The sequence below is a fragment of the Podarcis liolepis genome (genome assembly GCF_965112155.1).
Source record: "Podarcis liolepis genome assembly, chromosome: 12".
Classification (NCBI taxonomy): Eukaryota; Metazoa; Chordata; class Lepidosauria; order Squamata; family Lacertidae; genus Podarcis; species Podarcis liolepis.
In genome coordinates this window covers 21,103,892-21,342,845 of record NC_139563.1, presented here as the reverse complement: position 1 = coordinate 21,342,845, position 238,954 = coordinate 21,103,892, and the positions used below count along the sequence as shown (strand labels likewise).

The 238,954-nt window shown below is 44.0% G+C and overlaps 10 protein-coding genes, 7 long non-coding RNA genes and 1 pseudogene across 28 annotated transcripts; 8 read left to right on the top strand and 10 right to left on the bottom strand.

Annotated features, from left to right (window-relative positions):
* Positions 1 to 5,042: 5,042 nt before the first annotated feature.
* Positions 5,043 to 26,745, top strand: YME1L1 (YME1 like 1 ATPase). Of its 7 annotated transcripts, none has more exons than XM_083467449.1 (21): positions 5,043 to 5,280; positions 7,588 to 7,719; positions 8,814 to 8,976; positions 9,926 to 10,024; positions 11,094 to 11,203; positions 12,390 to 12,531; positions 12,801 to 12,884; positions 13,730 to 13,812; positions 15,057 to 15,147; positions 16,104 to 16,256; positions 17,124 to 17,256; positions 18,242 to 18,304; positions 18,776 to 18,888; positions 20,147 to 20,302; positions 20,912 to 21,063; positions 21,965 to 22,091; positions 23,260 to 23,333; positions 24,453 to 24,539; positions 24,997 to 25,131; positions 25,309 to 25,409; positions 26,462 to 26,745. In XM_083467449.1, exons 1-21 carry the CDS (start codon positions 5,248 to 5,250, stop codon positions 26,463 to 26,465), a joined length of 2,235 nt encoding a protein of 744 aa, XP_083323575.1. In that variant the 5' UTR covers positions 5,043 to 5,247; the 3' UTR covers positions 26,466 to 26,745. The 7 variants fall into 7 exon arrangements, 6 of the variants coding, with proteins under 6 accessions (XP_083323575.1, XP_083323574.1, XP_083323577.1 ...); XM_083467448.1 differs by having other exon boundaries at positions 5,044 to 5,280; positions 12,390 to 12,537; XM_083467447.1 differs by having other exon boundaries at positions 5,049 to 5,717.
* A 3,449-nt stretch (positions 26,746 to 30,194) lies between these two features.
* On the bottom strand, positions 30,195 to 44,822 carry LOC310689643 (patched domain-containing protein 3-like; the record flags this gene model as incomplete). The annotated part of the gene is made up of 4 exons (XM_083467427.1): positions 30,195 to 32,088; positions 32,313 to 32,458; positions 33,684 to 33,805; positions 44,040 to 44,822. 4 exons carry the CDS (start codon positions 44,820 to 44,822, stop codon positions 30,503 to 30,505), a joined length of 2,637 nt encoding a protein of 878 aa, XP_083323553.1. The 3' UTR covers positions 30,195 to 30,502.
* On the top strand, positions 44,817 to 71,112 carry LOC310689622 (phenolphthiocerol synthesis polyketide synthase type I Pks15/1-like). 2 transcript variants are annotated; one of them, XM_083467348.1, is made up of 7 exons: positions 44,817 to 44,895; positions 56,896 to 56,969; positions 57,637 to 57,790; positions 60,982 to 61,142; positions 62,601 to 62,804; positions 63,840 to 64,021; positions 64,268 to 71,112. In XM_083467348.1, exons 2-7 carry the CDS (start codon positions 56,915 to 56,917, stop codon positions 69,800 to 69,802), a joined length of 6,291 nt encoding a protein of 2,096 aa, XP_083323474.1. In that variant the 5' UTR covers positions 44,817 to 44,895; positions 56,896 to 56,914; the 3' UTR covers positions 69,803 to 71,112. The 2 variants fall into 2 exon arrangements, with proteins under 2 accessions (XP_083323474.1, XP_083323473.1); XM_083467347.1 differs by lacking the exon at positions 44,817 to 44,895 and adding an exon at positions 54,538 to 54,599.
* Positions 61,743 to 86,367, bottom strand: LOC310689717. Of its 2 annotated transcripts, XR_014517615.1 has the most exons (4): positions 86,294 to 86,367; positions 64,244 to 64,466; positions 62,418 to 62,508; positions 61,743 to 61,799 (listed from the first exon to the last, which is right to left on the bottom strand). It is a non-coding gene; the product is annotated as an uncharacterized lncRNA (long non-coding RNA). The 2 variants fall into 2 exon arrangements; XR_014517616.1 differs by lacking the exon at positions 61,743 to 61,799 and having other exon boundaries at positions 62,312 to 62,508.
* On the bottom strand, positions 62,600 to 63,726 carry LOC310689727. Its single transcript, XR_014517626.1, has 2 exons — positions 63,330 to 63,726; positions 62,600 to 62,859 (listed from the first exon to the last, which is right to left on the bottom strand). It is a non-coding gene; the product is annotated as an uncharacterized lncRNA (long non-coding RNA).
* On the top strand, positions 86,320 to 106,478 carry LOC310689698 (mycocerosic acid synthase-like polyketide synthase). Its single transcript, XM_083467604.1, has 7 exons — positions 86,320 to 86,419; positions 87,562 to 87,715; positions 92,706 to 92,866; positions 93,697 to 93,900; positions 94,499 to 94,680; positions 95,734 to 97,308; positions 101,577 to 106,478. The coding sequence occupies exons 1-7, from the start codon at positions 86,365 to 86,367 to the stop codon at positions 105,543 to 105,545; spliced, it is 6,300 nt and encodes a 2,099-aa protein (XP_083323730.1). The 5' UTR covers positions 86,320 to 86,364; the 3' UTR covers positions 105,546 to 106,478.
* LOC310689715 lies at positions 93,794 to 177,483 on the bottom strand. The gene is made up of 2 exons (XR_014517613.1): positions 177,262 to 177,483; positions 93,794 to 93,913 (listed from the first exon to the last, which is right to left on the bottom strand). It is a non-coding gene; the product is annotated as an uncharacterized lncRNA (long non-coding RNA).
* On the bottom strand, positions 107,463 to 116,364 carry LOC310689645 (patched domain-containing protein 3-like; annotated as a pseudogene). The gene is made up of 4 exons (XR_014530117.1): positions 114,043 to 116,364; positions 110,794 to 110,915; positions 109,541 to 109,686; positions 107,463 to 109,314 (listed from the first exon to the last, which is right to left on the bottom strand). The product of XR_014530117.1 is annotated as a patched domain-containing protein 3-like (transcript).
* Positions 114,251 to 169,080, top strand: LOC310689620 (phthioceranic/hydroxyphthioceranic acid synthase-like). Of its 3 annotated transcripts, none has more exons than XM_083467343.1 (9): positions 114,289 to 114,802; positions 148,722 to 148,831; positions 152,707 to 153,032; positions 154,377 to 154,449; positions 155,123 to 155,276; positions 158,473 to 158,633; positions 160,156 to 160,359; positions 161,377 to 161,558; positions 161,805 to 169,080. In XM_083467343.1, exons 4-9 carry the CDS (start codon positions 154,392 to 154,394, stop codon positions 167,346 to 167,348), a joined length of 6,303 nt encoding a protein of 2,100 aa, XP_083323469.1. In that variant the 5' UTR covers positions 114,289 to 114,802; positions 148,722 to 148,831; positions 152,707 to 153,032; positions 154,377 to 154,391; the 3' UTR covers positions 167,349 to 169,080. The 3 variants fall into 3 exon arrangements, with proteins under 3 accessions (XP_083323471.1, XP_083323469.1, XP_083323470.1); XM_083467344.1 differs by having other exon boundaries at positions 114,324 to 114,802; positions 152,740 to 153,032; XM_083467345.1 differs by lacking the exon at positions 152,707 to 153,032 and having other exon boundaries at positions 114,251 to 114,802.
* Positions 124,142 to 148,747, bottom strand: LOC310689642 (patched domain-containing protein 3-like; the record flags this gene model as incomplete). Its single annotated transcript, XM_083467426.1, has 4 exons — positions 124,142 to 126,032; positions 126,257 to 126,402; positions 127,642 to 127,763; positions 147,965 to 148,747. The coding sequence occupies 4 exons, from the start codon at positions 148,745 to 148,747 to the stop codon at positions 124,447 to 124,449; spliced, it is 2,637 nt and encodes an 878-aa protein (XP_083323552.1). The 3' UTR covers positions 124,142 to 124,446.
* LOC310689710 lies at positions 159,690 to 161,869 on the bottom strand. The gene is made up of 2 exons (XR_014517608.1): positions 161,781 to 161,869; positions 159,690 to 160,063 (listed from the first exon to the last, which is right to left on the bottom strand). It is a non-coding gene; the product is annotated as an uncharacterized lncRNA (long non-coding RNA).
* LOC310689621 (mycocerosic acid synthase-like polyketide synthase) lies at positions 172,484 to 198,983 on the top strand. The gene is made up of 8 exons (XM_083467346.1): positions 172,484 to 173,738; positions 178,604 to 178,707; positions 179,664 to 179,817; positions 181,272 to 181,432; positions 185,883 to 186,086; positions 186,689 to 186,870; positions 187,935 to 189,511; positions 193,780 to 198,983. Exons 2-8 carry the CDS (start codon positions 178,653 to 178,655, stop codon positions 197,744 to 197,746), a joined length of 6,300 nt encoding a protein of 2,099 aa, XP_083323472.1. The 5' UTR covers positions 172,484 to 173,738; positions 178,604 to 178,652; the 3' UTR covers positions 197,747 to 198,983.
* LOC310689707 lies at positions 190,849 to 193,297 on the top strand. The gene is made up of 2 exons (XR_014517605.1): positions 190,849 to 192,574; positions 192,864 to 193,297. It is a non-coding gene; the product is annotated as an uncharacterized lncRNA (long non-coding RNA).
* Positions 198,984 to 199,134: 151 nt separating the features above from the next.
* Positions 199,135 to 207,359, bottom strand: LOC310689644 (patched domain-containing protein 3-like). The gene is made up of 4 exons (XM_083467428.1): positions 205,918 to 207,359; positions 202,994 to 203,115; positions 201,741 to 201,886; positions 199,135 to 201,514 (listed from the first exon to the last, which is right to left on the bottom strand). The coding sequence occupies exons 1-4, from the start codon at positions 206,698 to 206,700 to the stop codon at positions 199,929 to 199,931; spliced, it is 2,637 nt and encodes an 878-aa protein (XP_083323554.1). The 5' UTR covers positions 206,701 to 207,359; the 3' UTR covers positions 199,135 to 199,928.
* Positions 207,352 to 210,639, top strand: LOC310689706. Its single transcript, XR_014517604.1, has 3 exons — positions 207,352 to 207,423; positions 208,220 to 208,385; positions 210,225 to 210,639. It is a non-coding gene; the product is annotated as an uncharacterized lncRNA (long non-coding RNA).
* Positions 210,640 to 213,312: 2,673 nt separating this feature from the next.
* LOC310689648 (patched domain-containing protein 3-like) lies at positions 213,313 to 222,119 on the bottom strand. The gene is made up of 4 exons (XM_083467445.1): positions 218,618 to 222,119; positions 218,160 to 218,281; positions 217,385 to 217,530; positions 213,313 to 215,487 (listed from the first exon to the last, which is right to left on the bottom strand). Exons 1-4 carry the CDS (start codon positions 219,377 to 219,379, stop codon positions 213,959 to 213,961), a joined length of 2,559 nt encoding a protein of 852 aa, XP_083323571.1. The 5' UTR covers positions 219,380 to 222,119; the 3' UTR covers positions 213,313 to 213,958.
* LOC310689726 lies at positions 220,847 to 225,474 on the top strand. Its single transcript, XR_014517625.1, has 2 exons — positions 220,847 to 220,946; positions 225,331 to 225,474. It is a non-coding gene; the product is annotated as an uncharacterized lncRNA (long non-coding RNA).
* On the bottom strand, positions 225,384 to 234,659 carry LOC310689646 (patched domain-containing protein 3-like). The gene is made up of 4 exons (XM_083467429.1): positions 233,796 to 234,659; positions 229,380 to 229,501; positions 228,176 to 228,321; positions 225,384 to 227,343 (listed from the first exon to the last, which is right to left on the bottom strand). Exons 1-4 carry the CDS (start codon positions 234,555 to 234,557, stop codon positions 225,761 to 225,763), a joined length of 2,613 nt encoding a protein of 870 aa, XP_083323555.1. The 5' UTR covers positions 234,558 to 234,659; the 3' UTR covers positions 225,384 to 225,760.
* Positions 234,660 to 238,954: the final 4,295 nt, after the last annotated feature.

The following is a 238,954-nucleotide window of genomic DNA, read 5'->3' as shown; positions in this document are numbered from 1 at the left end:
ACACTTGTATAGGACATTTCACAGACACCCTGATGTCCTTAAACAGTTGCATCAACCATTCACAATCCATGAGTGAAAATGACAGAGCATTGAGTTCTGCTTCACAGGAACTTAGGCTCACTGTTGTTTGCTTTTTGCACAACCAGTCAAACAGGCAGTGGTTGTACATGTAGCATACTCCAGAAGTGCTTGTACCATCCGTGGTGTCACTTCCAAAACTTGCATCTGCAAAGATTTCAAGACCTCCAGTCTTCTGACTGGTGAACCTCAGCCTGTAGTGCATAGTCCCTTTCAAATAGCGGGCTATGCGCTTCAGAGCTTTCCAATCCTGAACCGTAGGATTGTTGGCATGTCTGCTAAGCAGATTACAGCTTACAGCTATGTCAGGTCTTGAACATCTGGCAATGAAATTCAGCTTGCCTAGAATGCATCTGTATAGCGTTGTGTCAGAAAACGCTTCAGCAGTACTGTCTACCTGGTAACCTGTCACCATCGGTGTGTCTGCTGGGTTTGCATCAACCAAATTCAACCTGGTTAATACATCAGCAATTTTCTGTGTTTGGTGTACCAGAAAATTACCTGCTTGGTCCTTCTCCACCTGCAGAGAAAGATAGTTGGATACCTCACCAAGATCCTTCATGTCAAAGTGCTCCTTCAGTTGAGCTAGGGTGCTTTGGTAAAAAGCCTGATTCTTCCAAAACATCAGAAGATCATCAACAAAACATAAACAATACAGTTTGTTTTGCCCCTCCTCCTTGACAAACACACATGGATCAGCTTTGCCCTGGTGAAAACCTAGAGAAAGCAATGTCTCAGTGAGTTTTGTGTTCCAACACCTGGCACTCTGCTTGAGACCATATAAGGATTTCCGCAGTTTACAGACCATACCCTTCTGTATCTCCATCCCATCAGGTGGAAGCATGAACAGCTGTTCATTCAAAATCCCGTACAAAAAAGCTGTATTAATGTCGTGGTGGGAAACATGCAGTTTCTCCTCCGCAGCGACCTTGAGCATCAGCCGAATGCTCTCATATTTGACTGTGGGCGAGTAGGTCTCGTGGTAATCCTGTCCTGGTACCTGTGAAAAACCTCTGGCAACCAATCTGGCTTTGTGTCTGACTACCTTGCCATTCTGGTCTGTCTTGGCCTTGAAGACCCATTTGCTGCCAACCAGTCTCATTCCTGGGACTACCGGTACCAATTCCCAAGTTTGGTTCCTGTTCAAGGAATCAACTTCAGCCTTCATGGCATTAAGCCAAGGCTCAGCATCTTTAGAGGTTAACTCCTGAACCTCTTTGAAGCTTGAAGGTTCCCGCACCTTCTCTGAGCTACTAAGAACAGCAGTTGCTGTCTTAGCAAACTCATCAGCATACCTCTTTGGAGGTCTGCCCTTGGTCGCCCTTTCAGATCTGCGTACTAGACGCAAGTCTTCTGGACTCATCTCCTCTTTCTTAGGAGAAAAATGACCAATGGTGAACAGTGGTTCTTCCAGTTCATTGTCAGACGCATCAGATGGTCTGACTGAGGCCTTTGCGCTCTGGTAGTCTGCTGTGTCATCACTGTCACTGACATCAGCAGCAGCAGCAGCGCCGCCCACTGAACTGGAATCCGAACTCTGATCATCATCATCATCATCCTCATCCTCATCCTCATCAGCAGCAGCTTTCTCATCTTTAGCTGCTTGCTTGACATCACCTTCATCCTCCTCTGGGTAACTCTGGAAAATTCCCACATTTTCCCCCCACTTAGGATTGTACTCAACACTCCTTGTGAACTTTATGGACTTAGAGCCAGTCATCCACACCCTGTATGCACCTTTTTCGTACCCCATGAACAAACCATGTGCCCCACGCTTCCCAAGCTTGTTGGTTTGTTGTGTGCGTACCCACATGTCCGAACCAAAAATCCTCATGTGTTTGGTGTTGGGTTTCTTACCAAACATCTTCTCATAGGGGGTACAACCAATGGGTGATGACAATCTGCGATTAACGGTATAAACCAAATTCCCCAGAGCTTCCCCCCAAAACTTATCAGGGAGATTGGCATCATGCAACAAGGTTTTGATTCCTTGCAGCAATGTTTGATTTGCTCTCTCCGCAAGCCCATTCATCCATGGCGATCTGGGCGTTGACATGTCATGCTGGATTCCCTTCTCAGTCAGGAAAGCTTCAAACTGCTGAGAAGTAAACTCCCCGCCCCGATCAGTAAACAAACAAGAAATACGTTTACTGTGCACATTTTCCAACCAAGCACAGAATGCCTTAAACTTTGGAAACGCTTGCGATTTCTGTTCGAGCAAATACACATGAATGTACCTGGAAAAAGAATCAATCAGAATCATGAAGTACCTTGCTCCTCCTATAGAGGGCGCTAGTGGACCAACCAGGTCCGCATGCACTAGCTGGTAGGGTTTGGAAGCCTGCCTGCTAGACTCCTTGCCTTTTGGAGCAACCTTCACCTTGTTCTCTGCACAAGATACACATTTCATGTGAAATTTACAGGGTTTGATGTTCAAACCTTCAACCACCTCCGGCATCTTGGCCAGTGCCTTCCAAGAGAGGTGACAAAATCTTCGATGTGCATCATGAATGCAACCTGCATGAAGAACTTTGTTAGTTTGTGCAACACAACAAGAATCAGCATTAGACACAACAGCAGTGTCATCATAAGTTATATGGAACAAACCATCCATAAACTTTGCATGCAAATAGTCCTCTTTGCCTTTACTGATGACACAGACGCTCCTCTTGAAGGAAATCTGAAAACCACGTCCAGTAAGCTGTGGGACGCTCAACAAGTTGCTCGCAGCTCCTGGAACATACAGTACACCGCTGATGGTTGTGTGCAAACTTGCAAGTCTCACAGTCCCTTCTCCAGCAATTTGCAACGTCCTTCCATCAGCCAGGTGGATCTCACCTTCCTGAGGCTTGAAGGAGATAAAGAGATGCCGATCCTTTGAGATGTGGCGCGTGCAGCCTGAATCCACAACAAAGTCGCCTTTGGCTGTTGGAGCAGTCTTTACAGCAAGCAAACCCTTGTTTTGCACTGGTGTGGGCTTTTGCAGCTTGCCCCCCTGCTGCTCCTGGCCAGCAGACGTGCCTTTAGCCTTTGGTGAAGCTGTGCCAGCAAGCAAAACCTTGCTTTCCACTGACGTGGGCTTTTGCAGCTCGCCCCCCTGCTTCTGGCCATCTGCAGACGTGCCTTTAGCCTTTGGTGAAGCTGTGCCAGTAAACAACGCTTTGTTTTTCCCTTGCGCGGGCTCTTCACCCTCCCTCTGCTCCTGGCCATCTGCAGGTGTCTGCCTGTGGCTCTGTTTACCTTTGCCTTTCCGGCCTCTGCAAAGGCGATGGCCTTGGTTCCCATGAGAACCAGAGCTCTCAGCTGCCGACTCCTTGGCTCCCCCTGGAGGCTGGAATGCTGCCTGGGACGACGTGACGGTCAGCTCCCCCTGCAGCTTGCAACCGGTGCCCTCAGCATCCCTGCACTCAAACGCATTCTGGGAAACAGCTAGGACCTCCGATGCAGTCAAACTCTGGGCTGGGATTTTTGCTTTGTGAGCTTCTTTTAAAGCAGACCACATTGCACGTGCAGTGGTGTTGCCAGCCAGCGTCTTAATTTCCTCAAGAGATACGGATAGGACTATTATGTCAATCGCTTTCGAATTCTGGCCTTTCCATCTCTCTGTCAGAGGAACTGGGGGGGCTTCAAAAACGACATGCCACACCCCAAACTGACGCAGTAAACTCTCACACCATTTTGCCCAGGGTTCATAATTCTGCCCATGCAACTTAAGGGACTGGGCATCTCCATCAGCTTGAAAAAGCTCCATTCCAGCTTTTACTTTAGCCGCGAGTCTATTTTAAGTTGAAAGACTCCTTATCTTGGCAGCCATTAATCACGAAGCCTTTCTGGCTCGGCTCCCAGGCCAATTAATCTGCCTTGCCGGAGATCAAAGAAAAGCGTCCCTTCTTTCTTTCGCTTTTCCCACAACATACCTCAAACGCAGTCTGTTGCAGCTTTACTCTCCTGTAGGTGCCGTGAATCTGGGCCCGAAACCTTGTTGTTGGGAAACTGCCAGGGAGATAGTGTCCATCATGAGCCCCCAAGCCGGAGTTCTGGACGATCCATCGGCCTCCCGTAGACAGGCAGATCCAGCAGTTAGCGACACGAAGCCTCTGGAAATTCCTAGCCACATTCCAGGGCTGGGTGTACACTGTTTATCAGCAGAAACACAGCCAAAAGCTTGCACCGCAGAAGAGCATAATTTACAGACTTTATTAGCGTTTAACAGAACAAAAGAAAACGTGACCGTTCTGTGTCAGCATCTTCGGCCAACTGAGAAAACGAAAGGAAAAAACAGCAAGCATAAACATCCTGTGAATAGGACATGCGCAGACTCTGTTGCTTACAAAAGCCTGCTCCCTTTTAAGGTGGAACGGAAATATCCTAACAAAGATCTTGTATATAGCTTGTATACACCTTGCATATACCTTGTATACAGGCCCCAGGTTCAGTCCCCAGCCTCCACATGGGGCTGGGCCACGGTGAGAACAGGGTGCTGGACCTGGACTAGATGGGCCTCTGGCCTGATCCGGCAGGCTCTTTATTTATTTATTCATTCGTTTATAACCCACCGTGCCTCCCCATTTTATCCTCACAACAACCCTGTGAGGTAGGTTAGGCTGAGGGTAAGTGACCCATGGGTTTTGAACCTTGGACTCCCAGGTCCTAATCGGACACCCTAATCACTACACTGCCCTCTTATGTTCCTGCTATGCTCTTTAACGATTATAATAATGCAGGCCGTGCAGCTGGGTTGCCTGAGTGAGGTTTCTCGGTAGGAAAAGCATTAGCAAGCAACACGAATGCAATACGAGCTGCCCCTCTGCACCCCAAAGCATCTAGCTCTAGGAACCCCAACGGCGCATCCATCCCGCCCTCAAAACTCCCCGCTGAGTCTTAAGCGCCGCTCCACGTTGGCTAAGAAAAGGGGAGAGACCTGGCGGGTGACCCGGAAGCACTTCTTCCTGGGCCGCCCACATCCGGGCTAGCGGACGAGCGTTCGCGTCGGGTTCGTCGCGGGCTGTGCCGGCGGCAGGAGGCGGCCATTTTCCATGAGAGCGGAGTAGCCTCCGAGTTCCCCTTTTCCCCCTGCCCAGGAAGAGCCCGGAAGGGCCGAGAAGCGAGGCCCCGGCCTGAGGCTGCGGAGAGCGGGCCGGTCCGTCTGCGGGGCCGGAAGTGGCGACGATGTTTTCCTTCTCCACCACGGTGCAGCCTCAGGTAAAGGCCTCGCGGGGGGAGGGCGGGGAGTCTCTCTCCGGGAGGAGCAGCTATTGTTCTGCGTAGCTACTCGGGCTGCTGGGAGAGCCGGGCCCAAGATGTCGCCGCCGTCAGCGGCCGCGGCTGGAAAGAGATCTGGGGCGGAAGGAGAAGTGGCCGCCGGCTGCCCGGCCACTTAGAGAGAGGCGGGTTTCGCGCCGGCTTTTCTCGGGAGCGAGTCGAGGTTTCGCGACCCTACAAGAAGAGCCCAGCTGGATCCTGTTTCCGAACAGACAGCTTCCTCTCACGAAGCCCGCAAACAGCCTCCGGAGGACAGTGGATTGGCCTAGTATCGAATATCCAGGGCTCTGCTGCTGCTGAATATGGAGATTCTGCTTAGCCACCCGTGTTTAAAATCTCCGTGGTTCTCAATGTTATCACTTTCCCCTTTAAAAAAAGTAATCGGCGCAGAATGTCTTTGGAAATTAAACCCTGACGTATTATTTCCATTTGCCAGTTCGGACGCTGGTGCTTGTGAATTTCATTAGAAAAGGGGCAGATTACTGTATTTTCCCGTGTATAAGACTATATTTCCTCCCAAACTTTTTAAGTTTAAAATTAGGGGTCGTCTTATACACAGAATGCTTAAAATACTTATTTCTTAATTTGGGGCTCAAAAAATTGGGGTCTTATACATGGGAGCGTCTTACAGATGGAAAAATATGGTATCCATGCACCTTACTGAGTGACATTCAATGTCATGCAAATAGACTTCTCTCAACCCCTTTCCCTACACAACCCTCCACATCCACAGTGGAGGCCCCCCTCAAAATAATAAAACCTCTGAAACAGGTTTGGGGGGAATAGCGGGGCTCAATTCTTCCAGTCTGTTTACTCCTAGAAAAACACTATTGAACTTTATCAAATGCTAATAAAATTATGAATCTTCGTTTTAGCCTACCTGCTTAATTGTCTTTTTTCTGAACTAAAAAAGCCCAAGCACTTCAACTTTTCCTTAATAGCATTGTTAGACACACAAGTTCTAGGTAGGCAGGTCTTGGGTTTAAAGGTCAGTTGGGTTGGTGTATAGTAGAGAATAAAGAATTTTATTATCCGTTTAACAAAATTTAGAAGATTTTGTTTAGTTGTCATGACTAGGAACTGTTGGTTAGGCTAATCGTCCGTGAATGCTTTATATGGTTTAAATTGATGTTACGTTGTCATGTTTAATGTCCTAACATCTCAGAAAAGCATCTGCACCCTTCCTATCTAATGCTGTACAGTGGACGCTCGGGTTTCGAACGTGATCCGTGTGGGAAGCACGTTCGCAACCCGCAGCCCCGCATTTGCGCACGCGCGGATCGCAATTTGGTGCTTCTGCGCAAGCGCCAAAACCCAGATGTAACCCATTCTGGTACTTCCGGGTTCGGCACAGTGCACAACCTGAAGCGTCTGTAACCCAAGGTATGACTGTAGTTGCCTTTTTGAAGAATTTTGTATGACGTAACATTGTCCATGGATGACATTTATTGCATTCCTTTGTAGAATGCTTGGGGGGGGGGCACTAAATCATGCACTTGAGTTGGGGGAATGTTGAAAGCAAGATGGGACACCAAACAGGTATGTCAAGTTTCCAGTTAGAGTAGTATGTAAAGAAATGTGTTGTTGTTTTCAAAGTCCAGTCGTAACTCTTGTTACGTCAGTCTCCGGTTGCGTGTTTTCAGGATACGAACACGGCAACCCTGGGAGTGTATATTTCCAGGTTTTACCATGCGCGCATGCGCAGAAGCACTCTGAACTTCGCGTGCGCAGAAGCAGCTCTCTAGTTGCAGACTTTTCGGGGTGCGAACGGCACCCTGCAACAGATTGAGTCCGTAACTAGAGGTACCACTGTATGTTCTGTTTTGTTGAAGCTTATGCACTTAAGCAATTTCTTGTGATCAGAAGAAAAGCCAATGAGAGATGAGCCCTGAAGCAAAAACAGTAGAAATTGATTCTTCTTTGAGAACTGCTGAATGCACAGCTAGACAGAAAGAATACTAAATTACATTGAACCCTGCCTTTTTGTAAATATCAGGAAATTTGCGAGAGGCTGTTTCTCCTAATAAGCAGGGCATGGTTTCTTGGTACTGAAGGAAATTAACTATTTCCTTGCAATAATACGTTTATTCTTTTAAAAAAGTTGTTGCTTTGTATTATAGAAAACATGCCCAAAGCATTGTTGTTTTTTTAAAAAAATAGGAAAAAATATTTGTTGTAAAAATTCAGATTAGATTAACGTAGTCATTTTAAAGATAGTGCTTTCACATAAACTTTCTTTTATACTAGGTCACAGTTCCATTGAGTCACCTCATCAATGCCTTCCATTCACCCATAACTCCAGCTCCATCATTTGCTACACCATCTACCCAGTGTGTACAAAAGGAAGCAGCACCCGAACATGAGGTACAGAATAGTGAGGTAAGAATCTTCTGATAGGAGTGATAGGTTTATTTGTGTTCGTGTATCATTTAGCATGATTTAAATTTGCTTGGTGCCTTACATGTGGCATAAAAAGGAATCTTATAAAGTGAATTTTGATACTCCTTTTTGTATTCTATACTGTGCTGTAACAATCCAGATGGAATAGTATTATTATATACAAAGCTCTCCACTTAGTTTTGAAAAGATAGAATTTTCTGATATGCAAGTATTCATTTGTGCACAGCTGGTTAAATATTTTTTGTGCACTGCAGTTACAAATATAATGACAATTGTTATTAAATTTATTACCCTGTTCTGCTGATTTGCCTTTTTGAGGAATAAGACAACTTACTTGGTCTCTAAGGTGCTACTGGACATTTTAAAAAAAAATTTGGAAGGATTCTTTTAAAGACTTTTTTAGAACAAAAACTTTTTTTAAGGACTTGATTCTTTTAAAGGATTTTTTTCTGGGAAGAGCTTTTTTAATAATCTTTTTCAAGATTTTATTTATTTCGACTACGGCAGACCAACACGGCTACCTACCTGAATCTAGAGATTTGGGGTTGGGTTGCAGTCCTGCATGCATTTACCTGAGAATAAAGTTCAGAGTTAACATGCATAGGATTGTATTGCCAGTTACAGCAGAAATTATAACTCTTTGAAACTGTTAGTTTACGAGGATAACTGATGTAGAGCTACAGCCCTTCAGTTTGAATTAGCGATGTATATTTTGCAATAAGGTCAATGATAATTTCTTGATGTTTGAAACTGCACCAAATAAAAGCTTTTATTGTACATAGATACTACTTTCATTTGCTTTGAGTAAAGAGCAGTGACTTCAACTTAGAAATTGTATTTTGGAAATTAGTGACTGCACAGTTTAAACAATTGATGGAAATAAGTTGATATTTTGAATAGCCTCAATGATTGGGGCTTGCGGGAATGAAATGGGAAAAGAGTGTGTGTTCCAATCTGCTTCTACTTTGGGGACCCTTTTTAGAATCATAATAGTTGGACATTTCTTCTCTTTTTCTTGTTTGAGTAATCTGATGATCTTAAACATTTCTATTCTTCATCTGTTCTTTTTACAGCCAGTACTTAATATACGAGACCTAGGACTTTCTGACTTGAAAGCTAGCCAGTTTGATGAACTAGTGGACAGGCTACTACCTGGCTATCGTGTAGAAAACAAAATCTCTTCACACTGGCAAACATCGTATATATCTGCACAGTCCTTCTTTGAAAATAAGTATGGTATGTCTTAGGATATTATGGCAGTGAAAAGTTGAATCACTTACTGAATTGAAGCCAAGGCAGCATCACATCCCACCTCTTAATATATGGTTCCAGTGCTTTCTGCTTCATTTCCATGTTTATTTCTTCTATAAGGCCTCTGTAATGCAGGGATGGCAAAGACATTTCAGCATGAATCCTCTTTCCCTTCTGGGCGTCCTTCAGGTGGATATAGGAGTGTGTGTGTCATGCCTCTGCTGAGCAAGACCAGAGGCAAAAGTGGGCAGAGCAACAAACATGAGTTTGTGCACTACAAAGTAGTTGCACAATTGCATTATTAGAGACATAAAACACATATTGCTCACATCAGTGGCCCTAGTTAAGAGCAATAAGAAACATGCAAAGAATGTGTGCACACCCATTTAAATTCTAAATGGGACTGTACCTGAACTTGGACATGTAAATAACCACTTCCCTGATTTCATATGGTGAGTAAGAACTTTCTTAAGGCAACTGAGTACTGGAGCTTTTATATACTTAAATAAGTGATTCTTTTACAGGCTGTTGACATACTATTAAGTACCAATGTAGTTCAGTGTGGGCTAGTAAACATTTTTGTGGACCTTTTTTCAGGGCTGCTTTTCATAATACAGCGACTGAATAAAATATTATTTGCAGCCTAAGAATACAGAAAGCAATCTTGTTCCCAAGAGGAAGCTGTGTTAAGCACAGCAGGACTCACAGATAAATGTGGATAGGATCAGCATGTTCATTTGAGAGTGAATCAGACTGATTAACTCTCAAATGAAATTAAAAATGTGAAGTTTATTTAAGTTATATATGTTTTGAAATAGATTTTGGAGACTCATTTTATCCTGTAAAATATTTTAAACCTATAAAGATTTTCTAAAGCCATTGTTTAGCTTAGTGATTGCAAAATAATAATAATGTTTTTATGGTAACTTCCTAGGTTTCGCAGATGTCTTTAGTGTCTTGCGCTCATCTTACCTGTACAGACAGCATCCTAGCCCCCTCCAGAGTGTATGTTCAGATCTTCAGCGTTGGCCAGGTATGAAGTAAGAATATTCTTCTTGATTAAATTGATTTATCTGGCTGAAGAACGTAGTATATACTACAAGATGAATCCTGAGTTCCCATCAGTGGAACTCTGCTCATGTGATGCTTATTAGAGGAAGGAGGTTTTTCTCCCTGGCTAATTCCTGTGCCTCTGAAAAGCTGTTCCAGAGGGTTGGAACTTATCCCTGCTTCACAGGAGGTGGACCTGGACGCTGGGAATGGGACAACTCTGGATCCAACTCTCTAAAATTACCTATAATTTGTATGATATAGATGAAAGTATTTTGCATTTGAACATATTTAGAGTATATTATTATCTTTACTCAGTAGTCATAATAATTAGTTGTAGTTTTGAAATTTTACTTTCATTGGCAGTGGTTAATGTAACACTTGTAGTGACAGTCAAGCCTTCTCAGATTTCTGTTTCTCACAAGTTTAGAATTCTTGACTGAACTTCATTGAAGGGAAGGGAGTTAGTATATTACCTAACTAGCAATTGCCTAACTTGCAACTGATGCAGGTACTCTTATTTGTCTGTTATTTACGGTTTCTATGAAGTTTGGAGACTCCACAGGAGCTTTTGTACATATGAATGTTCTGTATTTAGCAAGATCTTAGAACGTATACATTTCCAAAATGTCCTTAAAAATTGCTTGCTGGAATAGAGTGAATTGTTGTTGCTATAGGATGGCAAGTGTTGCTATTCTTTTAAATAACATAACTGGGATCCAAAGAGCAGCCTGAAGGGTGCTTAATGGGGGGCTGAATTTTCAGATTTGAACAGCAGCCCCTTCCCTCCTTTTCCCATGCTGTATTAAGCTGCTTTGAAACTCCAGATATTTTTGTATGTGATTGCTGTACAGCATGGAGGAGTACTGTTTTGGTGGAACTACTCAAAACACAGACACACCCACCCACACCCACCCAAAAGCACAGAACCTGGTGTTTGGCTCTTTGCATAGGCTGTGTTTCAGGACTTACACTAAAAAATTAAGTAAGGAAAGAATTTGCATAAGAACTTCTGTTACGTTATCTTGAAACAATGTGTTATGTGTTTTAAGTTTTTATTCAGACACGAGGTTTTAAGACACTGAAATCAAGAGCAAGACGGCTGCAGTCTTCATCAGAACGATTAACAGAAACAGAAAATGTAGCGCCCTCATTTGTAAAGGCAAGTCTAAAGATTTGTGTGTTCCGATCATAAGCTCTTCTGATGCCTGTTTTATACAGTGTCTTAAAAAATACCTGACCCATTAAAAAATTGGAAGCCAGGTCCCTCTTCTCAGGAGTTGTAGACTGTGAAGTAATTGAGGACAGGTAAAAGGGGATTGAAAGGGAGGGATCAGGAAGAGATAAGGGATTTATGAATCATGATGGTAGTTGTTAGAAAGCTGATGTAGGAAAAGATGGGTAAAAGGGATAATTGCTGATAGGAGGTATACAAGCAGAATCCTTCTGAAATACGTAGATGACTATATACCTTTTCACATCTAGAATGTTAACAATTTCAGCTGAATGGTACTGTAATCCAAGCACTGTAAAATCCAACAGACAAGAATGTCCTGGAGACTGATGGATAGTGAGATTTCACTGTAATTACCGTATTTTTTGCTCTATAAGACTCACTTTTTCCCTCCTAAAAAGTAAGGGGAACTGTGTGTGCGTCTTATGTAGCGAATGCAGGCTGCGCAGCTATCACAGAAGCCAGAACAGCAAGAGGGATTGCTGCTTTCACTGTGCAGCGATCCCTCTTGCTGTTCTAGCTTCTGAGATTCAGAATATATTTTTCTTGTTTTCCTCCTCCAAAAACTAGGTGCGTCTTGTGGTCTGGTGCGTTTTATAGAGCAAAAAATACGGTATTTGAATTGCTGCACAGAATTCTAGGTTGCTGTCCAGTTACAGTAATCTGCTTGTACAACAGACTTTCGCTCACACCAACTTTCCATTCCTCCCCACTCTGGCCTCCTGCTCTGGAGGGTTCCCCCGCCCCGAGCAGGAGGGGGTGCTTCAAGGTGAAGGACAGAAAAGGGAAGTCTCGTCACATCCACTGCCACAAGGTTGGCTCTCACCCCGCATGATGCACTTGCGAGCCTTTCCCTTGCAAGTGGTAGCATTACTACTCTAATTATCCATTCATATAAAATGGAAAAGGTCAATGCATGCTGAACCTTAAGAGAGAGGAGAGTGCTCTTCTGCTCATGTTCTGTCCCTGTTTCCCACATGCATCTGGCTGGCCACTGTGAGAACAGGATGTGGGGCTAGGTGGCCTGATCCAGCAGGCTATTCTTACTATGTGCCCAAAAATCTGTCCCCTGGTTTAAAAACTAATGCAAGTGTTTTCTCCATCAACTCCTTAGGGTCTCCTACTGAGAGATAGAGGACCTGATGTTGAAAGTGTAGATAAACTAATGAAAACAAAAAAGATACCTGAAGCTCAACAAGATGCCTTTAAAACTGGATTTGCAGAGGGCTTTTTGAAAGCACAGTCACTCAATCAACGTAATGGTTTGTTTGTCTTATTCAAAGTGTTCTGTTTTGTATATGCGGTGTTAGAATGGTGTTACAGGTCACATTTAAAATACACGGTAAATGAACCCCCTTTGTGCCGTATCCATATATGGTAGAAAAATAAGAATTAGGCAGCAGGTTCTTCATTGTCATTGTCCCACAATTTCATCCCCTTATCAGTTAGTCTAGCTGATTATCAGTTTCCTTGGATTTTATACCGTACAAAAATTGCTTGCCTAATATATATTTTTCTTCTTCAGATTCCATAAGACGAAATCGTTTCTTTGTCCTTGTTCTGATCCTGCTTGGCCTTTATGGTTTGTCAAAAACTCCTTTTTTATCTGGTAAATGCCCCTTTATGGATACTGGTTTGTTAACTTTTCATTCTTCTTTAATCTTTCATTTCCTGTTTTGCTTTGTAAGGCCAGTCTGTTATTTTAAGTCTAGATTAAAATCACAAGTTGAATGAACTCACAAAGTGGTTTACACTACTCCAGGTGAAAACATCTAGTGTTCTTTTCTCTGAAATGAGTAATAGTTGGGACAGTATATCTTAGTAAAATTTGGACAAGAACATTTCACAGGCCTCACTTTTCTTAGGACAGTTGACTAGTTAGTTTTAGCAGCCTAAGTAGTTTTGTCTCCTACTGCTTTTCAATACAGTCGTACCTTGGTTCTCGAATGGAATCATTTAGTTTCTCAGATCAGACCATTATTTTTAAAGACAGAGTTGTATAGATCTAGTGTGTCATAGAATTACATCTATGGATATTTCTTCAACATTCTTCCAACCCAAGTAAGTTCTTGCATTTCTTCCAGAAGCTTTGGCAGTGAGTTCAGTAATGGATCATTGAGAGTTCCTCATTGTAGAGATTTGGTGTGCAGGTGATATGATTCAGATGGGCATGGGGGTACATTGCACAAGTCTTTATAGGTATAAATATCATTTTAGCTGGGACTCAGTGAACGGCCTGATAGTATTTGATGCTGAATCATTACTGCAGCTAAACAGATGTGGGCATAGTCAGTTCTGAGAGCCACACGTAAGAGTACGATACACGTGAACTAAAGAATTTATTTTTTAAAGAAATGCTTAGTTGAACATTGGTAGGCGCAAAAATTGCTATGACAAATGATACTGACAAAATGACTTGTCAGTACATTAATCTGTTTTAACCTTTGCTTTTAGTGCGTTTTCGAACAACTTCTGGGCTTGATGCAGCTGTGGACCCTATTCAGATGAAAAATGTTACCTTTGAACATGTCAAAGGGGTAAGTTCAAATGCTTGATGCCCACCAACTATTGAATTGAAATTCATTTATGTAATATATTGATATACCACACAATACTTAAAACAGTTTCTAAGCAATTTACAAAAAAACAGCAAACAGTGACACACGGAAGCCACAGTGTAATGCAATGCAAAATTTGAAGAAAACTGCAACAGATCACTATAAAACATAAATCCAAAAACAAGCACAGCAGCACATGTTGAAACATGTTTAGGGTACAGGATCCTTCTTCAGCCTTCCTCCTGCTTGTGACTGACAAATATAGAAACCACTGCCTGTGAATACACTCTGACCTCACACACATCCACAGACTTGCTTTTCCATGTGTATGGATCATGCAATAAACCCAAGATGAATATTGGAGTGGGTCTACCAATATAGTTGGATGGTAGCCTCTCACACTAGCTTTTCTTTCTATAATACTTGCCAATATATGATGTGCCTCTTGTTGCTCAGCTTCTGGCAGCTTATCTTTGCTGTGTCAGGAACTATTCCATGATGATGCAGTGTAGCGTTGCCAGCGTAGGCGGCTACATTCTCCATTTGCCTCCTGTAATGACTAAATTCCCCTCTGTTGATTTTCACAAAATAATTACCCATGGAAAACAAATTCTACAGATGGATCCCTGTTACTTTTTTTATAAATCAAACGAAACAAATTACTGCTTCCTTACATGCACCTCTGAGTATTGTGTTTTCTCTTAAATTGTTCCATCATGATCTTACACGTGATCTCAATTGAGGTTTAATTGCTCCCCCCCCCAGCACTGTACTCTTGATAAATTATGTAGGAATTAGTTCTTTTTCCCCTTTTACAGTTCTAGAGGCTTTACCTAGTATATTTTATTAACTGTATGCCTTGGTTTTTCAGTAAATGTTTTATGTTAAATAAACACAGGCCAGAGATCAGTGTAGTTCTGTGTCTGTTGTCCAGTGGGACTTCGGACTTTACTTTCTTAAAATAGCAGCCTTCCTCTTGCCACAGGGCAAACTGCTTTGGGAAGCATGGGAGTTTCCAGGCCAGCTGACTATACAGCAGGGGGCCTTGTATTTTAAAAGAAAAAAAGTTATACTGGGGGTGCACATGAGCATTTGGCTGTGCTTAAAAATAGCTCAGGATTGTGACCACAAGTCTACCTAAAGCTAATTTGGCCAAATTATAAAACAGGTCTTTTAAAAATGTTGGCATAATATATTTATTTTTAAATTTTAATTGAATGAAGGTTGAAGAAGCAAAGCAAGAGTTGCAAGAGGTGGTAGAATTCTTGAAAAATCCTCAGAAATTTACTGTACTGGGAGGTAAACTTCCTAAAGGTAACTATGAGCTTTTGATTATTGACAGGTGCTTTCATGGGGGTGTTCATACCACTTGTTACATTGCAGTCCTATTTGATTTATGTGAGGCAGGTAATAATGTGTTGTCCCTGAGAGGGATATGTAACCTCATGTGCCTCTTTCATGAACATCATTAAAATCCTACAGCAGGTATTCCTCCACCGTCAGAGGCATTCCACAGGATCCCCTCACTCCCCCAACACACCCCTGCATTGTGGGATAAATTATACCAGTCCTGACATACTGGGAAGGAAACTAAAAAAAGAAAACTGCAAAGGGAAAGGAAGAATATATCCAAAGCAGGCATAAAAAAGGCAGTTTGTCCACCTTTGCTACTCCTCTTTTTGGATTGCTCTGCTCTTAGTGTCTTTTAAATTTGTGTTTAGTTCACCCTCCCCTTTTGTAACTCTTGTGAAGTAACCTTTTTCACTCAGGGGAGGGTGTTTGTTGTCCAGATTTTCTTTATGTATACTCTTTGTATTGGTTTGGGCCTAATTAAGCTTTGCCATTTGGCCCAACAGCCTAATGACCTGACATCATGTATGATATCAGAACCGGTGTGGGCTGGTAAAAAGGTAGCTGGGCTCTTCCAAAAAGGACTTCTGAAGTTTACAAAGAGCAGCACAGGGTTCTTTGCAAGCCCTGGGTGATGCTTTGAAATCCTGACAGTCAGCTGATTGTTGGAAGCACCCGTGTCACCTGACATTGTGATGTTAGGTGATAGACAGATGGGTGCTCCTGCCCTTATATTAAATACCTGCCAGATCCACATCCAGAGCCACATCCCTAGCCTGCATCGTTGTCCTCCTTCTAGCTGGGCTGAAATCTGCAGTGACTAGAATCACTTGTTGAGAAATTATAAAAATTGGGGTAAACATGGGTGATAATCAGTTCTCCGTATGCTTTGTCATAATTTTATTTCATTCTTTCCCCAGGTATTCTGTTGGTCGGACCACCTGGAACTGGCAAAACTCTTCTTGCTAGAGCTGTGGCAGGAGAAGCTGATGTTCCATTCTATTATGCCTCTGGATCGGAATTTGACGAGATGTTTGTTGGCGTTGGAGCCAGTCGCATCAGAAACTTGTTTAGTGAGTACAACTTAGTTTTCCCTTGAACATTTGCTATTTTCATGAACGCATGTATACCTGAAGGAGCATCTCCACCCCCATCATTCAGCCCAGACACTGAGGTCCAGCTCCGAGGGCCTTCTGCCGGTTCCCTCATTGCAAGAAGTGAGGTTACAGGGAACAAGGCAGAGGGCCTTCTTGGTAGTGGCACCTGCCCCGTGGAACGCCTTCCCATCAGATGTCAAGGAAATAAACTATCTGACTTTTAGAAGACATCTGAAGGCACCCCTGTTTGGGGAAGTTTTTAATGTCTGATATTTTAATGTATTTTTAACCTGTTGGCAGCCGCTCAGAGTGGCGGGGGAAACCCAGCCAGATTGGGGGGGGGGGTATAAATAAACTATTTTTTATTACTGTTATTATAATTATTATTATTAACTTATTTCAGGAGTGTGGATGAACACACTTTGAAATCTAGCAGTTTCTTATTGAATAAATGCTCTTAGGTCTAAGCTCTCTATTAAAATAAAGAAGGCTCTAGCAGGCATCAGGAAAATTCAAAAACATTCTCTTATTATTATCATTTTATCAAAAGTCTGAATTCTGTCTGAACAGTTGTAACCCAATATACATATGTATATATTCATTCCAGTCTGGACCTTTATCATGGGCCCATTGTTTTATCCCTAATTCAGAGAACAGTTGTTTTCCTTTTGACTGTTTTCTAGCTAAAATAGCAGTATAGACACCGAAAAGCTATTTTTATGGAAAAGTGCAATTCATGAGGGTAGCCAGAATAAACTTGTGAATCTCATATTAGAAATGTGTGAATAATACAAAATGGTGTTTGTAGTATGAAGAAATAAATTTGACATGTTGCATTCTTAGGGGAAGCCAAAGCGAATGCACCATGTGTTATATTCATTGATGAGCTGGATTCTGTTGGTGGCAAAAGGATAGAGTCTCCAATGCATCCCTACTCAAGACAGACTATAAATCAGCTCCTTGCTGAAATGGATGGGTAAATACTAACTTTCTTTCTGAGCCAAGGGATTATCTGTTATATAGGAACATCAAAATAAGGAGAATGAGCGTGGGGTTCATATGGAGAGGTGTGTGGCCCCCCCAAGCAGTAAAATAATTTGAAATCTGATATGTTACTTGGAAAGAATATCATAGCCATTTAAAGCATGTTCAAATGCCTGGTATCCCCCTATATAGCAGGGTAGCCAAGCCCTGGGAAACCCCAGATTACTATACTTTATACAGTTTATACTGATGCTGCTATTCTAACTAGTTGGTAAGCCTGCAGCACCCTCTTCTTTCTTTGACCAGGGCACAAAGTGGTTGGTATGCAGGCAAGGATTGTCTAGGTGCACAGCACAGCATAGTTTAGTTAGTAGGGATGATGCCTTGGTGGTTACACTAGAGTAGCAGGTCTACTGATCATGCTTTGGGCTGGTGTCACTAATTACAGCCTACCTACAAGCCTGTTTCATTGAGTCATTTGCCTTGATCACTGCTAATCCAGATTTAGGACATGTCACTCACAACTAAGCTTTCAAATTTGCAGCCATAAGATGGCCATGAAAAGAGGATAGATTCTGAGTTCTCTGAATACCAATTGCTGAGGGGCAAAAAATGGGAGGGCATGCCCTACCGCGAGGCTTCCTCGCAGCATCCAGCTAGCTGTTGTTGGAAATGGGATTTTGATTCCCTGGACCTTTGGTCTGGTCTAGCAGGTCTGCTCTTACGTTCTTACTAGTATTCTTCTGGCATGCCTGCAGATTTCCAAACAAATGGATGAGCCCCACTCTGGAGCCTTAGATTGCTTTGAGTCATGCCCAATAAAGGGCTTGCAGTGTGCGTTAAGCCCTCACTGGACTGCATGGACATTGCTGTACTCATTGTAAGAACAGAGAAACTCTTCACACCGAAGTATATTAACAAAAGCTCTCTTCTCTCTCTCTCTCTCTCTCTCTCTCTCTCTCTCTCTCTCTCTTAAGCTTTAAACCCAACGAAGGCGTCATTATCATTGGTGCAACAAACTTCCCTGAAGCCTTAGATAAGTATGTGTGTGTGCGTATATATGCATAAAACGTAACTTTGCATGGTTTGATTTTGTGCATATATGACTTTGAAAGCGTAGGTCAGTAATAGCTATTAAAATTTACAACGTACTATTCTTGCATCATGTCTATATTTTTATCTTTGAAGGCAGCACTCAGAAGGACTAGCCCCTTCTAGCTATCATTATCAGGAACAGCAAAAATGAGAGCAATGGCAGCCGGAATGTATCTATGAAGTGTTGGTTCATAAAGTACCTTTTGCCTTGGGGGTTCCTGTAATCCAAGGAGGGTTGTGAGGAGGCCATTTGCTTGTGTGAAACCATCTTTAGTAGGTCAGAAATATATTAGCTGCTCACTTTACCCCATCATGTTCTTAACTCTTAAAAAAATAAAAATCTTTTAAGTCATCTGGTTAGCAAGGATCTTAAATATATTGAATCATTCACAGAATTGTTTTTCCTCCCCAATTAGTGCTTTGATACGTCCTGGCCGCTTTGACATGCAAGTTACAGTCCCCAGGCCAGATGTCAGGGGCCGAACAGAGATTCTGAAATGGTACCTGAATAAAATAAAGTATGATGAATGTAAGTATAAATACGCAACTGTTATCTTGGGGGCAGGCAATACAGAAAGTTGTAGAGTGGCTGTAAATTTTAATCTGTTTCTAAGTCGCTCTGTGACCTCTCTAATTTAGATCTGTGTTTTGAGTTCTGAATCGCCTTGAATAAAACAAATCTCTCTATTCCCCTTTCACTATACTGAGGAATCTGAAATGGCTATAGCTTTCCCCCCCTTTTGGCCAAAGTGGATGAAATTTAGGGCACATGAGCTATTCCAGTGGATTAGGTAAAGGTAAAGGGACCCCTGACCATTAAGTCCAGTCGTGGCCGACTCTGGGGCTGCGGCGCTCATCTCGCTTTATTGGCCGAGGGAGCCGGCGTACAACTTCCGGGTCATGTGGCCAGCATGACTAAGCCGCTTCTGGCAAACCAGAGCAGCGCACAGAAACACCATTTACCTTCCCACCGGAGCAGTACCTATTTCTCGACTTGCATTTGACGTGCTTTCAAACTGCTAGGTTGGCAGGAGCAGGGACCGAGCAATGGGAGCTCACTCCGTTGCAGGAATTCGAACCGCCAACCTTCTGATCAGCAAGTCCTAGGCTCTGTGGTTTAACCCACAGTGCCACCCGCGTCCCTTTCCAGTGAATTAAAGCATGCTAAATTGCAAGCAAATAGGTCCAGGGGCTTTTTGAGAGGTGGGGGGAGTAAAACAGATTTATTCTGCCCCCCCCCCCATAATCTAATTGGGTGGTGGTGGATAGGGAATAACGTCTTAATAAAGAAAGCATAACTGTTGATGTGCTTTAGCGAAGACCATTCCAAGCTCTTCAGTACTCCACAGGCAACCTTTTGGACAGCCTCACTATTTTCAATGTCCACAAACATATAGGAAAATATGGAGCTATAAGGTAAAAAAAAGTGTAGAAACACAGCAACACAAGACTTTGTAGAGGACCTGATCTGTCGGTTTATTGACATTGTACTTTGATGTGGGGACGGGAGGAAAAACCCCAATTCACTCCAGTTTTTGGCCCACACACAAAACCCCTAGTTATTATATGCTTGTGATTGAAATTCAGAATCTTGTCACCAGTGGGAGCCAGAGTCTTTGATTCTGCTTACAGTATTGCTTGAACAAATCAGTGCTCTGTTCTTGATCCATATTGTGATTATAGTGGCAATAAAATTAAAGTTCGCTTTAATGTGAAAAGCAGATTTAAAGAATATTAATTTCTCAGATTAGGTTGATATAGGACTTTGTGTGTGTGTCTTACTGCAGCTATTGATGCAGAAATCATTGCAAGAGGAACGGTAGGATTTTCTGGAGCTGAGTTAGAAAACCTAGTGAACCAAGCTGCATTGAAAGCTGCGGTTGATGGGAAGGATATGGTTACTATGAAGGAGCTGGAATTCTCAAAGGACAAAATTCTTATGGGTAGGCTATTTCTGAATTTGAATTTCTGAATTCAGCGAGGTAAGTATTTTGACCTTGGGCACTTCGTTGGAGTTAAGTTACAACTCCACTTACATGCTACACTGATGGTTTTTGGGTTTGCAGAAATACAAAAAAGTGAAGACAGAACATGCTCATTAGCCATGGAGCTCTGATTGGTGGTTGACTATTGAGAATAAACAATAACAAACTGTGGGGCGGGGTGAATGGAATGGAGTATTCTGGAATGGAGTATCCTGGCTGGCACCTTGAGAAGAGCATTCCCCAGTGCAGTGTTTTGCTTGTTCTCCTTGGATATACTAATAGCAAAATTTAGTGCTGAGTTATGGCTGTGGAGCCCAGGTGGGACTTCTGAGCATGCGCAGGGGAATCTCAAGGCTTGAAGAAGTAGAAAAAATATTTAGGGAGGAAACAAATAAAGGGACAAAAACCCCTTCAGAACAGTTCAGTGAGGACTGAGCCTACTAAGTCTGCATGGTGGTGAGAAAAGAAACAGGGTTGTGGGTGTGAGTGTGCATTATGAGTAGAATGGAGCATCTGCGTGCATTTGGTCACTTTTCAGCTTCTGTTATTTCCTTTCTTTGATTTCAGGCCCTGAGCGTAGAAGTGTAGAAATTGATGATAAGAATAAAACAATTACAGCCTATCATGAATCTGGGCATGCCATTATTGCATACTATACTAAAGATGCGATGCCAATCAACAAAGCAACCATTATGCCACGAGGGCCAACACTCGGACATGTGAGGATTTTGATTTTGTAGAGAATACCCACTTTTGACTAGACTTTGACCGCTTTACTGCTTTACTTTTTCAACAGAGCTGGTATCAAACACCTGGCAATATATTTCCATAGTATAATGCAATTGAAATGAGAACCTGGTTGGTTGCCGTGGCATTCGTAACGGAGGTTCACCTTCGTTACATAGGCACCAGGCGAAAATGTTTCTCTATAACCAAGCCTTTGGCTGATTAACATCCTGCGGCCTTTTAAATGTGTTTGAGGGAAGGATTTACTGGTTTGTTTTTGTTTTGCTATGTATTACATGTTTTCATTTTGTATCTTTATGATCTGAAGCACCCTGTGATCTTCAGTTGAAGGGTGGTATACAAATTTAATTAATAATAATAATAATTGCCATTTTAGAAATGTATTATTTACACCCTGCAGTGCTGTCAGTTCAAAAAAGACATCCACATTGTGGATGAAAACATTCATTCATCTGGCTCTGCTGCATTTTGAACTTTGGGGCTGTATTGCCCAAATACATGCACAAAATGGTTTCATAGCAGAGTTGGAGGTTCCCTACTCCTGCTGCAGGGGCTGTGTGCAGAAGGGCTCTTACCTTTAGTGTACCGCAAGCCAAGACTGGCCATCAGCAAAAAGTTGCTGTTGATTTGTTTCTCGCGAAGATACTGCATGACCATGACTGGTTCGGACAGAGCCTGCAAGACTGCAGGTGTCTACTCTTTGGGAAGCAGGTTTTAGTTTGGGGTAGAGAAACCAACAAATGTCTCAGAAGAGTATCACGGCAGTTAGTATCCTCTAACTCGCCTTTGTTTCAATATTGTCAAAGCGACTACAAAGTGTAATTTACTGTTTCCATGAACTTTAATCTCTGCTCACACAATTTTGTATTAAAGGTGTCTTTGCTGCCAGAAAATGACAGGTGGAGTGAAACTAGGTCCCAGCTGCTTGCCCAGATGGATGTTAGCATGGGAGGAAGAGTTGCAGAAGAACTTATATTTGGGGGTGATTACATCACAACAGGTCAGGAAAACCCCGAAAGAAACAAGATTAGTATTCAAAATGTTTCACTTCAAAATCTGAATTACTTTTGTATACAGTGGTACCCCGCAAGACGAACGCCTCGCAAGACGGAAAACCCGCTAGACGAAAGGGTTTTCCGTTTTGGAGGCGCTTCGCAAAACGAATTTCCCTATGGGCTTGCTTCGTAAGACGAAAGCCCATAGGGAAATCTCCGGGGACCTCTTTTAAATGCTAGCGGTGGGGAGCAAAGCCTTCCCCCCCCCCCTCCGGCCTTCAGAAGAGGTCCAGGAAGGCTGGCGGGGGCCGAAAGGCTTTGCTCCCCAGCGCCAGCATTTTAAAAGCAGTCCAGGATAGCAGGGAAGCGCTTCCCGCTATCCCGGACGGCTTTTGAAGGCAGGAGAGGCATGCCGGCAAGTCTCCGCCAGCAGCGGCAGTGCTGCCGCTGCTGGCGGAGCGCTCCGCGAAGCCTGGGCGCGCTAATGTCAGCGCGCGCAGGCTTCGGCATGCGGGCAAGTCTCCGCCAGCAGCGGCAGAGCTGCCGCTGCTGGCGGAGCGCTCCGCGAAGCCTGGGCGCGCTAATGTCAGCGCGCGCAGGCTTCGGCCTGCGGGCAAGTCTCCGCCAGCAGCGGCAGCGCTGCCGCTGCTGGCGGAGCGCTCCGCGAAGCCTGGGCGCGCTGATGTCAGCGCGCGCAGGCTTCGGCATGCCGGCAGAGGTCCGCGAAGCCTTGGCCGGACAGCTTTTGAAGGCAGGCGGGGGGAGCAAAGACTTTCGCCCCCGCCAGCCTTCAGAAGAGGTCCAGGACCTCTTCTGAAGGCTGGCGGGGGGCAAAAGTCTTTGTCCCCCCTGCCTGCCTTCCCAGGGGCTTTTAAATCGCCCCGGACAGCGGAGAAGCCCTCCGCTGTCCCGGGGTTTTTTAAAATGCTGGGGGTGGGAAGAAAAGCCCTTGTCCCCCCCCCCCCAGCCTTCAGAAGAGGTCGGGGGACAGACTGTCCCCGGACCTGGTCTGAAGTCGGTTTCCCTAGGAACGCATTAATTGATTTTCAATGCATTCCTATGGGAAACCGTGCATCGCAAGACGAAAAACTCGCAAGAAGAAGAAACTTGCGGAACGAATTAATTTCGTCTTGCGAGGCACCACTGTAATTTCTTTTGTTGTTGTTCATTTAGGGGCTTCTAGTGATTTTGACAACGCTACTAAAATAGCAAGGCTCATGGTGACTAAGTTTGGAATGAGTGAGAAGGTAAGATCTAAATATCTCCTGTTTGAGTTTTGGATGCTGTCCTCTTTTCTCTCCGCATTGATTAGGAGTCCTTCAGGACGTGGTATCAGATCCTTGTATTAAATTGCTGTTATCCCTCTCTGGATCTTTAGATGGTAGTGCATTATAAAGCGAAATGTACATTATAAAGTGAGAATGTGTATGTGACCAACTCAGCCTTACGGATTATCAAAGATATGAACAGCGTGGGTGAATAAGAAACACGTTTTGTCATTTTCCCTTGGAGATTATACAAAGCAATTTACAGTATGGACTTGACAAAATAGTAGTGATAAATGAGACACTGCTGCTCTCTTGGCCTCCCAATGCAGGGTCACTGGCACTTAGCAAGAGGGGTGGGGTGAAGCATGGGAGTATTAGATGGGTGCAGAACAATGGAGCCAATCTTCCCAAGCTTCACCCCACCTCTTTCCCTCTGTGTTGGAAGTCAGGAAAGCAGCTGTGCCCCACCCACAGCACCTCACCAGCCACTACTGTATATGTTACGCTGCCATGTTCACTTCACAGCACATTTTTTTTGGGGGGGGGGGTTGCTCTATACCATAGGGAGAGCTCAATCAAGCACCAGAAAGCATTTGCTCCTTCTGCCTGTATTTGCTTATATGTTTTGTTTCCTCCTGGTCTGCCCCTTCCTTTCCGTCATCACGGATAGTGAGATTTCTCTTAGATGCATGTTCTTTGTAATTTTTAAAAAAGCAACAAGTTAAGACGACGATTCAAAATTAATCAAGTGTGAATAATTTAATAGGATTATCCCCCAAAATGTGTGATCGGTGACAAAGGCTGAGGTCGTATACACTTACAGGGAGTAAGTCCAGTTGTGAACAGTGGGACTAACTTTTGAGTAGACATGATTAGATTTATGCTGACCAACTCCCTCCCATCCAGATTTAACAAGAAAGCTGTGGTATGGTGGTGGGATACTTCTGTGTACAGCTACAGCTGCTTAAATATTGGACACCTTGGGGGCCTGTTGCATCACAGAAGATATTATTTGCAGGATGCTGGGATCTTAAATAGCACCACAATTGCAATGTAAAATGTCTCTTTCTCTTGTCTCTTTCTTTTGCTTTCTATAAGCTTGGTGTCATGACCTACACAGATACAGGGAAACTCAGTCCCGAAACTCAGTCCGCAATTGAACAAGAAATAAGAATGCTTTTAAAGGTAAGAAAAAGTTTGATGGACTAACTGGAATAAATATTGGATGAATAAAGTTTTCCTTCCCTTGGGTTTCATGTATATATCTAGTAAACCATAAAAATGGCCTAACTTCTAATTCAGTTCATGGCCCTGTTAAAAATTCAGGAACTTCCTTTACCACTTATTAGCAGTAGAACATTTTTCTAGCTCCTTGTTGCTAATAGATTTCTTTTTCATATTCAGTTATTTATCTACCTTATTTTTCCCTTGTGTTTCTTACTTGTTTTAAACTAAAAGATTTTATGGTGTCTGGTTTCTGCAATGAGTATACAAGAATAAAATTGAAACGTGAATATTTGTGGCTTTATTGAAAATATTAGTTCAGGGGTCAATCTTAAAAGTTTTTAGAATACATGTCTTCGATTTCCAGTTTCATTGCAAATGATCCTTAATGTGTGTGGGTTTTTTTATTCTGTGATAGGAATCATACGAACGAGCGAAGAATATATTGAAGAACCGCACAAAAGAGCACAAGAATTTAGCGGAAGCATTGCTGACCTATGAGACTTTGGATGCCAAAGAAATTCAGATTGTTTTAGAGGGGAAAAAACTAGAAGTGAGATGATAACTTCCTTGTTAAGCGTTCTAATGGATTACTTGCAAGAATGCAGTAGTCTACTTATGCAGTGTAGCCCCCCCCATGTGTGTGTGGTAATAATCACATTTCTTAAAGATAAGCAATTTGTCTTGTGTGCTTTTGTTACATTTTACCTAACTTTTTGTATTTCCTTAGAAAGAGATGCCAGGAGCAAAAGAAGTTCCCACAAGTATAGATAATACGATCTCAGGGTTGAATCCCGCTTCTTTGGAAACCTCAAATACTGACGCTGAATAGTATGTTCTTAACATATCTTCCCTAGCTAATTGCTCCATGTGGACTTGGACGTGTTCAATCTTGCGGCTTGAGGTCCCTTGAAATGCTGCAGGATTTACAGGTTGCAGAGAGGATGACATCTCCATTTAGTCTTAATTCCATGGGCAGTTTATAAAACCATCACTCATCAGTTAGAAAAAAACCCCACAGATTTTATTTAGCAGGTCACATAAGACTAGAGGAAGCTGGGAACTGGCATTGCTGTAACAGAGCTGCTCCCTGCCCCTCATTGGTCTTCTTATAAATGCCAGGGTGTTGGAATCCTGGAGCACAATAAATGGTCAAAGAAATAATAGGGTTTTCTGTTTGGATGCCTTTAGATCACATGACGGGGGGGCGGAGTGGAATTGTAACAGCTATGAAGAATTGCACTGCCTCTTTGGAGTCAGTTGGGAGTACATTTCCAGTTTAGTTTAAGTGGTATGGGGGTGTAACTGCATTGCTCTGAAAGGTGCTGTCCTGTTGGATTTTTAAAAATGAGATCGTGTACAGCTGTTTTGAGAGCTCCATCAATTTTCTTAGATGCCCGTATTGAATCAGTCAGAGAGTAGTTTAGATTCCTCTTTTTGTTCCTTTTAAATCAGTCCATTTCCCCCAATAAAAATACAATTTTTTTATTTGAAATCTTGAAGTCCTTCAACCCAGGTTATGAGCACATAGTACCCAAACAGTAAAATGTGTTCAGTTATCTTCTGAAATGTTAGGAGTTGGGCTAGGGTGGAATGAGAAACAATTGCTAGTAATACTAGTGTTTTCTGGGAGGATGGGCAATGGGTGGGTTATTCTCACTAACCCCTACATTCAAAACAGGCATTTAAAACAGAAAAGGTTTTGTGTCAGTCAGTGGGGGGAATGGAAGAAAGTTGGCAGTGAACTTTCAAACTAGTGCTAACATGACGTTGCTGTGAATACAACTTGACAGTGTACTTACTTTTGAATTGGTTTAAGAATTCTTTCTTTCAGCAAATCCAGTACTTCAGTGCAACTTTCTTTTTTTGCTTTTCCCATTCAGCTAATCTAGTAACACATGGAGGGACCTCAAGACCCTGTCTTAAAGCAGAATACCAAGCTGCTATGCTGACACATTACAAATATACTCTTTGCAGTGACTTACAGTGAAAGATGTGCAAATAAGGCATGCATGACACCTTTTTTAAAGACAATAAAGGTTTGTTTTAATTATGCAGAAAGCTTTTCCTCATTGTAAATTGCTTTATCTCTGGTTTCCCTCTTATGTAAATTGAGGTGTACAAAACATATCTTAAACCTGTAAATAAATTTGAGAGTTAACCGAAATGTGGAATTTTTTTAGTGAATTGGATTTCCAAAGAATCTTTCGTTCGTTTCCTTCCTTCCTTCAAAATTGATTTGTTTGCTGTTACTTCAGCACGTTAGAGAAAAATAATGCAAGTGGGGAGACAGGAGAGGAAAACATCCCAACATTCCCTGGCTTCCCATCAGCTGGAAAATGTACCCATGGAAAGTTCCCTATTACCCAACAGATTCTGCTCCATCTCAGCAAATTAATATCATATGCCTTTCATGCTATAAATTTGAACTGCATCTGCACACCTAGCTACCATATATGCTAATAATATAAAATTTTAATTAGCAATAGTTCCTACTGATTATCCAGATTTAATACTATTCCTCACAAAAACTGGGATTCTGAAGTGAGATATCCACACAACAGAAGTTGCCTTGAGTTCCAGTCACAACAGAGAGACAGCTTAAGGTCCAAAGAGTTTGACTGCTGCAGAAGATCAGGCTTCAGTAATACAGTTCGGGACTTGATACATTCATACACTTTGTAGGCTTTGCAGATAAAGATATGTACAAGTAGAAAGTATTTCTGTTGCTCCAGCAATTCAAGACGTAACACAGTTTCCGACAGCACTCACTGACTGACTCTCAGGACAAGACACCGGACAGCTGAGCAGAGATGCCTCCATCACCTATATCAGGCATCCCCAAACTCGGCCCTTCAGATGGTTTGGGGCTACAACTCCCATCACCCCTAGGTAACAGGACCAGTTGTCAGGGATGATGGGAACTGTAGTCCCAAAACATCTGGAGGGCCGAGTTTGGGGATGCCTGACCTATACAGGTGGCACTGGACTGTTGCCATAGCAACTGGCTTGGCTGACTCTGACCCTATTGCCTTATCCTCATACATGGGATGATTTGAGCTCATCAAGGAAATTATCCCTTTCCTCCTCGTCTGATTCCTCCAAAAACAAATTCCACAATACTTCAAACTTATAAGATGTGGAACCGTAGGTAGACAAATGCATACTACTACAACATCCCACGAACCCCCTAGACGTAATAATTTTAAAAAAACAATGAGAGGACGACATAGGCTATGAGATTAACCCCACTCAGTGGACCAGAATGTGGTCTAAACCCCTCTTTAAATCCATATCAACGAAAAGGAAAGAACTCACTCTGAAACTCACCTACAGGTGGTACCTAACACCAAGGAAATTAGCGCTAATATGCCCAGGAACCTCACCAAAATGCTGGAGAGGGTCACCTCCACAGGCACATACCTCCACATGCGGTGGGAATGCCCCCAAATCCAACTATTCTGGACAACAGCCATACGAGAAATATGTAAAATAATTAAGAATTAGAAATCACCCCAGAACTGGCCCTACTAAACATCTTCCAAGACAATTATGCCCACTCACATCACAAAGAACTCATAACCCACCTACTCTCAGCAGCCAGGAACATAACCAGACACTGGAGAGGCCTGTCAGGAGTAAGCATGGACCAATGGTACCAAATAGTATGGAAAACAGCCTTACTAGAAAAATTAACCAATAAACTGAAACTGACATAGAAGCATGATCAATAGAATATGGCTATCCTGATTCAAAAAACACCCACCCAACTCACACATGAAAACAAGGTTCACCACAGCCAATCACAAACAAGCAACCACACCCCAACTTCTCTCACCACCAAAGGAACACAAGCGAATAGCAAAGAGAACCTGCACAAACGACGCTGACACAAAACCCTACACATACATTAAGTAAAAAAGAAACCTCCCCACCCCACCCACCATGGCCCCTCCACCTTTTCTTCCTAATGTAACACTAATGTCTCAACAAATGAAACTGACCTGTAGAAAAGGTAAATTGAAAAAGAGACATTGCACATACTTTTATAAACCAAGAAATCTTGAAAAAAACATTTAAAAAAATTTAAAAAAAGAAAATATGACACAAGCGAAACTTGCTATATTGTATATTTTGGGTGCTAATATCACAGCATCTTTGGTTTAACAGAGAACATAAGATATACTACCTTAGGCCAGTGTTTCCCAAACTTTTTTGGGCAACGGCACACCTGTTTACTGAAAAAAATCTCGCGGCACACCACCATTAAAGCCCCGCCCCGTGACGTCAGCGCGCAGCGTCACGCCGGGAGGGACGCACGAAAGTGAAAGTTTTTTCCCTCCCCCTTGCCGGGGAACCTCCAAGCTTTGGGGGTGGGAGGAGGCAGCAGAGCGAGGGACTGAGGGACGGCGGCAACTGAGGCGGCGGCGGCTGTTGTGGTGGTGGCGGCGATAGCGGGCGGAGGAGGGGGCGGCGGTGGGGCTTGAGGAGCCGTCGCCGGGAGTTGCTGCTGCTGTTGTTGCTGCTGCTGCCCGGACATGCCGGCCTCCTCCTCCTCCGCTGTCTCGCGCTCCTCCCTTTTGCACGCGCTGCCCCGCCGCTCGGCACCACCACCGCGGAGCCGCCCCCGGCTCGACGCGGATCCTCGCCGCCGCCGCCTCTCACCGCCCGACTCGCCCGCCTCCCTCCCACGGCACACCAGCCAATGTCTCATGGCACAGTAGTGTGCCGCGGAACACCGGTTGGGAAACACTGCCTTAGGCCCCTACAGATCTGGGATAAGGAGCGGTTCCCACTTCAATGGGTGGTATTTCCAAGCAGGTTTGAACTTTGGCACCAAATTTCTTTTTAAAAAGGCACTGATTATGTATTCCTTTCTCTAAAGCAACCTCCCCCAACCTGGTATCCTCCAGTTTTGCACTACAATTCCCATCAGCCTCTGCTGGCACTGTCAATGGTCTGGGATGGTGGGAGTTGTAGACCAACAACATCTGAAGGACACTAGGTTAGTTAAAAGCTCTAAAGGCACCTTGGGTGACAAAGATGTACCGGTAACAGCACAGGTTGAAAATTCTCAACATTTCTTCCAGTACATCACCAGTCTCTAACCCAACCCAAATGGAGGCCCATAGTTTACAGCAGGTGTGGAGAACTTCTGGTCCGTAAGCATAATTAGCAGGGGTGCATTTTTGTAAACCACTTTGAGGTGGTTTTTTTGTTTGTTTTTTACATTCAATCAGTATAGAATTTTAATGAAATAAATAATAAGGTCTGTGAGGCCTCATTTGGCCCACAAGACTATTTCAGCCAAGCCATGTCTGCCCGCCCTACATCAAGTGTTGACCAGGTAAAAACATGGCTCAACTGAAAGGGGTTTTGAGGCACTGTCAATCAGTGGAATGGTGGTGCCTGAAATATCCTAAGCAAACAGCAGTGTTTGCTTTGCAAAACCTGACAATCAGCTAATCATTGGGTCTTACGAAGCCCTATGAAAAGTGCTCTGCAAGACCCATGTGGGCAAAAGGGCCACCTGATGTAATCGTGATGTCAGTGGTCCTGCTCACTTTCCAAAGTTGGCCCGCAAGTGGTGGGAGAGAGAACACTGAGGAACAATAATAATAATAATAATAAATTTTATTTATTATCTGAGGCAAAACTGGGCTCATAGAGGCTAACATCAAATATATGACATATTACCATAAAATCAAGCAATCAATTAAAATACATCCTACCTCCTAAAATCAAGTCAGAATCAAAGTAAAACCCAATCAGATGGCAGCCTGCAAGGTAGGGATGGGGACCTTAAATGCTCACCAGGAAGAGTCCACTCCTGTCCGCTAGGTAATTAGTTCCATTATGGAACTGCTCTCATTGTAATATTGTCATGTTTACATTAGGCGGTTTCATAATACAGTATTTGTATCTTAGAGAGGAACTCCTCCAGCACTGGAGCTCTGGGCACTGACTGGAAGCTGTCTATTTGGCATTTTACTACAAAAGCCGAAGAAAGTTAAGAACACAGGAATAAAAATGAGTCCGTGAACAGCCCCAAACAAGATCACCAGAAACATTATCTTAAAAAAGGTTCTGAAGATGTAAGAGGATGCCATGGAGAGGACAATAACTCCCAAGATAGTGGAAATAGCTCCCTGCGTAACAGGGTAGCCAAGGATGTACAAAGCATCCACAGCCTTGTCATTCACTTTGTGTTTCTCACTGGCAACAAAATTATAAGAAATATGGGCTGAGAAGTCTACTGAAAACCCTATGCAAATTACAAGGTTGATCATGGATATGGAATCAAGATTCACACTCCAGAAGGACATGAAACCAGCTACACCGACAATAACAGAGGCAATAGCAAAGGTTACCCACAAAGAACAAAGAGGATTGGGAATGAGTAGTAAGGAAATGAGTAGCATGGCTCCAGCAGCAATCACAATAGCTTGAACCGTGTCCTGAGCGATCACAAGATATTGATCAAAGTATATAAAAGCTGGATGATAAACCATTAACGGTACCTTGCAGTCCTTAGCAAGACCTCTCAGCTCATTTAAAAGACTACTCTCATCCACTGCAGTAGTAACATTGACTGTCTGTATGAAAAAACGTGATGCTATTATTTCTGTAGCAATAACATAAACATCCCACTTGAAGTCTGGATTAATCCCAAAAAGGGTGGCTAAATTGTCAATGAAAAGCCTATGGTCATCTATATTGAAAGACATACGTTTAGCGACATCTTGGTAAGTTCTCAACCAGGACACTGATAAATTCTTGTTGACGTAGGATGAGCTTTCTAGTGCGTTCATACAGTTTTCAACATCTGCACGGACAGATGAATCCCAATAAGCTTTGCTTTCAGTAACAACCACCATAACCCTTGGGCCGTATTCTGAAAAATATTCCTTTTCCCATTCATAATACTGGATGACATAAGAATTGTCACTAGCTAGATTTCGAAGATCTATACCTTCTTGGACTTGAGTGCAGCCAAAAATACTAATACCCAAGTAGATGAGATAAAGGACTACCACAAGCACCTTGGTCCAGCTGTGCATAAGGAAGGGACCGTAATACTTTCTAAAGAATCCATTCATGGGGTGTTCAGTCTCTGCTCCAGTGGACTCATCAAAAGACCCTCCTACACAGCACATGTTATATGTGCAGCCCTGAGAATCCTGAGGCTCATTGTTCACTTTCATGAATGTGAGCCAGTGTCTGTTGCTTTCTTCTCGTCTCCCATTTAAAGCAAGAACTGCCCCCAAGAATGTCAGGTTGTATAAGTAGCAGAACACAAAGGCTGTTCCTGTATAGATGCAAAATGCCTGAACGGACTGGAATGGAGTTGCAATTCCAATGTAAAAGGCTAACACGTCTGTGAGGGTTGTGATGGTAATGGATACAGCTGCTTTTCCATAGGTGTCAGCCATTCGCTCTCTGACACTGTCCTTCACTTTAGTCTGCTGCCAGCAAGACACCAGGATGAACATGTCATCAACACCAACCCCTGAAGAATGGCAAATATATAACATATTAGTTCCTATATGTCATGCGAGAAGAGAAATACAGTGGTACCTTGATACTTGAATGGCTTGGCTCCCCCCAAAAAGGCTCCTTAACGCCGCAAACCCGTAGATATGTAAGAGAATTTTCACCCATCATGATTCTTAAATATATTAATGAAAAGCCCAATGGAGAAGTCAGGAGGAATGTGTACATTTGCTCACTTACCAAGGATAAGAAATGGCGAATTTGCAACTGTGACAACAAACGGCACCCCACAAAAGAGCAGCAATCCAAAGCTGCTGACGACAGATAAGCCTGCTGACAGCACCCCAAAAGCTGCAACCCACACTTTTGTCCGTACACAGTCCAGCCTGGAAAACAGATTAAGAAGATTCTAATTCGATTCAGAGTATCACGGTAAACGTGCTAATCCCCCCTCCCACTGAACCAAGCTAAACCCGTTAGCACCACATGGATCGGCTATGCATGCACTGAAGCTGCGTGAAGCTTTGTTTTGAAGCCCTAGTTGCACAAAATATCTCAAAAAAGGATGCAAGCTTCCAAGCTCCCCAGAATGCTTCATCAGCTAGACAGTAAACAAACTAAGGAGGGGGGAGAACAAAGTTGGCTGTTGGTAAGGCCATTGAGTCTGCATTCTTCGATGGAATGTGGGAAAGATGGCAGACATTCAGATGAAGCTTGGTAGATCTACTACCTCCTCCTAATACATAATAATAATAATAATAATAATAATAATAATAATAATAATAATAATAATAATAATTTATTATTTCTACCCCGCCCATCTGGCTGGGTTTCCCCAGCCACTCTGGGCGGCTTCCAACAGGTGGTTAAACATACATTAAAACATCAATCATTAAAAACTTCCCTAAACAGGGCTGATTTCAGATGGCTTCTAAATGTCATATAGTTGTTTATTTCTTTGACATCTGATGGGAGGGCGTTCCACAGGGTGGGTGCTACTACCGAGAAGGCCCTCTGCCTGGTTCCCTGTAACTTCGCTTCTCACAGTGAGGATACCGCCAGAAGGCCCTCAGCGCTGGATCTCAGTGTCTGGACAGAGCAATGGGGGTGGAGACGCTCCTTCAGGTATCCAGGACCAAGGCTGTTTAGGGCTTTAAAGATCAGCACCAACACTTTGAATTGTGCTCAGAAATGTACTGGGGGCCAATGTAGGTCTTTCAAGACCAGTGTTATGTGGTGGCCACTCCCAGTCACTGGTCTAGCTGCCACATTCTGGATTAGTTGGGAGTTTCTGGGTCACCTTCAAAGGTAGCCCCACACAGAACGCGTTGCAGTAGTCCAAGCGGGAGATAACTAGAGCATGCACCACTTTGGCGAGATAGTCTGCGGGCAGGTAGGGTCTCAGCCTGTGTACCAGATGGAGCTGGTAGACAGCTGTCCTGGACTCAGAATTGACCTGCACCTCCATGCACAGCTGTGAGTCCAAAATGACTCCCAGGATGTGCACCTGCTCCTTCAGGGGCACAGTTGCCCCATTCAGAACCAGGGAGTCCCCCATACACTCTCACAAAATGAAAAGATAAAAATTACTTCCCTTTTCTCAGCAATTACCTTGAGCATGAGATAATAGAGAAGGTTATTGTTAAGGTATACGTGATGGAAAACAAAGGGACCACTTCCTTAGTATTTTTTTCAAACTCTTCTTGTCTGGACAATGAAGTAAAATAAGCCACCTGCCATAGGGAGCGGGGGGGGGGGGGAGAGAAGGTCACATGTTAAATATTTTCTCTCTCTTAATATATAAATCTATTTTTTTTTAATAATATTTATTATTTTTCCAAAAACACTGGAAAAAAAGAAAAAAAGAAAAAGAAAAACAATACAACACATCAAATTAACAAAACAAGACAAAGACAATAAAATAAATCAAACAATTTCATTATCCCATCTTTCATTCACTTATTTCCACGACCTCCTCACACCTCCCTTTTTGTATTCCACTTCTGTTAATTATTTCAGCAATTCCTTTCCATCTTCCTCTGTTTTCTATCCTATAATTATCTTAACTCATTCTAACCTTATTTTTTCCTTTAATACTCTATTAACCTATCTGTACTTAATTCCTTATAATATTTCTACTAAAGCCATATAACTTCATTTCAACATTTTTCTAACATTCATTAATTTCACAATATTTCTGTAGATAGTCTTTAAACTTTTTCCAATCTTCTTCCACCAACTCCTCTCCCTGGTCTCGGATTCTGCCAGTCATTTCCGCCAATTCCATGTAGTCCATCAACTTCATCTGCCATTCTTCCTGGGTGGGCAAATCTTGTGTCTTCCAATACTTCGCGATGAGTATTCTTGCTGCTGTTGTTGCATACATAAAAAAAGTTCTATCCTTCTTTGGCACCAATTGGCCGACCATGCCCAGGAGAAAGGCCTCTGGTTTCTTCAAGAAGGTATATTTAAATACCTTTTTCATTTCATTATAAATCATCTCCCAGAACGTCTTAATCCTTGGGCACGTCCACCAAAGGTGAAAGAATGTGCCTTCAGTCTCATTACATTTCCAACATTTATTTTCAGGCAAATGGTAAATTTTTGCAAGCTTGATTGGTGTCATGTACCACCTATAAATCATTTTCATTAAGTTTTCTCTTAGGGCATTACATGCCGTAAATTTCATACCTGTGGTCCATAACTGTTCCCAGTCAGCCATCATTATATTATGTCCAACATCTTGTGCCCATTTAATCATAGCTGATTTCACCATTTTATCCTGAGTGTTCCATTTCAACAGCAAGTTATACATTCTTGACAAATTCTTAATTTTAGAATCTAGCAATTCTGTTTCCAATTTTGATTTTTCCACCTGGAAACCAACTTTTTTGTCCAAATTATATGCCTCCATTATTTGATAATAATGGAGCCAATCTCGCACTTTATTTTTCAATTTTTCAAAGCTCTGCAATTTTAGTCTGTCTCCCTCTTGTTCCAGAATTTCCCAATATTTCGGCCATTTGGCCTCCATATTGAGTTTTTTCTGTGCCTTCGCTTCCATTGTTGACAACCATCTTGGGGTTTTCTTTTCTAACAAATCTTTATATCTTATCCATACATTAAACAATGCTTTTCTGACAATATGATTTTTAAACGCTTTATGTGCTTTTACCTTATCGTACCACAAATATGCATGCCAACCAAATACATTATTAAAACCTTCTAGGTCCAACACATCAGTGTTTTCAAGAAGCAGCCAACAAAAAGCAGCTGATTCATAGTAGAGTTTTAAGTCTGGCAGGGCAAATCCACCTCTTTCTTTAGCATCAGTTAATATCTTAAATTTTATTCGGGACTTCTTGCCCTGCCAAACAAATCTGGAAATATCTTTCTGCCACTTCTTGAAACAATCCATCTTGTCCAAAATTTGTAATGTTTGAAACAAGAACAACATCCTTGGCAGCACATTCATTTTTATCACAGCAATTCGGCCTAACAATGATAACTTCAAGTTTGACCATATTCTTAGTCCTTTTTCACTTCAATCCAACTTTTTTCATAATTATCCTTAAATAGATTTACATTTTAGCAGTTGTGGGAATGAAAAATCACAGGAGACGAGAGAGGCAGGTGTAACATGAGGCGTCTGTCTGGGCGGACCTTGAGAGCCTCTTTTATTGAATATTACAAGCATTGCCACAGGTGGGCCTGTGGCTGATTGGTTGATACATACACAAAGAAACTTGTGATTGGTTAACATAACTACTAAGGCGGGAATTACATGTGATAGGTGGGGATTACATGTGATCATTTATCATTGATGGAGTAAAGGCTGGGAATTGGAGCTAGAACTAGACAGACATGAAGCCTCCTAATTGAATTGTAACTAGAGATTAATATGGCACAAACAATATAACAATCAAGTTCTATAGATGTGGTCAGCTAGGCATGGAGAGCAGGTACAGTTTGTTTTCCATGAGCTTGGGATGTCTGTTACTAATGATTGATCATAGCATGAGACAATGTAACAATCAAGTTCTGTGGATGTGGTCAGCTAGGCGTGAAGAGCAGGTTCGTACAGTGTGTGCAAAAGCAGGGAAAAACCTACGAGCAAGACTTCTCAGAAAGCAAGAGAAAAGAGGAGCAAGGCTTCCCCAAAATGGAGCAGTTTTGTGCAGAAAGAGACTAACAGTTATGTGCAGAAAGAAGACTTCCCTTTAAGCAGTCATATTAACCCCTAAATATTTCACTTTCTTAACCAATGTTAGTCCTGTCTCTTCCTGAAATTTCTCTCTCTCATTTACAGTTAAATTTTTCTCTAAAACCTGAGTTTTCATCTTATTCAGCTTAAAACCTGCTACTTGCCCAAATTCTTGAATCAATTCCAATACCCTTTTTGTACTAGATTCTGGTTCCTGTAGGGTCAATACTAAATCATCAGCAAATGCTTTCAGTTTATACTGTTTAACTCCAACTTGTATACCTTTGACCTCTTGGTCCTTTCTTATCATGTTTAACAAAACCTCAAGGACCGATATAAAAAGCAGTGGAGAAATTGGGCAACCTTGTCGTGTCCCTTTCTCAATCTTAAACTCTTCTGTCACTACATTATTCACAATTAATTTTGCCTTTTGTTCTGAATAAATTGCACCTATACCATTTTCAAAACCTTGGCCTACCCCCATCCCCTGTAGATTCTTCTTCATAAAACTCCAAGAAATGTTGTCAAAGGATTTCTCCGCGTCCACAAATATGAAGACAGCCTTAGTATTTTCTAAAATATTAATTATATTCCTCATATTGTCAGACAAATGTCTGCCCGCTTGATCTTTATGAATTTCTTCTACTAACACCTTTTTTAATCTTTTGGCCAAAATGTCTGCAAAAATTTTATAATCCACATTTAGCAACGATATGGGGCGGTAGTTTTTGAGCTGTGTCTTTTCAGTCTGTTTTCGGTATAAGTGTAATGTAAGCTTCCTTCCACGACTCTGGTGCCTTTCTTCCTTCCAATATTTCATTACAGACTTCCTTCAATGGTTGTATTAACCAATCTTTCAAAGATCTGTAATATCTTGAAGTCAAACCATCTGGTCCTGGAGATTTACCTAATTGCATGTTCTGAATAGCCCCTTCCACCTCCTGGTCCGTTATTTTGTAGTTCAACATTAGTTGTTTTTCCTGTGAGATTTTGTGTAGTCCATTTATTTTCAAGAATCGATCAATGTCCATTTCTTTCTGCTTCTCCTGTGTATAAAGTTGTTTGAAATACCTCTGGAAACACTTCCTAATCTCCACTGGGTTCTGTATATTTTTTCTTTCCACTTCCAAATTCGTGATAGTATTGAGTTTTTGTCTTTTTTTCATTTGCCAGGCCAATTTCCCACATTTATTTACCAATTCAAATGTCTTTTGCCTCATCTGTTTAATCTTCCATTCTATTTCCTGATTCATCAGCTTCGCATATTGTACCTGGTATAACTTTATCTCTTTCAGAATCTCCTGTGACTTTGGTTTTGCTCTCAGTTTCTTCTCTCCTTCCCCTATCTTTCCCAGGATTTTATCCTTTTTTCCATTCTGAGTTCTCTTCTTAATTGCATTCTGTTGTATTAGGAATCCTCTCATAACCGCTTTGCTTGCATCCCAAATTACTCTTTTTTCCACTGTAGTGTTCATGTTTATCTCAAAATAATCTCTTAGAGTTTTTTGGGCCTTCTCGGTCACCTCTTCATTCCTAAACAAGGTGTCATTCATCCTCCATCTGAAGGAGCCGCTTGGCGTTAATTTCATTTCCATCTTCACCGCATTATGGTCCGAACAAGTTTTGGGGCAGATCTCCACTTTGCTAGTCTTCGGAGCCAGTCCCCTGGTTACCCAGATTTGGTCAATTCTTCTCCACATCATTTTAGCCTCAGAGAAGAAAGTTCCCTCTCTTCCCAGAGGGTTCTTCATTCTCCAAATATCAACTAAATCCATATTTTCAGTCATGTCAAAAAGGGGTTTTGGTAGTCTACCATCTTTGGTGACTACCTGTCTCTGTGCCTTATCCATATTTGTAGACACCACTCCATTCATATCTCCCATCAAAATCATATTATAATCCATATAATCCATCAGGGTCTCATGTAACTTCTTAAAGAATTCCGATTTTCCTTCATTTGGTGCATATATACCTAGAATCAAAAATTTCTCTCCTTGTGATTGAATTTCAATTGCTACAAATCTTCCTTGGTCGTCTTTAAATAAGAATTTCGGTGATAGGCTCTCCTTTGCATAGAGGACCACTCCTCTTTTTTTAACTTTGTCTGATGAAATGAATTCTTGGCCCAATCTTTTATTACTCATTATTTTCCTGTGTAGCCTTATCACATGTGTTTCTTGTAAACAAATTAAGTCCAAATGTTCTTTTTTCAATAAATGAAAGACTTTCCGCCTCTTTTCAGGGGAATTTAGTCCATTCACATTCCAGCTCAAAACCTGCAACGCCATCATGTAATTACGCTAATGTTCCTCCAACTGCACCCAATGCTTGCTCTTCTTCTGTTGGTAGTAATGGTAGCACGTTCACTGGGGAGTCCAGTCCAAAAGACAATGTTGATATGTCCAATGTTCCCCTGTTTGGTGATCTTCTGTCCGATGCTCTCTGCTCTGGTGCTCTATCTGGTGATCTTCTGTCCGATGCTCTTGGCTCTTTTCCAAGTCCCTTCTGCAAATCTTCCTCGTACTTGTACAAAAACTTCACTTTATCCTCTACTGATCTATCTTATTTTTATTTTCCTACCTTTGAAACTGAAAGATAGGCCTTGGGGAAACTCCCACCTAAAGATAATTTTATTCTTTCTCAGCAGGGCAACAATATCTCCGTAGTCAGGCCTAAGATCCAAAAGATATTTCAGGACGTCTTTAAAAATTACCACTCTTGACTGTTGTACTTCTAGGTTCTTCTGGTAGTGCCAACCCAAGATTCTATCTCTCTCTTCTTTAGATCGAAGAGTAATCAAGCAGTCTCTTATTATATTCTTCTCTTTTCCCCCTCCTCTTCCAAGTCTGAAGGCCCTCACTATTCTAAACTCTTCTTGTCCCAAGTCCAGGTCCCAAAAATCAGCAAATTCCTGTGTAAGAAAGTCTATCAAACTTTCCTTCTCAAATTCAGGTAGGCCTCTGATCCTCAAATTTGTCTGTTTTTCTTTAAGTTCAATCATAGCAAGCGTCAGCTTATGTTCATCAAGTTGCCTCTGTAGGGCTGGGACTCTCTCTTTCACCAATTGTGTTACTTTACATTCAGCAGCTGCAGCCTTTTCCCTAGCTTCCTCCGCAGTCTGCTGTATCAGAGTGGAGTCCTGTATCAATTTCTGAATCGTTTCTGTATTGGTATTCACCTTTAGTCCCAAATTGTTTATGCTTTCCGTATTTAAATCAATTTTATTAGTTGCAGCGTCCACTTTCTTATCAAGCTGTTCCAATGAGTCATTTATCTTACTTAACGCAACCGCTAGTACCTCTTCTGATAGCATTCCTTTTGATTTTGGTTGTGCTGATATAGACACAGCAGCAGCCGGAGGGAGGGGATCTGGTATTGAACTTCTCCTAGGTTGCTGCCTAATCTTCCCAGACCTTAATGTTTTTTCAGCAGTTGGCAAATCTATTTTTTCCTTTCCATTTGCCATAACACTTAAACGATTCAAGGTCAGTCCCAGAGTCTCACAGTTTCTTATCTTACAGCTGGAAATTCCCCTAGCTCCACACTTGTAGAACTCTTGTAAAACAACCAGTTTCAAAAACTTCCACTAGGGGGAAACAGTTTCAATTTATGTTACTTGTATTGATCAATAATGTCCTCTTTTAAACACAGTTCAAACATCCAAAGTTAGTTTCCATTTTCTGTTACTATTTATTCCTTTTTAGAAACAACCAGAGACTGTAGAAACAATGTAGAAACAATGTATTTGTCTTACTTAGCTAGCTGTCAGTGAACGTTCTATACGCTGTCAATGGACATTCCAAAAGACGTCAATCCAGCTAGCAGCCCGTTTCCAGGGTCAGAGCGGCAGTATTCTGACTCTCTTCACTCTCTCCTGCAGGTCTACTCAGTCCACAACTTCCCCCCTCTTCTCCTGCCCCCGAGGGGGGATTAAATGTTCTTTACCGTTGAAATTTTAGTCTTTTGCAAAGGGCTTTCCAAGGCTTCAGCTTACAGCCTTTTTGCTTCAGTCTATTTACAAAAAGGGGAGGCGGACTTCCTGTATTGAACCTCCCCGCTTCGATACCAAATTATACGTTTAAAAATCTAATTCTCCCATTCCAGCTCTACTCACGGGTAATTGCTTTAGATTCAAATTGTCCACAGGAAAAAGTCAGCGCTCTCCGGCAACAGCTATGCGGCTTCGCTCCACGGAAGAAGCAGACGACTCGAAGCACCGCACCACTCACCGCACGTCGCTCCGGAACCCCGAAATCGGGTTTCCCCGCGAGTAGGGGAGGCGCAAAAGGTGCCCGCCGAATCCCACGTTCACAGGTTTCTCCTGCCTGTGATTTTTTGCGGGTCTCTGCCTTTGCCGTAGCGGCCAGACCCAATTTTCCACGGGGCAAATTCCTCCCGGTCAGAGGAATTCAGCCATTGACGATGGCGCCAACCCGGAAGTCCTTGATATATAAATCTAAATGCTCACAAGAGTATAAAGACAGGGTGCAATTAGCAGAATATAAGTGGGACCTGAAATACATTTTGCAGCATGGAGTGTTCCTGTACAGGGGCCCAGGATAGCAAACAATAAAAACATCCTTAAAACAATTCCAATACTGATGTAGACTGGGAAAGATCTCTACTTGCTAAGAGCAAGGTTCTTCAGGAGGCACTTAAAAGACAGCCGATACAGCGTCTGTGTAATATTCAAGCAGTGGGGAGTAATTCCAAAGGACAGGTGTCACAGCACTAAAGGCCCAAGTCCTACATTGTGCGGAACAGACCTCCTGATCAGGTGGTATCTGCTGGAGGCCCTCAGTGACTTGATTTGCCATATAAGGGGTGAGGTGGTCTTTCAGATAGCCCGTCCTAAACAGTGCAGGACTTCATACACCAAGGCTTCAAGTTAGGCAGCCCTGCCCTCTTTGAGAATAATTCATTTCACTCCGCATCCCATTGGACACTCAACATTCTGAGGCCGCCCAGCAATTCTCAGTCTTCATTAAGCTGCTTGGTTGGGTTGGCTGAACAAAGTCTCTAATGCCTCAAGTCACCAATGTGTGCACAGCCTATGACTGGCAGAGGCCGCAGGTTAGCACCACTGTCTGGCTTCCAACTTCTAGAGACAGCCACGAGTTTACATAACTTTTAAAATGGGATTAGACAAATCCACGGAGGATAATAATACCGATGGCAACCAGCCATGATGCTATTCCATGTCTCCAGCTTCAGAAGCAGCATGCCTCTAAGTAATGTAAAGGGACTGCTGACCATTAGGTCCAGTCGTGGATGACTCTGGGGTTGTGGCACTCATCTTGCTTTACTGGCTCAGGGATGTGGCGTACGGCCAGCATGACTAAGCCGCTTCTGGTGAACCAGAGTAGCGCACGGAAACGCCGTTTACCTTTCCGCCGGAGTGGTACCTATTTATCTACTTGCACTCTGACGTGCTTTCGAACTGCTAGGTGGGCAGGAGCAGGGACCAAACGACGGGAGCTCACCCTGTCGCGGGGATTCAAACTGCTCAGAAAGCCCTAGGCTCTGTGGTTTAGACCACAATGCCACCCATGTCCCTTATGCCTCTAAGTACCAGAGTGAGTTCTGTTTAATAGGGTGAGAGGGGAAATACATGCTAATGAATGAAAAGCTGCAACAGACTAACCCAAATGGAATAAAACTTACTGTCTGGAGCAGTTCCTATACTTTTCTTCTGGATGCAAAGAGGCATATTAATAGCCTTACACTGAACAGTGTTACTGGCTCCAGTACTCAAACCACATAGTGGTGGGGGGAGGGGGGAGGGAGAGAGAGAGAGAGAAAGGGTGGAACTATTCAGGCCTGGGTAGCACAGATAAGCAGAACTAGTTGCACTAATAACCACCCTAGCTGAGAAAACAGATACAGTACAAATTTTGCTTGGGCTTGTTAGCCAACCCTCATTTTTAGCAGCCAGTGAGGTTCTGCTTTCTGTTCTACAAATGCTAAGGGAGCAGGTCCTTTTTTGTTTTCATTTTCACAAAGAAGGGGGAGGGGTTCCTATGGGTGAGGAGCTGTGGGTCGAATGATATGCATTTCGAACAAATCAGCCCATCACACTGACATAATCTGGCGGAGGTGTTGCTAAAGGTTAATTCAGGGCACCAAGCTTTTTGCAGTTGGGCCCAAATCTCAATCCCCTTGCTCCCCCTATTTAAAAATATTTTGAAAACTTTATTTATAGTGCAGTTGGAAGTCCTGCAAAGAATATTACTGTATTCTCCAAATCCCAGTCAACCACCATATTAATTTTCTAGAGGCATCTATAGTGGTGCCCTGCAAGACGAATGCCTCGCAAGACGAAAAACTCGCTAGACGAAAGAGTTTTCCGTTTTTTTAGTCGTTCCGCAAGACGAATTTCCCTATGGGCTTGCTTCGCAAGATGAAACGTCTTGTGAGTTCTTGCGAGTTTGTTTCCTTTTTCTTAAAGCCGCTAAGCCGTTAATAGCCGATAAGCTGCTAATAGCTGTGCTTCGCAAGACGAAAAAACCGCAAGACGAAGAGACTCGCGGAACAGATTAATTTCGTCTTGCGAGGCACCACTGTATGCACATCAATTACATATGCAAATTATATGAAAAATTATGTGCTGGGCCTAGGCTCTGGATCATTTAAGTATTCATTTATTTATCTACATAATTTATTAATCATTTTATATCAAAGGTGGGGAACCTTTTTGACCATATCTCTCCCCATCCTACGGTCCAACTTTGACATGTGCGTAGAGGCAATTGACAGATAAGGTGGTCCTGTCAAAGTTGGCCCACGGGAACGGGGGAAGATGGTGCCCAAGCAGAACTGAAGTCCCAATGCATCAGCTGATGGGTGGTCCCTTCTGCTAGGATTGGTTGTATGTGCAGCTGATCTAGCCCTATCTCTGCCTGCCCTATGCCTGACATCACATGTGACATCAGATGTAGGGCAGGTGGGTATGGTTTGGGCAAAATGGCCTTATGGGCCAAATGGTGAAGCATGGCAGGCCAAATTTGGCCCATGGGCTCAAGGTTTTCTGCCCCTGATCAGGGACGCGGACTTATAAAAAATATTGGGGGCGGGGGCGGGAAAGCTCATGAATAATAAATAAGCTCATGAATATGCAAATAAAGTGGCACCGCCTCCTCGTGAGCGAATAGGGGAGAGCGTGCGGCGCCTATTAATCCGCTCCGAAGGAAATTGGGTGGAGCTTTTGCTTGGGAGGGAGGGCAGAAGGCATGCAGCACGACCCTGTGCATTTTGGGCTGGGGGAGGGGCGGCGATGGCGCTCTGCTGGAGGGGCGCCGGAGATTATTGGGGGGGCGGAGCCCCCCAAACGAATTTTTGAGGGGGCTCGGGCCCCCTCAAGCCCCATGGAGTCGGCGCCTATGCCCCTGATTTACATCCAAGCATGTCCAAGCTGTGCAAAAGAAGTAATTCAGGAAACAGCATAAAAGCATAAAATGCATTTTTTAAACCTAGAGATTGACACAAGGCATAGTTATAATGTGCATTATTTTGAAAGAGGCACTCCTTGGCATTCTTGCGTTGCCAGAGATGCTGCAATAGCTTGTTTTCTAATTACTTACTAAAATTAAATGTTTGGCCGCCACTGAATGCCTCCACTTGCTGATGCAGGTGCGTTAGGCATGGGGAACCTCTGACCCTAGTGGTTTGACTTCAGATCCTGTTCGCTCCAGTAAGCATGGCAGCATGCATCAGGCAGACACAGAGAGTCATATCGCGGCTCCATCGTGCCAGGAGACGCTTACCTGGATGGTTGCGAGGTTCAAGGATTTCAGCACGCCCGGGATGCGCTCCAGAAACGTCCGGAGCCAGAGCGCGCTGTCGTTTCTGCGAGAAGCCTCATCCTCCTGCAAGTAGTAGAAGAGGCGCAGCGCTTTGGCTGCCCGGACGGGGCGCGCCGGCCCATCCCCGGGGCCCAAGTCGAGGCCTCCCAGAAAGGGGGGCAGGTAAAGGGGGTTGGCAATGAGCGGAGGGAAGTAGAGCGGGAAGGTGAGGTCGGGCAGCAGCGCCTGTATCCCGGCCGGGTCGCCTTGCACTAAGCTGAGCAGCGGGTTGGTGCTGCTGCAGTTGTGGCCGGGGCTGCTCCGCGCGCAGAGCTGGGCGAAGGGGAGCGCGGCGCCGTCGGGGCTGCGGAGCCCCCGCACCGCCTCGTCCAGCGCCAGCAGCTCGGCGAAGGCCTCCCGGGTGAGGAGCGAGCCTCCGCCGCGGGCCACGGCCAGGAGGGAGGCGAAGGAGCCCTCGGTGCTCAGCCTCTCGGCCGAGAAGCGCCGCGCGTCGTCGGTGGGGAAGTGCGCCTGCACGAAGCGCCGCTCGCCCTTGGCGGGGCCCCCGAGCGGCGTGAACTGGCCCTCGATGTCGTTGTCTTCCAGGCTGCTCAGGAACGCGAAGCCGGCGCCCAAAGCGGCCGAGAGCGCCATGGGCACGAGCAGGAAGGGCCACGGGTGCGCGCCCACTTGGGCGCCCAGGGCCCGCAGCGCACGCGACAGGGGCCTCTCCACACAGTCCGTGTGGCAGTTGAGGGGCGCCATCGCCTTTTCTCTTTCTCCTCCTACCAGCGGCGGAGAGAGCCGGACTCAGGACGGAATTAAGACCGTTATCCGCGTAAGTCAGGCGTAGGGCAGCCCGGCCCCACTTAGCACGAGTGTGCTGGGAAGTTTCTAAAACATCTCGAAAAGGGGGAATTGAGCGGGGAAAGATGGTAAAAATGGCCGCTGGGCGAGGTTCCCCGGAAACGCCCACCCGTTAACCGCCTCCGAAGTCGGTTGGGGGGGATTCTGAGGGAAACCCCGTTCAGCGAAGGCATCAGTTTCTGGGCTGCAATCTGGCTGCTACGTCTGAGGGAAACTCCGGAGAAAATCCAGAACGAGAGGGCGCAGTGCCTTTTTAAGCCAAGATGCAATGAAAGTGATCTTTTAACCAGTAGCCCGTTTAACTGGGAATTTCCTTCTAGTCGACAGTCCTTTTTCCGCAAGGGTGGGCGACCTGCGGCTCTCCAGATCTGCTTGATGACTGGCCGTTCTGGAGAGGGAGTCCTAACATCTGGAGGGCCACTGGTTCCCCACAGTTAATCTAGGTTGTGTTTAGAAAAACAGATGCATATATACCATATTTTTTGCCCCATAGGATGCACTTTCCCCCCTCCAAATTTGAAGGGGAAATGTGTGTGCGTCCTATGGGGCGAATGCAAGCTTTCACTGAAGCCTGGAGAGCGAGAGGGGTTGGTGCGCACCGACCCCTCTCACTCTCCAGGCTTCGCGCACCGGGCTCCCGCAGCTTGCGGAGAAGTTGCCTGCATGCTGAAGCCTGGGCGCGCTGAGCCCAGACTTCGCGCAGCACTCCGCAAGGCGCGGGAGCCCAGCGCTGGCCTCCCGCAGCTTGCGGAGAGTTGCCTGCATGCCAAAGGCTGGGCGCGCTGAGCTCAGCGCGCCCAGGCTTTGCACAGGTCTCCGCAAGGCGCGGGAGCCCGGCGCCGGGCTCCCACGGCTTGCGGAGAGTTGCCTGTTCTGGGGTCGGGGGAAGCTCGGGCTTCCCCCACGCCTGGGGGGGAAATAAAATTGTTTTCCTTTATTTCCCCCCCCCCAAAAAAAAACTAGGTGCGCCTTATGGGATGGTGCGTCCTATAGGGCGAAAAATACGGTACTATATTGTTACAGACCGGAACCATTTGTTATCCTCAGCAAACTTAGCCGCTTCCCTGTTCACCCCCAACTCCAGATCAGTGTGAACTGGTTAATTTATTTTTCCTCACTTCACATAAGCTTTCCTGCTTACAAGGAGGAGCAAGTACTTATTCAGGACATTGAAATTCTGCTACCTATACACACCCTTCGGAGTCCTGTGGCATTAGAGGCATCACCAGAGATCATCCACACATTTTCAAGCCTGCCTTTGCAACCCTAACAACTGGAACATTTCCAGGGAAAAAAGAAGCTGAAAATATAAAGGCGCCAAGTAATGCATTTACATTTTTTGTGTTTGCACGGCACAATCGCAGTACTAGCCAGATTCCCTTGATTTGCTAGCTCATCATCATTTGGATGAGGTCCAGCCTAATGAAATGCTGGATCAGGGAGAAAGTTGTGTTATTCTTTCAGTCCTTCCAAGAATTTTACTATGCAAGCTGGTGTATCTTTCAAAGACTGTGTTCACACTTCTGTTTACTGTACACTCACCGCATTTCCAGTGCAGAGTTTTTAATTCATGTTCCCATGACATGTTATGTATTTTGTACTCCATTATAAAATACTGCTGACTGGAGTCCTTAAGCCACTCCTAATTTGTCTCTCTCCTGCCATCAGCACCTCAAAGAGAAACAAATCTGACAGTAATGAAGCTGTCCTGATGAGAACAGCCGAAGGCAGAAAGAGGCATGAAACACACTGGCGGGGGGACGACGACAACAACAACTTAAAAGCGCTCTGAGGCAGGAATGTGAACACACCCCAAGTATAAAAAAATTGTATTTTACTTTCAGTTTTACTTCTTATGCACATGACCTGATTGTTGAAGGAACTTGCTTGCTGCTGCATCTGCTGTTTTGATAGTATTTAGCTCCTTCTGATAAAAAAATTAATGATGAGTGTGCCACGTATAAATATATATATATTTTAAAAGCTTGCTGAAGACCAGTTAGGATCCAGAAGAGGAAAAAAGTACAGTTCTTTAAAGCTAGCACTAAGAAGATTTCACAGAGGTTGAATGAAGCAGTTTCGGAATAAACTGTGGTGAGAAACTGCAGAGTCACAAGAGTTCATGAATCTAGAAATGATTATAATTATGTGATTGCCAAGCAAGTTCTGTTCAATGCCACAGTGAAGGGTTTATGGGTGAAACGTAATTTGGGACACAAGTAAGGCTTATATGAGGGGCTTCGGGATACAACAAATAAATGGCATGGAAAAATAAAAGAAAGGAAAATAATATTCAAGAAATAATAAGACAGATAAGAGACAAAATGAATTGATCAAAAAACCAAAAAATGAAAAAGTAAGCCAAAAATAAAGGTCTTACAATCACATATTTCCAACTTATTAAAATAAGGAAGTAGAAAGTAAAATAGAATGCATGAGACAAAAGATATTTTGAATTGGCCAATAAAGCCAGCAGGATGCTGGCTTGGTTAATAAAAGAAAAACAGATAGAATCATAAACAAAATAATAGATCAAGGAGAAGAAACTACTGACCCGGGAAAAATTAAACAAAGTTTTATAAATTACTACAAAAAGCTGTATAAAACAGAGTTTAAAGATTAAAACAAAATAAAAAGAGTATTTGTTACAGAATAATTTACTGTCAATATTAGAAGAAGAATATAAATATTTAAATGCCGACATAGAAATAGAAGAAACGGCCCAAGTGATTAAAAAGATGACAAACGGGAAATCACCAGGTTCTGGCGAAATTTCAATGAGAATCATGTATGTATAGAAATAACGTATGGATCACACAATTTTACATGTACCACCTGCTTCCCCTAAAATATTGCAAAGAATCATGGCAACAGCAGAATGATGAACAAATGTGAGTGATCGAGGAGACCACCCAGAAACTTATTAAGAGGTGCATAAATCACCTAAGTAAATACATAAATCTATATTTTAACTGGGGCTGCATTATCTTTCTCTCATGTGCTAAAGAAAGCAAGTAAGGACACAGAGGAGAGCAAAATTTCCAAACATTCCTTGGCTTCCCATCAGCTGGAAAATGTAGCCACGGAAATTTCCTTATTATGCAACAGACTGCCCCAGCTCGACATACTAAAATCATATGCCTTTCATGCTATAAATATAAATGAACCACATCTGCGCACCTAGTTACCATATACGCTAACAATCAATATAAAATGTTGATTAGCAATAGCTCTTACTGATTCTCCAGATTTAATTCTATTTAATTCTTGTCACCTAGGCAGTCCTGGGCCCCTATGCACACTGCCCAGGCATTCGCCCTGGGGAGATCACTAGGAGGTGGTGTGACTTCAGACCCAGAGGTGCACTTGATAGTCTCTGGAGACATAGATGCCAACAACAGTTCCTCCAACAATAAATTCCACAATGCTTTGAAGTTGTAAAAGATATGGAACAGTAGGTAGAGAAATAAATGTCAAGTGATAATAATCAGTCCCATATTTCTGCTGTAGTTGGTTAAGATAATTAAATAGTGACTATAATTCTCTGTGTGCTTGTTTTTTAAAATAAAAAACATGTTTAGGACTCTCTAAGATGATGTACTTTCAACACATATGGAAAAATCTGCAGGCCTCACTAAAGCTGAAAAGGGGGAAAAAAGGGTTTTGTTTTTTGCCAAAATCCAGAGGAAGAAAAATAAAAGCCAAAGCCTTAAAACGGTTCAGAAAAATAAATCTTCCTGAAATCTTTAGTCTCAAAGTCTCTGACAATCTTTAAATGAAGCGAGGTACCAGACCTTGTACGATGAAAGACAAGCTGTGAAGTTTTGTGTATTCAGCAAATATGATGTCCAACACTGAACAGTGATTCTGGATATTGACTACTGTTTCGTAGAATTCTTTGTCAGCATGGTTAGTAGCACGTTGTTAGTAGCAGTGACTACATTATTACATGTACGACTCCCATAAGCCCCACTGCCTCGTGTGTCATAACCATGCTGGATGGGGCTGATAGGAGGCTGGTCTAAAGTGCTGTTTCATTTCCTAATTAGGTAAACTTACTTCATAGGGGCATAGAAAAGTGAATATGTCACATGCAAAATCATCCAAGCTTTTGTAATATGCCACATCTTATTTTGTTTCGTTTCCTAAGAAAAGATGCTTGTGGTTCGAGGACCCGAACCCCGCGCAGTGGAATGAAACACAAGGACACGTGATATAAGGTTAATGGGCAAGAAAAGGCCACAACTTTATTGATTACAGCAAGTGAAAAGGTATTGGCTTAGGCATTGGATTATGTCAGCTGACTCCACCCACTCGGAGAGGGGTGAGTCTAAAAAACAAACAAACAAACAAAGGGGGTTTATTCACCAGTAGGTGGAGCCTGTTGATGCTAATCCAACTATAGGCTCACCCCTGATGTCACCGAGGGTCGTGCCATGGCCTCCCGCCAAGCAGGCATCGGACAGAATACACGACCGCCGGATTCCTTTAACGGAATACCCAAAAATTGAAGGCGCAGGCGATGGCCACACCTAGCCCTTCGACACCACAACACATTATTCCAATGCCTAACCTACCCACCAATACCACGAAAGTTGTGACGATTGCTACGAGGTAGGCGAAAAAACCAAAAAGCCTAATGCCAAATGGACAAATTCCTACCAGGCCCCCCGGACAACCAGGGCGACCAACCTAAGGTCCATAGCAAGGCCAAAGGAAAACTGGAAACCCTGCTCTAAGGGAGTGGAGGGTGGGTGACTCACGACGGGACGACAAAAGTGAGGGCTGGAAGCTGCCGCCGCCGCAATTCAGGCTGCTGTACACGCCCCCTTGAAGGCACCTGGTTGGGTGCCTGACCGAGGGCGTGGGCGCCAGCCAGGTGAGTGGGAGGCAGGGGGCAAACGCCCCCTGCTTGAGGCGGAGTCCGGCTCCCGGCCACAACCACTCCCCTCTTTTGCAGGGAGGAGAGTCTTTCCTTGTTTCATTAATATAGCAGCAGTGTGGGATTTTATCAGTTCCTATGTATTATATTTTTATCCTCCATTTTAAACATTTGTTGCAAAATAATAAAATGCCCCTTTTGATTTGGTTATTAGCAACCTTCTTCACAAAATGAAGGTTCCTCATCTTGTGTCTTTGAGGTGCAACACCAACCAATGCATGTTAGCATGTTATTATTTAACAAAGATCAGTAATGATTTCATGAGAATTTAGTTTTATGAACCATTTTGCTGTTTCAAAGCGAGCCACAGAGGAGGGAAGGAAGGGGAACCATGGATCCTCTGCTCACCATGGATCCTCTGCTCACGACTGCAGCAGATCCCCCCCGCCACCCATAGGCATTCCCTCCATAACACGCACAGACATCTCCCCTTACTTTCTAGGAGGAAAAAAGTGAGTGTTATGGTGCAAAAAATATGGTAATAGCACTCTCAGGCAGGAATGTGAACACACCCCAAGTATTTAAAAAATTGTATTTTACTTTCAGTTTTACTTCTTATGCACATGACCTGATTGTTTAAGGAACTTGCTTGCTGCTGCATCTGCTGTTTTGATAGTATTTAGTATTTTTTTTATTCTGATAAAAAAAATTAATGATGGGTGTCCCACGTATAAATATATATATATGTTTTAAAAGCTTGCTGAAGACCAGCTAGGATCCAGAAGAGCAAAAAGGCACAGTTCTTTAAAGCTAGCACTAAGAAGATTTCACAGAGGTTGAATGAAGCAGTTTCGGAATAAACTGTGGTGAGAAACTGCAGAGTCACAAGAGCTCATGAATCTAGAAATGATTATAATTATGCGATTGCCAAGCAAGTTCTGTTCAATGCCACAGTGAAGGGTTTATGGGTGAAACGTAATTTGGGACACAAGTAAGGCTTATATGAGGGGCTTCGGGATACAACAAATAAATAGCATGGAAAAATAAAGGAAAATAATATTCAAGAAATAATAAGACAGATAAGAGACAAAATGAATTGATCAAAAAACCAAAAAATGAAAAAGTAAGCCAAAAATAAAGATCTTACAATCACATATTTCCAACTTATTAAAATAAGGAAGTAGAAAGTAAAATAAAATGCATGAGACAAAAGATATTTTGAATTGGCCAATAAAGCCAGCAGGATGCTGGCTTGGTTAATAAAAGAAAAACAGATAGAATCATAAACAAAATAATAGATCAAGGAGAAGAAACTACTGACCCAGAAAAAATTAAACAAAGTTTTATAAATTACTACAAAAAGCTGTATAAAACAGAGTTTAAAGATTAAAACAAAATAAAAAGAGTATTTGTTACAGAATAATTTACTGTCAATATTAGAAGAAGAATATAAATATTTAAATGCCAACATAGAAATAGAAGAAACGGCCCAAGTGATTAAAAAGATGACAAACGGGAAATCACCAGGTTCTGGCGAAATTTCAATGAGAATCATGTATGTATAGAAATAACGTATGGATCACACAATTTTACATGTACCACCTGCTTCCCCTAAAATATTGCAAAGAATCATGGCAACAGCAGAATGATGAACAAATGTGAGTGATCGAGGAGACCACCCAGAAACTTATTAAGAGGTGCATAAATCACCTAAGTAAATACATAAATCTATATTTTAACTGGGGCTGCATTATCTTTCTCTCATGTGCTAAAGAAAGCAAGTAAGGACACAGAGGAGAGCAAAATTTCCAAACATTCCTTGGCTTCCCATCAGCTGGAAAATGTAGCCACGGAAATTTCCTTATTATGCAACAGACTGCCCCAGCTCGACATACTAAAATCATATGCCTTTCATGCTATAAATATAAATGAACCACATCTGCGCACCTAGTTCCCATACACGCTAACAATCAATATTCTACTAAATCCCTATAAACTGGCCAGTCATTCCTCATGTGTTTTACATGTTATAATGTAGTCACTGCTACTAACAATATTTTTTGAACAACATATAAAGTCAACTACAGGTGGTACATGAGCACTGTTCCACAGCATTTGATATATTCATTTGCATACATTCATTCTAAATATGGTGGGGTATGTACTCTTTTTCATTACTGTTTGTATTATAATTTATAATTTTTGTAAAGTGATATGTGCATGCAGGTCATCGTCTGTAAAATTTTATTTTCAGTTTATGAATCTATTCTATATCCTCCCCCCACGCTGACGAAGAATTCTATGAAACAGTAGTCAATCTCCGGAACAGCGGCGTAGTGTGGGTTGTCAGCACCTGGGGCAAGGCAAGTAATTTGCGCCCCCTAACCCGGGGCAAGGCAAGTAATTTGCGCCCCCTAACCCCTAACCTGCCGCCGCTGCCAGCTTCTTCTTGCTGCTGCCTGGTCTGGTCTGGTGTGGTTCTCTCCCGCGCTCAGCGCTGCGCTGGGCGGCCGCTGCACTGTCCCTCCCCCAGATAGTCCCTCACTCTCTCTCCGCACCGCACGCCTGGCACCCACCCCCTCCACAGTGGGCGGCGACCCAGCAGCTCGGATCGGATTCGCACAGCCAACACTGCAGTGAGAGAGAGTGAGTGAGCCAGGTAGGGACAGAGAGCTGCGAGTGCGAGCACGCCCCCCCAGATGTTGCACCCGGCCCCCTCTGCACCCCCACGCTACGCCACTGCTCCGGAATCACTGTTAAGTTTTCGACATCATATTTGCTGAATACACAAAGCTTCACAGCTTGTCTTACATCGTACAAAGTCTGGTACCTTGCTTCATTTAAAGATTGTCAGAGACTTGAGACTAAAGATTTCATTTAGTACTTGTTATGGTTTGAAGGAATCCTATAAAGATTGTTTATTGCGTATGTACATGGTCATCGTGTTGCCTAGACATTGCTGACATACTCTTTGCAACACAGGGGTTTGTTTGGTTACTTCCAGGTTTTTCGGGCTACATCTCCCATCAGCCCCAGCTAACATGGCAGTGGGGGTTATGCGAGTTGTAGCCCAAAACATCTTAAGAGCATCAGGTTGGGAAAGATGGCTTTAAACAACAACATTTTATCATACTAGAACGGATTTAGAACAGGGAGCAGGAGACTATCTCACTTGACTAGTCCAAGCCTTCTCCCTCACCACAAGGCAGGCCCACTTAGCCACCAAATACCCCAACCAACTCTTACCAGAAAGACCACAGCCTGCCACAAGGAGAAAATAGTTGCACTGCATGCAGAAAGCTGCTTATAAGGCAAATACCCCAAGGTGAAATCTTCCAAATGTGAGTGATCAAGAAGCTGTGTAGGAAACCTGCTTGGATATGTTCCACCTATTATCCATCTGCTATTTCCGTGCCCTTGATTGTTAATATATGTAGGCAATCCATTTTTTTATTTTAAAAATGTTATTACAGTCTCATATATTGATAAGAGTGTTGTGAGTGCCAGAACCAAAATGACATTTAGGCAGCCACAAAACAGTTGTTGGCACTCCATAATGTTGAGTACTGCCACAAGAACCCTATATGCAGAACAAACCAGGAGAGCAGTAATAAGTCAGATTAGTGAGCAGAAGAGCAAGATTCACATTAATATAATAGAAGCTCTGTTAACTACATATATTGTCCAAACATACTCCCAAACAGCTGAATATTTTGTCCTAGGACAAACACTTAGTATTATATGGGTGTAAGGCTTACTGGATTTTCACTTTAAACTCTGTAAATCCTAATGGACACAATGATTTAGCCTCATACTTGTAACATCTTTTTGCAGTTAATCACATGAGAAGGTATTATCATAGCAATTATAAACTATGACTCCCAGAAGCTGAGTTTATTCTGTTTTTCCCTATGTATTATTTGAGTGAAATACTTCATCTTATAAGGGACACGGGTGGTGCTGTGGGTTAAACCACAGAGCCCAGGACTTGCCGATCAGAAGATCGGCGGTTCGAATCCCCGCAACGGGGTCAGCTCCCGTTCAGTCCCAGCTCCTGCCAACCTAGCAGTTCGAAAGAACGTCATAGTGCAAGTAGATAAATAGGTAAACGGGAAGGTAAACGGCATTTCCGTGTGCTGCTCTGGTTCGCCAGAAGTGGCTTAGTCATGCTGGCCACATGACCCAGAAGCTGTATGCCAGCTCCCTCGGCCAGTAAAGCGAGGTGAGTGCGCAACCCCAGAGTCGGCCACGACTGGACCTAATGGTCAGGGGTCCCTTTCCCTTTATTTACTTCATCTTTGGTAAGTGCTCTAATTGTGTTTGTGTAGATCTGTGTGATATCTGAATGTATGGCGAGAGAGAGAAAGATAGTATGTATTATTATGCTGTATGTACATAGCACATTGGACTTACAGCTAAGAATTCATCAATGCAAAAATGCTACGTGGTAAAAAGAATTTGTTTTGGTCAGATGACAAAGCATAATTTTTTTTGGAGAAGCAGAAGTCTGTATTCAATTGGAAAGCAAAATCTGAAAGTTGCACTCCGTGGGAACTTCCCAAGCATGATGTAATGGAAAGGTGACCATGAAAAAATGATGAGCTAGCCAACTCGAAACCTTTATAAATGAAAGATGCAAGGAAGTCTCAGCAGTTCTAGCACTTGTAGAACCTTAGTATATGAGGACTTGCCCCCACTACGGTTATAGCTTCTTAGCGAACTTCAATGTATACACAGCACAGAAGATTTCACCAGCAAACTTCAAAAAGCTGTGTGCATTAAAACAACTGGAGGTGAGTCTGAATAGCCTACTCTTGTATGTATTGATGACTTTGATTGTTGTGCATGTTTACTTTACATAAGAATATTGTCTGTTCCTTCATTTTTTTGCATTTTTATTTTAATGTTTGCAGTTTACAAGTATCTGGGACCCAAATAGTTTATTTGCTGTGGGCATGCTGAGTAGAATTTTGAAATCCTTTGCATTCTAATAGCAGCACAGCTTCCTCTATTCTGTCCTTTCCATACCTCATACCTTGCAGAAGGCCTGGTTGTGCTCGATGTGGCATGCAATTTGCACCAAATGTTGTTTGAGTTCTTTTTTTACAAAATGTGGCCATAGAGGTTGCAATAGAAGAGGCTATCTGCTGTTTTGCTGCTACAAAACAGTAATAATTCCACTTAGCCTTATATACACACATGGCTAAAATTGTGGAAACCTTTTTTAAAAGTGTATTTCTGAGGTTTGATGGCTCATAATGTAATGAATGATATGGTTTGAATGGACCGAAAATGGTTGAAGACCACCACCACAAAATAGATGCTGTTGATGAACTAATAATGAACTAAAAAAATTCCTTCCAGTAGCACCTTAAAGACCAACTAAGTTAAACTAAGTTAACTAAGTTGGTCTTTAAGGTGCTACTGGAAGGAATTTTTTTATTTTGACTATGGCAGACCAACACGGCTACCTATCTGTAACTGTAATAATGAACTGTGTTGATCAAAAAGCTAATGGTATGTGCATGTTCTGGCCAAGTGAACGGTACACACAAAGAAGCGTAAAGACTGGCTGTACTACACTAGTTACAAACAATGAGTGTTGTAACATGCCAAAGAAAGGGAGAAATGCCAAGATTCAGATGAACAACAAGAAGACTATATAAGATGAGACTTTTCAGATTGGTCTGTGTGTCAGACGCAGACAGGATTCCCACTAGCTTTTACTGAACCTAATCAATTCAGTGAAGAGCCGGTGAGTATGGATGTGTGAATGAGTGCATATTCCCTGTCTTGTTATATGCTATGTTAACCAATAAAGCAGTATTATATAGAAATTCCAATATATATTGGTTGTCTGAGGTTACTTGCACTTTCCTAGGGTACACTGGGTCTCATCTATGTTAAACACCTAAACAGATAAAAGAATTTGTACCAGACTCCCTGCAAGGTGGGCAGGATTCCAATGCCTAAGCCACTACCGCTCACATTCTGCAACCAATAAAGTTGTGGCCTAAATTTTGCCCATTAACATTAACCTAAAATTCTGTGTCCTTGTGTCTTTATTCTCATGGGGGTGGCTTGGGGCTTTGACACACAATCTATTTGGTCATAATGATAACAACACTTTGTTTTGGAGTAATACCATAAAATTATATATCAATGGAAAGATAATTTAATGAAGAATGCAATGCAACAAAGTTTATTCAACTATTTGTATTCTATCAAAAGTTATAGCCAAATAACCAGAAAAAGGAAGCACAACTTGCTTAGGTTGATATGCAGTAGCTTTCCTTCATTTGAATGTAGCCAATGAGCATGAGTGTCTAGAGAGCCAATCAGGTGTCATCTTGTTTTGGTATTGCTGGGGGGGGGGGGAGAGCGGTGTTATGAGCTATCAAACCTTGGAAATACACTTTTCCCAAAAAATTTCCACAATTTTGGCCACTAGTGTAGATGCCTTAATATTTTACATTAGGAAGACGGGAAAGCATCTGACAGGTCAGACTGTCTGTACATCTGGCCCAGTATTTTTTAACTAGCTGGCAGCAGGCAGCTGGCACTCCGCAGTCTTTCCCATCACCCTCTGTTGGTTTTGGCCTGAGATGCTGATGCTTGAACCAGGGACTTTTTGCATGGAAGGCATATGTGCTATTACCACTCAGTTATAGCTTCTCCCTTGTGCTCTCTTACGGGGGGGGGGGGGAATGCACTAGGAAATAATTAAGGAGCCCCTACTCCCAGCTGTTATTTAAAAAGGGGGGATGGGACAGATGAAGATGTATTTAACATCATGTCTACTTTGGCCCCCAGTGGTAACTAGAATATATTGGCTCCATCTAAATGTCCACTTTCTGGCTGGTGCTTGCCATTAATTAAGCCAATAATGATTGGTCATTGACATTATGTTCCCTAAGGATTATCCCCAAATGACCACACAGAAATCATAGAATCGTATCATTGTAGAGTTGGAAGGCATCCCAAGGGTCATCTAGTCCAACCCCCTGCAATGCAGCGCTCACCCTGTTGGGGAAACATATTTTAATTTTAGATGTGGATTCATTGAACTAATTATTTTATACTTTTCAGAATAAAAGTAAAAAAACTGATGGACACTGAGGATGAAATTGCCATTGTGGGGATCGGATGCAATTTTCCTGGAGGTGAGCACTGCTCCTTTAAATCACATATTAAGTCAGTGTGTAGTGAGTGCTACCAGAGATCTTTATATTAGAACTAACAGGGAATATGATTATACTTCTAGTGCAATGATACAGCAGCATTCATATAGCAGCTTTTTAATGATCATAATCAGTATCGGCTCATGCGGTAAGGCTGAATCATGGATGCACACTTCTGATATACAGTTCTATGATAAAATAATATAGAATCAAAATATCATAGAACTGGAAGGGGCCAAGAGGGTCATCTAGTTTAACCCCCTGCAACGCAGGAATCATTTTGCCAAACACGGGGCTCAAAGCCATGACCCTAAGATTAAGAGTCTCATGCTCTACTGGCTGAGCTATCATGTTGAGTTATTTACTCAGAATTTTTTAATTGTCTTATACAATGGAACTTCGGTTTTTGAGCATCTCGGAAGCCAAACGATTTGGAAGCCGAATGCCAAAAACTGGGAAGAGAATGCTTCCGTTTTCGAATGCGCCTCAGAAGTCGAACGGCTCTTCCAGAACGGATTACGTTTGACAACCGGGGTTCCATTGTAGTTTCTGTCAAACGAATCACACCAAAATAATTTAAGTTTCTATTTTAATAAATAAACTATTGGGAAGTAAGTTCCAGCTATCTAAAATAATATATTTTCAACAGGTGAAGGAATTGATAATTTCTGGCGAGTTCTAGTAGAAGGCAGAAACTGTGTTGTAGAAATACCTCCGGAAAGATTTGAAACCAAAAGCTGGTATGATCCAGACAGTCACAAACCAGGAAAGACGAGTACAAGACATGCCGCGTTTACCGAAGAGTAAGTGTTAATGCTTAATCACACGATGGTGGAAAATAAACTGAATCAGCTCCAAGGAAGCAGAACACTAAACTGTTTTTAATATTTTTTATTGTAAAGTAATTTGCCTAAACGTACACATTTGGTGTATGTTAAGGAAAATAGACATTTCAAAGACACTTCTACGCGTGATGCCAGTCATTTTTTCATAGTAAGCAAAAATGGTTTTGGAGCTACAGGCTTGAAGCAGTTTTGTTTTAGCTTAATATGATTCTCCCATGGACGGTACAATTCCAGATGAGTTCAATGGGCTTTGCTCCCAGGTTAACTGGGTATAGGATTGCAGCCTGAACTACGTAACTATTTAAGTCAGTTTATTTGGAAATAGAATTTACTGCAAATTGTTTCTTAATCTTAATTACACAGTGTGTGAATTATTTTCAGAATCTGTGGCTACAGCATGTGGGTGCGTGAGATGGTGGACACTGGCTTAAAAGTAGCTTTGAAAAAGAATTGGATCATAGAAATTTGTCCATCAATGACTATTACTCAGGATAACTAAATGGAACAGCTATGAGTTTTTTGTTTTGTTTTTAATCCACAAATTTAAACTGTTTCAGTTTGTATTTTAATAGATGTGCAGTTGTTTCTTGAATATCTTAACCAGAATATTTTTTATATAACCTGTTTACTCATGGAGGTTTTTATTGTATTTCCCTTAACCATATGACAAATCCCATTTTATCTCTTTTTTTTGGCAATTAAAGTGTCTATTTGAACTGGGCTATCAACTTGTTTTGCTGCATCTACTTGTTTTATATATAAAACAATGAATGAATGAATGAACTTTATTACGGTCTCAGACCAGAATTAAAAAAGCATATAGATAAAATAGCAGTTAGGATTTTTTAACCGATAATTGTTAGAGCAAATGAGGACAAGGAAACAGGCATAGGATAAAACATTTGGATTAAACACGACCTAAAAGCAGCATTTGATACAGTCTCCAGAACCAACACACAAACACAGCTTTTAGAGTCAGGTGCAGCCGCCTAGGGCATCTAACGGACCCTATTAATACCTTCAAAGTGTAGCCTTATGAGGCTTTGCCCTTGGGTGGGAAAAATATTGCGCCTGGGAAAGGGAAGTGGGAGTCAACAGACACTCAAGGAATAGTTTCGGAGAAAAGGCTTTTATTTCTACCATCCATGAACTGGTAGAAGGAGCAAGTGTGATAAGTCACAAAAAGCATGCACGAGTTCACAATCATGTGCACAAGCATATATAGCCCTTTCCAGTCCCCCCCCCTTTCTCCTCCCTCAGGAGTTCCTCTGAGCATGAACAGAAAGCTGTTTTGGGACTATTGTGGACTCTTGGCACCCTTCCCAGGAAAGGGGGGGGGGGTGAGAAGCCAAGGGGTTTTCAGCATGTTCAGATATGTTTCAATCTCTTGTTCTGGCATGGTTCCCGGACAGAAAGTAAGTTGCAATGTGGTTCTTTAGCAAGGCCAGAAGACATGAGAAAGGCCTGAGAAACAATGGACTGTTCTCTACCTTTGTTACAGCAGAGCGGAATGTTTCTGATGCTTAGCTGCTGAGAAAATGATTTTGAAAAGTTTTGAGAAGCTTTGAGCCTGCTTTGGTGGGGGGTGACTTCGGGCCTAGGTGAGGTCACCTGTCCTCACTTTCCTTCAAAAGGAGTCAGGCAAGGGTGCCTATTGGCCCCTCTACTATTTAATTTCTATCTAAATAACTTAGTATCTGCACTCAATGACTCAGAACTCCACCCGCCGAAGATTGCAAATCGGCATATTTCGGTCCTCCTATATGCCGATGATGCGGTAATTCTATCTAGAACCTCCATTGGACTCAAAAGAGCACTAAGAAAGCTCGCAACATACTGTGAAACTGAATGTCTCAAAATCAACTATCAAAAGACCAAGATACTCGCTTTTGGGGAAAAACCAAAGCTTAGAAGCTGGGAACTCCAAGGCCATAAACTAGAACAAGCCACAAACTACAAGTATCTAGGAATGGTGGTACAGGCCTCAGGAACCAACAAACTACACATAAACTCCATTGGGAGTTCAGCGGAAAAAACCGCAAATTGTATCCTTAAATTCTTCAGAGCACAAGGGGGCTTCTTCGTCCCCACAGATCTAAAATTATACAAGGCCAAAACTTTGGCACAACTCCTCTATGGTTCCTTTTGGGGCCTGCCTTCCTCTGCTTTCTCCCCACTTGAGAGAGTTCAATTTATAAAACAATGTCCATAAGTTATCATCCAATTTTGAAAATAACTGCACATAAGCAGTGAACACCTGAATACCACTTGTGAGGTAGCAGAAGAGGACTTTTGCCTTCCTACCCTGCTCAAAAGCTTTTCAGAAACATGTGTCTGCCCAATATTGCAAATAGGATGCTGGACTAGATAGGCCTTGATCCTAATGGCTGCTTAACCAGTCACAGGGTGGGCGGCTTGGAAGCCAGCCACAGCAAGGTCCTATCCCTGGGGAGCAACGCCTGAGCAAGGTGGTCGGCCATTGGGGAATTCCCAGGCCGGCTGCCAGGGATATGTGGGCTTTCCTGCCATCTGTTTATTTGAATTTCATTTTATTCAGTGTTTTGATAACAGCTGAAACTAGTGTGGAATCTGAAATATTCAGGCACGTGCAACGTTATGACTAGGATCCAAAATCTAGAAGAAAGCCTCTTCCTTTTGTGGAAGGCCTGTTTCTGATTCAACAAAAGAGAGTAGTTCTAACTCTAAATAAGTCCTTTCATTTGCAAGAACTCTTGCACAAGACTTTGCACTAGCGCTTTTCAAAACCTTTGAGTGCCCCTCTGTATTCTAAAGCTTATATCTTTATTTACCATGTGTTTAATATAGCCTTTTGCTAGTATAAAGGTTCAGAACAGCACCCCTACATTTTCTCCCTCTACTCATGGTACTTTGGATCCAATTCTACAAATATTTATGTCCACTATCCTAAGCCACTATTAAGTAGTGGCTCTAAATATTCTTCTATTTTCATTCTACCTTCCCCAAGAACAAATGACCAAATTATTAAAGCCTTTTATCTTAAAATGATTAATGGAAATAATTTTCTAAAAGTCAAAATATTTGATTGTCTTATTAATGAATGTGCCATGAGTTGGTTGCATATTATTTTCTCCTACTTACAATGTTATTATCTGACTTCTGTTTTGTAGGTTTAATGCATTTGACAACAGACTTTTTGGAATTAATGATGTGGAAGCTGAGCGTATGGATCCCCAGCAGAAATTACTCCTGGAATGCACGTATAGAGCACTGGAAGATGCAGGAGTCCCTAGAGAAAACATAAGTGGTTCAAAAACAGGGGTTTTTGTTGGTGAGATGATAATTTGAAGCTTAAAACAGTTGCACTAATTTAGGAGCATAGACTGGAACATATAGGGCTGGTCTACATAATTCTCTTAGGTTGCAATCCTATACACACTTAAAAAGGTAAAGGTAAATGACCCATGACAGTTAAGTCCAGTCGCGAACGACTCTGGGGGTGCAGCGCTCATGTCTGCAGACAGTTTTTCTGGGTCAGGTGGCTAGCATGACTAAGCCGCTTCTGGCGAAACCAGAGCAGTGCACGGAAATGCCGTTTACCTTCCCGTTTACCTATTTATCTACTTGCACTTTGACGTGCTTTCAAACTGCTAGGTTGGCAGGAGCAGGGACTGAGCAATGGGAGCTCACCCCGTCACGGGGATTCGAACCCCCAACCCTAGGCTCAGTGGTTTAGACCACAGCACCACCCACATCCATGTACTTACTTGGGAGTAAATCCCATTACCTTAGATCCTACTCAGTTATGAATAGAATTTTCCTATTGTGGTGGTGTGTTAATGAAGTCTTATGAACACTTAAGGTTCATTTGCAGCTCCCAAATATACATCAGAACATTTGAAAAATGGGTTCAACATACCTATATTTATTGAACAAATGAACTTTAATTGATGTCAACAGGTAACACATGCTAATGTAATTCAGCCCACTGTTAAAGACAATTGAGAGTATCTATTGCTGACTACACAATATTTTTGAAGAAAATGTGAAGTTGTCTAGACAGTAAATATAACCGTGCTTAAGAGCATTACAAGCTAAAGAAAGTTTAAACTGATATAACTCAAGAAACAAACATGTAACTATTGGTTACATGAACAGCACTGTTGATGGTGATTAATCAGTTACATGATTTGCAGTTTTAAAAAATAAAGTCTAGGATATTAAGAGAGCTGTTGGACTTTATGATCATTAAAAGAACTTCTGTGACTATCAGCTGCTTTGAATAGAACATGTAAATATGGATTTTATAGTAAATAAAACACATAAATAATACTATGCTATAAAGCAACATTTATGCAGTATTTCCAATATTCAGTTCAAATTTGAGGAATAATACGGTTTTCATATTATTAGTGATGTATGTAAAACATGATCATTTGTACAGCAACACTGTTAGGTAGGTGAACTGCATTCAGATTTTATATACTGGAGACCTGCGGAGAGATTAGCAGAGAGCTAGGAAATGCAATTTATGGTGGATTTGTTTTTTTTAACCCTAGTCTCACAACTCAAAGTCTATCCACTTAGCTGATCAGTACTCACAAACCTGAATAGCTGCATAGCATTCCCTTACGAAGATGACTCAATGAAAAGCCTAATCTTGTTGTGTAGATTGAAGCATGTTGTGTGTGGCAGATCTAGAGCAATAAATGCAATCAAGTTGTTCAGAATGAATACTGTACTCTCAATGTACTATGCTGGTAACACAGTACATCTTTGGTATTCACAGGTATGATGAATCAAGACTACAGGCTAATGAGTGGCAGAACCCCCACTGAAGCAAGCCACTACGATGGCACCGGGACAGCAATGAGCATAGCTGCTAACCGGATTTCATATACATTTAATCTGACTGGGCCATCGGTTGCCATCGACACGGCTTGCTCCTCATTTTCTTATGCTTTGCACTTTGCTTTGCATGCAATTAAACAAGGTAATGAGATCTAATAGTTTTCCACTCGTTCATATTCTTCCTTTCCTCTAAGGACCTCAAAGTGGCAAACAAGTCTCCACTGCACGCGATATTGCCTCTTATATTGCCTCTTATTCCCTATTTAGCAGCATCAGTTGCAAGGCACAGTAAAATATTGGAATATGTTTCTGGAAAGGTCTGAAGTTTGTATGTTGTGAAAGCCTCCCCCCCCAAAAAAAAACCCCCAGCCTTCTGAAGGCCACAGGCACTCACAAATAAGACTGACATATTTCAAAGTATAATTCTGGGATTTATCTTGGTCTTCCTTATACTATGCTCATTGCGGACCAGTTATATTATGTCATGTCACACAGGGTGCATTTTGTAATTTAGGTATGTTGCCTCACAGACCATAAACTCCAGTAGGCAAGCACTGAATGGAAGTGAGAGAGAAAAGAGCTTATAGGAATGATGTAGCTAACCGTAAGTTAGGAAAATAATTTTATATTAATTTAGTGACAAGATGTAGACATTTGCTTTACTCACACTAGAACATTTTAAAGAGAACAACAGATTTCCCCTCACAAACAATGAGAGACTTACTGTTGCGTGTTGAGACCCCGAAACCACCCCTTCATTGATGAATAAGACACAAGGGCACAGGTATTAGGTTAAATGTTATTGGGCAAATTTAGGCCACAGCTTTATTGGTTACAGAATGTGAGCTTTATTGGCTTAGGCATTGGATTGACCCGACTACATCTGACTCCTGCTCATCACACAGGGAGTCTGGTAAGGGTCATCCACGGATAGGGGGAACCCCGTCCATGCAAACCAACTTGAGCTAACCCAGGGTTCCTGATGGGGTCGTGGCATGGCCCTAGCCCTGCCCCAGGCTTCAGACAAGATTCACACCCCTGGATTCCTTTAATGGAATGCCCTTAAGCTTGGAGGGGCAGGTAAATGTATATGTTTGTATACCGATGTAATCTTTTCAGAAGACTAAATACTGAGCCTTATGCTGAACAGAAATGCATTCATTATTTTACACTACAGGAGACTGCGAAGCTGCTCTTTGTGGAGGAGTGAACTGCATAATGGAACCACAGGTCTTCGTCGCTCTTAGTAAAGCAAAGATGCTATCCCCTGAAGGAGTCAGCAAACCATTTTCTATAAAGGCCGATGGCTATGGAAGGGGAGAAGGTTGTGGAGTTATTTTGCTGAAATCGTTAAAGAAGGTATGAGTATAGACACGGGATTCACAAACTCCTGACTCTTAATTCATTAAACCTAGGAATTATGCCTAATTCTATTTATAAAATAGTCATAGCTGGTAGAATGTTCACCATGTCTCATAATCTTTGTTATAAGAGAGAGAGCATATCATAAAATGTTAACTGAGTTATATTGCACAGGCTGTGTTTGCCATCCCTATGTTTCACAACTTTAAGAAGCTTTACCTCTTTTCATCTTCTTTAAAATAGGCGCAGGAAGACTTCAGCAAAATATGGGGTGTCATCAACGTGAGTGCAGTCAACCAGAATGGAAGATCCGTCACACCAATCACCAGACCATCTCAAGAGGAACAGGAGAAGTTGCTGCTCAGCATCTACCCAAAGCGTGTTGATCCATCGGTTGTGCAATATATTGAAGCACATGGCACAGGGACACCTGCAGGAGATCCTGTTGAGGCAGAGAGCTTAGGCAATGTCATTGGCAGAAAAAGGCCTCCCGATTTGCCCCCTCTCAAGATTGGCTCCGTTAAAGGGAACATTGGGCACACAGAGTCGGCTGCTGGGGCAGCAGGCTTAATCAAAGTTCTTCTCATGATGCACCATGGGAAGATAGTCCCATCCTTGCACTTCTCAGAGAGCACCAGCAGCATAAATACAGGGAAACTGAATCTCTCCATCCCAACAACAGTGGAGAAGTGGGAGGAGCCTGGTGAATATGGCAGAGTTGCTGGGATCAACTGTTTTGGATTTGGGGGCACCAATGCCCATGTGGTTGTCAGACAGTTTAAACAAACCCAGGTTATTTCTCCAGTCCGAAGGCCTGTCGAACTATTTGTCATTTCGGCAGCTTCAGGAAATTCTCTCAAACGGGCGATAGAAGACACGGCTAGGTACCTTAATACAAGTGACTCAGCGACACTCCCAAATCTGGCCTACACATCTGCTTGTAGAAGAAGCCATATAAACTACAAGTACAGAAAAGCATTTGTGGCATCTTCACTACAGAAACTAGAGCAACAGCTTTCCCCTGCAGTTGAATTGGAAACAGCTCCGCTGAAGAAACCACCACAATTAATTTTTGTCTTCTCTGGTAATGGTCTGGATCTGAAAGGGATACCTGAGATATTGCTAAGGACTGAGCCAGTGTTTAGAGACAAATGCAAAGAAATAGAAAGGCTGTTTCTAGAATACCTTCCCACAGGAATCCTAAAATCAAAAGAAAATGAATACAAAGATTTGCCCAGGCCTGAAGTTGCCCAGCCCTTACTCTTTACTCTGCAGGTGGCCTTGGTTACACTCCTGCAACACTGGGGCATTAAGCCAATTGCTGCTGTTGGCCATTCAGTTGGCGAAGTAGCCGCTGCCCATTGTGCTGGCTTGATTTCCCTGGAAGATGCTGTCAAAGTCATCTACCACAGAAGCAGGCTACAGGCTAAAGTCACTGGAGGCAGAATGCTGGTGGTTGGCAACATTCCCGTTGCAGAAGTGTCAGCAGCCCTTGGAGCATATTCAGGGAAAGTCTGTGTTGCAGCATTTAACAGTCCTTTGTCTTGCACCTTATCAGGAGATGAAGCATCTATCCATGCCATTCAGAAAGATCTGGCTGAGCACTTCAGTAAAAGAAACATATTTCTTCATGTTTTAAATGTGCCAGCTGCATATCACAGCCAAATGATGGATCCAGTACTAACTGAGATAGCAGACAATCTATCAGAATTAAAGAAAGGGAAGCCAGAGATTGACCTAATTTCGACAGCAACAGGGAAGGCCTTTTCAGATGGTGATTTTGTTACAGGCACCTACTGGGCCAGACAGGTTCGGGATCCTGTTTTTTTTGCAGAGGCTATAACAACTGCAGCAAAAAGCAGAGATGATCCTGTATTTGTGGAAATTGGTCCCCAGCGTGCACTGAAAAGATATATAATTGAAGCATTAGGGACACAAGCTAAAGTTTTTCCTTCCTTGCACCTTGACAAAGAATATATGACACTTCTCACACTTGTTAAAGGCCTTTTTGAATTGGGAGTCAATCCAGATTGGGAGCACATCTATGCAGGATATCAGGGTGTACCAGCAGCCTACCCCAGGTATCAATTTGATCATAAGACGCTCATGTCATTTTTAAACAGGCTCCAGCAGCCAACTCAAACCAAGCTGAACGCAAACCACCTGTCAATTCATAATGTCAGCAACGGCAGTTCAGAATTCAAGTATTCCATATCTCAGACAGTGACTCCCTATTTGTACGAGCACAAGCTCAATGGTGTTGCTCTGGTTCCTGGTGCCTTTTTTGTTGAACTTGCTTTGTCAGCTGTGATGGCTAGCTCAGGAAGAAAGGAGCCCTTAAGTTTGTGTCAGATGAGCATGAAGTTTGAATCACCTTGTGTTTTAAGTGAAAATTCTCATGATTTGAAGCTAACAGTAGTATCACAAAAGGAAAAAAAATATTTCAAAATACTGTCCTCATCTGGTGCGGTATATGTATCTGGACAGATCACATGGAACCAAGAAACCTTTCTTGAAGAAAATAACATTTCATATAGACATGTTTTTCAGCGTTGTAAATCAATTGTCAGAAAGGATGAAATATACGAAGCATTATCTCATTTTGGATTTCAGTATGATTCAGTATTCAAGCAGCTAAGTGATGTGTTTTATTGTGAAGAACTGAAGGAAGCCATAACCATCCTTAAGGTGAACAAGCAAACCAGGGAAGAACTGCACAAGCATTTTATTCATCCAGTGATATTAGACTGCTTTCTGCAAATGACTGGTGTGATGACCACAAAAACCAGGAACAACTGTACAGGGTTTCCTTCCAACATAGGCAGCCTTGTAATTGTCCGACCTTTGGAAGAGGAAATGATGATATATCTGAAAACAAGTAAGTCTACTGAGAACTATTTAGAATTTTGTGGATGCTTCACAGATAAACAAGGCTCTGTTTTGGTTGAGATTAAACGTGTTGGGATCACTCTTCTGAAGAGAATGTCCAATAGTCATGATGCTTTCCTTTTTGAAAATCAGTGGAAAGAGGTAACCCCTTCCCGGATTATCCAAACCTCAGGAGATGCACCCAGAGCTGCAGTGTTTGCTGACAAAATTGGAGTTTCTCAACAGCTCAAAAAATATTTACATAAAGATTCTAGGTTTTTGATGTATGAAGACTGGGAGCAATTACTGGTGTCAGGAAGTGCAAATTCAGCTGCTCAGGACAAAATTAGGCTAGAGGTACATGACTACAGTGATGTTTTGTTTATGTGGGGAATTCAAAGATCAAATGGAGAAAATCCTGAGAGTGTTGTTGCAAGCTTATCCAAATGTTGTGAAGCTTTCCGGCAACTTGTCGTTGCATTGAGAGAGAAGAACAGTCATGGTTCCATCAAGATAATTACATATAGAGTAACAGGCAGGACTGTAGACCACATTAACCCTGGCTTGGCCTTGTATGGGATGGTAAGATCCTGCATTCTTGAAGTTACTGAAATCACATTTCAGATTATTGATATCGGTTCAACAAGTACAATGGACATAGCAGTTTTAGCAGATGTTTTAGTAGAATATGAAGCAGATAAATATGCTGAAGTCTGGATTAATCAGGGGAGAATTTACACTTCTGAAATTAGATGTACACAGGTTAATGACAGGTCCTATAATGATCCTCCTCAGTCTCTTCAAGAATCTGAGCTGTCAACTTTTTACACTTCTGATCCTCATGAAGTAAGAAATCTATTTGCTGAGCCAGCTGACCACATTGAGATTTCTCTTGATAATCACAATGTTGAAGTGCAAGTTGAGAAAATAAGTATCCATTCTGAAGACTATTATCCTGTTAGTGTTTCCAGCTGTAACTTTGGAAACACATTATACTGGAATTCACAGACCATTGATAAATACAGGTTCTTAGCTCTGGACTACAGTGGGACGGTGGTTGCAACAGGCAGTGATGTAAAAAAGATCAAAGTGGGAGATCATATTGTTTCATGCTACCCAGTGGCTGCATCTTCAAGAATCAGGATTCCAGAAGCAGTGTGTTTCAAAACCCATAAATTTCCATGTTTTCAAACTGTACCCTGTGTCTCCTTCTTCAGGATAGGATGGGAAATTTTGCACCAGATGTTACCAAAGATGAAACGGAATAGATTTTTAGGCATTATTTCTGATGAACCACAGTCAGTTTTGTGTAAAGTGCTTGCTTTGTCAGCTCAGGAACAGGGCTGGAACACCTTATGTACAGCACTTGACAGCAGCCTGGAAAAAAGAGTAGCTCAATGCAACGCCCTTGTCTTTCTGCCCTTCCTAGAAAGATTACCCAAAGACGTCTTAGCCCGTCTTTCACATCTTCAGGATGTTGTGGTAATCGATGGCAACCACCATTCTGAACACTTGCGATCTCTAATTGGAAGCGGTCATGAAAACTTTCAAATTCATATTCTCAGTCTTGCAACCATTTTTCAGAAATCATCGCTGAAACATTCCCACAAGCCTTTCAGTGACTGGTTGAAATCAATGCAACGCAGGCAATTCAAGGACTTGCCTTGTTCCGTTTTTCAGCAGACAGAAAACAGTGAGAGCATAGACACAATAACATCCTACTTTACCTGTAAGGCTGTCTCATTTGCTGTGCTGAAAAGCAATGGGCAGAACAGATGTATTTCTGACATACCAGTGCGTGAAGCAAAGCGGAAGATGTTTAAGCAGAATGCTGTTTACATAGTCACAGGAGGACTCACTGGGCTTGGCTATGAAACTGTTAGATTTATTGCTCAAAATGGAGGAGGATGCATTGTGATCCTTTCAAGGAGAAAGCCCAGCATTGAAAAGCAGAAGGAAATAAGTGATTTGCAGATTCAGAACAAGTGGTGCAATATCATCAGTCTGCAGTGCAATGTGACTTTTTGGCCTGAGGTTGAGAAAACAATCAGTTCAATCAGCAAAATCTTTCCAAAGTGTCCAATCAAAGGTGTTTTCCACAGTGCTGTGGTTTTGCATGATGGGCGCATTGAAAATATGACGCTCTCTAGCTTTGAGAAAGTTTTAAGCCCGAAGGTTGCTGGTGCCATCAATCTGCACCACGCCACTCAGGGACAGGCTCTTGATTATTTTGTATGTTATTCATCTGTTGCTTCCTTCATTGGAAGTTCATTGCAAGCAAACTATGCTGCCGCCAATTCCTTCCTGGACCTTTTCTGCCAATTCAGAAGAAACTGTGGACTGTCAGGACAATCCATCAACTGGGGTGCCTTGAATCTGGGACTACTGGAAGGTCAAAATCAACTTCAAAAATTGGTGGAATCAAAGGGTATATCAATTCTGCAAGTGGATGAGATCTATGAGAATCTTAAAACAAGCTTAACTCTGAACCACGCTCAGCAAGCTGTCGTGAAGCTGAACTTCAAAACAATGCTCAACCATTACTATCGTCAAATTCCAGCAATCAGAAGTCGCCTGCATACAATTATGATAGAACATTTTGGCAGTCAGGCTGAGCATTTTGAACAAGCCATGTCCAAGGATTTGGCTGCACTAAAATCTGAAGACTATATCATATCATTGGTGAGTCAGCTCACTAGTACAGATCCAAGTGACATTACAACGAATACACCCCTTTTGTCCCTTGGCATAGATTCCATGTTGGCCATGACTCTGCGCAATCTCATTTGTCTAGAACAAAAGGTTGATATACCACTTGTGAAAATTCTTGATCCTCATAGCACAGTGCTTAGTTTAGCACTGCTTTTAGAAGAATGTTCTAAGAAACCTGGGAACCCAAGTGATTCCTGAGGGGAAAATGAACTGTGAAGTAGAAACCTGAAATATCTTTTCCTAGCTTCAGTGTTGATTTTATTTGCATCATTTTTTAAAAATCTAATTTTTCTATTAATAGTGACCCTCAACAAGAACCATAATTTGGATTAACTAAATAGATGTAATTATAGTCTTAGTTAGTGCCAACTGCTATTTCACCACAGACACCGGTAATCATTTATATCTGCTGACAGTTAAGCTTTTCATGTGAGGACTTATCCACACTTACCTTGTGCCCCACTCTTTCCAGACACAGGTTCGTGCTTTAAAGCTCTGTCTCCAAGCATGTGTGGTTTTTGCCCTGGAGCTTTCCCTGCAAAAATCCACTCTTTAGCTCTCAGTCGGTGCAAATGTCAATTCAGGCTTTCAGTGGGTTGAAGTTTGCCCTGATTGACTGCTAAAATGCAGGCTTTCATGGGGAAAGCTCCACAGCAAAAAAAATAAAAGGGTGCTGGGACATGGAGCTTTAAAGTACAGCATGGAAAGAGCAGAGGAAAGGTTGATAAGCCCAGAGGCTCCTGAAACAGCTTACTCTGAACCATTTTGGGGCATTCTTGGTTTGCCCTTCCTAATGTTTTAGCATGCTTAAGACAAGTAAAGTGGTTTACGGGGATCACTTGCCCTTTATGAGAGGGTGGAGAGGCTGAGCTTGAGTTTGAACATTAAACACAGGATTTTAAAATGAATGTAAAATGTGTTTCTGTGTTTTTTTTTAATCTACAAGTCATTTGCTCCACTACAGTATGTTTTGTATGTTTATCTTCTCCCTTTTGAAAACTGATCAAGGAAATTCAAACAACCATTACAATACATAGCATTTTTCACTGCGATCTCACAGTTTCCAAGGGAGACACGACATAGTGCTTTGCTTCTGCCTCTCCTGGGTCTTTTAAAAAGTGAACTGAGCAAAGGGCTGTATTTGGAGTTCAGTCCTCACTGCCATTAGCTGCCTTCATTCCCAGGTCTGTATGCAGTATAATTAACATTACGCTTTATATTTTGCAGACTTTGGAGGTTAGTTAAGTACCATATTAGTTAACTTTGCATATCATGTTTAAAATTGTGAAATACATATTCTCCCCCCCCCCCCGATTTTTAATATGGAAGATGTTTTTACCTTCATTACTACTTTGTACTTGCATATTTTATAATTTTATGCTATACAGCGAAGTCTTTTTGCTTTAATACTACTTTGCATCAAAAATAACCATTATTACTCTTTGTGTTCAAATAAATTACATTGTTTTTAATCAGTTAATAAAGGTGTACTTGTTTTTAATCAGTTAATAAAGTGTACTTTTATGTGATTAAATGGAAAGTTTATTCTTAATACAAAAATGGGGGGGTTTTATTTCAGATTTTTGTTGAAGGGGGACAAGACTCTCAGCATGTTTTAAAGATTCTTTGTAGGTATATTTAATATTACTTTAGTAAGAATTCTTGCATTACAAAATATATTTTTTTCAGCTGATACATATAGATTCTTATACATGTGAGTGTACAAGGAAGAAATTTATGTTTAGTGCCGAACAGGGATGGGAAACCTGCAGCTCTTCCGCTATTGCTGGACTCCAGTTCTTATCTGTTCCAGCCAGCAGGATCAATGGTCAGAGCTGATGGGAGTTGAAGCTCAGCAGTGCCAGGGTGGGAACCAGCTCCCATCTTTGCTGTAGGACTTGGGAGTTGACCATGGCCCTAGTGGGGATTCCTTCTGCATCTCAGTCAGGGTACTCATTCCTGAGGGTAGCTCATACACTGAAGCCTCTTAACAGTGAGTATGTCCGTTCCATTACAGTGGATTTGATAATGGTTTGCCAAGTTTGTAACATGCCCTGGGTCCTCCTTTATAATGGAGAAAGGCAGCCTAGAAATGGAAAAAGTCACATTGTGTCATTGACACCACAAATGTGGGTGGAATAAGGCCTACTTACTGAGGACAGAGTGCAGCAGGGCTTATTCTAAACTACACCCCCCCACACACACTGCAATAGTAGTTCCCCCTCCTCAAACTTTTAGTAAACAAAAGGAAGGGGTGGACAAATGAAAATTATCAGCAAAATAAAGGAAGAAATAGACTACAAGGCTGAGGAAATCATTGGTGGCAAGGAAAAGATAGGTACATAAAAGAAGAATTCACTGGATGCCAAGATACAGGTTTGGGGCAATTTCTCTTTGGTTCACTCATGTGCACAACTGCACAAAAAATATTTCACAAAAAATATTTTTATGGAACACCGGTATTAAGTTTACGGCATGTAATGCCTTAAAGGAAAACATCATGAAAATGGTTTATAGGTGGTACATGACCCCAGTCAAGCTGGCAAAAATTTATCATTTGCCCGATAACAAATGTTGGAAGTGTAAAGAGACTGAAGGTACCTTTTACCACCTTTGGTGGACATGCCCGAGGATTAAGGCCTTCTGGGAAATGATCTATAATGAAATGAAAAAGGTACTCAAATGTACCTTTCCTAAAAAACCAGAGGCCTTTCTCCTGGGCATTGTCAGCCAATTGGTGACAAAGAAGGATAGAACTTTTTTCATGTATGCTACAACAGCAGCAAGAATACTCATCGCAAAGTATTGGAAGACGCAAGATTTACCCACTCTGGAAGAATGGCAGATGAAAGTGATGGACTATATGACATTGGCCGAGATGACAGGCAGAATCCGTGACCAACGAAAAGAGACGGTGGAAGAAGAATGGAGAAAATTTAAAAGCTATCTTAAGGACTACTATAAACTTAATGAATGTTAAAATGTTGTGGTTTCCAGAAACAAAGGGGTACAGGGATATAAGGTTAGAATATAAAAGAGGACTAACATGATAGAGATTGGAAAGTAACAATTGGGAGTTGCTAGTTGAATTATGGACATTGGGATGCAGAGAGGGGGGGTATGGGGAAGTCTAAGAAAAGAGGTTTATGAAAATAGGTTTGAAACTATACGTGTATGTTTGTCATTTTAAGTGTTTGTTTGTCTTTCTTAAAAATTTGTAAAACCAATAAAAATTTTATAAAAAAAAATAATATTTCACACTCTTCCTCTTTTTCTTCTTCTACACAGCACAAAATGTGTTTAGCTGCATGTTACAATAAATCATGCATATGTTACAGCACACAGATGACTTGATCATGGCCAGACATGTTCCTGTAGATGTCTAATTAAGGCCCAGCCAACCAGTCATTTCTTGTAAAATGGCTTGAAAACATGTAAACGATATGAATATACAGATAGACTGTTCTGATATGACCATAGCTGTCAACTTTCAGATTTGAAAATAAGGGATCAGCAACCTCGAAAATAAGGGATCAGCAGCCTCACCTGTCCCGGGGACAGTCTACAGGATATCTAACAATCCGGGATAGCAGGGGGAAGCAGCGGGAAATGGCGCTGGAATAAGGGAATTTCCCGCAAAAAAAGGAAAAGTTGACAGCTATGGATAGGACTGACATTTTTTGTTCCACTGAGCATCATAGGAGAGATATGTTAGTGAACATTGGCCTTATTAGTTAACTTTTATGTGCACAGAAATTCACCCCTAAATGCTGAATAAAAACACCCCAGACACTGAATAAAAACAACAGAGGATGTGCAGTGCCTATGTACTCTGTTCTTGATATTACCAGAGAGATCTGTGCAGCTGCATAATTTTTGTGGTTGTATGAAGATTTATAAAAGTGGAGTGGGGGATATAAGTTGTTTATCTCCTTTTTTTGCTATAAACCCATATCTCATCACATATTGCTCTAATTAATTTCTTAATTTACTGACACCCTGAGTAAAGAATTACTTTAAAGTGTCAGTACTATTTGTAAACTGATAGGTTTATGGTACTTATCCAACCAAAAAGTCCCAAGTTCTCAGAAAAGTACCTTTATACAAAGCTAGTAAATGCATATTAATAATGGTGAATACAACCACAGAAACAACGAAGGGGGGGGTGCACTGTGGCCAACAGAAAATACCTGTATACAAACCTGACACTTAGATTTGCATGGACAGGCGGAGTCCCCCAAACCCTGGGCGGCCCCTGTGTGGAATAACGACTCAAGACAACGTGCTATGGGGTTAAAATTGGCCACAACTTTATTATGTTTCAGATGAGGGTAGACCTTGGCTCAGGCATTGGGTGTTTAACCCTCCCAGTCCCCCACCGGGGATCTGGGGAACATCAGGGTTATCCAGAGTGTGGTGGGGGGGGGGATAGGCTGGCTCTGGAGAACATATGTTCAAGCAGAGAGAGCAGGGGAGAGCAATGATGACATCTAGACGTACAGCCAAAGCCTCCTCTCAAAACAACCCCTTTAACGGGGAACCCTGGGATCACCGCTGCAAAGAGAAGGGGGGCGTGGGTCACCGTTACACGCCCTCCCCCATTTAGGGAAGATAAACTAAAGGATTCCGCCCAAGGCCTGATACCACCAAAGTTGTGACGTTTTGCTATAGGAAAGGCAAACCTGCCTATGCAGGATAATTCCTTTCCGGTTCTTCAACAGCGACCTGGCCGTAGCAGCGCCCGCATACCTGTGGAGAAAAGGTTAACCTGCAAAAGAAGTCTTAACTGAGGGTGGGTAGGGTGGGAGAAGCTCTGGAGCCAACTGACAGTTCCCAGATAAGATCCTCCCTGTATTGTGTGGGCAGGTGGTCCCTCCCCCTACCTGGCCTGATCACCTTGGCAACGCCTCCCCAGGCGGGATTGGGCAGCTGGCTGAGGTAGGCGGAGACCTCCAGGTATCCCATCTGGGGAAGGCGAAGCCAAGCCTGTTCTAGTGGTGCCACATAGGGTCCAGGGAGCTGCGCACGACCACGCAAAGGGTGCCCCCCATTTAATGTGGGGAGCATTCATTCTGACAACAAGCAGAGACTGAAATGGAACCTATAGGTTTCTTTGTGCTGTTCCAAGAGACTGAGGCTATGTACACATTAGTGGCTTAGACTCATATAATTATAGAGCTGAAAGGGTTCTTAGGGTCATCTAGCCCAACCCCCTGCAATGCAGGAATCTCAACTAAAGCATCCATAACAGATGGCCACCCAGCCATAAAAGTTTGCCCTACCACCGCTGCATTTCAAGTCACAGTTGCATGTTTCTGTGCACACCAGAGACAGGACAGAGATGTCTTTATCCAATGCGCATCACCTCTTTGGTCTCCCCATGTCTGCAACCCCTCCCCCTCAACTCTTCTAATCATGAAGCTGTCATTTGCACATGTGCAATGTTCGTCTCAAATGCGCACACCTCAGCTTAACTGCGAAGTGAATATGGCGTTTTAACTAGGTGGAAGCTGGTTTGAGGGTGAAATATACTCAGAGTCGCAAAGTGATTTCATGCTCTTTATTCAGCTCATAGTGGTGAGGAGGAATGAATGAATGTCCCCTCAACGTATCTGCTTTATATACATTATTTACACAATGGGCTGCACATGATTGGTTAATTCTGGAATTCTACTGTAAGCCAATCAGGTTGTGGATTCACTTGTATCTGGAGTATGATTGGGTGGTTCCTGCCAACCAATCATACTGCTGCATTGTTCTTGGACCAATCAGACTGCTGCATTCTGAATCCTATTGTTCTAGGACCAATCAGACTGCTGCAATTTGGATCCTATTGTTCTAGGACCAATCAGACTGCTGCAGTTTGGATCCTATTCAACTCAGTACATAACACCCCTCCCCTCTAAGTTCCAGTCCTGCCCGGGAGGTCGCATTCATAGTCCTCGAGGTACGCCAGTGGCCTACGTGTGCGTTGCGGCCTGTGGTGTTCCCTGGTCTGGGGTTCAGGTTCTGGCTCGTGTTCCAAGGATGCTGGCTGTGATGGGCCTGTTTGGTCTGGTGCAACCGGCTCGCTCAGTCGTGGTTCTGGTTCCGGTGCCCTTTCGGCCTCGCGGGTCCTCTCTGTATTTACTGATTCTGCCTCTCCTGCTGGCCCCTCCTGGTCTGTGGGCCTCACTGCCGCTCTGTTCCCTTGGGACTCCTCTGACCTTTCCTCCTCCTGGTTTTCTCCTGGGAATCGTCGCCGTATCTGGTCGCAGTGGCGGCGCCAGCATTGCCCCCCATCCGTTAGCACCTCGTACGACACGGGGCCAGTGACCCTGGTGACTGTGGCGGGTACCCATGCTGGGCCTGCCCCAAAATTCTTTGCGTACACTGGGTCCTGAGCCTTGAAGGTCCGGGGGTTCCTGCCTTCCCCCACCACTACCTCATCCTGAGCTCTATCAGGGTGAAGGCGGTCCAATCTGATTGCAAGGCGCCGACCCATTAGTAGTTCAGCAGGGCTCCGGCCAGTCGTTGAGCTGGGGGTGCTGTGCTGTGCTAGGAGGAATGTGGCAAGGCGGTACTCCCAATCCCCTTGCGTCATGCGGCGAAGGGTGTCCTTGGTGGTCCGCACCATGCGTTCTGCTTGGCCATTGGTGGCAGGGTGGAATGGCGCCGAACGGATGTGGCGGATGGCGTTCTGCGCTGTGAAGGTGTGGAATTCTCCTGACGTAAATGCAGTCCCGTTGTCTGAGACGAGAGTGTCAGGGAGCCCATGGGTTGCAAATAGCCTGCGTAGTACCCGGATGGCTGCGGATGTGGAAGTGGACGGTACCAGTGCGACTTCCAGCCATTTGGTGTAGGAGTCCACCACTATGAAGAATGTTTTCCCCTGAAAGGGGCCAGCGAAGTCCACATGCAGGCGTGACCATGGTGCTCGGGCGGACTCCCAGGACTGGACTGGGGCCCTTGGGGGATCTGGGCGGGATTCTTGGCAGGCCTGGCAGTGTTTGACCCAGGCCTCTATCTCTCCGTCGATCCCTGGCCACCACACATAACTCCTGGCAAGGGCCTTCATTCTTACTACCCCTGGGTGTGTCTCGTGTAGGGCTGTGAGGACCCTTTTGCGGAGGGGCTGGGGAACAACGACCCTGCTTCCCCATAACAGGCACCCCTTGTGGGCCGACAGTTCATGTTTGCGGGTTGTGTAGCCAGCGAATTCCGGCCCAGGGCTGCTGCTGGGCCATCCCCTCCACACCCAGTCCAGGACCCGGGAGATGACCCTATCTTTCTTGGAATGGTGTGCAACTTCTTGTGCCTGAATGGGGCGGTCGGGAAGCAGCTCCAGGCTCATAACCTCTTGTGCAGGTGCTGGGTCGGGGCCTGTTTCCGGTAGTGGTAGCCTGCTGAGGGCGTCCGCATGGCCCATTGCCTTCCCCGGGCGGTGAATCAGTGCATACTGGTAGCTTGCAAGGAAAATTGACCACCTGAGGACGCGAGGAGACAGCACTTGGGGGGTCTGCTTTTCGGGGGCAAACAAGCCAAGCAACGGCTTGTGGTCAGTCACCACGGTGAAGGGCCGCCCATACAAGAAATCATGGAATTTTTTTACTCCCTTAACGATTGCCAGACCCTCCTTGTCTATTTGCGAGTAGTTCCGCTCGGTTGCGTTGAGTGTCTGGGAAAAGTATGCCACCGGTACCTTTCTTCCATCTGGGAGTTGGTGTCCCAGGACAGCGCCAATGCCATAGGGCGAGGCGTCGCATGCTAGCACCACCGGCAGCCTCTCGTCGAAGTGTGCCAAGACCGAGTTTGAGACAAGCAAGTCCTTGACTGCCTGGAATGCAGCCTCCTGGCGCTGGCCCCACACCCAAGGGGCCCGCTTGTCCAGGAGTCTGTGTAGGGGCTCTGCTACCGCCGCCTTGTGGGGAAGGAAGGAATGGTAAAAGTTCAATAGTCCCAAGAAGGCCTGAAGTTCAGTCTTGCTCTTGGGTGCTGGGGCATCACAGATGGCCCGTACCTTGTCCCCAGTCGGGTGGACCCCTTCTGCGTCCACCATAAATCCCAGAAAGTCCACCTGAGGCACTCCTAGTAGACATTTTTCCCGCTTCACCTTGAGACCCGCCGTCTGGAAACGGTGCAGAACGGTGCGGAGGCGGTCCTCAAACTCCTCTGGTGTGGGCCCGGCAATCAACACATCATCAAAGAAGGGGGTGACGCCAGGAATCCCTTTAAGGAGCGAGTCCATTAGATTCTGGAATATGCCTGGTGCCACACTGACACCGAATTGCAGCCGCTTTACCCTGAACGCTCCTCTGTGCGTCACAATCGTCTGTGCCTCTGCTGTGGCCTCATCTACTGGCAGCTGTTGATATGCTTGGGCCAAGTCCAGCTTGCCAAAAATTTTCGACCCAGCCAGGGTGGCAAGGACATGGCTGACCACTGGCACTGGGTATGCATGGGCCGTGAGGGCCTTGTTTATGGTACATTTGTAGTCTGCGCAGATGCGGACCGAACCATTAGGCTTGACGGGTGTGACGATTGGGGTTTCCCAGGGGGCATTAGGCACCGGCTCCAGCACTCCTTGCTCCACGAGCCGGTCCAATTCCTCGTCTATACGGGGTTTCAGGGCGAACGGGACCCGGCGGGCCTTGAGCCTGACCGGTCGTACTGCAGGGTCAAGCTGTAGAGCAATGGGGGGGCCCGTATACTGTCCCAATTTCCCATCGAAAACCCCTGGAAATTCCTTGCAGATGGTGTCCACGTCCACTTGTAAGGTAGTGTGGTTCACCCCGGTGATGGCTAGCCCCAGTGGTCCAAACCATGCCAATCCCAGTAAGCTTATGTAGGGGCCCTTGACCACGAGCAAGTCCAGTTGCCGCGTCCGCCCTCGGTATTGCACCCTGAAGGTCCCCACCCCCATTGTGGGGACCTTACGTTTCTGGAAGTCCCGGAGGGTGAATGGGGCCGGCCTGAGTTTGGGACCCCCAGTAGGACACAGTTTCCTTAAGGTCCTTGCCGAGATTATGGATAGAGTTGAACCCGTGTCAAGCTCCATGCGGCATGGGGCCCCCTCTATCTGTACCTCTACATAAATTTTCTCTACATTGGGGTGGGGCAACTGGTATACCTGGCAGTCCGTGACCTCCGTCGAGTTGCCTTGGTGCGTTGGGCCCTGGGACCTGCGGCTCTTGGATTGGTCATCTGATGCCTGGCGTCGGGTGGGCCGAGCTCGACACACCTGGGCGATGTGTCCCAATTTTCGGCACTGCCTGCACTCTGCGTTGCGGAAACGGCAGGTCCTCCTCTCGTGACTTTCCCCGCAACTTGCGCAGTTCCCTCCTTCTCGTCGAGGCAGCTGTGGTATGTGGGCTGCTTGAGTGCGCTGCTGTACTCGGTGCACCTCCTCCCTGTCAGATCCTGAGTCGTCGGTGAGGTCTTCATGGTGGACCCTCGGTTGGGGTGGCAGGCTCGGCCGTGCCTCTTGTGTCGACCTCTTGGCAGCTTCCGTTGCCAGGGCCTCCTCCAGAGCGACCTGGAACGTTAGGTCCTTCTTGGCGTAGAGGCGTCGTTGCAGCTTCTCATCCTTCAGGCCACCGACGAGGCGGTCACGAAGCATGTTCTCCAGCTCTGAGAAGTTGCAGAACCGGGCAGCTTGGCGGAGAGAGGTCACAAACCCAGTTATGGTTTCCCCAGGGGCTTGCCGCTTTGCGTAGAAGGCATTTCGACGAGCCACCACTGAGGGCTGCGGCGAAAAGTGCCCCTTCAACTGTTCCATTATTGTTTTGTATGGAACAGAAGCGACGTCTTCAGGCGCAAGGAGAGCCCGGGCGATTTCAAATGTCTCCTCTCCGCAGACACTGAAGAATATCGCCCTCTTCTTGGCGTCTTCTTCATCGGTGACCCCTTTGGCTTCTAGAAGGAAGGTGAAACGGGAGGCGTACACTTCCCAGTCTCCAGATGCTGGGTTGAACGGCGAGAAGCTGCTGTCGGTTGCCATTCTGAGTTCCTTGTGTCCCGGAGCTGAAGCCTGGATACACGGTGCGAGGCAGCGGTGCGGCAGGTGGCGGTGCTGCGGTGCTGTGTGTGGCAGTCAGCTCAGCGGGATCCCACCTTCGTCGCCAGTGAAATATACTCAGAGTCGCAAAGTGATTTCATGCTCTTTATTCAGCTCATAGTGGTGAGGAGGAATGAATGAATGTCCCCTCAACGTATCTGCTTTATATACATTATTTACACAATGGGCTGCACATGATTGGTTAATTCTGGAATTCTACTGTAAGCCAATCAGGTTGTGGATTCACTTGTATCTGGAGTATGATTGGGTGGTTCCTGCCAACCAATGATACTGCTGCATTGTTCTTGGACCAATCAGACTGCTGCATTCTGAATCCTATTGTTCTAGGACCAATCAGACTGCTGCAATTTGGATCCTATTGTTCTAGGACCAATCAGACTGCTGCAGTTTGGATCCTATTCAACTCAGTACATAACAGAGGGAAAGCAGACCAAACTACAAAAGTGGCTGGGTGGGGTGGGGGGAAGCAGGTGGCCTGTGTGTTTCTCTGTGCTTGTATGAATTGATGTTTGTGGGGTGTGGGGCAGAATGGATGAATAGGCTGGGAGTCGCAGGGAGGAGGGTGGGGCAGGGAGAGGGAGGGAGAACAAGCAGGGTCGGAGGAAGGGGGGTGCGGTGGGGGCGGGTCGGCCCGGGTGTCACCACTGAGGGGGTGACAAAATGTCGGGAGGCACTCAGCGCAGGGCCTGCAGTGCACCCGAACCACACGTCTCTCCTGGGAGTGACGCAGTGGCTTGGGCGTCCACAGAACCAGCACTGCCCCAAACGGTCTGCCCGCCACCTCCCCCTCAGCTGTAGGGTGGCTGAATGGGAGGAGGCAGGCAGACTCCTTGGAGGCCCCGCAGGCGACTGTCCCCGCCCCCTTGGGCGACTGGCCCCACCCTGCGGTCACAAGCGCTGCCCCAGGTGCCCAATCGGCTTGCTCCACCGCTGAGAGCAAGCATGAGGAGGGAAATAGAAATGGATAGCTGCTGACTGCTATGTGAGTCCCCCCACCAGGGGCGAAACTAGGCTTTATTTCACCCAGGTCAAAGACCCAGTTTGGCACCCCCCCGATGTGCTTGTGTGTGTGTGTGTGTGTGTGTGTGCGCACACACACACACACACACACGCCGCAAGCCTCAATTTTGTCCCTCTGGAGGCTTCGCCTGGGGCAAACAACCTGGCTAGTCCCCCCTGTAGCTACAGCTCTGCCCACCACCACCACTTTGCCCCAAGGGATGCAGCCCTCAACCCACAAAAAGTTGATTACTTCTTATTTTAAAAACACACAGGGACGTGACTGGCAATTATGCATTTAGCATCATATCTAGTTTGACACTGAGGAATGCTTTTGGTTGGTAAGGGGACTGGTCAGGGTGGAGATGGCATGTACAGTGGTACCTCGGGTTACATACGCTTCAGGTTACAGGCTCCGCTAACCCAGAAATAGTACCTCGGGTTAAGAACTTTGCTTCAGGATGAGAACAGAAATCGTGCTCTGGCAGCGCGGCAACAGCAGGAGGCCCCATTAGCTAAAGTGGTGCTCCACGTTAAGAACAGTTTCAGGTTAAGAACAGACCTCTGGAATGAATTAAGTACTTAACCCGAGGTACCAATGTACTGACAGCTGGCTCTCTTTCTGTAGCTCCCTTAACATAGTTGCAGCAACTGACCAGTAAAACCAATCTTCCTATTACAATATGGGACACTTATAATTATGATAGTGTTATCCACTGTGCTAAAAAAGTAAGATTTATTTATCTTGCCTAGGATCTCATTATTCATTTGGTCTGAGGCTGTTGCTTCTGCCATGACAATTTTATCTTTCTAAATCTTATTCATGTTTCATTAGCTTCTGCGATCTCTGACTGTTGAAAGACAGTGTACAAAACCACGTGCTGTTTACTTGCCAATTAAGCATGATGCCTGTTCTGGTATAACCAGACAGCCTAGCCTGAATGCGTCTAGAAAATATGAAGAACAACTAAGGGAGCCATAGACTTTTGTACAGAGACTAAGGACTGGGGATTCATTGACACTGTAACTGATAACTGATCCTTATAAAGAGCACATGGAACCTGGGAAATCCATGCCTAAGGTAGGTGTTATTAAACAGAGGAAGTATTGGTTGCAGAAACAAACAAAATGGAGAAGTGCATTAAAAAAAAAGGATGGGCTTTATTTATATGTGATTGTGTTTATTGTATGGAAATCTTAAATATGTAAACAGAATGCTTCAAGTTGTTCTCTGTACTACTATTGTACATTATGTGTATGTCTTTCAAGCTTTTTGTTTATGTGAGTATCCACATATAATGTTTAGTGTGTATATGTGTGTGTGTGTGTGCGTGCGTGCGTGCGTGTGCGTGTGTAATGTAGATTGAACAATTCAGCCTTTTCTCCTTGGAAAAGATAACATTCTGTTCTGTAGCTGATTAATTCAAACATAACTTTTATTGACAATGTTTTGGAGAAATGGGCACCCAGGACCAGTTTGCCCCCGTCACACATAGGTGGTGTATATATCTCTAATGCATGCACACCTGAAGTTATCTGAAATCATAAAGTCGTTGAGCAGTTAATATTTTACTTGTGTGTTTCTAACTGCTTGTAGAAACTTACAGAATGTGCTTTATTTACACCTACAAAGCTATTCAGCTGCTTTTTTCCCAATGTGCCCCCCAGGATGCTTTTATTGAAGATGGTTCAGTATTAGTTTTTCCATAATAAGATCTTCTTTTCGTTTTATCGGGAGGCATAACAATTGTTTCATGATTTCCATAAGGATATTGGGCATGATCCAGCCAAACTGAGTACCGACACCTTTTTTTTCTTTAATAAAAGCACTGGTCTTAATGCTTAATGATATACTTGGGATAAATATGCATATTTGCCGGCATGTGTGTCCCAGAGAACATGAGTAGAGCAAGCGGAATTACCCCTTAGCTGAAGCATGTTACTTCAGGAATTTCAAAGCCTGGTGCCTTCATTACATATTTATAGGTGCCAAGTGAAAACATCCCTCTTCACCCAGGCCTTTTGAACTGTGTGAGGCCAGAGCGCCAGCTCCTTGGGGCCAAGGAACTGGGGGGGGGGGGGGCTGATCTTTTTTTAAAGGAGCTGGGCCCCCTCACCGGTCAGATGACTCTCTAAATCCGGAAAAGGTGAGGGGCGAGGGTATTGCTTTGTTTCTTAATACATTATGTACTTTTGTGTTTTTATATTGTAAACTGCTCTGTGATCCTTGTAGGTATATACATTTAATCGATAAATCAATAAGTAGATATATACATTTAATCAATAAATTATTCCGCACTTTCCAGTGCAATTGCCCACCAATCCCCTTATCCCAAAATTCTACCTTTTTTGGTGTGTGTGTGGGGGGGGAGTGTTTTTGTTGTGCAAGAGCACCCTATCAGCTTTAATTGTGCAGCCTGAATTTTTTAGTATGTGACTGAAGCCTATCCAGAAATAGCAAATCTGGAATAACCCCTGGTACAATTTTACAAAACTTTCCAGAGGCATCTGGTTAGCCACCGCCGGAAACAAAATGCTGGTGTGCAAACAGGAGAGCTTCCATGCTCTTCTGAAAACATCTTATTTGTGTGGGAGCTGGGAGGATCCTCAGATTCATTACGCTGTGACTACATTGTTAGTCATCAGTTAAAGGAAGAGACTCGGGGCGTTCCATCTCAAAGGGAGGATGCCTCCGTCCCCTGCTCTTGCCATAGCAGAACTGCTGCATTCCTAAACTGTTGGTAGCTGTTTCTGCAAACTGGTTCCGATAATCATCTCACGCCTTAATGTACTGATACTCAATTATGATTTGTCATTATAGAAAAATTGTCCTGGGGAGTAAGGAATTAAAATTGATGTTTTAAATGTCAATAGCACAATGCAGAAATAGACCAGGTTGAAATTTCTGCAAAGGGCAAAGTATAGGCGCTTACACAACAATTGCTTAACATTAACATAAACAGCCTCTTGCAAACAATGCAAGTGTGAAATACTTCACAGAGGGATGGGATGTGAGTGGGATATTTTTATTTTTATTGGACTTTCTTCGATAGCTCCTAATAAAAGAGAAAAGCTCATTTTACACAGGAACATCTTTTGTATGGAGTAAAGTGAGTGCAGCTGCTCAATTTATATACAGTGGTACCTCAGGTTACATACGCTTCAGGTTACATAGGCTTCAGGTTACAGACTCCACTAACCCAGAAATAGTGCTTCGGGTTAAGAACTTTGCTTCAGGATGAGAACAGAAATTGGGCTCCGGTGGCGCAGCAGCAGCAGGAGGCCCCATTAGCTAAAGTGGTGCTTCAGGTTAAGAACAGTTTCAGGTTAAGAACGGACCTCCGGAACGAATTAAGTACTTAACCCGAGGTACCACTGTATCTAGGCCAGCCAAAACAGGATGTTTATAAACAGAAGCTGGAAAGAATTGCGGAGAAAACTCAAAAAGCTGGAGGCTTACTCCGTCTTATAAGAAGAAGTATGAAATCTAACCCCATAAAGACCAGATGACTACATTCCTCCCCAAATGTAGCTTTCTGCCCTTCAAATAATTGTCTCACTTGATGACAACCTTTGTCCACAACAGGATTCTCCTTTGCTGTGAAGACTTAGCCATCTCTGGCTTCCTGTTTATTAAAAATTCATCCTGATTTGTTTGAAGGGAGATTATACATTGGCTTTTCATTGAGCTTCCATTGTGATTTGTTTGCAGGGAATAAATAAATGAGGATGGATCCTGGGGTGGGAAGCATATCAGTACAGTGGTACCTTGGTTCTCAAACTTAAGCCGTTCCAGAAGTCTGTTCCAAAACCAAAGTGTTACAAAACCAAGGTGTGCTTTCCCATAGAAAGTAAGGCAAAATGGATTAATCTGTTCCAGACTTTTAAAAACAACCCCTAAAACAGAAATTTAACATGAATTTCACTATCTAACAATACAATTGATCCATAAAATGAAAGCAATAATCAACGTACTGTACTATAAAATAAATAAGTTTTGTAGATGATAAAAATTAAAATTAATTTTTTTTTCTTACCTTCACTGATGATTGTCATTGTTTGGATGAGTGTGTGTGTGTGTGTTATCCATTTCTGCAGTCACTCACTCACTCACTCACTCAGTAGCTGAACTGGGTTCCACACAGTCACAAAAACAAATTAACTGAAAAAGCCTCATAAACAAAAACGCAAAAGAAATAGCAAAAACAAAAGTACCAAACTTAATCTGTTCCGGAAGTCCATTTGACTTCTCAAATGTTCAAAAACCAAGGCGCAGCTTCTGATAGGTGAAGCCGCCCCAGAAACAGCAGCCGACAGCCACATCGGACGTTCGGCTTCCCAAAAACACTTACTTCCGGGTTTCTCGGCATTTGTGAACCAAGGCGTTTGAGTACCAAGGCGTTTGAGAACTAAGGTACCACGGTAATAGAAACATTTTATTTTATTTTAAAAAGGTTAGATGTTATGTGAGAGGCACCAGGTCCCCCCCCCCCCAAGACTGGTGTATGTGTGTCAGTGTGTGTTGCACCAGTCTCCCTCAACATTTGGGGGGGGGGGCGCTGAGTGCCTTCAAACAAATATTGAGGGGGCTGAAAACACCTAAACCCCCTAGAATTGGCATACCTGTAGTACGTCAAGCGTAAGTTACCTCACGCGCTCTAGAGCACTTTCCCCATTATACTCCTTATTAAAAAGAGGTAAGAGGGATTTATTGTTTCACCGCCCTGAGAAGTGTAGCGGCGTGAGGGGAATAAGGGTCTCTCGGCAAGCACTACTGACAGGATCCTTTGGGGGATGCTATGACTGTTTAATGGGGCAAGATTCTGCTTTAAAGGTAAAGTGGAAGGTGGGGCCTTGGAATTCCCCTCAGTCAGGGGCGCCGACTTATAAAAAATATTGGGGGAGCCCGCGAAAGCTCATGAATAATAAATAAGCTCATGAATATGCAGATAAAGTGGCGCCGCCTCCTCGTGAGCGAATAGGGGAGAGTGTGCTGCGCCTATTAATCAGCTCCGAAGGAAATTGGGTGGAGCTTTTGCTCGGGAGGGAGGGCAGGAGGCATGCAGCCCGACCCTGTGCATTTTGGGCTGGGGGAGGGGCGGCGGTGGCGCTCTGCTGGAGGGGCGCCTGAGATTATTGGGTGGGCGGAGCCCCCCAAACGAATTTTTGAGGGGGCTCGGGCCCCCTCAGGCCCCATGGAGTCAGCGCCTATGCCCTCAGTACTCACAGTCTGCCCCTCAGGAGAGTCTTAAGTCTCAAAACATTGACTTCCTCTTCAGCAGCCAACTCATGTATGCGTATCAATCTTTATAGAACTGCCTACTTTTCTTACACAGGATTTGGATGTCAGTCCTCTTTCTTTGACCTCCACAATATACCTTGAACTTTCCCTTCATCTGTGCTTGGTTGCCCGGGTGACCTGCTGTTCTGTTTGTTTATTGCAATAGGATCACATCTGAATCTCAATGTACTTCAGGGATTGGTACTGTATAGATATATAGTAAACACGCGCGCACACACAGACACACATTTATGAACTGATCTGCTCTTCATCGAAGAATATTACTCTGCGGTCATCACAAAGGGTTGCTTATATTTCAAGTAGTCGTCACCAATTAAAAATAAATACTTACAACTCTGCCTTCTTTTCCACAGGACGATTGCCTTATTCAGTGACCAACACAAGTAGAAAAATAAAATAAAGATGGCGTCTGAGAATGAAATAGTTATTGTGGGTATAGGATGCAACTTTCCTGGAGGTAAGTCTTTGGGTGGGGGAGTGATATAAGAAAGTTATCCATGTTTCTTTCACTCTTTCTATTGTTCTATGGCATAAAGCTTTCTCGTGATTTAAAGTAAGAGTAAACTAAGAACTCAGCACTAGTTATTGAGAGATACCAATACAGTGGTACCTCGGGTTACATACGCTTCAGGTTACACACTCCGCTAACCCAGAAATATTACCTCAGGTTAAGAACTTTGCTTCAGGATAAGAACAGAAATCGTGCTCTGGCGGTGCAGCAGCAGCAGGAGGCCCCATTAGCTAAAGTGGTGCTTCAGGTTAAGAACAGTTTCAGGTTAAGAACGGACCTCCGGAACGAATTAAGTACTTAATCTGAGGTACCACTGTATTTAAATTCTTGCTAGAAATATTTTTAATATGTCCCTGTCATGAACATGGAGAAGTGAATGTCTGTGATAATGTCTGTGATATAAGAAAGTTATCCATGTTTCTTTCACTATTTTTATTGTTCTACGGCATAAAGCTTTCTCGTGATTTAAAGTAAAAGTAAACTAAGAACTCAGTACTGGTTATTGAGAGATACCAATATTTTAATTCTTGCTAGAAATATTTTTAATATGTCCCTGTCATGAACATGGAGAAGTGAATGTCTGTGATATTATGAAGTCCACTGGAAATTCAGGTTTGTTACATGACAAATCTTGGAATTTTGCATCTCATCAATACTCTTTAAATGTCTGATCTAACTTCCACAACAAGCAGAATAGCACATATCAATTTAATTATGTATTTTGCCTTCCTGAACTTGGAATATGCTAACCTATGCTAACCTTATGCCTTCACAACTAGATGGCTCTCATCTGCGAGATGCCATCCAAACAAATATGGTAGCAGCTAAATGCAATTTTCATAGGAACAGCATGCAGAAAAATTACAGACAGTATAATGAGATTATGTGATTTAGGAAAAGGTCCAGTTTTCTATGAAATTTGAAATTTTGTAGCACTTGAAATGCAAATTTAATTTGTATCGCATTTTGAAAGTTGGATTTCTCATGTAAGTTCAGATAAACTGAACAAGACAGGTTTGACATTTTGAAAACGGAAACAGTATATTTTAATACATCTAAAAATGTATATTTAAATCTTCATGCAACAGGTGAAGGAATTGACAGTTTCTGGAAAGTGTTAGTGAATGGCAGAAACTGCACTGCAGAAATACCTCCAGAAAGATTTAACATTAGAGAGTGGTATGATCCAGGTGACGACAAACCAGGTAAAATACGTACAACTCGTGCTGCTCTTCTTGATGAGTAAGTCATATATTTTGCTAATAAATCCTTCAGACTTTCTAAACTTGCAGATTTCCCCCTTGAAATGACTCGCTGGTATAATATGTGTTATTATATGAACCTTTCAAAATATCTCTTAAAACTAACGAGCAATCTCAAAGTGCTGCGTTATAATGAATGCATTTCCACACTACGGGAGCTGCTTTGGGTGCAAATCTTATGCTGAAATTGTACACTATATGAACTTCACAAAAAAAGGTGATGTCATCATAATACTAATGTCCCTCCACATTCTGCTCATCAGCTACAATTCAGAGTGTGGGTATTAATCTCTTTTCCAACTACATGATCGGAAGGCCTTAAGGGCAGGACTCATGCTGAGGTGGTTTGGTGAGCAGCATGAGCAGAGACACATTTCAAGTCTCTTTGAGTTCTTTTTTTCTGAAAACGTGACTAGTTAATAATCGCCACAACAATAATAAATTCATTATTATCATTATTATTTCATTATACTTTATACCCATCATGGAATCCAAGTTCCCAGGCGGTCACCAACCCAGGTACATCTGGACCTGCTCAGCTTCAGTAAGGAGATGTCCCTAAGTGCCTTCAGACCAGATGTTGTCTCTATGCTCCTCCAAATGTCCCATAAATCACAGCCAGTGTGCCCAACAAATGCCTCATTCTTGCTTCAGATCATACCCTGGGACTAAGGCAGCTATAACCCATTTTAGCACTGTTGTCTCCCACACGAGAGTTATCCTTATTCCCAGCGTTCTTTTTCTAGAAAAAGAGGTGGTGGAACTCACTATGAACACCTCCCTTGTCCTCTTATAATGGCAATGGTGCCCACCTGAGAGATGCCAAACTGAGTTCCAGCGAGTTCTGGTGGGGGAGGGGGAGCCCTGATTATACTGCAGTGCAGCTTTTCCTGGTGCAATAGTTTCCAGCCATGGTGTTTCACTGGTATTTCCACCAGCTTAGTTTATGAACAACTTGGATTTAGAATGCTGCAAACCTGGAAGGTGTTTTGGTTTGTGAACTTTGCCTTGGAAGCAGAACTTGTTCCGCTTCCCGTTGAGTGTGTTTCATTTGTAAACTGAGTCCCCGCTGCTATGGGAAAGCACGCCTTGGTTTAAGAACGGACTTCTGGAACAGATTAAGTTCATAAACCAAGGTACCACTGTACTATGAAATGACATGGGCACAGTGTCCTATCTGCTGTGTCCTATCTTAACAATTTATGTGCTGGAAGCTGTACACCGGCTCCCTCGGCCAATAAAGCTAGATGAGCGCCGCAACCCCAGAGTCGGTGACGACTGGACCTAATGGTCAGGGGTCCCTTTACCCTTTACCTTACAACATGTAGTATTAGGCTTCAATGAATTTTAAGTATATCTTATCAGAGCATGTTGGATTAAGCAGTATATGAATCACACCATATATCATGTCATACCTCCATTTATTTTTTTTAGATTGAATGCATTTGATAACAAGCTGTTTGGCATCAGCAATGAGGAAGCTGAGCGTATGGATCCTCAGCAAAAGTTACTCATGGAATGTACCTACAGAGCGCTGGAAGATGCAGGAGTCACTCCTGAAAACATTAGTGGTACCAAAACAGGGGTTTTTGTTGGTAAGATAATAGTTATGATGCAGAAGATTTTGTATATTTACATTGCATACCATATATCTGCTTTAGAGGGAGCCACACAACGATTGGTAACACCACATCTATATGGGTGTTTACACCTGGCAATTCCAAATAAAATGATGTTGGAAGACGCTAGATAATTGCTTAGTCAGAATTGACAATATTGGATAATATTGTTAGCCCTTTAAAATATGTCTTTCCAAGTGAGTTCCTAAATTCCTCTCTTCCCCAGCATAGGAAAAGGCCACAGGTTTGGTAATTTAAAAATTGGTTTACTTACAAACTCATCAAATGTCAGCTTCATGTGCTTTTCCATACGTTCATCAGAAAACATTGCACAGGCAGGAAAACTTAGCTTAGTTACAAAGTGGTAAAAGTTCCTAGATTTATTGGAATACGAACACAAGGGTGGCTGGTGAGAGCCATGTGGCTGAGCTGAAACAAGCAGCTCAAACCTCCTCATACACTGAGTTTCTCAAGTAGATGGGAGCATAAGCCTGATTACCTATCTCATCCCAAGGTCAGGGGACGTGACATAGCTAAGCTTGGCAGGAGAGCTCACTCTGTGTTTTTAACCCCTTCAGGCATTACTTAAACTTAAGCATGTTGGTTGTGTGCGAGGCTGGTTATCAGATTTACTGTGAAGGGAAACTGAGATGGGGAAACACATGTTGCTTAAGTGCCTTAGAAGAAGCACAGAATAAAAGTGAAATAATAAATAATTGTAGGATAGGAGGTGAAGGATAAAAACCAGTACTAGATGTAGATTTGAGTGTAAATTGACCTTAAAAACAAATGTTCTGTATTTACAGGCCTGATGAATCGAGACTATGAATCTATAACCAGCAGGGCAGTTGCTGAAATAAACCATTATGATGCCACAGGGGCAGCAATGAGTACAGCTGCTCATCGGATTTCATACAGTTTTGATTTGACTGGACCATCAATTGCCATTGATACAGCTTGTTCATCTTTTCTCTCTGCTTTGGACCTTGGTTACAAAGCCATTAAACAAGGTATTCTTGGTTACTAGGTTTCTTATGCATACCATTAACCGTGATTCCCAAACTCCCCCCCCCCCATAGACCACTTGAAAATTGCTGAGGGTCTTAGTGGATCACTAAATGATTTTTCTGTGTATTATATCAACTGTAATGCACTGTGCTAGGTGGTGCATGGAACCTCGGTTGTCAAACACCTTGGAAGTTGTTTGAACATGATGAACATGGAGAAGTGAATGTCTGTGATATTATGAAGTCCACTGGAAATTCAGGTTTGTTACATGACAAATCTTGGAATTTTGCATCTCATCAATACTCTTTAAATGTCTGATCTAACTTCCACAACAAGCAGAATAGCACATATCAATTTAATTATGTATTTTGCCTTCCTGAACTTGGAATATGCTAACCTATGCTAACCTTATGCCTTCACAACTAGATGGCTCTCATCTGCGAGATGCCATCCAAACAAATATGGTAGCAGCTAAATGCAATTTTCATAGGAACAGCATGCAGAAAAATTACAGACAGTATAATGAGATTATGTGATTTAGGAAAAGGTCCAGTTTTCTATGAAATTTGAAATTTTGTAGCACTTGAAATGCAAATTTAATTTGTATCGCATTTTGAAAGTTGGATTTCTCATGTAAGTTCAGATAAACTGAACAAGACAGGTTTGACATTTTGAAAACGGAAACAGTATATTTTAATACATCTAAAAATGTATATTTAAATCTTCATGCAACAGGTGAAGGAATTGACAGTTTCTGGAAAGTGTTAGTGAATGGCAGAAACTGCACTGCAGAAATACCTCCAGAAAGATTTAACATTAGAGAGTGGTATGATCCAGGTGACGACAAACCAGGTAAAATACGTACAACTCGTGCTGCTCTTCTTGATGAGTAAGTCATATATTTTGCTAATAAATCCTTCAGACTTTCTAAACTTGCAGATTTCCCCCTTGAAATGACTCGCTGGTATAATATGTGTTATTATATGAACCTTTCAAAATATCTCTTAAAACTAACGAGCAATCTCAAAGTGCTGCGTTATAATGAATGCATTTCCACACTACGGGAGCTGCTTTGGGTGCAAATCTTATGCTGAAATTGTACACTATATGAACTTCACAAAAAAAGGTGATGTCATCATAATACTAATGTCCCTCCACATTCTGCTCATCAGCTACAATTCAGAGTGTGGGTATTAATCTCTTTTCCAACTACATGATCGGAAGGCCTTAAGGGCAGGACTCATGCTGAGGTGGTTTGGTGAGCAGCATGAGCAGAGACACATTTCAAGTCTCTTTGAGTTCTTTTTTTCTGAAAACGTGACTAGTTAATAATCGCCACAACAATAATAAATTCATTATTATCATTATTATTTCATTATACTTTATACCCATCATGGAATCCAAGTTCCCAGGCGGTCACCAACCCAGGTACATCTGGACCTGCTCAGCTTCAGTAAGGAGATGTCCCTAAGTGCCTTCAGACCAGATGTTGTCTCTATGCTCCTCCAAATGTCCCATAAATCACAGCCAGTGTGCCCAACAAATGCCTCATTCTTGCTTCAGATCATACCCTGGGACTAAGGCAGCTATAACCCATTTTAGCACTGTTGTCTCCCACACGAGAGTTATCCTTATTCCCAGCGTTCTTTTTCTAGAAAAAGAGGTGGTGGAACTCACTATGAACACCTCCCTTGTCCTCTTATAATGGCAATGGTGCCCACCTGAGAGATGCCAAACTGAGTTCCAGCGAGTTCTGGTGGGGGAGGGGGAGCCCTGATTATACTGCAGTGCAGCTTTTCCTGGTGCAATAGTTTCAAGCCATGGTGTTTCACTGGTATTTCCACCAGCTTAGTTTATGAACAACTTGGATTTAGAATGCTGCAAACCTGGAAGGTGTTTTGGTTTGTGAACTTTGCCTTGGAAGCAGAACTTGTTCCGCTTCCCGTTGAGTGTGTTTCATTTGTAAACTGAGTCCCCGCTGCTATGGGAAAGCACGCCTTGGTTTAAGAACGGACTTCTGGAACAGATTAAGTTCATAAACCAAGGTACCACTGTACTATGAAATGACATGGGCACAGTGTCCTATCTGCTGTGTCCTATCTTAACAATTTATGTGCTGGAAGCTGTACACCGGCTCCCTCGGCCAATAAAGCTAGATGAGCGCCGCAACCCCAGAGTCGGTGACGACTGGACCTAATGGTCAGGGGTCCCTTTACCCTTTACCTTACAACATGTAGTATTAGGCTTCAATGAATTTTAAGTATATCTTATCAGAGCATGTTGGATTAAGCAGTATATGAATCACACCATATATCATGTCATACCTCCATTTATTTTTTTTAGATTGAATGCATTTGATAACAAGCTGTTTGGCATCAGCAATGAGGAAGCTGAGCGTATGGATCCTCAGCAAAAGTTACTCATGGAATGTACCTACAGAGCGCTGGAAGATGCAGGAGTCACTCCTGAAAACATTAGTGGTACCAAAACAGGGGTTTTTGTTGGTAAGATAATAGTTATGATGCAGAAGATTTTGTATATTTACATTGCATACCATATATCTGCTTTAGAGGGAGCCACACAACGATTGGTAACACCACATCTATATGGGTGTTTACACCTGGCAATTCCAAATAAAATGATGTTGGAAGACGCTAGATAATTGCTTAGTCAGAATTGACAATATTGGATAATATTGTTAGCCCTTTAAAATATGTCTTTCCAAGTGAGTTCCTAAATTCCTCTCTTCCCCAGCATAGGAAAAGGCCACAGGTTTGGTAATTTAAAAATTGGTTTACTTACAAACTCATCAAATGTCAGCTTCATGTGCTTTTCCATACGTTCATCAGAAAACATTGCACAGGCAGGAAAACTTAGCTTAGTTACAAAGTGGTAAAAGTTCCTAGATTTATTGGAATACGAACACAAGGGTGGCTGGTGAGAGCCATGTGGCTGAGCTGAAACAAGCAGCTCAAACCTCCTCATACACTGAGTTTCTCAAGTAGATGGGAGCATAAGCCTGATTACCTATCTCATCCCAAGGTCAGGGGACGTGACATAGCTAAGCTTGGCAGGAGAGCTCACTCTGTGTTTTTAACCCCTTCAGGCATTACTTAAACTTAAGCATGTTGGTTGTGTGCGAGGCTGGTTATCAGATTTACTGTGAAGGGAAACTGAGATGGGGAAACACATGTTGCTTAAGTGCCTTAGAAGAAGCACAGAATAAAAGTGAAATAATAAATAATTGTAGGATAGGAGGTGAAGGATAAAAACCAGTACTAGATGTAGATTTGAGTGTAAATTGACCTTAAAAACAAATGTTCTGTATTTACAGGCCTGATGAATCGAGACTATGAATCTATAACCAGCAGGGCAGTTGCTGAAATAAACCATTATGATGCCACAGGGGCAGCAATGAGTACAGCTGCTCATCGGATTTCATACAGTTTTGATTTGACTGGACCATCAATTGCCATTGATACAGCTTGTTCATCTTTTCTCTCTGCTTTGGACCTTGGTTACAAAGCCATTAAACAAGGTATTCTTGGTTACTAGGTTTCTTATGCATACCATTAACCGTGATTCCCAAACTCCCCCCCCCCATAGACCACTTGAAAATTGCTGAGGGTCTTAGTGGATCACTAAATGATTTTTCTGTGTATTATATCAACTGTAATGCACTGTGCTAGGTGGTGCATGGAACCTCGGTTGTCAAACACCTTGGAAGTTGAACGTTGCGGATTTCAAACGCTGACAACCCGGAAGTGAATGCTTCCATTTTTGAACGTGCCTCGGAAGTCAAATGGCTTCTGAGGTGCATTTCTCCATTTTTTCAGTGGATTTTGCCGACCGGCAATTGCGCCTCAGTTGTCAAACGTTTTGGAAGTCAAATGGTCTTCCAGAACGGATTACGTTTGACAACCAACGTTCCACTGCTTATGCCCTGCCTGATCCAGGAGAGGCCAGTTTAAAACATGGAGATGAGAGACAAAGATATGCCCAACAAAGGATTCTGCAAGAGAAATCACCATGATGACACAGATGGTATCAACACCTCGTGGCTACGTGAATGAAATATTCGTTTTCCCTCTTTCATGATTTCAGGTTCGTTTTGTTTTTCTGTACCTTTGATATAGGAGACTGCGAATCTGCTATCTGCGGAGGAGTAAATTGCATCATAGAGCCTTGGAAGTTTGTATCTCTGAGTAAAGCAAACCTTTTATCACCTGACGGAATTAGTAAACCCTTCTCTAAACATGCAGGTGGCTATGGAAGAGGAGAAGGATGTGGTGTTCTTTTATTAAAGCCACTGGTAAAGGTAGGGTGTTTATACTGAACTCTCAATTTCCCAAATGTCCCAGGGATGTTCATTGGGTCTAGTGTGCTTTGGAAAGGAGAACACCAGAGACTTGCTGTCTTTGTAATATTTGCTTTTTAAAAAAAATATGCCCAAGCAGAACCTAAGTGGAGGCAAACAGGCATTCCTTCAAGGTAGCACTGATGCTACTCTATCTCAAATCTCCAGAAACAGTTCCAGAAAGATTCTCTGCCTATGTCACTAAGCCTTCAAAATGGCCATCTACCTTTGGCTGCTGTTTCTTGGCATGATCCCCTGAACTAGAGGTTTTAACCTCCGAATTCTGATTGGTATCTAAATTAGAAGTTATTGGAGAGATTCCCAATTATCATGAGACTCTCTTCTAAACAGATACTATTTATTTATTATATTTATATCCTGTCTTTCTTCAAAGGAACTCAAGGTGGCATACATTGTGCTCTACCCTGTTATCCAATGACTGAAAGATGGTCATTGATCTAAAGCCACACGATTAGATTAATGACTGAAAGCAGATTTGAAACTTGATCTTCCCAGTACTAGTCTGACATTCTGATTACACCAGACTGACCCCTTAATTTACTCACTAATGAAGTATTCCAAACTATTAACCAGACAACAGTCCAACAAGAAATAGTTAGCCACTAAAAAATGCGTAACTGCCTCATAATAATTACAAATTTCCCCAATATCCCTCGAAATAAATGGCTGTAATATCTTGCTGCTCTTGTACTGTAAGTAATGCTTAAGAGTAATACCATGGTGCAGAAAAAAGTGAATTCAGCATAAAGTTGTATATCCTACTGGCCTGCAGTAGGTAGTTTGGGATCATGGACTTTGGTAATTATATCACCAAAGCAACATGTCACGGGAAGTTACAGATGAGGAGAAGATTCAGTGTTACTGAAAGGTCCAAACACTGCTCTCAAACAAAATCGATCAGTGCTGTCGCTGTTAAAACAAATCTAAATATAATCATGCTGCAATAGTTACTTAATGTTTGATAACATTGTGTATTCCTTTGTCCACAAATAGGCACAGGAAGAATTCAACAAAATATGGGGCATCATCAGCATCACAGCAATCAACCAGAATGGAAGTTCTGTTGCTCCAGGCACGCGGTCATCTCAAGCAGCACAAGAGAAGTTGTTACTTAACATTTATCCAACATATATTGATCCTTCAGCTGTTCAGTACATTGAAACAAATGGTCTAGGAATCCCTAGTGAAGATGCCACTGAAGCAGAGAGCTTAGGCAATGTCATTGGCAGAAAAAGGCCTCCCGATTTGCCCCCTCTCAAGATTGGCTCCGTTAAAGGGAACATTGGGCACACAGAGTCGGCTGCTGGGGCAGCAGGCTTAATCAAAGTTCTTCTCATGATGCACCATGGGAAGATAGTCCCATCCTTGCACTTCTCAGAGAGCACCAGCAGCATAAATACAGGGAAACTGAATCTCTCCATCCCAACAACAGTGGAGAAGTGGGAGGAGTCCAGGGATTTCGGCAGAGTTGCTGGGATCAGTTGTTTTGGATTTGGTGGGACCAATGCCCATGTGGTTGTCAAACAATTTAAACAGGCCCAGGTTACCCTTCCAGCCAAAAGGCCCGTCGAATTATTTGTCATTTCGGCAGCTTTAAGGAGTTCTCTCAAACGGGCGATAGAAGACACAGCTAGGTACCTTAATACCAGTGAATCAGCGACACTCCCAAATCTGGCCTACACATCTGCTTGTAGAAGAAGTCACATAAACCACAAATACAGGAAAGCGTTTGTGGCATCCTCTCTCCAGCACTTACAGCAACAGCTTAATTCAACTGAAATGGAAACTGTTTCACGGAAAAAGCCTGCAGAATTGATCTTTGTGTTCTCTGGTAATGGTTTGAATTTCAAAGGGATATGTAGAATCCTGCTGAAATCTGAGCCCGTCTTCAGAGACAAATGTATTGAAATCAAGCAATTATTTCAACAGCTTTCACCCACTGGAATTTTGAATTTAACAGAAAGTGAGCACAATGATTTGCCCAGGCCTGAAGTTGCCCAGCCCTTACTCTTTACTCTGCAGGTGGCCTTGGTTACACTCCTGCAACACTGGGGCGTTAAGCCAATTGGTGCTGTTGGCTATTCAGTTGGCGAAGTAGCTGCTGCCCATTGTGCTGGCTTGATTTCCCTGGAAGATCCTGTCAAAGTCATCTACCACAGAAGCAGGCTACAGGCTAAAGTCACTGGAGGCAGAATGCTGGTGGTTGACAACATTCCCGTTGCAGAAGTGTCAGCAGCCCTTGGAGCATATTCAGGGGAAGTCTGCGTTGCAGCATTTAACAGTCCTTTGTCCTGCACCTTATCAGGAGATGAAGTGTCTATCCACTCCATTCAGAAAGATCTGGCTGAGCACTTCAGTAAAAGAAACATATTTCTTCATACTTTAGATGGGCCAGCTGCATATCACAGCCACATGATAGAACCGGTACTAACAGAACTCTCAGAAAACTTATCAGAATTAAAGAAAAGGAAGCCAGAGATTGAGCTTATTTCAACAGCAACAGGGAAGGCCGTTTCAGATGGCGATTTTGTTACAGGCACCTACTGGGCCAGACAGGTTCGGGATCCTGTGTGGGAAAATGATTGCTTGTACATGAGAGCATGAGCAAAGTTCTTATTGTTACAGGGTGATCTCATAGCTAGAAGCATCCTTGGAGCATGAATAGCGCGTGAACAGCTCGTGCTGTCCTATATGATTGGCTAACGTGGCATGGCCTGATGCTCGTACGAAGGTCTTTATCTGCTGGCTAGAACAAATTGCTTGGCTTGTATTTTTTGTATCTTTCTATTTCACACAATAAAAGCTGTGCTGCATTAGCCCTAGAAGCAGCCATATTTCGGAACCCCTCATGGTGTGAGACTGATTTTTCCCTGGATGCCGAGCTGCAACTCGACAATTGGTGCCCCGTGTGACTGCCTTCGGACTTCACGTTGTTTTTCATTATTCAGCACTCACCTACACGTCGTTCATCCACGTAGTGGATCCCTGGTGAGTGCTCCCGTGTGACTGCCTGTTTTTCATTATTCAGCACTCACCAACACGTCGTTCATCCACGTAGTGGATCCCTGGTGAGTGCTCCCGTGTGTACAACGTTCAGCTCTCACCTCGCCCCGCAAAGGCTGCAGACGCGTCGTTCATCCACGTAGTGGATCCCCGGTGAGAGCTCCCGTGTGAATGTGATTCTGGACTACGTTACGGACTTATCAGCACTTATCTCCGCCCGGACAGGGCAAAAAGGCGCCTCACTCATCCTCCTACGGATCCCTCGGTAAGTGCTCCCTGCTCTTTTTGCAACTCTTGCAATCATGGGAAAGTCTCTCTCTGCACCACAGAAAAATTTTTTTAAAGACCTTAAATTCCTTTTGGCCAGTAACAACCTTGCTGTTCGGAAAGCTGACCTTAAGTCCCTTATAAAAGCCCTGGACACTCACTGCCCGTGGTTCCCCCAGGACGGAAATTGGGGGTTAGATGATTGGAAAAAAATTGGACACTTCTTTCAAAATCATCCTCAGATTGATGTAAAGGTTTTGCATGCCTGGGGTAACGTCTACAAAGCTATGTCGTGCTTAACTCCTTCAAACATTCTTCTGGCTGCTGCAACAGCTTCTTCAAACGCCCCCCCGGTTCCCGCTTTGCCTGCCTCAAACCTACCTCCTAAACCGCCGGACATTTTCCCTTCGGCTCCTCCTGTCGTCCCTCCCCTGCATTCTCCGCATTCTTCACTTCCTGCACCTCCCGTTACTACTCCTCTCCAAGAATCTTCGCATTCAGCACCCCCCACTCTTCCACCTCCTGCACCCAAGGCCTCTGGCACCGCTTCTACTACTCCTCTCCAAGAATCTCTCTGTGCCGCTGCTCCATTGTTGGGTTTTGATTGTACAACTCCTAATCTCTTCCCTGTGATTGCTCCTGCACCCCCAGCCCCCGTCATGCTGACCCAAACCGATGTTCTCGGTGGGCTGACGGGAGGAGGCAATTTTCTTACCATTGCCCAACAGTTGGCTCTTGATCCTCAGTATTGGGAGGCCACTACAACTGCTGCCCAAGAGGCTTTGGCCTCTGTCCCTGATGACAAGACTGAGCGAAATGGCCGGTGGGACAGCATCAGACAGGGCCCTGCAAAGCCCTATGGACAATCTGTTGATCGCTTGTATAATACCTTCAAGCGGCAAGTTCAGGACCTGGCAGCACAAGAACTGATTGTACGCCAGCTTGCGTTTGCTGATGCAAATGAGGACTGTAAGCAAGTGCTGCGCCTTCTAATGGCAACATCAAATATAGCCATTGCAGACATGCTTAAAGCCTGCCAGTCAGTGGGCACTGCTAGCCACGGCCTGCTAGCCACGGCCTGGTCCTCCTCCGTGTCCCAAAATCCTGCAAAGGCTACAACCTGTTGGATTGACAGTGGCTAAAGAAAAAATCCAGCGGACCTTACCTATTACGTGCCTGGGACACAAGCTGACAGCATCTGCTGCCATTCCAGTCACGCCTCAACTACAGTTCCCTGATCATCTTAAACTGGTGGATTTACAACAAATTCTTGGACAGCTGAATTGGATAAAGAGTTATTTGGACCTGCCCACTTCCACTCTGTCTCCACTATTTTCTGCCCTTAAGGGACACAAGAATCCAGCGGACAAGATCACAATCACCTCTGCAATGGAAGAGGCTCTTCCACAGCTGTTCCAGTGTTTCCTGGCACGCTGAAAGGCCATCTTCATCCCTACTGCATTGGCCCCCCTTTTCCCTGGGAAGCCACTTCAACCACCAAACATCATTACAGTTTTGCTGCCTCCTAATAGCAACCATCCCATCTGTGTCATCGCACTTCATTGGGCTTGGACTTTTGACTCAGCAGTACAAGGAGCAATACATCAGACTTATTTACAGCAAATGGGCTCCTGTATCTGCAGAAATGGTTGTGTGACTTCTTCTGGATTGTGGTTTTTACATGCCAATAATCGAGCCATGAAATATCACACAGGTTGCTTGGAAGTGGCCATTGGACTAATTTACCATTCTCATCCTTATTGACATCACTTGGATTTTACCCCCCAGATCTCTTCTTTTTTTTTTCTCCTCCCTCAGGAGTCCTGCCCTATGATGTGTTCCCCTGAGCATGTACAGAGGGCTGTCTTGGAACTATTGTGGACTCTTGGCAAGGGAGGGGGTGAAGGGATTTCAGTGTGTTCCAGTTGTTTCATTCTTGTGCTTTGGCATGGTTCCCGGACAGAAAGCAACTTGCAATATGGTTTTTTAACACGGCCCACGAAGACAATGGGCTCTGTTCTCGACCTTGTTGCAATCTTTTTAGTTACAGCAAGTGGAATATGCTTGAAGCGAAATATGCTTGGCTAGTGCCTTTTTAGCTGCTGAGAAAAATGATTTTAAAAAGTTTTGAGAAGTTTTGAGCTTTTTTTGGTGATGGTATTCTAGTATTCCAGTAAATGCTTCATTTAAGATTAGCAATAATATGAAGGACAATCGTATAAGTTTATCACCTGTGTTTTGTTGCTTGCAGAAATAGTGTCTTATTGTTTTCATTTTAATCACAATAGCAAAAAATTTTAGGTCATTATCCATATTGTAATTGGACATATGAGTACATTAATGGATCTTTTTGTTTTTTTAATGTTACAACCATGAGTGGCAGACCAAAGGTTTTAGTTAATAATGTCACAACCTACATGACTTATGAACAACAGGCTGCGTGTAGAGATTTTTATGTTTGGTTCAACTGGATGAGAAAAAGCAGTAAATCTGCATATTTGCTTCAATCTGATTTATGGTTTTACTCTGTGGCACAAAAGCCTACAAAAAATCCCCTTTGCCTTTCTGGAACCTACACTCTAGGAATAGTGATACCCCTGATATATAAAATAGATAAGCTCCCAGAGGTTCGTTTGCGTAACAGAAGGGAAGTATAATCACCTTTTCCCTCTTTAGGTGTAGGGATGAATTACCGTGATTTGCATAAACTGGCAAACTGGATTGAAGCCTTGTTTAATTCTACTATCTTGGCTTTAAAAATGATTAACACAGAAATGTCAGAAATAAGAGAAGTCATTCTATAAACTTTTTATGCTTTAGATGTGATCCTTGCTTCTAAAGGTGGAATTTGTGCCTTAATTCATTCTCATTGCTGCATGTATATAACTGATCAATCGACCAATATCTCTGCTACTATTGATCATATGGAACAAATGATAGCCCATAATCCTTTGAATCCACCTGAAAGTTTTGATCCATGGGAGTGGTTGTCTTCTTGGTTACCTAATGGATTATGGTTAAGAAAAATATTATTGATTGTAATTGCATGTATTGCTGGCTTCATTATGGTGTGTTGTTGCATTCAATGCATACCCTCTTTGATTTCCCAATGCACTGCATGGTGGTACCGACCACGGCCCACCACAGGGGTTACAAGAGGAATTTATGTTGCAAAGTGTAGACGCTTAGGCAATGAAGTGTACGATTTGGACTAATGGTCCCTCTTTTCCTCTAATAATATAAACAAGAAAAGGGGACATGTGGGAAAATGATTGCTTGTACATGAGAGCATGAGCAAAGTTCTTATTGTTACAGGGTGATCTCATAGCTAGAAGCATCCTTGGAGCATGAATAGCGCGTGAACAGCTCGTGCTGTCCTATATGATTGGCTAACGTGGCATGGCCTGATGCTCGTACGAAGGTCTTTATCTGCTGGCTAGAACAAATTGCTTGGCTTGTATTTTTTGTATCTTTCTATTTCACACAATAAAAGCTGTGCTGCATTAGCCCTAGAAGCAGCCATATTTCGGAACCCCTCATGGTGTGAGACTGATTTCGACAATCCTGTTTCTTTTGCAGGGGCCATAATGACATCAGCAAGAGGCAAGGACAACATTGCATTTGTGGAAATAGGTCCTCAAAGAGCTTTGCAGAGATACATCGTTGAGACATTAGGGACGCAAACCAGAGTTTTTCATTCTTTGCAAACGGATAGGGAATATGTGACTCTTCTTAATCTAGTGAAAGATCTTTTTGAATTGGGATTGAATGTGAATTGGCAGCATTTTTATGAAGGTTATCAAAGTGTACCATCAGCTTATCCCAGGTATCACTTTGATCATCAGAAACTCATGCTGCATCAGAAAGCAAACAACAGAGGTGTAAGCTCAAACCATTCTTTAATTTGCAGTACAAATAAGGATAACTCAGAATTCATTTGTTCTATTTCTGAGGCTCTGAAACCACATTTATATAAGCACAAGAACTACTGTGCTGCATTAATTCCTGTAGCCGTTTTGGTGGAACTTGCTCTGGCAGCCGTGATGACGAACTCAAGGCCAAAAGCACCCTTAAGTTATTGTCAAATGAATATATTTTTCCCTGCACCATGTGTTTTAAATGAAAATCTCCATGCTTTGAAGATAAAGGTTGAGCCACAACAAACAGTGTCAAAGTTCAGAATACAATCAGGTTCAGCTAATACAGTTTATGCTTCGGGACAAGTCAGAAAGAACCCTGAAACATCAATTGAAGAAAAGAGTATTTCCTTAAAAGACATTTTTCAGAGGTGTAGATCTGTTGTTAGCGAAGATGAGGTTTATGAAACATTGGCTCAGTCTGGATCCAACTATGATGCTACTTTCAGGCAGCTAAGTAATGTATTTTATTGTGAAGACTTGAAAGAAGCTGTGACAACTGTTACAGTGAAGAGACAAACAGTAGAAGAAATGTACGAGTATTATATCCATCCAGTCCTTTTAGATTGTTTTCTGCAAATGGTAGGTATTCTGGCTGCAGTTACTTCCAATAACAAAGTAGTTTTACCTTCTGGTATAAGTAGTCTTGCAGGTGCTCGCTCATTGGAAGAGGAAATGATTATATATTTAAAAACAACCAAGTCCACTGACAATTTCTTAGAGTTTTGTGGATGCTTCACAGATAAACAAGGCTCCGTTCTGGTAGAACTGAGATGTGTTCGAATTAATTTGGTGCAGGAAATTCCCAGGAAACAAAATGAATTGTTGTTTGAAAATCAGTGGAAGGAAATAACTTCTGATCAAGCAATGCATAATCTGCCCAAAGCACCTCGAGTTGTGGTGTTTGCTGACAAATTTGGAATATCGCAGCAGCTCAAGAATTACTTACATAGCGAGTCTAGATTTGTTGCGTATCAGGAATGGGAGAAATTGTTGGCAGCTAAGAGAACAGATACCTATGCACAAAGTAAGATTAATATGGAACTGCAGGGATATGATGATGTTCTGTTTATGTGGGGCATCCAAAAACTGAATGAAAATTTGCCAGAGAAAGTGGTGAAACATTCAGTAAGATGCTGTGAGGCATTTCGCCAAGTTGTTATTGCATTAAAGGAGAAGAAGTCCCATTGCTCCATTACAGTAATCACTTACAGGACATCAGAAAGGAAAGTAGACCATATAAACACTGGCTTTGGTTTGTACGGCATGGCTCGAACGTGTATGGTTGAAGTCCCGGAAATAACGTTTCAGATTATTGACATCAGCTCTACAAATGCAATAGATATCTCGGCCTCAGCTGATGTTTTAGTAAAATATAAAGCACAGGATTATCCAGAAGTCTGGATTGATGAGGGACGAATTTATAGTTCTGAAATTAGGCGCACACAGATTGAACCCACAGCCTTCAATACACCTTCCCACCCACTTCAGAACTCAGACTTCTGCATCTTGTGTACAGGAGATCCATACTGTATGAATGATCTGTCAGTTAAAGTTGCCAACTCACGTACTCAACTTGGCAACCACAGTGTTGAAGTTCAACTTGAAAAAATAAGCATCCACTCAGAAGACTATTTCCCTGTTAGCATGTCCAGCTGCAAGTTTGGAAAAACCTTGTATTGGAATTCAGATACTATAGATAAACACAAGCTATTAGCTCTAGACTTTACTGGAACTGTAACAGCAACAGGTAGTGAGGTGAAAAAGGTAAAAGTGGGAGATCATATTGCTTCATGTTATCCGGTTTCTGCAGCGTCAAGAATTAATATTCCAGAAACAGTTTGTTTCAGTACTCAAAAATTTCCATGTTTCAGAAATATACCATGCACTTCGTTCTTCTGGGTAGCAAGGGAGATTTTTCATCAAACGCTGCCAGTGCCAAAACATAATGAAATATTAGGTATTGTTTGCACTGAGCCTGAGTCAGTTTTGGGCAAAGTGCTTACTTTTTCAGCTCAGGAATTAGGTTGGAAAATAATAGTTACAAACCATACAACTGGTCTATGGCAACGTGTTAATCAGTGCAATGCCCTTCTTTTTCTACCTCCACTAAATGGACTATTTAAAGAGGGCCTAAGCTGTCTTTTCCATCTCCGAGATGTTGTACTGGTTTATGGCAATGAACAACCAGAATGTTTGAGGTACCTGGCTGTGAGTGATCATGAAAATATCCATATTCACACTGTCAGTCTTATCCGCATTTTCCAGAAAGCATATCTGATACGATCTCAGAAGGAGATGTATTGTTGGCTGAAGTCAATGAATATGAAACAATTAAAAGATATTGCATATTTCATTTTTCAGCAAGCAGGAAAGCATCTGAGGCCTGATGTTGCATCCTATTTCAACTGCAAGAATTTCCCAGTTGCAGTACTAAAAAGTGATGAGGAAGACAGCAAGATATCAGATATACCCGAGACTGAAACAGAGAGGAGAATGTTTAAGCAGAATGCAGTTTATATAGTCGCAGATGAATTCACTAGGCTTGGCTTAGAAACTGTAAAATTTGTAGCTCAGAATGGAGGCAGGTGCATTGTGCTACTTTCACAGAGGAATCCAAGCACAGAGGAGCAAAAAGAAATAAATGCTCTCCAGGATCACTGTGAAGGGAGCAGAATAGTCAACTTGCAGTCTAACATTGTTTGCAGTTCAGAGGTTGAGAAAGCTATCAAGTCGATCAGTAAATTTTTCCCAAACTCTCCTGTTAAAGGTGTATTCCACAGTGCTATGGCTTTACACGATGGGCTTCTTGAAACCCTCAACATGTCAAACTTTGAGGAAGTTTTAAATCCAAAGGTAGCAGGGGTAATCAATCTTCATCGTGCCATGCAAGGCAGGGAGCTTGACCACTTTGTATGTTATTCTTCTATTTCATCGTTTCTTGGAAACGCAACACAGTCAAACTATGCAGCTGCCAATTCCTTCCTGGATCTCTTCTGTCATTACAGGAGAAACAGTGGCCTTCCAGCACAGTCCATTAACTGGGGTGCTTTAAATCTCGGAACCTTGCAAGATCAACAACACTATCAAAACTATAGGTTACAAACGAAAGGAATAGAGGATCTGCAAGTGAATGAGATTCATGAATATCTAAAAAGAAGCTTAATTCTGGATAAACCTCAGCAAGCTGTGTTAAAATTGAATTTTCAAACTTTAGCTGATCATGTTTTATCTCAAAATTTGTCGCTGAAGAGTCGTTTTTATGAACTTGTTTCTGAAGAGGCAGGCAGTAATCCTGAGCTTGCTGGTGAAGCTGGATTCAAAAACTACTCTCTAAATGAGCCTGTAGATTATGCAATCGCACTTTTGAAAAGCCTGGCTAAAACTATCCCTGTTGATCTTTCAATGCATACGCCACTTTCATCATTGGGTGTAGACTCTACATTAGCCTTTACTCTACAGAATCGTATCTTTACGGAAAAGAGAGTGGAAATACCTCTCACGAAACTACTTGATCCTCAGTCCACTGTGTCAACTTTAATCTTATACTTGAAAGAAAATTCTGACACAATCGATTCTCATGGAGCTGAAGGTACTGATGTTGGAAGCTGGTTGTAGAAATGCATTTCCAGGAATTATACTAAATTATCAGTAATGGCTTAGTGTTCAGGGTTTGTTTTTTGCAGTTCAAAACCTCAAAACCCCTTGATTGCCACGGTACTACTAGTCCCCAAAATGGAAACCTCTCTCTATACAGGACACGTTCTGGCCATGCCTATCACCACAGTCTGACGGGTAAGACGTAGGCACAGTAGGTGGCTTGTGGTAGAAGATATAAATGCATATGACAAATGGAGCAAGTCCAATGTCTTTTCAGTTCGGTGCACAATACAGAATTTCTGTTAAGCTACGAATTTCTGATTGTGCAAAACAGATGTATCTGTATGTAACACCGCAGGCCAACACAGACCTACCTGGCATGAAGCTCAGTTGAAAAAAAATGGTGTTTATTTCTAAGTTGGCATGTAGAGTGTTGCTCTGGAGGCCTATGATTGCAGCCTTCAATTTCTAGCATTCAATTATTTAAGTACAATTGATTATTTTTGTTTTTTTACTGTTATTTGCTAGGTGGAATATGAATTATATGGGAAATGTATTGATTGTAACTTTAGTACAGATAATTAATTTGAATGAAGATTTCTAATGCCGTCTTTATGCAAAACATATCCTAATTTGTATTAATAAACTCCTGTGTGGTTCTAATATTTGTATTGGCCTAGGAACAGGAACAGCAATGCTTGTGGATGTGTGGAAATCAAAAATAACTTCAGGGCACATGTATTGTGGGGGAATTCTGTATTCGGAATTATGGAGCTACTGTATGTACTTTCCTTACTTGTAAAATAAGAGAGGGAGGTCCAGCAGCAGTTGTTTTAACCAGCTGTATTGAAAATCAAGCCTCCACATCATGTCAATTGACTGAATTCAAATTCAAACCACAGAAAAATTGTGTGTGTACACAAGACAGGAATTCAGAAGAGGCCAAGAAGACACCATAAAGGCAACAAAATGGGACAAGGACCATTTTCAAAGATGCTACAAAGGTTAGAATCAGATTTTTAGATGATGAGACAGAGGGTAGACACAATATGCTTGGAGAACACAACCAAACTCTCCCTCCTCTGTCCCAGCCGCAACATTCAAAAACACCCTCCCAACTCACACATGAAAACAAAGTTGACCACAGCCAAAACAAGCAACCACACCCTAGGCAAACCCCAACTTCTCTCACCACCAAAGGAACACAAGCGAATAGAACCTGCACAAACGATGCTGACACCTAACCCCACACATACATTAAGTAAAATAGAAACATCCCCACCCCACCCACCATGGCCCCCTCCACCTCTTCCCCCCTTTTCTTCCTAATGTAACACTAATGTCTCAACAAATGAAACTGACCTGTAGAAAAGGTAACTCGAAAAAAGAGACATCACACATATTTTTGTAAACCAATAAATCTTTAAAAAAATACATTAAAAAAAGAAAAGAAAATATGACACAAGCAAAACTTGATATATTGTACATTTTGGGTGCTAATATCATAGCGTCACAGAGAACATAAGAGATTCTACCTTAGTAGGCCCCTACAGATCTGGGATAAGGAGGGGTACCCACTTCAATGGGTGGTATTTCCAGGCAGGTTTGAAACGTGGCTCAACTGAAAGGGGTTTTGAGGCGCTGTCAATCAGGGGAATGGTGGTGCCTGAAATATCCTAAGCAAAATGCTGCGTGCAGGGCTTTGCAACACCTGACAATCAGCTAATCATTGGGTCTTACGAAGCCCTATGAAAAGTGCTCTGCAAGACCCATGTGGGCAAAAGGGCCACCTGATGTAATCGTGATGTCAGTGGTCCTGCTCACTTTCCAAAGTTGGCCCGCAAGTGGTGGGAGAGAGAACACTGAGGAACAATAACAATAACAATAATAATAATAATAATAATAATAATAAACTTTATTTATTATCTGAGGCAAAACTGGGCTCATAGAGGCTAACATCAAATATATGACATATTACCATAAAATCAAGCAATCAATTAAAATACATCCTACCTCCTAAAATCAAGTCAGAATCAAAGTAAAACCCAATCAGATGGCAGCCTGCAAGGTAGGGATGGGGACCTTAAATGCTCACCAGGAAGAGCCCACTCCTGCCCTCTAGGTAATTAGTTCCATTATCAAACTGCTCTCATTGTAATATTGTCATGTTTACATTAGGCAGTTTCATAATACAGTATTTGTATCTTAGAGAGGAACTCCTCCAGCACTGGAGCTCTGGGCACTGACTGGAAGCTGTCTATTTGGCATTTTACTACAAAAGCCAAAGAAAGTTAAGAACACAGGAATAAAAATGAGACCGTGAACAGCCCCAAACAAGATCACCAGAAACATTATCTTAAAAAAGGTTCTGAAGATGTAAGAGGATGCCATGGAGAGGACAATAACTCCCAAGATAGTGGAAATAGCTCCCTGCGTAACAGGGTAGCCAAGGATGTACAAGGCATCCACAGCCTTGTCATTCACTTTGTGTTTCTCACTGGCAACAAAAGCATAGGAAATATGGGCTGAGAAGTCTACTGAAAACCCTATGCAAATTACAAGGTTGATCATGGATATGGAATCAAGATTCACACTCCAGAAGGACATGAAACCAGCTACACCGACAATAACAGAGGCAACAGCAAAGGTTACCCACAAAGAACAAAGAGGATTGGGAATGAGTAGTAAGGAAATGAGTAGCATGGCTCCAGCAGCAATCACAACATTTTGAACTGTGTTCTGAACGATCACAAGATATTGATCAAAGTAAATAAAAGCTGGATGATAAACCATTAACGGTACCTTGCAGTCCTTAGCAAGGCCTCTCAGTTCATTTAAAAGACTCCTCTCATCCACTGCAGTAGTAACATTGACTGTATGAAAAAACGTGATGCTAATATTTCTGTAGCAATAACATTAACATCCCACTTGAAGTCTGGATTAATCCCAAAAAGGGTGGCTAAATTGTCAATGAAAAGCCTATGGTCATCTATATTGAAAGACATACGTTTAGCAACATCTTGGTAAGTTCTCAACCAGGACACTGATAAATTCTTGTTGATGTAGGATGAGCTTTCTAGTGCATTCATACAGTTTTCAAGATCTACACGGACAGATGAATCCCAATAAGCTTTGCTTTCAGTAACAACCACCATAACCCTTGGGCCGTATTCTGAAAAATATTCCTTTTCCCATTCATAATACTGGATGACATAAGAATTGTCACTAGCTAGATTTCGAAGATCTATACCTTCTTGGACTTGAGTGCAGCCAAAAATACTAATACCCAAGTAGATGAGATAAAGGACTACCACAAGCACCTTGGTCCAGCTGTGCATAAGGAAGGGACCGTAATACTTTCTAAAGAATCCATTCATGGGGTGTTCAGTCTCTGCTCCAGTGGACTCATCAAAAGACCCTCCTACACAGCACATGTTATAAGTGTAGCCCTGAGAATCCTGAGGCTCATTGTTCACTTTCATGAATGTGAGCCAGTGTCTGTTGCTTTCTTCTCGTCTCCCGTTTAAAGCAAGAACTGCCCCCAAGAATGTCAGGTTGTATAAGTAGCAGAACACAAAGGCTGTTCCTGTGTAGATGCAAAATGCCTGAACGGACTGGAATGAAGTTGCAATTCCAATGTAGAAGGCTAACACGTCTGTGAGGGTCGTGATGGTAATGGACACAGCTGCTTCTCTGTAGGTGTCAGCCATTCGATCTCTGACACTGTCCTTCACTTTAGTCTTCTGCCAGCAAGACACCAGGATGAACATGTCATCAACACCAACCCCTGAAGAATGGCAAATGTATAACATATTAGTTCCTATATGTCATGCGAGAAGAGAAATACAGTGATATCTTGAAACTCGAATGGCTTGGCTCCCGGAAAAAAAAGGTTCCTTAACGTCGCAAACCCGTAGATATGTAAGAGAATTTTCACCCATCATCATACTTAAATGTATTAATGAAAAGCCCAATGGAGAAGTCAGGAGGAATGTGTACATTTGCTCACTTACCAAGGATAAGAAATGGCGAATTTGCAACTGTGACAACAAACGGCACCCCACAAAAGAGCAGCAATCCAAAGCTGCTGACGACAGATAAGCCTGCTGACAGCACCCCAAAAGCTGCAACCCACACTTTTGTCCGTACACAGTCCAGCCTGGAAAACAGATTAAGAAGATTCTAATTCCCACTGAACCAAGCTAAACCCGTTAGCACAAAATGGATCGGCTATGCATGTACTGAAGCTGTGTGAAGCTTTGTTTTGAAGCTCTAGTTGCACAAAATATCTCAAAAAAGGATGCAAGCTTCCAAGCTGTTGGTAAGGCCATTGAGTCTGCATTCTTAAGATGGAATGTGGGAAAGATAGCAGACATTCAGATGAAGCTTGGTAGATCTACTACCTCCTCTTAAGCCTGCATACACATGATACCTAACCACAACAACAACAACACTTTATTATTTCTACCCCACCCTTTTGGCTGGGTTTCCCCAGCCACTCTGGGCGGCTTCCAACGGAAGGTTAAAAATACATTAAAACATCAATCATTAAAAACTTCCCTAAACAGGGCTGCCTTCAGATGTCTTCTAAATGTCATATAGTTGTTTATTTCTTTGACATCTGATGGGAGGGCGTTCCACAGGGCGGGTGCTACTACCGAGAAGGCCCTCTGCCTGGTTCCCTGTAACTTCGCTTCTCACAGTGAGGATACCGCCAGAAGGCCCTCGGCGCTGGATCTCAGTGTCCGGACAGAGCAATGGGGGTGGAGACGCTCCTTCAGGTATCCAGGACCAAGGCCGTTTAGGGCTTTAAAGATCAGCACCAACACTTTGAATTGTGCTCAGAAATGTACTGGGGGCCAATGTAGGTCTTTCAAGACCAGTATTATGTGGTCTTGGTGGCTGCTCCCAGTCACCAGTCTAGCTGCCACATTCTGGATTAGTTGGGAGTTTCTGGGTCACCTTCAAAGGTAGCTCCACACAGAACGCGTTGCAGTAGTCCAAGCGGGAGATAACTAGAGCATGCACCACTTTGGCGAGACAGTCTGCGGGCAGGTAGGGTCTCAGCCTGCGCACCAGATGGAGCTGGTAGACAGCTGTCCTGAATTGACCTGCACCTCCATGCACAGCTGTAAGTCCAAAATGACTCCCAGGCTGTGCACCTCCTCCTTCACAGACACAGTTGCCCCATTCAAGACCAGGGAGTCCCCCATACACTCTCACAAAATGAAAAGATAAAAATTACTTCCCTTTTCTCAGCAATTACCTTGAGCATGAGATAATTGAGAAGGTTATTGTTAAGGTATACGTGATGGAAAACAAAGGGACCACTTCCTTAGTATTTTTTTCAAACTCTTCTTGTCTGGACAATGAAGTAAAATAAGCCACCTGCCATAGGGAGGGGGGGGGGGGAGAGAAGGTCACATGTTAAATATTTTCTCTCTCTTAATATATAAATCTAAATGCTCACAAGAGTATAAAGATAGGGTGCAATTAGCAGAATATAAGTGGGACCTGAAATACATTTTGCAGCATGGAGTGTTCCTGCTTAGGGGCCCAGGATAGCAAACAATAAAAACATCTTTAAAACAATTCCAATACAGATGTAGACTGGGAAAGATCTCTACTTGCTAAGAGCAAGGTTCTTCAGGAGGCACTTAAAAGACAGTCGATACAGCGTCTGTGTAATATTCAAGCAGTGGGGAGTAATTCCAAAGGACAGGTGTCACAGCACTAAAGGCCCAAGTCCTACATTGTGCGGAACAGACCTCCTGATCAGGTGGTATCTGCTGGAGGCCCTCAGTGACTTGACTTGCCATATAAGGGGTGAGGTGGTCTTTCGGATAGCCCTTCCTAAACAGTGCAGGACTTCATACACCAAGGCTTCAAGTTAGCCAGCCCTGCCCTCTTTGAGAATCATTCATTTCACCCCGCATCCCATTGGACACTCAACATTCTGAGGCCGCCCAGCAATTCTCAGTCTTCATTAAGCTGCTTGGTTGGGTTGGCTGAACAAAGTCTCAAGTCACCAATGTGTGCACAGCCTATGGCTGGCAGAGGCCGCAGGTTAGCACCACTGTCTGGCTTCGAACTTCTAGAGACAGCCACGAGTTTACATAACTTTTAAAATGGGATCAGACAAATCCACGGAGGATAATAATACCGATGGCAACCAGTCATGATGCTATTCCATGTCCAATACCAGAGTACTAATTGCTGAGAAACAAGAGCAAAAGAAGGATACAATCCTCATGTCTTGTTTGTGGGTTTCCCATAAGCATCTCCTTGACCATTATGGGTGAAAAGGATGCTTTGGTCTAATCCAGCAGAGCTCTGAAATTATTGTGCTCACCAACTAAGGGCCTTGAATCCACTTATTTTAGGACTAGTCTTGAGTTGTACAGAAACTAGTAGCGCTGAGAACTGAATCAACTTTCAACTTGGTGTTCCCAACCTCTCTGTTAAAAGTTTATTGGAGCAGGAAGAGGAAAAAAGAATTCTGCGGGAAGCAGCATGGAACTGAACAATTGTCTCTTTATTTTCCCCTTTATCTGGGGGTGGGCAGGGCAGGGAACAGAAGCCGTTAGTCTTCCTGTTAGGCCTGCCAGTAAAACTAACCAAATGTTGAGGATTGTGAGGGAGAAACCCCATTTCTGCTGAAAGATACATCTTCCATATATTGTTTAAATGTGCATATTATACCCCACCTGATATTTATAATAAAATAATTGTCCAAAGGAGGCAGGATAATTAACTTTAAAACAAAGATAGCCTTTCAATAAAATGTCAGGCATTGATGTCTGGTTGGATGCTACAGCCATAGGCGCCGACTCCATGGGGCCTGAGGGGGCTCGAGCCCCCTCAAAAATTTTTTTGGGGGGGCTCAGCCCCCCCAATAATCTCGGGCGCCCTTCCAGCAGAGCGCCGCCGCCGTCCCCCGCCTCCTCCCCACCTGCTCCCTCGCCAGCCAGCCAGCCAGCCGCGCGCCCTAGCCAGAGAGCCCCGGCCGTCCCCCGCGAGATTAGGGAATCCCCGGGGGCGGGGGCTCCTACCTCGCTGCTTCGCAGCATCACCGCCACTGCCAAGGCACTGCCGGGGGGAATTTCCTTCCTCCTGGCGGTTTCAGCCCCCGCGAGAACAGGGTAATCCCGACTGGCCACACCTCCCAGCCAGCCAATCGGCTGGCTGGGGGGCGTGGCTTGCCCTATTTAGGGCCGGAGCCACTTTATTTGCATATTCATGAGCTTATTTATTATTCATGAGCTTTCCCGGCCCCCCCCAATATTTTTTATAAGTCCGCGTCCCTGGCTACAGCAGAAGGCGTAAGTTCAAAGCAATGAGTTCTGTTTAATAGGGTGAGAGGGAAAACACATGCTAATTAATGAAAAGCTGCAACAGGCTAACCCAAATGGAATAAAACTTACCTGTCTGGAGCAGTTCCTTTGCTTCCCTTCTGGATGCAAAGAGGCATATTAATAGCCTTACACTGAACAGTGTTACTGGCTCCAGTAGTCAAACCACTTAATTTAAAAAAGATTTTTTAAGGGAGATAAAGGTTTAAAAAAAGAGAGAGAGAGAAAGGGAGAAACTATTCAGGCCTGGGTAGCACAGAGAAGCAGAACTAGTTGCACTAATAACAACCCCAGCTAAGAAAACAGATACAGTACAAATTTTGCTTGGGCTTGTTAGTTAACCCTCAGTTTTAGTACGCAGTGAGGGTCTGCTTTCTGTTCTACAAAGGTTAAGTGAGCAAGTCCTTTTTTGTTTTCACTTTTGCAAAGAAGGGGGAGGGGTTCCTATGGGTGAGGAGCTGTGGATCGGATGATATGCATTTCGAACAAATCAGGCCATCACACTGACATAATCTGGAGGAGGTGTTGCTAGAGGTTAATTCAGGGCCCCAAGCTTTTTGCAGTGGGGCCCAAATTCATTCCCCTTGCTCCCCCTATTTAAACATATTTTGAAAGCTTTATTTATAGTGCAGTTGGAAGTCCTGCAACGAACATTATTCTCAAGACCCCAGTAAACCACCATCAGGTCAGATCCTGATTCTCCCCATCCTATGGTCCAATTTTGACAGGTGGGTAGAGGAAATTGACAGATGGGTGGTCCTGTCAAAGTGGGCCAATGGGAGTAGGGGAAGATGGTGCCCAAGTATAATACATCAGCTGATGGGTGGTCCTTTCTGCTGGGATCGGTGGTATGTGCAGCTGATCTAGCCCTATCTCTACCTGCCCTGTGCCTGACATCACATGTGACATCAGATGTAGGGCGTGAGGGCATAGTTTGGGTAAAATGGCCTTATGGGCCAAATGGTGAAGTTTGGCAGGCCAAATTTGGCCGCCACTGAATGCCTCCACTTGCTGATGCAGGTGGGTTAGGCATGGGGAACCTCTGGCCCTAGTGATTTGACTTCAGATCCTGTTCGCTCCAGTAAGCAGTAAGTAATGCATCAGGCAGACACAGAGATTCACATCGGTCACATTCCGGCTCCATCGTGCCAGGAGACACTTACCTGGATGGTTGTAAGGTTCAAGGATTTCACCACGCCCGGGATGCGCTCCAGAAACATCCGGAGCCAGAGCGCGCTGTCGTTTCTGCGAGAAGCCTGATCTTCCTGCAAGTAGTAGAAGAGGCGCAGCGCTTTGGCTGCCCGGACGGGGCGCGCCGGCCCATCCCCGGGGCCCAAGTCGAGGCCTCCCAGAAAGGGGGGCAGGTAAAGGGGGTTGGCAATGAGCGGAGGGAAGTAGAGCGGGAAGGTGAGGTCGGGCAGCAGCGCCTGTATCCCGGCCGGGTCGCCTTGCACCAAGCTGAGCAGCGGGTTGGTGCTGCTGCAGTTGTGGCCGGGGCTGCTCCGCGCGCAGAGCTGGGCGAAGGGGAGCGCGGCGCCGTCGGGGCTGCGGAGCCCCCGCACCGCCTGGTCCAGCGCCAGCAGCTCGGCGAAGGCCTCCCGGGTGAGGAGCGAGCCTCCGCCGCGGGCCACGGCCAGGAGGGAGGCGAAGGAGCCCTCGGTGCTCAGCCTCTCGGTCGAGAAGCGCCGCGCGTCGTCGGTGGGGAAGTGCGCCTGCACGAAGCGCCGCTCGCCCTTGGCGGGGCCCCCGAGCGGCGTGAACTGGCCCTCGATGTCGTTGTCCTCCAGGCTGCTCAGGAACGCGAAGCCGGCGCCCAAAGCGGCCGAGAGCGCCAGAGGCACGAGCAGGAAGGGCCACGGGTGCGCGCCCACCAAGCCGCCTAAGTCCCGCAGCGCGCGCGACAGGGGCCTCTCCACGCAGTCCGTGTGGCAGTCGAGGGGCGCCATCGCTTTTTCTCTTTCTCCTCCTCCCAGCGGCGAAGAGAGTTCAGACCGTTATCCGAGTAAACCAGGCGTAGGGCAGCCCGGCCCCACTTAGCACGAGTTTATAAAACATCTCGAAAAGGGGGAACTGAGCGGGAAAAGATGGTAAAAATGGCTGCTGGGCGGAGGTTCGCCCTTCGGGAAACGCCCACCCGCTAACCGCCTCAGAAGTCGGTTGGGAGGAGGGAGCGAGGCGATGCTGAGGGAAACTCCGTTCAGCGAAAGCATCAGTTTCTTGGCTGCAATGTGGCAGCTATGTCTGAGGGAAACTCCCCGAGAAAATTCAGAACGAGAGGGCGCAGTGCCTTTTTAAGCCAAGATGCAATGAAAGTGATCTTTTAACCAGTAGCCCGTTTAACTGGGAATTTCCTTCTTCTCGGCAGTCTTTTTTCCGCAAGGGTGGGCGACCTGCGGCCCCCCACTTCAGTTTACTGTACACTCACCGCATTTCCAGTGCAGAGTTTTTAATTCATGTTCCCATGACATGTTATGTATTTTGTACTCCATTATAAAATACTGCTGACTGGAGTCCTTAAGCCACTCCTAATTTGTCTCTCTCCTGCCATCAGCACCTCAAGGAGGAACAAATCTGACAGTAATGAAGCTGTCCTGATGAGAACAGTCGAAGGCAGAAAGAGGCATGAAACACACTGGCGGGGGGACGACGACGACGACAACAACAACAACTTAATAGCGCTCTGAGGCAGGAATGTGAACACACCCCAAGTATAAAAAAAATTGTATTTTACTTTCAGTTTTACTTCTTATGCACATGACCTGATTGTTTAAGGAACTTGCTTGCTGCTGCATCTGCTGTTTTGATAGTATTTAGCGCCTTCTGATTAAAAAAAATTAATGATGAGTGTGCCACGTATAAATATATATATATATTTTAAAAGCTTGCTGAAGACCAGCTAGGATCCAGAAGAGCAAAAAGGCACTGTTCTTTAAAGCTAGCACTAAGAAGATTTCACCGAAGTTGAATGAAGCAGTTTTGGAATAAACTGGTGAGAAATTGCAGATTCACAAGAGATCATGAATCTAGAAATTATTATAATTATGTGATTGCCAAGCAAGTTCTTTTAAATGCCACAGTGAAAGGTTTTAGGTTTTTTATTGTACAGAATGATGCTTGTGCCGGATTTCAGATACCACAAGAATATAAATAGATTTCCTGCTCATATGACATACTAGTAGATATACTTAGGATGTGACATAGGCTCTGAACATACCAGATTTTTAATGTGCATGTGGCTTGCACAGCCCTGACTTTTAATTGCACTCTTTCTCAATGTTTTCCATCCACACTTGGGGATGCGCTGCTGTCCCCCCCCCCATGAATTCCAGAAACCTGTGGTCCATTGTGGGCATGCCTGCAGGTGTTTGTTTCCCTGTGCTTGCAGTCACTTTATATATATATGTATATGCACGTTTCCAAAATATCAGACATGTATTTTTTCCCTCCTTACTGTACTATCCACAGGTCAGTAAAATCTATTTACTCTTAATCGTATATCATTTATGAACAGGTTAAAAAGCACTGGTTCCAATACAGATTCTTGGGGAACCTCTCTTAGTACATGACTCTCTGGACCAGCCACAATATCTCAACCTGATTTATCTCACAGCATTTTTGTGAGGATAAAATGGAGAAGAGGGGGCCATGTATGCCACACGGAGTTCCTAGGAAGAAAGGTGAGATATAAATTTAGGAATGAATAAATCCCTCCATTGTGAGAATTGTCCATTTATTCCTCCTCTGTGCTTCCAGCTACTGATGCACAACTACTAAAATTGCTCAGGAGCCTTGGGTGAGGGACTTTGTCAGAGGCTTTTTAAAAATCCCAAGCATACAATGCTTACTAGATAACCCTGAGGGATAGCTCAGTTGGTAGAGCGCGGTTGTGGGTTTTAGGTTCAAGCCCCGCATTGGATGAAAGATTCCTGCATTGCAAGGGGTTTGGACTAGATCAGGCACGTCCAACAGGTAGATCGTGATCTACCGGTAGATCAGTGGACATCTGTGGGAGATCACTGGCTCCCCCCAAAGAAGCTCAACAAGTTTGGCTCCTCTAAAAAAAGCTCACCAACTTTGACCTGAACCGCAAGAAAATGGGGCTTTCCTCCTCCCTAAAAAAAGCTGAACAACTTTGACCTGAACCCCCCAAAAAGGGGGTAGATCACTGCCAGTTGTTAACTCTGTGAGTAGATCGCAGTCTCTTGGGAGTTGGCCACCTCTGGACTAGATGATCCTACTGATCCCTTCCAACTCTATGATCCAAGCTTCAAGCAAGCGCCATGCACAAGCTTATTGACATTCCCAAGGAACTGTGAAAGATTAATGAGACACAACTTACTTTGGCAGAAACCATGTTGATCCTGCTTTGGAAGATTTGAGCTTGCATATTTTTGATTAACTTTAATAATGCTTTCCACCCACCAATTTACCTAGAAAACACGTTAAACTGGCCTACAATTTCCTGGATTCCCTCTGGATCCATTGTTTAAATTGTGTGCTACATTGGTCACTTTCAAGTTCTTAGGAATGGAGGCCAATCTTAGGAACTCGTTACATATTTTTTGTTAGGTCAAGCAGTTTCACGTGTGAGTTCTTTAAGAACGGTCACTGTTGGGCTAAAGTGGGGGACCCCCATTCACATCCCCTTCCGGTCATGAAGTTCATGGGGTAACTTTGGGCCAGTCAGTTTGTCAGCCCAACCTACATCAGAGGGTAGGCTGGAAAGATAAAACAGCAATGTGGTGGAAATAACCATGCACACCACAATGAGGAAATGTAGGTGTTGTTTTGGAAAAAATGCCCCCAAAGGTATAAAAGTAAAAAGCAAGGGAAACTAGTCATATACCAAAATTAAATGGTATCAATAGGGTTCATGTGGAGGACAGCAAGGCTCACTTTAGATCCCCACCCTTGAGCAATGCCTACAAGTAATTACAGTGGTACCTTGGTTCTTGAACTCAATCCGTTCTGGAAGTCCGTTCGACTTCCAAAACGTTCGCAAACCAAGGTGCGGCTTCTGATTGGCCCCAGAAACAATGCTGGCAGCTGAAATGGACATTTGGCTTCCAAAAAACATTCACAAGCCAGAACACTTACTTCCGGGTTTGCGGCGTTCAGGAGCCAAGCCATTTGGCAGCCAAGGTACCACTGTAATCCTTGCATGGACATTGGGGTGGGACTCACTGACAAGAGGTGTGGTTTTGCTCTGCTCCACGTATTAGCTCTATGAAGGTCATGCAATTTTCTGATGAGGGCTACAGTCTGCAGTGGGGTAGCCAACATGGTGCCCTCCATGTGCTGCACTTCAATTCCCATCAGCCTCCAATTCCCATCACCCCCAGCCAGCATAGCCACTGGTCAGGGATGATGGGAACTGTAGTCCAACAAACATTGTGACTGCACTATGTTGGCTGCCCTTGGTCTCCAGAATGTGTAAAATGTCAGTGGATGAAATATTGCTTCATATGATCTATGGAGACAAAGATGTTCTCACTCGTGCTTCTCTTTGTATCATTCAGTTGAAGAAAGATTCGGAGAATATCATAGGCATCAGTGCAGTTCTTACTCCATTGGCCGATTTATAAGCGTTGCTGTGCAATGGATTCTGGCGATCAGGAGCCCTTCACCGTCACAACGAGCATGCACAAATACGTGGAACAATGTTTGCTGGGACTGGGACAGATTCGTCTGCAAGTCCAACATGGTGGCTATGGGGGACGGCTATGGTTCAGTGGGAGAATGTGTATGTTGCATGCAGAATGTCCTGGGTTCAATCCCCAGCTGGGAGAAAACAGTGTCTGAAATTTTGGGAAGCGCTGTCAATCAAGGTAGACAGTACTGAGACAGATGGGCCAATGGTCTGACTCAGTAAAAGGCAGCTCCCTGTGTTCCTATGACCGATGTTTTTCATATGTACATTCAATGGTTTTACTTATAATTAAAGTATTATATATTTATTTATACCCCACCTTTTTTCCTGATGGGACTCAAGGCTGCTTACATGTAAAAAGGAAACACTAAAGAAAACAATTAAACATTGTTAGAAGTAAAACTACACACATATGTAAAATCTATTAAAACCACACAAATAATTACAATAAAAACAGCATGGCACCAGCCCTCTCATTAAAAGTTCCCAAAAGCCTTTTGGAACAGAAGCTTTCACCTGCTGGCGGAAGGACAACAAGGAGGGAGCCAGTCTTACATCTCTAGGGAAGGAGTTCCAAAGTCTGGGAACAGCCACCGAGAAGACCCTCTCCCTACCAAGTGTGCCTGGGAAGGTGGCAGGACTCAGAGAAGGGCCTCTCCCAAAGATGTCAACATCCAGGCAGGTTTGTATTAGGGAATACGGTCTTTCAGATAGCTTGGACTAAAGCTGCGTAGGGCTTTAAAAGTCATAACCAGTACTTTGAACTGTGCAAAGAAGTCAACGATCTGGCTGCAGCTTTTCGAGCCAGTTGAGGTTTCTGAGCACTTTTCAAAGACACCCCGCATAAAGTGAGTTACGGCGTTTTCATTTAAATGCTAAATAGCATGGGGGGCAGAATAGAACCCTGAAGGACCCCATAGGCCAGGCATGGCCAAACTTGGCCCTCCAGATGTTTTGAGACTACAATTCCCATCGTCCCTAGCTAACAGGACCAGTGGTCAGGGATGATGGGAATTGTAGTCCCAAAACCTCTGGAGGGCCAAGTTTGGCCATGCCTGCCACAGGCCAACAGCCAAGATGTTGAACAGGAGTCCCCCAGGACCACCTCCTGGGTTTACCCATCCAGGAAGGACAGTGCCACTGTAAAGCAGGACCTCCAAGTCCCAGCACAGAGAGATACCATAGTCCAGATCTTTCCAAACTTTTCACGTTGGTGACACTTTTTGGACATGCATCAATTTGCAACACAGTCATTCAGTTTTACTAGCAGACCGTAGGTTAAACTAACCCCTTTCCAGCCCTGGCATCCCGCTTCTTTGGAAACCTCAAATACTGACGCTGAATAGTATGTTCTTAACATATCTTCCCTAGCTAATTGCTCCATGTGGACTTGGACGTGTTCAATCTTGCGGCTTGAGGTCCCTTGAAATGCTGCAGGATTTACAGGTTGCAGAGGGGATGACATCTCCATTTAGTCTTAATTCCATGGGCAGTTTATAAAACCATCACTCATCAGTTAGAAAAAAAACCCCACAGATTTTATTTAGCAGGTCACATAAGACTACAGGAAGCTGGGAACTGGCATTGCTGTAACAGAGCTGCTCCCTGCCCCTCATTGGTCTTCTTATAAATGCCAGGGTGTTGGAATCCTGGAGCACAATAACTGGTCAAAGAAATAATAGGGTTTTCTGTTTGGATGCCTTTAGATCACATGACGGGGGGGGGAACGGAGTGGAATTGTAACAGCTATGAAGAATTGCACTGCCTCTTTGGAGTCAGTTGGGAGTACATTTCCAGTTTAGTTTAAGTGGTATGGGGGTGTAACTGCATTGCTCTGAAAGGTGCTGTCCTGTTGGATTTTTAAAAATGAGATCGTGTACAGCTGTTTTGAGAGCTCCATCAATTTTCTTAGATGCCCGTATTGAATCAGTCAGAGAGTAGTTTAGATTCCTCTTTTTGTTCCTTTTAAATCAGTCCATTTCCCCCAATAAAAATACAATTTTTTTATTTGAAATCTTGAAGTCCTTCAACCCAGGTTATGAGCACATAGTACCCAAACAGTAAAATGTGTTCAGTTATCTTCTGAAATGTTAGGAGTTGGGCTAGGGTGGAATGAGAAACAATTGCTAGTAATACTAGTGTTTTCTGGGAGGATGGGCAATGGGTGGGTTATTCTCACAACTTTAACCCCTACATTCAAAACAGGCATTTAAAACAGAAAAGGTTTTGTGTCAGTCAGTGGGGGGAATGGAAGAAAGTTGGCAGTGAACTTTCAAACTAGTGCTAACATGACGTTGCTGTGAATACAACTTGACAGTGTACTTACTTTTGAATTGGTTTAAGAATTCTTTCTTTCAGCAAATCCAGTACTTCAGTGCAACTTTCTTTTTTTGCTTTTCCCATTCAGCTAATCTAGTAACATATGGAGGGACCTCAAGACCCTGTCTTAAAGCAGAATACCAAGCTGCTATGCTGACACATTACAAATATACTCTTTGCAGTGACTTACAGTGAAAGATGTGCAAATAAGGCATGCATGGCACCTTTTTTAAAGACAATAAAGGTTTGTTTTAATTATGCAGAAAGCTTTTCCTCATTGTAAATTGCTTTATCTCTGGTTTCCCTCTTATGTAAATTGAGGTGTACAAAACATATCTTAAACCTGTAAATAAATTTGAGAGTTAACCGAAATGTGGAATTTTTTTAGTGAATTGGATTTCCAAATAATCTTTCGTTCGTTTCCTTCCTTCCTTCAAAATTGATTTGTTTGCTGTTACTTCAGCACGTTAGAGAAAAATAATGCAAGTGGGGAGACAGGAGAGGAAAACATCCCAACATTCCCTGGCTTCCCATCAGCTGGAAAATGTACCCATGGAAAGTTCCCTATTACCCAACAGATTCTGCTCCATCTCAGCAAATTAATATCATATGCCTTTCATGCTATAAATTTGAACTGCATCTGCACACCTAGCTACCATATATGCTAATAATATAAAATTTTAATTAGCAATACTTCTTACTGATTATCCAGATTTAATACTATTCCTCACAAAAACTGGGATTCTGAAGTGAGATATCCACACAACAGAAGTTGCCTTGAGTTCCAGTCACAACAGAGAGACAGCTTAAGGTCCAAAGAGTTTGACTGCTGCAGAAGATCAGGCTTCAGTAATACAGTTTGGGACTTGATACATTCATACACTTTGTAGGCTTTGCAGATAAAGATATGTACAAGTAGAAAGTATTTCTGTTGCTCCAGCAATTCAAGACGTAACACAGTTTCCGACAGCACTCACTGACTGACTCTCAGGACAAGACACCGGACAGCTGAGCGGAGATGCCTCCATCACCTATATCAGGCATCCCCAAACTCGGCCCTTCAGATGGTTTGGGGCCACAACTCCCATCACCCCTAGGTAACAGGACCAGTTGTCAGGGATGATGGGAACTGTAGTCCCAAAACATCTGGAGGGCCGAGTTTGGGGATGCCTGACCTATACAGGTGGCACTGGACTGTTGCCATAGCAACTGGCTTGGCTGACTCTGACCCTATTGCCTTATCCTCATACATGGGATGATTTGAGCTCATCAAGGAAATTATCCCTTTCCTCCATGTCTGATTCCTCCAAAAACAAATTCCACAATACTTCAAACTTATAAGATGTGGAACCGTAGGTAGACAAATGCATACTACTACAACATCCCACGAACCCCCTAGACGTAATAATTTAAAAAAAACAATGAGAGGACGACATAGGCTATGAGATTAACCCCACTCAGTGGACCAGAATGTGGTCTAAACCCCTCTTTAAATCCATATCAACGAAAAGGAAAGAACTCACTCTGAAACTCACCTACAGGTGGTACCTAACACCAAGGAAATTAGCGCTAATATGCCCAGGAACCTCACCAAAATGCTGGAGAGGGTGCACCTCCACAGGCACATACCTCCACATGCGGTGGGAATGCCCCCAAATCCAACTATTCTGGACAACAGCCATACGAGAAATATGTAAAATAATAAAGAATTAGAAATCACCCCAGAACTGGGCCTACTAAACATCTTCCAAGACAATAATGCCCACTCACATCACAAAGAACTCATAACCCACCTACTCTCAGCAGCCAGAAACATAACCAGACACTGGAGAGGCCTGCCAGGAGTAAGCATGGACCAATGGTACCAAATAGTATGGAAAACAGCCTTACTAGAAAAATTAACCAATAAACTGAAACTGACATAGAAGCATGATCAATAGAATATGGCTATCCTGATTCAAAAAACACCCACCCAACTCACACATGAAAACAAGGTTCACCACAGCCAATCACAAACAAGCAACCACACCCCAACTTCTCTCACCACCAAAGGAACACAAGCGAATAGCAAAGAGAACCTGCACAAACGACGCTGACACAAAACCCTACACATACATTAAGTAAAAAAGAAACCTCCCCACCCCACCCACCATGGCCCCTCCACCTTTTCTTCCTAATGTAACACTAATGTCTCAACAAATGAAACTGACCTGTAGAAAAGGTAAATTGAAAAAAGAGACATTGCACATACTTTTATAAACCAAGAAATCTTGAAAAAAACATTAAAAAAAAGAAATTTAAAAAAAAATATGACACAAGCGAAACTTGCTATATTGTATATTTTGGGTGCTGATACCACAGCATCTTTGGTTTAACAGAGAACATAAGATATACTACCTTAGGCCCCTACAGATCTGGGATAAGGAGGGGTTCCCACTTCAATAGGTGGTATTTCCAAGCAGCTTTGAACTTTGGCACCAAATTTCTTTTTAAAAAGGCACTGATTATGTATTCCTTTCTCTAAAGCAACCTCCCCCAACCTGGTATCCTCCAGTTTTGCACTACAATTCCCATCAGCCTCTGCTGGCACTGTCAATGGTCTGGGATGGTGGGAGTTGTAGACCAACAACATCTGAAGGACACTAGGTTAGTTAAAAGCTCTAAAGGCACCTTGGGTGACAAAGATGTACCGGTAACAGCACAGGTTGAAAATTCTCAACATTTCTTCCAGTACATCACCAGTCTCTAACCCAACCCAAATGGAGGCCTATAGTTTACAGCAGGTGTGGAGAACTTCTGGTCCGTAAGCATAATTAGCAGGGGTGCATTTTTGTAAACCACTTTGAGGTGGTTTTTTTGTTTGTTTTTTACATTCAATCAGTATAGAATTTTAATGAAATAAATAATGTCTGTGAGGCCTCATTTGGCCCACAAGACTATTTCAGCCAAGCCATGTCTGCCCGCCCTACATCAAGTGTTGACCAGGTAAAAACATGGCTCAACTGAAAGGGGTTTTGAGGCACTGTCAATCAGTGGAATGGTAGTACCTGAAATATCCTAAGCAAACAGCTGTGTTTGCTTTGCAACACCTGACAATCAGCTAATCATTGGGTCTTACGAAGCCCTATGAAAAGTGCTCTGCAAGACCCATGTGGGCAAAAGGACCACCTGATGTAATTGTGATGTCAGTGGTCCTGCTCACTTTCCAAAGTTGGCCCGCAAGTGGTGGGAGAGAGAACACTGAGGAACAACAATAATAATAATAATAATAATAATAATAATAATAATAATAATAATAATAATAAATTTTATTTATTATCTGAGGCAAAACTGGGCTCATAGAGGCTAACATCAAATATATGACATATTACCATAAAATCAAGCAATCAATTAAAATACATCCTACATCCTAAAATCAAGTCAGAATCAAAGTAAAACCCAATCAGATGGCAGCCTGCAAGGTAGGGATGGGGACCTTAAATGCTCACCAGGAAGAGCCCACTCCTGCCCTCTAGGTAATTAGTTCCATTATGGAACTGCTCTCATTGTAATATTGTCATGTTTACATTAGGCGGTTTCATAATACAGTATTTGTATCTTAGAGAGGAACTCCTCCAGCACTGGAGCTCTGGGCACTGACTGGAAGCTGTCTATTTGGCATTTTACTACAAAAGCCGAAGAAAGTTAAGAACACAGGAATAAAAATGAGTCCGTGAACAGCCCCAAACAAGATCACCAGAAACATTATCTTAAAAAAGGTTCTGAAGATGTAAGAGGATGCCATGGAGAGGACAATAACTCCCAAGATAGTGGAAATAGCTCCCTGTGTAACAGGGTAGCCAAGGATGTACAAAGCATCCACAGCCTTGTCATTCACTTTGTGTTTCTCACTGGCAACAAAATTATAAGAAATATGGGCTGAGAAGTCTACTGAAAACCCTATGCAAATTACAAGGTTGATCATGGATATGGAATCAAGATTCACACTCCAGAAGGACATGAAACCAGCTACACCGACAATAACAGAGGCAATAGCAAAGGTTACCCACAAAGAACAAAGAGGATTGGGAATGAGTAGTAAGGAAATAAGTAGCATGGCTCCAGCAGCAATCACAATAGCTTGAACCGTGTCCTGAGCGATCACAAGATATTGATCAAAGTATATAAAAGCTGGATGATAAACCATTAACGGTACCTTGCAGTCCTTAGCAAGACCTCTCAGCTCATTTAAAAGACTCCTCTCATCCACTGCAGTAGTAACATTGACTGTCTGTATGAAAAAACGTGATGCTATTATTTCTGTAGCAATAACATAAACATCCCACTTGAAGTCTGGATTAATCCTAAAAAGGGTGGCTAAATTGTCAATGAAAAGCCTACGGTCATCTATATTGAAAGACATACGTTTAGCGACATCTTGGTAAGTTCTCAACCAGGACACTGATAAATTCTTGTTGACGTAGGATGAGCTTTCTAGTGCGTTCATACAGTTTTCAACATCTGCACGGACTGATGAATTCCAATAAGCTTCGCTTTCAGTAACAACCACCATAACCCTTGGGCCATATTCTGAAAAATATTCCTTTTCCCATTCATAATACTGGATGACATAAGAATTGTCACTAGCTAGATTTCGAAGATCTATACCTTCTTGGACTTGAGTGCAGCCAAAAATACTAATACCCAAGTAGATGAGATAAAGGACTACCACAAGCACCTTGGTCCAGCTGTGCATAAGGAAGGGACCGTAATACTTTCTAAAGAATCCATTCATGGGGTGTTCAGTCTCTGCTCCAGTGGACTCATCAAAAGACCCTCCTACACAGCACATGTTATATGTGCAGCCCTGAGAATCCTGAGGCTCATTGTTCACTTTCATGAATGTGAGCCAGTGTCTGTTGCTTTCTTCTCGTCTCCCGTTTAAAGCAAGAACTGCCCCCAAGAATGTCAGGTTGTATAAGTAGCAGAACACAAAGGCTGTTCCTGTATAGATGCAAAATGCCTGAACGGACTGGAATGGAGTTGCAATTCCAATGTAAAAGGCTAACACGTCTGTGAGGGTTGTGATGGTAATGGATACAGCTGCTTTTCCATAGGTGTCAGCCATTCGCTCTCTGACACTGTCCTTCACTTTAGTCTGCTGCCAGCAAGACACCAGGATGAACATGTCATCAACACCAACCCCTGAAGAATGGCAAATATATAACATATTAGTTCCTATATGTCATGCGAGAAGAGAAATACAGTGGTACCTTGATACTTGAATGGCTTGGCTCCCCCAAAAAAGGCTCCTTAACGCCGCAAACCCGTAGATATGTAAGAGAATTTTCACCCATCATGATTCTTAAATATATTAATGAAAAGCCCAATGGAGAAGTCAGGAGGAATGTGTACATTTGCTCACTTACCAAGGATAAGAAATGGCGAATTTGCAACTGTGACAACAAACGGCACCCCACAAAAGAGCAGCAATCCAAAGCTGCTGACGACAGATAAGCCTGCTGACAGCACCCCAAAAGCTGCAACCCACACTTTTGTCCGTACACAGTCCAGCCTGGAAAACAGATTAAGAAGATTCTAATTCGATTCAGAGTATCACGGTAAACGTGCTAATCCCCCCTCCCGCTGAACCAAGCTAAACCCGTTAGCACCACATGGATCGGCTATGCATGCACTGAAGCTGCGTGAAGCTTTGTTTTGAAGCCCTAGTTGCACAAAATATCTCAAAAAAGGATGCAAGCTTCCAAGCTCCCCAGAATGCTTCATCAGCTAGACAGTAAACAAACCAAGGAGGGGGGAGAACAAAGTTGGCTGTTGGTAAGGCCATTGAGTCTGCATTCTTCGATGGAATGTGGGAAAGATGGCAGACATTCAGATGAAGCTTGGTAGATCTACTACCTCCTCCTAATAAATAATAATAATAATAATAATAATAATAATAATATAATAATAATAATAATAACAATAACAACAACAATAATTTATTATTTCTACCCCGCCCATCTGGCTAGGTTTCCCCAGCCACTCTGGGCGGCTTCCAACAGAAGGTTAAACATACATTAAAACATCAATCATTAAAAACTTCCCTAAACAGGGCTGCCTTCAGATGTCTTCTAAATGTCATATAGTTGTTTATTTCTTTGACATCTGATGGGAGGGTGTTCCACAGGGTGGGTGCTACTACCGAGAAGGCCCTCTGCCTGGTTCCCTGTAACTTCGCTTCTCACAGTGAGGATACCGCCAGAAGGCCCTCAGCGCTGGATCTCAGTGTCCGGACAGAGCAATGGGGGTGGAGACGCTCCTTCAGGTATCCAGGACCAAGGCTGTTTAGGGCTTTAAAGATCAGCACCAACACTTTGAATTGTGCTCAGAAATGTACTGGGGGCCAATGTAGGTCTTTCAAGACCAGTGTTATGTGGTGGCCACTCCCAGTCACTGGTCTAGCTGCCACATTCTGGATTAGTTGGGAGTTTCTGGGTCACCTTCAAAGGTAGCCCCACACAGAACGCGTTGCAGTAGTCCAAGCGGGAGATAACTAGAGCATGCACCACTTTGGCGAGACAGTCTGCGGGCAGGTAGGGTCTCAGCCTGTGTACCAGATGGAGCTGGTAGACAGCTGTCCTGGACTCAGAATTGACCTGCACCTCCATGCACAGCTGTGAGTCCAAAATGACTCCCAGGCTGCGCACCTGCTCCTTCAGGGGCACAGTTGCCCCATTCAGAACCAGGGAGTCCCCCATACACTCTCACAAAATGAAAATATAAAAATTACTTCCCTTTTCTCAGCAATTACCTTGAGCATGAGATAATTGAGAAGGTTATTGTTAAGGTATACGTGATGGAAAACAAAGGGACCACTTCCTTAGTATTTTTTTCAAACTCTTCTTGTCTGGACAATGAAGTAAAATAAGCCACCTGCCATAGGGAGCGGGGGGGGGGGGGGAGAGAAGGTCACATGTTAAATATTTTCTCTCTCTTAATATATAAATCTATTTTTTTAAATAATATTTATTATTTTTCCAAAAACACTGGGGAAAAAGAAAAAAAGAAAAAGAAAAACAATACAACACATCAAATTAACAAAACAAGACAAAGACAATAAAATAAATCAAACAATTTCATTATCCCATCTTTCATTCACTTATTTCCACGACCTCCTCACACCTCCCTTTTTGTATTCCACTTCTGTTAATTATTTCAGCAATTCCTTTCCATCTTCCTCTGTTTTCTATCCTATAATTATCTTAACTCATTCTAACCTTATTTTTTCCTTTAATACTCTATTAACCTATCTGTACTTAATTCCTTATAATATTTCTACTAAAGCCATATAACTTCATTTCAACATTTTTCTAACATTCATTAATTTCACAATATTTCTGTAGATAGTCTTTAAACTTTTTCCAATCTTCTTCCACCAACTCCTCTCCCTGGTCTCGGATTCTGCCAGTCATTTCCGCCAATTCCATGTAGTCCATCAACTTCATCTGCCATTCTTCCCGGGTGGGCAAATCTTGTGTCTTCCAATACTTCGCGATGAGTATTCTTGCTGCTGTTGTTACATACATAAAAAAAGTTCTATCCTTCTTTGGCACCAATTGGCCGACCATGCCCAGGAGAAAGGCCTCTGGTTTCTTCAAGAAGGTATATTTAAATACCTTTTTCATTTCATTATAAATCATCTCCCAGAACGTCTTAATCCTTGGGCACGTCCACCAAAGGTGAAAGAATGTGCCTTCAGTCTCATTACATTTCCAACATTTATTTTCAGGCAAATGGTAAATTTTTGCAAGCTTGATTGGTGTCATGTACCACCTATAAATCATTTTCATTAAGTTTTCTCTTAGGGCATTACATGCCGTAAATTTCATACCTGTGGTCCATAACTGTTCCCAGTCAGCCATCATTATATTATGTCCAACATCTTGTGCCCATTTAATCATAGCTGATTTCACCATTTTATCCTGAGTGTTCCATTTCAACAGCAAGTTATACATTCTTGACAAATTCTTAATTTTAGAATCTAGCAATTCTGTTTCCAATTTTGATTTTTCCACCTGGAAACCAACTTTTTTGTCCAAATTATATGCCTCCATTATTTGATAATAATGGAGCCAATCTCGCACTTTATTTTTCAATTTTTCAAAGCTCTGCAATTTTAGTCTGTCTCCCTCTTGTTCCAGAATTTCCCAATATTTCGGCCATTTGGCCTCCATATTGAGTTTTTTTCTGTGCCTTCGCTTCCATTGTTGACAACCATCTTGGGGTTTTCTTTTCTAACAAATCTTTATATCTTATCCATACATTAAACAATGCTTTTCTGACAATATGATTTTTAAATGCTTTATGTGCTTTTACCTTATCGTACCACAAATATGCATGCCAACCAAATACATTATTAAAACCTTCTAGGTCCAACACATCAGTGTTTTCAAGTAGCAGCCAACAAAAAGCAGCTGATTCATAGTATAGAGTTTTAAGTCTGGCAGGGCAAATCCACCTCTTTCTTTAGCATCAGTTAATATCTTAAATTTTATTCGGGACTTCTTGCCCTGCCAAACAAATCTGGAAATATCTTTCTGCCACTTCTTGAAACAATCCATCTTGTCCAAAATTTGTAATGTTTGAAACAAGAACAACATCCTTGGCAGCACATTCATTTTTATCACAGCAATTCGGCCTAACAATGATAACTTCAAGTTTGACCATATTTCTAAGTCCTTTTTCACTTCAATCCAACTTTTTTCATAATTATCCTTAAATAGATTTACATTTTTAGCAGTCATATTAACCCCTAAATATTTCACTTTCTTAACCAATGTTAGTCCTGTCTCTTCCTGAAATTTCTCTCTCATTTACAGTTAAATTTTTCTCTAAAACCTGAGTTTTCATCTTATTCAGCTTAAAACCTGCTACTTGCCCAAATTCTTGAATCAATTCCAATACCCTTTTTGTACTAGATTCTGGTTCCTGTAGGGTCAATACTAAATCATCAGCAAATGCTTTCAGTTTATACTGTTTAACTCCCACTTGTATACCTTTGACCTCTTGGTCCTTTCTTATCATGTTTAACAAAACCTCAAGGACCGATATAAAAAGCAGTGTAGAAATTGGGCAACCTTGTCGTGTCCCTTTCTCAATCTTAAACTCTTCTGTCACTACATTATTCACAATTAATTTTGCCTTTTGTTCTGAATAAATTGCACCTATACCATTTTCAAAACCTTGGCCTACCCCCATCCCCTGTAGATTCTTCTTCATAAAACTCCAAGAAATGTTGTCAAAGGATTTCTCCGCGTCCACAAATATGAAGACAGCCTTAGTATTTTCTAAAATATTAATTATATTCCTCATATTATCAGACAGATGTCTGCCCGCTTGATCTTTATGAATTTCTTCTACTAACACCTTTTTTAATCTTTTGGCCAAAATGTCTGCAAAAATTTTATAATCCACATTTAGCAACGATATGGGGCGGTAGTTTTTGAGCTGTGTCTTTTCAGTCTGTTTTCGGTATAAGTGTAATGTAAGCTTCCTTCCACGACTCTGGTGCCTTTCTTCCTTCCAATATTTCATTACAGACTTCCTTCAATTGTTGTATTAACCAATCTTTCAAAGATCTGTAATATCTTGAAGTCAAACCATCTGGTCCTGGAGATTTACCTAATTGCATGTTCTGAATAGCCCCTTCCACCTCCTGGTCCGTTATTTTGTAGTTCAACATTAGTTGTTTTTCCTGTGAGATTTTGTGTAGTCCATTTATTTTCAAGAATAGATCAATGTCCATTTCTTTCTGCTTCTCCTGTGTATAAAGTTGTTTGAAATACCTCTGGAAACACTTCCTAATCTCCACTGGGTTCTGTATATTTTTTCTTTCCACTTCCAAATTCGTGATAGTATTGAGTTTTTGTCTTTTTTTCATTTGCCAGGCCAACAATTTCCCACATTTATTTACCGATTCAAATGTCTTTTGCCTCATCTGTTTAATCTTCCATTCTATTTCCTGATTCATCAGCTTCGCATATTGTACCTGGTATAACTTTATCTCTTTCAGAATCTCCTGTGACTTTGGTTTTGCTCTCAGTTTCTTCTCTCCTTCCCCTATCTTTCCCAGGTTTTTATCCTTTTTTTCATTCTGAGTTCTCTTCTTAATTGCATTCTGTTGTATTAGGAATCCTCTCATAACCGCTTTGCTTGCATCCCAAATTACTCTTTTTTCCACTGTAGTGTTCATGTTTATCTCAAAATAATCTCTTAAGAGTTTTTTGGGCCTTCTTGGTCACCTCTTCATTCCTAAACAAGGTGTCATTCATCCTCCATCTGAAGGAGCCGCTTGGCGTTAATTTCATTTCCATCTTCACCGCATTATGGTCCGAACAAGTTTTGGGGCAGATCTCCACTTTGCTAGTCTTTGGAGCCAGTCCCCTGGTTACCCAGATTTGGTCAATTCTTGTCCACATCATTTTAGCCTCAGAGAAGAAAGTTCCCTCTCTTCCCAGAGGGTTCTTCATTCTCCAAATATCAACTAAATCCATATTTTCAGTCATGTCAAAAAGGGTTTTTGGTAGTCTACCATGTTTGGTGACTACCTGTCTCTGTGCCTTATCCATATTTGTAGACACCACTCCATTCATATCTCCCATCAAAATCATATTATAATCCATATAATCCATCAGGGTCTCATGTAACTTCTTAAAGAATTCCGATTTTCCTTCATTTGGTGCATATATACCTAGAATCAAAAATTTCTCTCCTTGTGATTGAATTTCAATTGCTACAAATCTTCCTTGGTTGTCTTTAAATAAGAATTTCGGTGATAGGCTCTCCTTTGCATAGAGGACCACTCCTCTTTTTTTAACTTTGTCTGATGAAATGAATTCTTGGCCCAATCTTTTATTACTCATTATTTTCCTGTGTAGCCTTATCACATGTGTTTCTTGTAAACAAATTAAGTCCAAATGTTCTTTTTTCAATAAATGAAAGACTTTCCGCCTCTTTTCAGGGGAATTTAGTCCATTCACATTCCAGCTCAAAACCTGCAACGCCATCATGTAATTACGCTAATGTTCCTCCAACTGCACCCAATGCTTGCTCTTCTTCTGTTGGTAGTAATGGTAGCACGTTCACTGGGGAGTCCAGTCCAAAAGACAATGTTGATATGTCCAATGTTCCCCTGTTTGGTGATCTTCTGTCCGATGCTCTCTGCTCTGGTGCTCTATCTGGTGATCTTCTGTCCGATGCTCTTGGCTCTTTTCCAAGTCCCTTCTGCAAATCTTCCTCGTACTTGTACAAAAACTTCACTTTATCCTCTACTGATCTTATTTTTATTTTCCTACCTTTGAAACTGAAAGATAGGCCTTGGGGAAACTCCCACCTAAAGATAATTTTATTCTTTCTCAGCAGGGCAACAATATCTCCGTAGTCAGGCCTAAGATCCAAAAGATATTTCAGGACGTCTTTAAAAATTACCACTCTTGACTGTTGTACTTCTAGGTTCTTCTGGTAGTGCCAACCCAAGATTCTATCTCTCTCTTCTTTAGATCGAAGAGTAATCAAGCAGTCTCTTATTATATTCTTCTCTTTTCCCCCTCCTCTTCCAAGTCTGAAGGCCCTCACTATTCTAAACTCTTCTTGTCCCAAGTCCAGGTCCCAAAAATCAGCAAATTCCTGTGTAAGAAAGTCTATCAAACTTTCCTTCTCAAATTCAGGTAGGCCTCTGATCCTCAAATTTGTCTGTTTTTCTTTAAGTTCAATCATAGCAAGCGTCAGCTTATGTTCATCAAGTTGCCTCTGTAGGGCTGAGACTCTCTCTTTCACCAATTGTGTTACTTTACATTCAGCAGCTGCAGCCTTTTCCCTAGCTTCCTCCGCAGTCTGCTGTATCAGAGTGGAGTCCTGTATCAATTTCTGAATCGTTTCTGTATTGGTATTCACCTTTAGTCCCAAATTGTTTATGCTTTCCGTATTTAAATCAATTTTATTAGTTGCAGCGTCCACTTTCTTATCAAGCTGTTCCAATGAGTCATTTATCTTACTTAACGCAACCGCTAGTACCTCTTCTGATAGCATTCCTTTTGATTTTGGTTGTGCTGATATAGACACAGCAGCAGCCGGAGGGAGGGGATCTGGTATTGAACTTCTCCTAGGTTGCTGCCTAATCTTCCCAGACCTTAATGTTTTTTCAGCAGTTGGCAAATCTATTTTTTCCTTTCCATTTGCCATAACACTTAAACGATTCAAGGTCAGTCCCAGAGTCTCACAGTTTCTTATCTTACAGCTGGAAATTCCCCTAGCTCCACACTTGTAGAACTCTTGTAAAACAACCAGTTTCAAAAACTTCCACTAGGGGGAAACAGTTTCAATTTATGTTACTTGTATTGATCAATAATGTCCTCTTTTAAACACAGTTCAAACATCCAAAGTTAGTTTCCATTTTCTGTTACTATTTATTCCTTTTAAGAAACAACCAGAGACTGTAGAAACAATGTAGAAACAATGTATTTGTCTTACTTAGCTAGCTGTCAGTGAACGTTCTATACGCTGTCAATGGACATTCCAAAAGACGTCAATCCAGCTAGCAGCCCGTTTCCAGGGTCAGAGCGGCAGTATTCTGACTCTCTTCACTCTTTCCTGCAGGTCTACTCAGTCCACAACTTCCCCCCTCTTCTCCTGCCCCCGAGGGGGGATTAAATGTTCTTTACCATTGAAATTTTAGTATTTTGCAAAGGGCTTTCCAAGGCTTCAGCTTACAGCCTTTTTGCTTCAGTCTATTTACAAAAAGGGGAGGCGGACTTCCTGTATTGAACCTCCCCGCTTCGATACCAAATTATACGTTTAGAAATCTAATTCTCCCGTTCCAGCTCTACTCACGGGTAATTGCTTTAGATTCAAATTGTCCACAGGAAAAAGTCAGCGTTCTCCGGCAACAGCTATGCGGCTTCGCTCCATGGAAGAAGCAGACGACTCGAAGCACCGCACCACTCACCGCACGTCGCTCCGGAACCCCGAAATCGGGTTTCCCCGCGAGTAGGGGAGGCGCAAAAGGTGCCCGCCGAATCCCACGTTCACAGGTTTCTCCTGCCTGTGATTTTTTGCGGGTCTCTGCCTTCGCCGTAGCGGCCAGACCCAATTTTCCACGGGGCAAATTCCTCCCGGTCAGAGGAATTCAGCCATTGCCGATGGCGCCAACCCGGAAGTCCTTGATATATAAATCTAAATGCTCACAAGAGTATAAAGACAGGGTGCAATTAGCAGAATATAAGTGGGACCTGAAATACATTTTGCAGCATGGAGTGTTCCTGTACAGGGGCCCAGGATAGCAAACAATAAAAACATCCTTAAAACAATTCCAATACTGATGTAGACTGGGAAAGATCTCTACTTGCTAAGAGCAAGGTTCTTCAGGAGGCACTTAAAAGACAGCCGATACAGCGTCTGTGTAATATTCAAGCAGTGGGGAGTAATTCCAAAGGACAGGTGTCACAGCACTAAAGGCCCAAGTCCTACATTGTGCGGAACAGACCTCCTGATCAGGTGGTATCTGCTGGAGGCCCTCAGTGACTTGATTTGCCATATAAGGGGTGAGGTGGTCTTTCAGATAGCCCTTCCTAAACAGTGCACGACTTCATACACCAAGGGTTCAAGTTAGGCAGCCCTGCCCTCTTTGAGAATAATTCATTTCACTCCGCATCCCATTGGACACTCAACATTCTGAGGCCGCCCAGCAATTCTCAGTCTTCATTAAGCTGCTTGGTTGGGTTGGCTGAACAAAGTCTCTAATGCCTCAAGTCACCAATGTGTGCACAGCCTATGACTGGCAGAGGCCGCAGGTTAGCACCACTGTCTGGCTTCCAACTTCTAGAGACAGCCACGAGTTTACATAACTTTTAAAATGGGATTAGACAAATCCACGGAGGATAATAATACCGATGGCAACCAGCCATGATGCTATTCCATGTCTCCATCTTCAGAAGCAGCATGCCTCTAAGTAATGTAAAGGGACTGCTGACCATTAGGTCCAGTCGTGGATGACTCTGGGGTTGTGGCACTCATCTTGCTTTACTGGCTCAGGGATGTGGCGTACGGCCAGCATGACTAAGCCGCTTCTGGTGAACCAGAGTAGCGCACGGAAACGCCGTTTACCTTTCCGCCGGAGTGGTACCTATTTATCTACTTGCACTTTGACGTGCTTTCGAACTGCTAGGTGGGCAGGAGCAGGGACCAAACAACGGGAGCTCACCCTGTCGCGGGGATTCAAACTGCTCAGAAAGCCCTAGGCTCTGTGGTTTAGACCACAATGCCACCCATGTCCCTTATGCCTCTAAGTACCAGAGTGAGTTCTGTTTAATAGGGTGAGAGGGGAAATACATGCTAATGAATGAAAAGCTGCAACAGACTAACCCAAATGGAATAAAACTTACTGTCTGGAGCAGTTCCTATACTTTTCTTCTGGATGCAAAGAGGCATATTAATAGCCTTACACTGAACAGTGTTACTGGCTCCAGTACTCAAACCACATAGTGGTGGGGGGAGGGGGGAGGGAGAGAGAGAGAGAGAGAGAGAAAGGGTGGAACTATTCAGGCCTGGGTAGCACAGATAAGCCGAACTAGTTGCACTAATAACCATCCTAGCTGAGAAAACAGATACAGTACAAATTTTGCTTGGGCTTGTTAGCCAACCCTCATTTTTAGCAGCCAGTGAGGTTCTGCTTTCTGTTCTACAAATGCTAAGGGAGCAGGTCCTTTTTTGTTTTCATTTTCGCAAAGAAGGGGGAGGGGTTCCTATGGGTGAGGAGCTGTGGGTCGAATGATATGCATTTCGAAGAAATCAGCCCATCACACTGACATAATCTGGCGGAGGTGTTGCTAAAGGTTAATTCAGGGCACCAAGCTTTTTGCAGTGGGGCCCAAATCTCAATCCCCTTGGGGAGAAAGATGGCCGCCGAGCTAGCTGCAGAGTTCTGGAGGTTATCTGAAGCAAGTTCTAAATCTGCTTTTTAAACAGGCTCGACACCGAGCCAACCTTTGAAACTCCCTTTATAATATATTTTAACTCCTCCAGAGTTTTTAAGTAGTTTAATAGTCCTTTTAGCTTGTTGCTTCTAAAAAAGAGCCCCTTTGCTACCTTGTTACCTTGTTATCTTGATGTCCGGAGGGTTTTGCTCCCCGCGATGCCGCGCCCCTCAAGTCTGACCGACAACAAGGAAAACGGGTGACAGCTGATTTATTGCCAACTCCGTGTTACGCTCTGAACTATAAGCTATCAAATTACAAATCACAAACAGCTATTCCAAATCTTGCCTCATTTGGATCTTAGCCCATAGCTGGGTGGACAAAGATTTACAAATGGTACTTACTAGGAAGAAACGTAGGGACCTGGGGATAGTGACAAGTCCATTGTTCCAGGAGTGTTATGAGAAACAGAGCAAAATCACGCAATACTTTTTACACACAAGGGACAACGAAAATGGAAATGGAAATGGAAATGAGCAAAAGATGGCTGAGATGGCTGAGTTGAAGCAGGATGAGGCTCTTCTTTTTCCCTCTGCTGCTCAAGATCACTCAACCTTCTCTAGAGGAATACAGGACACAGAGAATAACAACAAAAATAGAAATACAATGAGCCTGGCCCATGAAATAGCCTTGGCTGAGATATTATCTTCAGAGTTACAGGAAGAAACCCGAAACTCCCAGAAATCCCAGACTTCATCTATGGGCTCCCAGACGGAAAACAATGACTGCTATCCTCAGGACTGGCTGCTTTCTATAAATCTGGATCTGGCAGCTATGGAAAAATATTTAACAATAACAAATGGGCTGCTCCTGACATTAGTGGAAAATTATCCCCTCCAAGCTAAAGGCTCAGAACCTCATGGTGTTGATCCACAAACCACCCCTCAAGAGCCAGAATATACAAAGCAACCAGCAACCAGCAAGTGCACACAAGGATCAGCAGCGGAAAATCATTTACACCAAGGAAAGGACATAGGGCTGTATGTATCTGCCCCTAAAACTGAATTTCCTATCGAAGTAAATCAAAAGAAGCGAGGCATTAGTAAGAGACCCCATAAGAAGAAAGCTGAAACTAAAAAGAAAAGTAAGAACATAAAAACTGCAAGGAAATCTGTTACAAACCGACGTGCATGCAAAGTATGCTGGAAAAGACTATATAAGCTGATTCCAACAAAACCAAAAACAAACTCTAACAAACCTGCTACACATGGCAGCAGAGAGAACAGCAGTGTGGATCCAGGAAAAAAGATCCAGCTGAAGTCTTTGAAAGAAACATCATTGCTGCCTAATAAAACAAGTGAGGAAACGGAATCACTACCCGGGTGCTCTATGCTGAAACCCCAAGGATGTGGGAAAATGATTGCTTGTACATGAGAGCATGAGCAAAGTTCTTATTGTTACAGGGTGATCTCATAGCTAGAAGCATCCTTGGAGCATGAATAGCGCGTGAACAGCTCGTGCTGTCCTATATGATTGGCTAACGTGGCATGGCCTGATGCTCGTACGAAGGTCTTTATCTGCTGGCTAGAACAAATTGCTTGCCTTGTATTTTGTATCTTTCTATTTCACACAATAAAAGCTGTGCTGCATTAGCCCTAGGAGCTGCCATATTTCCCTAGGAGCAGCCATATTTCGGAACCTACCATGGTGTGAGACTGATTTTTCTCTGGATGCCGAGCTGTAACTCGACAATTGGTGCCCCTGGTGAGTGCTCCCGTGTGACTGCCTTCGGACTTCACGTTGTTTTTCATTATTCAGCACTCACCAACACGTCGTTCATCCACGTAGTGGATCCCTGGTGAGTGCTCCCGTGTGACTGCCTTCGGACTTCACGTTGTTTTTCATTATTCAGCACTCACCTACACGTCGTTCATCCACGTAGTGGATCCCTGGTGAGTGCTCCCGTGTGACTGCCTGTTTTTCATTATTCAGCACTCACCAACACGTCGTTCATCCACGTAGTGGATCCCTGGTGAGTGCTCCCGTGTGTACAACGTTCAGCTCTCACCTCGCCCCGCAAGGGCTGCAGACGCGTCGTTCATCCACGTAGTGGATCCCCGGTGAGAGCTCCCGTGTGAATGTGATTCTGGACTACGTTACGGACTTATCAGCACTTATCTCCGCCCGGACAGGGCAAAAGGCGCCTCTCTCTCATCCTCCTACGGATCCCTCTGGTAAGTGCTCCCTGCTCTTTTTGCAACTCTTGCAATCAAAGAAAAATCAGTCTCACACCACCTCCTCCGCCCAAGGCATCTGGCACCGCTTCTACTACTCCTCTCCAAGAATCTCTCCGTGCCGCCGCTCCGTTGTTGCCTTTTGATTCTGATACTCCAAATCACTCTCCTGTGATTGCTCCTGCACCCCCAGCCCCCGTCATGCTGACCCAAACCGATGTTCTTGATGGGCTGACGGGAGGAGGCAATTTTCTTACCATTGCCCAACAGTTGGCCCTTGATCCTATGTATTGGGCAGCCACCACAGCCTCAGCCCAAGAGGCTCTGGCCTCTGTCCCTGATGACAGGAATGAGCGAGATGGCCGATGGGGAAGCATCAGACAGGGTCCTGCAAAGCCCTATGGACAATTTGTTGATCGCTTGTACAATACCTTCAAGCGGCAAGTTCAGGACCTGGCAGCACAAGAAGCGATTGTTTGCCAGCTTCCGTTTGATCATACACATGAGGACTCTAAGCAAGCGCTGCGCCTTCTAATGGCAACATCAAATATAGCCATTGCTGATATGCTTACAGCCTGCCAGTCAGTGGGCACTGCTAGCCACGGCCTGTTAGCCACGGCCTTGTCCTCCGCCGTGTCCCAAAATCCTGCAAAGGCTACAACCTGTTGGATTGACAGTGGCTAAGGAAAAAATCCAGCGGACCTTACCCATTACGTACCTGGGACACAAGCTGACAGCATCTGCAGCCATTCCAGTCACGCCTCAACTACAGTTTCCTGATCTTAAACTGGTGGATTTACAACAAATTCTTGGACAGCTTAATTGGATAAAGAGTTATTTGGACCTGCCTACCTCTACTTTGTCTCCACTATTTTCTGCCCTTAAAGGACATAAGGATCCAGCAGACAAGATCACAATCACCTCTGCAATGGAAGAGGCTCTTCCACAGCTGTTCCAGTGTTTCCTGGCACGCTGAAAGGCCATCTTCATCCCTACTGCATTGGCCCCCCTTTTCCCTGGGAAGCCACTTCAACCACCAAACATCATTACAGTTTTGCTGCCTCCTAATAGCAACCATCCCATCTGTATCATCACGCTTCATTGGGCTTGGACTTTTGACTCAGCAGTACAAGGAGCAATACATCAGACTTATTTACAGCAAATGGGCTCCTGTATCTGCAGAAATGGTTGTGTGACTTCTTCTGGATTGTGGTTTTTACATGCCAATAATCGAGCCACGAAATATCACACAGGTTGCTTGGAAGTGGCCATTGGACTAATTTACCATTCTCATCCTTATTGACATTGCTTGGATTTTACCCCCCAGATATTTTTTTTTTCCTCCTCCCTCAGGAGTCCTGCCCTATGATGTGTTCCCCTGAGCATGTACAGAGGGCTGTCTTGGAACTATTGTGGACTCTTGGCAAGGGAGGGGGTGAAGGGATTTTAGTGTGTTCCAGTTGTTTCATTTTTGTGCTTTGGCATGGTTCCCGGACAGAAAGCAACTTGCAATATGGTTTTTTAACACGGCCCACGAAGACAATGGGCTCTGTTCTCGACCTCGTTGCAATCTTTTTAGTTACAGCAAGCGGAATATTCTTGGCTAGTGCCTTTAGCTGCTGAGAAAAATGATTTTTAAAAGCTTCTTGAAGCTTTGAGTTTTTTTTGGTGATGGTATTCTAGTATTCCAGTAAATGCTTCATTTAAGATTAGCAATAATATGAAGGACAATCGTATAAGTTTATCACCTGTGTTTTGTTGCTTGCAGTAATCCCCTTTGCCTTTTCTGGAACCTACACTCTAGGAATAGTGATACCCCTGATATACAAAATAGATAAGCTCCCAGCGGTCCGTTTGCGTAACAGAAGGGAAGTACAATCACCTATTTCTCAATATACAGGGACAGCTATCTCTAGGTCCCTTCTGCCTTCTTTAGGTGCAGCCATGAATTACCGTGATTTGCATAAATTGGCAAACTGGACAGAAAATTTGTTTAATTCCACCATTTTGGCTTTAAAAATGATTAACAAAGAAATATCAGAAATAAGAAATGTAGTTCTTCAACATCATTATGCTTTAGATGTGATCCTTGCTTCTAAAGGTGGAATTTGTGCCTTAATTCATTCTCATTGCTGCATGTATATAACTGATCAATCGACCAACATCTCTGCTACTATTGATCATATGGAACAAATGATAGCCCATAATCCTTTGAATCCACCTGAAAGTTTTGATCCATGGGAGTGGTTGTCTTCTTGGTTACCTAATGGATTATGGTTAAGAAAAATATTATTGATTGTAATTGCATGTATTGCTGGCTTCATTATGGTGTGTTGTTGCATTCAATGCATACCCTCTTTGATTTCCCAATGCACTGCATGGTGGTACCGACCACGGCCCACCACAGGGGTTACAAGAGGAATTTATGTTGCAAAGTGTAGACGCTTAGGCAATGAAGTGTACGATTTGGACTAATGGTCCCTCTTTTCCTCTAATAATATAAACAAGAAAAGGGGACATGTGGGAAAATGATTGCTTGTACATGAGAGCATGAGCAAAGTTCTTATTGTTACAGGGTGATCTCATAGCTAGAAGCATCCTTGGAGCATGAATAGCGCGTGAACAGCTCGTGCTGTCCTATATGATTGGCTAACGTGGCATGGCCTGATGCTCGTACGAAGGTCTTTATCTGCTGGCTAGAACAAATTGCTTGCCTTGTATTTTGTATCTTTCTATTTCACACAATAAAAGCTGTGCTGCATTAGCCCTAGGAGCTGCCATATTTCCCTAGGAGCAGCCATATTTCGGAACCTACCATGGTGTGAGACTGATTTTTCTCTGGATGCCGAGCTGTAACTCGACACAAGGATCCATAAATATTAAAGAAGACTCACCCCACACTATTGATTATGGCAGATTTCAAGATGAGCCAGTAGCAGGGCAAGACTTGCCCCAGGATAAAGGATGGAAACTGATGTTGGCAGATAGGAAGTTAGCTTTTCTTAACTACCCGAAGCCAAAGGGCTTCCTTACACAGGAAGAACGCTCGGTGCATTTTGTGAATATTTTAGATGATATGCTGCCAGGGAAAATAAAATTAAATGACATTACCTCAGTAGATTTCATATTCTACAATGGATATTCTCTGCGAGTGATTGCCTCCTTCAAAGATCAAAACTTGGCTACATATATATATAGATCAAGACATCTGCTGTCAAAGAAAAGGATAACGGTAACAAGATTTTTCGAAAACAGCACATGTTTGAAATTGTTCCCTGATGAGTTTACGACAGCTGAGATAAGATTTACTTGTAAACCAAAGGAGGAGAGAGGACACTCAAAAGACAAACTGGAACATACTGAGCAAGGGCCCTTGAAACTAAGACAGGAGATGAGATTGCCTAATGAGGGGATGGATAACTTCTATCCAGAAGAAAAGGCATTAATAAACCAGTTTGGATTGTTGCCTTTCTTTGCCCAATCTGAGATCTTGAGAAGATTGGAGACCCTTAGAAATAAGTTAACAGAGATGAATGCTCAGGAAAAAGTAAGAGAGAAAGAACCGGCAACGGACCAATTGAAGAAAGAGAACCTCTCTGAAAAAGCTAAGACAGACCTCACGAAAGATTACTTTTATAATACCTCTACAATTGCGGAGATAAACCTGTTAACAACAGATCCAACACAGTGCGTAAGGGACAACAACAATCTACCATCTAAGAAGGAAACCATCCCTATGGCAACCACGAAAGACCACCCTTATATTACCTCTGCAGCTGCAGAGATAAACCTGACAACAACAGATCTAACACAGTGCGTAAGGGACAGCAACAACCTACCATCTAAGAAGGAAACCATCCCTATGACAACCACAACGCGCTCTTGGACCAGCATGAGATACCTGGATGAGGATGAACTTGGCACCAGTCAAATAGAACACCTCAAGGTAGATTCGCCAAAAAAAGGAGTACTGATCACTAACGTTAGCACGCTGCACCCTTCAACTGATTCCATTGAGTACCTGGGCGATAATACATCTATGGACACTGCCAAAATGAATGAAATCCAACTAACAGATAAAAAGATAGGCCCAAAAAATCTTTCAAAGGCAAATTGACTAAGATCAATTTTTGGCAAGACAACGTGCAACCTTGCCTTGCTAACTTGGAATATTGCAGGTTGGCAAAAGAGGCGTTCTGACCAATCCTTTGCTAAATATATCCAGAGACATGACATTGCGTTTCTCCAGGAGACCTGGAGCACAAGTGAAGTGGAGTTAAATGGTTTTTCTGCGTTCTAGCCCTATCTCTGCCTGCCCTGTGCCTGACATCACATGTGACATCAGATGTAGGGCAGGTGGGTATGGTTTGGGCAAAATGGCCTTATGGGCCAAATGGTGAAGCATGGCAGGCCAAATTTGGCCCATGGGCTCAAGGTTTTCTGCCCCTGATTTACATCCAAGCATGTCCAAGCTGTGCAAAAGAAGTAATTCAGGAAACAGCATAAAAGCATAAAATGCATTTTTTAAACCTAGAGATTGTTAGGATATTTCCGTTCCACCTTAAAGGGAGCAGGCTTTGTCAGTAACAGAGTCTGCGCATGTCCTAGTCACAGGATGTTTATGTTCTTGCTGAGATTCCTTTCGTTTTCTCAGTTGGCCGAAGATGCTGACACAGAACGGTCACGTTTTCTTTTGTTCTGTTAAACGCTAATAAAGTCTGAAAATTATGCTCTTCTGCGGTGCAAGCTTTTGGCTGTGTTTCTGCTGATAAACAGTGTACACCCAGCCCTGGAATGTGGCTAGGAATTTCCAGAGGCTTCGTGTCGCTAACTGCTGGATCTGCCTGTCTACGGGAGGCCGATGGATCGTCCAGAACTCCGGCTTGGGGGCTCATGATGGACACTATCTCCCTGGCAGTTTCCCAACAACAAGGTTATGGGCCCAGATTCACGGCACCTACAGGAGAGTAAAGCTGCAACAGACTGCGTTTGAGAGGTATGAAGGGGGGAAAAGCAAAAGGGACGCTTTTTCTGTTATACCTCGGCAAAGAGCCTTTGATCTCCGGCAAGGCTAAATTGGCCTGGGAGCTGAGCCAAAGAGTTCGTGATTAATGAGCTGCCAAGATAAGGGGTCTTTGAAGGCATAGGGCTCACGGCTAAAGTAAAAGCTGGAATGGAGTTTTTCCAAGCTTCTGGAAATGCTGAATCCCCTAAGTTGGATGGGCAGAATTATGAACCCTGGGCAAAATGGTGTGAATCTTTGCTGCGTCAGTTTGGGGTCTGGCATGTTGTTTCTGAAGCCCCCCCAGTTCCTCTGACAGAGAGATGGAAATCGCAGAATTCGAAAGCGATTGACGTAATAGTCCTATCCGTATCTCTTGAGGAAATTAAGACGCTGGCTGGCAACACCACTGCACGTGGAATGTGGTCTGCTTTAATGAGAGCTCACAAACCAATAATCCCAGCCCAGAGTTTGACTGCATCGGAGGTCCTAGCTGTTTCCCAGAATGCGGGTGATTGCAGGGATGCTGAGGGCACCGGTTGCGAGCTGCAGGGGGAGCTGACCGTCACGTCATCCCAGGCAGCATTCCAGCCTCCAGGGGGAGCCAAGGAGTCGGCAGCTGAGAGCTCTGTTTCTCATGGGAACCAAGGCCATCGCCTTTGCAGAAGCCGGAAAGGCAAAGGTAAACAGATGCCTGCAGATGGCCAGGAGCAGAGGGAGGGTGAAGAGCCCGCGGCGCCAGGGAAAAACAAAGCGTTGTTTACTGGCACAGCTTCACCAAAGGCTAAAGGCACGTCTGCAGATGGCCAGAAGCAGGGGGGTGAGCTGCAAAAGCCCACGCCAGTGGAAAGCAAGATTTTGCTTGCTGGCACAGCTTCACCAAAGGCTAAAGGCAAGTCTGCTGGCCAGGAGCAGCAGGGGGGCAAGCTGCAAAAGCCCAAACCGCTGGAAAACAAGGGTTTGCTTGCTGTAAAGACTGCTCCAACAGCCAAAGGAAGGTTTATTGTGGACTCAGGTGCCAGCCGCCACGTTTCCAAGGACAGGCATCTCTTTATCTCCTTCAAGCCACAGGAAGGTGAGATCCACCTGGCTGATGGAAGGACGTTGCAAATTGCTGGAGAAGGGACTGTGAAACTTGCAAGTTTGCACACAACCATCAGCGGTGTACTATATGTTCCAGGCGCTGCAAGCAACTTGTTGAGCGTCCCACAGCTTACTGGGCGTGGTTTTCAGATTTCCTTCAAGAGGAGCGTCTGTGTCATCAGTAAAGGCAAAGAGGACTATTTGCATGCAAAGTTTATGGATGGTTTGTTCCATATAACTTATGATGACACTGTTGTTGTGAATAATGCTGATTCCTGTTGTGTTGCACAAACTAACAAAGTTCTTCATGCAGGTTGCATTCATGATGCGCATCGAAGGTTTTGTCACCTCTCTTGGAAGGCACTGGCCATGATGCCAGAGGTGGTTGAAGGTTTGAACATCAAACCTTGTAAATTTCACATGAAATGTGTATCTTGTGCAGAGAACAAGGTGAAGGTTGCTCCAAAAGGCAAGGAGTCTAGCAGGCAGGCTTCCAAACCCTACCAGCTAGTGCATGCAGACCTGGTAGGGCCACTAGCGCCCTCTTTAGGAGGAGCAAGGTACTTCATGATTCTGATTGATTCTTTTTCCAGGTACATTCATGTGTATTTGCTCGAACAGAAATCGCAAGCGTTTCCAAAGTTTAAGGAATTCTGTGCTTGGTTGGAGAATGTGCACGGTAAACGTATTTCTTGTTTTTTTACTGATCGGGGCGGGGAGTTTACTTCTCAGCAGTTTGAAGCTTTCCTGACTGAGAAGGGAATCCAGCATGACATGTCAACGCCCAGATCGCCATGGATGAATGGGCTTGCGGAGAGAGCAAATCAAACATTGCTGCAAGGAATCAAAACCTTGTTGCATGATGCCAATCTCCCTGATAAGTTTTGGGGGGAGGCTCTGGGGAATTTGGTTTATACCGTTAATCGCAGATTGTCATCACCCATTGGTTGTACCCCCTATGAGAAGATGTTTGGCAAGAAACCCAACACCAAACACATGAAAATATTTGGTTCTGACATGTGGGTACGCACACAACAAACCAACAAGCTTGGGAAGCGTGGGGCACATGGTTTGTTCATGGGGTACGAAAAAGGTGCATACAGGGTATGGATGACTGACTCAAAATCCATAAAGTTCACAAGGAGTGTTGAGTACAATCCTAAGTGGGGGGAAAATGTGGGAATTTTCCAGAGTTACCCAGAGGAGGATGAAGGTGATGTCAGGCAAGCAGCTAAAGCTGAGGAAGCTGCTGATCATGATGAGGATGATGATGAGGATGATGATGATGATGATGATCAGAGTTCGGATTCCAGTTCAGTGGGCGGCGCTGCTGCTGGTGTCAGTGAAAGTGATGACACAGCAGACTACCAGAGCGCAAAGGCCTCAGTCAGACCATCTGATGCGTCTGACAATGAACTGGAAGAACCACTGTTCACCATTGGTCACTTTTCTCCTAAGAAAGAGGAGATGAGTCCAGAAGACTTGCGTCTAGTACGCAGATCTGAAAGGGCGACCAAGGGCAGACCTCCAAAGAGGTATGCTGATGAGTTTGCTAAGACAGCAACTGCTGTTCTTAGTAGCTCAGAGAAGGTATGGGAACCTTCAAGCTTCAAAGAGGTTCAGGAGTTAACCTCTAAAGATGCTGAGCCTTGGCTTAATGCCATGAAGGCTGAAGTTGATTCCTTGAACAGGAACCAAACTTGGGAATTGGTACCGGTAGTCCCAGGAATGAGACTGGTTGGCAGCAAATGGGTCTTCAAGGCCAAGACAGACCAGAATGGCAAGGTAGTCAGACACAAAGCCAGATTGGTTGCCAGAGGTTTTTCACAGGTACCAGGACAGGATTACCACGAGACCTACTCACCCACAGTCAAATATGAGAGCATTCGGCTGATGCTCAAGGTCGCTGCGGAGGAGAAACTGCATGTTTCCCACCACGACATTAATACAGCTTTTTTGTACGGGATTTTGGGGGAGGAGCTGTTCATGCTTCCACCTGATGGGATGCAGATACAGAAGGGAATGGTCTGTAAACTGCGGAAATCCTTATATGGTCTCAAGCAGAGTGCCAGGTGTTGGAACACAAAACTCACTGAGACATTGCTTTCTCTAGGTTTTCACCAGGGCAAAGCTGATCCATGTGTGTTTGTCAAGGAGGAGGGGCAAAACAAACTGTATTGTTTATGTTTTGTTGATGATCTTCTGATGTTTTGGAAGAATCAGGCTTTTTACCAAAGCACCCTAGCTCAACTGAAGGAGCACTTTGACATGAAGGATCTTGGTGAGGTATCCAACTATCTTTCTCTGCAGGTGGAGAGAGACCAAGCAGGTAATTTTCTGGTACACCAAACACAGAAAATTGCTGATGTGTTAACCAGGTTGAATTTGGTTGATGCAAACCCAGCAGACACACCGATGGTGACAGGTTACCAGGTAGACAGTACTGCTGAAGCGTTTTCTGACACAACGCTATACAGATGCATTCTAGGCAAGCTGAATTTCATTGCCAGATGTTCAAGACCTGACATTGCTGTAAGCTGTAATCTGCTTAGCAGACATGCCAACAATCCTACGGTTCAGGATTGGAAAGCTCTGAAGCGCATAGCCCGCTATTTGAAAGGGACTATGCACTACAGGCTGAGGTTCACCAGTCAGAAGACTGGAGGTCTTGAAATCTTTGCTGATGCAAGTTTTGGAAGTGACACCACGGATGGTACAAGCACTTCTGGTGTGTGCTACATGTACAACCACTGCCTGTTTGACTGGTTGTGCAAGAAGCAAACAACAGTGAGCCTAAGTTCCTGTGAAGCAGAACTCAATGCTCTGTCATTTTCACTCATGGATTGTGAATGGTTGATGCAACTGTTTAAGGACATCAGGGTGTCTGTGAAATGTCCTATACAAGTGTATCAAGACAATAGATCGTGTTTGGCTTTGCTGAACTCCGAGAGTTGCAAGCAGAGAACCAAGTACTTGCAGATTAAGCTACATCGTGCAAGAGAGTGTATTCAGAAAGGACTGATTCAGGTGTCCTACATGGCAGGAAATGAAATTCCTGCTGATCTGTTGTCTAAGGTTGTTAACAAAGAACAACATAAGGTTTATGTACAAAGGTTGCAATTGAGTGAACCACAGGTACAACAGGTTACACGGAAAGGGGGAGGATGTTAGGATATTTCCGTTCCACCTTAAAGGGAGCAGGCTTTGTCAGTAACAGAGTCTGCGCATGTCCTAGTCACAGGATGTTTATGTTCTTGCTGAGATTCCTTTCGTTTTCTCAGTTGGCCGAAGATGCTGACACAGAACGGTCACGTTTTCTTTTGTTCTGTTAAACGCTAATAAAGTCTGAAAATTATGCTCTTCTGCGGTGCAAGCTTTTGGCTGTGTTTCTGCTGATAAACAGTGTACACCCAGCCCTGGAATGTGGCTAGGAATTTCCAGAGGCTTCGTGTCGCTAACTGCTGGATCTGCCTGTCTACGGGAGGCCGATGGATCGTCCAGAACTCCGGCTTGGGGGCTCATGATGGACACTATCTCCCTGGCAGTTTCCCAACAGAGATTGACACAAGGCATAGTTATAATGTGCATTATTTTGAAAGAGGCACTCCTTGGCATTCTTGCGTTGCCATAGATGCTGCAATAGCTTGTTTTCTAGTTACTTACTAAAATTAAATGTTTGGCCGCCACTGAATGCCTCCACTTGCTGATGCAGGTGCGTTAGGCATGGGGAACCTCTGACCCTAGTGGTTTGACTTCAGATCCTGTTCGCTCCAGTAAGCATGGCAGCATTAATCAGGCAGACACAGAGAGTCATATCGCGGCTCCATCGTGCCAGGAGACGCTTACCTGGATGGTTGCGAGGTTCAAGGATTTCAGCACGCCCGGGATGCGCTCCAGAAACGTCCGGAGCCAGAGCGCGCTGTCGTTTCTGCGAGAAGCCTCATCCTCCTGCAAGTAGTAGAAGAGGCGCAGCGCTTTGGCTGCCCGGACGGGGCGCGCCGGCCCATCCCCGGGGCCCAAGTCGAGGCCTCCCAGAAAGGGGGGCAGGTAAAGGGGGTTGGCAATGAGCGGAGGGAAGTAGAGCGGGAAGGTGAGGTCGGGCAGCAGCGCCTGGATCCCGGCCGGGTCGCCTTGCACCAAGCTGAGCAGCGGGTTGGCGCTGCTGCAGTTGTGGCCGGGGCTGCTCCGCGCGCAGAGCTGGGCGAAGGGGAGCGCGGCGCCGTCGGGGCTGCGGAGCCCCCGCACCGCCTGGTCCAGCGCCAGCAGCTCGGCGAAGGCCTCCCGGGTGAGGAGCGAGCCTCCGCCGCGGGCCACGGCGATGAAGGAGGCGAAGGAGCCCTCGGTGCTCAGCCTCTCGGTCGAGAAGCGCCGCGCGTCGTCGGTGGGGAAGTGCGCCTGCACGAAGCGCCGCTCGCCCTTGGCGGGGCCCCCGAGCGGCGTGAACTGGCCCTCGATGTCGTTGTCCTCCAGGCTGCTCAGGAACGCGAAGCCGGCGCCCAAAGCGGCCGAGAGCGCCAGAGGCACGAGCAGGAAGGGCCACGGGTGCGCGCCCACTTGGGCGCCCAGGGCCTGCAGCGCACGCGACAGGGGCCTCTCCACACAGTCCGTGTGGCAGTCGAGGGGCGCCATCGCCTTATTTCCCTGGAACTTTTTCTATTTCTCCTCACAGCGGCGAAGAGAGCCGGACAGGACGGAATTAAGACCGTTATCCGAGTAAGTTAGGCGTAGGGCAGCCCGGCCCCACTTAGCACGAGTGTGCTGGGAAGTTTCTAAAACATCTCGAAAAGGGGGAATTGAGCGGGGAAAGATGGTAAAAATGGCCGCTGGGCGGAGGTTCGCCGTTCGGGAAACGCCCATCCGTTAACCGCCTCAGAAGTCGGTTGGGGGGAGGGAGCGAGGCGATGCTGAGGGAAACCCCGTTCAGCGAAGGCATCAGTTTCTTGGCTGCAATCTGGCCGCTACGTCTGAGAGAAACTCCAGAGAAAATCCAGAACGAGAGGGCGCCGTGCCTTTTTAAGCCAAGATGCAATGAAAGTGATCTTTTAACCAGTAGCCCGTTTAACTGGGAATTTCCTTCTAGTCGACAGTCCTTTTTCCGCAAGGGTGGGCGACCTGCGGCTCTCCAGATGTGCTTGATGACTGGCCGTTCTGGAGAGGGAGTCCTAACATCTGGAGGGCCACTGGTTCCCCACAGTTAATCTAGGTTGTGTTTAGAAAAACAGATGCATATATACCATATTTTTCGCCCCATAGGATGCAATTTCCCCCCTCCAAATTTGAAGGGGAAATGTGTGTACGTCCTATGGGGCGAATGCAGGCTTTCACTGAAGCCTGGAGAGCGAGGGGGGTTGGTGCGCACCGACCCCTCTCACTCTCCAGGCTTCGCGCACTGGGCTCCCACGGCTTGCGGAGAAGTTGCCTGCATGCTGAAGCCTGGGCGCGCTGAAACTGCTGACCCGGAAAAAAATAACCAAAGTTTTATAAATTACTACAAAAAGCTGTATAAAACAGAGTTTAAAGATTAAAACAAAATAAAAAGAGTATTTGTTACAGAATAATTTACTGTCAATATTAGAAGAAGAATATAAATATTTAAATGCCGACATAGAAATAGAAGAAACTGCCCAAGTAATTAAAAAGATGTCAAACGGGAAATCGCCAGGTTCTGGCGATATTTCAATGAGAATCATGTATGTATAGAAATAATGTATGGATCACACAATTTTACATGTACCACCTGCTTCCCCTAAAATATTGCAAAGAATCATGGCAAGAGCACAATGATGAACAAATGTGAGTGATCCAGGAGACCACCCAGAAACTTATTAAGAGGTGTAGAAATCACCTAAGTAAATACATAAATCTATATTTTAACTGGGGCTGCATTATCTTTCTCTCATGTGCTAAAGAAAGCAAGTAAGGACACAGAGGAGAGCAAAATTTCCAAACATTCCTTGGCTTCCCATCAGCTGGAAAATGTAGCCACGGAAATTTCCTTATTCTGCAACAGACTCTGTCCCAGCTCGACATACTAAAATCATATGCCTTTCATGCTATAAATATAAATGAACTGCGTCTTCACACCTAGTTCCCATACATGCTAACAATCAATATTCTACTAAATCCCTATAAACTGGCCAGTTATTCCTCATGTGTTTTACATGCAGGTCATCGTCTGTAAAATTTTATTTTCAGTTTATGAAGCTATTCTATATCCTCCCCCCACGCTGACGAAGAATTCTACGAAACAGTAGTCAATCTCCGGAATCACTGTTCAGTTTTGGACATCATATTTGCTGAATACACAAAGCTTCACAGCTTGTCTTACATAGTACAAAGTCTGGTACCTCGCTTTATTTAAAGATTGTCAGAGACTTGAGACTAAAGATTTCATTTAGTACTTGTTATGGTTTGAAGGAATCCTATAAAGATTGTTTATTGCGTATGTACATGGTCATCGTGTTGCCTAGACATTGCTGACATACTCTTTGCAACACGGGGGTTTGTTTGGTTACTTCCAGATTTTTCGGGCTACAACTCCCATCAGCCCCAGCTAACATGGCAGTGGGGTTTATGGGAGTTGTAGCCCAAAACATCTTAAGAGCATCAGGTTGGGAAAGATGGCTTTAAACAACAGCATTTTATCATACTAGAACGGATTTAGAACAGGGAGCAGGAGACTATCTCACTTGACTAGTCCAAGCCTTCTCCCTCACCACAAGGCAGGCCCACTTAGCCACCAAATACCCCAACCAACTCTTACCAGAAAGACCACAGCCTGCCACAAGGAGAAAATAGTTGCACTGCATGCAGAAAAGACTCTCCTCCCTGGAAGAGAGGGGAGTGGTTGTGGGCGGGAGACCGAGCCCCCTCCCCTCCTACCTGGCTGGCACCCACGCCCACTGGAGGTGGCCAGCCAGGTGCCTCCGGGGGGCGTGTGTAGCAGCTTAATGCTGTGGTGCCAGCTCCGCCTCCTCCTCATTCGTCGTCGTCCCTCAGCGAGTCACCCACCCTCCACTCCCATTTAGCTCAGGGTATAGGTTTTTGGCCTTGCTATGGACCTTAGGTTGGTCGCCCTGGTTGGCTGGGGGGGCCTGGTAGGAATTTTTCCATTTGGCATTAGGCCTTTTGGTTTTTTCACCTACCTCGTAGCAATCGTCACAACTTTTGTGGTATTGGTGGGTAGGTTAGGCATTGGATTCATGTGTTGTGCTGTGTCAAGGGCTAGGTGTGGCCATCGCCTATGCTATCTACCGTGGGTTATTCTGTTAAAGGAATCTGGCAGTCGTGTATTCCGTCCAATGCCTGCTTGGCGGGAGGCCATGGCACGACCCTCGGTGACATCAGGGGGTGAGCCTATAGTTGGATGAGCATCAACAGGCTCCACCTACTGTTGAATAAACCCACCACCTATAGTCATCCAATGCCTAAGCCAATACCTTTTCACTGCTGTAATCAATAAAGTTGTGGCCTTTTCTTGCCCATTAACCTAATATCACGTGTCCTTGTGTATTTATTTCACATAGCGGGGTCGGGCCCTCGATCCACAAGCTGCTTATAAGGCAAATACCCCAAGGTGAAATCTTCCAAATGTGAGTGATCAAGAAGCTGTGTAGGAAACCTGCTTGGATATGTTCCATCCATCTGCTATTTTTGTGCCCTTGATTGTTAATATATGTAGGCAATCCATTTTTTTATTTTAAAAAATGTTATTACAGTCTCATATATTGATAAGAGTGTTGTGAGTGCCAGAACCAAAATGACATTTAGGCAGCCACAAAACAGGTGTTGGCACTCCATAATGATGAGTATTGCCACAAAAAACCCTATATGCAGAACAAACCAGGAGAGCAGTAATAAGTCAGATTAGTGAGCAGAAGAGCAAGATTCACATTAATATCATAGAAGCTCTATTAACTACATATATTGTCCAAACATACTCCCAAAGAGCTGAATGTTTTGTCCTAGGACAAACACTTAGTATTATATAGGTGTAAGGCTTACTGGATTTTCACTTTAAACTCTGTAAATCCTAATGGACACAATGATTTAGCCTCATACTTGTAACATCTTTTTGCAGTTAATCACATGAGAAGGTATTATCACAGCAATTATAAACTATGACTCACAGAAGCTGAGTTTATTCTGTTTTGCCCTATGTATTATTTGAGTGAAATACTTCATCTTATAGGGGACGCGGGTGGCGCTGTGGGTTAAACCACAGAGCCTAGGACTTGCCGATCAGAAGGTCGGTGGTTCAAATCCCCGCAACGGGGTGAGCTCCCGTTGTTCAGTCCCAGCTCCTGCCAACCTAGCAGTTCGAAAGGACATCATAGTGCAAGTAGATAAATCTGGCGGGAAGGTAAATGGCATTTCTGTGTGCTGCTCTGATTCGCCAGAAGCGGCTTAGTCATGCTGGCCACATGACCTGGAAGCTGTACGCCAGCTCCCTCGGCCAGTAAAGCGAGTTGAGTGCGCAACACCAGAGTCAGTATTATTGTGCTGTATTTACATAGCACATTGGACTTACAGCTAAGAATTCATCAATGCAAAAATGCTACGTGGTAAAAAGAATTTGTTTTGGTCAGATGACAAAGCATCATATTTTTTGGGGGGAGAAGCAGAAGTCTGTATTCAATTGGAAAGCAAAATCTGACAGTTGCACTCCGTGGGAACTTCCCAAGCATGATGTAATGGAAAGGTTACCATGACAAAATGATGAACCAGCCAACTCGAAACCTTTATAAATGAAAGATGCAAGGAAATCTCAGCAGTTCTAGCACTTATAGAACCTTAGTGGGACTTGCCCCCACTATGGTTATAGCTACTTAGCGAACTTCAATGTATACACAGCACAGAAGATTTCACCAGCAAACTTCAAAAAGCTATGTACCATTGATTAAAACATCTGGAGGTGAGTCTGAATAGCCTACTGTTCTATGTATTGATGACTTTGATTGTTGTACAAGTTTACTTCACATAAGAATATTGTCTGTTTCTTCATATATTTTTTTGCATTTTTATTTTAATGTTTGCAGTTTACAAGTATCTGGGACCCAAATAGTTTATTTGCTGTGGGTATGCTGGGTAAAATTTTGAAATCCTTTATATTCTAATAGCAGCACAGCTTCCTCTATTCTATCCTTTGCATACCTCATACCTTGCAGAAGGCTTGGTTGTGCTGGATGTGGCATGCAATTTGCACCAAATGTTGTTTGAGTTCTTTTTTACAAAATGTGGCCATAGAGGTTGCAATAGAAGAGGCTATCTACTGTTTTACTGCTACAAAAACAGTAATAATTCCAGTTAGCTTCATATACACTAGTGGCTAAAATTGTGGAAACCTTTTTTAAAAAGCATATTTCCGAGGTTTGATGGCTCATAATGTAATGAATGGTATGGTTTGAATGGACCGAAAATGGTTAAAGACCACCACCACAAAATAGATGCTGTTGATGAACTAATAATGAACTGTGTTGATCAAAAAGCTAATGGTATGTGCATGTTCTGGCCAAGTGAACAGAACACGCAAAGAAGTGTAAAGACTGGCTATACTACACTAGTTACAAACAATGAGTGTTGTAACATGCCAAAAGCTACTCAATATAAGTTCCGAACAATGAGTGTTGTGATATGCCAAGAACATGCCAAAGAAAGGGAGAAATGCCAAGATTCAGATGAACACCAAGAAGACTATATAAGACGAGACTTTTCAGATCGGTCTGTGTATCAGACGCAGATGGGATTCCCACTGTGTGGTCATCCATAGCTTTTACTGAACCTAATCAATTCAGTGAAGAGCCAGTGAGTATGGATGTGTGAATGAGTGCATATTCCCTGTCTTGTTATATGTTATGTTTGCCGGCACTCCTCAGTCTTTCCCATCACCATCTTTAAGGAGCCCCTACTCCCAGCTGTTATTTAAAAAGGGGAGATGGCACAGATGAAGATGTATTTAACATCATGTCTACTTTGGCCCCCAGTGGTAACTAGAATATATTGGCTCCATCTAAATGTCCACTTTCTGGCTGGTGCTTGCCATTAATTAAGCCAATAATGAATGGTCATTGACATTATGTTCCCTAAGGATTATCTCCAAATGACCACACAGAAAAAATAGAATCGTATCATTGTAGAGTTGGAAGGGACCCCAAGGGTCATCTAGTCCAACCCCTGCAATGCAGCGCTCACCCTGTTGGGGAAACCTATTTTAATTTTAGATGTGGATTCATTGAACTAATTATTTTATACTTTTCAGAATAAAAGTAAAAAAATGATGGACACTGAGGATGAAATTGCCATTGTGGGGATCGGATGCAATTTTCCTGGAGGTGAGCACTGCTCCTTTAAATCACATATTAAGTATAAGTCAATGTGTAGTGGGTGCTACCAGAGATCTTTATATTAGAACTAACAGGGAATGTGATTATACTTCTAGTGCAATGATACAGCAGCATTCATATAGCAGCTTTTTAATGATCATAATCGGTATCGGCTCACGTGGGAAGGCTGAATCATGGATGCACACTTCTGATATACAGTTCTATGATAAAATAATATAGAATCATAATATCATAGAACTGGAAGGGGCCAAGAGGGTCATCTAGTTTAACCCCCTGCAACGCAGGAATCATTTTGCCAAACATGGGGCTCAAAGCCATGACCCTAAGATTAAGAGTCTCATGCTCTACTCGCTGAGCTATCATGTTGAGTTATTTACTCAGAATTTTTTAATTGTCTTATACAATGGAACTTTGGTTTTTGAGCATCTCGGAAGCCAAACGATTTGGAAGCCGAATGCCAAAAACCGGGAAGTGAATGCTTCCGTTTTCGAATGCGCCTCAGAAGTCGAACGGCTCTTCCAGAATGGATTACGTTTGACAACCGGTGTTCCATTGTAGTTTCTGTCAAACGAATCACACCAAAATAATTTAAGTTTCTATTTTAATAAATAAACTATTGGGAAGTAAATTCCAGCTATCTAAAATAATATATTTTCAACAGGTGAAGGAATTGATAATTTCTGGCGAGTTCTAGTAGAAGGCAGAAACTGTGTTGTAGAAATACCTCCGGAAAGATTTGAAACCAAAAGCTGGTATGATCTAGACAGTCACAAACCAGGAAAGACGAGCACAAGACATGCCGCTTTTACCGAAGAGTAAGTGTTAATGCTTAATCACAAGATGGTGTAAAATAAACTGTGAATCAGCTCCAAGGAAGCAGAACACTAAACTGTTTTTAATATTTTTTATTGTAAAGTAATTTGCCTAAACGTACACATTTGGTGTATGTTAAGGAAAATAGATAATACATTTCAAAGACACTTTTCTACGTGTGATGCCAGTCATTTTTTCATAGTAAGCAAAAATGGTTTTGGAGCTACAGGCTTGAAGCAGTTTTGTTTTAGCTTAATATGATTGTCCCATGGACGGTACAATTCCAGATGAGTTCAATGGGCTTTGCTCCCAGGTTAACTGGGTATAGGATTGCAGCCTGAACTACATAACTATTTAAGTCAGTTTATTTGGAAATAGATTTTACTGCAAATTGTTTCTTAATCTTAATTACACAGTGTGTAAATTATTTTCAGAATTTGTGGCTACAGCATGTGGGTGGGTGAGATGGTGGACACTGGCTTAAAAGTAGCTTTGAAAAAGAATTGGATCATAGAAATTTGTCCATCAATGACTATTACTCAGGATAACTAAATGGAACAGCTATGAGTTTTTTGTTTTGTTTTTAATCCACAAATTTAAACTGTTTCAGTTTGTATTTTAATAGATGTGCAGTTGTTTCTTGAACATCTTAACCAGAATATTTTTTATAAAACCTGTTTACTCATGGAGGTTTTTATTGTATTTCCCTTAACCATATGACAAATCCCATTTTATCTCATTTTTTGGCAATTAAAGTGTCTATTTGAACTGGGCTATCAACTTGTTTTGCTGCATCTACTTGTTTTATATATAAAACAATGAATGAATGAATGAACTTTATTACGGTCTCAGACCAGAATTTAAAAAGCATATAGATAAAATAGCAGTTAGGATTTTTTAACCGATAATTGTTAGAGCAAATGAGGACAAGGAAACAGGCATAGGATAAAACATTTGGATTAAACACGACCTAAAAGCACCATTTGATACAGTCTCCAGAACCAACACGCAAACACAGCTCTTAGAGTCAGGTGCAGCCACCTAGGACATCTAACAGACCCTATTAATACCTTCAAAGTGTAGCCTTATGAGGCTTTGCCCTCGGGTGGGAAAAATATTGCGCCTGGGAAAGGGAAGTGGGAGTCAACAGACACTCAAGGAATAGTTTCGGAGAAAAGGCTTTTATTTCTACCATCCATGAACTGGTAGAAGGAGCAAGTGTGATAAGTCACAAAAAGCATGCACGAATTCACAATCATGTGCACAAGCATATATAGCCCTTTCCAGTTCCTCCCCATTTCTCCTCCCTCAGGAGTTCCTCTGAGCATGAACAGAAAGCTGTTTTGGGACTATTGTGGACTCTTGGCACCCTTCCCAGGAAAGGGGGGGGGTGAGAAGCCAAGGGGTTTTCAGCATGTTCAGATATGTTTCAATCTCTTGTTCTGGCATGGTTCCCGGACAGAAAGTACGTTGCAATGTGTTCTTTAGCAAGGCCAGAAGACATGAGAAAGGCCTGAGAAACAATGGACTGTTCTCTACCTTTGTTACAGCAGAGCGGAATGTTTCTGATGCTTAGCTGCTGAGAAAATGATTTTGAAAAGTTTTGAGAAGCTTTGAGCCTGCTTTGGTGGGGGGTGACTTCGGGCCTAGGTGAGGTCACCTGTCCTCACTTTCCTTCAAAAGGAGTCAGGCAAGGGTGCCTATTGGCCCCTCTACTATTTAATTTCTATCTAAATAACTTAGTATCTGCACTCAATGACTCAGAACTCCACCCACCGAAGATTGCAAATCGGCATAATTTGGTCCTGCTATATGCCGATGATGCGGTAATTCTATCTAGAACCTCCATTGGACTCAAAAGAGCACTAAGAAAGCTTGCAACATACTGTGAAACTGAATGTCTCAAAAACAACTATCAAAAGACCAAGATACTTGTTTTTTGGGGAAAACCAAAGCTTAGAAGCTGGGAACTCCAAGGCCATAAACTAGAACAAGCCACAAACTACAAGTATCTAGGAATGGTGGTACAGGCCTCAGGAACCAACAAACTACACATAAACTCCATCGGGAGTTCAGCGGAAAAACCCGCAAATTGTATCCTTAAATTCTTCAGAGCACAAGGGGGCTTCTTCGTCCCCACAGCTCTAAAATTATACAAGGCCAAAACTTTGGCATAACTCCTCTATGGTTCCTTTTTGGGCCCGCCTTCCTCTGCTTTCTCCCCACTTGAGAGAGTTCAATTTATAAAACAATGTCCATAAGTTATCATCCAATTTTGAAAATAACTGCATATAAGCAGTGAACACCTGAATACCACTTGTGAGGTAGCAGAAGAGGACTTTTGCCTTCCTACCCTGCTCAAAAGCTTTTCAGAAACTTCTGTCTGCCCAATATTGCAAATAGGATGCTGGACTAGATAGGCCTTGATCCTAATGGCTGCTTAACCAGTCACAGGGTGGGCGGCTTGGAAGCCAGCCACAGCAAGGTCCTATCCCTGGGGAGCAACGCCTGAGCAAGGTGGTCGGCCATTGGGGAATTCCCAGGCCGGCTGCCAGGGATATGTGGGCTTTCCTGCCATCTGTTTATTTGAATTTCATTTTATTTAGTGTTTTGATAAGAGCTGAAACTAGTGTGGAATCTGAAATATTCAGGCACGTGCAACGTTATGAATAGGATCCAAAATCAAGAAGAATGCCTCTTCCTTTTGTGGAAGGCCTGTTTCTGATTCAACAAAAGAGAGTAGTCCTAACTCTAAATAAGTCCTTTCATTTGCAAGAACTCTTGCACAAGACTTTGCACTAGCGCTTTTCAAAACCTTTGAGTGCCCCTCTGTATTCTAAAGCTTGTATCTTTATTTACCATGTGTTTAATATAGCCTTTTGCTAGTATAAAGGTTCAGAACAGCACCCCTACATTTTCTCCCTCTACTCATGGTACTTTGGATCCAATTCTACAAATATTTGTGTCCACTATCCTAAGCCACTATTAAGTAGTGGCTCTAAATATTCTTCTATTTTCATTCTACCTTCCCCAAGAACAAATGACCAAATTATTAAAGCCTTTTATTTCAAAATGATTAATGGAAATAATTTTCTAGAAGTCAAAATATTTGATTGTCATATTAATGAATGTGCCATGAGTTGGTTGCATATTATTTTCTCCTACTTACAATGTTATCATCTGACTTCTGTTTTGTAGGTTTAATGCATTTGACAACAGACTTTTTGGAATTAATGATGTGGAAGCTGAGCGTATGGATCCCCAGCAGAAATTACTCCTGGAATGCACATATAGAGCACTGGAAGATGCAGGAGTCCCTAGAGAAAACATAAGTGGTTCAAAAACAGGGGTTTTTGTTGGTGAGATGATAATTTGAAGCTTAAAACAGTTGCACTAATTTAGGAGCATAGACTGGAACATATAGGGCTAGTCTACATAATTCTCTTAGGTTGCAATCCTATACACACTTAAAAAGGTAAAGGTAAGTGACCCATGACAGTTAAGTCCAGTCGCGAACGACTCTGGGGGTGCAGCGCTCATGTCTGCAGACAGTTTTTCTGGGTCATGTGGCCAGCATGACTAAGCCGCTTCTGGCGAAACCAGAGCAGTGCACGGAAATGCTGTTTACGTTCCCGCCAGAGTGGTACCTATTTATCTACTTACACTTTGACGTGCTTTCGAACTGCTAGGTTGGCAGGAGCTGGAACTGAGCAATGGGAGCTCACCCCGTCACGGGGATTCGAACCCCCAACCCTAGGCTCAGTGGTTTAGACCACAGCACCACCCACGTCCACGTACTTACTTGGGAGTAAATCCCATTAGCTTAGATTCTACTCAGTTATGAATAGAATTTTCCTATTGTGGTGGTGTGTTAATGAAGTCTTATGAACACTTAAGGTGCATTTGCAGATCACTTAAAAACCCCCAAAAAGTGATTGGTAATGGTGAAATAGCTCCCAAATATACATCAGAACATTTGAAAAATGGGTTCAACATACGTATACTTATTGAACAAATGAACTTTAATTGATGTCAACAGGTAACACATGCTAATGTAATTCAGCCCACTGTTAAAGACAATTGAGAGTATCTATTGCTGACTACACAATATTTTTGAGGAAAATGTGAAGTTGTCTAGACAGTAAATATAACTGTGCTTAAGAGCATTACAAGCTAAAGAAAGTTTAAACTGATATAACTCAAGAAACAAACATGTAACTATTGGTTACATGAACAGCACTGTTGATGGTGATTAATCAGTTACATGATTTGCAGTTTAAAAAAATAAAGTCTAGTGTATTAAGAGAGCTGTTGGACTTTATGATCATTAAAAGAACTTCTGTGACTATCAGCTGCTTTGAATAGAACATGTAAATATGGATTTTATAGTAAATAAAACACATAAATAATACTATGCTATAAAGCAACATTTATGCAGTATTTCCAATATTCAGTTCAAATTTGAGGAATAATACGGTTTTCATATTATTAGTGATGTATGTAAAACATTCTTGTAAAACATGATCATTTGTACAGCAACCCTGCTAGGTAGGTGAACTGCATTCAGATTTTATATACTGGAGACCTGCGGAGAGATTAGCAGAGAGCTAGGAAATGCAATTTATGGTGGATTTATTTTTTTTAACCCTAGTCTCACAACTCAAAGTCTATCCACTTAGCTGATCAGTACTCACAAACCTGAATAGCTGCATAGCATTCCCTTACGAAGATGACTCATTGAAAAGCCTAATCTTGTTGTGTAGATTGAAGCATGTTGTGTGTGGCAGATCTAGAGCAATAAATGCAATCAAGTTGTTCAGAATGAATACTGTACTCTCAGTGTACTATGCTGGTAACACAGTACATCTTTGGTATTCACAGGTATGATGAATCAAGACTACAGGCTAATGAGTGGCAGAACCCCCACTGAAGCAAGCCACTACGATGGCACCGGGACAGCAATGAGCATAGCTGCTAACCGGATTTCATATACATTTAATCTGACTGGGCCATCGGTTGCCATCGACACGGCTTGCTCCTCATTTTCTTATGCTTTGCACTTTGCTTTGCATGCAATTAAACAAGGTAATGAGATCTAATAGTTTTCCACTCGTTCATATTCTTCCTGTCCTCTAAGGACCTCAAAGTGGCAAACAAGTCCACACTGCACGCGATATTGCCTCTTATATTGCCTCTTATTCCCTATTTAGCAGCATCAGTTGCAAGGCACAGTAAAATATTTGAATATGTTTCTGGAAAGGCCTCCCCACCCCCACCCCCCGCCAAACCCCCAGCCTTCTGAAGGCCACAGGCACTCACAAATAAGACTGACATATTTTGAAGTATAATTCTGGGATTTATCTTGGTCTTCCTTACACTGTGCATTTTGTGGACCAGTTATGTTATGTCATGTCACACAGGGTGCATTTTGTAATTTAGGTATGTTGCCTCACAGACCATAAACTCCAGTAGGCAAGCACTGAGTGGAAGTGAGAGAGAAAAGAGCTTATAGGAATGATGTGGCTAACCATAAGTTAGGAAAATAATTTTATATTAATTTAGTGACAAGACGTAGACATTTGCTTTACTCACACTAGAACATTTTAAAGAGAACAACAGATTTCCCCTCACAAACAATGAGAGACTTACTGTTGCGTGTTGAGACCCCGAAACCACCCCTTCATTGATGAATAAGACACAAGGGCACAGGTATTAGGTTAAATGTTATTGGGCAAATTTAGGTCACAGCTTTATTGGTTACAGAATGTGAGCTTTATTGGCTTAGGCATTGGATTGACCCGACTACATCTGACTCCTGCTCGTCACACAGGGAGTCCGGTAAGGGTCAACCACGGATAGGGGGAACCCCGTCCATGCAAACCAACTCGAGGTAACCCAGGGTTCCTGATGGGGTCGTGGCATGGCCCTAGCCCTGCCCCAGGCTTCAGACAAGATTCACACCCCTGGATTCCTTTAACGGAATGCCCTTAAGCTTGGAGGGGCAGGTAAATGTGTATGTTTGTATACCGATGTAATCTTTTCAGAAGACTAAATACTGAGCCTTATGCTGAACAGAAATGCATTCATTATTTTACACTACAGGAGACTGCGAAGCTGCTCTTTGTGGAGGAGTGAGCTGCATAATGGAACCACAGGTCTTCGTCGCTCTTAGTAAAGCAAAGATGCTATCCCCTGAAGGAGTCAGCAAACCCTTTTCTATAAAGGCCGATGGCTATGGAAGGGGAGAAGGTTGTGGAGTTATTTTGCTGAAATCGTTAAAGAAGGTATGAGTATAGACACGGGATTCACAAACTCCTGACTCTTAATTCATTAAACCTAGGAATTATGTCTAATTCTATTTATAAAATAGTCATAGCTGGTAGAATGTTCACCATGTCTCATAATCTTTGTTATAAGAGAGAGAGCATATCATAAAATGTTAACTGAGTTGTATTGCACTGGCTGTGTTTGCCATCCCTATGTTTCACAACTTTAAGAAGCTTTACCTCTTTTCATCTTCTTTAAAATAGGCGCAGGAAGACTTCAGCAAAATATGGGGTGTCATCAGCGTGAGTGCAGTCAACCAGAATGGAAGATCCGTCACACCAATCACCAGACCATCTCAAGAGGAACAGGAGAAGTTGCTGCTCAGCATCTACCCAGAGCGTGTTGATCCATCTGTTGTGCAATATATTGAAGCACATGGCACAGGGACACCTGCAGGAGATCCTGTTGAGGCAGAGAGCTTAGGTAATGTCATTGGTCAAAAGAGGTCTCCTAATCTGCCCCCTCTCAAGATTGGCTCCGTTAAAGGGAACATTGGGCACACAGAGTCAGCTGCTGGGGCAGCAGGCTTAATCAAAGTTCTTCTCATGATGCACCATGGGAAGATAGTCCCATCCTTGCACTTCTCAGAGAGCACCAGCAGCATAAATACAGGGAAACTGAATCTCTCCATCCCAACAACAGTGGAGAAGTGGGAGGAGCCTGGTGAATATGGCAGAGTTGCTGGGATCAACTGTTTTGGATTTGGGGGCACCAATGCCCATGTGGTTGTCAGACAGTTTAAACAAACCCAGGTTATTTCTCCAGTCCGAAGGCCTGTCGAATTATTTGTCATTTCGGCAGCTTCAGGAAATTCTCTCAAACGGGCAATGGAAGACACAGCTAGGTACCTTAATACCAGTGAATCAGCGACACTCCCAAATCTGGCCTACACATCTGCTTGTAGAAGAAGCCATATAAACTACAAGTACAGAAAAGCATTTGTGGCATCTTCACTACAGAAACTAGAGCAACAGCTTTCCCCTGCGGTTGAACTGGAAACAGCTCCGCTGAAGAAACCGCCACAATTAATTTTTGTCTTCTCTGGTATCGGTCTGGATCTGAAAGGGATACCTGAGATATTGCTAAGGTCTGAGCCAGTGTTTAGAGACAAATGCAAAGAAATAGAAAGGCTGTTTCTAGAATACCTTCCCACAGGAATCCTAAAATCAAAAGAAAATGAATACAAAGATTTGTCCAGGCCTGAAGTTGCCCAGCCCTTACTCTTTACACTGCAGGTGGCCTTGGTTACACTCCTGCAACACTGGGGCGTTAAGCCAATTGCTGCTGTTGGCCATTCAGTTGGCGAAGTAGCTGCTGCCCATTGTGCTGGCTTGATTTCCCTGGAAGATGCTGTCAAAGTCATCTACCACAGAAGCAGGCTACAGGCTAAAGTCACTGGAGGCAGAATGCTGGTGGTTGGCAACATTCCCGTTGCAGAGGTGTCAGCAGCCCTTGGAGCATATTCAGGGAAAGTCTGTGTTGCAGCATTTAACAGTCCTTTGTCTTGCACCTTATCAGGAGATGAAGCATCTATCCATGCCATTCAGAAAGATCTGGCTGAGCACTTCAGTAAAAGAAACATATTTCTTCATGTTTTAAATGTGCCAGCTGCATATCACAGCCAAATGATGGATCCAGTACTAACTGAGATAGCAGACAATCTATCAGAATTAAGGAAAGGGAAGCCAGAGATTGACCTAATTTCGACAGCAACAGGGAAGGCCTTTTCAGATGGTGATTTTGTTACAGGCACCTACTGGGCCAGACAGGTTCGGGATCCTGTTTTTTTTGCAGAGGCTATAACAGCTGCAGCAAAAAGCAGAGATGATCCTGTATTTGTGGAAATTGGTCCCCAGCGTGCACTGAAAAGATATATAATTGAAGCATTAGGGACACAAGCTAAAGTTTTTCCTTCCTTGCACCTTGACAAAGAATATATGACACTTCTCACACTTGTTAAAGGCCTTTTTGAATTGGGAGTCAATCCAGATTGGGAGCACATCTATGCAGGATATCAGGGTGTACCAGCAGCCTACCCCAGGTATCAATTTGATCATAAGAAGCTCATGTCATTTTTAAACAGGCTCCAGCAGCCAACTCAAACCAAGCTGAACGCAAACCACCTGTCAATTCATAATGTCAGCAATGGCAGTTCAGAATTCAAGCATTCCATATCTCAGACAGCGACTCCCTATTTGTACGAGCACAAGCTCAATGGCCTTGCTCTGGTTCCTGGTGCCTTTTTTGTTGAACTTGCTTTGTCAGCTGTGATGGCTAGCTCAGGAAGAAAGGAGCCCTTAAGTTTGTGTCAGATGAGCATGAAGTTTGAATCGCCTTGTGTTTTAAGTGAAAATTCTCATGATTTGAAGCTAGCAGTAGTATCACAAAAGGAAAAAAAAGATTTCAAAATACTGTCCTCATCTAGTGCGGTATATGTATCTGGACAGATCACATGGAACCAAGAAACCTTTCTTGAAGAAAATAACATTTCATATAGACATGTTTTTCAGCGTTGTAAATCAATGGTCAGAAAGGATGAAATATACGAAGCATTATCTCGTTTTGGATTTCAGTATGATTCAGTATTCAAGCAGCTAAGTGATGTGTTTTATTGTGAAGAACTGAAGGAAGCCATAACCATCCTTAAGGTGAACAAACAAACCAGGGAAGAACTGCACAAGCATTTTATTCATCCAGTAATATTAGACTGCTTTCTGCAAATGACTGGTGTGATGACCACAAAAACCAGGAACAACTGTACAGGGTTTCCTTCCAACATAGGCAGCCTTGTAATTGTCCGACCTTTGGAAGAGGAAATGATGATATATCTGAAAACAAGTAAGTCTACTGAGAACTATTTAGAATTTTGTGGATGCTTCACAGATAAACAAGGCTCTGTTTTGGTTGAGATTAAACGTGTTGGGATCACTCTTCTGAAGAGAGCGTCCAATAGTGATGATGCTTTCCTTTTTGAAAATCAGTGGAAAGAGGTAACCCCTTCCCGGATTATCCAAACCTCAGGAGATGCACCCAGAGCTGCAGTGTTTGCTGACAAAATTGGAGTTTCTCAACAGCTCAAAAAATATTTACATAAAGATTCTAGGTTTTTGATATATGAAGACTGGGAGCAATTACTGGTGTCAGGAAGCGCAAATTCAGCTGCTCAGGACAAAATTAGGCTAGAGGTACATGACTACAGTGATGTTTTGTTTATGTGGGGAATTCAAAGATCAAATGGAGAATATCCTGAGAGTGTTGTTGCAAGCTTATCCAAATGTTGTGAAGCTTTCCGGCAACTTGTCGTTGCATTGAGAGAGAAGAACAGTCATGGTTCCATCAGGATAATTACATATAGAGCAACAGGCAGGACTGTAGACCACATTAACCCTGGCTTGGCCTTGTATGGGATGGTAAGATCCTGCATTCTTGAAGTTACTGAAATCACATTTCAGATTATTGATATCAGTTCAATAAGTACAATGGACATAGCAGTTTTAGCAGATGTTTTAGTAGAATATGAAGCAGATAAATATGCTGAAGTCTGGATTAATCAGGGGAGAATTTACACTTCTGAAATTAGATGTACACAGGTTGATGACAGGTCCTATAATGATCCTTCTCAGTCTCTTCCAGAATCTGAGCTGTCAACTTTTTACACTTCTGAGCCTCATGAAGTAAGACATCTATTTGCTGAGCCAGCTGACCACATTGAGATTTCTCTTGATAATCACAATGTTGAAGTGCAAGTTGAGAAAATAAGTATCCATTCTGAAGACTATTATCCTGTTAGTGTTTCCAGCTGTAACTTTGGAAACACATTATACTGGAATTCACAGACCATTGATAAATACAGGTTCTTGGCTCTGGACTACAGTGGGACGGTGGTTGCAACAGGCAGTGATGTAAAAAAAATCAAAGTGGGAGATCTTATTGTTTCATGCTACCCAGTGGCTGCATCTTCAAGAATCAGGATTCCAGAAGCAGTGTGTTTCAAAACCCAGAAATTTCCATGTTTTCAAACTGTACCCTGTGTCTCCTTCTTCAGGATAGGATGGGAAATTTTGCACCAGATGTTACCAAAGATGAAACGGAATAGATTTTTAGGCATTATTTCTGATGAACCACAGTCGGTTTTGTGTAAAGTGCTTGCTTTGTCAGCTCAGGAACTGGGCTGGAACACCTTATGTACAGCACTTGACAGCAGCCTGGAAAAAAGAGTAGCTCAATGCAACGCCCTTGTCTTTCTGCCCTTCCTAGAAAGATTACCCAAAGACGTCTTAGCCCGTCTTTCACATCTTCAGGATGTTGTGGTAATCGATGGCAACCACCATTCTGAACACTTGCGATCTCTAATTGGAAGCGGTCATGAAAACTTTCAAATTCATATTCTCAGTCTTGCAACCATTTTTCAGAAATCATCGCTGAAACATTCCCACAAGCCTTTCAGTGAGTGGTTGAAATCTATGCAACGCAAGCAATTCAAGGACTTGCCTTGTTCCATTTTTCAGCCGACAGAAAACAGTGAGAGCATAGACACAATAACATCCTACTTTACCTGTAAGGCTGTCTCATTTGCTGTGCTGAAAAGCAATGGGCAGAACAGGTGTATTTCTGACATACCAGTGCGTGAAGCAAAGCGGAAGATGTTTAAGCAGAATGCTGTTTACATAGTCACAGGAGGACTCACTGGGCTTGGCTATGAAACTGTTAGATTTATTGCTCAAAATGGAGGAGGATGCATCGTGATCCTTTCAAGGAGAAAGCCCAGCATTGAAAAGCAGAAGGAAATAAGTGATTTGCAGATTCAGAACAAGTGGAGCAAGGTCATCAGTCTGCAGTGCAATGTGACTTTTTGGCCTGAGGTTGAGAAAGCAATCAGTTCAATCAGCAAAATCTTTCCAAAGTGTCCAATCAAAGGTGTTTTCCACAGTGCTGTGGTTTTGCATGATGGGCGCATTGAAAATATGACGCTCTCTAGCTTTGAGAAAGTTTTAAGCCCGAAGGTTGCTGGTGCCATCAATCTGCACCATGCCACTCAGGGACAGGCTCTTGATTATTTTGTATGTTATTCATCTGTTGCTTCCTTCATTGGAAGTTCATTGCAAGCAAACTATGCTGCCGCAAATTCCTTCCTGGACCTTTTCTGCCAATTCAGAAGAAACTGTGGACTGTCAGGACAATCCATCAACTGGGGTGCCTTGAATCTGGGACTACTGGAAGGTAAAAATCAACTTCAAAAACTGGTGGAATCAAAGGGTATATCAGTTCTGCAAGTGGATGAGATCTATGAGAATCTTAAAACAAGCTTAACTCTGAACCACGCTCAGCAAGCTGTCGTGAAGCTGAACTTCAAAACAATGCTCAACCATTACTATCGTCAAATTCCAGCAATCAGAAGTCGCCTGCATACAATTATGATAGAACATTTTGGCAGTCAGGCTGAGCATTTTGAACAAGCCATGTCCAAGGATTTTGCTGCACTAAAAACTGAAGACTATATCATATCATTGGTGAGTCAGCTCACTAGTACAGATCCAAGTGACATTACAACGAATACACCCCTTTTGTCCCTTGGCATAGATTCCATGTTGGCCATGACTCTGCGCAATCTCATTTGTCTAGAACAAAAGGTTGATATATCACTTGTGAAAATTCTTGATCCTCATAGCACAGTGCTTAGTTTAGCACTGCTTTTAGAAGACTGTTCTAAGGAACCTGGGGAACCTACTGTATGTACTCGAGTATAAGCTGACCCGAATATAAGCCGAGGCACCAAATTTTAGCACAAAAAACTGGGAAAACTTATTGACTTGAGTATAAGCCGGTTCACCACACCACAAACTTGGTGGCGGCGGCAGCAGCAGAGGAAGAAAGGGCTGCTTTCGGACTGCTCGTTCCTCCTCTGCCGCCGCTGCCAAGAGCCTCCCTATAAAACGAAAAGAAGATCTTATTAAGGAAAAACTAATACTGAACCATCTTCAATAAAAGCATCCTGGGCCGCTCGTCCTTCCGCCACCGCCTTTGCCGCTCGCAAGAGCAGGCATAGGAGCCACGGTTGGGAGAGGCACAGCACAGCTCCTGTGCCTGCCCTTGCGAGACATGGGCGGCGGCAGGACTGGCGGCGAGAAAGGGCTCCTTTCGGGCCGCTCGTCCCTCCACCACTACTGCCTCACTCAAGTATAAACCGAGGGGGGCTTTTCCAGCATAAAAATATGTGCTGAAAAAGTTGGCTTATACTCGAGTATATACGGTAAGTGATTCCTGAGGGGGAAATGAACTGTGAAGTAGTAACCTGAAATATCTTTTCCTAGCTTTAGTGTTGATTTTATTTGCGTCATTAAAAAAAATATCTAATTTTTCTATTAATAGTGACCCTCAACAAGAACCATAATTTGGATTAACTAAATAGATGTAATTATAGTCTTAGTTAGTGCCAGCTGCTATTTCACCACAATCATTTAAATCTGCTGACAGTTAAGCTTTTCATGTGAGGACTTACCCATACTTACCTTGTGCTCCACTCTTTCCAGACACAGGTTCGTGCTTTAAAGCTCTGTCTCCAAGCATGTGTGGTTTTTGCCCTGGAGCTTTCCCTGCAAAAAATCCACTCTTTAGCTCTCAGTCGGTGCAAATGTCAATTCAGGCTTTCAGTGGGTTGAAGTTTGCTCTGATTGAGTGCTAAAATGCAGGTTTTCATGGGGAAAGCTCCACAGCAAAAAAATTAAAGGGTGCTGGGACATGGAGCTTTAAAGTACAGCATGGAAAGAGCAGACGAAAGGTTGATAAGCCCAGAGAGTCCTGAAACAGCTTACTCTGAACCATTTTGGGGCATTCTTGGTTTGCCCTTCGTAATGTTTTAGCATGCTTAAGACAAGCAAAGTGGTTTACGGGGATCACTTGCCCTTTGTGAAAGGGTGCAGAGGCTGAGCTTGAGTTTGAACATTAAACACAGGATTTTAAAATGAATGTAAAATGTGTTTCTGATTTTTTTTTTTAATCTAAAAGTCATTTGCTCCACTACAGTATGTTTTGTATGTTTATCTTCTCCCTTTTGAAAACTGATCAAGGAAATTCAAACAACCATTACAATACATAGCATTTTTCACTGCGATCTCACAGTTTCCAAGGGAGACACGACATAGTGCTTTGCTTCTGCCTCTCCTGGGTCTTTTAAGAAGTGAACTGAGCAAAGGGCTGTATTTGGAGTTCAGTCCTCACTGCCATTGACTGCCTTCATTCCCAGGTCTGTATGCAGTATAATTAACATTACACTTTATATTTTGCAGACTTTGGAGGTTAGTTAAGTACCATATTAGTTAACTTTCATATCATGTTTAAAATTGTGAAGTACATATTCTCCCCCCCCCCGATTTTTAATATGGAATATGTTTTTACCTTCATTACTACTTTGTACTTGCATATTTTATAATTTTATGCTATACAGCGAAGTCTTTTTGCTTTATTACTACTTTGCATCAAAAATAACCATTATTACTCTTTGTGTTCAAATAAATTACATTGTTTTTAATCAGTTAATAAAGTGTACTTTTATGTGATTAAATGGAATGTTTATTCTTAATACAAAAAGAGGGGTGTTATTTCAGAGATTTGTTGAAGGGGGACAAGACTCTCAGCATGTTTTAAAGATTCTTTGTAGGTATGTTTAATATCACTTTAGTAAGAATTCTTGCATTACAAAATATATTTCATTTTTTCAGCTGATACATATAGATTATTATACATGTGAGTGTACAAGGAAGAAATTTATGTTTAGTGCTGAACAGGGATGGGAGACCTGCAGCTCTTCAGCTATTGCTGGACTCCAATTCTTATCTGCTCCAGCCAGCAGGGTCAATGGTCAGAGCTGATGGGAGTTGAAGCTCAGCAATGCCAGGGTGGGAACCAGCTCCCCATCCTTGCTGTAGGACTTGGGAGCTGACCATGGCCCTAGCGGGGATTCCTTCTGCATCTCAGTCAGGGTACTCATTCCTGAGGGTAGCTCATACACTGAAGCCTCTTAACAGTGATTATGTCTGTTCCATTACAGTGGATTTGATAATGGTTTGCCAAGTTTGTAACATGCCCTGAGTCCTCCTTTATAATGGGGAAAGGCAGCCTAGAAATGGAAAAAGTCACATTGTGTCATTGATACCCCAAATGTGGGTGGAATAAGGCCTACTAACTGAGGACAGAGTGCAGCAGGGCTTATTCTAAACTACACCCCCCCACACACACTGCAATAGTAGTTCCCCCTCCTCAAACTTTTAGTAAACAAAAGGAAGGGAAAGGAAGGGGTGGACAAATGAAAATTATCAGCAAAATAAAGGAAGAAATAGACTGCAAGGCTGAGGAACTCATTGGTGGCAAGGAAAAGATAGGTACATAAAAGAAGAATTCACTGGATGCGAAGATACAGGTTTGGGGCAAGTTCTCTTTGGTTCACTCATATGTTGAAGGAAGGTGAGGACAGGTGACCTCACCTAGGCCCGAAGTCACCCCACCACCAAAGCAGGGTCAAAGCTTCTCAAAGCTTTTCAAAATCATTTTCTCAGCATCAGAAACATTCCGCTCTGCTGTAACAAAGGTAGAGAACAGTCCGTTGTTTCTCAGGCCTTTCTCATGCCTTCTGGCCTTGCTAAAGAACCACATTGCAACTTACTTTCTGTCCGGGAACCATGCCAGAACAAGAGATTGAAACATATCTGAACACTCTGAAACCCCTTTCCTGGGAAGAGTCCAATAGTCCCAAGACAGCTTTCTGTTCATGCTCAGAGGAACTCATGGGGCAGGACTCTGGGAGAAGGAGGAGGGAACTGGAAAGGGGTATATATGCTTGTGCACATGACTGTGAACTCTGTGCATGCTTTTTGTGACTTATCACACTTGCTCCTTCTACCAGTTCATGGATGGTAGAAATAAAAACCTTTTTCTCCGAAACTATTCCTTGAGTGTCTGTTGACTCCCACTTCCCTTTCCCAGGCGCAATATTTTTCCCACCCGAGGGCAAAGCCTCATAAGGCTACAATGTGAACTGCACAAAAAATTATTTCACACTCTTCCTCTTTTTCTTCTACACAGCACAAAATGTGTCTAGCTGCATGTTAGAATAAATCATGCATAAGTTACAGCACACAGATGACTTGATCATGGCCAGATCAATGTTTTCTAAGACATGTTCCTGTAGATGTCTACTTAAGGCCCAGTCAACCAGTCATTTCTAGTAAAGTGGCTTGAAGACATGTAAACAATATGAATATACAGATAGTCTGTTCTGATATGACCATTGTAGGAATGAAAAATCACAGGAGACGAGAGGCAGGTGTAACATGAGGCGTCTGTCTGGGCGGACCCTGAAAAGCCTCTTTTATTGAATATTACAAACATTGCCACAGGTGGGCCTGTGGCTGATTGGTTGATACACAAAGAAACTTGTTGCTGATTGGTTAACATAAGTACTAAGGCGGGAATTACATGTGAGAGGTGGGGATTACATGTGATCATTTATCATCAATGGATTAAAGGCTGGGAATCGAAGCTGGAACTAAACAGGCATGAAGCCTCCTAATTAAATTGTAACTAGAGATTAATATGGCACAAACAATTACTAATGATTGATCATAACATGAAACAATGTAACAATCAAGTTCTGTAGATGTGGTCAGCTAGGCATGAAGAGCAGGTCATGTTGTTTTCCATGAGCTTAGGATGACTGAACAAGGAAAAGAATGTCCTGGTGTTTGGAATAGTTTTGTACAGTTTGTGCAGAAGCAGATTGTAAGCAAGACTTCCCAGAATGCAAGAAAAGAGGAGCAAGGCTTCCCCATAATGCAGCAGTTTTGTGCAGAAGGAGAACTAACAGTTATATGCAGAAAGAGGACTTCCCTTTAGACCATAGCTGTCAACTTTCAAATTTGAAAATAAGGGATCAGCAACCTCGAAAATAAGGGATCAGCAGCCTCACCTGTCCCGGGGACAGTCTACGGGATAGCTAACAATCCGGGATAGCAGCGGGAAGCAGCAGGAAACGGCGCTGGAATAAGGGAATTTCCCGCAAAAAAAGGAAAGGTTGACAGCTATGGAGATGACTGACATTTTTTGTTCCACTGAGCATCATAGGAGAGGTATGTTAGTGAACATTGGACTTACTAGTTAACTTTTATGTGCACAGAAATTCACCCCTAAATGCCAGACACTGAATAAAAACGACAGAGGATGTGCAGTGCCTATGTACTCTCTTCTTGACATTACCAGAGAGATCTGTGCAGCTGCATAATTTTTGTGGTAGTATGAAGATTTATAAGAGTGGAGTGGGGGATATAACTTGTTTGTCTCCTTTTTTGCTATAAACCCATATCTCATCACATATTGCTCTAATTAATTTCTTAATTTTCTGACACCCTGAGTAAAGAATTACTTTAAAGTGTCAGTACTATTTGTAAACTGATAGGTTTATGGTACTTATGCAACCAAAAAGTCCCAAGTTCTCAGAAAAGTACTTTTATACAAAGCTAGTAAATGCATATTAATAATGGTGAATACAACAACAGAAACAACGAGGGGTGTGTGTGTGCGCACTGTGGCCAACAGAAAATACCTGTATACAAACCTGACACTTAGATTTGCATTGACAGGCGGAGTCCCCCAAACCCTGGGTGGCCGCCGTGTGGAATAACGACTCAAGACAACGTGCTATGGGATTAAAATTGGCCACAACTTTATTATGTTTCAGATCAGGGTAGACCTTGGCTCAGGCATTGGGCATTTATCCCTCCCAGTCCCCCACCTGGGATCTGGGGAACATCAGGGTTATCCAGAGTGTGTGTGTGTGGGGGGGGGGATAGGCTGGCTCTGGAGAACATATGTTCAAGCAGAGAGAGCAGGGGAGAGCAATGATGACATCTAGACGTACAGCCAAAGCCGCCTCTCAAAACAACCCCTTTAACGGGGAACCCTGGGATTGCCGCTGCAAAGAGAGAGAAGGGGGGTCACCGTTACACGCCCACCCCCATTTAGGGAAGATAGACTAAAGGATTCCGCCCAAGGCCTGATACCGCCAAAGTTGTGACGTTTTGCCACAGGAAAGGCAAATCTGCCAATGCAGGATAATTCCTTTCCGGCCCTTCAACAGCGACCTGGCCGTAGCAGCGCCCGTGTACCTGTGGAGAAAAGTTCACCTGCAAAAGAAGTCTTAACTGAGGATGGGTAGGGTGGGAGAAGCTCTGGAGCCAACTGACAATTCCCAGATAAGATCCCCCCCCCCTATTGTGTGGGCAGGGTGATCCCTCCCCCTACCTGGCCTCCCCAGACGGGATTGGGCAACTGGCTGAGGTAGGCAGAGACCTCCAGGTATCCCATCTGGGGAAGGCGAAGCCAAGCCCGTGCTAATGGTGCCACATAGGGTCCAGGGGGCTGCGCACGACCACGCAAAGGGCGCCCCCCATTTAATGTGGGGAGCATTCATTCTGACAACAAGCAGAGACTGAAATGGAACCTATAGGTTTCTTTCTGCTGTTCCAAGAGACTGAGGCTATGTACACATTAGTGGCTTAGACTCATAGAATTATAGAGCTGAAAGGGCTCTTAGGGTCATCTAGTCCAACCCCCTGCAATGCCGGAATCTCAACTCAAGCATCCATAACAGATGGCCACCCAGCCATAAAAGTTTGCCCCACCATCTCTGCATTTCAAGTGACGTTTGCATGCTTCTGTGCACACCAGAGACAGGGCAGAGATGTCTTTATCCAATGTGCATTACCTGTTTGGACTCCCCATGTCTGCAACCCCTCGCCACTTCTAATCATGAAAGCATGTCATAATTCATTTGGTGGTCTGAGGCTGTTGCTTCTGCCATGGCAATTTTACCTTTCTAAATCTTATTCATGTTTCATTAGCTTCTGCGATCTCCGACTGTTGAAAGACAGTGTACAAAACCATGTGCTGTTTACTTGCCAATTAAGCATGATGCCTGTTCTGGTATAACCAGACAGCCTAGCCTGAATGCGTCTAGAAAATATGAAGAACAACTAAGGGAGCCATAGACTTTTGTACAGAGAGTAAGGACTGGGGATTCATTGACAGTGTAACTGATAACTGATCCTTATAAAGAGCACATGGAACCTGGGAAATCCATGCCTAAGGTAGGTGTTATTAAACAGAGGAAGTATTGGTTGCAGAAACAAACAAAATGGAGAAGTGCATTAAAAAAAAAGGATGGGCTTTATTTATATGTGATTGTGTTTGTTGTTGGTATATCTTAAATATGTAAACTGAATGCTTCCAAGTTGTTCTCTATACTACTATTGTACATTATGTGTATGTCTTTCAAGCTTTTTGTTTATGTGAGTATCCGCATATAATGTTTAGTGTGTGTGTGTGTGTGTGTGTGTGTGTGTGTGTGTGTGTGTAATGTAGATTGAACAATTCAGCCTTTTCTCCTTGGAAAATATAACATTCTGTTCTGTAGCTGATTAATTCAAACATAACTTTTATTGACAATGTTTTGGAGAAATGGGCACCCAGGACCAGTTTGCCCCCGTCACACATAGGCAGTGTATATATCTCTAATGCATGCACACCTGAAGTTATCTGAAATCATAAAGTCGTTGAGCAGTTAATATTTTACTTGTGTGTTTCTAACTGCTTGTAGAAACTTACAGAATGTGCTTTATTTACACCTACAAAGCTATTCAGCTGCTTTTTCCCCAATGTGCCCCCCAGGATGCTTTTATTGAAGATGGTTCAGTATTAGTTTTTCCATAATAAGATCTTCTTTTCGTTTTATCGGGAGGCATAACAATTATTTCATAATTTCCATAAGGATATTGGGCATGATCCAGCCAAACTGAGTACCGACACCTTTTTTTTCTTTAATAAAAGCACTGGTCTTAATGCTATATGATATACTTAGGATAAATATGCATATTTGCAGGCAGATGTGTCCCAGAGAACATGAGTAGATGAAGCGGAATTACCCCTTAGCTGAAGCATGTTACTTCAGGAATTTCAAAGCCTGGCGCCTTCATTACATATTTATAGGTGCCAAGTGAAAACATCCCTCTTCACCCAGGCCTTTTGAACTGTGTGAGGCCAGAGCGCCAGCTCCTTGGGGCCAAGGAACTGGGGGGGGGGGGCTGATCTTTTTTTTAAGGAGCTGGGCCCCCTCACTGGTCAGATGACTCTCTAAATCCGGAAAAGGTGAGAGGTGGGGGTATTGCTTTGTTTCTTAATACATTATGTACTTTTGTGTTTTTATATTGTAAACTGCTCTGTGATCCTTGTAGGTATATACATTTAATCGATAAATCAATAAGTAGATATATACATTTAATCAATAAATTATTCCGCACTTTCCAGTGCAATTGCCCACCAATCCCCTTATCCCAAAATTCTACCTTTTTTGGTGTGTGTGGGGGGGGGGGAGTGTTTTTGTTGTGCAAGAGCACCCTATCAACTTTAATTGTGCAGCCTGAATTTTTTAGTATGTGACTGAAGCCTATCCAGAAATAGCAAATCTGGAATAACCCCTGGTACAATTTTACAAAACTTTCCAGAGGCATCTGGTTAGCCACCGCCGGAAACAAAATGCTGGTGTGCAAACAGGAGAGCTTCCATGCTCTTCTGAAAACATCTTGTTTGTGTGGGAGCTGGGAGGATCCTCAGATTCATTACACTGTGACTACATTGTTAGTCATCAGTTAAAGGAAGAGACTCGGGGCGTTCCATCTCAAAGGGAGGATGCCTCCGTCCCCTGCTCTTGCCGTAGCAGAACTGCTGCATTCCTAAACTGTTGGTAGCTGTTTCTGCAAACTGGTTCCGATAATCATCTCACGCCTTAATGTACTGATACTCAATTATGATTTGTCATTATAGAAAAATTGTCCTGGGGAGTAAGGAATTAAAATTGTTGTTTTAAATGTCAATAGCACAATGCAGAAATAGACCAGGTTGAAATTTCTGCAAAGGGCAAAGTATAGGCGCTTACACAACAATTGCTTAACATTAACATAAACAGCCTCTTGCAAACAATGCAAGTGTGAAATACTTCACAGAGGGATGGGATGTGAGTGGGATATTTTTATTTTTATTGGACTTTCTTCGATAGCTCCTAATAAAAGAGAAAAGCTCATTTTACACAGGAACATCTTTTGTAAGGAGTAAAGTGAGTGCAGCTGCTCAATTTATATATCTAGGCCAGCCAAAACAGGATGTTTATAAACAGAAGCTGAAAAGAATTGGGGAGAAAACTCAAAAAGCTGGAGGCTTACTCCGTCTTATAAGAAGAAGTATGAAATCTAACCCCATAAAGACTAGATGACTACATTCCTGCCGAAATGTAGCTTTCTGCCCTTCAAATAATTAGGACCACTTCATCGTCTCACTTGATGACAGCCTTTGTCCACAACAGGATTCTCCTTTGCTGTGAAGACTTAGACATCTCTGGCTTCCTGTTTATTAAAAATCCATCTTGATTTGTTTTCCCATAGAAAGTAATGCAAAATGGATTAATCTGCTCCAGACTTTTAAAAACAACCCCTAAAACAGCAATTTAACATGAATTTCACTAACAATACAACTAATCCATAAAATGAAAGCAATAATCAACTGTACTATAAAATAAATAAGTTTTGTAGATGAGAAAAATTAAAATTATTATTTTTTCTTACCTGCACTGATGGTTGTCATTGTTTGGATGGGTGTGTGTGTGTGTTATCCATTTCCGCAGTCACTCACTCACTCAAACAGTAGCTGAACTGGGTTCCACACAGTCACAAAAACAAATTAACCAAAAAAGCCTCATAAACAAAAACGCAAAAGAAATAGCAAAAACAAAAGTACCAAACTTAATCTGTTCCAGAAGTCCATATGACTTCTCAAATGTTCAAAAACCAAGGCGCAGCTTCTGATAGGTGAAGGCGCCCCAGAAACAATAGCCGACAGCCACATCGGACGTTCGGCTTCCAAAAAACACTTACTTCCGGGTTTTTCGGCATTTGGGAACCAAGGCGTTTGAGAACTAAGGTACCACTGTAATAGAAACATTTTATTTTATTTTCAAAAGGTTAGATGTTATGTGAGAGGCGCCAGGTTGCCCCCCAAGATTGGGGTGTGTGTGTCAGTGTGTGTTGCACCAGTCTCCCTCAATATTTTTTTTTGGGGGGGGGGGCGCTGGGCCCCTTCAAACAAATATTGAGGAGGCTGAAGACACCTCCACCCCCTAGAATTGGCGTACCTGTAGTACGTCAAGTGTAAGTTACCTCACACTCTCTAGAGCACTTTCCCCATTACAGTGGTACCTCAGGTTAAGTACTTAATTCGTTCCGGAGGTCCGTTCTTAACCTGAAACTGTTCTTAACTTGCTGCTGCGCCGCCGGAGCACAATTTCTGTTCTTATCCTGAAGCAAAGTTCTTAAATTGAACCACTATTTCTGGGTTAGCGGAGTCTGTAACCTGAAGTGTATGTAACCTGAAGCGTATGTAACCCAAGGTACCACTGTATACTCCTTATTAATATCTATACAGCACCAATCTCTGAGGTACATTGAGATTCAGATTTGATCCTGTTGCAATAAACAAACAGAACAGCAGGCAGCAACCTACAGGTCACCTGGGCAACCAAGCACAGATGAAGGGAAAGTTCAAGGTATATTACCTTTAACTTACCTTTCCCGCCCCGACCTGGCCACAGTGATCCATGCGACGGTCACCTCCAGGCTTGACTACTGTAATTCGCTCTATGCGGGGCTGCCCTTGAAGCTGTCCCAGAAACTCCAGCGGGTGCAGAATGCTGCAGCAAGGCTCCTCACGGGGTCTCTGCCATGGGAGCATATTCATCCAGTGCTTTTCAAGCTGCACTGGCTCCCGGTGGAGTACAGGGTCAGATTTAAGGTGCTGCTTTTGACTTTAAAGCCCTTCACGGCCTAGGACCCTCGTACCTATGGGACCGCCTTTCCCGGTATGCCCCACGGAGAGCCTCAAGGTCCATAAATAGCAACACCCTAGTGGTCCCGGGCCCTAAGGAAGTTAGATTGGCTTCAGCCAGAGCCAGGGCCTTTTCAGCTCTGGCCCCAGCCTGGTGGAACGCTCTGCCTCATGAGACCAGGGCCCTGCAGGATCTGATTTCTTTCCGCAGGGCCTGTAAGACAGAGTTGTTCTGCCTGGCCTTTGGCTTGGAGTCAATTTGATTCCCTCCCTCTCTTTCTTTCTTTTTTCCTTTCCTTCTCCTGCGATGAGGCTACATTTTAATATTTTAATGTTCAATATTTTAATGTTGTATTTTAATTTTGTTTTTAAGTTGTAATCATTCAACTTGTTTTTATTATTGCTTGTAAGCCGCTCTGAGTCCAGCCTAGGCTGGGGAGGGCGGGGTATAAATAAAAATTATTATTATTATTATTAAAAAGAGGTAAGAGGGATTTATTGTTTCGCCGCCCTGAGAAGTGTAGCGGCGTGAGGGGAATAAGGGTCTCTCGGCAAGCACTACTGACAGGATCCTTTGGGGGATGCTATGACTGTTTAATGGGGCAAGATTCTGCTTTAAAGGTAAAGTGGAAGGTGGGGCCTTGGAATTCCCCTCAGTGCTCACAGTCTGCCCCTCAGGAGAGTCTTAAGTCTCGAAACATTGACTTCCTCTTCAGCAGCCAACTCATGTATGCGTATCAATCTTTATGGAACTGCCTACTTTTCTTACACAGGATTTGGATGTCAGTCCTCTTTCTTTGACCTCCACAATATACCTTGAACGTTCCCTTCATCTGTGCTTGGTTGCCCGGGTGACCTGCTGTTCTGTTTGTTTATTGCTATAGGATCACATCTGAATCTCAATGTACCTCAGAGATTGGTACTGTATAGATATATAGTACACGTACATACAAACACATTTATGAACTGATCTGCTCTTCATCGAAGAATATTACTCTGCAGTCATCAAAAAGGGTTGCTTATATTTCAAGGAGTAGTCACCAATTAAAAATAAATATTTACAACTCTACCTTCTTTTCCACAGGACGATTGCCTCATTCAGTGACCAACGCAAGTAGAAAAATAAAATAAAGATGGCATCTGAGAATGAAATAGCTATTGTGGGTATAGGATGCAACTTTCCTGGAGGTAAGTCTTTGGGTGGGGGAGTGATATAAGAAAGTTATCCATGTTTCTTTCACTCTTTTTATTGTTCTATGGCATAAAGCTTTCTCGTGATTTAAAGTAAAAGTAAACTAAGAATTCAGCACTAGTTATTGAGAGATACCAATACAGTGGTACCTCGGGTTACATATGCTTCAGGTTACATACGCTTCAGGTTACACACTCCGCTAACCCAGAAATAGTGCTTCAGGTTAAGAACTTTGCTTCAGGATAAGAACAGAAATCGTGCTCCGGCAGCGCAGCAGCAGCAGGAGGCCCCATTAGCTAAAGGGGTGCTTCAGGTTAAGATCAGTTTCAGGTTAAGAACGGACCTCCGGAACGAATTAATTACTTAACCTGAGGTACCACTGTATTTAAATTCTTGCTAGAAATATTTTTAATATGTCCCTGTCATGAACATGGAGAAGTGAATGTCTGTGATATTGTGAAGTCCACTGCAAATTCAGGTTTGTTACATGACAAATCTTGGAATTTTGCATCTCATCAATACTCTTTAAATGTATGATCTAACTTTCACAACAAGCAGAATAGCACATATCAATTTAATTGTGTATTTTGCCTTCCTGAACTTGGAATATGCTAACCTATGCTAACCTTATGCCTTCACAACTAGATGGCTCTCATCTGCGAGATGCCATCCAAACAAATATGGTAACAGTTAAATGCAATTTTCATAGGAACATCATGCAGAAAAATTACAGACAGTATGATGAGATTGTGTGATTTAGGAAAAGGTCCAATTTTCTATGAAATTTGAAATTTTGTAGCACTTGAAACGCAAATTTAATTTGTATCGCATTTTGAAAGTTGGATTTCTCGTGTAAGTTCAGATAAACTGAACAACAGGTTTGACATTTTGAAAACGGAAACAGTATATTTTGATACATCTAAAAATGTATATTTAAATCTTCATGCAACAGGTGAAGGAATTGACAGTTTCTGGAAAGTGTTAGTGAATGGCAGAAACTGCACTGCAGAAATACCTCCAGAAAGATTTAACATTAGAGAGTGGTATGATCCAGGTGACGACAAACCAGGTAAAATACGTACAACTCGTGCTGCTCTTCTTGATGAGTAAGTCATATATTTTGCTAATAAATCCTTCAGGCTTTCTAAACTTGCAGATTTCCCCCTTGAAATGACTCGCTGGTGTAATATGTGTTATTATATGAACCTTTCAAAATATCTCTTAAAACTAACGAGCAATCTCAAAGTGCTGCGTTATAATGAATGCATTTCCACACTACGGGAGCTGCTTTGGGCGCAAATCTTATGCTGAAATTGTACAGTATATGAACTTCACAAAAAAGGTGATGTCATCATAATACTAATTTCCCTCCACATTCTGCTCATCAGCTACAATTCAGAGTGTGGGTATTAATCTCTTTTCCAACTACATGATCGGAAGGCCTTGAGGGCAGGACCCATGCTGAGGTGGTTTGGTGAGCAGCATGAGCAGAGACACATTTCAAGTCTCTTTGAGTTCTTTTTTTTTCTGAAAAAGTGACTAGTTGATAATCGCCACAACAATAATAAATTCATTATTATCATTATTATTTCATTATACTTTATACCCATCATGGAATCCAAGTTCCCAGGCGGTCACCAACCCAGGTACATCTGGACCTGCTCAGCTTCAGTAAGGAGATGTCCCTAAGTGCCTTCAGACCAGATGTTGTCTCTATGCTCCTCCAAATGTCCCATAAATCACAGCCAGTGTGCCCAACAAATGCCTCATTCTTGCTTCAGATCATACCCTGGGACTAAGGCAGCTATAACCCATTTTAGCACTGTTGTCTCCCACACGAGAGTTATCCTTATTCCCAGCGTTCTTTTTCTAGAAAAAGAGGTGGTGGAACTCACTATGAACACCTCCCTTGTCCTCTTATAATGGCAATGGTGCCCACCTGAGAGATGCCAAACTGAGTTCCAGCGAGTTCTGGTGGGGGAGGGGGAGCCCTGATTATACTGCAGTGCAGCTTTTCCTGGTGCAATAGTTTCCAGCCATGGTGTTTCACTGGTATTTCCACCAGCTTCATACAGTGGTACCTTGGTTTAAGAACAGCTTAGTTTATGAACAACTTGGATTTAGAATGCTGGAAACCTGGAATGTGTCTTGGTTTGTGAACTTTGCCTTGGAAGCAGAACATGTTCCGCTTCCCGTTGAGTTTGTTTCATTTGTAAATTGAGTCCCTGCTGCTATGGGAAAGCACACCTTGGTTTAAGAACAGACTAAGGTACCACTGTGTTATGAAATGACATGGGCACAGTGTCCTATTTGCTGTGTCCTATATTGACAATTTATGTGCTGGAAGCTGTACACCGGCTCCCTTGGCCAATAAAGCGAGATGAGCGCCGCAACCCTAGAGTCGGTGACGACTGGACCTAATGGTCAGGGGTCCCTTTACCTTACAACATGTAGTATTAGGCTTCAATGAATTTTAAGTATATCTTATCAGAGCATGTTGGATTAAGCAGTATATGAATCACACCATATATCATGTCATACCTCCATTTATTTTTTTTAGATTGAATGCATTTGATAACAAGCTGTTTGGCATCAGCAATGAGGAAGCTGAGCGTATGGATCCTCAGCAAAAGTTACTCATGGAATGTACCTACAGAGCGCTGGAAGATGCAGGAGTCACTCCTGAAAACATTAGTGGTACCAAAAAAGGGGTTTTTGTTGGTAAGATAATAGTTATGATGCAGAAGATTTTGTATATTTACATTGCATACCATATATCTGCTTTAGAGGGGGCCACACGACGATTGGTAACACCACATCTATATGGACATTTACACCTGGTAATTCCAAATAAAATGATGTTGGAAGATGCTGGATAATTGCTTTGTCAGAATTGACAATATTGGATAATATTGTTAGGCCTTTAAAATATGTCTTTCCAAGTGAGTTCCTAAATTCCTCTCTTCCCCAGCATAGGAAAAGGCCACAAGTTTGGTAATTTAAAAATTGGTTTACTTACAAACTCATCAAATGCCAGCTTCATGTGCTTTTCCATACGTTCATCAGAAAACATTGCACAGGCAGGAAAACTTAGCTTAGTTACAAAGTGGTAAAAGTTCCTAGATTTATTGGAATATGAACACAAGGGTGGCTGGTGAGAGCCATGTGGCTGAGCTGAAACAAGCAGCTCAAACCTCCTCACACACTGAGTTTCTCAAGTAGATGGGAGCATAAGCCTGATTACCTATCTCATCCCAAGGTCAGGGGAAGTGACATAGCTAAGCTTGGCAGGAGAGCTCACTCTGTGTTTTTAACCCCTTCAGGCATTAATAAAACTTAAGCATGTTGGTTGTGTGCGAGGCTGGTTATCAGATTTACTGTGAAGGGAAACTGAGATGGGGAAACACATGCTGCTTAAGTGCCTTAGAAGAAACACAGAATAAAAGTGAAATAATAAATAATTGTAGGATAGGAGGTGAAGAATAAAAACCAGTACTAGATGTAGATTTGAGTGTAAATTGTTATTGGTTTCAGAACTCACAGGGTTAAAGAGTTCTGTGGTGACGTCTCTTCCCTGAGGCGTGGTTAGAAACTCTGATGGGAGTGGATTGACTCCGAGAGTTTGAGTCTGGTTTCGCTTTCGCGGAGAGAGGATGCAAGATGTGTCAGTTCTCGCCGGGTTGATTTAAGAGCTGTTTTACTTCATGATTAAAGGCAAGAGAAGATAAAGAAAGCCTTTGTGTGTGTCTGGATTTATTACCCACATGCTGCATTGCTTCACCGCTGTGTTTACTCTGCTAACGGCAAGAGGCAGAGGCCGGAAGGATTTTTGGATCAGCACGGACAGGCAGCAGAGCTGCGCAGGGAAGCGTGCCTGGACTTCATGTCTGTTTTTCTTGGAACTCATGGCAACTTTGGCCTCTGCGTTGCCATAGGTTATGGGCAGTTTGCCAAGCTTTGAAGCATTGCAGGAACGTCCCACATGTGTGGGGGAGCCAGCAGGAAAGTTGCTGGGGCCAGCCGGAGCTTTGCTGTCTTTGAAGCTGGAAGGAGCTCACTGGGGAGAAGCAGTCTGCCTGAGCTGATCTGCCGGGAGCCGGAGGAAGCTGGTGCTGTCGTGAGTAAGCTTACCCCGGGGGAGGAGGAGATGGCTCAGTCCCAGGAACATGGCTTTGAGCTTAAGCTGCCATGTGAAAAGTTAACCACTAAGACGTGGCTGGAGTGGAGTTATTTAGCAGAGCTGTCCCTAGTTGGAGCCAATCTCTGGGAGTTGATCACACCGATGTCTACGTCAGCTGGGGCTGTTGCAAGCCAACGTAAAGCTGAGGAGCGTGTTTTGGCATTTCTGGCTGACAATGTAAGTGCTGATTTAAGGCCTATAGTTCTGGATGCAAGGAAGCCGGAGGCCGCTTGGCTAGCTCTACAGGAAGTGTGCAACGCTGGGGGCGGAAGCAAGGGCCAGGAGATGGCTGCATCAGAACAGGAGAGGCAAGAGGGCACTAATCACCTTCGTGGAAACCAGTGCACAGCTGGGAAAGGCTGTGGGACCCCTGAGGGAGGTCAAGGGACTATCACCACTGCTGCTGCTGCTGCTGCCAGTTTTGCAGAGTCTAAAAGCTGCGTGGGTGATGCAACGTGTCTGCGTGAGGAGCTTGGAGAGAGGCAAGCTGCTGGGGGCCCTTTAACCACCACTGGGGGTGCAGGAAAGCGTCCTGGGAGCCCTGTAAGCAGTGGGGGGGCGGTGAGCAGTAAAAGCTCAGAGAAGCCTCTTTTTCCAAAGGCTGCCAAGAGTTGTTTGCGTCGTAAGTCGAAGCCTGGGAAACAGAACAAAGCTAAAGGCGTCAAGGTCAGCCATCTGCTGCAGAGGGAGATAAGGCCTGCAGAGTTGTCTGGGAGCTCTGAGAGAAGTCCAGTCTTCAGAGCAACGCAGGATGTTGCGGTTTCGGACGCTGCCAAGGACAGAGGCAGCGGGACATTTGTTGGCATGGCAACGCTACAGAACAATACCAGCAGGGACACAGATGTGAAGTGGGTGTTGGATTCAGGAGCCAGTCACCACCTGATAGCGCCATCTGCTGGGGAGCTGCGGAATTGCAGGGCTGTTTCAAGTGGGACTACTGTTAAATTAGCTGATGGGACACAAAAATCAGTGTGTAATGTTGGAAATGTATTTGTTTCTGTTTTGCAGGCGGAGCTGGAGTGTTTCATTGTACCAGGGATGAAGTGTTGCCTGTTATCGATACCTGCTTTAGCGAAACAGGGCTACAAAATTTGTTTTGAAAATAACACCTGTTCTATTTCCAGAGGGGGGAGACATCTTGTCAACGTGGAGGGCAAGGACAATCTCTTTGTTCTGGAGACACCTCTGGAGGGTGGTGGGAATGCAGGAAAAGCAAAGGCGCAGTGTGCTAGTGTTCCCAGCCATGATTCAAGCAGCAAGGTTCAAAGGTGCAGGTTTCCCGGGGTAAAGAGGGTAACCACAAAACCGTTTGAGTTGGTTCACACAGACCTTACAGGGCCAATGAAATGTGAGAGTCTGGGTGGGGCTAGGTTTCTGCTAACAATAGCAGATGATTTTTCTCAGAATTTATGGTGTTTCTTTCTCAGGTCACAGAGGGAGGCAGCGCAACTGATCCAGGATTGGGTTGCGGAGGTGGAACTAAGGTTCTCCACCAAGGTGCAAGAGTTCAGGAGCGACCGTGGGTCACAGTTCACTGGGTCTGCTCTGAAGGAGTTCTTCAAGGAAAAAGGAATTCATCACCAGGTGACGGGTGCAAAGTCTCCTCAAGAGAGAGGCGTGGCAGAGCACAGGAGTGAAGCACTGGCTGGAGTTGTCAGGGTTTTACTGTGTGACTCTGGGCTGCCTCAGAGCTTTTGGAGTGAAGCTTGGAAATTTGCCAGCTTTGTTTTTAACAGGTCCTACAATCACGATGTAGGGGACACACCGTTTTTTCTGTTGCACAAGCAAAAGCCACAGGTGCATTTCTTCCGTTCGTTCGGTTCCAGGGCTTCAGTGCCAATACCAACAGCGCAACGGAAGGAGGGAGGTCCTAGGTGCCAGGACATGATCTTCTGTGGGTATGATCCTGCAACAAATGGGTGGAAGTTTGCATACCCAGAGGGTATCAGACCAAGCTGCTGGTCAGCAAGCATGCTGAGTTCTTTGAGCAGGGTGGTTGGTCACGACCAAAGGTTGGTCCTGATTTTCTCTCAGAATGCTTGTCCGATTCTGAGGGGGAGGAAAGGGAGGAAGAAAGGGAGGAAGGAGAGTCAGAGGCGGAGCCTGTTGCTGGAGACCAGGTTGCTGATGATGGTCAAGCACAGGGGTGGGTTTCTCCACAGGTTAAGAGAGAACCCAAGAGCGAGCCTTCATCTCCTGTTAGCCAAGTGCAGGAGGCCCGAAGACGCAGCAAGTCAGAGGGGGAGTCTTCTGAGCTTGCTGGAGACACACATACTGATCCCAGTGGGTCAGGAGGAGCGCCCGAGGTTGTACTCCGGCAGTCAACTCGGACCACAAAGGGGATTCCACCGGAAAGGTTTCAGGTCACCAGTGCGTGGGTTGGTTTCGCACAGTGTGATTCTGGGAGTGTGGAAGGGATTCAACAATTGCCTGGGATAAATGCCAGTGGGAGGCAAAAGGCAATGGGAGGTGAGTTGAACTCAAAGAGGTCTGTAAATAGGGGTTCACAGTTTCCCTCAGGGTTCGAGACAAGAGGGGGTGTTATTGGTTTCAGAACTCACAGGGTTAAAGAGTTCTGTGGTGACGTCTCTTCCCTGAGGCGTGGTTAGAAACTCTGATGGGAGTGGATTGACTCCGAGAGTTTGAGTCTGGTTTCACTTTCGCGGAGAGAGGATGCAAGATGTGTCAGTTCTCGCCGGGTTGATTTAAGAGCTGTTTTACTTCATGATTAAAGGCAAGAGAAGATAAAGAAAGCCTTTGTTTGTGTCTGGATTTATTACCCACATGCTGCATTGCTTCACCGCTGTGTTTACTCTGCTAACGGCAAGAGGCAGAGGCCGGAAGGATTTTTGGATCAGCACGGACAGGCAGCAGAGCTGCGCAGGGAAGCGTGCCTGGACTTCATGTCTGTTTTTCTTGGAACTCATGGCAACTTCGGCCTCTGCGTTGCCATATAAATTGACCTTAAAAACAAATGTTCTGTATTTACAGGCCTGATGAATCGAGACTATGAATCTATAATCAGCAGGGCAGTTGCTGAAATAAACCATTATGATGCCACAGGGGCAGCAATGAGTACAGCTGCTCATCAGATTTCATACAGTTTTAATTTGACTGGACCATCAATTGCCATTGATACAGCTTGTTCATCTTTTCTCTCTGCTTTGGACCTTGGTTACAAAGCCATTAAACAAGGTATTCTTGGTTACTAGGTTTCTTATGCATACCATTAACCGTGATTCCCAAACTTCCCCCACCCCCCCATAGACCACTTGAAAATTGCTGAGGGTCTTAGTGGATCACTAAATGATTTTTCTGTGTATTATATCAACTGTAATGCACTGTGCTAGGTGGTGCATGGAACCTCGGTTGTCAAACACCTCGGAAGTTGAATGTTGCGGATTTCAAACGCTGACAACCCGGAAGTGAATGCTTCCATTTTTGAACGCACCTCGGAAGTCGAATGGCTTCTGAGGTACATTTCTCCATTTTTTCAGTGGATTTTGCCGACTGGCAATTGCGCCTCAGTTGTTGAACGTTTTGGAAGTCAAATGGTCTTCCAGAACGGATTACGTTCGACAACCAACGTTCCACTGCTTATGCCCTGCCTGATCCAGGAGAGGCTAGTTTAAAACATGGAGATGAGAGACAAAGATATGCCCAACAAAGGATTCTGCAAGAGAAATCACCATGATGACACAGATGGTATCAACACCTCGTGGCTACGTGAATGAAATATTCGTTTTCCCCCTTTCATGATTTCAGTCTCGTTTTGTTTTTCTGTACCTTTGATATAGGAGACTGTGAATCTGCTATCTGCGGAGGAGTAAATTGCATCATAGAGCCTTGGAAGTTTGTATCTCTGAGTAAAGCAAACCTTTTATCACCTGACGGAATTAGTAAACCCTTCTCTAAACATACAGGTGGCTATGGAAGAGGAGAAGGATGTGGCGTTCTTTTATTAAAGCCACTGGTAAAGGTAGGGTGTTTATACTGAACTCTCAATTTCCCAAATGTCCCAGGGATGTTCATTGGGTCTAGTGTGCTTTGGAAAGGAGAACACCAGAGACTTGCTGTCTTTGTAATATTTGCTTTTTTAAAAAATATGCCCAAGCAGAACCTAAGTGGAGGCAAACAGGCATTCCTTCAAGGTAGCACTGATGCTACTCTATCTCAAATCTCCAGAAACAGTTCCAGAAAGATTCTCTGCCTATGTCACTAAGCCTTCAAAATGGCCATCTACCTTTGGCTGCTGTTTCTTGGCATGATCCCCTGAACTAGAGGTTTTAACCCCGAATTCTGATTGGTATCTAAATTAGAAGTTATTGGAGAGATTCCCAATTATCATGAGACTCTCTTCTAAACAGATACTATTTATTTATTATATTTATATCCTGTCTTTCTTCAAAGGAACTCAAGGTGGCATACATTGTGCTCTACCCTGTTATCCAATGACTGAAAGATGGTCATTGATCTAAAGCCACACGATTACTGTAGATTAATGACTGAAAGTGGATTTGAAATTTGATCTTCCCAGTAGTAGTCTGACATTCTGATTACACCAGACTGACCCCTTAATTTACTCACTAATGAAGTATTCCAAACTATTAACCAGACAACAGTCCAACAAGAAATAGTTAGCCACTAAAAAATGCATAACTGCCACATAATAATTACAAATTTCCCCAATATCCCTCGAAATAAATGGCTGGAATATCTTGCTGCTCTTGTACTGTAAGTAATGCTTAAGAGTAATACCATGGTGCAGAAAAAAGTGAATTCAGCATAAAGTTGTATATCCTGCTGCCCTGCAGTAGGTAGTTTGGGATCATGGACTTTGGTAATTATATCACCAAAGCAACATGTCACGGGAAGTTACAGATGAGGAGAAGATTCAGTGTTACTGAAAGGTCCAAACACTGCTCTCAAACAAAATCGATCAGTGCTGTCGCTGTTAAAACAAATCTAAATATAATCATGCTGCAACAGTTACTTAATGTTTGATAACATTGTGTATTCCTCAAATCTTTTGTCCACAAATAGGCACAGGAAGAATTCAACAAAATATGGGGCATCATCAGCATCACAGCAATCAACCAGAATGGAAGTTCTGTTGCTCCAGGCACGCGGTCATCTCAAGCAGCACAAGAGAAGTTGTTACTTAACATTTATCCAACATATATTGATCCTTCAGCTGTTCAGTACATTGAAACAAATGGTCTAGGAATCCCTAGTGAAGATGCCACTGAAGCAGAGAGCTTAGGCAATGTCATTGGCAGAAAAAGGCCTCCCGATTTGCCCCCTCTCAAGATTGGCTCCGTTAAAGGGAACATTGGGCACACAGAGTCGGCTGCTGGGGCAGCAGGCTTAATCAAAGTTCTTCTCATGATGCACCATGGGAAGATAGTCCCATCCTTGCACTTCTCAGAGAGCACCAGCAGCATAAATACAGGGAAACTGAATCTCTCCATCCCAACAACAGTGGAGAAGTGGGAGGAGTCCAGGGATTTCGGCAGAGTTGCTGGGATCAGTTGTTTTGGATTTGGTGGGACCAATGCCCATGTGGTTGTCAAACAATTTAAACAGGCCCAGGTTACCCTTCCAGCCAAAAGGCCCGTCGAATTATTTGTCATTTCGGCAGCTTTAAGAAGTTCTCTCAAACGGGCGATAGAAGACACAGCTAGGTACCTTAATACCAGTGAATCAGCGACACTCCCAAATCTGGCCTACACATCTGCTTGTAGAAGAAGTCACATAAACCACAAATACAGGAAAGCGTTTGTGGCATCCTCTCTCCAGCACTTACAGCAACAGCTTAATTCAACTGAAATGGAAACTGTTTCACGGAAAAAGCCTGCAGAATTGATCTTTGTGTTCTCTGGTAATGGTTTGAATTTCAAAGGGATATGTAGAATCCTGCTGAAATCTGAGCCCGTCTTCAGAGACAAATGTATTGAAATCAAGCAATTATTTCAACAGCTTTCACCCACTGGAATTTTGAATTTAACAGAAAGTGAGCACAATGATTTGCCCAGGCCTGAAGTTGCCCAGCCCTTACTCTTTACACTGCAGGTGGCCTTGGTTACACTCCTGCAACACTGGGGCATTAAGCCAATTGGTGCTGTTGGCTATTCAGTTGGCGAAGTAGCTGCTGCCCATTGTGCTGGCTTGATTTCCCTGGAAGATGCTGTCAAAGTCATCTACCACAGGAGCAGGCTGCAGGCTAAAGTCACTGGAGGCAGAATGCTGGTGGTTGACAACATTCCCGTTGCAGAAGTGTCAGCAGCCCTTGGAGCATATTCAGGGAAAGTCTGCGTTGCAGCATTTAACAGTCCTTTGTCTTGCACCTTATCGGGAGATGAAGCATCTATCCACTCCATTCAGAAAGATCTGGCTGAGCACTTCAGTAAAAGAAACATATTTCTTCATACTTTAGATGGGCCAGCTGCATATCACAGCCACATGATAGAACCGGTACTAACAGAACTCTCAGAAAACTTATCAGAATTAAAGAAAAGGAAGCCAGAGATTGAGCTTATTTCAACAGCAACAGGGAAGGCCGTTTCAGATGGCGATTTTGTTACAGGCACCTACTGGGCCAGACAGGTTCGGGATCCTGTGTGGGAAAATGATTGCTTGTACATGAGAGCATGAGCAAAGTTCTTATTGTTACAGGGTGATCTCATAGCTAGAAGCATCCTTGGAGCATGAATAGCGCGTGAACAGCTCGTGCTGTCCTATATGATTGGCTAACGTGGCATGGCCTGATGCTCGTACGAAGGTCTTTATCTGCTGGCTAGAACAAATTGCTTGGCTTGTATTTTTTGTATCTTTCTATTTCACACAATAAAAGCTGTGCTGCATTAGCCCTAGAAGCAGCCATATTTCGGAACCCCTCATGGTGTGAGACTGATTTTTCCCTGGATGCCGAGCTGCAACTCGACAATTGGTGCCCCGTGTGACTGCCTTCGGACTTCACGTTGTTTTTCATTATTCAGCACTCACCTACACGTCGTTCATCCACGTAGTGGATCCCTGGTGAGTGCTCCCGTGTGACTGCCTGTTTTTCATTATTCAGCACTCACCAACACGTCGTTCATCCACGTAGTGGATCCCTGGTGAGTGCTCCCGTGTGTACAACGTTCAGCTCTCACCTCGCCCCGCAAAGGCTGCAGACGCGTCGTTCATCCACGTAGTGGATCCCCGGTGAGAGCTCCCGTGTGAATGTGATTCTGGACTACGTTACGGACTTATCAGCACTTATCTCCGCCCGGACAGGGCAAAAAGGCGCCTCACTCATCCTCCTACGGATCCCTCGGTAAGTGCTCCCTGCTCTTTTTGCAACTCTTGCAATCATGGGAAAGTCTCTCTCTGCACCACAGAAAAATTTTTTTAAAGACCTTAAATTCCTTTTGGCCAGTAACAACCTTGCTGTTCGGAAAGCTGACCTTAAGTCCCTTATAAAAGCCCTGGACACTCACTGCCCGTGGTTCCCCCAGGACGGAAATTGGGGGTTAGATGATTGGAAAAAAATTGGACACTTCTTTCAAAATCATCCTCAGATTGATGTAAAGGTTTTGCATGCCTGGGGTAACGTCTACAAAGCTATGTCGTGCTTAACTCCTTCAAACATTCTTCTGGCTGCTGCAACAGCTTCTTCAAACGCCCCCCCGGTTCCCGCTTTGCCTGCCTCAAACCTACCTCCTAAACCGCCGGACATTTTCCCTTCGGCTCCTCCTGTCGTCCCTCCCCTGCATTCTCCGCATTCTTCACTTCCTGCACCTCCCGTTACTACTCCTCTCCAAGAATCTTCGCATTCAGCACCCCCCACTCTTCCACCTCCTGCACCCAAGGCCTCTGGCACCGCTTCTACTACTCCTCTCCAAGAATCTCTCTGTGCCGCTGCTCCATTGTTGGGTTTTGATTGTACAACTCCTAATCTCTTCCCTGTGATTGCTCCTGCACCCCCAGCCCCCGTCATGCTGACCCAAACCGATGTTCTCGGTGGGCTGACGGGAGGAGGCAATTTTCTTACCATTGCCCAACAGTTGGCTCTTGATCCTCAGTATTGGGAGGCCACTACAACTGCTGCCCAAGAGGCTTTGGCCTCTGTCCCTGATGACAAGACTGAGCGAAATGGCCGGTGGGACAGCATCAGACAGGGCCCTGCAAAGCCCTATGGACAATCTGTTGATCGCTTGTATAATACCTTCAAGCGGCAAGTTCAGGACCTGGCAGCACAAGAACTGATTGTACGCCAGCTTGCGTTTGCTGATGCAAATGAGGACTGTAAGCAAGTGCTGCGCCTTCTAATGGCAACATCAAATATAGCCATTGCAGACATGCTTAAAGCCTGCCAGTCAGTGGGCACTGCTAGCCACGGCCTGCTAGCCACGGCCTGGTCCTCCTCCGTGTCCCAAAATCCTGCAAAGGCTACAACCTGTTGGATTGACAGTGGCTAAAGAAAAAATCCAGCGGACCTTACCTATTACGTGCCTGGGACACAAGCTGACAGCATCTGCTGCCATTCCAGTCACGCCTCAACTACAGTTCCCTGATCATCTTAAACTGGTGGATTTACAACAAATTCTTGGACAGCTGAATTGGATAAAGAGTTATTTGGACCTGCCCACTTCCACTCTGTCTCCACTATTTTCTGCCCTTAAGGGACACAAGAATCCAGCGGACAAGATCACAATCACCTCTGCAATGGAAGAGGCTCTTCCACAGCTGTTCCAGTGTTTCCTGGCACGCTGAAAGGCCATCTTCATCCCTACTGCATTGGCCCCCCTTTTCCCTGGGAAGCCACTTCAACCACCAAACATCATTACAGTTTTGCTGCCTCCTAATAGCAACCATCCCATCTGTGTCATCGCACTTCATTGGGCTTGGACTTTTGACTCAGCAGTACAAGGAGCAATACATCAGACTTATTTACAGCAAATGGGCTCCTGTATCTGCAGAAATGGTTGTGTGACTTCTTCTGGATTGTGGTTTTTACATGCCAATAATCGAGCCATGAAATATCACACAGGTTGCTTGGAAGTGGCCATTGGACTAATTTACCATTCTCATCCTTATTGACATCACTTGGATTTTACCCCCCAGATCTCTTCTTTTTTTTTTCTCCTCCCTCAGGAGTCCTGCCCTATGATGTGTTCCCCTGAGCATGTACAGAGGGCTGTCTTGGAACTATTGTGGACTCTTGGCAAGGGAGGGGGTGAAGGGATTTCAGTGTGTTCCAGTTGTTTCATTCTTGTGCTTTGGCATGGTTCCCGGACAGAAAGCAACTTGCAATATGGTTTTTTAACACGGCCCACGAAGACAATGGGCTCTGTTCTCGACCTTGTTGCAATCTTTTTAGTTACAGCAAGTGGAATATGCTTGAAGCGAAATATGCTTGGCTAGTGCCTTTTTAGCTGCTGAGAAAAATGATTTTAAAAAGTTTTGAGAAGTTTTGAGCTTTTTTTGGTGATGGTATTCTAGTATTCCAGTAAATGCTTCATTTAAGATTAGCAATAATATGAAGGACAATCGTATAAGTTTATCACCTGTGTTTTGTTGCTTGCAGAAATAGTGTCTTATTGTTTTCATTTTAATCACAATAGCAAAAAATTTTAGGTCATTATCCATATTGTAATTGGACATATGAGTACATTAATGGATCTTTTTGTTTTTTTAATGTTACAACCATGAGTGGCAGACCAAAGGTTTTAGTTAATAATGTCACAACCTACATGACTTATGAACAACAGGCTGCGTGTAGAGATTTTTATGTTTGGTTCAACTGGATGAGAAAAAGCAGTAAATCTGCATATTTGCTTCAATCTGATTTATGGTTTTACTCTGTGGCACAAAAGCCTACAAAAAATCCCCTTTGCCTTTCTGGAACCTACACTCTAGGAATAGTGATACCCCTGATATATAAAATAGATAAGCTCCCAGAGGTTCGTTTGCGTAACAGAAGGGAAGTATAATCACCTTTTCCCTCTTTAGGTGTAGGGATGAATTACCGTGATTTGCATAAACTGGCAAACTGGATTGAAGCCTTGTTTAATTCTACTATCTTGGCTTTAAAAATGATTAACACAGAAATGTCAGAAATAAGAGAAGTCATTCTATAAACTTTTTATGCTTTAGATGTGATCCTTGCTTCTAAAGGTGGAATTTGTGCCTTAATTCATTCTCATTGCTGCATGTATATAACTGATCAATCGACCAATATCTCTGCTACTATTGATCATATGGAACAAATGATAGCCCATAATCCTTTGAATCCACCTGAAAGTTTTGATCCATGGGAGTGGTTGTCTTCTTGGTTACCTAATGGATTATGGTTAAGAAAAATATTATTGATTGTAATTGCATGTATTGCTGGCTTCATTATGGTGTGTTGTTGCATTCAATGCATACCCTCTTTGATTTCCCAATGCACTGCATGGTGGTACCGACCACGGCCCACCACAGGGGTTACAAGAGGAATTTATGTTGCAAAGTGTAGACGCTTAGGCAATGAAGTGTACGATTTGGACTAATGGTCCCTCTTTTCCTCTAATAATATAAACAAGAAAAGGGGACATGTGGGAAAATGATTGCTTGTACATGAGAGCATGAGCAAAGTTCTTATTGTTACAGGGTGATCTCATAGCTAGAAGCATCCTTGGAGCATGAATAGCGCGTGAACAGCTCGTGCTGTCCTATATGATTGGCTAACGTGGCATGGCCTGATGCTCGTACGAAGGTCTTTATCTGCTGGCTAGAACAAATTGCTTGGCTTGTATTTTTTGTATCTTTCTATTTCACACAATAAAAGCTGTGCTGCATTAGCCCTAGAAGCAGCCATATTTCGGAACCCCTCATGGTGTGAGACTGATTTCGACAATCCTGTTTCTTTTGCAGGGGCCATAATGACATCAGCAAGAGGCAAGGACAACATTGCATTTGTGGAAATAGGTCCTCAAAGAGCTTTGCAGAGATACATCGTTGAGACATTAGGGACGCAAACCAGAGTTTTTCATTCTTTGCAAACGGATAGGGAATATGTGACTCTTCTTAATCTAGTGAAAGATCTTTTTGAATTGGGATTGAATGTGAATTGGCAGCATTTTTATGAAGGTTATCAAAGTGTACCATCAGCTTATCCCAGGTATCACTTTGATCATCAGAAACTCATGCTGCATCAGAAAGCAAACAACAGAGGTGTAAGCTCAAACCATTCTTTAATTTGCAGTACAAATAAGGATAACTCAGAATTCATTTGTTCTATTTCTGAGGCTCTGAAACCACATTTATATAAGCACAAGAACTACTGTGCTGCATTAATTCCTGTAGCCGTTTTGGTGGAACTTGCTCTGGCAGCCGTGATGACGAACTCAAGGCCAAAAGCACCCTTAAGTTATTGTCAAATGAATATATTTTTCCCTGCACCATGTGTTTTAAATGAAAATCTCCATGCTTTGAAGATAAAGGTTGAGCCACAACAAACAGTGTCAAAGTTCAGAATACAATCAGGTTCAGCTAATACAGTTTATGCTTCGGGACAAGTCAGAAAGAACCCTGAAACATCAATTGAAGAAAAGAGTATTTCCTTAAAAGACATTTTTCAGAGGTGTAGATCTGTTGTTAGCGAAGATGAGGTTTATGAAACATTGGCTCAGTCTGGATCCAACTATGATGCTACTTTCAGGCAGCTAAGTAATGTATTTTATTGTGAAGACTTGAAAGAAGCTGTGACAACTGTTACAGTGAAGAGACAAACAGTAGAAGAAATGTACGAGTATTATATCCATCCAGTCCTTTTAGATTGTTTTCTGCAAATGGTAGGTATTCTGGCTGCAGTTACTTCCAATAACAAAGTAGTTTTACCTTCTGGTATAAGTAGTCTTGCAGGTGCTCGCTCATTGGAAGAGGAAATGATTATATATTTAAAAACAACCAAGTCCACTGACAATTTCTTAGAGTTTTGTGGATGCTTCACAGATAAACAAGGCTCCGTTCTGGTAGAACTGAGATGTGTTCGAATTAATTTGGTGCAGGAAATTCCCAGGAAACAAAATGAATTGTTGTTTGAAAATCAGTGGAAGGAAATAACTTCTGATCAAGCAATGCATAATCTGCCCAAAGCACCTCGAGTTGTGGTGTTTGCTGACAAATTTGGAATATCGCAGCAGCTCAAGAATTACTTACATAGCGAGTCTAGATTTGTTGCGTATCAGGAATGGGAGAAATTGTTGGCAGCTAAGAGAACAGATACCTATGCACAAAGTAAGATTAATATGGAACTGCAGGGATATGATGATGTTCTGTTTATGTGGGGCATCCAAAAACTGAATGAAAATTTGCCAGAGAAAGTGGTGAAACATTCAGTAAGATGCTGTGAGGCATTTCGCCAAGTTGTTATTGCATTAAAGGAGAAGAAGTCCCATTGCTCCATTACAGTAATCACTTACAGGACATCAGAAAGGAAAGTAGACCATATAAACACTGGCTTTGGTTTGTACGGCATGGCTCGAACGTGTATGGTTGAAGTCCCGGAAATAACGTTTCAGATTATTGACATCAGCTCTACAAATGCAATAGATATCTCGGCCTCAGCTGATGTTTTAGTAAAATATAAAGCACAGGATTATCCAGAAGTCTGGATTGATGAGGGACGAATTTATAGTTCTGAAATTAGGCGCACACAGATTGAACCCACAGCCTTCAATACACCTTCCCACCCACTTCAGAACTCAGACTTCTGCATCTTGTGTACAGGAGATCCATACTGTATGAATGATCTGTCAGTTAAAGTTGCCAACTCACGTACTCAACTTGGCAACCACAGTGTTGAAGTTCAACTTGAAAAAATAAGCATCCACTCAGAAGACTATTTCCCTGTTAGCATGTCCAGCTGCAAGTTTGGAAAAACCTTGTATTGGAATTCAGATACTATAGATAAACACAAGCTATTAGCTCTAGACTTTACTGGCACTGTAACAGCAACAGGTAGTGAGGTGAAAAAGGTAAAAGTGGGAGATCATATTGCTTCATGTTATCCGGTTTCTGCAGCGTCAAGAATTAATATTCCAGAAACAGTTTGTTTCAGTACTCAAAAATTTCCATGTTTCAGAAATATACCATGCACTTCGTTCTTCTGGGTAGCAAGGGAGATTTTTCATCAAACGCTGCCAGTGCCAAAACATAATGAAATATTAGGTATTGTTTGCACTGAGCCTGAGTCAGTTTTGGGCAAAGTGCTTACTTTTTCAGCTCAGGAATTGGGTTGGAAAATAATAGTTACAAACCATACAACTGGTCTATGGCAACGTGTTAATCAGTGCAATGCCCTTATTTTTCTACCTCCACTAAATGGACTATTTAAAGAGGGCCTAAGCTGTCTTTTCCATCTCCGAGATGTTGTACTGGTTTATGGCAATGAACAACCAAAATGTTTGAGGTATCTGGCTGGGAGTGATCATGAAAATATCCATATTCACACTGTCAGTCTTATCCGCATTTTCCAGAAAGCATATCTGGTACGATCTCAGAAGGAGATGTATTGTTGGCTGAAGTCAATGAATATGAAACAATTAAAAGATATCACATATTTCATTTTTCAGCAAGCAGGAAAGCATCTGAGGCCTAATGTTGCATCCTATTTCAACTGCAAGAATTTCCCAGTTGCAGTACTAAAAAGTGATGAGGAAGACAGCAAGATATCAGATATACCCGAGACTGAAACAGAGAGGAGAATGTTTAAGCAGAATGCAGTTTATATAGTCGCAGATGAATTCACTAGGCTTGGCTTAGAAACTGTAAAATTTGTAGCTCAGAATGGAGGCAGGTGCATTGTGCTACTTTCACAGAGGAATCCAAGCACAGAGGAGCAAAAAGAAATAAATGCTCTCCAGGATCACTGTGAAGGGAGCAGAATAGTCAACTTGCAGTCTAACATTGTTTGCAGTTCAGAGGTTGAGAAAGCTATCAAGTCGATCAGTAAATTTTTCCCAAACTCTCCTGTTAAAGGTGTATTCCACAGTGCTATGGCTTTACACGATGGGCTTCTTGAAACCCTCAACATGTCAAACTTTGAGGAAGTTTTAAATCCAAAGGTAGCAGGGGTAATCAATCTTCATCGTGCCATGCAAGGCAGGGAGCTTGACCACTTTGTATGTTATTCTTCTATTTCATCGTTTCTTGGAAACGCAACACAGTCAAACTATGCAGCTGCCAATTCCTTCCTGGATCTCTTCTGTCATTACAGGAGAAACAGTGGCCTTCCAGCACAGTCCATTAACTGGGGTGCTTTAAATCTCGGAACCTTGCAAGATCAACAACACTATCAAAACTATAGGTTACAAACGAAAGGAATAGAGGATCTGCAAGTGAATGAGATTCATGAATATCTAAAAAGAAGCTTAATTCTGGATAAACCTCAGCAAGCTGTGTTAAAATTGAATTTTCAAACTTTAGCTGATCATGTTTTATCTCAAAATTTGTCGCTGAAGAGTCGTTTTTATGAACTTGTTTCTGAAGAGGCAGGTAGTAATCCTGAGCTTGCTGGTGAAGCTGGATTCAAAAACTACTCTCTAAATGAGCCTGTAGATTATGCAATCACACTTTTGAAAAGCCTGGCTAAAACTATCCCTGTTGATCTTTCAATGCATACGCCACTTTCATCATTGGGTGTAGACTCTACATTAGCCTTTACTCTACAGAATCGTATCTTTACGGAAAAGAGAGTGGAAATACCTCTCACGAAACTACTTGATCCTCAGTCCACTGTGTCAACTTTAATCTTATACTTGAAAGAAAATTCTGACACAATCGATTCTCATGGAGCTGAAGGTACTGATGTTGGAAGCTGGTTGTAGAAATGCATTTCCAGGCATTATACTAAATTAATTATCAGTAATGGCTTAGTGTTCAGGGGTTGTTTTTTGCAGTTCAAAACCCCAAAACCCCTTGATCGCCACGGTACTACTAGTCCCCAAAATGGAAACCTCTCTCTATACAGGACACGTTCTGGCCATGCCTATCACCACAGTCTGACGGGTAAGACGTAGGCACAGTAGGTGGCTTGTGGTAGAAGATATAAATGCATATGACAAATAGAACAAGTCCAATGTCTTTTCAGTTCGGTGCACAATACAGAATTTCTGTTAAGCTACGAATTTCTGATTGTGCAAAACAGACGTATCTGTATGTAACACCGCAGGCCAACACAGACCTACCTGGCATGAAGCTCAGTTGAAAAAAAATGGTGTTTATTTCTAAGTTGGCATGTAGAGTGTTGCTCTGGAGGCGTGCCTATGATTGCAGCCTTCAATTTCTAGCATTCAATTATTTAAGTACAATTGATTATTTTTTTTACTGTTATTTGCTAGGTGGACTATGAATTATATGGAAAATGTATTGATTGTAACTTTAGTACAGATAATTAATTTGAATGAAGATTTATAATGGGGTCTTTATGCAAAACATATCCTAATTTGTATTAATAAACTCTTGTGTGGTTCTAATATTTGTATTGGCCTAGGAACAGGAACAGCCATGCTTGTGGATGTGTGGAAATCAAAAATAACTTCAGGGCATATGTATTGTGGGGGAATTCTGTATTCGGAATTATGGAGCTACTGTATGTACTTCCCTTACTTGTAAGATAAGAGAGGGAGGTCCAGCAGCAGTTGTTTTAACCAGCTGTCATTGAAAATCAAGCCTCCACATCATGTCAATTGACTGAATTCAAATTCAAACCACAGAAAAATTGTGTGTGTACACAAGACAGGAATTCAGAAGAGGCCAAGAAGACACCATAACGGCAACAAAATGGGACAAGGACCATTTTCAAAGATGCTACAAAGGTTAGAATCAGATTTTTAGATGATGAGACAGAAGGTAGACACAATATGCTTGGAGAACACAACCAAACTCTCCCTCCTCCGTCCCAGCCGCAACATTCAAAAACACCCTCCCAACTCACACATGAAAACAAAGTTGACCACAGCCAAAACAAGCAACCACACCCTAGGCAAACCCCAACTTCTCTCACCACCAAAGGAACACAAGCGAATAGAACCTGCACAAACGATGCTGACACCTAACCCCACACATACATTAAGTAAAATAGAAACATCCCCACCCCACCCACCATGGCCCCCTCCACCTCTTCCCCCCTTTTCTTCCTAATGTAACACTAATGTCTCAACAAATGAAACTGACCTGTAGAAAAGGTAACTCGAAAAAAGAGACATCGCACATATTTTTGTAAACCAATAAATCTTTAAAAAAATACATTAAAAAAAGAAAAGAAAATATGACACAAGCAAAACTTGATATATTGTACATTTTGGGTGCTAATATCATAGCGTCACAGAGAACATAAGAGATTCTACCTTAGTAGGCCCCTACAGATCTGGGATAAGGAGGGGTACCCACTTCAATGGGTGGTATTTCCAGGCAGGTTTGAAACGTGGCTCAACTGAAAGGGGTTTTGAGGCGCTGTCAATCAGGGGAATGGTGGTGCCTGAAATATCCTAAGCAAACTGCTGCGTGCAGGGCTTTGCAACACCTGACAATCAGCTAATCATTGGGTCTTACGAAGCCCTATGAAAAGTGCTCTGCAAGACCCATGTGGGCAAAAGGGCCACCTGATGTAATCGTGATGTCAGTGGTCCTGCTCACTTTCCAAAGTTGGCCCGCAAGTGGTGGGAGAGAGAACACTGAGGAACAATAACAATAATAATAATAATAATAATAATAAACTTTATTTATTATCTGAGGCAAAACTGGGCTCATAGAGGCTAACATCAAATATATGACATATTACCATAAAATCAAGCAATCAATTAAAATACATCCTACCTCCTAAAATCAAGTCAGAATCAAAGTAAAACCCAATCAGATGGCAGCCTGCAAGGTAGGGATGGGGACCTTAAATGCTCACCAGGAAGAGCCCACTCCTGCCCTCTAGGTAATTAGTTCCATTATCAAACTGCTCTCATTGTAATATTGTCATGTTTACATTAGGCAGTTTCATAATACAGTATTTGTATCTTAGAGAGGAACTCCTCCAGCACTGGAGCTCTGGGCACTGACTGGAAGCTGTCTATTTGGCATTTTACTACAAAAGCCAAAGAAAGTTAAGAACACAGGAATAAAAATGAGACCGTGAACAGCCCCAAACAAGATCACCAGAAACATTATCTTAAAAAAGGTTCTGAAGATGTAAGAGGATGCCATGGAGAGTACAATAACTCCCAAGATAGTGGAAATAGCTCCCTGCGTAACAGGGTAGCCAAGGATGTACAAGGCATCCACAGCCTTGTCATTCACTTTGTGTTTCTCACTGGCAACAAAAGCATAGGAAATATGGGCTGAGAAGTCTACTGAAAACCCTATGCAAATTACAAGGTTGATCATGGATATGGAATCAAGATTCACACTCCAGAAGGACATGAAACCAGCTACACCGACAATAACAGAGGCAACAGCAAAGGTTACCCACAAAGAACAAAGAGGATTGGGAATGAGTAGTAAGGAAATGAGTAGCATGGCTCCAGCAGCAATCACAACATTTTGAACTGTGTTCTGAACGATCACAAGATATTGATCAAAGTAAATAAAAGCTGGATGATAAACCATTAACGGTACCTTGCAGTCCTTAGCAAGGCCTCTCAGTTCATTTAAAAGACTCCTCTCATCCACTGCAGTAGTAACATTGACTGTCTGTATGAAAAAACGTGATGCTAATATTTCTGTAGCAATAACATTAACATCCCACTTGAAGTCTGGATTAATCCCAAAAAGGGTGGCTAAATTGTCAATGAAAAGCCTATGGTCATCTATATTGAAAGACATACGTTTAGCGACATCTTGGTAAGTTCTCAACCAGGACACTGATAAATTCTTGTTGATGTAGGATGAGCTTTCTAGTGCATTCATACAGTTTTCAAGATCTACACGGACAGATGAATCCCAATAAGCTTTGCTTTCAGTAACAACCACCATAACCCTTGGGCCGTATTCTGAAAAATATTCCTTTTCCCATTCATAATACTGGATGACATAAGAATTGTCACTAGCTAGATTTCGAAGATCTATACCTTCTTGGACTTGAGTGCAGCCAAAAATACTAATACCCAAGTAGATGAGATAAAGGACTACCACAAGCACCTTGGTCCAGCTGTGCATAAGGAAGGGACCGTAATACTTTCTAAAGAATCCATTCATGGGGTGTTCAGTCTCTGCTCCAGTGGACTCATCAAAAGACCCTCCTACACAGCACATGTTATATGTGCAGCCCTGAGAATCCTGAGGCTCATTGTTCACTTTCATGAATGTGAGCCAGTGTCTGTTGCTTTCTTCTCGTCTCCCATTTAAAGCAAGAATGGCCCCCAAGAATGTCAGGTTGTATAAGTAGCAGAACACAAAGGCTGTTCCTGTGTAGATGCAAAATGCCTGAACGGACTGGAATGAAGTTGCAATTCCAATGTAGAAGGCTAACACGTCTGTGAGGGTCGTGATGGTAATGGACACAGCTGCTTCTCTGTAGGTGTCAGCCATTCGATCTCTGACACTGTCCTTCACTTTAGTCTTCTGCCAGCAAGACACCAGGATGAACATGTCATCAACACCAACCCCTGAAGAATGGCAAATGTATAACATATTAGTTCCTATATGTCATGCGAGAAGAGAAATACAGTGATATCTTGAAACTCGAATCGCTTGGCTCCCGGAAAAAAAAGGCTCCTTAAAGTCTCAAACCCGTGGATATGTAAGAGAATTTTCACCCATCATCATACTTAAATGTATTAATGAAAAGCCCAATGGAGAAGTCAGGAGGAATGTGTACATTTGCTCACTTACCAAGGATAAGAAATGGCGAATTTGCAACTGTGACAACAAACGGCACCCCACAAAAGAGCAGCAATCCAAAGCTGCTGACGACAGATAAGCCTGCTGACAGCACCCCAAAAGCTGCAACCCACACTTTTGTCCGTACACAGTCCAGCCTGGAAAACAGATTAAGAAGATTCTAATTCCCACTGAACCAAGCTAAACCCGTTAGCACAAAATGGATCGGCTATGCATGTACTGAAGCTGTGTGAAGCTTTGTTTTGAAGCCCTAGTTGCACAAAATATCTCAAAAAAGGATGCAAGCTTCCAAGCTGTTGGTAAGGCCATTGAGTCTGCATTCTTAAGATGGAATGTGGGAAAGATAGCAGACATTCAGATGAAGCTTGGTAGATCTACTACCTCCTCTTAAGCCTGCATACACATGATACCTAACAACAACAACAACAACACTTTATTATTTCTACCCCACCCTTTTGGCTGGGTTTCCCCAGCCACTCTGGGCGGCTTCCAACGGAAGGTTAAAAATACATTAAAACATCAATCATTAAAAACTTCCCTAAACAGGGCTGCCTTCAGATGTCTTCTAAATGTCATATAGTTGTTTATTTCTTTGACATCTGATGGGAGGGCGTTCCACAGGGCGGGTGCTACTACCGAGAAGGCCCTCTGCCTGGTTCCCTGTAACTTCACTTCTCACAGTGAGGATACCGCCAGAAGGCCCTCGGCGCTGGATCTCAGTGTCCGGACAGAGCAATGGGGGTGGAGACGCTCCTTCAGGTATCCAGGACCAAGGCCGTTTAGGGCTTTAAAGATCAGCACCAACACTTTGAATTGTGCTCAGAAATGTACTGGGGGCCAATGTAGGTCTTTCAAGACCAGTATTATGTGGTCTTGGTGGCTGCTCCCAGTCACCAGTCTAGCTGCCACATTCTGGATTAGTTGGGAGTTTCTGGGTCACCTTCAAAGGTAGCTCCACACAGAACGCGTTGCAGTAGTCCAAGCGGGAGATAACTAGAGCATGCACCACTTTGGCGAGACAGTCTGCGGGCAGGTAGGGTCTCAGCCTGCGCACCAGATGGAGCTGGTAGACAGCTGTCCTGAATTGACCTGCACCTCCATGCACAGCTGTAAGTCCAAAATGACTCCCAGGCTGTGCACCTCCTCCTTCACAGACACAGTTGCCCCATTCAAGACCAGGGAGTCCCCCATACACTCTCACAAAATGAAAAGATAAAAATTACTTCCCTTTTCTCAGCAATTACCTTGAGCATGAGATAATTGAGAAGGTTATTGTTAAGGTATACGTGATGGAAAACAAAGGGACCACTTCCTTAGTATTTTTTTCAAACTCTTCTTGTCTGGACAATGAAGTAAAATAAGCCACCTGCCATAGGGAGCGGGGGGGGGGGGAGAGAAGGTCACATGTTAAATATTTTCTCTCTCTTAATATATAAATCTAAATGCTCACAAGAGTATAAAGATAGGGTGCAATTAGCAGAATATAAGTGGGACCTGAAATACATTTTGCAGCATGGAGTGTTCCTGCTTAGGGGCCCAGGATAGCAAACAATAAAAACATCTTTAAAACAATTCCAATACAGATGTAGACTGGGAAAGATCTCTACTTGCTAAGAGCAAGGTTCTTCAGGAGGCACTTAAAAGACAGTCGATACAGCGTCTGTGTAATATTCAAGCAGTGGGGAGTAATTCCAAAGGACAGGTGTCACAGCACTAAAGGCCCAAGTCCTACATTGTGCGGAACAGACCTCCTGATCAGGTGGTATCTGCTGGAGGCCCTCAGTGACTTGACTTGCCATATAAGGGGTGAGGTGGTCTTTCGGATAGCCCGTCCTAAACAGTGCAGGACTTCATACACCAAGGCTTCAAGTTAGCCAGCCATGCCCTCTTTCAGAATCATTCATTTCACCCCGCATCCCATTGGACACTCAACATTCTGAGGCCGCCCAGCAATTCTCGGTCTTCATTAAGCTGCTTGGTTGGGTTGGCTGAACAAAGTCTCTAATGCCTCAAGTCACCAATGTGTGCATAACCTATGACTGACAGAAGCTTCAGCTTAGCACCACTGTCTGGCTTCAAACTTTTAGAGACAGCCACTAGTTCACATAACTTTTAAAATCTATCCATTTGCTCATGCTTTGAGTCACTGAGAATATAAATCCAATATTGCATACATGCGTACATACATATATATGTGGAAAATTCATGAAAGATTTAAAAATTTTATGAGCAATATGGGCTTTATTAATAAATGATGGTTATTTAAGTACCTTTCCTTACAAAGTACTTAAGAGAGCTTCACCGAGGATAATAATACCGATGGCAACCGGTCATGATGCTATTCCATGTCCAATACCAGAGTACTAATTGCTGAGAAACAAGAGCAAAAGAGGGATACAATCCTCATTTGTGGGTTTCCCATAAGCATCTCCTTGACCATTATGGGTGAAAAGGATGCTTTGGTCTAATCCAGCAGAGCTCTTAAATTATTGTGCTCACCAACTAAGGGCCTTGGATCCACTTATTTTAGGACTAGTCTCGAGTTGTACAGAAACTAGTAGCGCTGAGAACTGAATTAACTTTCAACTTGGTGTTCCCCACCTCTCTGTTAAAAGTTTATTGGAGCAGGAAGAGGAAAAAAGAATTCTGCGGGAAGCAGCATGGAACTGAACAATTGTCTCTTTATTTTCCCCTTTATCTGGGGGTGGGCAGGGCAGGGAACAGAAGCCGTTAGTCTTCCTGTTAGGCCTGCCAGTAAAACTAACCAAATGTTGAGGATTGTGAGGGAGAAACCCCATTTCTGCTGAAAGATACATCTTCCATATATTGTTTAAATGTGCATATTATACCCCACCTGATATTTATAATAAAATAATTGTCCAAAGGAGGCAGGATAATTAACTTTAAAACAAAGATAGCCTTTCAATAAAATGTCAGGCATTGATGTCTGGTTGGATGCTGTAGCAGAAGGCGTAAAATCAAAGCAATGAGTTCTGTTTAATAGGGTGAGAGGGAAAACACATGCTAATTAATGAAAAGCTACAACAGACTAACCCAAATGGAATAAAACTTACCTGTCTGGAGCAGTTCCTTTGCTTCCCTTCTGGATGCAAAGAGGCATATTAATAGCCTTACACTGAACAGTGTTACTGGCTCCAGTAGTCAAACCACTTAATTTAAAAAGATTTTTTTAAGGGAGATAAAGGTTAAAAAAAGAGAGAGAGACACAGAAAGGGAGAAACTATTCAGGCCTGGGTAGCACAGAGAAGCAGAACTAGTTGCACTAATAACAACCCCAGTTGAGAAAACAGATACAGTACTAATTTTGCTTGGGCTTGTTAGTTAACCCTCAGTTTTAGTACGCAGTGAGGTTCTGCTTTCTGTTCTACAAAGGTTAAGTGAGCAAGTCCTTTTTTGTTTTCACTTTTGCAAAGAAGGGGGAGGGGTTCCTATGGGTGAGGAGCTGTGGATCGGATGATATGCATTTCGAACAAATCAGCCCATCACACTGACATAATCTGGAGGAGGTGTTGCTAGAGGTTAATTCAGGGCCCCAAGCTTTTTGCAGTGGGGCCCAAATTCATCCCCCTTGCTCCCCCTATTTAAACATATTTTGAAAGCTTTATTTATAGTGCAGTTGGAAGTCCTGCAACGAACATTATTCTCAAGACCCCAGTAAACCACCATCAGGTCAGATCCTGATTCTCCCCATCCTATGGTCCAACTTTGACAGGTGGGTAGAGGAAATTGACAGATGGGTGGTCCTGTCAAAGTGGGCCAATGGGAGTAGGGGAAGATGGTGCCCAAGTATAATACATCAGCTGATGGGTGGTCCTTTCTGCTGGGATCGGGGGTATGTGCAGCTGATCTAGCCTTATCTCTACCTGCCCTGTGCCTGACATCACATGTGACATCAGATGTAGGGCGTGAGGGCATAGTTTGGGTAAAATGGCCTTATGGGCCAAATGGTGAAGTTTGGCAGGCCAAATTTGGCCGCCACTGAATGCCTCCACTTGCTGATGCAGGTGGGTTAGGCATGGGGAACCTCTGGCCCTAGTGATTTGACTTCAGATCCTGTTCGCTCCAGTAAGCAGTAAGTAATGCATCAGGCAGACACAGAGATTCACATCGGTCACATTCCGGCTCCATCGTGCCAGGAGACACTTACCTGGATGGTTGTAAGGTTCAAGGATTTCAGCACGCCCGGGATGCGCTCCAGAAACGTCCGGAGCCAGAGCGCGCTGTCGTTTCTGCGAGAAGCCTCATCCTCCTGCAAGTAGTAGAAGAGGCGCAGCGCTTTGGCTGCCCGGACGGGGCGCGCCGGCCCATCCCCGGGGCCCAAGTCGAGGCCTCCCAGAAAGGGGGGCAGGTAAAGGGGGTTGGCAATGAGCGGAGGGATGTAGAGCGGGAAGGTGAGGTCGGGCAGCAGCGCCTGGATCCCGGCCGGGTCGCCTTGCACCAAGCTGAGCAGCGGGTTGGCGCTGCTGCAGTTGTGGCCGGGGCTGCTCCGCGCGCAGAGCCGGGCGAAGGGGAGCGCGGCGCCGTCGGGGCTGCGGAGCCCCCGCACCGCCTGGTCCAGCGCCAGCAGCTCGGCGAAGGCCTCCCGGGTGAGGAGCGAGCCTCCGCCGCGGGCCACGGCCAGGAGGGAGGCGAAGGAGCCCTCGGTGCTCAGCCTCTCGGTCGAGAAGCGCCGCGCGTCGTCGGTGGGGAAGTGCGCCTGCACGAAGCGCCGCTCGCCCTTGGCGGGGCCCCCGAGCGGCGTGAACTGGCCCTCGATGTCGTTGTCCTCCAGGCTGCTCAGGAACGCGAAGCCGGCGCCCAAAGCGGCCGAGAGCGCCAGAGGCACGAGCAGGAAGGGCCACGGGTGCGCGCCCACTTGGGCGCCCAGGGCCCGCAGCGCGCGCGACAGAGGCCTCTCCACACAGTCCGTGTGGCAGTCGAGGGGCGCCATCGCTTTTTCTCTTTCTCCTCCTCCCAGCGGCGAAGAGAGTTAAGAGAGTTCAGACCGTTATCCGAGTAAGCCAGGCGTAGGGCAGCCCGGCCCCACTTAGCACGAGTTTCTGAAACATCTCGAAAAGGGGGAACTGAGCGGGAAAAGATAGTAAAAATGGCCGCTGGGCGGAGGTTCGCCGTTCGGGAAACGCCCACCCGTTAACCGCCTCAGAAGTCGGTTGGGGGGAGGGAGCGAGGCGATGCTGAGGGAAACCCCGTTCAGCGAAGGCATCAGTTTCTTGGCTGCAATGTGGCCGCTATTTCTGAGGGAAACTCCCGAGAAAATCCAGAACGAGAGGGCGCAGTGCCTTTTTAAGCCAAGATGCAATGAAAGTGATCTTTTAACCAGTAGCCCGTTTAACTGGGAATTTCCTTCTTCTCGGCAGTCTTTTTTCCGCAAGGGTGGGCGACCTGCGGCCCCCCACTTCAGTTTACTGTACACTCACCGCATTTCCAGTGCAGAGTTTTTAATTCATGTTCCCATGACATGTTATGTATTTTGTACTCCATTATAAAATACTGCTGACTGGAGTCCTTAAGCCACTCCTAATTTGTCTCTCCCCTGCCATCAGCACCCTCAAAGAGGAACAAATCTGACAGTAATGAAGCTACACACTGGCGGGGGGACGACAACAACAACAACTTAATAGCGCTCTGAGGCAGGAATGTGAACACACCCCAAGTATAAAAAAATTGTATTTTACTTTCAGTTTTACTTCTTATGCACATGACCTGATTTTTTAAGGAACTTGCTTGCTGCTGCATCTGCTGTTTTGATAGTATTTAGCTCCTTCTGATAAAAAAAATTAATGATGAGTGTGCCGCGTATAAATATATATATATTTTAAAAGGTTGCTGAAGACCAGCTAGGATCCAGAAGAGCAAAAAGCTCTTTAAAGCTAGCACTAAGAAGATTTCACAGAAGTTGAATGAAGCAGTTTTGGAATAAACTGGTGAGAAATTGCAGATTCACAAGAGTTCATGAATCTAGAAATTATTATAATTATGTGATTGCCAAGCAAGTTCTTTTAAATGCCACGGTGAACGGTTTTAGATTTTTTTATTGTACAGAATGATGCTTGTGCCGGATTTCAGATACCACAAGAATATAAATAGATTTCCTGCTCATATGACATACTAGTAGATATACTTAGGATGTGACATAGGCTCTGAACATACCAGATTTTTAATGTGCATGTGGCTTGCACAGCCCTGACTTTTAATTGCACTCTTTCTCAATGTTTTCCATCCACAGCTGTGGATGCGCTGCTATTCTCCCCCCCCCCAAGAATTCCAGAAACCTGTGGTCCACTGTGGGCATGCCTGTTTGTTTCCCTGTGCTTGCAGTCACTTTATATATATGTTTATGTATATGCACGTTTTCCAAAATATCAGACATGTATTTTTTCCCTCCTTACTGTACTATCCACAGGTCAGTAAAATCTATTTACTCTTAACCGTATATCATTTATGAACAGGTTAAAAAGCACTGGTTCCAATACAGATTTTTGGGGAACCTTTCTTAGTACATGACTCTCTGGACCAGCCACAATATCTCAACCTGATTTATCTCACAGCATTTTTGTGAGGATAAAATGGAGAAGAGGGGGCCATGTATGCCACACTGAGCTCCTAGGAAGAAAGGTGAGATATAAATGTAGGAATGAGTAAATCCCTCCATTGTGAGAATTGTCCATTTATTCCTCCTCTGTGCTTCCAGCTACTGATGCACAACTACTAAAATTGCTCAGGAGCCTTGGGTGAGGGACTTTGTCAGAGGCTTTTTAAAAATCCCAAGCATACAATGCTTACTAGATAACCCTGAGGGATAGCTCAGTTGGTAGAGCATGAGGTTGTGGGTTGTAGGTTCAAGCCCCACATTGGATGAAAGATTCCTGCATTGCAAGGGGTTTGGACTAGATCAGGCATGTCCAACAGGTAGATCGTGATCTACTGTTAGATCACTGGACGTCTGTGGTAGAGATGGGTCCCCCTAAAACTCAACAAGTTTGGCTCCTCTAAAAAAAGCTCACCAACTTCGACCTGAACCGCAAGAAAACAGGGCTTTCCTCCTCCCTAAAAAAAGCTGAACAACTTTGACCTGAACCCTCCAAAAAGGGAGTAGATCACTGCCAGTTGTTTACTTTGTGAGTAGATCGCAGTCTCTTGGGAGTTGGCCACCTCTGGACTAGATGATCCTACTGATCCCTTCCAACTCTATGATCCAAGCTTCAAGCAAGCCCCATGCACAAGCTTATTAACACTCCCAAGGGACTGTGAAAGATTAATGAGACACAACTTACTTTTGCAAAAACCATGTTGATTCTGCTTTGGAAGATTTGGGTTTGCATATTTTTGATTAACTTTAATAATGCTTTCCACCCACCAATTTACCTAGAACACACGTTAAACTAAATGGCCTACAATTTCCTGGATTCCCTCTGGATCCATTGTTTAAATTGTGTGCTACATTGGTCACTTTCAAGTTCTTAGGAATGGAGGCCAATCTTAGGAACTCGTTACATATTATTTGTTAGGTCAGCAGTTTCACGTGTGAGTTCTTTAAGAACTGTCACTGTTGGGCTAAAGTGGGGGACTCCCATTCACATCCCCTTCCGGTCATGAAGTTCATGGGGTAACCTTGGGCCAGTCAGTTTGTCAGCCTAACCTACATCAGAGGGTAGGCTGGAAAGATAAAACAGCAATGTGGTAGAAATAACCATTGACACCACAATGAGGAAAAGTAGGTGGTGTTTTGGAAAAAACGCCCCCAAAGGTATAAAAGTAAAAAGCAAGGGAAACTAGTCCTATACCAAAATTAAATGGTATCAATAGGGTTCATGTGGAGGACAGCAAGGCTCACTTTAGATCCTCACCCTTGAGCAATGCCTACAAGTAATTACAGTGGTACCTTGGTTCTTGAACTCAATCCATTCTCGAAATCTGTTCGACTTCCAAAACGTTCGCAAACCAAGGTGCGGCTTCTGATTGGCCCCGGAAACAATGCCGACAGCTGAAATGGACATTTGGCTTCCAAAAAAACGTTCGCAAGCCAGAACACTTCTGGGTTTGCGGCATTCGGGAGCCAAGCCATTCGGCAGCCAAGGTACCACTGTAATCCTTGCATGGACATTGGGGTGGGAGTCACTGACAAGAGGTGAGGTTTTGCTCTGCTCCACGTATTAGCTCTATGAAGGTCATGCAATTTTCTGATGAGGGCTACAGTCTGCAGTGGGGTAGCCAAGATGATGCCCTCCATGTGCTGCACTTCAACTCCCTTCAGTCTCCAATTCCCATCACCCCCAGCCAGCATAGCCACTGGTTAGGGATGATGGGAACTGTAGTCCAACAAACATTGTGACTGCACTATGTTTGCTGCCCTTGGTCTCCAGAATGTGTGAAATGTCAGTGGATGAAATATTGCTTCATATGAGCTATGGAGACAAAGATGTTCTCACTCGTATTTCTCTTTGTATCATACAGTGGAAGAAAGATTCGGAGAATATCATAGGCATCAGTGCAGTTTTTACTCCATTGGCCGATTTATAAGCGTTGCTGTGCGATGGATTCTGGCGATCAGGAACCCTTCACCATCACAACAAGCATGCACAAATACTTGGAACAATGTTTGCTGGGACTGGGACAGATTTGTTCGCAAGTCCAACATGGTGGCTATGGGGGATGGCTATGGTTCAGTGGCAGAACGTGTATATTGCATGCAGAACATCCCAGGTTCAATCCCCAACTGGGAGAAAACAGGGTCTGAAATTTTGGGAAGCCACTGTCAATCAATGTAGACAATACTGAGACAGATGGGCCAATGGTCTGACTCAATAAAAGGCAGCTCCCTATGTTCCTATGACCAATGTTTTTCATATGTACATTCAATGGTTTTACTTATAATTACAGTATTATATATTTATTTATACCCCACCTTTTTTCCTGATGGGACTGAAGGCGGCTTACATGTAAAAAGGAAACACTAAAGAAAACAATTAAACATTGTTAGAAGTAAAACTACACACATATATAAAATCTATTAAAACCACACAAATAATTACAATAAAAACAGCATGGCACCAGCCCTCTCATTAAAAGCAGGCAGTTCCCAAAAGCCTTTTGGAACAAAAGCTTTCACCTGCTGGTGGAAGGACAAGGAGGGAGCCAGTCTAACGTCTCTAGGGAAGGAGTTCCAAAGTCTGGGAACAGCCACCGAGAAGACCCTCTCCCTACCAAGTGTGCCTGGGAAGGCGGCAGGACTGAGAGAAGAGCCTCTCCCAAAGATGTCAACATCCAGGCAGGTTTGTATGAGGGAATACGGTCTTTCAGATAGCTGGGACTAAAGCTGTGTAGGGCTTTAAAAGTCATAACCAGTACTTTGAATTGTGCAAAGAAGTCATGTGCTCTCCGGTCTACAATCTGGCTGCAGCTTTTCGAGCCAGTTGAAGTTTCTGAGCACTTTTCAAAGACGCCCCACATAAAGTGAGTTACGGCTTTTTCATTTAAATGCTAAATAGCATGGGGGCAGAATAGAACCCTGAAGGACCCCATAGGCCAGGTATGGCCAAACTTGGCCCTCCAGATGTTTTAAGACTACAATTCCAATCATCCCTAGCTAACAGGACCAGTGGTGAGGGATGATGGGAATTGTAGTCCCAAAACATTTGGAGGGCCAAGTTTGGCCATGCCTGCCATAGGCCAACAGCCAAGATGTTGAACAGGAGTCCTCCAGGACCACCTCCTGGGTTTACCCATCCAGGAAGGACGGTGCCACTGTAAAGCAGGACCTCCAAGTCCCAGCACAGAGATACCATAGTCCAGAGCTTTCCAAACTTTTCACATTGGTGACACTTTTTGGACATGCATCAATTTGCAACACAGTAATTCAGTTTTACTAGCAAACCGTAGGTTAAACTAACCCCTTTCCAGCCCTGGCAGGAGCGTGGGGAGTGTTCACGTGACACACCTACACACTGCAGCCAACACACGTGTTGCAACGCACATTTTGGAAAGCTCTGCCATAGCTGATGGTATCAAAAGCTGCGGAGACATCAAGAAGAACTAAAGGATCTAGCATGCGGTAGCTCTCACATTTTCAAGGATCCTGTCCACATCCTTGGGCTGTAGAGTTTGAAAAGTCCAAAGCAGAGTCCAAAATTACATCCACTGGACCTGTATCAACTACAGTATCCGAATCTGAAGAAATCTGAGAGGTTTTGTCAACAAAGTGTTGAGCAAATTGTACACAGTGGTCACATGGACAAGAGTGTAAAAGACCCCGGACCACTTGAAACAGCTCTGGTGGATGGCTCGTTGCTGATGTAATGGGAGGCAGAGAAAAAAGATTTAATGGAGGTTTGTCAGCAATGCATGAGCTTCTTGTTAAGGAACCCTACCAAACTTACAACAAACTTCATAGTTCCACAGAATGTGAATTGAAAACCATTTCAAAAGCTACTTGCGTGACTAGCACAACTGTATTCTAGGTCAGGGGTCAGCAACCTTTTTCAGCTATGGGCTCGTCCACCGTCTCTCAGACCATGTGGTGGGCAGGACTATATTTTGAAAACAAGAACAAAAACAAATTCCAAGGTAAAGGTACCCCTGCCCGTACGGGCCAGTCTTGACAGACTCTAGAGGCTGGGAGCCAGCGCTGTCCGCAGACACTTCCGGGTCACGTGGCCAGCGTGACAAGCTGCATCTGGCGAGCCAGCGCAGCACACGGAACGCCGTTTACCTTCCCGCTAGTACGCGGTCCCTATTTATCTACTTGCACTCGGGGGTGCTTTCGAAGTGCTAGGTTGGCAGGCGCTGGGACTGAGCGACGGGAGCGCACCCCGCCACGGGGATTCGAACCGCCGACCTTTCGATCGGCAAGTCCTAGGCGCTGAGGCTTTTACCCACAGCGCCACCCGCATCCCAACAAATTCCTATGCCCCACAAATAACCCAGAGATGTATTTTAAATAAAAACACACATTCTACTCATGTAAAAACATGCTGATTCCTGAACTGTCCTCGGCCAGATTGAGAAGGCAATTGGGCCGCATCTGGCCCACGAGCCTTAGGTTGCCTACCCCTGTTCTAGGCGGTATTTACAACTGCGTATGCCAAACCATTGTAAAAGGAGTGAGGGAAATGGACTGTGATTTTCCAGTGGCAAAATAAAACAGTTTGAGTATTACAAAAATACAATATATTTGAACGGAAGCAGCATCTTAAAACAAATGGCTGTAACAAATTTGTAAAATTTGCATTTATAATGCTGACCTCTGCTGATTCCCCGCCCCCCCCCCAAAAAAACATTTGTCATCAACGTCACCAGCCAGATTAACAGACTGATCCTAAAGATAGTGTAAGTTGTAGCTGAACTGGTGCACAGGGCAACACACTGCGATATAGCTGTCAAGTTACTCAGAAGCCTTGTTCCATCTTGAGATGAAGCACAAAACTGAACTTTATTTTCCTGTTCAGTCTAGTCTTCTTCCACAGTGCCATCTAGTGACACTTGTGTTCAAACAGCTAACTCCTCGCCCTCCCTGAAGTTAGCACAGAAAAGTAAACACAATAAGTAAATAAACTGAATTATTTTAATAGTATACATTACAATTTTTGATGAAGGTCTGGAGAGATCACCTCAGCTTTCAACTTCATTATGTCCTGTTGACAGTCAGCCCTGTTTCACATGAGAATTGCCCCTCAGTGCTTTTAAGGGTTGACTCTACGGCACGGATTTCAGATCTTCTCTTTTGACAAACCTCACATCAATGATCCTGTTTTCTTTACCGATGATGATGAAGTCTGAACTGGGGGGCACTCCAGAATACAAACTCTCCCATTTAAAAAGGGTTTACACAAATACTATGAGAGCCCAGATCGTATGAGATTTGGGCCTGGACTTAATTTGCCTCCTACAGGGACCCACACTGCAACCAGCTAGACTTCTCCCTTTACCACACTGCACCCCCTTATCTAGGTGCCTGCCATGGCTCTGAACCCAAGGCACAGCTGGGATACCAACACAAAAGAGGAGAAGCAAAGTGCTTCTGTAAAGGCAATCGTCTCAGCATGTTGCTAAGCTCCTTACAGGCACCCAAACCATATTTATCCCATTCTACTCTTATCTGGGGCGCACCATTGCTATGGTGTCTGAACCATGCCATCATAAACAGGCAGGTAGTGTTTTTGGAGTCTGCAGATGAACCCGAATGGTTGATTTTAAGGAATAATATCCCCAAAAAAGAATGTTAAAAACACAGGAATAAAAACGAGACCGTGAACGAGTCCCAACACGATAACCAGAAACATTATCTTAAAAAAAGTTCTAAAGATGTAAGTGGATGACATGGACAGCACCAGGATACCCGCAATGGTGGAAACAGCACCCTGTAGGACAGGGTAACCAAGGCGGTAGAGAGATTCCACTGCCTTGTCGTTCACTCTGGGTTCCTCACTGGCAATGAAGGCATAGGAAATATGGGCTGAGAAGTCTACTGAAAACCCTATGCAGATAACAAGGCTGATCATGGATATGGAGTCAAGGCTCACATTCCAAAAGGCCATGAAACCAGACACACCAACAATAACAGAAGTAATAGCAAAGGTTACCCACAGGGAGCAAAGAGGATTGGGGATGAGCAGCAAGGAAGTAATTAACATGGCACCAGCAGCGCTCAAAACACTATGAATGGTGTTCTTAATTATTACATTGTATTGATCAAAGTATATAAAAGCTGGATGATAAACCATCAGTGGTAACTTACAGTCCTCTGCAAGCTGTCTGAACTGGTTTAAAAGTTCCTTCTTCTTCTCTACATTGGTAATATTGATGGTCTGTATGAAAAATCGTGACACTGGAATTTCCATAGCACTAACATTAACATCCCACTCAGATTCTGGATGTACTCTAAACAGGGCTGATAAATTGCCAATAAATGAACTTCGGTCATTTAAATTTGAAGAAATGCCTTTTGCAACAGTTTCGTAAGTTCTCAACCATGACTCTGAAAGATCCTTGTCCACATAGGATAGATTTTCCATTGATTGCATGCAGTTCTCAAGATCTGCACGGACAGATGAAATCCAATACGGTATGCTTTCCGTAACGATAACCATGACCCTGAGGCCATACTCAGAAAAATATTTTTCTTCCAGGTCATAATACGGAATGACATAAGAACGATCTACAGCTAGATTTCGGACATTTATTCCTTCTTTAAGTTGTCCGCACCCATAACTACTACTTACCAGGTATGCCAGATACAGGACTGTCACAAACAACTTGGTCCAGGTGTGCATCAGGAAGGGGCCATAGTAATTTTTAAAGAAGCCATTCATGGGATGCTCAATCTCTGCTCCAGTGGACTCATCAATAAACCCTCCTATACAGCACCTGTTATACATAGGGCTCTTCGAATCTTGAGGCTTATCCATCACTTTCTGGAACGTTAGCCAATGCCTGTTGCTTTCTTCTCTTCGGCCATTAAGAGCAATAATTGCCCCAAGGAAAGTCAGGTTGTAGACGTAGCAGAAAAGAAAGGCTGTGCCTGTATACAAGCAAAATGACCGAATGGACATGAAGGAACTTTCAATTCCAATGTAGAAGGCTAAAACGTCGGTAAGTGTTGTGATGGTAACAGAAACAGCTGCATCTGCGTAGGTGTCAGCCATCCGATCTTTGACACTCTTCTTCACTTGAGTCTTCTGCCAGCAGGACACCAGGATGAACATGTCATCAACACCAACCCCTGAAGAACAGGAACTATTGATCATGCCAGTTGCAAACATGCCACAGGAGAAACATGTGAATATATAGATATATACAAGAGGAACACACCTAGTCATTTTTTATTTACAGATTAGTAAGTTATATTAATATTGCAATTCTATATATAAAACAGAAAGCCCTGTGATACCTTATTAACAAAAGACTTCCGTTGGAGACAATGGCAAGCTTTCCTCCAGACTTCACTGTAGTTACGGACAGGATGCCATGAGCTAGACAGAGACATCCAGCCTGTGTTCTACCAGTTCCCCACTCTGGTGCACACAACTGGAACCTTACAGTGCAATACTATACCTCTCAACTCAAAAATAAAGGTAAAGGGACCCCTGACCATTAGGTCCAGTCGTGGCTGACTCTGGGGTTGTGATGCTCATCTCGCTTTATTGGCCAAGGGAGCCGGTGTACAGCTTCTGGGTCATGTGGTCAGCATGACTAAGCCGCTTCTGGCGAACCAGAGCAGCGCACGGAAATGCCGTTTACCTTCCCGCCGGAGTGGTACCTATTTATCTACTTGCACTCTGACGGGCTTTTGAACTGCTAGGTTGTGTGATGGCCTGGGATTCCGATTCGGAGGATGAAACAGAGGAATCCCAGCCTGCACAAGAGTCCCCGCCTCCAGGGCCGGCTGAACTGGGGCAAGGCCTAGATGCTGAAGAACCTGCACCTGTGGCAGTGCATCAGGAGCTGGCCCCAGGTGAAACCCTTCTGGCCCCAGAGAGGCTTGACGACTCAGTGGCCACAGGTGAGCCTCCTCCAGGGCCCAGTAACCCTTCGGCCTCTCCTGATCTGCAGAGGCTTAGGGCAGAGAGGCGAAGGGAACTGGTTGCCCCCAGGAGGAGTGCTCGCCTTAAGGCCAGAGGAGGCGGGGCTCCTGGGGGCCGGGACCGCCCCTGGCCTTAGAAGAGGATAAAAGCCCAGTCAGCCCGGCCCCAGGTTGCGGGAGCAACGTCGTTGTTGGCTTCGGACCTTCCTGTGTTCCTGATCCCTGCTCGGCCTCCTGTTCCTGACTATCCGGTACTCCTGTTCCCTGCTCAGCTTCCTGTTCCTGACTATCCGGAACTCCAGTTCCCTGCTCGGCCTCCTGTTCCCGACCATCCGGTGTTCCTGTTCCCTGCACAGCCTCCTGTTCCAGCGTACCTGTTCCCCGCCCAGCTCTCTGCCTCGGACCTTGCCCCTCTTCGTGTGGACTCTGCTACGCCCAAGGTACCTTACCCCCGGGACCAGCACAGGTTGGTAGGAGCAGGGACCGAACAACGGGAGCTCACCCCATCACAGGGATTCGAACCGCTGACCTTCTGATCGGCAAGTCCTAGGCTCCGTGGTTTAACCCACAGCCCCACCTACTCAAAAGTAAGTCTCACTAAATTCAATGCAGCTTACTCCCAAGTAAGTGAATATAGCTGATCATAGCGCAGATCATAGAATTGGAAGGGACCCTGAGGTTCATCTAGTTCAAGCCCCTGCAATGCAGGAATATGCAGCTGTTCCGTAGCCTAAGAAGATTAACCATGACTGAGCACCATAGAGCAGAGCTTTCCAAACTGTGCGTCGCGACATGTTAGTGTGTTGGTTGCAGTGTGCCGTGCAAATGCTCCCAGTGCTCCTCCAGGGACTGGAAAAGGGGTTAGTTTAACCTACGGTTTGCTAGTCATACTGAATTACTGTGTCACGAAATGACGCATGTCTAAAAAGTGTGTTACAAGTATGAAAAGTTTGGAAAGCTCTGTCATAGAGAAACTAGAATTCTTAGCACAGTTCAGGAAAATAATAGATGGGTGAAAGTTCTCTTTCATATTTAGATATTCTCATCAAAAGCCCACTAGATAGAGCATGAGGAATGCAAACATTTGCCCACTTACCAAGTATAAGAAAGGGTGAATTTGCAGCCGTGATAACAAATGGCATTCCACAAAACAGCAGTAATCCAAAGCTGCTGACGACAGATAATCCTGCTGACATCACCCCAAAAAATGAAACCCAAATTTTTGTCCGTACACAATCCATCCTGTAAAGCAGATAAAGAAGAACATACCTAGATTCAGAGTTTCAATGTGTATGTGCCAATTTATGCCCTTTGAGAAATGGAAACTGGCAGAGGTATCAGTACTGGATTACCCAATAGGCAGACTAAGCATGTGTTTAGTGTACCAATGATCAAAAGCCACTCTAGGTAGTGATAACACCGTCTCTTCAGTCTATGTGTGGGCTTCGCTCTGTCTACACTGTAGAAACTTGACCAGTAGACACCCAAAAAGCATGGAAAACAGATTTAAAAGCATCTAGTGGAATATGGCATTTCATGGTACATGTGCCAATTTGCTTCCTCCTGCGTATTAAAGATTTGCCCATGTTGAAAAAGAGGGATGTTCCCTGCAGAGCCGTAGCTAGGTGATCTTGCGCCCCTGACAGAACCGTCCAGATTGCACCCCTTAGCCAGGGACAAATTAGCTCTTCTTTCCGCCTCTCTCCAACGCCCCCTTCCACCCATTCAATTCACCCTTTATTTAAAACCATTTCTTATAAGGCAATAATCAATATTTATATTTATGGACACATTTTTAGCCTATTTTGCACCACCCCTAGCTACGGCCCTGGTTCCCTCCCTCTCCCAAGAATTATGGGGTGAGAAGTTACCTTGCACATGATAGAATTGTAAAGACTATTGTTAAAAAATACGCGATAGTGGCCAATGGGATCACTTTGCCAGTAAGTTTTTCCAGTTCTTCTTTTTTTGATACTGAGGAAATATAGAATACCTGTCAGGTTAGGGGTGGGGAAAGAAGGAAGAACATAGAGTGTTAAATAATCTGTCTCTTAATTTATAGCTTCATGTTCTCAAGGGCTAAGAATAATCATAAAATGAATAGTTATTATTATTGCTCGTTCCTTCATAGTGTTTTTTTTTAGTGTGATTACTGATGAGCTCCAAAACATGGCAACTTAATTCCAAATTAAAGCGTGTTGCATGGCGATCTAAAATAATAATAATAATAATAATAAATTCACTTGCCCAGTTTTCCCAAGATGAGTTTAATTTCAGAGGACCCTCCTACAAGTGTCAATTTAGGAGCGGCTGGAAGAAAGCCACTTACCCGGATGAATTTGAACTTTAAGGAGTCCAGCACGTCGGGGATGCGCTTCAGAAAGGCCTTCAGCCAGATCTTGCTGGCCTCGCGCCTCGAAGACACGTCATTCTGCAAGAAATAAATGAGGCGCATCGCTTTGGCCGCGCGCAAGGGGCGCGCCGGGCTAACTCCGGGAAGCAGCTTCTCCCCACCCAGGAAGGGGCCGAGGAAAACGCCGCCTTCGGCGATGGGGAAAGTCAGGGTAGGCAGCAGCGCCTCGATCCTGCCCGGGTCGCCTTGCACGGCGCTGAGCAGCGGGTTGGGGCTGCTGCACGTGGCGTTCCCAATGCGCGCGCAAAGGCTGTCGAAGGAGACGCCGCCGAAGGCGATCCTCCGGAAAGCGGCGTCCAGGGCCAGCAGCTCGGCGAAGGCCTCCCGGGTGAGGAGCGAGTCCCCGTCGGCCACGGCGATGAAGGAGGCGAAGGAGCCCTCGGTGCTCAGCCTCTGCGGGGAGAAGCGCGCGGCGTCGTCCGTCGGGAAGTGCGCCAGGACGAAACGGCGCTCCGCCTTGGCGGGGCCTCCGATGGGCGTGTACATGCCTTCGAGGTCGCCGAGGTCGTTGCGGGGCAGGTACTTGAAGCCGGCGCCCAGCCCGCCCGTCAGCGCCAAGGGCACGAGCAGGAAGGGCCACGGGTGCGCGCCCACCAAGCCGCCTAAGTCCCGCAGCGCGCGCGACAGGGGCCTCTCCACGCAGTCCGTGTGCAAGCGGCGCAGTCCCCGGGCCGCCATCGCCTGCCTGCTTCTTTCCCCGCCGAGACAGCCGCTTGCGGCGTCGGGGCCGGCTGCTCTGCGCGGTGGGCGCCGGTCTTCCCGTCGCAGGGTGGGCGTCGCCGTCCGTTGCCGGGCGGGCGTTATTTCTCCTGACGTGGCTGCGTTCCACGCGCCCGCCGCCGTGGCCTCCTGCTCGGACGCCCAAGGCCCAGCGGGCGTCGTATCAGAGGGAAGCGGGGCTGGCCCTCGGCTGCCCTTGCTCGGGCTCGCGTTCCATCTGGGAACGCCAGGGCTGGATTTAGGTTTGATGAGGCCCTAAGCTACTGAAGGTAATGGGGCCCTTTCTGTGCCCTTTGCCAACAACAAATTGCCGCTGTTTTGTGTGTTGAATATATGCTATATGGTAATTTACGGACCTAATAGGTATCTAAAGCCATTTGCACATGTTGCCATGCAACCAGTCCATGCAGAATGTAAGCTAAAGGTAAAGGGTCCCCTGACCATTAGGTCCAGTTGTGTCCGACTCTGGGGTTGTGGCCCTCATCTCGTTTTATTGGCCGAGGGAGCCGGCGTACAGCTTCCGGGTCATGTGGCCAGCATGACTAAGCCGCTTCTGGCGAACCAGAGCAGCACACGGAAACACCGTTTACCTTCCCGCCAGAGCGGTACCTATTTATCTACTTGCACTTCGACGTGCTTTTGAACTGCTAGGTTGGCAGAAACAGGGACCAAGGAACGGGAGCTCACCCCGTCGCGGGGATTCGAACCGCTGACCTTCTGATCGGCAAGTCCTAGGCTCTGTGGTTTAACCCACAGCGCCACCCGCGTCCCTCATGTTGAATATATGCTATATGGTAATTTATGGACCTAATAGGTATCTAAAGCCATTTGCACATGTTGCCATGCAACCAGTCCATGCAGAACGTAGGCACCCTATATATAGAAATGAGCAAACCAGTGATATTTTAGGGAGCGGGCTAGCAGGCGGGGCCCATTACAGTCATACCTCGTGTTACGTTTGCTTCATGATATGTTTTTTCAGGTTGCGTCCTGTGGTGACCCGGAAGTACCCGAAAGGGTTACTTCCGGGTTTCGCCGCATGCGCAGATGCGCAAAATGACATCATGCGCAGAAGCGGCAAATTGCAACCCGCATGTGCCGCTGCAGTTTGCGTTTTGCTCATGTTGCAAACGGGGCTCCGGAACGGATCCTGTTCGCAACCAGAGGTACCACTGTGCTTGTATCATAGGAGCCTACACAACACAAAACACTGTTGCTGTATATAGGTTTTATTTTGTTTTTTATCTTATTTTTTGGAAATGTACAGGTTTTTCCCCTTTAAATTTTCTGGGGGCCTCCAAGAGAGAGGGCCCCAAAGCTATAGGTTGTTTAGCTTATACGTAAATCTGGCACTGGGGAATGTTGGCCAAAGAAATCTGTTGGAAATGGTGAAAATATTTGCAGAGGCGATACCAGCAATGAATGTTTCCATCCCCCAATCACAGTTACGTGCACGATGTGAGTCGACTTGTGAGTTAAGCGGTATAAAGCTTGGGGTGTAAAGTGCTGAGGGGTTAAAGATGTGGTTTAATAAAGATTTACTCTTAGCAGGTGTGTTGGTGACAACCACAGTGAAATAGGAACAGTGTGTTTACACCTTTGGGCCAATAACATGCCTCCGCTTTTGGGAGGGTGTCTGTCCTGGAACGACAAAAAATTAAAAGGAAAAGTACTGCAGATGTAAGTAAAACACACCAGTTTAGAGAAGGACTTGACCATTGGTCTGATTTGATACACTGGGCAAAATATATTGGATATAATATACAACGTAACTTGAGGGGAAAGTTGCAGAAAGAGGGTTTAAAATTTACGGCTTGTTGTGCACTGAAAGAGAACTATATGAAAATGATGTACCGTTGGTATTTGACTCCTATATGATTAGCAAAATGTATAAAAACACTTCCAATTTATGCTGGAAGTTTAAGGAAAAAGAAGGCACGTTCTACCACATGTGGTGGGCATGCAGATTGGCAAAAGAATTCTGGGAAATAATATATAATGAACTGGGGGAAAAAATGTTTAAGACAAACTTTGCCAAAAAAAACCCCAGAATCTTTCTTATTGTGAATAATAGGAGAAATAACAAAGGACTTTAAAAGATTGTTTATGTATGTGATGACAGCTGCAAGAATGCTTTTTGCCCAGAAATGGAAGGAAGAGAAGGTCCCAACCAAAGGGAAACCATTATGATGGACTATACCAAAATAGCAAAAATGACCATGAAGATCAGACACTAAGATGACAAGAAATTCAGCAAAGAGTGGGGATTTTTTTAGAGTACCTTAAAGATCATTGTCCGGTCACGAAGAGTCGGACATGACTAAACAACACAAAGATCATTGTAGATATTTTAAAACTTTAGCAGGATTATTCTAACACTTATAATGTAATAAGACTAAATTTAAGAAAAGGATTTAAAATGAGTTTGAAAAATGTAATAAGATGCAACAGAAAAATAGATAAATATTGGAAAGCAGGGGGTGAGGTGGGGGGAAGTCTGGGGATTCAAGAAATCTCAGGTGTGAAAAAATTGAAAATGTTTTAAATGTATAAGAACACTGTTAAAAAATGATCATTGGTCTGATTATGTGAAATTAGTAATAAAAAGTATTGCAAGAAAGACCTCAGTGCAACAGTAGCCTCTTCCTCTTGCGGCTCACATCAGTTATGCATAATCTGTGGATTTAAAAGGGTAAATAAATTACCGTATTTTTCGCTCTATTGGACGCACCGGACCACAGGACGCACCTAGTTTTTAGAGGGGGAAATCAAGGAAAAAAATATTATCCTCCCCCCAGCCCCAAAGAGCAACGGACAGGCTGCATGCAGCCTGTCCACTTCTCCCAGAGCTTCTCGGGGCTGCGGGGGAAGCCCGGGTTCCCCCCCCCCCAGCCCCAAAGAGCAAAGAAGCCAAGACAGCGCGCGGGATCCATAGCCGCGCAACCTCTCCAGCCAGGAGCTAAACCTCTCCAGTGCAGCTAAAGAAGACAAGGCAGCAAGCGCGATCCATCCCGCTCACTGCTTTGGCTTCTTCTTTAGCCTTGCGCAGCATCTTTAGTCTTGCGCAACGGGATGGATTGCGCCCGCTGTCCACCGGGGCTGGACTAGATGACTCCTGGGGTTCCCTTCCAACCCTGCAATTCTATGACCTCGGAAGGTGTTTGGGGTCTCCACCACTGGAGGCTTTTAAGCAGCGGTTGGGGGACCATCTGCCTGGCGTTCTGTAGCTGTGATTCCTACATAGTGAGGGGGCTGGGCTAGATGACCCTTGGGTGGCCCTCCCAACTCTATACAGTCCTACAGTTCTGCGGCAGAAGATCCACAGCCACTTCAGACAATGCCCACTCCCAATTTTCATCTGAGAGACATGTGTCTCTCAGTACCCCCCTACCTGCCACACTTCCCCCACCCCACTTAAGCTGAGGGAATTCCTGCCCAGAGAAACTCCCAGCAATCAAGGAGGAGGAATCCGCTGCAGCCGTGAGCAGCGGTGGATCCATGGTCCCCTTCCTTCTCTCCTCCGTAGTTGCTTTGAAGCAGGAAAGTGGGAGAGGAGCTGCTTACACGAGTGTAAGCTGCTCCCCTCCCACTTTGCTGCTTCAAAGCAATCACGGAGGAGGGAATCCGCTGAAGCCTCCAGCAGGGGAGGATCCATGGTCCCTTTCCTTCCCTCCTCCGTGGTTGCTTTGAAGGAGGAAAGTGGGAGAGGAGCTGCTTACACAAGTGTAAGCTGCCCCCCTCCCACTTTCCTGCTTCAAAGCAATTACGGAGGAGGGAATCTGCTGCAGCCTCGAGCAGCGAAGAGGATCCATGGTCCCCTTTCTTCCCTCCTTCGTAGTTGCTTTGAAGGAGGAAAGTGGGAGAGGAGCTGCTTACACGAGTGTAAGCTGCTCCCCTCCCACTTTGCTGCTTCAAAGGGAGCCCGGGAGGAGGGAATCTGCTGCAGCCTCGAGCAGCGAAGAGGATCCATGGTCCCCTTCCTTCCCTCCTCCGTGGTTGCTTTGAAGGAGGAAAGTGGGAGAGGAGCTGCTTACACGAGTGTAAGCTGCTCCCCTCCCACTTTGCTGCTTCAAAGGGAGCCCGGGAGGAGGGAATCTGCTGCAGCCTCGAGCAGCGAGCAGCGAAGAGGATCCATGGTCCCCTTCCTTCCCTCCTCCGTAATTGCTTTGAAGCAGCAAAGTGGGAAGGGAGCAGCTTACACTCGTGTAAGCAGCTCCTCTCCCACTTTCCTCCTTCAAAGCAACTACGGAGGAGGGAAGGAAGGGGACCATGGATCCTCTTCGCTGCTCGAGCCCAGGAGGAGGGAATCCGCTGAAGCCTCCAGCAGGGGAGGATCCATGGTCCCCTTCCTTCCCTCCTCCGTGGTTGCTTTGAAGGAGGAAAGTGGGAGAGGAGCTGCTTACACGAGTGCAAGCTGCTCCCCTCCCACATTGCCGCTTCAAAGGGAGCCCGGGAGGAGGGAATCTGCTGCAGCTTCCCCGTGCGCTCTTTAAAGGGGCTGTGCGCTCTTTAAAGCCGTGCGCTCTTTAAAGGGGCTGTGCGGCTTCTCCTGACTTTTCTGGGAGGTGGGGGATTCCCCCACCTCGTAGAAAAGCCCGCAGGAGCCGCGCAGCCTTTAAAGAGGGTGCCGCTCTTGGGGGCTTTTCCCCCAGGAGGGAGAAGGGACTGCTGCAGCCAGTCAGTCCCTTCTCCCTCCTGGAGAAAAGCCCGCAAGAGCGCACAAAGCTTGTGTGCGGCTCTTGAGGGCTTTCCCCGCCTGCCTCCCCCCTGCATTCGCTCCATAGGACGCACACACATTTTCCCTTGCTTTTTAGGAGGGAAAAAGTGCGTCCTATGGTGCGAAAAATACGGTATGTGAACAAATTTGGTTTGTGTTCACCATTCCTGAACCTGAGTTAACACCTGAATGGAGGGAATTTCTGTATCTGTGTCCGCTCAGAGCAGAATTCTTCGGAGGAATATAAGAGAGTGTTGTGTATGTGCAGAAATTAGCCTATTGTCCTGAGGTAAAATTTACTTTCTGCCTTCCATCCATTTTGCCCCGGCCCTGCCCACCACTGGCGTGTGCTCCCCCACTCAGAATGTCGTCCAGAAGGGAAGCTTTTCTACTCCCTATTTACATTGTATACTGCAACAATGAATAAAAGTAAAGGTAAAGGTACCCCTGACCCTTAGGTCCAGTCGCGGACAACTCTGGGGTTGCGGCGCTCATCTCACTTTACTGGCTGAGGGAGCTGGCGTTTGTCTGCAGACAGCTTCCGGGTCATGTGGCCAGCACGATGAAGCTGCTTCTGGCGAACCAGAGCAGCGCACAGAAACACCATTTACCTTCCCACCGGAGCAGTACCTATTTATCTACTTGCACTTTGATGTGCTTTCAAACTGCTAGGTGGGCAAGAGCTGGGACTGAGCAATGGGAGCTCACCCCATTGCGGGGATTCGAACCACCAACCTTCTGATGGGCATGCCCTAGGCTCTGCGGTTTAGACCACAGCGCCACCCGCATCCCTGCAAAAATGAATACAGTACTGTAATATTGAAGTTTCACACTGCCCTGTCTTAACATGGAAATTCCCTTCTCACAAAGAAGAGAATCCAGATTCTGTGCTGTTAGAATTTCCCTGCTGCCAAACTTCACATTGAGAGTCCTGGGTCTTCTACTGATGGGAAGGAATTCTGGACCATGAGAATCTCAGAATACAACCACCTCCAGTTGAAAAGGGATTTCTTGATTTGCCTCTTAGAAGCATTCATAACACCACCATCAACACAGACAGTGCTCTCTCCTTTCCATACCGCATCCCCTTATACATATATTATATCATTTCATTTCATTTTGCCATTGCCATGACTTAGAACCTGAGGAACAGCTAAGACAAGAAGCCAGGAGTTTCTGCTAAGATTAAAAGGCAATCACCACAGCATGTTGTTACAGAATGAGTTCAAACAGTCACCTGAGCAGTCTCTATCCCACATTAATTTATTTTGGGTGTACCATACTATCAGCAAAAGACTGAAATATGCTTTGCCAAATAAACATGTATCGTTTTGGAGTCTTGTAACAAACCACAACACCTTTCAAGTGAAAATTTTACGCCAAGGGGTGTATTTACATAACATAAATAGGAAGATTAGATAGCTACGGAACATAAGGAACAACTGAACATATTCCTTCAATTTACCAAGCTATTTACAGGCAATATAGATTGATTATGGTTTTTCCCTCCATGTTCACAATCACTAGTTCCATTTTTCATTCTAAAATCTCAGTTTCCCCATAACATTTCCTTCTAGAAAACCGAGTTCCTCAATCTTGTTTCCATATGGACAATGTTTTCCTTAAACATTGGGTGAATTTTCAATGCCCTTGCTATCGTTTTGGTCCTCTTTGTTTGAAACTTCACCACAAAACCCAAAGAATGTTAAAAATACAGGAATAAAAACGAGACCGTGAAGAGACCCGAAAAAAATAACTAGAAACATTATCTTAAAAAAGGTTCTAAAGACGTAAGTGGATGACATGGGCAGCACAAGGATGCCCACAATGGTGGAAACAGCGGCCTGTAGGATAGGGAAACCAAGGCGGTAGAGAGCTTCCACTGCCTTGTCGTTCACTTTGGGTTTCTCACTGGAAACAAAGGCATAGGAAATATGAGCAGAGAAGTCTACTGAAAACCCTATGCAGATAACAAGGTTGATCATAGATATGGAGTCAAGATTCACATTCCAGAGGGCCATGAAACCAGTAACACCGACAAAAACAGATACGATAGTAAATGTTACCCACAGAGAGCAAAGAGGATTGGGGATGAGCAGCAAGGAAATTACTAACATGGCACCAGCAGCAATCAAAACATTTTGAATGGTGTATTCCATTATTACAGCAAATTGATCAAAATATATAAAAGCTGGATGATAAACCAATAGTGGCGTCTCACAGTCCTCAGCAAGTTGTCTCATTTGGTTTAAAAGATTTTTCTCATGTACTGCAGTAGTAACATTGACGGTTTGTATGAAAAACCGTGATGCAACTATTTCAGTAGCACTAATATTAACATCCCACTCGTACTCTGGATTTGCTTGGAAAAGAGTCTTTAAGTTAGTCATAAATGACGTACGGTCATCTAAATTTAAAGATGCCCCTTTTGCCACCATTTCATAAGTTCTCAGCCATGACTCCGATAATCTCTTATCCACATAGGAGGACTCTTCAAACAACTGCATGCAGTTCTCAAGACCTGCACGGACAGATGAATTCCAATATGGTATGCTTTCTGTAACAGCAACCATGAGCCTTGGGCCATACTCAGTAAAATGTTTTTCTTCTGAGTCATAATACGCAACGACATAAGAACGATCTACAGCTAGGTGTCGAACATTTATACCTTCTTTAAGTTGACTGCACCCGTAAACACTACTAACCAGGTATGCCAGATACAGGACTACCACAGACAACTTGGTCCTGGTGTGCATCAGGAAGGGGGCATAGTGATTTCTAAAGAAGCCATACATGGGGTGTTCAGTCTCTGTTCCAGTGGACTCGTCGAAAGCCCCTCCTATACAGCACCTGTTATACATACGGCTCTTTGAATCCTGAGGCTTATCCATCACTTTCTTGAATGTGAGCCAATGCTTGTTGCTTTCTTCTCTTCGGCCATTGAGAGCAAGAACTGCCCCAAGGAAAGTCAAGTTGTAGATGTAGCAGAACACAAAGGCTGTGCCCGTATACAAACAAAATGACTGAATTGACACAAGGGAACTTTCAACTCCAATGTAGAAGGCTAAAACGTCGGTAAGTGTTGTGATGGTAACGGAGACAGCTGCCTTTGCATAGGTGTCAGCCATCCGTTCTATGACTCCCTTCTTCACTTTCGTCTGCTGCCAGCAGGACACGAGGATGAACATGTCATCAACACCAACCCCTGAAGAATAGAAAAATATGTAACATACCAGTTCCAAACATGCCATAGGAGGAGAACAACATGGATATTTACTAGGGAAACACACCTAGTCGTTTATTGACAGTGGTACCTTGGTTCTCGAACGCCTTGCGACTCAAACGTTTTGGCTCCCGAATGCTGCAAACCCAGAAGTGAGTGTTCTGGTTTGCGAACGTTCTTTAGAACCTGAACATCCGACGCGGCTTCCGATTGTCTGCAGGAAGTTCCTGCAGCCAATCAGAAGCCGCGCCTTGGTTTTTGAACAGTTTCGGAATCTGGAATGGATTCCATTTGAGAACCGAGGTATGGCTGTATTTACAAATCGGAAACCTACTTTTCTTTATAAAATGATATTTGAGTGCTTTACAAAGAACGTTCAGGAATTTATAACAGCAGGGATGGAAAAGCATTGGCTTGCGTAAACACACTGCACACAAAGCAAGCTTTCCTTGTTCCACACAAGTTTTCATTCTGGCCACATTCCCCTCCTGTAGGAGGAGCAATCAAGTCCAGATCCGCCCTTTGCTAATAAATGTTTTGAAGGCGTGTGATGAAAAATGTGTGCATATGCCCATTGATAGCATCATAGAATTATAGTGTTGGAAGAGATTGGAAGAGACATCTGGCCCCGCCCCCTGCAACACATGTGATATAAAATTTTTCTGCTTATACAATTTCAAATAAAAAAACAAGAATTAGCATTAAATTCTCCAAGCGATCACAGATTTATATGGAATTACTGCCCAATACCTACTTTAGGCACACCCATCAAAAGCCCAATGGATAAGAAGGCATGAGGAATGTATACACTTACCAAGTATAAGAAAGGGAGAATTTGCGGCTGTGATAACAAATGGCACCCCACAAAACAGCAGTAATCCAAAACTGCTGACGACAGATAATCCTGCTGACATCACCCCAAAAATTGCAATCCAAATTTTTGTCCGTACACAATCCATCCTGTAAAGCAGATAAAGAAGAATTATGTTTGGGCTCAGAGTTCCGTGGTAATGTGCCAATTTGCAGCTTCCTTGAACAAAATGACAGTGCCACACAGCAGTTGCACGTATTTCTTACAACTGTAAGAAATAGAAATACTCTAGGGTTTAATAATGATGGAGTTCACAGATGGCGAATACTTGCATTTTTAAGAAACTTATCTTTATGATTTGTAAAGGAAACCTTTGTATGGGTTAACACTTTATTATCTCTTTGGAATTGTGCTGTACCTTTGTCCTTTGGTTTTTACGGGCTGCGACGTTCCATAGGTTACATTTTTAATTTGTTTTATTTTTGTTATTATTGCACTTTTTATTATTAACTTTTATTACATTTATATACCGCCCTTCAACCCAATGATCACAGGGGAGTTCACAATATAAGAACACAAAAATACATACTAAATCAAGAAAATATTATTGGGGGGGGGGGGAAGGAATAAATAGAAACAGTAACTTTGAGAAATTGAAACTGACAGAGAGTGAACAAGCCACTCTAGCTATTGAGAACATTGCCTCTTCCGTCTACTAGTGGGCTTCACTCTACATAGTAGGCCTACATTTGGGCCAGATCTCTGACTCCATTTTGCTGCAGTGTTTTTCATGAGACATTCACTTCATTTGCTGAGTGACACTTTCCCAATTAGCTTTTAATACAGTGGTACCTTGGGTTACAGACGCTTCAGGTTACAGACTCCACTAACCCAGAAATAGTACCTTGGGTTAAGAACTTTGCTTCAGGATGAGAACAGAAATCGTGCTCCAGCAGTGTGGCAGCAGCGGGAGGCCCCATTAGCTAAAGTACCTCAGGTTAAGAACAGTTTCAGGTTAAGAACGGACCTCCAGAACGAATTAAGTTCTTAACCGAGGTACCACTGTACTGGGATTTCTTTAAGCAGATCTATCCATCTACAATACTTCACTTAGCTAGTGCATATTGCAGATCTACCTGTGATGGTGGGGTAGGGTGGGGACAGGGATTTTCCCTCCCTCTCCAAAGAATTAAGGTGGGGAGATTACCTTGCACATGATACAATGGAAAAGAATATTGTTAAAAAATATGTGACAGAAACCAATGGGATCACACGCTTGGTAATTTTTCCAAATTCTTTCTGTCTGGATTCTGAGGAAAAATAGGTCACCTGCCAAGTGAGGAAAGAAAGAATAAGACAAACTATTGCATAATAGATCTCTTAAGATATAGCTTAATATTCTGGAGGGTATCAAGGCTGGCTAAGAAAAATCATAAAATGAATGGTTATATTGTAATTTCATTCACTGCATTATGTAAACAACAACAACAACAACAACAACAACAACAACAACAACAACAACAGTTAGTTGGAAGCTCCAGAAAGTGGTAACTTCATTCCATGGAAATACTTTTTGCACAATAATTAAAAAAACTCTCTGCCCAGTTTTTTCAAGCCTGTTTAATTTCAGCAACCCTACATGTGTCCACTGAGAAGTACATCACATTTTACTTCCATGTTTAGCGGACATGGGACTGCAGCCTAAAAAAGCATTCCTCTTCCATATCAGTTTTATATAATCTAAAAGATTGAGGGTGGTCTGATTTAAAGCTCTGCCTTTGTTCATTCTGGGGATGGAGGGAGGGAAGGTTTCCATTGGTTGCTCATCTTCCACTGCTCCCCTTCAGAGCACCAAGCCATTCTTTAATAAAGGATATGCATATTTTTAAAATGTGTATTTTTGAGGTTAGAGAATACAGGTCATGGCACCTACGTACATCTTAATCATATCGCTGGACTCTGATCTCAGGCCTGAAGAGCCCTCTGATGTCTATTTACCTGGGCCCCACAATATTTTATTCAAGTTGGCACCCTTGGCTGTATGCATATAAATTCGCTATTATATTGTTATGCAAGGGGAGGGTTGCATCCTACAGGTGCTAGCTAGCCCCATCCTCAGGGGCGCCGACTTATAAAAAATATTGGGGGGGCCCATACCGGGGTCCTGCCCCGGGAAGTTTTCTAAGTTCCAATGTCAGCGGCGCCCGGCAGAGCAGCCCTCTCGGCCACGGCAGCCTGGCTCTCCCAGCCCCCGGGGGCCGCCCTCCTCCCTCGTGCACCCGCAGCGTTCCCGCCCGGGGAGGCGGCGCCCCCAAGGACTCAGGTTCGGTTGTACCTGAGAAGCCGAGCACCTTGGCTCCCAAACAAATCGGCTTCTGAACAATCGAAACCCGGAAGTGAGTGTTCTGATTTTCAAATGATTTTTGGAGGGCGAACATCCGGTGCGGCTTCCGATTGGCTGCAGGGGGCTCCTCTGGCAGAAGCCGCACTCTGGTTTTCAAATGGTTCCAGGAGTCCAATGGACTCCCGGAACGCATTCTGTTCGAGAACCAAGGTACAGTGGACGCTCGGGTTGCGAACGTGATCCATGTGGGAGGCACGTTCGCAACCCGCAGTGTTCGCAACTCACATTGCTGCGTCTGCGCACACACAGGTTGTGATTTAGCGCTTCTGCTCATGCACAAGTGCCGAAACCTGGAAGTAACCCATTCCGGTACTTCTGGGTTTCAGTGCATCCATAACCTGAAAATGCTTAAGCTGAAGCATCTGTAACCCGAGGTATGACTGTATGTACCAGTCCTAAGGAACTGGCCAAGTAAGGCAATCAGCATCTGCAGGTCCCTTGACAGACAGGAGAGAAGCCACACTCTTGGATTTCTGTTGGTAGATGCCTCTTCCTGAGATGCTTGTATTATGCTAATCATAGAATCATAGAGACAGAAGGGACCCCAAGGTCATCTAGTCCAGCCCCCTGCAATGCAGGAATCTTAGCTCAAGCATCCCTGACAGATGGCCACCTAGCCTCTCCCAGGGAGCAGAGACCGTCTGAACAGCTCTTATTGTCAGAAAGCTCTTCCTGATGTTGAGCCGGAAAAGTCTTTCAAAGCTGCTGCACACCTTTGTTTGGGGTCCTCCCCTCCTTGCAAATGTCAGTGGGAAGGAGGGCTCTGTTTCAACAGAAAAATAAAGATTCCCCCTTTCTTCCAGCTTCCACTCATTCGTCTCCGACTGATAATGGACTTGGGAGGCTTTGAGCCCCTTGGGGAGCTGAGCTGTAAAGGACAACCTCCAATTTTCATGCATCAGAAGGAGCCCAGGAGCCCCATCGGGGCTTACCCTGTGCAGGCTGGTTCCCCCCCACACACAAACACACACACTGGGTTGCAATTTTGTGGGTCAGCTTTGGCTGGGAGAGGCAGCCCCCGTTAAGTCTCTGCCAGCCCAATAGCACAGCCCCCCCCCCCCGCCAAGTCCATGGCAGGAGACAGGCAGCAGCACCCAGACCCCAGAGGCTGCCCTTGGGACTGGCGTTCCCACACTGCCGCCTCCGCAACAAAGGCCAGCGGCCAAGTCCCCCCCCCCCCAGCCGCTTCCTTGGTCCCACAGGAAAGCCAGGCAGGGGCTGCACATCCTGCCCTCCGCCTCTTCCTGCTGCCCCCAACAGACAACCAGGCCTGCAAGCTTCCTCTTCTGACATCGCCCAGGCCCCCACACAGCCCCCCACCAGCAAAACACCCAGGAGTTTGAAGGGACCCGAGGGCCACGCAGCCAAGGGGTCTAACTCTGCAGGGAAAAGCTTCCTGTCTTTCCTCTGCCCCCTCCCCACCGGAAAGGGATGGTGGCTGCAGGCTCTGCCCCCCCCCTTAACATCTGCAAAATGATTAAGGCTGATACATTGTGTTACAGGATTTTATCTAGGTAACTTCCCTGAGCTGTCAAGTTGAAAGGGTACATTCAGGCATAATATTTGCAACATTTAACAACTTTAAAGATGTCCCCCCCCCCTGTAATTTCCATAACAGTTGGAAGGACAAAAATATAACCTCCTATGACAACTCCTGCAACCCATGAGCTTTCAGACAAAGATCATGCATGGACAAATGTAAAGATCTTTGGAAAGTATTGATCGAAACCACAGTAACAAACAAATCAATGTATCTTCAAGGGAAAGAATAAGTAGATCCATTTGCATATATAGCTCTGTAGGCTTAATGAGATTCCCACAAAACATTAGGAAGGCCTTTCTGGTGGTGAGAGCAGTCAGACAGGGGAAGGGGCTTTTAGGGAGAGGTCGGGGGGGGGGGCATCTGCCAGGGATGCTTTAGCTGTGAGTCCTGAATTGCTGGGGGTTGGACTGGATGACCTTTGGGTCCCTTCCACCTCTATGATTCCATGACCTTTAAGGGAAGTCACCTCCATCTTCGTCTCAGAGCAGATGCCCACAAGCCCTGGGCGGGAAGAGCCCGAGAGAGAGAGCCCGAGAGAGAGAGAGAGAGAGAGAGAGAGAGAGCCCGAGAGAGAGAGAGAGAAAGAGAGAGCGAGAAAGAGAGAGAGAGCGAGAGAGAGAGCCCGAGAGAGAGAGAGCCCGAGAGAGAGAGAGCCCGAGAGAGAGAGAGAGAGAGAGAGAGAGAGAGAGAGAGAGACCGAGAGAGAGAGAGAGAGAGAGAGAGAGAGAGACACCGAGAGAGAGAGAGACACCGAGAGAGAGAGCCCGAGAGAGAGAGAGAGAGACCGAGAGAGAGAGAGAGAGACACCGAGAGAGAGAGAGCCCGAGAGAGAGAGAGAGAGAGACCGAGAGAGAGAGACCGAGAGAGAGAGAGAGAGAGACACCGAGAGAGAGAGAGAGCCCGAGAGAGAGAGAGAGCGCAGCCAAGCCCCCTTCACCGCCTGCCCCCCCCCGCCAGCCCCCTCTCCCCTCCTCCCTAGGCGGCAGCTCCGCCATGACCACAAACGGCGGCGGCAGCAGCAGCAGCCGCGCGCGGCCCGGGCTCCCCTCGCCGGCCGCGGGAGCCAAGGCGCGCGATAATTTGCTTAAATTATGTCAGCGGCGCCCGGCAGAGCAGCCCTCTCGGCCACGGCAGCCCGGCTCTCCCAGCCCCCGGGGGCCGCCCTCCTCCCTCGCGCAACCGCAGCGTTCCCGCCCGGGGAGGCGGCGCCCCCAGGAGAGGCGGCAGCAGCAGCCGCGCGCGGCCCGGGCTCCCCTCGCCGGCCGCGGGAGCCAAGGCGCGCGACGAGGGAGCCAAGGCGCGCGATAATTTTTTAAATTATTGGGGGGGCTGAGCCCCCCCAATAAAATTTTTGAGGGGGCTCGGGCCCCCTCAGGCCCCATGGGGTCGGCGCCTATGCCCATCCTAACATATAAGCCACAGAGTCAGCGCAGATCTGAGCTTCTTCCCCATCCCTTTTCCGTCCGGCTTTTGGATGGCAAGGCTGGGGCAGGGCCTGTCCTCCTGCTTCTATTGCCCTAGGAGCCTTTCGGGCGAGGAAAGCCAACCCACGCTTGAGAACCTCGACGGCTTTTTATCAAAACTTAGGGCGCAACTGCGGAGCACAAGGCAGCGCCGTCGCAAAGCGGTCTGCCCGGAGCTGCGCGCCTCCCGAGACGTGCACGCGCGGCGCTTACCCGGGTGAAATGGAGGTTCATAGTGCCCAGCACGACGGGGATGCGCTCCAGAAAGGTCTCGATCCAGACCTTGCTGGCCTGTCGCTGCGAAGCTCCATCCTCCTGGAAGAAGTAGAAGAGGCGCATCGCCCGGGCTGCCCGGACGGGGCGCGCGGTGCCATTTCCCGGGCCCAGCACGACGTCGCCCAGGAAGTAGCCCAGGAACACGTGGCTCTGGTAGAGCGGGAAGGTGAGCGCGGGCAGCAGCGTCTCTATGGCGGCCGCGTCGCCCTCGACGGCGGTGATCAGCGGGTTGGGGCTCAGGCAAGTGTTGTTCCAGCGCGCGCAGAGGTCCGCGAAGTTTCGCTCGCCGGCGGTCATGGCCCGCACCGCCGAGTCCAGCTCCAGCAGCTCCGTGAAGGCCGCCTTGGTGAGCACCGAGTCGCTCCCTCCGGAGGCGGAGGCCACGGCGATGAAGGAGGCGAAGGAGCCCTCGGTGCTCAGCCTCTGCGGGGAGAAGCGCCGCGCGTCGTCCGTCGGGAAGTGCGTCCGGATAAAGCAACGCTCCGCCTTGGCGGGGCCCCCGACGGGCGTGTACTGGCCCTCGATGTCGTTGGCCTCGCGGCTGCGCAGCATCACGAAGCCCGTGGCCAGCCCGACGGTGAGCGCCACGGGAGCCAGCAGGAAGGGCCACGGGTGCGCGCCCACCAAGGCGCCGAAGCGGCGGAGCGCGCGCGACAGGGGACGCTCCACGCAGTCCGTGTGGCAGCCGCGGGGCGCCATCGTTCAGGCAGTCCGGGCCGCGGGGCGGCTAACTCTGCGTGGTTCGGCCGCTCTTCCCGGCGCGCCGTCGGAGGGTGGGCGCCGCCGTCCGTTGCCCGGCGGGCGTTATTTCGCCGGGCGCGGCTGCGTTCCAGTTCCACGCGCCCACCGCCGTGGCCTCCTCCTGCTCGGGCTCCTAAGGCGCTGCAGACTTGGACGGGAGGGGCGGCAGTGGGGGGTGGACGTTATATTAGGGAAAGCAAGGCTGGCCCTCTTCGGCCCCTGCTTGGGCTCGCGTTCTATCTATCTAGCATTGTCCACTTTTTGTGCAACAAATCTTTTGCGTTGTTGGAAATGGAAAGATATTCGCAGCAGGAACTGAAGGTTTCCATCCCAAGCACAGAGTCGACATGAGTTAAGCTCTATAAACTTTGGGTGTATAATGCTGAGGCCTTAAATATGTGATTTAACAAAGATTTTCACTTAGCAAGTGTGTTGGGGACAACTACAATGCAGTAGGAATAGTGAGTTACACCTTTGGGCCTGACACCCCACCTTTGGGGCGGGTGCATCCAAAAGATGTTAAGCTCCATCTGGTATACAGACTGAGACCCTACCTGCCCACAGACTCTCTCGCCAGAGTGGTGCATGCTCTGGTTATCTCCTACTTATACTACTGCAATGCACCCTACGTGGGGCTACCTTTGACAGATAACAAGGTTATCATAGATCAACAAGGTTGATCGTGGATATGGAGTCAAGATTCTCATGCCAAAGGGACATGAAACCAGTAACACTGACAATAGCAGATGCAATAGCAAATGTTACCTACAGAGAGCAAAGAGGATTGGGGATGAGCAGCAAGGAAATAAGTACAGTCATACCTCGAGTTGAATGTGCTTCAGGTTGAGCGCTATCGGGTTGGGCTGTGCGGCAACCCAGAAGTAACGGAGCGCATTACTTCCGGGTTTCACTGCTGGCGCAAGCGCAGATACTCAAAATGACGTCATGCGGAGAAGCAGCAAAACACAACCTGTGCACGCACAGACATGTGGTCGCATCTTACGTTCCATTCAAGATGTGAAAGGGGCTCCGGAACGGATCCCGTTCGCATCCCGAGGTACCACTGTAACGTGGTTCCTCTAGCAATTCCGATCATTCCATTTATGTGGCTGTGGAAGTAGCTGCACAGTTAAATCTGCTCAGTTTTTTAGTTCCTCGTCATTATAAATCTGAACATTTGGTTCACCTTAAGCGAATAGGGACACGGGTGGTGCTGTCGGTTAAACCACAGAGCCTAGGACTTGCCGATCAGAAGGTCGGTGGTTTAAATCGCTGTGACAGGGTAAGCTCCCGTTTCTCGGTCCCTGCTCCTGCTAACATAGCAGCTCGAAAGCACCCCAAAGTGCAAGTAGATAAATAGGTACCGCTCCGGCGGGAAGGTAAACGGTGTTTCCATGCGCTGCTATCAGGGGCGCGGACTTATAAAAAATATTGGGGGGGCCCGGGAAAGCTCATGAATAATAAATAAGCTCATGAATATGCAGATAAAGTGGCGCCACCTCCTCGTGAGCGAATAGGGGAGAGCGTGCTGCGCCTATTAATCAGCTCCGAAGGAAATTGGGTGGAGCTTTTGCTCGGGAGGGAGGGCAGGAGGCATGCAGCCCGACCCTGTGCATTTTGGGCTGGGGGAGGGGCGGCGGTGGCGCTCTGCTGGAGGGGCGCCCGAGATTATTGGGGGGCGCCTATGGCTGCTATGGTTTCGCCAGAAGCGGCTTAGTCATGCTGGCCACATGAGCTGTACGCCGGCTCCCTTGGCCAATAAAGCAAGATGAGTGCTGCAACCCCAGAGTCGGCCACGACTGGACCTAATGGTCAGGGGTCCCTTTACCTTTACCTTTAAGTGAATACTTGCACTCTTGTTATGAATGAATCTGGCAATGAACTAAGAGTTGTATTTTTCATTCACTAAAATGATTGTATTGTTGGTGTGCAATCGATGTAGGAAAGACTAGTTTCACAAGGGAAGATGCTGTAGCGACACTGCTTCAGTCTCTATTCAAATAGCAGGTAGTGACATAAACTAGCATGCTGTACTCTCTTCTGACCTCTTTATCTAATGCTTTGGTTGTAGCCCAAAGCAATTATTAGCAATTTCACCTTGTAACATGAAGAACAGACATATCTCAAGAGAGGGAGATTTGACGCTCCTTGGAGAAGGAAATTGTATGTGCTTAAAGCTATCTTGTGAATGTATTTAAAAGGGATTGTTTTGAAATGTGTCTGGCTTTGGGATGCAAGTCATATACAGTATAAGGTTTCTTCTTAAGAAATCGCCTCATCAGTTAGCTCATGCCTTACAGCTGGGATGGGGGACCTGTACCCCCCCCCCGATGTTGGTGGACTCAGATTCTCATCCGCTCCTGCCAGCATGGCCAGTGGTTAGTGATGTGTGGTGGCAGGAGTTGTATTAAACCCATTCTCTCAGATATGTAAAATTAAATTGGCCACACGATGGCACCAGATACTCAGCTGTAAAAAACTGATAGTCATTCAGAATAGTCAGGATTGTTGACCACCCTTGAAACATTAGTTTGTTGACTTACTTAGTTTTGAAGTTTTGTTCTCGCACCTTGGTGATGTTTCCAAGAAAACGTTCCCTTTAAGCTAACTCTGTAGGCACCTTCACATTTCTGATGGTAAAGGTAAAGGGACCCCTGACCGTTAGGTCCAGTCGTGACCGACTCTGGGGTTGCGGCGCTCATCTCACTTTATTGGCTGAGGGAGCTTCCGGGTCATCATCATAATAATAATAATAATAATAATAATAATAATAATAATAATAATAATTTATTTATATCCCGCCCATCTGGCTGGGCTTCCCCAGCCACTCTGGGCGGCTTCCAAAAGAATATTAAAATACTATAATACATCAAACATTAAAAGCTTCCCGAAACAGAGCTGCCTTCAGATGTCTTCTAAAAACCTGGTAGTTGTTGTTCTCTTTGACGTTGGTGGGAGGGCGTTCCACAGGGCGGGCGCCACTACTGAGAAGGCCCTCTGCCTGGTTCCCTGTAACTTGGCTTCTCGCAGTGAGGGAACTGCCAGAAGGCCCTCGGTGCTGGACCTCAGTGTCCGGGTAGAACGATGAAGGTGGAGACGCTCCTTCAGGTATACTGGACCGAGGCCGTTTAGGGCTTTAAAGGTCAGCACCAACACTTTGAATTGTGCTCGGAAACGTACTGGGAGCCAATGTAGGTCTTTCAAGACCGGTGTTATGTGGTCTCTGCGGCCGCTCCCAGTCACCAGTCTAGCTGCCCGCGTTCTGGATTAGTTGTAGTTTCCGGGTCACCTTCAAAGGTAGCCCCACGTAGAGCGCATTGCAGTAATCCAATGCAGTAATGTGGCCAGCATGACTAAGCCACTTCTGGCGAACCAGAGCAGCGCACGGAAACGTGGTTTACCTTCCCGCCAGAGTGACGCCTATTTATCTACTTGCACTTTGACGTGCTTTCGAACTGCTAGGTTGGCAGAAGCAGGGACCGAGCAACGGGAACTCACCCCATCGCGGGGATTCGAACTGCCGACCTTCTGATCGGCAAGCCCTGGGCTCTGTGGTTTAACCCACAGCGGTACCGCGTCCCTATTTCTGATGGTACATCTGCTGATATTCCTAGAAACACACCTGCTGAGGAATTTCAGACGCATACCTTCTAGCTTCAAAAATTGCTCCAGTCTGACAAATTCTAGTTTCTTGTACCCATGGCTTATTTCATGTGGAATCATTCACACGACAAGATAGTTCAATGGGGATGAACATGAGAGTGCAAAAAAAATAAAAAAATAAAAAATCATTTGAGCAGAGAGGGAACTGAGTAGTCCCTAACCCTAACCAGACTTACTAAGGAGCAAGCTACTATGAGCAAATTTATTCATTTATTTATCAAACGTATATCTGCTCTTTCTCCCAAAGGAGTCCAAGGCAGCAGCATTAGAACTGTGCAGAAAGTTAGATTTGATTGCTGTTTTGGCAAAGGTGGAGCTTTAGAAATTATCTGCTTTGAATAGTAAGCACTTTTACTGCAGCTTGTTGTTGTTGTTGTTGTTTAGTCGTGTCCGACTCTTCGTGACCCCATGGACCAGAGCACGCCAGGCACTTCCACTGCCTCCTGCAATTTGGTCAAACTCATTCTGGTAGCTTCAAGAACACTATCCAACCATCTCGTCCTCTGTTGTCCCCTTCTCCTTGTGCCTTCCATCTTTCCCAACATCAGGGTCTTTTCCAGGGAGTCTTCTCTTCTCATGAGGTGGCCAAAGTATTGGAGCCTCAGCTTCACGATCTGTCATTCCAGTGAGAACTCAGGGCTGATTTCCTTAATAATGGATAGGTTTGTTCTTCTTACAGTCCATGGGGCTCT

Coding starts and splice junctions, on each gene's coding strand:
- YME1L1 (XM_083467446.1), top strand. CDS start 5,643: ATGGAGATTCTGCTTAGCCACCCGTGTTTAAAATCTCCGTGGTTCTCA. Junction 13,813..15,056: donor CCTTTGAACATGTCAAAGGG/GTAAGTTCAAAT, acceptor AATTGAATGAAG/GTTGAAGAAGCAAAGCAAGA. Junction 18,889..20,146: donor TAAAATAAAGTATGATGAAT/GTAAGTATAAAT, acceptor GTCTTACTGCAG/CTATTGATGCAGAAATCATT.
- LOC310689622 (XM_083467348.1), top strand. CDS start 56,915: ATGGACACTGAGGATGAAATTGCCATTGTGGGGATCGGATGCAATTTT. Junction 56,970..57,636: donor CGGATGCAATTTTCCTGGAG/GTGAGCACTGCT, acceptor TATTTTCAACAG/GTGAAGGAATTGATAATTTC. Junction 64,022..64,267: donor TGCTGAAATCGTTAAAGAAG/GTATGAGTATAG, acceptor TCTTTAAAATAG/GCGCAGGAAGACTTCAGCAA.
- LOC310689698 (XM_083467604.1), top strand. CDS start 86,365: ATGGCGTCTGAGAATGAAATAGTTATTGTGGGTATAGGATGCAACTTT. Junction 86,420..87,561: donor AGGATGCAACTTTCCTGGAG/GTAAGTCTTTGG, acceptor TTCATGCAACAG/GTGAAGGAATTGACAGTTTC. Junction 87,716..92,705: donor CGTGCTGCTCTTCTTGATGA/GTAAGTCATATA, acceptor TATTTTTTTTAG/ATTGAATGCATTTGATAACA.
- LOC310689620 (XM_083467345.1), top strand. CDS start 154,392: ATGATGGACACTGAGGATGAAATTGCCATTGTGGGGATCGGATGCAAT. Junction 154,450..155,122: donor CGGATGCAATTTTCCTGGAG/GTGAGCACTGCT, acceptor TATTTTCAACAG/GTGAAGGAATTGATAATTTC. Junction 160,360..161,376: donor TTTGCATGCAATTAAACAAG/GTAATGAGATCT, acceptor TTTACACTACAG/GAGACTGCGAAGCTGCTCTT.
- LOC310689621 (XM_083467346.1), top strand. CDS start 178,653: ATGGCATCTGAGAATGAAATAGCTATTGTGGGTATAGGATGCAACTTT. Junction 181,433..185,882: donor CAAAAAAGGGGTTTTTGTTG/GTAAGATAATAG, acceptor CTGTATTTACAG/GCCTGATGAATCGAGACTAT. Junction 189,512..193,779: donor AGACAGGTTCGGGATCCTGT/GTGGGAAAATGA, acceptor CGACAATCCTGT/TTCTTTTGCAGGGGCCATAA.
- LOC310689644 (XM_083467428.1), bottom strand. CDS start 206,700: ATGGCGCCCCTCGACTGCCACACGGACTGTGTGGAGAGGCCTCTGTCG. Junction 203,116..205,917: donor TGAACCTTACAACCATCCAG/GTAAGTGTCTCC, acceptor TCCCTATGGCAG/GTGGCTTATTTTACTTCATT. Junction 201,515..201,740: donor TTCGCCATTTCTTATCCTTG/GTAAGTGAGCAA, acceptor GCCATTCTTCAG/GGGTTGGTGTTGATGACATG.
- LOC310689648 (XM_083467445.1), bottom strand. CDS start 219,379: ATGGCGGCCCGGGGACTGCGCCGCTTGCACACGGACTGCGTGGAGAGG. Junction 217,531..218,159: donor ACAATTCTATCATGTGCAAG/GTAACTTCTCAC, acceptor TCTGCTTTACAG/GATGGATTGTGTACGGACAA. Junction 215,488..217,384: donor TTCACCCTTTCTTATACTTG/GTAAGTGGGCAA, acceptor CCTGTTCTTCAG/GGGTTGGTGTTGATGACATG.
- LOC310689646 (XM_083467429.1), bottom strand. CDS start 234,557: ATGGCGCCCCGCGGCTGCCACACGGACTGCGTGGAGCGTCCCCTGTCG. Junction 229,502..233,795: donor TGAACCTCCATTTCACCCGG/GTAAGCGCCGCG, acceptor CTCACTTGGCAG/GTGACCTATTTTTCCTCAGA. Junction 228,322..229,379: donor TCCATTGTATCATGTGCAAG/GTAATCTCCCCA, acceptor TCTGCTTTACAG/GATGGATTGTGTACGGACAA.